The following is a 258,199-nucleotide window of genomic DNA, read 5'->3' as shown; positions in this document are numbered from 1 at the left end:
CAGATTGGTGGGGATGTGACACCCGCCAACGCCACCCATCTGTTATGCTTGTACCGATCCTAAAGATAGTCCAGTGATTTGGAACATATTGGACAAGCCTTTTAAGCTAATGTAAATCTTTTAGATGAAAGAGGACACAATTCTTGCATTGCTGGTGAAAATGCTAAAACTATTGTCCTCTTAAACCAAAATTCCTACAGTAAAGTAGGTGATAAATAAGACAAGAGATCCTTTTAAATTCTTAACAAACATGTTTACTAGTGATGGGCGAGCACTAAAATGCTCGGGTGCTCGACCTGAGCAACGAGCCCAATGTAAGTCTATGGGAAACTCGAGCATTTTTCAGGGGGCTCCCCCCGGTGGTCTGCAGAGGGCCTAAAAATTGCCGAAATCGATGGGAACAGTGCTCAAATGACATGGGAACAGCATGGGGAAGACCCCTGGAAGCATTTCTGACTTCCAGGTCACTGCTGTCAACAACGTTGTCAGAGGTATTACGCCACTTTTATGGACTCACAATAAAACATACAAAAACTAAACCAAAATGGATTTTCCTGGGAAATATGTTAAGGAACATTCTTTCCAGGGTAATGACTTGTATATAAGGCAAAATAAATAACCAAAAACAAAAATACTCCTCCACACCTTGGGCTATGTTCACACGTAGCGTTTTTGATGCGTTTTTGCACCTTTGCATTGCTTTCAACCGTGACAAATGCATTCACTGGGAAATGTCACTTTAACATTTTACAACCTTATCTGGCCATGTGGTGTGTGACACATGATCAGACACATCCTGTTTCATTTATGAAGGAGGGACTCTGAAAGTCACAAAGCCTATTTTTATAGGGCCATCTGGCGGCCTTTACTATTCTTAAAGAGCCAGCTGTCGGCCCTCACTATTCTTAGAGAGCCATCAGCCGGCTATGCTTTGTTGTTCCCATTAATAATGAACCCCAATACCCCTTTGAAGAGGGTTTTCAGAGGGGCTCCTGAAAACAATATTCCCATTATTAGGAAGTAGGTCTATTGTTTGCCTATGCAGTGAATGCAAGGGTTTCCAAAATTTGGAGGCACTCCAATGCCCCTTGGAAGAGACGTGGAGGTCAGAGGGGCTCCTGAAAACAATGTTCCCATTATTAGGAAGTGGGTCTCCCATAGTGTTGGCCTATGCAGTGAATGCAAGGGCTGCCAAAAATTGGGAGGCACTCCAATGCCCCTTAGAAGAGACGTAGAGGACCTCATGAAAAAATGTTCCCATTATTAGGAAGTGGGTCTACCATAGTGTTGGCCTATGCAGTGAATGCAAGGGCTGCCAAAAATTGGGAGGTATGCTAATGCTCCTTGGAAGAGACGTAGAGGGCCTCATGAAAAAATGTTCCCATTATTAGGAAGTGGGTCTCCCATAGTGTTGGCCTATGCAGTGAATGCAAGGGCTGCCAAAAATTTGGAGGCACTCCAATGCACCTTGGAAAACACATGGAGGAGGGCCTCATAAAAAAATGTTCCCATTACAAAGGAGTGGGTCTCCTATACTTGTAATGCCCATGCACTAAGTGTATGGGCTGACAAACATTTACCCCTGTGGGGTATACATGAACATACTGTATAAATTTTTTTTTTATGGGTATCATAAACACCCTTTAAAAAAATTATGTGGGTGTTGCATCACGGACCACGGTCACCCTGGTGATATGGTGGCGGAGGATGAGGAGAAGGAGGACAAGAGCAAATAGTGAAAATCAGGAAGCGTATACCCATGTGTGGGTGTGAAAAGGTGCATGGGAATACACCTCCCAAAAAAGACACTGGATTTGAGTTTATGTTATGCTGCTATCGGTCAGCAAGGTACTCCCTCAGCATCTTCCCAAACTTTGCACTCCTTGTGAGAGTACCCTGCGCCTCAAGGCCTGTGCGATGGGAGGGGCTGAGAAAACTCTCCCAGAACTTTGACAGTGTTCCCCTGCTTCTGCTGGATTGGAGTTGTGTCTCTCTCCGCTGTACTCATTGGTTGTCCAATGAACTGTGACCTCTGCCACCAGCATTTTCAAATGGGAAATGTTTTACTAGTTCCCCAACAAGGGCCTTCTGGTACTGCCCCATTTTTGTAGACCTGTCTGCCTCAGGAATAAGAGATATAAAGTTATCCTTCTAGCGTGGGTCTAGAAGTGTCACCAACCAGTAATGACTGTCACTCAAAATTTTGAGAACGTGAGGGTCATGGCAAAGGCAGCGTAACATAAACTCAGCCATGCGTGCCAGACTGCTAACAGGCAAGACATCCGTGTCCTCACCAAGAGGACGACGGGCCATGCTCTCCTCCTCCTCCACCTCCTCCTCCTCCCTGTCCTCAAGCCATCCACGCTGAACAGACGGTATGACAGTTGTGCAGGTAGTACCGTCTATAGTGCATGAAACTAGCTCCTGTTCTTCCTCCTCCTCCTCTTCCTCATTGTCACCCAATCCACGTTGGGATGAGATGAGGCTGGGCTGTGTGTAATCACCCTGTATGGTTCCTTGCTCCATCTCATCGTGCTCCGCCTGCAATGCATCCTCTTTGATTGTGAGCAGAGAGCGTTTCAGAAGACAGAGAAGCGGGATGGTGACGCTAATTATGGCGTCATCGCCGCTCACCATCTTGGTGGAGTCCTCAAAGTTTTGGAGGATGGTACATATATCTGACATCCATGTCCACTCCTGAGGTCTTATATGTCGAGTCTGAACTGAATACCGACGGCCTTGTTGATGCTGGTAGTCAACAACTGCCCTCTTCTGCTCACAAATCCTTCCCAACAGCTGCAGTGTAGAGTTCCAATGCGTGGGGACATCACACACCAGTCGGTGAGCCGGAAGGTGCAAATGCTGCTGAAGCATGGCAAGGGCGGCGGAAGCTGTAGCTGAGTTTCTATAATGGGCACACAGGCGGCGTACTTTGACAAGCAGATCCGGCAGCTCCGGGTAGCTTTTGAGAAACCGCAGAACCACGAGGTTAAGCACATGGGCCAGGCAAACAATTTTTTTCCACTTTTTTATTGACACGTTCCAGGAACCATAACTTTACTTTTTCAGCAAAATAGTTGAATATTTGTCACTGGCATCATTTTGGTGCACAAATAACTTATTAACAAACTTTTAATAAATCTTTATGGGAAAGAACAAAACAGCTATTCTGGCACATTTGTTTCGCTTTTTACGTGTTATACTATTCGCCATGTGGCACAAATAAAGTGGTGATTTTAATCTGTATGTGATGATATGATTATGGCGTTTACAAATTTCTATAGTTTTATTTATTCTTTTAATTACTTTTATAAAAAAAATACACTGTGAAAAAAAAGTTCTTGTGCATTTTAGGAGCCAAGTTTGATAATTTTCCGGCAGCTGTATGAGGCTTGTTTTTTTGCATGACAAGCTGTAGTTTTCACTAGTTCACTTTTTGGGTACATATGACCTTTTGATCACTTTTAATTTTATTCTTATTTTTTGGTATTATGCATATACAAAAGAAAACAATAAATCTGGAATTGGTCTTTTTCACAGAGAAAGTTCCATGTTGCAAAAACGCGGAAAATATTGACATGCTGAAGATTTTAAAAACGCTGCAGAGCTCAATTTCAGTCAGGTAAAAAAAAGAAGCGTGCCCATGAGATATCTGAGGTCTCATAGCTTTTGCTGGTACTGTAAATCTTTTTGATCACTTTTTTTACATTTTTTTGAGAGGCAAAAACAGCAGTTGTAGCAAAGTTTTAAATACTGTTTTTTTCTATGGCGATCAACATTTGGATTGAATATAATATAATTTTATAATATGGGTCATTTGTAATGCGGCGATACTAAATATGCTTAAGGTTTTTTTCACAAATAAACCATTTTTTTTGTTACGATTGGGATTTAACTTTTTTTACAGTTCCATTTTTTTACACTTAAAAATGTATATATATTTTTTACAATGCTTACTAGTCCAACAAGGGACTTGAACCAGCGATCATATTGATAATATAGTGCACCACATTTGTAGTACAGGGAATTACCTACACTATTAGCATTTGACTGACATGTAGCCTATTAGACCCCGCCTCTGGTATATGGCAGAAACATTGTTAGGCTGCGTGCCCACGTAGCGTTTTTCAAGCGTTTATGCTGCGGAATTTCTGCAGCGTAAACGCTTGTGAAACGCTAGGTAATCCGCACCCCATGGTCCCCAAGGGGATTCCGCATGTTCTATGCACATGCTGCGGATTTTTCCGCAGCGTTTATGCTGCGTACAAAAATCCGCAGTATGTTCATTAATTTTGCGGAAGTGCAGCGGAACTCCCGCCATTGACTTGCATTGAGACGCATAGAATCCGCATCTGTACATTTGTACAAGCGGCTTCTATGCGTCTCTATGTGCGGATGGTACCCAGTTCTGGAGGAGAGGAGACTCTCATCCAGACCTGGGTACCATTGTACCTGTAAAAAAAGAATAAAATAAAAAATAAAGTTTATACTCACCTTTCCGAAGGCTCTCTCTTCATGCCGGCAGCGCTGAAGGACCTTCGGTGACATCACAGTCATGTGACCGCAGGCCCTTCACCGCTCTGTCTCGCGATATGCCGGCAGCCAGGAACCAGCCAGGAAGCAGCGCTGCAGCCACGCCGGGCATCGGGGGTGAGTATAGCTTTATTTGAAGCATTGTTTTACGGTCACACTATATAAATCCATGCTGTTTGCATGGATTTATATAGTGTGACCTAGTTGTCAAGCACTTTCCAAGTGATGCTATCACCTGGAAAGCGCTTGTCAATCTGCATGTGGAAATGCATGTGAATCCGCATGTGGATCCGCATGTATTCCGCATGTATTCTGCAGGAAAAACGCATGCACAATCTGCATGCGTTTTTTCTGCCAGGGAGATGCAGAAATGCTGCAGAAATTTTCTGCTTCATTTCTGCATCGTGGGCACATAGCCTAAGGCCTCCAGTTGCTATAACAATCCATCTGCACCACAAGATCGTGCTGTGGGGTGCCAATGGGCTGGCAGAGGAAGCAATCTTCCTCTGTCAAACTATTTACATGCCGCTGTCACTATTGACAGCTGCATGTGAAGGGTTTAATTAGAAGCTAACTAACAGCAAGCTCTTGCTGCAAATGGCACGATCACAACTCCTGTGCCCGCTCCATCCCTGAGATGTAACTGTATGGTGGATAGCGGTAAACTACTTGTAATCCGGACATACAGTTACGACCATTTGCGGGAAGAGGTTAACGTAACATATATCAAAGTATTTTAAAATTATGTTTTCTTATTTTCAAAAGCTGAAAGCTGGTCATCTCATGCCACACATCTCGTACGGCAGAAAACATCTGAATGTTACTGGAGCATGTACTTGCCACAGATTGACATATATGTACATTACATCACGCAATCATACTGTCCTGCAGAATAAAGTTAACACTTCATACCACAAGGTGAATGTAGTAAGAAATGAAAAAACTAGAATTCCCAGCTTAAAAAAAAACAAAACAAAAAGCAATCGAAAAGGCATATGCACCCCAGAATGGCACCGATCAAAATGTTAATTCATCCTGCTAAACATGAACCCTCACAAAGCTTCATTGATGAAAAGTTAAAAAAAGTTATAGCTCTCAGAATATAACACACAAACATAAATAAAACATTAAAAGTATGTAAGTGTTGTATAGACAATATCATAATGAAGAAGTCAGAATAAAACTTGCAACAAACTATAGTAGAATGTCACACAATCCAGGGATTATTGCTGTCGTTTAGGTGCCCTTTGAGCTTCCAGGTTTTGCATATGTGGCTCCTTGCCTCCCATGTCTTTGTCACTGTTTGAGCTTCAGTTATTGAGGCTGAGCCATTACGGGAAGATTATTGGGCTGTGACAGCACAAATAGACACAAATACACTTTCTTGAATATAAATAAAAGTGCCTGAATATGCTCCAGGTTTATAGCGGCAAAACTGTGTTATTTTCTTGTCTTCTATAATAAGACATTTGACACCTGTAGTTATCATATTATTTGCCAATTATTGATGGGTGGTCATATTTATGTTGTAAGAAAAATTATCTCCCGAGGCACGGTATATTCCGGAACAAAGTAGTTTTTATTCTGATCTTGCAGCAAGTGGACAATGCATTGGTCATCATAAGCATTGACTAACTTATTGCACATCACCAGACTTTTTATACTCTTAGAATACAATAGAGTCACTCAGATATACCTTATTTTTTGGATTATAAAATGCACTTTTTTACCCCAAATTTGGGGGCAAAATGGAGGTGTGTCTTGTAATCCGAATGTAGGTTACCGGGGATGGGGATCGGCTACGGTGAAGCTGGCTGCAGCGGCAAGAGTGGGGCGATGCTACAGGCCCAGGGCTGGGAGGAAAGGGTGTTTAGTCGTGCAAGGCTGCATTGGGCCCAGAGCTTTCAGAAAATGTTGGGAGTCCCGCACTTCCCATCCTTGTCACTGCTGTGGACTTTGGGAAAATGGCCATCGGAGGCGGCACATGCGCATATTGAGATCTCAGATCCCGAGTTCTCAATCTGCGCATGCACCGCCGGAGGCAGCCATTTTCCTGAGGTCACTGCAGTGAAAAGAATGGTAAGTGCGGGGACTCCCTACATTTTGTAAAAGCCCTGGGTCTGCCGCAGCCTTGAACTGCAAAACACTCCCTCCTCCCAGCCATGGGCCTGCGCATTACCCCACTCCTGCCACCATCACCATCGCCGCCAGCTTCTTGCAGCAGTGGCCCTGCCTCCTGGGACCCCGCTCCACTGCAGCAGCTTCCCCAGTAAGCTACCGTAAAAGCGGACTATAAGACGCGCCACCATTTTATTACATAAAATTTTTTCCTATTTTCCTCCCCAAAATTTGGAGTGGTCTTATAGTCTGCAAAATACGGTACTTGTTTATTTCTTATTAGTTAATATCTGTTTGCACAATTAACTTCTTAGAATGTTAGTTATCATACAAACAATACTTGCATAGACATACTGTCTTGGCCTGCTTACCTAACCCACAGGTGTTGATAACATAAGTCCTGCATAAATCCAAGGTTGCAGTCTCATTCTATCTCTATCCCAGGAACAGGTATTTAAAAAGTAGAAATCTACAAACATTCTTTTGTCCCTGCCATGAGAACATCTATTGGAAATACATTTTGCTATAACCTTTAACTCTTGATTTTCCTAACATATGTTTATACTGTTCTTTATATTTTGTGTACAATTATCGAGGCTCGGTGACAGCGTTATCTCGTTGGCTCATCCTCGATGTCCTTGTAGATTGTTTTAGAGGTTGACATCATTTAAACATTTTTCATGGAAAGCTGGGGGTCTTAATGTACGGATTAAGTGAATGTTAGAGTCTATATTTATCAGACAGATCACATAATCTTCCATCAGGCACAGTGGGGTAGTAAACCCATTCTACTGCTATGTCTATAGACCAGCTCTAGTTATCATGCTTCATGTTTGTTGTGGAACTAACAGGAACTGCCTCTCATTGCAAGGTACTATTTAAAATGGAACTGTACTTTCATCAAACTTTACAGTTTGTTAATCACTTGTTCTATTGATATATGCAATGTATCTTATCAGAGAAATCAGCTTCCTTATCCCCTTATCAGACACTTCTTCCTCTCCCCCTACCTGAACTTGTCATCTGCTGTGAAAAAGCAGCTCAACTCCATCTTGTTCAGAGGAGATGGACTGTAGATGTCATGTGACACGGCCCATTATACTCTATGGAGAGGGAAGTGGGGAGGAATAAGGAGCAGGGAAGGAAACAGACAAAGGCAGACACAAACCTATCTTGCAGAGCTCTATAACAAGTATTTTATCTCACATCAGAGCTTGATTCAGATGCAGACAGCTCAACTCTGCTGTATAATGTCTTCCATTTTGCTCCAGCTTGTGTCTGTGAGTCAAAAAGTGAATGAAGAGCAGGAATCCCTCTTTGTGTTGTGCTGTCTATGGGAAAAAATCATAGCAGCTCATCTACCCCCAGCTCCCAATGGGACTGCAAATTACAAATAGAGCATGGAGAGGTGAAAACTAGTGAGAATGCAGATATAAGACTCATAATGGCCAGAAACAGTGTTATTCCTCATGTACAAACACAGGGTAGCTTATTCTGAATAGTTACTTGAAAGAGTTAGCCTTTAATGTAATATTTGGTCTTTCAGGCCGGATTGTGATGCTGCTTTCCAGATAATTTTTCAGTGGTGGACAAGTTACTACTAGTTCAATTCAAGGGCAGACAGATGAGGGCCTCTGTGCAAGAATAGTATATGGGGCTCTGTGCAAGAACGGTATATGGGCATTTTGAAGTCTAATATAATAATGCACAATTCCAGCTGCTTTGAAGGTTGACGTGGACCCCCTTATCTCTTGGGCTATTGTGCAGCTGCACAAGTTGCACCAATGCTATGCCCGTCCCTGGTTCAATAGCAGGGTGGGCTAGCACCTGGAGGTGCTATTAACTAACAGCAGGTCCCAGAATATGTTGGGTCTGGACTGTCACGAAGGGCAGATGAAGGTACAGTGGCTGCCTGGGGGAGAGGGGAGTCGTGACAGGCAACATACCTAACTTATGTCAAGTGTATGAGGGTAGGCAGGACCCAGCTCAATCAGCTAGAAAAAGGGGGCGGTCTCCCAAAACATGACAAGTGCATGGCCATGATCACTATCAACTTATATACGCTATATGAATGCCTCTGATTCCTATGGACAACTCACTAATGTTGGGGTTGCTGGACCGAGGGGCATATACCCAGTAGCAGGTTGGACCAGGGGGGCAGAGAGGCATATGCCCTGGGAAGTGCTGGGGCAGGAGGGGCAGTAAGGCGTATGCCCCCTAGGCCGATCCCCTAGCAGCAGCTTAGGGCCGCCCAGCCTTACCATCTTAGCAGCTGCACTGTACATTTAAATGATCTTTATTAAACCTACAAATATAAAATCAGGAGTAACACAGCCCAAATAAAATAATGTAATTCTTTATTAGTATAAATACACATTTAAAACATATATTTAAAATTGGATAAAAGAGGAGATCATCACACAGAAACTGAAACCACACAGGGAACCCTTAATGAATAAATAACCTTCAAAATAAACACGCAGGGTTGGACTTGCCTGGCGGGGGCCTGGAAAATCCTTGGTGCGCCTTTGCAAAGGAGAGCAAGAGTCAGGGGAAAAGAAAAAAAAAGGAAACAAATAATAGGGGCTGCGGGCCCTTTAAAGGTGCAAGGGCGTGCGCACGCACCTTCACCGCCGCAATGCCCAGGATAGTGGTGGACGGGCAAGGGAGCAAGGGAGCAGTAGAGCAGGGGTTGCACGGCCGCATCACAATTAGCAGACACAACCGCAGCCACGTCTGCTAAAAGTGACATCAGTCAGCGCAACCTACACTGCCGCTTCCTGCTGTAGAAGCGCTTCAATAAAGCATATGGGCCGGACTGGAGACAAGCCAAGGTAAGGTAATATTTGTGTATGTTTATATGAATTTTTATGTATGTGCCTGCATGTGTGTGTGTGTATGTATGTCAACAGTGCGTGCCAACGTGTGCGAGTCTACCTGGGTGGGCGTGTCTGCGAATGTGTAGACCGTGTAACGGGGTGGTCTCTCTCAGAATACAGCGGGCTGAGGACAAAGAACATGACCAGGCAATTTGTTAAGAAACAAATTTTTACTAACAACAAACACAGTGTTACCCCGGAAACATAAGAAAGAAACTCAGATAAATATCACATATCACATACACCTAGCCCAGATCGGCTAGGACCCCTGCACTGCACAACCGATAGGCCCAGTATGTTCAATCAGATACACTATAATTTTCCTAACCTGTGGTTATGCCTAATGCGGTAACCGGGAGGTACCCAGAGCAAGGGTGTAATTAGATTGGTACAAGAGGCGGCCCCTGCAGTGGTGCAGCGCAGAGGTTCACAAACATAACAATTCTCTAAAATTATGATTCAGTTATTCTCTCTATACACAAGATCACCCACTGATGGGAGAATCTAGCTAATTTTCACACAGCCCTATTGGCAAACAATGTCTCTAAATGAGAATTTATGTTTGGTGCCAAACTCTCTATAGACTGCATGCATATGCCCACCGGGATCCCTGTGGTGGCGCCTGAGCTCAGGATTTAAAAGCCGTTAACTGATCACTGAAAAGGCTGTCTGATCATCCGAACGGCCGTTTAGCTGGGAGACCATGGAGTGGATCCTGGGCTTGTCACTTGAAGCGCAGTTTTAGCCTGGCAGACTAGCAGAAGGCCATTCACATCACAACTGATGCTTTTGGGAGGAATTCAACTCTGCATCCAACCATAGTCGTCCTCTCAACGTGTTTCTTCTTCTCTGACAGGAATTACAGAAACAGTCTGTCTCTGACAGGAACCCTCTCACGTCTGTCTCTATTCACTGTCTCTTACAACAGCACTCTAAGATGGCCGCCTTCAACCCTCAGAAATCCTTCGGTTCTCAACTGTCGCTTAAGGTGGCTTAAACCGGTTATTTTCCTGTGTGCCAACTGACACACACATGACAGTAGTATGATTGTGCAAACCGCTGCCATCTAATGGCCAAAACCCAAATAACATCTCTTATGTTTATGCATATAATACATGTCTGCTAAACACCTCTCATGTTTATAACAACTTTTATGTTTACACAGGTAATCATATCTAATAAAACAGCTTTAGATGGGAGTGGCGTGGGAATCTTCAACCACCCCCTCACATGCCACCCCACTAGAGGTTGGCATCCTCGACACACCTTCCCAGATGAAATTGTCCTGCGCATAATGTTGTGTGGGTATGCCTTCAGTAACCCGAGTGTTTTTTGCAGGACTGGAGTTGTTGACTCCCCTGGTGCACTCTCGCTGGAGGCAACCACAGGTTGGACTGGGGCAGTCGTCTCTCTCTGTATATTGTCTCTGGGGCAAAGCACAGGTTGGGAAATAGCCTTTCTGGGGGGCAATATTGCAACAGATGGGCACTCAGTCTGTAGGGGAGTGGGTACAGCCCACCAATAATCATCTATAGGCGGGTCCACTCTCCCTGATTCAGGTTCAGGTGCCACCTCAACAACCGCGGGTTCTTCAAACTGACATCGTCGCAGCATGTTGCGATGGAGATTCCTAGTTGGCCCTCCAGTCCCCACCGTTTCCACCTCATACACGGGGATATTGGGGTCCACCCTCCTTTTTACCACATACTGTACTGCCTCCCACTGGTCATCTAACTTCCCAGACCGCTTTTTGACTCGGACTAGCACTCTTTCCCCTGGAGCAAACACTTCCCTCTGCAGTGGTCTCTGGTCATGATGTGTCAGCTGCCTCAAACGATCACCCACCACTCTGTGTACCATTCTCAAGCACCGCTGGTGCTCCTGGGCCCACGCGGTAGTGTTCTGAGGAGAAACAGCCATGGAATCTGGCATGTGTAGGTCTTCAATTTCCCAACCTGCCCTCCCAAACATGAGCATGTGGGGCGAGTACCCGGTCGTGTTGTGCACCTGACTATTGTAGGTCCACATCAGTTCAGACAGGTACTCAGGCCAGCGCGCTTTTTGGTCATTCTCTAGGGTTCGCAGCATTTGCAGGAGGGTGCGGTTGAAAGGTTCACACGCACCGTTGCCTTGCGGATGATAGGGCGTCGTCCTAGACTGCTCAATACCATACAGGTGATAAAGTTCCTTCATTAAGGCACCCTGGAAGCATGCTCCCTGATCAGAATGAATCCGCCGTGGACACCCAAACACTTGAATGAAGTGACGACATACCGCCTCAGCGACTGATTCTGCGGTCTGGTCTCTGGTAGGTACCGCCACTGCATATTTACTGAAATGATCAGTCATCACCAAACAATACGAATGTCCTGAACTGGAGTACCCTATTTGCACATAGTCTATCATGAGTATCTCCAGCGGAGCGGATGTCCGGATCGTCTGAACGGGAGCTCTCTGTTCCAGACTCATGCTCAACCCACATGCTCAGCATTTTTGGCACGCTTCAATTACCATCTTTTCCAGATCTGGGAAGTAAATTATTCTTCGCAACCACATAAGTTTTTTCGCTCCCAAAATGAGCCCCTCTCTCATGGGCCTCACGAGTAGCTACTGGACCTAATGACATGGGAATCACAACTTGATTGTGGTGCCACAACTCTGACGGTGAGTATATCTCACGACACAAAAGACCCTGAATCACGCTGAGTTTATCCCATTGACGCAACAGTTTTCTCCCTGTGAGGACAGCTGTGCCCACTCCAAATATTGGCCTGGACCCAGTGTTTTACCCGCTGTACATCTCTGTTGTCATTCTGGGCCCGTTTCCAATCCTCAGGAGCTTTTCCGAGCACTGTGGACATCCCAGAGGCCACCCCATTTGAATGCACCATGCTCTGGAAGACAGGCAGTCGAGCTAGGTCAAGGGTCTCAGTGTCCTCGAGTTCCTCATTGGTACACCTAGTCGGCGGTCCCATCGGAACCCAAGATAATGCATCTGCGTTTCCATTTTCCCTTCCGGACCCAAACTTGATACGGTAGTTAAACTGAGTCAGCCTCACCATCCACCTCTGTTCTAGTGCCCCTAGTTTGGCATTTTCCAGGTGAGTCAACGGATTATTGTCAGTCATTACTACCACTTCAGCCCCCGTTAGGTACTCTGCAAATTGGACAGTCATAGCCCAAACCAAAGCCAGTAGCTCTAGCCTGAATGAACTATAGTTTGCGGGATTACGCTCTGCCTCTCTTAGGGAACAGCTTCCATAGGCGATCACTCTCTCTCGGCCATCCTGTACCTGTGATAACACTGCTCCCAGACCACGCAGGCTTCCGTCTGTGTAGAGCAGGAATGGAATATCAAACCGGGCGTAAGCCAGCATTGGAGAGCTGGTTAAGGCAGCTTTCACTTCCTCAAAGGCCTTCTGCTGTTGAAGACCCAACTGAATGGGACAATTCTTGGGCCCTCAAGATGTGCCTCTCAGTAGCTCGTTCAAAGGACCAACCAGATGGGCGAACTTTGGGACAAACCGTCGGTAATATCCCGCAAGTCCCAAAAAGGCTCTCACCTCTCACAATGTTCTCGACTGAGGCCATTTCTGGACAGCCTCGACTGGCAGCCGGCTGCACTCCTTCAGGAGTGACCACATGACCCAGGTATTCTATATTTTCTTGGAACAATTGGCATTTCTTGGGCTTGATCTTCAGTCCATGGTCTTGAAGACGCTGTAGGACTTGTCGTAGTTTCTGCAGATGATCCTCGAATGATGTCCCAAACACCACCACATCATCTAGGTAGATCAACACAGACTCAAAGTTCAGGTCACCCAGGGAATGTTCCATTAGCCGCTGAAATGTCCCAGGTGCATTTGAAAGACCAAACGGCATTCTGTTGAACTCATAGAGTCCCATGGGGAGTATGAACGCCGTCTTCGCCTTGTCGTTCTCTGCTACTGGAACTTGCCAGTATCCACTGGTTAAATCCAGGGAGGAGAAGTACTTAGCCCGACCCAGAGTGGACAGTGATTCTTCGACCCGGGGGAGTGGATAGGCTTCACGTACTGTGTGAGCATTCAGTTTTCTATAATCGACACAGAAGCAGAGGGACCCACCCTTCTTACGTACCAATATCACTGGTGCCACCCAAGGACTCTGGCTCTCTCGTATGACTTGGTTGTCCAACATGCTGGCCACCATGTCCTTTACTTCTTGGTACACTTTTGAGGGAATCTGAGGAGGAGTATTCCCTGTTGGAATCTCATGCTGTATGGTAGAGGAGAATCCAAAATCTTCCCCATGGCGAGAGAAGGCCTCCTGAAATTCCCATAGGGTATCTTCCAGAAGCCTCTGCTGAACAGGGGTCAGTGTCTTCCTATCCACCCCCATCCAATCCATTATGATTTGGCCGTTCCACTCAGCAGTCAGTTTTCTTTCCTGGCCACTTCAACAGCATAAGTCCAGGCTGAATCCCGATAGGGCTGGAGACTGAATCCTGTTCTTCTGAGTATCTTTCCATTAGTCACATAGACTTCAGCCAGCAGCGTACCCCCGGGTATAGTGACTTCGCTATCCAGCACATTAATGCAATGGATGGGTGCACAGCCATCTTTCACAGTTGCTAGTGCACGGGCTACTAAAGGTCTTGTCTGGGATTCTTCCTCATATACCGGCTCAATCACCACCTCCAGTCCATAGGTTCCCACAGGTGACATCAGCAGTTGATCTCTCTTTGGTGCGATCACCACTGGACTTCGTAAGGGTACTCTGACCAAACCCACGGAATGACCAGATAAGGCACTCTTCTGAAAGCTGCAACTTCTCACCACCTGCTGCAGGACCTTCTGGGTGGGCAGATGGGTTGTCGCGCGTTGCCAGTACCGCGGACCTTCCTTAGCAAACAGACCGTGATCCAGATCCCGTAATATGTTCATTCACAAGGTCGCGTCCATTCCCCTCCTTGGGGGGTGATCCACCAGCACCACTCCTTTTGTGCCAATGTCTTGACCACATAGCTTCACTCTCATCCACATGATTCCATTCACGACCAGCTGGCAATTGTTTACTGCTGTAAGACGAATAACGCTCCCATCTTCAGGCTCCATCATATGACCAAAAGAACTCTCGAAGACCTCTAGGGGCATAATGGTGCATTCAGACCCGGTGTCCACTAAATTCCTCACTTTCTGTCCTTCAAAAACATTCTCTAGCACCGGACCGCATGAATACAAATCGTGTTCTCCCTGTTGAGGGCTTTGCAAATCAAAGGCTGCTGCAGGGCACCCAGCTACTGCAGCGGTTAGTAGTTTAAAGCTGGCGCCATCATCTCGAGACCAGTCCTAACATAGCAGTCCCTGGCAAGGGGGCCAAATCGTTGACAATTTCTGCAGAAGGGCCTCCTGAGTCTCTGAGCACCAGACGTGTTTCCTCCATTTGACCTCTGCACCCTAGCTGGGACAGATGGAGTAGCTCGGGGAGCTGGAGGTGTCTCCAGAAGTTGGGCAGACTTCTTTTGCATCTGGGACACTTGTAGCCGAAGATCTTTTATTTCTGCCCGCAGAGCCTGAACCACATCCTTCAGAATCTCAGAGTCTTCAGAGCTCGTCCAGCTGCACATCACTTGAGCGCTTCTCACTACTCAATCTCGATTACAGGCGTGGACTCCTCCTCCCTCTCTATTGCGGCAAGGTAAACATTGTAACACGTCAGATCAGCTGTCATCCGCGTCATTTCTTGCAACTTGTCCCTTAGGAATTTATTGGCTAACCCAGCAATGAACTGATCCTGCAACAGCCTATCCACCTCCTGGAAAGCTCCCATAGCCTTTGGATCCCGCCATTGTACTTCATTCAATGCTTTTTGCAAGGCATTAAAGTATTGCATTAGAGTCTCGCCTTCCCTCTGCGGCTGATTGAAAAAGAAACTTCGCAGTTGAATCACTTTGGGTTCCTTCCAGCAGCGTGAGTATTTTGTCTAAGGTGTCCCTCTCGGACTTGGGCAGCACCATTACTGTGCATCTGACATCGCCTTCTAAAGCATTCAGTGCTATTTCTGCTTGCAACTCTGGGACCAAGTTGCACATTTTAATAAGACTCAGCACCCTTTCTGTCCAGTCTTGCAATGTAAGGTTTTTACTGTCATATTTTGGCAAATGCTGCAATAGTGCCCCGGCTGAAATGTACACCACTGGAACCAAGGCTGTTTCCGGCGGGTTCAGCACCTGAGCCGGGGCAACTGGCAATAAGGGATTGTCTTCCTCCATGTTCCTGTCCACAGCGATCACTGTATCCTGCCAACTAAGCCAAGTTGTAGACCGTGTACCGGGGTCGTCTCTCTCAGAATACAGCTGGCCAAAGACAAAGAACACGACCAAGCAATTTGTTAAGAAACTAATTTTTACTAACAAAAACAGTGTTACCCCAGAAACGTAAGAAAGAAACTCAGATAAATATCACATATCACATACACATAGCCCAGATCAGATAGGACCCCTGCGCTGCACTCGATAGGCCCAGTATGTTCTATCAGATATGTGGCACCCTGCTACCACAGGTACCACAGGACCCTCACTACAAACAAACACCTCCACCCTTCCACCTCATACCACCAGAGGGAGCCTGTTAGGGATATATATGGAGAAGCAGCACGTCTGCTGCTGTATTGAGGGCCCCAAGAGTGGCCAAGGCAAGGAGAGAGGAGCGAGGAGTTAAGGGGGATGAGGAGCATCACAGGCTCGCCCCAAGACACAATCCGGACACCGGGTCCGCGCCTACAGGGTCCTCTACACCCAGTCGGGACAACCGGCATACCAGGAGGCTTCTAGACCCCTGGTCATCCTGAAGCTACCATCAAATACAGGACTAGGAACCACGAAGGCCCCAGCGTCCAGGGATAGTGGTTGCCAAAGAAAATTCCTACTACCAAGCGGTCAGGTGAGAGAGCAACGCAACATAGAAGCCAGGCCAAGTTCCAGGCTGGCCAGAAGCTTAGAGAGAGGGAAACACGGATCAGGAGGCCTTATACCCGCTCACTGGGGATAGTCCTGAAGTGCACCCTTCCTAGCAAGTACCCTGGACCATACCTGCCGTTACACCAGTAAAGGTACTGAAGCGAATCCCCTGTGTGCGTGTCCGTCATTCCCCCTGACCCGACCGGGCCATCTCTCACCTGCATCCCATCCATCAACCCTGCCCGGGGGCCCGCTCCACCTGTGGGGAGCAGAAACATCCCAGCTGCTATCCCATCACCCCCGGAGGTCTGCAGCAGCGCCGGTAACCTGTCACGCTGTCTCTGTGTACTGGAGGTAGGGGGCCTAAGCTGACCCTAAGCTGGGGCCCTGACTAATCCCTCTACCTGGAGGTACTGTTAAAGGTACAGAGGTCCAGGCCGCCAGCGTAACCCCTACCTCCTGAGGATCCCTGCACCTAAGTAATCTAGTCCTGAGAAGGACCCCGATAACAACAAAAGGGGACAGGTAATAATATGCCAACACTCAGTACTTAGACGAACGAGACAGTACAAGGGTAAAACCAAAACCACCTTGCATACAAAAACTACACAACAACAGAGGGAACACCAACGGGAAAGGAGATAAATGATAAAGCGAGAAAGGGAAAAACCACTCCAAATACACTTAGCTCTGAAACTCCAAATACCACGATCCGCTCTGTTAGTCTGCATGAAATGCTTTCACCGACAACTTCCCTAACAGATCAGCAGACATATGAAGGAATCTCACTACTGCAGAATTGATTGCAGCTGGGCGAGGCTGGACCTTGTCTAGCACAGAGAGAGAGAGTTAACTCCCTCACTGCCGAAAAGCACAAAGCACCAAAAACTCAGCTGCGAGAAGTCAGGCTGTGCAATCGTGACGATCTTCGTGGCGACACAACCATGACAGTACCCCCCCTTCTACGAGGGGCCTCCGGACCCTCAGGGCCAGGTTTATCCGGGTGAGTCGTGTGGAAGGCCCGAATTAACCGGTCTGCGTTAATATCTGACGCAGGAACCCACATCCTCTCCTCAGGACCATACCGCTTCCAATGAACCAGGTACTGAAGGGACCGACGATTAAAGCGTGAATCGATGACCTTCGATACTTGGAACTCCAAGTTACCATTGACCACCACTGGAGGCGGAGGTAAAGGTGACTGTATCACCGGTGCCACATACCTCTTAAGCAACGATCTGTGGAACACGTTGTGAATTTTAAACGTAGGGGGGAGGTCAAGACGGAATGCCACCGGATTAATAATAGAACTGATCCTGTACGGCCCGATGAACCTGGGACCCAGTTTCCAGGAAGGAACCTTAAGTTTAATATTCTTAGTAGACAACCATACCAGATCGTTCACATTTAGGTCCGGACCAGACACTCTCCTCCTGTCAGCCATACGTTTGTAACGGTTCCCCATAGTACTCAGATTATTCAGTACCCCTCTCCATACAGAAGCGAGTGATGACGAAAATCGTTCCTCCTCAGGAACCCCCGAAGAGCCCCCTCTACTGAAAGTACAAAACTGGGGGTGAAAACCATATGCCCCAAAAAACGGGGACTTACCAGTGGACTCGCTCCGCCTATTATTAAGAGCAAACTACGCCAGAGGTAAGAAAGAAGCCCAGTCCTCCTGGTTCTCTGACACAAAACACCGGAGATATGTCTCCAAACTCTGGTTCAGACGTTCCGTCTGACCATTGGTCTGGGGATGAAAAGCCGATGAGAACGACAAATGCATCCCCCGCCGAGTACAAAATGCCTTCCAGAACTTGGACACAAACTGAGACCCCCGATCCGACACCACATCGGAGGGTACCCCGTGAAGCCTCACAATCTCCCCAATGAACACCTGCGCAAGAGTTTTAGCATTAGGAAGAGCAGGAAGAGCGATAAAATGTGCCATCTTGCTGAACCTGTCCACTACAACGAGAATGACAGTTTTACCCGAAGACGGCGGGAGGTCCGTAATAAAGTCCATAGACAGATGAGTCCAAGGACGCTCCGGGATCTTCAAAGGTAAGAGGGCCCCAGACGGACGGGTATGTGGGGTCTTAGAGCGCACACAAACCCCACAGGACGCAACAAAAGTTACCACCTCCTTATGTAAATTAGGCCACCAAAACTGACGCGAGAGGAGATCCACAGTTGCTTTACTCCCTGGGTGTCCTGCTAAAGCTGAGTTATGGTGTGCCTCGATCACCTTTTGTCGTAGCTGATCTGGAACAAACAGTCTCCCTGGAGGTCCAACAGGGGCGTCCCCCTGAGCCTCCAATACCTCCTCCTCAAGCTCAGAGCATACTGCCGACACCACCACCCCCTCTTGAAGGATAGGAACCGGGTCATCCGTATTCCCGGCCCCAGGGAAACTACGAGATAAGGCATCCGCCTTCACATTTTTTGACCCAGGACGAAACGTAACGACAAAATTAAACCTGATAAAAAACAACGACCACCTGGCTTGTCTGGGATTCAGACGTTTTGCGGACTCCAGATAAAGCAGGTTCTTGTGATCGGTGATGACGGTGACCGGATGGACTGCCCCCTCCAAAAAATGGCGCCACTCCTCAAAAGCTAACTTAATGGCCAAGAGTTCCCTATTGCCGACATCGTAATTCCTCTCGGCGGACGACAATTTTTTAGAGAAAAAGGCGCACGGATGCCACTTACCAGGGGACGAACCTTGTGACAACACTGCTCCCACCCCTACCTCGGAAGCGTCTACCTCTACAATGAATGGCTGTGACGCATCAGGTTGAATGAGTATGGGTGCCGAGGCAAAACATTTTTTCAAGGAGGAGAAAGCTTGACAAGCCTTGTCAGACCACCTAGAAAAATCCGTCCCCTTTTTTGTCATGTCAGTGAGAGGTTTAACCATGGACGAGAAATTACGAATGAACTTCCGGTAATAATTAGCAAACCCCAGGAAACGTTGTAGTGCCTTAAGATTCTCTGGCCGATCCCACTCAAGAACTGCCCACACTTTCCCAGGGTCCATACGAAAACCAGACGCTGAAACCAGGAAGCCTAAAAACTGGAGTTCCTGTATGGCTAACACACACTTTTCCCATTTAGCATACAGTTTATTATCCCGCAAGATCTGTAACACCTGCCTAACGTGCTCCTGATGAGACACCAGATCAGGCGAGTAAATTAAGATATCATACAGATATATGACAACAAACTGTCCAACCAGGCGGTGAAAAATGTCATTAACAAAGTGTTGGAACACCGCCAGGGCATTAGTCAGACCGAATGGCATGACAAGGTTCTCATAATGCCCCTCCGGAGTGTTAAACGCCGTCTTCCACTCATCCCCCTCCTTCATTCTAATCAGATTGTACGCCCCCCTGAGATCCAACTTAGAGAACCATTTGGCACCCACGATCTGATTAAAGAGATCGGGAATAAGTGGGAGCGGGTACGGATCTCGGACCGTAATCCGATTAAGTTCACGGAAATCCAGGCAAGGGCGTAGGTCTCCATCCTTCTTCTTCACAAAGAAGAACCCCGCGGCCACCGGGGAAGATGAAGGTCTAATATGCCCCTTAGCCAGACTTTCAGAAATATAATCCTTCATGGCCTGCCTCTCAGGACCAGAAAGGTTATACAACCTAGATTTAGGTAACTTGGCCTCAGGGAGCAGTTTTACAGAACAGTCATACTCGCGATGAGGAGGTAGTTCCTGACACCCTTTCTCCGAGAATACATCCTCAAAGTCCACCAAAAATGGAGGTAAGACCCTAGGAGTGACAGCACCAACGACCGTATTCATGCAGTTTTTATTACAGAAATTACTCCATTGGCTTATCTCTCTGGATTGCCAATTAATAACCGGGTTATGCTTAGTTAACCAAGGAAGGCCCAACACTATAGGAGTGGGAAGACCCTCCAACACGTAGCAAGACAACAGTTCTTTATGTATCGCCCCCACTTGAAGTTTTACGTTATGCACAACATGCAAAAAACTTCCCTGACCGAGGGGCCTGGCATCGATCGAGAATATGGGGATGGGTTTAGCCAACTCACTCAAATGCATACCTTGAACCCAGGCAAACCGAGCGTCCACCAGATTAGCCCCGGCCCCACTATCTAAAAGAACAGATATCTTCTCAGTTCTCGTACCCACCACCACCTCCGCCGGTACGAGAAACTGAGATGACCCTAGGGACGAAATACCTACTCCCAGATTGCCGTCCACCACACAACCTGGGATTAAAAGTTTTCCGACGACTCTTTAGTCTGTAAAGGACGGGATGGACACCCCCCAATAAAATGTCCCTTTCTCCCGCAGAAGAAACACCTTCCAGTCTTGTGGTGTGCCACCGGTCCCCTCCCCCGAAATGATGTCCCTCCTAATTGCATAGGCTCCTCTGGACTGACCAGGGGAACCACCATATGAGGGGACCTTGTAGGAGGTGGAGTCATCACAGGGGGTGGAGTTATCCCGCACCTCTCCCGAAGCCGTCTGTCAATGCGAATAGCAAGGGCCATAGCGGCTTCCAGTGACGCGGGAGAGTCATACTGTGCCAACACATCCTTTAATTTGTTGGATAAACCTTGACAAAACTGGCTCCTAAGAGCCGAGTCATTCCACTGGGTGTCAGTGGCCCACCTACGGAACTCCGAACAGAATTCCTCCGCCGGACGATCTCCCTGCTGGATCCTACGTAACTTAGATTCAGCAAGGGAGATCCGATCCGGGTCATCATATACAAGACCCAGAGCAGTAAAAAACCTATCCACTGACTGGAGAGCCGGGGAGCCCGGGGGAAGAGAGAACGCCCAAGATTGTGGGTCCCCTTGTAGGAGCGAGATGACAATTCCCACCCTTTGTTCTTCACTCCCCGATGACCGAGGCCGCAGCCGAAAGTACAACTTGCATGCCTCCCGGAAAACAAAAAACTTGTCCCGCCCCCCAGTGAACCTGTCAGGGAGAGCTACATTAGGTTCTGGTCCGGCTTGCTCCTGGGGATACAAAACCTTGGACCTAACATCCGCCAGCTCCATGGACAAACTCTGCAACTGCCGAGCTAGACCGGCTACTGCATCCATGGTAGCTGGAGAAAATCTAAGTGGTTGGTGAAAATGTCACGCTGTCTCTGTGTACTGGAGGTAGGGGGCCTAAGCTGACCCTAAGCTGGGGCCCTGACTAATCCCTCTACCTGGAGGTACTGTTAAAGGTACAGAGGTCCAGGCCGCCAGCGTAACCCCTACCTCCTGAGGATCCCTGCACCTAAGTAATCTAGTCCTGAGAAGGACCCCGATAACAACAAAAGGGGACAGGTAATAATATGCCAACACTCAGTACTTAGACGAACGAGACAGTACAAGGGTAAAACCAAAACCACCTTGCATACAAAAACTACACAACAACAACAGAGGGAACACCAACGGGAAAGGAGATAAATGATAAAGCGAGAAAGGAAAAAACCACTCCAAATACACTTAGCTCTGAAACTCCAAATACCACGATCCGCTCTGTTAGTCTGCATGAAATGCTTTCACTGACAACTTCCCTAACAGATCAGCAGACATATGAAGGAATCTCACTACTGCAGAATTGATTGCAGCTGGGCGAGGCTGGACCTTGTCTAGCACAGAGAGAGAGAGTTAACTCCCTCACTGCCGAAAAGCACAAAGCACCAAAAACTCAGCTGCGAGAAGTCAGGCTGTGCAATCGTGACGATCTTCGTGGCGACACAACCATGACATAACCATTACCGGAAACCACATGTGGCGTCACGAGACAAACTAAAAACACTAAAACCCCCGTTTTAAAGAGTGACCCAGAGGACGGGCCCGGAGCCGACCGCCGTGATATCCTGCAAAGAAGGTAAAGGCCCAGGTACCGAGTCTCCCCCCATATATTCCCCCTTGGTGAGACACCACTCTTTCCTGGCGTCACGAACAGGATTTCGTGCCCGTTGCTACCGGGTACTGTGTGCCGTAACTGAATTGTGTTTAAACTGTGGTGAACATCGCCGCCATTACCGCGCCGCCGTGCGGGAAGAAGAGGGGCATAACCGCGGGAACCAGAGAGGCGTGACTGTTGGTAGCGCGCAAAACTCAAGCCCCGCCTCGCGCTCTGATGCAACACCAGGAAGCGTCAGGTCCTGGAAGGAGACCGTCGTCTGCGGAGCTGCGGCCTACCCGAAAAAGAAAGAGAAGGTAGGCTACGATTTACTAGGGGGGGCGCAACCATGGCCGACGACCAGCAAGACGCCGGAGCACCAGTTAACGCTCCTGATGTTCAACTCGCGCCCGGCGCTGCTCAGGCCGGAGCGGCTGCCCCACCAGCAGGGGTTTTGACTCCATTGATACCCATGGCCCTGCCGTATATCTCCGGAGCGAAATGGCGGCAAACCGGACACCCTGTCTGGATTCAAAAGGAAAATATGCGGTGTACTGGACATGTACTCAATGACTGGAAAACAGAGAGCCGCTGTTGCGTTGGGACAATTGACTGGTGCCGCAGAGCGGGAAGTTGAGACCTGGCCAGCCGAAGACCAGGAATCAGTATCCATTATATTTAAGAGACTGCAAACTGTGCTTGAAAACCGCACTGAGACAGATCTTCGGATGAGGTTGACGCGCCCCCAGGGCAGTGGGGTACTCGGTGTCTGGGCCTATGGATGCTGGGGGGGAATATGTCACAGTGGCTGGCCCGGTCCGTGGCACAGGGCAGTCAACAAAAAGGGGATAGTTTATATGGGATTTGTAGTTTGATCGTGACGCCACCTGTGGTTTCTGGTAATTTGTACCAGCGCTGCTGCAGACCTCTGAGACAGTTGATAGGGCAGCTAGGATGGAACAGCTCCCCACAGGTGGAGCGGGCCTCAGGGCAGTGTAGAGTTTGATGGTAGGTGGTGATGCTGGGGCTTGTAGTGCAGTCATGATGGCGCAGCAGGAGTAACTGACAGAGACAGGGGATTCGCTTCAATACCTTTACTGGTGCGGATGTCAGGTACGGTCCAGGGTACTCGGTAGGAAGGGTGCACTTCAGGACTTCTCCCCAGTGAGCGGGTATAGGGCCTCCTGGTTCGTGTCTCCTTCTCTCTAAGCTCCTGGCCAGCCTGCAACTGGGCCTAGCTTCTGTGTCGTGTTGCTCTCTTCACCTGTCGCTTGGTAGTAGGACCTTCCGCTGGCAACCACTATCCCTGGGCGCCGGGGCCTTCATGGTTCCTGGTCCTGCAATGGGTTTAGCTTTAGGTCGGCCAGAGACTTGTAGTCCTCCTGGTATGCCGGTGATCCCAACTGGGTATAAAGGGACCCTGTAGGCGCGGACCCGGTGTTCGGTTTGTATACTCGGGGTGAGCCTATGATGCTCCTCTGCCCCCTCAACTCCTCTCACCTCTCCTCTTTGCCTTCGGCCACACTCGTGGCCCTCAATACTGCAGCAGACGTGCTGCGTCTTTGCTGCTCTCAGCATCAGCACGCTCTCTCTCAGACTGAGAGACTAAGACTAACTGAACTGCCTGGCTCCACCTTCCATATATATATCCCTAACAGGGCTCCCTCTGGTGTTATCAGGTGGAAGGGTGGAGGTGTTTGTATGTCATGACGGCCTCTTGTGGAGAAGTCCGTCTATGCACCCTTTTGGGTCCTGTGGTACCTGTTGTAGCAGGGTGCCATATTCCCCCCTAGTACAATTCAGTACTCCTGGACTGAAGCATTTTGTAACAGGTTACAACAATAACAATAATTATAATAAAAATAACAATAATAATGTTACAGTAAGTCCCGTAACCAGGTGTCCATTTCACCGATGAAAGTGTAAAATGAGTAACATGAGGGACCCGCCGGAAAACCCTCAACGTAGGCCCTGGGCGTGGCTACAGGGCATAAGTGATCCAGGTGCTGGACCACGTCTTCGGCCACACCAAACGGGTTTTTGTTCAGTGGTAAAATAAGGGGGGAACTTTTGATGAGTGCAACTATTTACAAGGACAGTTTTTGGCTGCTCACAGTCCTCAGCCTACAAGTCTTTATACCCTTACGGGTAACTAAATGCACATATTATTTCAGTTCATAATAAATAGCATAGGCAATACCCAACTGGGTAACTATTTACAATGTAGGCACTTCATGCTTATTCCCTAAACCTGGCAGGGATTTGTCCTTGTGTGCTGAGTGTGGACCTTCGTAGCACTGGGGTGTTACTAGTGTCTGTGCATGCACTCTCTGTTAATCTAGCAGGTGTACGTGCTGGTAGATTATAAAACTGCCTTAATCTCTCTATGGGACTGGCAAGTGCACTGATTACTGGGCCTTCAGGCTCTGCTTCAACGGGTGATCCTCCTCTTACTGGGGACTCTTCCTGTTCCTGAGCAGGTTCTTCCAGAGCGCTCACAGGTTCTTCTTGTGGCTGATAGAAGTGTATCACGGGTGTAATAACTGCTCCATCAAGTTGAGGCCAGTCCGCAGGGATATCTCCTAGAACTGTGTGAAGCACATCTTCCTTGGGTTCTTCCGGTGCTATAGGAGGTACTTCTTCCTCTGTTGTCTTCAGTAGACCTGGGCGCAATTTCAAGTGGTCTCTTGAGACTGTTTCGGTTGTCTTACCTCCATCTTTGCTAATCAGGCAGGTTTTACTGTTGTCAAATTTGGAGTTCAACACTGTGTAGGGTTCTCTTTCCCACTGGTCATCGAGCTTGTGACCTCTTCTCTTCTGCTTTAGCACTATCTCTCCAGGTGCCAAAGGTTCTGCTGGTGCATGTTTATTGTACTGTTCTTCCTGTCTTTCCCTCACCTTGTTCAGACTGTCTTCGACACAGGCCTGTACTCTCCTGTACTGCTCTTGCCGATTTGCATCCCAGTCTTCAGTGGACATATCTGCTTCAGGTTCTACCACTCCGAGTTCCAGGTCCATGGGCAACTTTCTGGGTCTTGCTCTCATGAGGTACGCTGGGGTACAATTAGTAGAACTCACAGGTATGTGATTGTACAGATCTACCAGGTCAGGTATTTTGTCTGGCCACTGGTTCCTTTCTTCCAAGGGTAAGGTTTTCAGCAGGTCTATGACGATGTTGTTCATTTTCTCACACAAACCATTGGTCTGAGGGTGATACGGCGTAGTCCGGATCTTCTTGCACCCGTACAGATGATGGAATTCTTTAAACAGCTCGGCTTCAAAGGCAGGGCCTTGATCCGTCAGCACTTTGTCCGGGTATTCATGGGACCTGCAGAAGTATGCTTGGAACATTCTTGCTGCAGTTTCTGCTGTCAGATCCTTGACAGGGGCTACCACCAGGAACTGGGAATAATGATCCACCATGGTCAGTGCATAGGAATAGCCTGACCTGCTGGGTGACAGCTTGACGTGATCCAGAGCGACAATCTCCAGGGGCTGGGTTGTTTTGATGGACTGCAAGGGTGCTTTTTGGCTGCCGTAGTCTTTCCTTCTGAGGCTACAGGGCCCACAATTCCGGCACCACCTCTCTATGGAACTCTGCATTCCAACCCAATGGAACCGGTCCTTCAGCAGGGTTTCCAGCTTCTTCCAGCCAAAGTGACCCGATTGATCATGGTAGGCCTCTAACACCATCTGGATATCTGTCTTGGGTACAACAATCTGCCACACCATTTCATTGGTCTTGGGGTTGACATATCTTCTGCACAGCTTCTTTCTGTAGATGAACAGCCGGTTTCTTTCATTCCACAGGTGTTTGGCTTGTGGGGGAGCATCCTTCCCCAGGTGAGAACCTTCCTGGGTGATCAGTCTTTTGATGAGGCTGACAGCCGGGTCACTGTCTTGAGTCTCCTTCCAACTGTGGTAGGGTAGAGGATTCAGCGTCCTTCCATGACGTCTTCTGGTGGCGTGTTGCTCGTGGACCACTCCGCTTCGGTGGAAAGCAGATAATTCAACTTCCTCTAAATCATCCACTTCATCCTCGGTGTCTGACTGGTGAGACATCCTTGACAGGGCATCAGCATTGGTGTTCTTGTGACCTGCCTGATACTTGATGGTGAACTGATAATTCGACAGTCTGGCCACCCAACGCTGTTCCATGGCTCCCAACCTGGCTGTCTCCAGGTGTGTCAAGGGATTATTGTCAGTAAAGGCTGTGAATTTCGTTGAGGCTAGGTAATGCTTGAACCTTTCAGTGATAGCCCAGACCAAGGCCAGGAACTCCAGCTTGAAGGAACTGTAATTCTCCGGGTTCCTCTCAGTAGGGCGATGCTTCCTACTGGCATACGCAATTACCTTTTCTCTGCCATTTTGCTTCTGGGACAACACAGCTCACAGTCCCTTGTTGCTGGCGTCGGTGTACAGCAGAAAAGGCTGGCTGTAGTCAGGGTAAGCCAGGATTTCTTCACCGGTTAGGACTTCCTTCATTGATGCAAAGGACTCAGTCTGCTCTTTGCCCCACTGGAATGGGGGACTCTTTCCTCTTTTGGACTGTTCTATCAGGAGGTCTTGTAGAGGTGCTACCTTTTTGGTATAGTCCTTTATCAACCTCCTGTAGTACCCGACCAGTCCCAGGAATTGCCTTACCTCTTTGATGCTTCTCGGTTCAGGCCACTTCCGCCTGGTAGTTCTGTCCCTTGAGACTTATTGCTGCCCTAGACCAAATCAGCATCTCACTCATTGGGGGAATCACAATGGGTATCGGGTCTGTCACCCGTACATTACCAATCTCACCACCTGTTAGCTTTACCTGTTGCTGGTACAGGAGGGCGACCGGATGGTTTGGGGTGAGCTGGACCGCAGAGTGAAGGCAAAAGGGCCAACAAGTGCTAAGCATCTCTGGGAACTCCTTCAAGATTGTTGGAAGACCATTTCCGGTGACTACCTCTTGAAGCTCATCAAGAGAATGCCAAGAGTGTGCAAAGCAGTCATCAAAGCAAAAGGTGGCTACTTTGAAGAACCTAGAATATGACATATTTTCAGTTGTTTCACACTTTTTTGTTAAGTATATAATTCCACATGTGTTAATTCATAGTTTTGATGCCTTCAGTGTGAATGTACAATTTTCATAGTCATAAAAATACAGAAAAATCTTTAAATGAGAAGGTGTGTCCAAACTTTTGGTCTGTACTGTATATGGAGGGTGGAGTCAGGCTGCTCTGTTCAGTCAGTGCTAGCACTTAGACCAGTGAAGAAGCAGCACGTCTGCTGCTGTATTGAGGGCCCCAAGAGTGGCCGAGGCAAGGAGAGAGGAGTTGAGGGGGCAGAGGAGCATCACAGGCTCGCCCCAAGACACAAGCCGGACACTGGGTCCACGCCTACAGGGTCCTCTACACCCAGTAGGGACAATCGGCATACCAGGAGGCTTCTAGACCCCTGGTCATCCTGAAGCTACCATCAAATACAGGACTAGGAACCACGAAGGCCCCGGCATCCAGGGATAGTGGTTGCCAAAGAAAAGTCCTACTACCAAGCGGTCAGGTGAGAGAGCATCGCAACATAGAAGCCAGGCCAAGTTCCAGGCTGGCCAGAAGCTTAGAGAGAGGGAGACACGGATCAAGAGGCCTTATACCCGCTCACTGGGGAGAGTCCTGAAGTGCATCCTTCCTAGCAAGTACCCTGGACCATACCTGCCGTTACACCAGTAAAGGTACTGAAGCGAATCCCCTGTGTGCGTGTCCATGCGTGTCCCCTGACCCAACCGGGCCATCTCTCACCTGCATCCCATCCATCAACCCTGCCCCGGGGGCCCGCTCCGCCTGTGGGGAGCAGAAACATCCCAGCTGCCATCCCATCACCCCCGGAGGTCTGCAGCAGCGCCGGTAACCATTACCGTAAACCACAGGTGGCGTCACGAGACAAACTAAAAGCACTAAAACCCCCCTTTTAAAGAGTGACGCAGAGGACGGGCCCGGGAGCCGACCGCCGTGTTATCCTGCAAAGAAGGTAAAGGCCCAGGTACCGAGTCTCCCCCCCATATATTCCCCCTGGGTGAGACAGATACACCATAATTTGCCTAACCTGTGGTAATGCCTAATGCTGTAACAGGGAGTTACCCAGAGCAAGGGTATAATTAGATGGGTGCAAGAGGCAGCCCCTGTGTGGCGCCCCTGAGGGTTCAGTCGCCACAGGGGTACTGCACCTCAGAACGAGGTGTGGTATCTCCTCTCCCAGGTAAGGATGGAGTACTACACAGGACCCCAATCACACACTCAACACTACATCACTCCAGTTCTGAAGGGGGTCTAAAGCACCATAGTGCTGCCCCGGGCCTGAATGGAGGAGTTGAGGGGAACCAAAGTAAGGGGGAACCACGTAGTGAGTGAGGGTGGAGGAAGCATTTACTTAAGCACTTAATTAGAATTCTATATAACTGGAGGCCATCTTAATAGCAAGGTCTTTGGTCGTGGGTCTTTGGGACGGCAGGTCAGCACAAAGCTGCAGCCGGCTGAGGGTCCACGGTTCCCGGTCTCAGGCCTCAAGACGGGGGTCCGGGGCAGAGTTATAACCGTCTCTGTCCCCGGTCAGGGTCCAAGCAAGAAGGCCCAGGAGGGGAGCAGAGGAGATAGGCTCCACAGGTGAAAGGATCTCAGGGGGTGCGGACGGAGCGGATTCGCCACCTGCATACCTTATTCTGGCCCTGCCAGAGAGACCCTGCCGCAAGAGGGGGTACCGGTCCCCGATTATCTGACTTTGCACTTCACGTCTCTGTCGGAAAAGTCCGGAGGCTTATGTGGATCCCAGGGGGATACGGATGGAGCGGAGCCGCCACCTGTATGCCCTAATCTGAGTTTATCCAGAGGGACCCGGCCTTACGCCATGTTCTCACCACTAGTCACCAAAAAGGGCACCCAGACAGTCCGGGAGCTACACGTTACCCACAAGGGACATCGCAGTACCCGTATGGGACTCAGTGGGGGACACAAGGCGGGAGAAGTCCCTGTCAAGCACTCCTGAACTACCTGGAGTGTGCTGAACCCCACCCTGGCGGGCCGCAGCTCGCCGTATGACAGCAGAGAGAAGCTCTGAGCTGACAAAACACCACAGTGAGTAAGACTCGGATGACTTCAACTACTGCCTCTGTCTGTTCTTTCCTCTGCGGCTCTGCACCCGCCAACGCTCTATTCTACCCCCTCTCTTACGCTGCCCTGAGGCCCCGCTCCACCTGTGGGGAGCCGCACCAACTAAGCTGCCTGAACACCGACCTCAGAGGACTGTCGCAGCGATGGTGGTCATCACCAGACACCACGGGTGGTGTCACGAACATTCTCCTATCCTACACTACTTTACCCCTTTCTCCTTTTAAGAGTGACCCCAGGGTACGGGCCCGGGAGCCAGCCACCGCGACATCCCCCAAGATCAGGCAACAACAAGGCCCGGGCGCCGAGTCGTTTTACATCCCCTGGGCGCGTCACCAGCAGTGGTGCAGCGCAGAGATTCACAAACATAACAATTCTCTAAAATTATGATTCAGTTATGCTCTCTATACACAAGATCACCCCCTGATGGGAGAATCTAGCTAATTTTCACACAGCCCTATTGGCAAACAATGTCTCTAAATGAGAATTTATATTTGGGGCCAAACTCTCTACAGACTGCATGCATACGCCCACCGGCATCCCTGTGGTGGCGCCTGAGCTCAGGATTTACCAGCCGTTAACTGATCACTGAAAAGGCTGTCTGATCATCCGAACGGCCGTTTAGCTGGGAGACCATTTAGTGGATCCTGGGCTTGTCACTTGAAGCGCAGTTTTAGCCTGACAGACTAGCAGAAGGCCATTCACATCACAACTGATGCTTTTGGGAGGAATTCAACTCTGCATCCAACCGTAGTTGTCCTCTCAACGTGTTTCTTCTTCTCTGACAGAAATTACAGAAACAGTCAGTCTCTGACAGGAACCCTCTCACGTCTATCTCTGTTTACTGTCTCTTACAACTTTGCTCTAAGATGGCCGCCTTCAACCCTGAGAAATCCTTCAGTTCTCAACTGTCGCTTAAGGTGGCTTAAACCGGTTATTTTCCTGTGTGCCAACTGACACACAGGTGACAGTAGTATGATTGTGCAAACCGCTGCCATCTAATGGCCAAAACCCAAATAACATAGAATCATAGAATGGTAGAGTTGGAAGGGACCTCCTGGGTCATCTGGTCCAACCCCCTGCTCAAAGCAGGATTCACTAAATCATCTCAGACAGATGTCTGTCCAGCCTCTGTTTGAAGACTTCCATTGAAGGGGAACTCACCACCTCTCGTGGCCACCTGTTCCACTCATTGATCACCCTAACTGTCAAAAAGTTTTTTCTAATATCTAATCTGTGTCTCCTCCCATTCAGTTTCATCCCATTGCTTCTAGTCTTTCGTTGTGCAAATGAGAATAAAGATGATCATTCTACAATGTGACAGCCCTTGACATATTTGTAGACAGCTATTAAGTCTCCTCTCAGTCTTCTTTTTTGCAAGCTAAACATTCCCAAATCCTGCAACCGTTTCTCATAGGACATGGTTTGCAGACCGGTCACCATTCTGGTCGCTCCTCTCTGAACTTGCTCCAGTTTGTCTCTTATGTTTATACATGTAATACAAAGCGGCTAAACACCTTTCATGTTTATAACATCTTTTATGTTTACACAGGTAATCATATCTAGTAAAACAGCTTTAGATGGGGGTGGAGTGGGAATCTTCAACCACCCCCTCACATATGCATTCCTGTAAGTCTGCATTTGCGTGCGAATATAATGCAGGTAAACAGTATGCAACAGCAGAGACACAGGCGGAGCAACAGTATATTTCTTTTATTTAACAACTAATATTAATTGTAAAACATGTATTATATGGTAACAAGTTCTTTACAACGTTTGACAGTAAAATAAGAAGTAAATCACATAACAGAATAAATTATCAGAATATACTAGAATTCAGGGGCTGTTAGTTTAAAATGATCTACTGGAGGGAAGGGGAACTGGATTGTCATTAACTATACCGGGCAAGTGACAGTCTTTTAAAGCTTTTGCAATACTCTGTTCCTATCACAACTCGCTGCCCGTTTCCCCCGTAACTCTCTATCCACTTTCGCAATTTCACTCTGGCATCTGCTGGTCCCAATCTAACTACTGTCTTTCCCTCTATCCGTGCCCGCACGTCCTTCCTGGTCGCCAATCTGACCGTGAATCTCCGATCTGACACTTCCGAAGCTTCTGCGACGTCCTGTCACTGGCGTACACGTCTGAAAACCGTGCCGCCGCAGCCTGTTCCCGTTCTGTCAACCGACGTCACCCAGGTGAGGAACCTTGACTGGCGTCACTCGGGTCTCCGGGGCTTGACCATCAACATCTGGGTTGGGAACCTCGACGGGCGCCGCTCAGGTCTTCCGGGCTTGACCGTTGAAGTCTGTGCTGGGCAGATATGTGTCACCTTTCTTCATGACATACTGTTGCTCCTTCTGTCTCTCTCTTCAGCGTTAGAATCACCTCAGAACTTGCACACATGCTGTTTTTCTCCTCAGCTCGTTTCCCTGATAACGCTGTTCCCAGAGTCCTGATCAAACTCCTCCCCTCTGCCGCACCTCCATGCTGTTCTCGTTCCACAATGTCTTGTCTCCTGTTTTAACAAGACATAGAATATAAGCCAATCATAGTATATAAAATACGAACCAATCAAAGTACACACGATATAAAGCAATCAAAATACATATTCCATATCATATACAGTACATATTTAGTGATTAATCATTTAAAGGGGTTTTCCCACAACAAAGTTAATTTTAAAGTTGATTCTAATCAATAGATCTTGGAATAATAATCATTTTCACAACTGGATGTGTTTAAATAAAATGTTCCTGTGCTGAGATAATCTTATAAATGTGCCCCTGCTGTGTACTGTGCAATGGTTGTGTCTGACCGTGCAGGAACATGGTCTGATCACACCACAGCTCCTGGGCAGGGAGGAGGCAAAAGAAAGTGCACAGACAGGACAGCATGGGATCACAGCTGATTCTTTTTGTGAGGTAAAACATTTCACCCCCTGTTTTTTAAAAAAAATGTTTTACCTCAAAGAAAGAATCATTTGCGATCCCATGCTGTAATTTCTGTAGACTTCTTTTCTCCCCCTTTGCCCAGGAGCTGTGGTATGATCAGACCATGTTCCTGTACAGCCATTACACAGTACACAGCAGGATAAGATTATCTCAGCACAGGAACATTTTATTTAAACACATCCAATTGTGAAACTTATTATTATTCCAAGATCTATTGATTAAAATGAACTTTGTTTGTGGGAAAACCACTTTAACTCAAAAAGTATGTGATTTACCATGAATACCAAGAAGCTTCCCTATAATATATTTTTGGATATAGTCGGTTGGTTTGGTTCTCCAACCGCATGTCTACTTGCGTAATACTGTATTTAATTGTTCCAGATGGTTGATTACAGAAAAGATGTTGATACTTAGAAGCAGAAGTAAGAACAGAGATGAATATATTAAATGAACAAAGTTGAGATATGTAAGAAATGTATGTAAGAAATAAAATAATGTAAGAAAATGTAATTTGTGTTCCATGTAAAATTATGTTCACATATAGATATTGATTTCTCTCACAGCAGTGATATGCAAGGGACAACCCCCACCCCCCCCCACACACACACACACACTTCCTTTGATGATAAAAACTTCCACCCTCTTGAGGCTCCTTGCCTGACTGTAACTTGATGTCAGCCGGGACAAATAGAAACGGTGATGACGTAGGGTACAAGCTGTTTTTATATATTACTGTGTAAGCCAGGAGTGGGAACCTCCATCCCGCAGGCTGTTTATGACCCTCAAAGTTATGTGGTCAGGTCCTCAGGCAAATCTTTGCTGGGCCCAAAGTTGGTGGGGTTCACCAGCCCCATTTTTCTGACCACCGTCCCCTTAATTTGTCTGCTGACCATGTGCACACACACACACACGCCACTTTCACTTCTGAACATTGCTGTGGCACACACATCCCTGAATTACGTTCTGATGGTGGCCAGAGTGAGCACGTCTTTAGTGGGCTGAGTAAGTGCTCTCTGCACTCCTGCTTCCGAAGCTGCAGTGAAGAATATGTGATGTATAGTCCGAAAAATACGGTAATGAAAATTACAATTTAGAATTTTAGGAGCAAAACAATAACAATGCAAGTCAAATTTATGCATGAAATAGCCAAGATGATTGTCTATAAAATGATGGTAGTCTCACATTTAAAGCAGTAGTGGATGGTGAGATATGGATCACTGTATATACAGCTGGTAGTAGGAATGACACTTTGGTAAGATATCTTCTGTACAATACAGAAGTACAGGGTGGGCCATTTATATGGACACCTAAATAAAATGGGAATGGTTAGTGATATCAACTTTTTGCTTGTGTCACATTAGTATATGGGAGGGGTAAAACTTTTCCAGATGAGTGGTGACCATGGTGGCCATTTTGAAGTCAGCCATTTTGGATCAAACTTTATTTTTTTCAATGGGAAGAGGGTCATGTGACACATCAAACTTATTGAGAATTTCATAAGAAAAACAATGGTGTGCTTGGTTTTAACGTAGCTTTATTCTTTCATGAGTTATTTACAAGTTTCTCTTTGTTTACAGCCATTGACATGTCGCAGATGTTAACACGTAAGGAGCGGATAGAAATTGTGTTGATGTTTGGTGAACACAGTACCCGGGTCATTGCAGCAGATTTCAATGCAAGACACCTTATGAGACCACCCATCTCCCAATATACAGTTAGCAAACTGCTTGCCAAATTTCGTGAAACAGGTTCAGTGTTGGATTTGCCAAAATGTGGACGCAAGAAAACTGTCACTAATGAAGAAACATCAGTGGCTGTCCTAGCTTCATTCAGCAAGAGCCCACAGCGTAGCACTTGCCACATGTCACTGGAGAGTGGCATCAGTTGAACATCCCTTCCGCGGATATTAGCTACTCGCAAATGGCACCCTTACAAAATCCAGCGCTGCAGCATCTCAATGAGGATGACCTAGATCGGCGCACTGAATTTGCAGAATAGGCAAAAGAAAAATTGGAACAGGACCCACAGTTTACACAGAACATTATGTTCAGTGATAAGGCAAACTTTTTTGTGAATGGTGAAGTTAACAAACAAAACCACCGCTATTGGTCTGACACTAACCCACAGTGGATAGATCCCTCCAAGAGTGTTGGAACACAAAAATTGATGGTATGGTGTGGTATATGGGGTACAAAGATAGTGGGGCCATTATTCATCAATGGAAACCTCAATGCCACTGGATACCTGAAATTGCTACATGATGATGTGTTGCCCTCTTTATGCACTGAAGATGGCATGTTCCCTGAGTTTTTCCAACAAGATGGTGCACCACCACATTATGGGTGTCAGGTCCGAGCATTCCTACATGAACAGCTTCCTGGAAAGTGGATTGGTCGTTGTGGGCCAGTTGAATAGCGACCAAGATCTCCCTATCTGACCCCCTTAGACTTTTATCTTTGGGGTCATCTGAAGGCAATTGTCTATGCTGTGAAGATACGAGATGTGCAGCATCTGAAACAACGGATACTGGAAGCCAGTGCTAGCATTTCTTCTGCGGTGTTGCTATCAGTGTGTCAAGAGTGGGAGAAGAGGGTTGCATTGACAATCCAACACAATGGGTAGCACTTTGAACACATTTTATAAGTGGTCATAAACTTGTAAATAACTCATGAAAGAATAAAGTTATGTTAAAACCAAGCACACCATTGTTTTTCTTATGAAATTCTCAATAAGTTTGATGTGTCACATGACCCTCTTCCCTTTGAAAAAAAATAGAGTTGGATCCAAAATGGCCGACTTCAAAATGGCCACCATGGTAACCACCCATCTGGAAAAGTTTTCTCCCTCCCATATACTAATGTGCCACAAATAGGAAGTTGATATCACCAACCATTCTCATTTTATTTACGTGTATCTATATAAATGGCCCACCCTGTCCAATCTTAATATTTTGAAGTGGCAGAAAATAACTTGAGGTACATGTTAAAATGAAGCAGCAAGCTCCATCTTCTCTTGTTATGACCGCACAGGTCGAGTTGTGTCGCTATGACTCTTTATGTATCCATCTTTAGCTCTCCATCTAAATATCTCACTATATATCCACACACATCGAAAGACCATACAATTTTTTTTTTAATCCAATTGCACAGTAAGCCTGATGTTCACCGGCTGCAATCACTATCCTGCGTATGCCCAGGGAGGCAACGGTAACACTTGATTCGGCCAGCCGTTACCGCCAGCTCTGCAAATTTTGCGGCTGGTTATATCCAAGTCCACCGCGGCCTCACAGAACATGGCAGCGATAAAGGTAGGTATGTACACCCAGTTTACTGCATATTGTCAGGGAGGAAGATATTTGCAATGGACCGCCGGTGACACAGCTCTTTTGGAAATCATGTTGCTCCACCTCAAAGGAGCATAATAACATGATTAGTGGGATGACTAGACGGGCGAAACAACTCCCCTTTGAATAGTCACATTAATAAAGTCATTTTTAGCATATGAAAAAATTAATAAGACAATAAAAATGGCTTGTTAGGAAGGGTGTAAAGGTAGCAATAAATATATGGTGGCAGTCTGGGGAAGCTTGGGGTTGTTTTTTGCTGGACGAGGTGTACTTTTGAATGACACCATTCATTTTATCATGTGATGTACTGGGAAAACAGGAAAAAATTCCAAGTACAGTAAAATTGTGAAATAAGTGCAATTCTATTATTTTTATTTTTGTATATATATATATATACACAACATTCACTGTACGGTAAAACTGACCTGGCAATATGATTCTCCACATCAGTATGATTAGGGAGATACCAAATATGCATAGTTTTTTTTTTATTTAAGTGGTGAAAAAATTCAGAAATTTGTAAAAAAAAAAAATTTAATTTGTGTTTCCATTTTCCATGACCTGAAACGTCAATTTTTGGTCAATGGATTGCCTCATATTGCATTTTTTGCAGTGTAGCGGCGTCCGAAAAAAGACTAAATAATAATAATAATTCTACGTTTGGGTTTATTTCTTATTAATTTTTTATTTTGATAGATTTGACTTTTACAAACATAGCGATACAAGACAAGTATTTTTTTTATTTCTTTGTTCTTAATGAGGCAAAAGGAGGGCAACTTGAACTTTTATATGTTTTTTGATATTTTTAAAAGCATTTTCTTTTCACTTCATTTGTTAGCCTCCTTAGCGGACTTGAACATGCGATCATCGAATCGCTTGTGCTATGTACAGCAGTACCGTCATGACTAGCACAGGGGTGTTCAGCCGACCCCCTCGGCTGTGATGGCAATTCATCGGCACCCTGTGATTGCATCACGAGGGCGCTGATGGGCACATGGAATGACGCATCCCCCTCCCGGTGCACTGTAAATGCTACTGACAGAGATTGACGGTGACATTTAACAGGTTAACAGCCATGGGCGGAGCTCCACTCCATGCACGGCTGTTAAAGGCAGATGATGGCTGAATAGCACAGCCATCATGTCGGGAAAGATGCACTCTCAGTTCCTGAGCCTGCATCAAAGACAGAGAGCCTACATACAATTAGGTACATATATATTTGGACAGAGACAACATTTTTCTAATTTTGGTTCTAGACGTTACCACAATGAATTTTAAACAAAACAATTCAGATGCAGTTGACGTTCAGACTTTCAGCTTTCATTTGAGGGTATCCACATTAAAATTGGATGAAGGGTTTAGGAGTTTCAGCTCCTTAACATGTGCCACCCTGTTTTTAAAGGGACCAAAAGTAATTGGACAGATTAAATAATTGTAAATAAAATGTTCATTTCTAGTACTTGGTTGAAAACCCTTTGTTGACAATGACTGCCTGAAGTCTTGAACTCATGGACATCACCAGACGCTGTGTTTCCTCCTTTCTGATTCTCTGCCAGGTCTTCACTGCGGTGGTTTTCAGTTGCTGTTTGTTTGTGGGACTTCTGTCTGAAGCTTAGTCTTTAACAAGTGAAATGCATGCTCAATTGGGTTGAGATCAGGTGACTGACTTGGCCATTCAAGAATATTCCACTTCTTTGCTTTAATAAACTCCTGGGTTGCTTTGGCTTTATGTTTTGGGTCATTGTCCATCTGTAGTATGAAACGATGACCAATCAGTTTGGCTGCATTTGGCTGGATCTGAGCACACAGTATGGCTCAGAATACATCAGAATTCATTTGGCTGCTTCTGTCCTGTGTCACATCATCAATAAACACTAGTGACCCAGTGCCACTGGCAGCCATGCATGCCCAAGCCATCACACTGCCTCCGCCGTGTTTTACAGATGATGTGGTATGCTTTGGATCATGAGCTCTACCACGCCTTTGACGCGCCCCCTGGGCCTGTGTTGTGCAGGGGAACCCGGAACCGGGCCTGTTGTAGAATGCTGGGGGTTGTAGTCTCCGTGTGGCGGTGACCCGGTCCGTGCCCAGGGTGGTCAAACCAGTGGCAGTCTTAATGTATAGCAAATGTCCGACTACTCCACCCGTGGATTGCGGTCAGTGGGGACCGGCGCCGCGCTGCAGACCGCTGAGGCTGATGTTGTTTGCGCAGCTGAGTATGGGATAACTCCCCACGGGAGAAGTATTGCCTCAGGACAGCTAATGTGAGAGATGATGGGAGTGATGGTGTGAGCGTCCCAGTGCTAATGGTGCTGGTGCGGCGAGGAACCACAGAGAAGTGCGGTTGCAGTTTTCAATGCTTTACTCACAGTTGTTGTTCATGTCAATGCTGCAGGCGATGACGGCCCGAGCCGTGCTGCGTCCACCATGCAAGGGACTCGGTCAACTCCCAGGTAATTCCAGAGTGTGGTTCAGAGCTCCCTTCTCTACCTTTCTCTGGCCGTCCCCACCAGTGACCCACCTTTGTCCAGCTTCCTCGGGCCTTCTGTTGGCGAAACCTCTCCCGGTTTCCCTGACCCTATACGGTATGCCTTTCTGGTGGATGTAGTGAGGGGTCGCACCAAGATGTGGTAACAACCTCCGGTCTTTGGCTGAGGAATCTGTTGCCTCCACCAATTTGGGTTCCGGTACCCTGTTCTGCCAACCCTTCACCCTGTATCTCCTCTGGGCATATGGGGTTCCTTCGGTCCTCGTGTCTCTGGGCCTTTCTCTGTGTTCCTTGCTTCCTTTCTCCTCTGTTCCAGTTCCTTTCTTACTTTCCTTTCCGCTCATTCTCCTCTCTCTTTCTGCTGTTTCTGGCCTCCACTCCAGGCCTGCCTCTGGAGCTGGGCCCAGACTGAGCCACAGCTCCCTGTCAGCCCTCTCTGGCTGAACTCCTGTCTTCTTCTCCTCCTCTCTGAACTAGCTGGACTCGACTCACTCCTAAGATGGTGCCCACCTTATATACCTCCTTCTAACACCCGAGCCCAGGTGACTAGCAACCAATGGGCTCCTACCTATGCCCAGAGACCCACCCCTATCTGCTCCTACACCACTGGGTATTCCACCCCCCCCGCCTCACTCCAGCCAGGGACAGATGCTGTCGTGCCTGCACTTCTGTCTAGTGGGAGCACCGTTGAGCTGTCCCTCGGAAATGGGGTGTGTGTAGTGCATGCAGCCTACCGAGTCCTGGTCCACACTCCATCCTTACCCGGGAGTGGAATATCACACCTCTGGTTTGAGGTGCAATACCCCTGTAGCAGCCGAGCCCTCGGGGTGCTACATTCCCCCCTGGTAAATCACAGCACGTCCTCGGGCTGGAAAAGAATAAAACTATTTAAAACATACAAATTTTTAAAGTGCACTTGCATATAAGATATTAGCCAGAAACTCATCCCTTTATGGGAGGTACTCTTTTCTTTTTAACATTACTGTTACTCCTTTCCATAAAACATCTTGCTAATGCCACTGGAACTCTTTTAGCATATAAAACATCACATAAAACATTTGCAGTATTATTCTAGCAGCATATAAAACTTTCCAATATAAGACATTTTCAAATAAAACATTTTCTTCAAAAACACATTTTGGAGCTCTGGCCGCTGTGCAACTTGTGACCAGGTAAAGGTGCAACAGTCCATTTAATTCTGAGGTAGACGTTGCAGTTCTTTTATAAAACCAGTAGGGGGCGCTTTAAGAAGCGCAACTATTTACAAGGGATTGGCCGCTCTCAGTCCTCGGCCAGTGGGGATAGGGGAATGGCTGCTCACAGTCCTCAGCCTGGTTAGGGATTGAGGGGGTTAACTTGCACACAGGTAACAGTCCTTTAACCATTCCACACTAGTCCCAATGGGGACCACACTTCAATCAGCAGCAGTTCTCATAACAGTTCTTGTAACAGTTCTGGTACCCTGACGGGTAACTATATACAGTTCCACTTTACCGTTTACTGGTAACGGTGTCCTCCTGATGCTCCTTGCTCTTCCGGGTAATCTTCTGGTCCGTCCGGACCCTCAGTGTACTCCGTGTCTGGGCGGTACTGCAGTTCCTCCTCCGTGAGCCGGTGAACGTGGAGGGCGTACAGTCCCTTTGCGCCCTTGTGCCGGGTGTAGGTGACCACGTCACCGGGGTACAGGTCACGGCCGTGATGTCCCTCTGGCAGGTGGCTTTCAACGTCCCTTCTAGTGACGAAGACGTCGGTGTCAGCCTCCGGGTCTCTGATGAAGCCCCAGCCATGCTCTAGCTGGAACTTGACTACGGTCCCGGTGGCTCTGGGACCGCGGATGGCGTGGGTGTCTTGTCGGGCCCTCCTCTTCTGTTCCGCGCTCCTGGCCTGGAGTCGCTCCTCCCTGATGCGCCTCTGCCGCCGCTCTCTTTCATAGGTGGCCAGCTGCTGACGGCAGCAATCCAGGCGCTGGGCTGCTTCCGCCCGGGTCTCCTGGGTGAACCCCATGAGACTCTCGACGGTGGGGTCCATGCAAACTGGGCATCCTCCAGCGGGGGTGGAGCGATGTTGGCGGGCTCCGGGGCCGGGATCAGAGGCTCGCTCAGGGGTTGTTCTCCCCGGAGACGGGGGTTGTCAAACTCTGGTGGCCACTCAAAGGGCAGCCCGTCCGGGCTGGTATGTTGGGCGTACAGGTCCGCACCCAGGGGCGGCACCGCGGGCTTCGGACGTGTGGCAGCGCCCGGGGGCACTCGGCCTTGCGACCAGGCCGGTGGTCGCTTGTTGGTCGCGCCCGGGGGTGGTACCGCCAAGGTAGGGGGCGCTGGTGAGGCAGCGGCGCCCGGGTGTGCTGGGCCTTGCGTCCTGGCCTGTGACGTCTCCCGCGTTACGGCGCCCGGGTTCAGAGGGCACAGCGCGGGGTGGGGCGTGATGACGGTTCTCGCTGCCTGAGGCCTAGCTGGCGGCGGTGGAGGCGTGGTGTCAGGTACGGTCCCCGGGGCTTTGGGTCCCGCAACGGAGGGTGAGAGCAGGCTGGTGTTCCCAGGGCTTGGGGTGGTGGCGTCCCAATTATCTGCCTCAGTCTCCATGGCCTCCTCCGCGGCGTCGTCTGCAGCTGCCGGTCCCGGCAGGGTCCTCCACTGGCTGCCTTCGTGCTGCCGGGTCATCTCCTCCTTCCACCTGGCAAACACATCCCGCTGCGCCCGGACCATTCTTCTGTTTAGGTCTTCCAGCGCTGCGCGCACACTGCCCGGGTCTCTAGGCAGCTGGGCCAGCAACTCTGTCAGGCTGCAGGGTGGCTCAGCTTGCAGCAGGCTGCGGGCCAGGGTGCTGGTGGAGTTCTCTGCTCCTTCCATCTCCGGGTGCAGCAGGTCCAGACTGATCAAGGCCGCACCCAGCCCCTCAGTTTTCTTTCCTATCCGCCCCCATGGGGGTTGGTCTTGGGGGCATCTGCTGACAATCACCCTCAGGGGCAGCCCCCCACGTTGATGGACATCTCCACTGCTGCACTCATGGCTGGTGGGGGTGGGCTCCTTCTTTGGCGCCATTCTGGGACCTGGCCCACGATGGGAGGTGGCTTCCTGCTTTCCTTTGGTGCGCACATAATGGCGTCCGCTCTGCCAGGGCGGGAAAAACGGATGAAGACGGCGGGAAACGGTTCAAGATGGCGTCCGATGGCGGGAATCGGCTCCGGATGGCGGGAAACGACTCCGGACTGCGGGAAACTTCTGGAAATGGCGGGAGACTTCTTTTTAAGGTACATGTGCAATTTTCTCCAGGCACGCAATACCCGCTTGTGGCGGGTTGGTAATGATCCTGCCGACTACGCCAAAGTTGACGCGCCCCCTGGGCCTGTGTTGTGCAGGGGAACCCGGAACCGGGCCTGTTGTAGAATGCTGGGGGTTGTAGTCTCCGTGTGGCGGTGACCCGGTCGGTGCCCAGGGTGGTCAAACCAGTGGCAGTCTTAATGTATAGCAAATGTCCGACTACGCCACCCGTGGATTGCGGTCAGTGGGGACCGCCGCCGCGCTGCAGACCGCTGAGGCTGATGTTGTTTGCGCAGCTGAGTATGGGATAACTCCCCACGGGAGAAGTATTGCCTCAGGGCAGCTAATGTGAGAGATGATGGGAGTGATGGTGTGAGCGTCCCAGTGCTAATGGTGCTGGTGCGGCGAGGAACCACAGAGACGTGCGGTTGCAGTTTTCAATGCTTTACTCACAGTTGTTGTTCATGTCAATGCTGCAGGCGATGACTGCCCGAGCCGTGCTGCGTCCACCATGCAAGGGACTCGGTCAACTCCCAGGTAATTCCAGAGTGTGGTTCAGAGCTCCCTTCTCTACCTTTCTCTGGCCGTCCCCACCAGTGACCCACCTTTGTCCAGCTTCCTCGGGCCTTCTGTTGGCGAAACCTCTCCCGGTTTCCCTGACCCTATACGGTATGCCTTTCTGGTGGATGTAGTGAGGGGTCGCACCAAGATGTGGTAACAACCTCCGGTCTTTGGCTGAGAAATCTGTTGCCTCCACCAATTTGGGTTCCGGTACCCTGTTCTGCCAACCCTTCACCCTGTATCTCCTCTGGGCATATGGGGTTCCTTCGGTCCTCGTGTCTCTGGGCCTTTCTCTGTGTTCCTTGTTTCCTTTCTCCTCTGTTCCAGTTCCTTTCTTACTTTCCTTTCCGCTCCTTCTCCTCTCTCTTTCTGCTGTTTCTGGCCTCCACTCCAGGCCTGCCTCTGGAGCTGGGCCCAGACTGAGCCACAGCTCCCTGTCAGCCCTCTCTGGCTGAACTCCTGTCTTCTTCTCCTCCTCTCTGAACTGGCTGGACTCGACTCACTCCTAAGATGGTGCCCACCTTATATACCTCCTTCTAACACCCGAGCCCAGGTGACTAGCAACCAGTGGGCTCCTACCTATGCCCAGAGACCCACCCCTATCTGCTCCTACACCACTGGGTATTCCACCCCCCCCCGCCCCACTCCAGCCAGGGACAGATGCTGTCGTGCCTGCACTTCTGTCTAGTGGGAGCACCGTTGAGCTGTCCCTCGGAAATGGGGTGTGTGTGGTGCATGCAGCCTACCGAGTCCTGGTCCACACTCCATCTTTACCCGGGAGTGGAATATCACACCTCTGGTTTGAGGTGCAATACCCCTGTAGCAGCCGAGCCCTCGGGGTGCTACACCTTCGCCATACTTTTTCTCTTTCCATCATTCTGGTAGAGGTTGATCTTGGTTTCATCTGTCCAAAGAATGTTCTTTCAGAACTGTGCTGGCTTTTTTAGATGTTTTTTAGCAAAGTCCAGTCTAGCCTTTTTATTCTTGATACTTATGAGTGGCTTGCACTGTGCAGTGAACCCTCTGTATTTACTTTCATGCAGTCTTCTCTTTATGGTAGATTTGGATATTGATATGCCTACCTCCTGGAGAGTGATGTTCACTTGGTTGGCTGTTGTGAAGGGGTTTCTCTTCACTATGGAGATTATTCTGCGATCATCCACCACTGTTGTCTTCCGTGGGCGCCCAGGTCTTTTTGCATTGATGAGTTGACCAGTGCTTTCTTTCTTTCTCAGGATGTACCAAACTGTAGATTTTGCCACTCCTAATATTGTAGCAATTTCTCTGATGTTTTTTTTCTGTTTTTGCAGCTTAAGTATGGCTTGTTTCACCTGCATGGAGAGCTCCTTTGACCGCATGTTTACTTCACAGCAAAACCTTCCAAATGCAAGCACCACACCTCAAATCAACTCCAGGCCTTTTATCTGCTTAATTGAGAATGACATAACGAAGGATTTGCCCACACCTGTCCATGAAATAGCCTTGGAGTCAATTGTCCAATTACTTTTGGTCCCTTTAAAAACAGGGTGGCACATGTTAAGGAGCTGAAACTCCTAAACCCTTCATCCAATTTTAATGTGGATACCCTCAAATGAAAGCTGAAAGTCTGAACTTCAACTGCATCTGAATTGTTTTGTTTAAAATTCATTGTGGTAATGTCTAGAACCAAAATTAGAAAAATGTTGTCTCTGTCCAAATATATATGGACCTAACTGTATAACATAAGGCTATGTGCCCACGTAGCGTTTTTCAAGCGTATATGCTGCGGAATTTCCGCAGCGTAAACGCTTGTTAAACGCTAGGTAATCCGCCCCCCATGGTCCCCAAGGGGATTCCGCAAGTTCTATGCACATGCTGCGGATTTTTCCACAGCTTTTATGCTGCGCTCAAAAATCCGCAGCATGTTCATTAATTTTGCTTAAGCGCGGCGTAATCGCCGCCATTGACTTTCATTGAGACGCACATAATCCGTGTCAGTACATTTGTACTCACGGATTATATGCGTTTCAATGTGCGGATGGTACCCAGTTCTGGAGGAGAGGAGACTCTCATCCAGACCTGGGTACCATTGTACCTGTAAAAAAAAGAATAAAATAAAAAATAAAGTTTATATTCACCTTCTGATGGCCCCCGGTCTCCTTCCCTGTGCTTGCAGGCAGGACTGTAGGACCTGCGGTAACGTCACAGTCATGTGACCGCAGGCCCTTCAGTGCAGTGTCCTGCGATCAGCTGGCAGACAGGAGCGAGCGCAGCTACACACGCCGGGCCATCAGAGGGTAAGTATAGGTTTATTTTTTTATTTTTAAACATTCTTACGGTCACACTATATAAATCCATGCAGTTTGCATGGATTTATATAGTGTGACCTAGTTGTCAAGCACTTTCCAAGTGATGCTAAAATCGCCTGGAAAGCGCTTGTCAATCTGCATGCAGAAACGCATGTGAAGAACGCTTCAAATCCGCATGTATTTGGCAGGAAAACGCATGCACAATCTGCATGTGTTTTTTCTGCCAGGGAGATGCAGGAATGCTGCAGAAATTTTCTGCTTCATTTCTGCATCGTGGGCACTTAGCCTTACTGTACATCATATGTCAGTAAGGGGTTAAGTCTTGGGCCTCAGGTAGATCTTGCTGTGTGTAAGGCATGCTGAATGAGACCCCAACCTAAGAATGGGCTGGCACTCACGGCCAGTGCTTTGTACTTTCCACCCAGGCTAAAACTTGCCAGCCAGCCCCTGTGCAGACCTTTAGTTTGAAGTCGTTACTGTTTAGTTCTATGTGGACAAACTATGTGGTCACTGGTTAGCTGTAAATGGATAACTAATGGCACTGGGCAAAGTGTGTCCTATATACAATGGTTTGTATTTATGTGGGGTCTTGTATAATGGATACGGACCATGCAGCTGTCATTTCTGCAAAAATGTGTAAAGTTATGGTTTTACCAAAGTTCTTTTTTTTTTTTACAAGTTAGTAAGGGGAGGTATGACCTGTCTCTAATACATACTATATGGCATCTGCATAAAACTGTGTTTATAAGGAGAAGATTTTCTTCAGTATCCCTATTTAAGAAATCTTCAGCTAACTACAGTACACTGTACATGGATTAGGTTATCAAAGAACCAAAATTTCCCCATCCTAACCTCCTCTCCTAAACAGCTTTAGTTGAGAAGTACAGTAGCAGGACACAGTAAGGAATTTTAGGTTCGACTCTACTAAATAACATGTGAAATGTAAGCAATGGATCCCCATTACCTTTTTTAATTATTTTCCAAGAGGGTTAAAATAAGTTCACAACACACTAACAAATATCATAGACTGTTGCCACCAGAACCCTCACTATTGCATGCTGACTACTGATGAGCGAGCATGCTGGTTTAACCCTTTAATCGAGCATGCTCGGATGCTTATCAAGTATCTTCGGTGTGCTCGTATATTATGTACGAGTCCCTGCGTCTGCATGATTTATGGCTGTTAGACAGCCTCAGCACATGCAGGGATTGCCTGTTTGTGAGGGAATCCTCACATGTATTGAGGCTATTGAGGCTGTCTTACAGCTGTAAATTATACAGACGCAGGGACTCGAACATAATATATTAGCATGAAGAAGATACTCGGTAAGCACCCGAGCATGCTCAGTTAGAGGGTTAAACAAGCACGCTCGCTCATCACTAATGCTGACATCTCCAGGGCTTTTACCAAACTGATCACTGATTCTGTTTGGTGGAGATATTATAGATAGAAACATAGTAGCTTATTCCAATGTTAGAGGTGCATCCGAGTATAGGTTGAAGATCAGCCACTGTAAAGTCCAACATATGCCAAAAGGGATAATATACATGTGGCGCCCCTGAGGGTTCGGTCGCCACAGAGGTATTGCATCTCATCCAGAGGTGTGGTACCTCACTCTCAGATAAGGAAGGAGTACAGCTCAGGACCCTAACACCTGCATTCACTACACCACATTTCCGGGGGACAGGGCGAGATTGCTGCTACGGGAGAGCACAGTCCCTGGTCCCTGGCTGGAGTGGGGGGAACCACCTAGAGAGGGGGAACCATGTAGTGAATGGGGTGGAGGAAGTAGATCCTGGGAGCACTGGGAAGGAAGTAGTATAAAATAGAGACACCGTCTTAGATCAGGAGTCAGTCAGTTCAGTCAGAGGAGGAGAAGTGACAGGAGCAGAGGCTCTGTATGAGCTCTGCTCCAGAGGCGGGCCTGGACAGTGAGGCCCAAGTCTGCGAAGAGAAGGGGAGTTGGAAAGGCTTCAGGAAGAAGAGAGGGGATCCTAGGGGTACGGGCAGTGCTGGAGGCCACCCGTACGCCCGAATCTACGAGACAGTGGAAGGATCAAGCCGCAGAGGGGACCGGCCCCTTAACTAGCACGGATACTTTAAGTCCAACTAGCAACCGGAGGTGGCTGTACTTTCAGGGTGCAGTTGCCCACTACCACAGTTAACAATCGCCGAAAAGGTGGCCACATAGGGCCCAGGGGACTGCAGGTCGCCCGCCAAGACCCAAGGCCACCGGCTTGGGACACTGACTGTGAGGCGCAGGGCAGGAGGGTGAGAGCCAGCGCAGGAAGACGGCTGAGGAAGGCACATAGAAAGGGGTCCTGTTAAGTGCTCTGGAAATACCTGGGGGTGGACTGAGCCCCTCACTGAGTAAGCACAGAACGACATGGGCAATTACATTGAGCTCTGTAATCTGGACTGCAATAACTGTGAGTAAAGACCCTGGGACTGCACTATCTTGTCTCTGTGTTACTTGCTGCGCTATCCCTCACTGCACTACAACGCTCAGCACAACCACCATCATCCACACACACTGCCCTGAAGCTAACTCTTCCTGTTGGGAGTTATACCATCCTTGCTGCAATACCACCAGCCTCAGAGGACTGTTCCGCAGCGGCGGCCCCCTTTAGCCGCATTCCACAGGTGGCGTAGTCGGACATTATAAAAACCTATACATAAATTGCCCTTGGATTGACCGCCCTGGGTCACGGACTGGGTCGCCGCCACTGTGACTACAACCCCCAGCATCTACAGGCCCGGCACCGGGTACCCCACGGCCCAGGGGGCGCGTCATACACACGTGGTCAAAATTGTTGGTACCCCTCGCTTAATGAAAGAAAAACCCAAAATGGTCACAGAAATAACTTGAATCTGACAAAAGTAATAATAAATTAAAAATCTTTGAAAATTAGCAAATGAAAGTCAGACATTGCTTTTCAACCATGCTTCCACAGAATTAAAAAAAAAATTAAACTTATGAGATAGGCCTGGACAGAAATGATGGTTCTTCTTAACTTAATATTTTGTTGAACAACCTTTTGAGGCAATCACTGCAATAAGACTATTCCTGTAACTGTCAATGAGACTTCTGCACCTCTCGACAGGTATTTTGGCCACTCCTCATGAGCAAACTGCTCCAGTTGTCTCGTGTTTGAAGGTTGCCTTTTCCAGATGGCATCTTTCAGCTCTTTCCAAAGATGCTTTATAGGATTTAGGTCAGGGCTCATAGAAGGCCACTTTAGAATAGTCCAATGTTTTCCTCTTAGCCATTCTTGGGCGTTTTTATCTGTGTGTTTTGGGTCATTATCCTGTTGCAAGACCCATGACCTGTGACTGAGACCAAGCTTTCTGACACTGGGCAGCACATTTCTCTCTAGAATCCCTTGATAGTCTTGATATTTCATTGTACTCTGCACAGATTCAAGACACCCTGTGTCAGATGCAGCAAAGCAGACCCAGAACATAACAGAGCCTCCTCCATGTTTCACAGTAGGGACAGTGTTCTTTTCTTGATATTCTTCATTTTTCCATCTGTGAACATAGAGCTGATGTGCCTTGCCAAAAACTTCCATTTTTGTCTCATCTGTCCATAGGACATTCTCCCAGAAGCTTTGTGGCTTGTCATCATGTAGTTTGGCAAATTCCAGTCTGGCGTTTTATTGATTTTTTTTCAACAATGGTGTTCTCCTTGGTCGTCTCCCATGAAGTCCACTTTGGATCAAACAACGACGGATGATGCGATCTGACACTGATGTTCCTTGAGCTTGAAGTTCACCTTTAATCTCTTTAGAAGTTATTCTGGGCTCTTTTGTTACCATTCGTATTATCCGTCTCTTTGATTTGTCATCAATTTTTCTCCTGCAGCCACTTCCAGGGAGGTTGGCTACAGTCCCATGGATTTTAAATTTCTGAATAATATGTGCAACTGTAGTCACAGGAACATCAAGCTGCTTGGAGATGGTCTTATAACCTTTACCTTTAACATGCTTGCCTATAATTTTCTTTCTAATCTCCTGAGACAACTCTTTCCTTTGCTTCTTCTGGTCCATGTTGAGTGTGGTACAGTACAGACCAAAAATTTGGACACACCTTCTCATTTAAAGATTTTTCTGTATTTTCATGACTTTGAAAATTGTACATTCACACTGAAGGCATCAAAACTATGAATTAACACGTGTGGAATTATATACTTAACAAAAAAGTGTGAAACAACTGAAAATATGTCTTATATTCTAGGTTCTTCAAAGTAGCCACCTTTTACTTTGATGACTGCTTTGCACACACTTGGCATTCTCTTGATGAGCTTCAAGAGGTAGTCACCGGAAATGGTCTTCCAACAATCTTGAAGGAGTTCCCAGAGATACTTAGCACTTGTTGGCCCTTTTGCCTTCACACTGCGGTCCAGCTCACCCCAAACCATCTCGATTGGGTTCAGGTCTGGTGACTGTGTAGGCCAGGTCATCTGGCATAGCACCCCATCACTCTCCCTCTTGGACAAATAGCCCTTACACAGCCTGGCGGTGTGGTTGGGGTCATTGTCCTGTTGAAAAATAAATGATGGTCTAACTAAACGCAAACCGGATGGAATAGCATGCCCTTGCAAGATGCTGTGGTAGCCATGCTGGTTCAGTATGCCTTCAATTTTGAATAAATTCCCAACAGTGTCACCAGCAAAGCAACCCCACACCATCACACCTCCTCCTCCATGCTTCACGGTGGGAACCAGGCATGTAGAGTCCATCCGTTCACCTTTTCTGTGTCGCACAAAGACACGGTGGTTGGAACCAAAGATCTCAAATTTGGACTCATCAGACCAAAGCACAGATTTCCACTGGTCTAATGTCCATTCCTTGCGTTCTTTAGCCCAAACAAGTCTCTTCTCCTTGTTGCCTGTCCTTAGCAGTGGTTTCATAGCAGCTATTTTACCATGAAGGCCTGCTGCACAAAGTCTCCTCTTAACAGTTGTTGTAGAGATGTGTCTGCTGCTAGAACTCTGTGTGACATTGACCTGGTCTCTAATCTGAGCTGCTGTTAACCTGCAATTTCTGAGGCTGGTGACTCGGATAAACTTATCCTCAGAAGCAGAGGTGACTCTTGGTCTTCCTTTCCTGGGGCGGTCCTCATGTGAGCCAGTTTCTTTGTAGTGCTTGATGGTTTTGCAACTGCACTTGGGGACACTTTCAAAGTTTGCCCAATTTTTTGGACTGACTGACCTTCATTTCTTAAAGTAACGATGGCCACTCGTTTTTCTTTACTTAGCTGCTTTTTTCTTGCCATAATACAAATTCTAACAGTCTATTCAGTAGGACTATCAGCTGTGTATCCACCTGACTTCTGCACAACACAACACAACTGATGGTCCCAACCCCATTTATAAGGCAAGAAATCCCCTTTATTAAACCTGACAGGGCACACCTGTGAAGTGAAAACCATTTCCGGTGACTACATCTTGAAGCTCATCAAGAGAATGCCAAGAGTGTGCAAAGCAGTCATCAAAGCAAAAGGTGGCTACTTTGAAGAACCTAAAATATAAGACATATTTTCAGTTGTTTCATACTTTTTTGTTAAGTATATAATTCCACATGTGTTAATTCATAGTTTTGATGCCTTCAGTGTGAATGCACAATTTTCAAAGTCATGAAAATACAGAAAAATCTTTAAATGAGGCGTGTCCAAACTTTTGGTCTGTACTGTACATACCATGTCACCAAACAGCACAGTGAATATCTGTAGCCCTATATATAGGCCCACCGACTGCTTACAAGATTGTAGACACCTATGATGCTAATTAGTGGACACAACTTCATTTAAGATGTTCCTTTTGTCACATTATTTTCAGGGGTACGATCATTTCTGTCCAGGCCTATTTCATGAGTTTCATCTTTTTTTTAAATCTGTGGAAGCAGGGTTGAAAAGCAATGTCTGACTTTCATTGCCATAGATTTTTTATTTATTATTATTACTTTTGTCAGATTCAAGTTATTTCTGTGACCATTGTGGGTTTTTCTTCCATTAAACGAGAGGTACCAACAATTTTGACCACGTGTGTAGTTTTATTCCTGACTGTAAGAATTAGCACAGAAAAATAGTTTGGTGCAGAAGCCTGAGTGTAAACAGGAAGGATTGATACATGGTAACTGAGTGATTAGGCTGCAAAAGAGAACAAATCTCCAGACAAGAGCTACTGCAGTTGGCTGTGACCAGCACGGTGTGTGCTGTAGTGCAGTGTGACACAGAGTGAAGGAAGTGCTGCAGAAGTGTATGCCAGCAAATTGTTGCAAATTCAAGTAAAGTGTTGCAAGTGTAAGCTTATAGCAGTAAACCATCTATCTAACTCTGTTGCCTTTTAAAAAGATTTTTAAGACCATCAAACTCTTCTTTGATTTGTTACTGGTGTCTGCCTGCATTCTTTTGGATCTGGATGGACAGGGCGGTTTACCCTCTCACAGATTGCCAGTGCATCCATACTTTTAAAGGTGCATACCACAGATTCATACCACTTACATCTTGTCCTTGATTGCCATAATATGGTTTCCTTTTCCACAATTGTTCTTTATTATATCAATAGATTGTGGAAAAAACATGTCACATTCTTCATGATTGCAAGAACTGTTGTTGTATATTATATTGTGTGATAGGCAATGAGTCTTGTAAATACCTTTTGTACACATGTCCCTGATGAAAACATTCTGGTTTTAGCAGGAGGGTGAAAGTGAATTTATTATACTTCCACATGTCTGTCACAATTAGTCTTCTGGATGCTGTGCAGTGGTGAGTAGTCACGGGGTCGTCACTGCTGGTATATAGTAATTGACATTCAGCTCGGCAGACGACGAGCGGCCACCACTGTGACACCGTCCAGATGGATATTGGTGAGTGGCGCCCATCAGTTTTATAAATTAAATTTCCCCCTAGTAAAATCAATGCTTTCTGCAGTGCTATTTCTACTAAGGCAATGCATCATGTCAGCAATTTACTAACCACAACTTTGCTTTTCTTTAGTTTAATATAATAAAATGTAGTGTATGTACGGCTGCTTGATCTATGCATGCCAGGGAATTGTATATTGCCTTGTAGATACATTTAAGTTAGAAACGACATATGCTGTGTTATTACTGATGGTGATTGTGGCCACAAGAAGTACAAACAAAAAGTAGATATATTTTATTTTAAGAAATGTGCAATAAAACAACAGGCGAGAGATCACTGTATAGTATCATTTTTAGGCTGCTGTGACATGGCCGTATGTTCTCTCATGCGAGAGAATAGGACCGATAATGCTAATAACACTAGTCTGAAACTCTGCCAGAGTGTGATCCCTGTGCCTTCTTAGTGTGATCCGATTCTCTTGCGTGAAAAAATCACAGCACAGGTGCGGAGCAGGCTGAGAAAGTAATTTCTTCATCTTCTCCATTGTCTCTGCGCGTACTTCGGACTGCACTTGGATCTCATGTGAGTGCAGTCTGATGCTTCATTCGCACCCATAGACTTGAATGGGTGAGTGTGATCTGATTATCAGATGCACTTGCATGCTGCGATAGTTTTCTCATGCCGAATCAGCATAAGAAAATAATTGCAGATCTGCACTGCCCCATAGTATACCATTGGGCCGCGTGCTATCTGATAATACATCAGATAGCACTCGGCCGAGTTATCCGCCAGTGTGAGTGAGCCCTTACCAGGTTATTCCTGTTGGTGGATTGATATAAAGAAGCCTAGAATTGTGAGTTGCACTTAGTTCTATGAAGACAGCCGTTATCTGGAGAAATGTAGCATTTCTTGGCTGTTACACTTTCCTTCCTGTAGAGTGAACTGCCTAAATAGCAATTTATGAATATACCACAATTATTGAGAATTTTCTGCTTCCAAACACCTGCTTTCAATTTCCAACTATTCACTGTCTTAAATGTGGCTGTTGTCTGCATAATGTACAGTAAGCTTAGAATGGCGCAGGTGCTGGAAATTAGAATTTCTGTAAAAAGCAGTTAAAATCAATAATATTGCGCACATGACATTAAACATAGAGGATTTTTAATTAAAGGGAACCTATCAGCACAATTTTACACATGGAACTTCAGTAGTACGGCGGTATAGTCGCATGACCTCTAATAAAAATGCTCTTTTTTGTAGGGATCTGATGTGCCTGTAATGAGGAATCTAGTGTAGACGATATATACAAATTAAGCCTGATCTTACTAGGACAAATACAATACATTTCTCATAACTGGCATTTCGGATCTCAACAAAAAAATATGCTGACAGGTTACTTTTGAAGGGGCTGCCTGGTCTTTTGACAAATGTCTGCAGTCACGCTATGTGACTGTAGACTTCTGAATCCTGACAGCGTGCAGTGCACACACTGTCAGGATTCACCTAAATTGCCAGTGAAAGCAGGCGGTTATGTGACTGCAAGTATGCAATTGGCACACAGGCAGTCACGTGCCAACTATATGTGCCATGCCTCTGTCAATTCAAGTGAATTGAGAGAAACCAGGCATGTCTAGTCAGCATATATGCAACGGCTCTCACTGGCAACACCAGTGAATACTGATAGTGTGCGCACTGCACACTGTCAGGATTCAGAAGACTGCAGTCACATAGAGTGACTGCAGACTTTTATCAAAAGATTGGACAACCCGTTTAAGGCTGTTTTAGTTTGGTCAAACTTTCCAGTATTTTCGACAGCAAGGAAATATTTATCTGTACTGACTTAGTCACAAATAGGGAGCAAGCTTGTCCTTCTGTGGAGAGGCAGGAAAGACTGACAGTGGCTGTGGAGTTGGTGACCTGGAGATAGGTAGTCTTGGCATGGTGGTTTGTATGGAGCTGTGGAAAAGGTCATAACGTGTGGGCTACTGCTTTAGTGTACCGTCAGACTGCGTGGTAAGCTATAGAGAGTCTGCTGAACCTGTAGAAATAGTTAAACTAGTGAGGGAACAAGTGGTGAGTTGGGGTAGTGTGATGTAACTGGGTCCTTTTGGGGTTAGGCAGACCCCATTTAGCGTGGCCCAGTAAAGAGGCTCAACAAGGTTGAGCTCCTTGAAGGCCTTGGCTGGACTGGACTGCATGGAGTAGAGAGCACTTGAAATGAGGACTAAAGTGAGAAGGCCACACTATTGTGTGTGACTGGGAGTGGGTCTGAAGGGTGGGCTAGCTGTCCCATAGATGGTTTGCCTATGGGATGTTTGCTTGGGAGTGAATGTGTGAATGGACAGAACCATTGAGAAGCAGGGTCTGTATCTGAGAAGCAGAACTCTTGAGAACAAGGTCTTTGAGAAATATTGCTGCCAGATACACAGCACGAATTGAGATATTGGACAGAGACATGTGAAGGAACACAGTACTTCTGGTGACCATGTGAGATGAACAGAGGACCGCGTAACAAGCTTTTACAAAATGTTTTGTGCCTTCTATAATTTGAGTATTCCGCAATATTAATAATTGTTCCACATGTGAGTGTTTAAACCTATGAGTACATTGTGCTTCTGAATATGACAAACTATGACTCTATATAATGTTATATCTGCATTTGTGGTCTGTAAAGGTAAACTTTGACTTGTATGTGATCAGAACCCAAAAAATCAATACACATGGAGATAAAGAACAGCTTCAGAGTAGAGACACGAGGATGGTTGTATATTAGTCAATAGTATGTTTCTGTGTTATTGCAGTGTAGTCATTTTTGCAACGTGGGGAGGAAATGAAATCATATTGGCTGTAAAATCTGAGGTTCTGGGTAAATTGTCATTTTGTTATTGTTAGAGAATCCTGACCATAGGGTGGATTTTGGTGGAAAATCTATCTAATGGAATATTCCTCTGTTAAAAATTGTAGCACATGCACAGAATATGAAATAAATGACTATGGGCAGGTGCAGACGGGCGTATTTTCAGCACGATACAACAAAACATTGGATCGCACCTGGACCAATGTAATGCTATGGTGTCGTGAACATGCCGTTTGAGTCTCACCTCCTACAGTTTAATTTATCAGATGGAAGGGGGTTCCATGACATCCATTCGCTATTTTGTTGCGGTCATTCTCCATTAAATTCAATAGAGAGGCAACATCACTTCTCTTCACTACAATGAAGCCTATCAGAGTTCTGGAAACCTCCAGTAACCCAGCCACCTCTATTAAACGTAATAGGTAAAGCGGCCACTGTAAACCAGCGAATGGAGCTCCTGTGGCCTTTCAGGCAAGTATAACTTTTTTAATGGTCTGTTATTGGGACTAGCAGCTAGCAAGTCAGAGCAAGCGCCTCAGTTATTTGTTATTCCTGCAGAAATATATTCTAGTCAAAAGATGCTCTAACTTCTCTTCCATTCAGGGGCTGGGTGGGCCGAAAATTGTTCATCATTTGCACAGGAGCTTCACACTCCATAGTTGATAAAATGCTACGAAGTTTCTCCATCTGCAAAAATATAATAAATTAGAATTATATTACAGCAAGGTATGAAATAAAATTGAACAGCCATACATGTACTATAAATGTGTAATACTTGCAAGTTCTAATTAGACCCTCACTTTTCTAAGGAGTGGGATCTTATTTTACACTGCCTTTTACACTGCCAGGAATGGTCAATGTTCTCTCCATCCATTTCAATGGAACTGCTAAAAATTGCCAAGAATTTGGTATATGATTGTGAAAATTATCCGGTGGTTTTACCTGTTCTGTGCTGGCTGTGATCGGTTCTCTTAGGAGTATCCAGGTCACACATTCCTCACATGGGGGAGTTGTGTAAGAACCTTGGTAAGTCCAGTAATCCCGGGATGTAGGGAACAGGATTGAAGGGTCAAAATCTGTGAAATGCGCTTTCCTTCCCTTAATTAGACAAAATAAAATGATTACTTTGTTCCGGTCGTGATGATGACAAATGAGGGTATTATGCAAATTCAACTCAACTATTACCTAACCTACTAACTTTCAAGTAGTAAAACATTTTCTATGTTGCCAGTAATCCCAGTGGAGCAAACATCATATTGTTCAGCATATCCTATAAATCAGACCTGAGAAAAGTGCGGTCCGCAGGCCACATCCGGGCCTCTGGCTTTCCAGTCTGGCCTGCAGACTGAGACAGCTGAAGGGCTGAAAACACTGGCTCACAGGCCACACCATGGGGCAGCCATCCCCCGCATGGTGTCAAAATACAATGGACGGGGAGGGAGCCGCTGGCTCTGTCTTCTACCATTCATCATGTGCAACTGAGACAGCAGACGAGATGATGTCACTACATCGCGTCTGCTGTGTGGAACGTAAGTGCATACAGAAAGGAAGGGAGCAGAGCGCCAGGGAAACCAGAGCAAGTTGAGTATTTGTTATTTTTTAAAATTAATATGTGTGAATATGTGTGGGTTCATACTGTATAAAAGGGCGGGGGTGACCTCTGTGTGATATCATCCTGTATATATACGGAGGCTATGTGAGGGCTCATGCTATATATAGTGTGGGGGGGCTCATACTGTATATAAGGGCCTGTATGTGGGCTCATACTGTATATAGGGGGCTATGTGTGGACTCATACTGTATATTTTAGGGCTGTGTATGGGATAATACTATATATACAATGGGCTATGTGTGGGGGCCCATACTGTATATAGGGGGCTTTGTGTGGGCTCATAGAGTATATAGGGGGTGTCAGTATACTTAATTCTGTTCAATAAGTTATACAATAATATTAATATAAAATTATAATATAATTAATGTGGTAATATTAATATTGAGCTGAATTAATTTCAGCCTATTATTTCGGCCCTCCACAACAGTCAGGGTCTGTCATGTGACCCCTCGGCAAAATTAATTGCCCACCCTTACTATAAATCATCCCAGTGTAACATCACTGCATGAGTACGACTTGTCAGAGGCTGGGGAAGAAATTAATTGCTGTGCTAATGACAAAAAATAGCATAATTCTCTAGGCCCTTATGAAATAATTGTGAAACTATGAGCAAAAAGTAAAATTTTAGTATCTGACTGGAGAGGACGGGAGCATGTCATTGCATCAAAATTACCAGCATGTGGAGTATTTGTTTCTATCTGAAGGCTTATGACACTAGTTTACGTAGCTGATGATCAGTCCCTAACCAGGCAACGAGAAGAGCAGATAAGACCTAAAAATGTTCTGAGACTGAGCTTCAGCCTTTCAGTCCGGCAGTTAGACTCCCTGCACCACTTCTATACTTCTGTGCTTACTTGTGCGCTGCTGTCCATGTATTACAAGGTGGCCTACAATAATAGCCAGACACAGGTATCCCTTGTAACAACAGCTGATCACCCAGGAGAAACCCAATGCACATTGATCACCTGATCACCACACAATTTTTTTTAACACTTGAAAGTCTAGACTTTATCAACAAGGTTTTTACATTTTTTATTTTTGAAATCCAGAGGTCAAATGCTTTTTATTTTGTTATATCCAAAATTTTCTGCATAGGGACTTGTTTTTGTGGAATAAATTATATTTCATTTAGATACTACTTTTGGCACATGCATGTTACCATTTACCTTTTTATTTGGATGAAAATAAAAAATAATGTTACAACAGTTTTTATTATTTTCTGTTACACTGATCATAAATCACATATATTTATTATCCAAGTTTCAGGGATATCTTATATGTGTATGTTCTCTTGGGACCATTGTCCCCTCCTCAGTCCTTGCCCTCGTGTGTCTCGATCAGTGATGATTGTGCTTTAATAAGTAAGATTAGAGTTTTGTCTGATCTCTGTCAGCAGAGAGAGGCTGCAGTGATGTACTAAAGCTTCAACTCCAGTCATATGAGCAAAGTAGCAGCAAGGCTGGTAGCCCACTATGCGTTTTTAAGCGTTTCCGCAGCCGCAATTCCGCTGCAGAAATGCTTAAAAAACGCTAGGTAGAAGGTCTGCAATGTTATCATTGCGGAAAAATCCTCAGCACTACCAATTATTTTGGGTAATCGCGCCATTTTCGCCGACATTGACTTGCATTGAATCGCTTAATATCCGCATGAGTACATGTGCACATGCGGATATTAAGCGATTCAATGTGCGGATGGTACCCGGGTCTGGAGAAGAGGAGACTTAATTAATTAATTCAAATAAAAAATACATATTATACTCACCTTCTGATGGCCCCCAGTCTCCATAGCGATTCGTCCTGGCTTCCCGGCAGCTTGCGATGGTCTAAAAGGACCTGTCATGACATCATTTAGTCATGTGACGGGTCACGGGACCACTGACGTTGGTGGTCACGTGACCTGTCACATGACTAAATGACATCATGGAAGGTCCTTTTACACAACCGCGAGACACCGGGAAGACCGGACGCATCGGATAAGGAGACCGGGGGCCATCGGAAGGTGAGTATAATGTTTTTTTTTTTATTTTTTACCATTTTTATTCTTTTTTTTTAACTAACTTGCATGGATTTATATAGTGTGACCAAGTTGTCAAGCACATTCCAAGTGATGCTAAAATCGCTTGGAAAGCGCTTGACAACCCACAAGCGAAAACACTTCACTTACGCTTGTCCCTGGCAGGAAAAACGCATGTAAAATCCGCATGCATTTTTTCTGCCAGGGAGATGGAGAAATGCTCAGGAAAAATCCAGAGCATTTCTGCATCATGGGCACTTAGCCTTAGGGTATGTGCACACGATCAGTATTTGCAGCATAAAAATCTGTTCCAAATCTGATGTGTGTCAGTAAAAACACAGCATAAAATACACTCCTTTTTTACATTTTTTTGTATGCGTTTTTGATGCATTTTTCCCATTCATTAGTACGGGCGAAAACTGCAGCAAAAACGCTGAAAGAATTGATGTCCTGCAGATTTAAATCTGCAAGTCACAGATAAGCAACTTGTGTATGACACTTCAAGATTCTCAATCACTTTTCTGGTACTAGAAAATCCTTCAGGTTTTGTGACAAATCTGTGCATAAAAATGCAAAAAAAACCCTGCAAAATGTGTGTGCACCCTAGCAGCGAAATCAGCAGGATAAGAATCAGGGATTGTACTTGGTCCTGGGCCCTTGAGTCCCTTTGACCCATATGAGTAGACAAATACTATTAGAGACCCATCAAAGTTTGGGCATGCCTCCCAACTTTTGAAGAATAGAAAGAGGGACAGATGATGCGGCACTCGTATCGGGCAATTTTGGCCATGCCCCTGGCCACACTTCAATCCACGCCCTTTTACCATTTCTTTCTTCCACGGCAGGAGTAGATGTCAGAGGGGCGGTGGCAGTGAGGGAAATTCAACAGACGCCCAAGACTGTAGGGCAAAGACCCAAATACGGGACTGTCCGCTGTATCCGGGACGGTTTGGAGCTATGAATTTGGGGCCCTGTTGGATATTTTGCATTGGAGCCATCAAACTTCAAGTTCCATCACTGACAAGTATACTATTCATGATGTGTCTACTGCCAGCAGGACAAGCAAGCTAAATTGTCATGGACAATCAAACAGTTCATTTTTTTAACCACATCATGGTGTCTCAAATATTTTTTTTACTCTAGTTTACATTTATACCTCGTACTGTCAACCATCATTTCATCACACACCTTTGCTTTGATACAGTCCAGTGCTTCTAAAATTGCCTTCAGCTGCTGCTTTGCTTTGCCAACCTGTTAAAAAACAAATCCTAATTATTAAAGCTTTTGCACCCCAAAATCTGAAAAAAATCCTAAAATCAGTGATAGTCTCCTACTGCCATGTGCCATGTGCAACTTATGTCCTTCCATGTGCAGAGAGGCAGCCGGACCCTTATGGCATTAGTTCGGATGCTTTTGCTACCTTTGCTCCCTGGCTAAATGATTGTGATCCAAGGTCAGTGATCAGCGATGCTGCTCCATTCTCGGTCTATACCATAGACTAAGAATGGTATGGAAGGATGAATTCGTAAAAAAACTGCTACATTCATCCTAGACAACAGAGGGGATCCAGGGATGTACAGGGGACAAAAATTCAGTTCTGGTGATTGTTTGGGGTTGCATCAGAACAAACTAACAATTATCACCTGTCCACTGGATAGCTGAAAATGTATGTAGGCCAGACCTTTTAATAAACTGCTGTCAAATCTTTAGTGTACTTACTTTAACTCCGCCACTCCACTTGATCAAATGTTGCATCTTAATGATAAATTTGGCTTAAATTATGTCAGTGCAACTTTTTAAGCACGGTAGTAAATGTCCCACATTAGATACCAGCCTGAGATCAATGATTCAATTGCAAATGAACATTTTTTTTGCTCAAATTGTGACTTTTTATACATGTTCATTTGTAATCATCCCCCTATTAGAAAAGAGCGGGAGACCAATATATGAAATGTCGTGCATTAATGTAGAATTTTGAGCAAATTGAGACTTTCTATGTACAGTATGTTAAAAATGGTTGCAACATAAATATATTTGTTCCATGCTTTAAGATTAAGACAGCCACCCCCGATCTAGACTTTATGATTAATGTGTGTCATATATATACAAATGCAATCAGAAATATGTTCTAATTCATTCCAAAAGGGTAATAGTTTCAAACTATTAAATGTAGTGCTGGTAAATGACAAGACAATGGAACATTGCAATTTGTGGAAAAATGTTGGCGCCCACGCAAGGATAGCTGTCCCCCAATGTGGCTTGACCAAATGTAATCATTTTTTTTTGCCTCCCATACTGCATCATCTATGCAAGTATCCAATAATATCAATGATAATATCCCTATAGGTTCATCTTACTTTTAAAAACACAGATATTATAGCCACTCCGTCAGGATTCTTCTTGGCTTCTGTAACATTATCGTACTTTGAGTTCCAATGAACAAATTGTAACTGTAAAACAAAACCAGTGTGTTTCCATTATGTAAGATCAATTCAAGATGAATAAAAAGCACTTTATTGGTGCCTAAACTTCACGTTTAATGCATCTTTTAAAGGAAATTACAGCAAATCACCAAAGAAGAATAGACTAAATACTGAAGGATATAAAAAAGTGCAATTTTTATTGGAAAAGTACAATAAAAGACATTGCCAAAAGGTAAAGACAAGCAAATGTAGATGAGAATCTGCACATGAAAAGATGAGGACCTGAAAGGTAAGTAGTTCATGTATAAAATATAAGGACAAAGTCTAAAGGGAGCCCCCCACACTACGAATAAATATATCAATGTCAGGTGTCGGTAAACACAAAACATTTGAAATGGTAGCAAAAATTTGAATGTTTTTTATTGTGCTTTTCCAGTAAAGATTGCACTTTTATTTTTTGCATCCTCCAGTTTTTAGTTTGTTCTTTTTTGCTGTAGTTCTGTAATGGAGGGCCTATGCTTACTACAGGTACCTCTCTTCGGTATTTATTATTCACCTTTTTAAGGGAACATGTCCTGTCCAGAAAAGCTATTTTTATGCAAATATAGGGTTAATCTGCAATTAAATAGAGTTAGAATCTGTAGCCTCTTGCTTTCAGTGATCGTACCTGCTTCTCTTAGTAGTGGCATGACTACGGGGAGAAAATAAACGTATATACTTCCTGAAGCCGCTGGCTTTCAGTCATAGGAGTCTGCACGGAGCAGTTAGTCACCATTATATATAGTGAGCACACTGTAATCACTCGCCGGCGCTTTGATTGACAGTCAGCTCTGCAGTCTGTGCAGCATACACATTAGATTTCTGGCGGCCGAATGATGCTTCAGCCGATTGTTTGGTCAACAGCCATGGCATCCAGTGCTCCCATACACACTCCGCTGAGCAACTCTGTGTCTCATCAGAGCGTGTGTCTCCTGAGTAAGTCGGCAGCCTTCTCATAGAGACAAATGCATTTGGCAGTCCGAAATCAGACTTGTGGGATCAACATCTCTCCCAATCATCAGTCGACGGGCTCCCTAGACCATCAGTCGATCCCATGGATATCGGTGAGTTCAGCTGACATTAGTCTAATGTGTATCGGGGCCAAGTCTATGTGCTAGGAAATGATTATAGCCACCGCTCCCTGTATAGTGAGCCGTGACTGAAACTGATCCATGTGTGGTGCCCCTGAGGGTTCGACCGCCACAGGAATGCTGCACTTCTTCAATGGAGTGTGGTGTTCCTCCTCTGAGGTAAGGCCAGTGTGATGGTGGTGACCTAACCTTTTGCATCCAACACCACATTTCCACCAGTGGGAGCTAGTATGCACTAGGTGCTGCTCCCCTGGTTACAGGGAGACTGGGGAACACAAAGTAGTAGGAACCAGTTAGTGGGTGTGGGTGGAGGAACAACTAGTTGGTTACACTTTAAATTTAGTACTTAATAGAATGCCGTTTTTGATCTTGGTCCTTCTTGTTCAGAGTTCTTCTCTGGTCTCTTGGTCGTTTTCTGTCTCTTAGGTCCGCCTTTAGTCTAGTCTTTGCTAGTCTGTCGGCTGTCACTGTGCTGTCAAACTACTGTGTGTAATGTGACTTCCCTCCGGGAGCGCAGATCCTGTGTGGGCCTGCACCGGCATGGGACACAGCCCTCGTACCCTGATCTTGGGACGAGTGGTAGGTTGCAGACAAGGAATGTCTTAACCCGGCCGAGGACCAGGATCAAGAAGGCCCGGGAGCTTTAGAGTGTGGCTCCCTAGCAAATGGGTCCCCGGGAGGATGCAGACGGAGCGGAGCACGCCACCTGTCCTCGCCTACCTGATCTATTCAGAGGGATTCCGGCTGCAAGAGGGGTACCGGCCCCTGACACCCGACCTTGTACTCTACGTCCAGGACGGGAAAGCCCGGTTAGGCCCTGAGGATCCCACCGGGCGTCGGATGGATAGGAATTGCCACCCGACCCCTACACCTGAGAGGAGCTCAGAGGGAGACCCGGCCTATCTACACACGCACAGACGGGAAAGGGTGAAATCCGTAGTGCAGGAACACTCTGGTGTAGGGTCACTACCGAACACTGGACTTCCTCGGAGGTAGTCGGACCCCCGTCCCTGGTGGTCGCAGGACTCCGCGAGGAGCAGGGAGTCGCCTTCCCGCTAACATCTCTGAGTGACTAAAGCCTTGGAAGTTCACCCCTATGGCCTCCGGACTGTTCATTACGCGCCATACCACGCGACGCGGTGCCCGTACTCCCCGTGCTACTGCTAACCCCCCTTAGTCCTGTTTGCCTGCCCTGAGGCCTCGCTCCGCCTGTGGGGAGCAGTGAGAACTTTAGCCGCCATGACGCCGGGCCTCAGCGGACTGTAGCGGCGCTGGTGACCCTTCACCAGACACCACAGGTGGCATAGTCAGTAATCAGCCACTCAACCCGGACAAGCCCACACCATCTCTTTCTAATGTGACGGCCCTGAGCACGGGTCGGGCCCGGGCCACGGCTGCATCCCATCTCTTCAACACAGGGCCCGACGCCAAGTCCCCCAACACCAAGGGGAAAACACGGGCTTTCTGAGTAGAGGTGTCACACATGCACGCCCCTATGACTGAATGCAAAAGCCTACAAGGAGGATATAAGTTCACTTTCTCCTTGTAGCCATGCTTCCATTAAGACAGGCAGACATGATTTTAAAGAGGATGTCCGCTAATGCACAACCCAGTTTAATCAATTCAGGACCCCAATTAAAATAAAAATATTAAATGTTCACCTCCTGCAGCTGCGCCATTCCAGCAATGTCTGTGTCGATGTTCCCAGAGAATGACATGATATCGTTGTATCACATGTCGGCTGCAGTCAATGATCGGCTGCTGCTTGTCTGCAGTTTATAAATATTCCATCAGGGCAAACGTCCGCTCTGATGAAATAGTTAAGGCTGCAGATAAACGGCGGCCGTTGGCTAGTAAGACTATTAGCCATATGTCTGCAGATAAATAGCTTTTCTGGACATCACATGACAATGTAAAAATAGTCTAGAAATTGGCATAAAATGATTAAAAATTTTGAACAATTGTGTATCGCATGGCTTGGCAGTCCAAAAAATCAAACGAAACAAATGAAAATGCATTCAAAGATGCTTATTTATCCATCTAGTGGTGTGTTGGTCCCAACACCCTCAGAACCTCATTAATTTTGCTTTCCTATCTTGGAAATTATGAGCATATCTCTATCCTTGGGTGTGACTGCATGGACACCCATCAATCCTAAATATGGGCAAATTTGTCTTAGGCATCCCTTTCCCATAGTTGCCATAAGTAACACGTTTTCTGGGACTGCCCCAAATGTTTGAAACAATCTTGTCACATTTGGGCATGCTGTTGTCCAAAAGGAAAAAAAATTGTAAACTCCACCTAAAGGTGAGATTTCTAATTTTTAATTTTGTCTGTTCTTGGGGTGGTCCTAGGTGCATATTCTTAAACCTATAAGTACGCAACCACTAGATATTGTTTCCAGTACCTCTCCTGCATATCTCAGTCCGTCTATAACATGTTCAGATCCTTGGTCATCAGAAGAACCCCAATGAAACTGCAATTGGCGGAGTCTGTAGCTTCCACTCAGAGGACCATCTTTTATCACTAAAGAAGAGAAAATTAGACTACCTTCATTCATGGACCAGTCACAAAGGACATTTTTATGATATAGCTCAATATCATGGTAACATTGGTTGCACAAACATTTTCTCCTAATGAGTCAGGATCAAGAAGAGAATTTAGGATACTGATGTTCGCTACATCATGTTTGGTTGAAGGCTGTATGTCATAAGATAGGTGGTAAACTTTGAGATCTAACCACTGAGACCCCCAGAAATTCTGATAACAAGGCTGTGTATACCAAGAATGTAGCTCTGCAGCCCTAGCTTGAATGGAGCAGAGATGTGCATGCTCAACCTCCACTTCATTCATTGTCTACAGGATTGCCAGAAATAGCCAGTACAACACTCAGATATTCCTGGCAGTCACATAGACAATGAATAGAGTGGAGGTTGAGCATAACGATCTCTGCTCCATTCGAGATGGGGCTCTGCTGATCCATTAAAATAAAACTTCGTGCAGAGTTGACCAAGCATCCCTGTTTATGGGAAGGTCAGGCAGATTGCTACATCATGTATATGGAGTATACGGCACCTTAACAATTTGTTTTCCACTTACTATAGTGTGACAATATATGACAGTGCACATGAAGGCTGCATATATGTCTAGTTATATATGCATAAATACACACACTACTAAATAAGCTGCTTATTTGAAGTATATATATATATATATATATATATATATATATATATATATATATATATATATATATGCCTAAATTAAAACTTGTGCCATGCAGGGGGGTAAGGATCGCGGTCGCAGAGGTCATGACCGGGCCCGTGCACGTGAGGAGCTGCCTGATGCCAGCACAAACTTTAACTGGATGTGCGTCCTTGGACACACATTCAGCTGAAGTGCATTGTAGCTCAGGGGTCATTCACTGCAATACAAGCTGCTGGCCAATCAGAGGCCAGCTGCTGATGTCCGTGTGCATGTGACTGGGGGCACATGACAGTGATGCCCGTTGAAGTCAGCTGCCAGCTTCGGAAGACAACGACGCCCGGCGGGGGAGCAGAGGGATGGTGAGTGGAATCATTTTTTTTCTATGCATTAAAGAACAGTGGCAGAATTGGGGACATATACCAGGATAGGGGGATATATATACCAGGAAGGGGCCCAGGATAAGGGACATACAGTATATACCAGATTGGGACCCAGTATAAGCAACATATATACCGGGATGAGGCCCAGGATAAGTGACATATATACCAGGATGGGGCCCAGGATAAGGGATATATATACCAGTATTTGCCCAGGATGGGGGAGATATATACCAGGATGGTGCCCAGGATAAGGGATATATTTACCAGGATGGGGGAGATATATACCAGGATGAGGCCCAGGATAAGGGAAATACATGCCAGGATTGGGACATATATTCCAGTATAAGGAACATATATATCAGGGTGGGAAACATATATACCAGAATGGGGGATATATATACCAGGATGGGGAACATATATACCAAGATGGATGATATATATACAGGATGGAGGACATATATACCAGGATGTGGCCCAGAATAAGGGATATATACCAGGATGGGGCCCAGGATAATGGATATATACCAGGATGGGGCCCAGGATAAGGGATATATACCAGGATGGGGCCCAGGATAAGGGACATACAGTATATACCAGGATTGGGAACATATACACCAGGATGTGCCCAGGATGGGGGACATATATACTTGGATGGACCCAGGATGGGGGACATATATACCAGGAAGGAGCACAGGATGGGGGACATTACTACATAATGGAGGGGGGGGCTCTTATCTCCTCATAGGATTTAGAATACTGCAAGGGCCCACACATCTGACCAATGTGCGTGGGGAGGTGGATGCGGGGGGCCAAGGTCCAAATTTTGCCCATCGGACTCTAGTTGCGCCACTGGTCTCATAGTTTACATGCTAGACTGATGATGAGGTCCGCTGGGGTTATATCAAGATTTTCCTTATTTTGACTATAAAATAAACTTATACTGTGCTATTTTTGTCATCCAAAGTGACGTAAACCCTAAAGGAATTGCCAACAGAGGCTCAAACTAATATAAACCGAGATTAGGATGCCTTATCCCCTCAATCTGCAGATCCACATAGCATCTACTTACTCCAATAACCCTTTATACTCTGTTTTGTTCCATTCTGCATCCTTCTCTATCCGATGATTTTTTTTTATATCCATATTGCACAAGATATTAACAATGTTCATGGAAACTTAAATAGGATTCAGCAAGTATTCAACTTTTGCATTACATTTATCCTACCTTTCTTTGGTGGTCTTCACCCCTCTGCAATGTCTGCAGTTTCCTATTGTTTTCTACCATATTTCATTTCTATAGAATCTATTGCATCAAGTTTTCATTATTTACAAAAGATGATACAAAGTGTCATAATTCTGTGACCCCAAATATAGGTAAAACTGAAGATCTCATCTATGTCCTGCGAGCTATACCAATTCACCTGTACAAATAAAAGAATCTTTTATATAATATAGTAAAGGATCACCTGATGAACCATCAAACATCACTCTGACCGTAGTGCCATCATTGGCAATAGTCATAGAAGATGCTGCACGGTAGGAAAAAGTCCATGGTCGCAAGCTGGCATCATGCTTAATATACCGCGTGTGCAGCTCAACGGGCGATTGGCTTTGACCTTTGGCACAAGGAAAATAATCTGCCCAAGTGTCTGGACCTATAAAATTAAAAATCATATACATTTTATTAAATACAAAAAAGTATAAAAATACATGTATATTCATATATATATATAATTAGATATTATATATAAAAATATATATATTCTATGATATATATATAATTATTTTTTATTATAATTTGTATTATTTGTTTTGCATTACTTGTGCACTGTATTTTGCCATTATTTGGGCTATTCTATATTGGAACAATATGGGCCTTTTGCAGCCAAATGACTCATCCTAATGCAAAATTTTACCTGGTTTGGATGTGGAAATGGGCCCCTTCACCTCTTGGACCCCTGTGCATAGGCTGCACCAATGATATGTCCGCCCCTGATATATGGTATATCATAAAAATATACAGTATAATAATATATATATAAGTATAAAATATAGTACTCACCATTGCAATTGCCGTATGACCAGTCGTGTCTTCGTGACATCACTAGTTATATGTCCGGTTAACAAGCCCTGATTGTCTATTTGCAGGTACCCCTCTGTCATTTATAGACCGCTATACCCGTCAGTGCTGACACAGGGTTGATTCTTCCCCTCCCCTATGTGCTGGGTGGACTTCAGAGAATGGAAATGTTATGTTGACTAACAAGCCCTCTTGCCCTGCAGGAAACCATTTCAGATATTATGATCCCACCTCATATTTAGAAATTGCAGAAGATAAAAGTTAATCTGATCACAAGGAGGCATCAAAAAGCCAAGCGCATTCAGACACGGGCACTGAAATTCTGACAGTAACCCAATCTTCTGAGATGATGTGAGAAAATGTGTCGCCCGAGCAGATGATATTGTCTGCGCTTAACACTTGCATGATTAGAACATTTATAAGTTCATCTTGTCGTTATATAAGGATGTGATTGTGATAAATGTGATAAATAAGATGACAAGCAGTTTCAGGTTTTGCTAACAAGAGCTATGGAAATCTCAGAATTTGGTCAATGCAATTTATATAAATAAAATTAAATGTGAAGCAATAAGTCAATGTGACTTATATTTTTTCCACAACTGATTAAAATTCTTTTATGTCCAATTATGAAAATCATATTGTCCTGATATGAGACTTTGAGGGATGAAAAATGAAGCCGTAATTTACAGTCAAACTTACAGCTGATTTGGGCTGCCCGAACCAAGGAAGCATGACTCAGACACTGGCTGCGTTATTGCAGCCCTGCATGCTTTACTCTGAAAAGCTGTGGCATTTTAGAGAAAACATATTTTGACTTTTCCAAGAGCCTTTACCTTGCCCCACTTCCCTAGACTGATTGGTCTTTCCCTACAGACATACAGTGGGTGAAATAAGTATTGATCATATCATCAATTTTATAAGTAAATATATTACTATAGGTGCTATTGACATGAAATTCTCACCAGATGTCGGTAACGACCCATCCAATCCACACAGGCAAAGAAATGAAACTCTGGATGTCCATAAATTAATTTATGTGTAATAATGAGAAATGACACAGGGAAAAGTATTGAAAATATGAAAGAGGTGCAAAAACCCTTACAAAGTCATGATGTGTCACCCCAGGCCTGGATGCCACAAATATTAAAGGCTGTGTCTGAGAGCAGGAGGGACAATTAGCATACAGCACCTCCTGTCCCAGGCCAGTAGGGGGAGCTGGCTTCCCCTATAAAAGCTGGAACTGAGGGCAGGGTTAGGGAGAACTGGACGACCTAGCTCAGGACTGAGACTAGTCCCAGTGAAGGAGGGACAGTTCAGCTGTAGCCAAGGAGTCCGTGAGGCAGAGGAGAAGCTGCGAGCCAGGGACAGAGGCGACGAGAGCCGGTCCTGGCTGAGAGAACTACACTACCGGACATTGGGGTCCGAGGCTGTCAGGGTTGCAAGCCCAACAGCAGAGAACCAACCCGCGAGGGATTCCAGGTCCCTTGGCCTAAGAAGCCTGGAGGCTCCGCCACACAGAGGGACCAGTACAGCACGGAGAAGCAAAAGGTACCTAAGGCCCTAATCGCAAGCCATACAGGCGAAGTACACGGCCAGCTCAGGGACGTGAGCTATTACACCACGAAAAGGGGGATAGTCAGCAAGGGCAGAGAGAGAACGGTAGGCCTTCACACTCACCCTGACCAGTGGGGCTTGCCCAAATGCTCTCAGACACCCAGGCCCATTCCTACCCGGTACTCCTGTTAGGTCATTAGTAATACCTACAATAAAGACCCTGGACTGTTTGAAGCGGATTCTGAACTCTTATTATTGCGGCCTGTACTATCACCCCCAGCATTCACATACGCTGCCCTGAGGCTACACTCTTCCCGTGGGGAGTCATACTATCCCTGTGCTGCACACCAACATCAGCCTCAGCGGTTTGCCTTGCAGCGGCGGTCATCCCTGACCGCAATCCACGGGTGGCGTAGTTGGACATTCATAACTCTACAAATAGACTGCCACAGCATTTGGTCTGACCACCCTGAGCCACGGGATCGGGTTGCCACTACTACCCCCATCATCGCACTGAAGCCCGGTTCCAGGTGCCCCACGGCCCAGGGGGCGAGTCAGCTTTGGCGTAGTCGGCAGGATTGTGACAAACCCGCCACAAACGGGTATAGCACGCCTGAAAAGACCGTACACGTACCTTAAAAAGAGGTTTCCCGCCATCCGGAGCCGTTTCCCGCCATCCTCAGCCGTTTTCCGGGCATCAGGCGCCATCTTCGGGACGCCGCGCGGGAAGAAGAGGGGCGTGGACGTCCAAACCGCACGAGACCTGAAGCCCCGCCTTACGCACCGACGCTGCGCAAGGTCCTGGAAGGAAAGAGAGCGACGCTGACATCAAAAGGACGCGACGCAAGGTCCTCACCCGGAGCAGCACCAGCGGAGCCGCGGCCTACGGAAGAGGATCAACGGAAGGTAGGCCACTATTAACTAGGGGGGAGGAAGATGTCGGAAGCGGAGGCCCCCTCTACCACCAGCGTGGCTGCAGCAGCGGTGATGCCGTTCTCCATGCCCTACATCCCCGGAGCGGCCTGGCTGCCCCAATACTCAGGGGAATCCCATACATTAACTGACTTTAAGGAAAGACTGCACAGTTTATTTAAAGTTTATCCCGTGACAGAAGAACAGAAAGTGAGCATTCTGACGGGGCAGCTAACCGGTGCAGCCCAGCGGGAAGTGAAATCATGGTCAGATGAGGAGAAAAGGACTGTAAAGGACATTCTGACCCGGCTACGGGGTACCTTTGACACCCGCACCTCAGCTGAAATCAAAATGCGGTTCTATGGCTGTAAGCAGCGAGCCCAAGATAGTATCAGAGACTATGCCTTGAACCTGCAAGAAGCTCTGGGAGCTATCAAACAAGCTGACCCTGGCAGCGTGCAGGACACCGATAAACTGTTGACTGACCAGTTCATAGAAGGTCTGCTGTCCAGCGCCCACAGAACCCAGCTGAGCCTCATGGCCCTACAGAACGCAGTTCAAAGATAGGGCCATCTGGGTGCTCCGAGAACCCGCACCAGGTGACGCTGTAGTTTCCCGGCGCCCTGCCATCACTTACCACCAGGAGGCAGCGCCCTACCCCGCAGACCTTGTGGGGGCTGATGCACAGGCCCTAAACCCATCCCCGCCTGCAAACCTGCACCATCAGGTCCAAGAACTGACAAAGAGTGTTGCTGCATTGACCAGGACCATACAGTCGTTACAGATGGACCCGTCAGGACCAATCAGGCTGGCTTCCAGTCCGGAGGATGTCCCGTGGCGTCGACGGAGGAGGATCCCATTGTTCAGAGGGAGGCCTGCCGATTGTTACACTGAGGATGGACAGCCTATTTGCCGCCATTGCAGCCAGCCAGGACACATAGCCAGGTACTGTACTTTAAATGGGTCCGACCTGGGGCAGAGGGCCAACCCCCAGGCATAAGGTCATCAGGCCCGTCTAATTGGCGCGATAAGTACGTGGGGGGACGCCCGGTCTTACCTGTAGTGCTGGACGGTATCCCCATGAGTGCACTGCTGGACACCGGGTCTCAAGTGACTACCATCCCCTACGTACTTTTCAAGCGGTACTGGAGTGACGCTGACATAACCCGCTATCCAGACGATGACTTAAGCATCATCGCCAGCAATGGCCAACCCGTGCCGCAGGTGGGGTTCAGAGAGATGACCATCAAGATTGGTAAGGTTGAACTGCCGGCACAGGGAGTGATCATTGTGGACTTTGACCGTCGTGAAAGTCACCCTAAAATAACCTTGGGTACTAATGTGATTGAAAACTGTCTTTCAGAAGTAATTGTGATTTTGCAGCAGGTGGCGATGAATGCGAGCTCCAGCCAACAGAGGGTCCTCCAGAAAGAGATAAGAGCCCTGATGAGACGGCAACAGGTAGAACTGTCTGGTGGTGAGATCGGTAGCGTGAGGATGAGTGACCCGTTCCCCATTGCCATGCCTCCCAAAAGTGAAATGATGATCTGGTGTCGGACTGCAATCGGGTTAAGAGGGAGAGACTACCAAGCCATGGTAGAACCCATGTACTCAGACAGCAGGCCCACCATTTTGACAGCCCGGGGGGGGTTGATGTCCGCCATGGAAGGGTGCCCGTCCGGATCTTAAAAATCGGGGAAAGGGAAGTACACTTGCCCCGGTACGCTACACTAGCCAAATTGTTTGCCTTCGAACACAATGCTCTCAGGGTCGTGGAACCCTTGCCTCCATCTCCCCCGGTGGAGGGTAATGGCTCCCAGAAACCTAAGGTGCCAGAAACTCCACGTGGGTGCTGACTCCACTCCCTTGCACCAAAAACAAGGAGTCTACCGGGTGGTTCAGGAGTACGATAGAATCTTTAGTAAGCACCCGCTAGACTTCGGCAGGGTGAAAGGGGTAGAACACCACATCCCCATGGGGAGCCACCCACCAATAAAAGAGAGATACAGACCTGTACCCCCCGCACATTATCAGAATGCAAAGGGCATGCTGAGAGAAATGAAAGAAGCCGGGGTCATTAGAGACACTTTAGCCCCTGGGCAGCCCCCTTAGTTCTGGTAAAAAAGAAAGACGGTACCATGAGAATGTGCGTGGACTATAGACAAATCAATCGTATCACCCATAAAGACGCGTACCCATTACCTAGGATAGAGGAGTCTTTAGCCGCACTAAAATCAGCTAATTTCTTCTCTACTTTGGACCTTACTAGCGGGTACTGGCAGGTTCCTGTGGCAGAGGCTGACAAGGAGAAGACAGCCTTCACCACCCCGATGGGATTAAGTGAATTCAACTGTATGTCATTCGGGCTCTGCAACGCACCCGGGACCTTCCAGAGTCTGATGGAATGCTGTCTAGGGCACCGAAACTTTGAGACGGTCCTACTTTACCTGAACGACATGATTGTCTATTCGAATACTTACGAGGACCATCTAAAACACCTGGCAGAGGTGTTCGAAGCCTTGGCCGGCTATGGCCTGAAGGTGAAGCCCTCAAAGTGTCACCTGTTAAAACCAAAGGTACAGTACCTAGGGCACGTGGTGAGTGCTGAGGGAGTAGCCCCTGACCCCGACAAAGTTACAGCCATCAAGAGCTGGCCAAGCCCCTCAAACATCAAAGAAGTGAGGCAGTTCCTCGGGTTGGTAGGCTACTACCGAAGGTTCATCCCCGGGTTCACAAAGAAGGCAGCTCCAATGCAGGACCTCCTGATAGGTCAGTCTAAATCCAGAAGTCAAAAGCCACCCTTCAAGTGGAACAAGCCGGAAGAGGAGTCCTTCTGCCAGTTGAAGATGGTTCTCATGGGGGATGAGATCCTGGCCTACCCCGATTATGGCCAGCCTTTTATCCTCCACACAGACGCCAGTAATGTGGGGCTGGGAGCCGTACTGTCACAAAACCAACAGGGCAGAGAAAGGGTGATCGCGTACGCCAGCCGGAAGCTGAGGCCCACCAAGAGAAACCCGGAGAATTTCAGCTCCTTCAAGCTAGCATTCTTGGCAGTGGTGTGGGCCGTCACAGAACGGTTTAAGCATTATCTGGCCTCCGCAAAGTTCACCGTGTACACGGACAACAACCTGTTGACACACCTGGACAATGCAAGACTAGGTGCCCTAGAACAGCGGTGGATGGCCCGGATATCCAATTATGACTTCACAATCAAATACCGGGCAGGCAGGACCAACGCCAACGCAGACGCCCTATCAAGAATGCCCCACCTACCTGAAGGAGAAGATGACTCGGAAGAGCTGGAGGAAGAAGAGCTCCCTGCGTTCCACCGGTATGGAGCCACTCAGTATTCTCACCGGGAAAAAGACAAAGACCTAACCACCGTCATGTTCAACCCCTTACCCCACCACGGCTGGGCTGAAACGCAAGATAGTGACCTTGCAGTTCGCCTGGTGAAAGACCTGTTAACCAGGCAGATGCTAGCCCTGGCCCGGACGCTCCAGAGGTAGCCAAGCAGTTATGGAAGGAGAAAAGCAGGCTATTCCTCTACGAGGGTAAGCTGTGCAGAAGGCTTGTCAACCGCCGGACGCACGAGCTGACCTGGCAGGTAGTGGTCCCAAGGCGAGATGCAGCAATGGTCCTGGAGGCCTACCATGACAGAGCGGGACACTTCAGGTGGAAGAAACTGGAGTTCCTACTGAGAGAGCGGTTCTACTGGATCGGTATGAGAGGGGCCATAGAGAAGTGGAGCAGGGACTGCGGCCCATGCCACCTCAGAAGGAAGGACCGTACCAGCCAGAAGACACCCTTGAGGCCCATCGTCACCAGGCAGCCTCTTGAGCTAGTAGCTCTGGACCAAGTGAAGTTGGCTCCAAGCCGGTCCGGCTACATCTATGCCCTCACGATTGTGGACCATTACTCCTGGTTCCTGGTGGTGGTTCCTGTTAAAGACCTGACAGCCCAAACAGCGGCCAGAGCCTTCCAGCAACACTTCTGCCGTCCACACGGGTATCCGGAACAGGTCTTGACAGATCAAGGTCCAGCGTTTGAGGCTGAAGTATTCCAGGAGTTCTGCAACCTCTACGGCTGTAGGAAGATTCGGACAACGCCTTACCACCCGCAAACCAACGGGCTGTGTGAGAAAATGAACAATATCGTCATTGATCTCCTCAAGACGTTGCCCCTGGAAGAACGCAGCCTGTGGCCGGAGAAGCTGCCAGACCTGATTGACTTGTACAACCATATCCTGGTGAATGCTACAAATTGCACCCCGGCTTACCTGATGCGGGCAAGACCAGGTAAGCTGCCGATAGACCTGGAGATGGGAGTCCTGACACCCGAGGACACCTCCCGAGATGCGGACTGGGATACGGAATGGCGGCTACAGTACAAGAAGGTACAGGAGAGTGTGGAGAGGAGTCTGGCTCAAGCGAGAGAAAAGCAGGAGAGGCTCTTCAACCAACACGCCCCTGCTGGTCCCCTGGAACCTGGAGAGCAGGTCCTGAAGAGGAAGAGAAGGCTTCACAAGCTGGACAACCAGTGGGAGAGAGACCCATACACAGTACTGCCGTCCAACCACAACAACCCGAAGGTATGTGTAATTACCAAGGATGGAGGAGAAACCACTAGCACCATCTCCAGAGACCACCTAAAAAGGTGCCCCGAGCAACTACAGAGTGCAGGAGAAGATCAAGATGACCTTGAACCCGCAGAGGACAAGGAAGAAATGGTCAGCACCGTTCTCGGAGAGTTCCCCCGGACCTGGACTCGAATAAATGACGCGATAGTGGTACCTGTCCTACACTTCCTTCAACCTACCCAGCAAGAGCCTACAGGAGAGCTGGAAGAACAAGAAGAACAAGCAGCCCCAGAGGCAGAAGAACCCATGCCAGCAGCCCAGGAGAGTCAACCTTCTGCTGACAGTGAGCCTGCCATGCCTGCGGTAAGCCAAAGGACCCGCAGACAGCTGCCTGCCCTACCTGTAAACCCAGCTAGTAGCTGTACCCTAAATCCTAGTGGGGAAAGCCAGGTTAGACCACCACCAGACAGTGGGTTACGGAGGTCAACCCAGAGCACTAGGGGTCAAATACCAGCTCGCTGGAAGATCTAAATGCACAGTGTATATATTTAAAGTTTTATGTTTGTACCCTGGTTATTAATACTGTTTTCCCAGTTTTTCTAGATATATGGACTAACAGGTTATGAACTTTGAGTAACCGGGACTTCCTTGTAAATATGTTCAGAGCCTAACCAAAGGAATGAATAAAGACTGTCAAGGACTCGGGGCAAGGACAGATCCCCACCTGGTAAAGGCTCCCGTTGTGTTGGTGAAATGGACACCCGGTCACGGATCATACTGTGACCCTCTCCTTTTGTTGGTGATATGGACACCCGGTCACAGACCACACTGTGACCTAAAGAACTCAATATGTGATGTTGTTTGTTATTTCCTTCCCTGTTGTGTTTATGGTCATGCATTTATACCCTATATTCGTGTTTCCTGTTTGGTCCCGGAGTACTAAATTTTACTAGGGGGGAATGTGTCACCCCAGGCCTGGATGCCACAAATATTAAAGGCTGTGTCTGAGAGCAGGAGGGAGGTTCCCTGGTCAGGGACAATTAGCATACAACACCTCCTGTCCCAGGCCAGTAGGGGGAGCTGGCTGCCCCTATAAAAGCTGGAACTGAGGGCAGGGTTAGGGAGAACTGGACGACCTAGCTCAGGACTGAGACTAGTCCCAGAGAAGGAGGGACAGTTCAGCTGTAGCCAAGGAGTCCGTGAGGCAGAGGAGAAGCTGCGAGTCAGAGGCAGAGGCGACGAGAGCCGGTCATAGAATCATAGAATCATAGAATGGTAGAGTTGGAAGGGACCTCCTGGGTCATCTGGTCCAACCCCCTGCTCAAAGCAGGATTCACTAGATCATCTCAGACAGATGTCTGTCCAGCCTCTGTTTGAAGACGTCCATTGAAGGGGAACTCACCACCTCTCGTGGCAGCCTGTTCCACTCATTAATCACCCTAACTGTCAAAAAGTTTTTTCTAATATCTAATCTGTGTCTTCTCCCATTTAGTTTCATCCCATTGCTTCTAGTCTTTCCTTGTGCAAATGAGAATAAAGATGATCCTTCTACAATGTGACAGCCCTTGACATATTTGTAGACAGCTATTAAGTCTCCTCTCAGTCTTCTTTTTTGCAAGCTAAACATTCCCAAATCCTGCAACCGTTCCTCATAGGACATGGTTTGCAGACCAGTCACCATTCTGGTCGCTCTTCTCTGAACTTGCTCCAGTTTGTCTATGTCTTTTTTAAAATGTGGTGCCCAAAACTGTACACAGTATTCCAGATGAGGTCTGACCAAAGAGGAGTAAAGACCGATAATGACTTCACGTGATCTAGACTGTATGCTTCTGTTAATACATCCCAGAATTGTATTTGCCTTTTTTGCTGCTGCATCACACTGTTGACTCATGTTCAGTCTATGATCTATTAGTATACCTAAGTCTTTTTCACATGTACTGTTGCTTAGCTCTATTCCTCCCATTCTGTATATGCTTTTTTCATTTTTATTGCCCAGATGTAGTACTTTGCATTTTCCCCTGTTAAAAACCATTCTGTTGGTTGCTGCCCACTGCTCCAGTTTATTTAGGTCTTTTTGAATCCTCTCTCTCTCTTCTCTAGTATTAGCTATCCCTCCTAGCTTTGTGTCATCAGCAAATTTAATCAGTTTACCCTCAATTCCTTCATCTAAATCATTGATAAAGATGTTGAACAATACAGGTCCCAGGACGGAGCCCTGTGGTACCCCACTTGAGACATTCATCCAGCTGGATGTGAAGCCATTTACAACCACCCTTTGAGTCCGATCACTAAGCCAGTTATGAATCCACCTAACAGTTTCCTGGTCCATTGCATACTTGGTCATTTTTTCAATAAGGATGGTGTGAGATACTTTGTCAAATGCTTTGCTGAAGTCAAGATATACTATATCTACAGCATTTCCCTGATCCACCCAGTCAGTGATTCTGTCATAGAAGGAAATTAAGTTAGTCTGACATGACTTGTTAGTTACAAACCCATGCTGACTCTGGTTAATCACTTCATTCTTATCCATGTACTTACATACATGTTGTTTAATAATTTGTTCAAAGATCTTTCCTGGTATAGAAGTCAGACTCACCGGCCTATAGTTCCCTGGGTCCACCTTCTTCCCCTTTTTGAAGATAGGAACAACATTTGCTCTTCTCCAGTCTTCTGGGACTTCTCCTGTTCTCCAAGAATTTTCAAAGATTATGGAGAGTGGTTCTAAAATTTTTTCTAAAATTCTAAAATTTCGGTCCTGGCTGAGAGAACTACACTACCGGACATTGGAGTCCGAGGCTGTCAGGGTTGCAAGCCCAGCAGCAGAGAACCAACCCGCGAGGGATTTCAGGTCCCTTGGCCTAAGAAGCCTGGAGGCTCCGCCACACAGAGGGACCAGTACAGCACGAAGAAGCAAAAGGTACCTAAGGCCCGAGTCGCAAGCCATACAGGCGAAGTACACGGCCAGCTCAGGGACGTGGGCTATTACACTACGAAAAGGGGGATAGTCAGCAAGGGCAGAGAGAGAACGGTAGGCCTTCACACTCACCCTGACCAGTGGGGCTCACCCAAATGCTCTCAGACACCCAGGCCCATTCCTACCCGGTACTCCTGTTGGGTCATTAGTAATACCTACAATAAAGACCCTGGACTGTTTGAAGTGGATTCTGAACTCTTATTATTGCGGCCTGTACTATCACCCCCAGCATTCACATACGCTGCCCTGAGGCTACACTCTTCCCGTGGGGAGTCATCCTATCCCTGTGCTGCACACCAACATCAGCCTCAGCGGTCTGCCTTGCAGCGGCGGTCATCCCTGACCGCAATCCACGGGTGGCGTAGTCGGATATTCATAACTCTACAAATAGACTGCCACAGCATTTGGTCTGACCACCCTGAGCCACGGGATCGGGTTGCCACTACTACCCCCATCATCGCACTGAAGCCTGGTTCCGGGTGCCCCACGGCCCAGGGGGCGAGTCAATGACTCCAGCTTAAATCTATCATTAATTAGAAAGCAATTCTGACAATTCTGACACTGGTTCATCTGATGGGCTATAAAAAGGTGTCTCATTACCAAGGTGTCACACAAGAAACATGTCATGATGGGTATAACTAGTGAGCTGTCTCAAAACCTTCGCAACTTTATTGTTGCAAAACACTGATGGCATTGGTTACAAAAGAATTTCTGATGATACATCCCATTGGCTGATTTTGTAACCTTCCATAAATTTCAATGGGATTTGCGTAGCTCAGTCGCTATCGGTTCAATCCGTAGCTCTGCAACCAATTATCAGCACCTGAAAGGAGATATTCGCATCTAAGCTGTAAGATTGAGTTAAGAGTAAACCTTTAAATGGGAATAATGCATTTCTTTGATAGGAAACCGTTTTAACAAGTGAAATTTCCTTCTATATAAATGGATCTCTATAGAGCAATGTTTCCCAACCCTCCTTTGAATATGGGAAACTACTACTCTAATTCCAATCTCATAAGAGCTTGGTGTTGTGGCTTATAGAAAGATAGCCTTGGAAATGTACATTTTTTGATGAAATTACCCTGACTACTACAAAATAATAGAATTAATTCTCTCACGGGAAATGGGGTTAAATGCCTGTTCAGCCAGTCACTGGTTGAGGCAGGAGACTGCCGTGGCCCTTGTTTGAATGACAGGGCATCTCCGGTGGGTCAAAGACGGTACCAGGGAGCACAAACCTGCGGAAACTGGGTGAGAGCGGGAGCAGGACCTGCAAGAGATCAGTGAGAGGGATTATTGATATTTTTAAGACAATCTAGGGCATTTCAGCAATAAATCATAGTCCTTAGACAACCAAGTTGAAAATGTTCTATCTTTATTATAAAAATGACTCGTCATTGCTGTGTTCTGTGGAATCCCTGGCCAGGTTGAAAAACCTATATAAATGATAAATCTACACTTCCGACAGCCATTACAATAGTAATTTGAAGATCGTACCCAGTATACTTCAGACTCAAACCCTTACATCACCAAAGTCAAAACAGGAAACAAAGAACTGTGAAGCAATTTGGCTACCAAGGGCAGTGAAAGAAAACTTCAGACACTTTGACCCAGATTCATCATTTGCTTTTTTTTTAAGTTGCTTTCCTTCTTTGTCTTGTGGTATTAGATGCCGGTTTTGGCACCAAATTCTTCAAAATGACGCACGTGATTCAGGAAGTCAGAGCAAAATCAAAAATGTTTATTTTATGTCTTGAACTGTTTTTGTGACTTTTCAGGGCCAAAACTTTTGTAAAATGGAGCAAAAATTGTTCTAATTCACTGGCAGACTGAAAAATACACCAGGAAAGCGACTGGAGTGACATTTTTAAAAAGTCGCAATTGATAAATTAGGCGAAAACATCTGAAATCGCTAAACTCCATCCACAAAGCGGAAAACAATAAAAAAAAAAGAAAAACAAACACATTCAAGATAGACTTAAAAAAAGGAACACATAGAATAATAAATTGGGTGCAAACAAAAAAATAAGCAAAACTAGAGAAAAATCAGGTGCACAGGCAATGAGGAATCGAAACCATAGTTTGTTTTGGGTGTATTCTGGTATATTAGATATAGTGTCATATAGTGACTCCAATTTTACATCCCTCTGGTAAATGGAGTGCAGAAAATGGGATGATATCATTTAAAGGCTTCCACGTTATCTGTAGATTCTGATCAAGTCAGTGCAGGGCCACAAGTTTATATTTATACATCAGAAAGAACAGCATTTAGGTAGCAGGGTAAATAATATCTGTGTGTCTGGCACTTATGGAGGGGCTCTGCGTCTGACACTGGCTAGCACCAATGGGTGCTCTGTGACGGAGCTTTCTGGTATGGATCAGTAAGTGATGCTTGAAAAAGACCGATTACAGGTTGAAACGTTATTCATGTATATAGCAGAATAAACTTGGTTTTAATTGAACACCCTGGACTTGGACGCTGTTTATTGCGCACAGATTGGACTATTTCCAGGAGGGTTCCTTAGAGAATTGGACTGTGCGTCCCTCTACGACAGTGCTGTCAGCCACCTTTGTTTTTTTGGATAATATTTGACTTTCGTCTGCATTGTGCATTATGGATCACTGCAGATCAGGGAAACAATTTTTGCTTTAATCTAAAGTTTCTGACCTATCGCCTTTGTTGTGCGGCTTTTGTTTACAAATGGGTTATATGTCAGACTGAAGTGTGCTATTCAGGGTGTTGGAGGTGTAATCCCGCTTGTTCACCCATTTCCAATGAGGTAATGTCCCAGACATGCTGGCACCCATGAATTTTGTACAGGGAGGATTTCTGGAAACAAGGACATTGCTATGTTTGGTGACATACCCCAGCTGATGTTTGCTTTACCGGGAATAAGTTCATCAAGCCATTGATTTAGTAAAGAATAGCTTTAGGCTGGGATCTGAACTATTAATGTTTCGCTGCCAATCTGGTACTTAACTAGACATGCCAACATCACACATATATCCTTTAATACCCTCATATATAACCTGTCAGTTTGGGCTGCAGCTGTTTTGTAGTTAGCGATTCCCTATGAATAAAAAGGAAAGCCATTTCATTCTGCGACTGAGAAATAATAAATAATTCATTGCTTCCCAGGATTTAACAATATTACTATCGACAATAAAAAATATTCACAGCAAATTATGGATTTTGTTTCCTCTTAAATGTTTACCTTAGAAATATATTTGCAAAATGTTTCTACAGATTACAAAGCAGAAACCATTTTTAAATTTTTATCATTTAATTTTTTTTAATTTCTAAATTATAACGGTAAAATGATAAATCTATGAGACTGGGAATTTTTTCTTATTGGACCATTGCCATATTCAAACCGGTACGTTTTGATTTTTTTAAAGGGAATCTGTTACAAGTTTTTTGCTACTCCAATCTGACAGCAGCATAATGTAGGGACTGAGACCCTGATTCCAGTGGTGTGTCACTTACTGGGCTGATTGCTGTTATTTTGATAAAATCACTGTTTTATCTGCGGGTCTAGCAGTTCTCTGAATGCTGAGCTCTGTGTAACCCCACCCACACCACTGATTGGCAGCTTTGTGTGTACACTGTGCATAGGCAGAAAGCTGCCAATCAGTGCTGGGGGCGGGGTTATACAGAGCTCGTGAATATGGAGGACTATATGGCAGCAGGTTTACCAGTCCTCTAGTAATCTCCTGCCGATCAAACAGTGATTTTATCAAGAATACACTAAGCAGCTCAGTAAGTGACACATTGCTGGAATCAGGGTCTCTGTCCCTACATTATTCTGTACCCAGATTAGGTGGCAAAACCTTGTGATAGATTCCCTTAAAGCTGACCAGAAGCACCTAGATTTTTGCTTGGTGCACATAAATTGTCATAACTCCTGCGATGAATGGCAACTTTCTTCACTGATCTTTTCAAACCCTGGATTGGTGAATATTGTACCTGATCTGTAATACTTGATTATTGAGTACAATAGATTTTTTGCTTGATATATAGTAAGTTCTGGACTGTTTGCTTTTTTTCTTCATATGTTATTAATCCAGGAAATGAGTAATCCGGAGCACACGTGTCTTAAAGGTCAGTAAAGAGTTATATACATATATATATTTCTGTTTGGCTGTCATTGTGGCGCCCCTGAGGGTTCAGTCACCACAGGGGTACTGCACCTCAGTAGAGGTGTGGTATCTCCTCTTCCAGGTAAGGATGGAGCACTTTTCAGGACCCTACTTCACCACTCAACACTACACCACTCCTGTCCTGTGCTGCCCCGACCCAGGATATAGGAGATGGGAGGAACCAAAGATAGGGGGAACCATGTAGTGGGTGAGGGTGGAGAACACACTTTTAGGTTACACTTATTCATTCATATTTAATCTACAGCCACCTTAGGTTCAAGGTTCTTTGATTGTGATCTTCACCGCTGATTGTGGCTTTCTGTTAGAACCTGCAGCCTATTGAAGATACACGGTCCTCGTTCTCTGGCCTTGAGGCGAGGAGTGGGTCAGAGTTAACCACTGCCTCTACCCGGTCAAGGTCCTTACGTAAGAAGGCCTGGAGGGGAGCAGAGGAGACAAGCTCCACAGGCAAAAGGATTCCAGGGGGATGCAGACGGAGCAGCACACACCACCTGTATTTCTTACTCTGGCCTAGCCAGAGGGACTCCTGCTGCAAGAGGAGTACCGGCCCCCGATATCTGACTCTGTTACTTCACGTCTCAGTCAGAAAAGCTCGGAGGCTTAGTGGATCCCAGGAGGGATATGGACGGAGCGGCATACGCCACCTGTACCTCTCTACCTGCGTTCATCCAGTGGGACCCGGCCTTTCACCTAGTTCTAACCACACATACAGTCAAGTGAAGACTTAGTGGGAGAACTCACCAAGGAGAGGAACACACACCAGAGGGGTCTCGACAGGTGCTCCTGATCTATCTGGAAAGTGCTGGACCCCTTTTCCGGTGGCCGCAGTACGCCGCGAGGAGCAGAGGGAAGCTTTGCGGCTAAAGTTCATCTTAATGTGAGTAAAAACCCTGGATGACTTCACACACCGTCTCAGCCTGTTATTTCCTGCGCGGCACTGCACCCACCATCCTTCCTCACACTGCCCTGAGGTCTGCTCCGCCTGCGGGGAGCCGTCCCATCTTAGCTGTCTGTAACACTGGCCTCAGTGGACTGAAGCAGCGCTGGTGTCCATCACCGGAAACTGTAGGTGGTGTAGTCGGAAAAATACCACTCAACCCTGAAAGCCCATTAAATCTTTTATGTGACCGCCCTGGGCACGGACCGGGTCAGGCCACGACTGCAACCCAGAGACACCTACACTGACCCGGCTCCGAGTAACCCACTTCCCAGGGAGGGCTGTGAGCGTCACATCATAGTTCCATATGAAAAACAGTAATGCTGTGTAAACAGTGCACTTTAACAAAATTAAGTTCCTTCTTGTTAGAAGGGTCCTTAGATCACAGGGTGTTTGGTAGCTGGGCCCCCTGAAGGATGAGAAAATAATTGTGGTAGAACTTGACAGCAAGTATTCAGTTCAGCTGCAGCGCCACCACAGGGCAGAATAAGCATTACACAACTGACTAATAATGCTTTTTATCAGTAGGCTGTGCATGTAGCAAGGTGTCTACACTAAACCTTTCTTGAAAGTAATACTGTAGCGTGACATTCTAGCAAATTTCTTGACAGGCTGCAATTTACATTGTAAACTTGTGGACATACATAAGACATGAATAGCATGATCATCATGTGACAGAGTATTGCAAAATCATATTTCATTTCAAATCTAGTCATCTCGAGGCATACATATTCAGATATGTCAAACCAAGCAGCGCAAATGTAAGGAAGAACACATCTGTAATATCCAAGGGTCCCGATTCATCAAAGTGATTCTGCCAGAATTCTGCCTGAAATAGTTTTGAAAAGTCACAATATTTTTGTGCAGTACATAGTTGCACAAAGTTTGTGACTTTTGGAATTTTCATGCCAATTTCATTCATCTCCTCCAAAATGGGCAGGATGGGGGGTGTTACACCTCAGCTCGTCTAATTCAAGACAAGTCTTACGCCACAATAGAGGTGCACACCACTTTTCAGACGCACTTTTTACTCCAGCATGAATCAGGCACCTCTGACTCCAGTATGCCCCCTCATCAATGCCAATGTTGATGAATCAGGTCCAAGTTGCCTAGTCCTGTAAAATAAGAGGGTCACTCTTGGCAGACAATCTGTCCTGGAAGAAATAAGGTTCCTGCAAAAACTATAACTTTAATTTAAAGAGGTTGTTCACTACTTTATCATTGATGGCCTATCCTTCAATGTCAGATTGGTTGGGGTACGACACCCGGAACCCCTCAAATCAGCTGTTCCTGGTGGCAGCTTATTGACTTGAATAGGAGGCGGATGTGTAGTACCCAGCCGCTGCCACTATCAGAGGACGGAGCAGCTCTACAATTGAGCATTTTTGGCCAGCGTCCACCGCCGCCAACACCCAGAGTGGCTGATCGTTGGAGTGCTGGGTGCCGAACCCCTAACGATCAGACACGGATGACTTATCCTAAGGGTAGGTCATCAATGATACACTAGTGGACAACCTCTTTATTCAAAGGTTTTCCATGCATGTATGACTGATCTGCAATATGAGCATTGTTCTGTCTCAAATAATATTTGATTAAAAAGACAATCAGTAACAATCAAGAGAAATTGCAAAGCAGCCCCCAGCAACATACAAACAACATGCAATATAATGAAAACATAACCTAAGCATGGTAAAAGCGTGTTAAATCTGCATTATGCCTGCAAAAAAACTAGAAATTAATATTACTATATTGTTCTCTATTTTCAGTCAGTGCTGCTTGTATGTGTCTCTCTTCTGTATTGTTTCACTATTAAAAGAAAAGTTGAAATAATTAACACTAGAATTTATGTTTTAATAATTTTTTACTTTATGTAATTTTTATAGAGAAAATATCTCAAAAGTGGTCACTCTCCTACCACAGAGGGCTTTATGCCACTATGTAACTCCACTGCAATAATCCCATTAGGGCTACCTTTATTGCATTATTTGTTATGGTACAATCATCCTTAAAACCCATATTGCGTGAGAATATATGTGAATCTAATGAAAATGTAGAGTCCCTGTGGGTGGAGATAAGGGGAGGGGGAAAAAATGGTAAATTACTGATAGGGGTTTGTTATAAGTACTGTAAACTAGAAGCTTGGGCTGATAAATGGCAAATGAGCTTTAATGGGGATAAATGTAAGGTAATGCACTTAAGCAGAGGAAATAAAATGTATAATTATATGCTTAATTGTAAAACACTGGGCAAAACTGTCACTGAAAAAGACCTGGGTGTATTGGTGGATGACAAGCTCACATTTAGTGGCCAGTGTCAGGCAGCTGCTGCAAAGGCAAATAAAATAATGGGTGCATTAAAGAGGCGTAGATGCTCAAGTGGAGAACATAATTTTACCTCTATACAAGTCACTAGTGCGACCACACTAAGGCTATGTGCCCACGTTGCAGAAATGCTGCATATTTTTTCCGCTTCTTCCTGGCAGGAAAAACGCATGCGGATTTTACATGCGTTTTTCCCGCCAGGTAGAAACGTTTGTCAAGCGTCTGCATGCGGGTTATCAAGCGCTTTTCCAAGCGATTTTAGCATCACTTGGAAAAGTGCTTGACTACTTGGTCACACTATATAAATCCATGCAATTGGCATGCATTTATATAGTGTGACCAAGAAATAGTTTAAAAAAAAGAATAAGAATGGTAAAAAATAAAAAATAAAGATTATACTTACCTTCTGATGGCCCCCGGTCTCCTTCTCCACTCCGTCCGGTGTGTTGGGTGGCTCGTGGTTGTGTAAAAGGACCTGCCATGACGTCATTGAGTCATGTGACAGGTCACGCGACCGCTGACGTTGCGGTCGCGTGACCTGTCACATGACTAAATAACGTCATGTCAGGTCCTCACAGCACCGCGAGCCGCCCAACACACCGGACGCATCGCTGAGGAGGCCGGGGGACATCGGAATGTAAGTATAATCTTTACTTTTTATTTTAAATTCTATTTTTTCACAGGTACTTATGGTACCCAGGTCTGGATGAGAGTCTCATCTTCTCCAGACCTGGGTACCATCCGCACATTGAATTGCTCCATATCCGCATGTGCACATGTAGTGACCTCACCATAGAAATGGAAGGTAACCGGCAGTAACCAACAGTCCATTTACTAACACTGCACTGACAAATATTTTATGTTTTTTTAATGAAAAAATGGTCCAAATTATCCCTCTTAGTCATTTGTAATCAGACAGACTGTTCTTTGCAGAACACTGACTTAAATTGATGGTGTTGCTATCAGAGGTAACATCATAGTGCTTTGACTGAGATGAGTGATGTATCATATATTCTAGATATTCTGCTTCCTCCCCACTAACATGCTTGCTGGATTCCAATTGTCTCCTGTGCTTGGTAACTACTAGGCTAGGTACACACTATGTTTGTTGTTATTGTCGGATACATATACTCAGGAGTAGTGATGAGCGAGTGTGTTCTGTTAACCTTTTCGACAAGCATGCTCGGGTGCTCGCCGAGTATCTTCAGCGTGCTCGGGTGTTATGTTTGAATCACTCCTTGTGCATGATTTGCGACTGTTTGACAGCTTTAATACATGTGAGGAAAGCCTAAGAAACAGACATTCCTCACATGTATTAAAGCTGTCAAGCAGTCTCAAATCATGCGCATGGAGTGACTCAAACATAATACCTGAGCACGCTGAAGATACTCGGAAAACACCTAAGCATGCTCATAAATCTCGAGTAACGAGCATGCTCGCTCATCACTACTCAGGGGCTGTTGAGGCAACTGTCCATTATAGAAACCCATTGTTATTTTGCAGTTGCCCTCTGTATAGGAAACTGCAGTCTGCTGCACATTCCTATACAGTTAAACAAACAGTATGCAGGAGCATAGTTGCCAGACAAATTGGGGGCCAGTATGAATGCTACAGTACATGTCAGTAAAAGTTCCCTATGTATACTATAGGCACAGATGCAGTGTGCACTTAGCCCTAACTTCTGACAATCTGTTGATCCATAATTATTTACCCTTTGCCAAAAAGGACATAAAAGGAAATGCTAGGGAGGTACACACACATGATATAGGCTTGGATTTCTTTTTCTCTTAATAATAAAGACATTCATTTAAAAACTGCATTTTGTGTTTACTTGTATTATCTTTAATGTTTAAATTTGTTTGGTGATCTGAAACATTTAAGTGTGACAAACATGCAAAAGAATAAGAAATCAGGAAGGGGGCAAACACTTTTTCACGCCACTGTATATCTTGAACATTTTTCTAATAAAACATATATTTTATTGGATCCATTTGACCACAATTTCATTTTTTAATTTCATTGTTTATACTGCTGCATTCCCTGCATAGACTTTTATACAGGCAATGATAGTCCTTCCTGATTAGCTATGCTCTATCACTATATCATGTGATGCTATAACTGCAAAGCATTATGGGGAAGTCTGCGTAGTCGTGCTTGAGGTCATGTCAGCTTTCTTCCTCAATTTGTAAAAAGTTGTTGGCAATGTTTTTTGACGACCCAAGAATGTTCATTAGCAAATTGTTTAAATTCGCCAGGAATTTCTGAGGACACATATTCAGCTTAAATGTATTGCGCCGCAGAGAACTGCTGGCTCTCTGTACAGCAGTACATGCAGCTGTCCAAACAAAGGCCAGCAGATGACGTTGGGGTGCCCATCATGGGCGGCACATGGCATCATGGGCGGCACATGGCATCATGGGCGGCACATGGCATCATGTGCTGCCCGTGCAAGCACACTGAAGTCAGCTGCCGACCTCTGCACCAGCTATGGAAGAGGACGCCATATGTCATGGGCGTGGAGGAAGGTAAGAAAAATCGTTATTTTAAAAAATATGTGTTGGAGAACAGCGGCAGAGCAGGGACCCCAGATCAGGGAAGGAGCTCAGGATGGGCAAATTTATACCAGGAAGGGGTCAAGGATGGGTGACATTAGTATTGAAAGGGACCCAAGATGGGGGACATTATTACAAGATGGAGGACATTATATAAGGGAAGGGGCCCAGGATGGGAGACATTGTTACTCAAAAGGGCCCAGGATAGGAGACATTATTACTGAAAGGCGCCTAGGATGGAGGACATTATACCAGGAAGGGGCTCTGGATGGGGGACATTATGCCAGGAAGGGCACAGGATGGGGGACATTATTTCTTTAAGGTACCCAAGATGAGGGATATTATTACAGGATGGGGCCATTATTACAGGAAAGGGCCCAGTATAGGGGACATTATTAATGGACAGAGCCCTGGATGGGGACATTATTAAAAAAGGAGCCACGTTGGGAACATTATTAAAGGAAGGGGCCTATGATGGGGGGCATTATTAAATAAAGCCCACATGATAGGGTACATTATACCAGGAAGGGGTCAGGATGGGGGATTATACCAGGAAGGGCCAGGATGGGGAGACATTATTATAGGAGGGTCCAGGATGGGGACATTATTACAGGAGGAGGCCAGAATGGGAGACATAATTAGAGGAGGGTCCAGGATGGGGACTCTATTATAAGAAGGGGCCCAGTATGGGTGACTTTATTACAGGAAGGAGCCCAGTATGGGGGACATTATTACAGGAAGGAGCCCAGGATGTGAGCATGATTACAGGAAGATGCCCAGGATGGGGGACATTATTACAGGAAGGATCCCAGGATCGGGGACATTATTACAGGAAGGGGCCCAGGATGGGAACATTATTACAGGTAGGGACCCAAAATGGGAACATTATTACAGGTAGGGACCCACAATAGGGGATATTATGGAAGGGGCCAAAATGGGGGACATTATTGCAGGTATCAGCCAGGATTTGGGAAATTATTACATGGGAGTGAACACGTATGTCTTTATAGGATCTAGAACTCTACAAGGGCCCATACATCTGATCAACATTCAGTTGGGGGGTCAGGTCCAAAATTTGCACCGGGGGACAATCAGACTCTAGTTACATCACTGCCTACCAGGGGTCATTTTAGTATAGGGGGCATGATTACAGAAAGGAGCCCAGGGTGGAGGACATTATTACAGGAAGGGTCCCAGGATGAGGACATTATTACAGGAAGGGTCCCAGGATGAGGACATTATTACAGAAAGGGATCAGGATGGGGGACATTATTGCAGGAAGCGGCCAGGATGGGGGACATTATTACATGGGGGGTGAATACGTATGTCTTTAGATGATGATCTAGAATGCTACAAGGGCCCATACATCTGATCAACATGCAGGTGCGGGATTAGGTCCAAATTTTGCACTGGGGGACAATTGGACTCTAGTTACTTCACTGCCTACCAGGGGTCACTTTATTTGTTTGGAAGCTAAAACATATCTTCAGTGAAAAAATAGATGAGAAAAAAATCTAATGCAACTAGGATTACACTTGAGAAAAAAACAGTTCATTTCTCACGGATAGTAAAACTCACATGGATGTCACAATGTAGACTAAAGATAATTACAGTCCTGCTCATTGTTATTGGCACCCATGTGAAACAGTTTTTTTTATAGAAAACACTCATGTTAAATACAAAAGAGCAAATGATAAACAATAATTTAAAACAAAAAACAATGGGAGTGAAAAATAGAAAAACCTAAATCTTGCTGCGACACTGGTATTGGCACCCTTTACATTCATTTAGTATGGAAACACATTTATACTCGCCTGTGGTAAATCACAAAAGAGATTCTCCTGTGACTAACTGTCGGTGTCCATGTGACATGAATTAGCCAATGAATGATGACTTTAGTGTTTTATAAAGCCACACGTTAGGCCCTGTTCCTTTGTTACAATGATAAAGGCAAAGGAGCTGTCAGAGGACATCAGAACTGCTATTATTAGCAAACCTAAGCCTTCCAAAGGGTATAAGGCCATCTCCAAAGACCTTGGTATCCCAGTTCCAACAGTGCCCAATGTTATTAAAACGTTTGCCAAGCATTGAACCATCAAGAACCTCCCTGGATGTGGGGGAAAGAGTAAAATTAGCAAGAGATGTCTTCGAAGGTTGGTGCGAATGGTGGAAAAAACACCACGTCAAACATTCAAAGACCTGAAGGCCAACCTGGAATAGTCTGGGGTAACAATTGTGGTTTCAACAAATACCATACGCCGCGCACTAAACCAAGCAAAGCTTTATGGGCGAAGGCCAAGGAAGTAACCATTGCTGAAGAAGAGACATAAAAAGGAACGACTGACCTTTGCTAAAGAGTACCTTGACAAACCAAAATCCTTCTGGGAAAATGTTCTGTGGACAGATGAAACAAAAATACAGATTTTTGGCAATGCAAAGTAACAGTTTGTGACTCGCCCCCTGGGCCGTGGGGCATGCGGATCCGGGCGATAGGGGAACGATGGGGGTAGCAGTAGTGGCGGCCCGGTCCCGCGGCTCAGGGTGGTCAGGCCAATGGTAGTCTGCTATGCGCTCCAAATAATGTCCGACTACGCCACCCGTGGATTGCGGTTATTAGGAACCGCCGCTGTAAGGCAGTCCGCTGGGGCTGATGATGGGTGCAGCTGAGGTGATGTGACTCCCCACGGGAAGAGTGCAGCCCCAGGGCAGTGTAGTAGATGTTGGGAGTGATGGTAGTGCGGGTCCCGGTGCTGATAGTGCTGGAGGCGCGAAGGAGCACACGGACAACAAGTTACAGTCCAGGGTCTTTACTCACAGTTCGTTTGTTCCAGGTCACTTCGGCCAGCAGTGACCGCCCGAGCCGTGCTGCGTCCACCAGGTGAGGGGCTCGGTCAACTCCCAGGCAGTTCAGGAGCATGGCACAGGACCCCTTTTAATCCTTTCTCTGGCCTGCCTCACCAGTGACCCACTTTTGTCCGGCTGCCGCGGACTTGTGCGGTTAAACGTGGGCCCCGTCCTCCGCTGTCCTATATGGTGCCTTCCTAGCAGGTTTGATGAGGTGTCGCACCAATAGATGATCACGACGACCGGTCTTTGGCTGAGGGTTGTTTCTCCTCCACCAACTTGGGATCCGGTACCCTTAATCTGCCTGACCCTGCACCCTGGATTCTCGTGGGTTCTTAGGGTCCCTTCCACCTTCTTGTTCCTGAGCCCTTCTGTTTCTCTGCCTCTCCTTCTTTGCAGTTCCTTTCTGTTTCTGTTCCTTTCTCTTGGAACTGAGATGAGCCAGAATCTCAGCTCCCCTTCACCTCCTCCTCGGCCTCTTCTCCAGGCCCACTTCTCCTTCTCCTCTCAGGCCCCGGCCTCTTCCCTAGGCCTGCCTCTGGAGCAGCACTCAGCCTGAGCTGCTGCTCCCTGTCTTCTCCTCTCCACAGAACTGAACCTAGATCTAAGATGGTGCCCACCTTTTATACCTCCCTCTGACCATGAGCCCAGGTGACCAGAAACCAATGGGCTCCTACCTACGCTCAGAAACCGCCCCCTATCTGCCCCTACAGCACTGGGTGTTCCACCCCCCTCCCCACTCCAGCAGGGACATGGTCGGTCGTGCCTGCACTTCTGTCTAGTGGGAGCACCGTTGAGCTGTCCCTCGGAAATGGGGTGTGTGTGCTGCATGCAGCTAACTGAGCCCTGGTCCATACTCCATCCTTACCTGGGAGTGGAATATCACACCTCCGGTCTGAGGTGCAATACCCCTGTAGCGGCCGAACCCTCGGGGCGCTACATTTTCCCCTGGTAAAGCACAGCACGTCCTCGGGCTGGAAAAGAGCAAAAACAGTTGATTACAGGACATGCAAAGACTTTTTCAATAACTTTTTACATTAGAAACAGACATTACGGTTCAACTCCCTTTATGGGACACACTTTTCTTTTCACTAGACATTATAGAAAACTTTTCCAATACTTCCGGAACTCTTTTGTATAAAACATTATAGAAAACTTTCACATGACTATTTAGCAGCATATAAAACCTTTTCACATAAAACATTTTTTTAAGTAAAGCACATTCTTGGATCCTGGCGGCGGTGCAACTTGCGACCAGGTGTTCTTTCTTTTTAAAGGTGCAACAGTCCATTTTAACTTTGAGGTAGACGTTGCGGTTCTTGTATAAAACCAGTAGGGGGCACTTTAAGAAGCGCAACTATATACATGGAATTGGCATTTTCCAGTCCGCGGCCGGTGGGGATAGGGGAATGGCTGCTCACAGTCCTCAGCCTGATTACTTAGGGGATAGGGGCACACAGGTAGCAGTTCGATACTTGTCCCAACGGGGACCACACTTTCAAGACGGGAACAGTCCCAAAAACGATTCGGATGTCCTGACGGGTAACTATGTACACAGGTACTTTGCTACTTACTAGTAGCGGTGTCCTCCATAGGCTCCTTCTTCCTCCTCATATGGCTCTTCAGACCCGTCCGGGTCCTCTTGGCTCTCCTCATAGCCGCGGTATTGTAGCTCCTCCTCGGTGAGCTGATGGACATGTAGGGCGTATGGTCCTTTTGCACCTACGTGGCGGGTGAAGGTGACCACATCACCAGGGTATAGGTCACGGCCACGATGCCCCTCAGGTAGATGACTTTCGACGTCCCTGCGGGTCACAAAGACGTCGCCTGCGGTTTCTGGGCCCCTTATGAAGCCCCAGCTGTTCTCCATGTGGAACTTGACTATGGTCCCGGTGATTCGGGGACCACGGGCAGCTTTGGGGTCTTGGCGGGCCTTACGTTTTTGTTCAGCACTCTGGGCTTGGAGCTGTTCCTCCCTGACGCGTCTCTCTCGTCGCTCCCGCTCAAAGGTCACCAGTTGCTGATGACAGGCCTCCAGACGTCGGACCGCGTCTGCCCGAGTCTCTTGGGAGAACCCCATCAAGTTCTCGCCGGTGGGGTCCCACGCAAATTGGATGTCCTCCAGTGGGGGTAGGGGGACCTCCACGGGTTCTGGAGCCGGTAACAGAGGCTCGCGCGGGGGCTGGGTCTTCCATGGCTGATTGCTGATGACTTCGGCCGGCCACTCCAGGGGCAGTCCATCCGGACCGGTATGATGGGCAATCAAGTCCACACCCAGTCGTGGTATGGTAGAGGGACTTGATCTGGGGGCAGCGCCCGGGGGCACTCGGCCTTGCGACCAGGGGTCTCTCGGTCGCGCTAGGTGGTAGTCCCGTCCGGGACAGGGGCGCAGGCTCAGCGATGGCGCCCGGGTCATCCAGGCCTTGCGACCAGGCCGATGACGCTTCTCGTTTTACGGCGCCCGGGGTCAGGGGGCGTGGCGACGGGCGGGGCGTGGCCGCAGCGCTCACCGCTTGAGGCCTAGCTGGAAGTAGTGGCGGCGCGGCAACAGGCGCGGTAAGTGGGGCTTCGGGTGCCGCGACTGGGGGCTGGGGCAGGCTTGCGGTTGCTGGGCTTGGGGTGGTGACGTCCCCTTCACTTGCCTCAGTCCTCGCGGCTCCCTCCGCGGCGTCGCCTCCGGTCCTCTCTCCTCTTGCGCCGTCCTCCGAGGCAGGCAAACCGCGAAGTCTGTCGCTGGTGGGTCTCGGCCTGCCGGGCCAGTTCTTTTCTCCACTCTGTGAGTGCATCTTGCTGCGCCCGGACCATCCTCCGCTCCAGGTCCTCCAGTGCAGCTTGCGCACGCTCCGGATCTCTGGGGAGCTGCGCCAGGACTTCTGCTAGGCTGCAGAGCGGTTCGGCCTGCAGCAGGCTTCAGGCCAGGAGACTGGTGCTGCTCAGGGCGTCCATTCCCGGGTGCGTTCTGTCTGGACTGATCCAGACCACCCCCTGCCCTGCAGTTTTCTTCTCTTCCCACCCCCATTGGGGGCGGCCCCGGGGCAACTTGGTGACAATCACTTTCAGGGGCAGCCCCCCCATGTTGATAGACATCTCCACTGCTGCATTCATGGCTGGTGGGGGCGGGCTCCTTCTTTGGCGCCATTCTGGGATCTGGCCCACGATGGGAGGTGGCTTCCTGCTGTCTTTTGGTGCACACATAATGGCGTCCGCTCTTCCAGGGCGGGAAAGACGGATGAAGATGGCGGGAAACGGTCCAAGATGGCGTCTGATGGCGGGAATCGGCTCCGGATGGCGGGAAACGACTCCGGACGGCGGGAAACTTCTTTTTAAGGTACATGTGCAATTTTCTTCAGGCACGCAATACCCGTTTGTGGCGGGTTGGTCACGATCCTGCCGACTACGCCAAAGCTGACTCGCCCCCTGGGCCGTGGGGCACTCGGATCCGGGCAATTAGGGAAACGGTGGGAGTAGTAGTGGCAACCCGGTTCCGTGGCTCAGGGTGGTCAGACCATTGGTAGTCTGCTACTTGCTTTAGATAATGTCCGACTACGCCACCCGTGGATTGCGGTTATTAGGAACCGCCGCTGCAAGTCAGTCCGCTGGGGCTGATGATGGGTGCAGCTGAGGTGATGTGACTCCCCACGGGAAGAGTGCAGCCCCAGGGCAGTGTAGTAGATGTTGGGAGTGATGGTAGTGCGGGTCCCGGTGCTGATAGTGCTGGAGGCGCGAAGGAGCACACGGACAACAAGTTACAGTCCAGGGTCTTTACTCACAGTTCGTTTGTTCCAGGTCACTTCGGCCAGCAGTGACCGCCCGAGCCGTGCTGCGTCCACCAGGTGAGGGGCTCGGTCAACTCCCAGGCAGTTCAGGAGCATGGCACAGGACCCCTTTTAATCCTTTCTCTGGCCTGCCTCACCAGTGACCCACTTTTGTCCGGCTGCCGCGGACTTGTACGGTTAAACGTGGGCCCCGTCCTCCGCTGTCCTATATGGTGCCTTCCTAGCAGGTTTGATGAGGTGTCGCACCAATAGATGATCACGATGACCGGTCTTTGGCTGAGGGTTGTTTCTCCTCCACCAACTTGGGATCCGGTACCCTTAATCTGCCTGACCCTGCACCCTGGATTCTCGTGGGTTCTTAGGGTCCCTTCCACCTTCTTGTTCCTGAGCCCTTCTGTTTCTCTGCCTCTCCTTCTTTGCAGTTCCTTTCTGTTTCTGTTCCTTTCTCTTGGAGCTGAGATGAGCCAGAATCTCAGCTCCCCTTCACCTCCTCCTCGGCCTCTTCTCCAGGCCCACTTCTCCTTCTCCTCTCAGGCCCCGGCCTCTTCCCTAGGCCTGCCTCTGGAGCAGCACTCAGCCTGAGCTGCTGCTCCCTGTCTTCTCCTCTCCATAGAACTGAACCTAGATCTAAGATGGTGCCCACCTTTTATACCTCCCTCTGACCATGAGCCCAGGTGACCAGCAACCAATGGGCTCCTACCTACGCTCAGAAACCGCCCCCTATCTGCCCCTACAGCACTGGGTGTTCCACCCCCCTCCCCACTCCAGCAGGGACATGGTCGGTCGTGCCTGCACTTCTGTCTAGTGGGAGCACCGTTGAGCTGTCCCTCGGAAATGGGGTGTGTGTGCTGCATGCAGCTAACTGAGCCCTGGTCCATACTCCATCCTTACCTGGGAGTGGAATATCACACCTCCGGTCTGAGGTGCAATACCCCTGTAGCGGCCGAACCCTCGGGGCGCTACATTTGTTTACAGACGGCGCAATGAAGCTTATAAGGAAAAGAACACCTTACCAATAGTTAAGCATGGAGTAAGATCCATAATGCTGTGATGTTGCTTTGCTGCGTCTGGTACTGTAGGCCTTGACCATATTACAGGAATCATGAAATCAGAGAATTATCAAGAGATTTTAGAGCGAAAAGCCAGCAATGAGTCCTGACCTCAATCCCACTGAAAATCTTTGGGGTGAGCTAAAATCTGCCATTGGGAAAAAGAACCCTGAAAACATTCAAGAGCTTGAACAAATTGCAAAGGAAGAGTAGGAGAAAATTCCAGCTGAGAAGTGCAAGAAGCTTATAGATGGCTACAAGAATTGTTTGGAGGCTGTCCTCAATGCCAAAGTATGTGCAACAAAGTATTAAGTAGGGGTGCCATTATAGCTGCACATGCTGTTTATTCTGTTTCTTTGAAATTACAACATCGAAGTTGAAAAACAATGTTTTATTGTTGTATTACTTTTCGACCACTAATTAAAAAATCCCGAGGATATAACTTTGGTACATTTCCATTTATTTCTGAATATATTATACAGTCTATGAAAAAAATTAAGAGTTGCCAATAATGGTGAGCAGCACTGCATGAAGCATATACCAGCATTGTGTGTACTTCGTCCATTGTAGAACATTACACACCTATAAAAGTTATTTTATTATAGTTGTCAAGTAACTCTCTAATGGAAACTTCACCGTTTCCGTGTACAAGCTATTCCAATAAACCTACTCATGTTTAAATTCTATATATGTAAGGAAGTTCCCAATCCTGTAAACTACAACAATAAAAAAAAGAACCAAGAATGTGACAGCGATTCAGTGAGGAAGCTGGCAGTGCTAGGAGGAGCTGCACAGTGCATAATGGTCATTGTGTTTTCTCTATGACCTCTATTCTCTCTCAACCCGCACAAGGACCAGAACATAGTTCCGTAAGTCATCATCTTTATCGTATATATTGTATAATAACTTTTGTCCCGATCATCTATTATACGGACATCCCTCACTGTGATTTAGATACCTATTGTAGTAAAGCTATGTATAACTAAAACTAAGGGATGAAACAAGTGTTTACTTGCTGTTAGCAGTGATTGCCATCTAATAATAGCAAGACGTGAATATACCCCTGAGGAAGACAGAGTTGGTGTAACGAGCGGGGTTTGGTTCCTTCTTCATGCCTGTCCTTTATTCATTGGGTAGCACCACAGGTCACATGACCACATGGCTTGGCGATTTCTCTTGGTATATATCTTCAATAGGTTGTGCGTGTCCTGGTGGTTAAACATCCACCTAAAGTTGATATGTGATTTATATCTCTTCTGATTCTGTCTACCCTATTTATGGATTTGTTTGTACTTTTATATATCGGTACTATAGGAGAAGGTTTGGGTGATGATGACATGTATTAATATATGGAGAACCATGTTCTGATGTTGCACTATGCCAGTGGCGTAACTAGAGTCTGAATGTAGGGGTTGTACTCACGCACGCATGTTCCTTTAAATGTCCAGAAAGGTTTATTTGCTTCATAAACCAGTCAGAAAGTAAAAGGCAAACAAACAGCCTTTAGTGCAGGCAAAACAAAGAAAACAGTCCTTTTAGTAAAGTATCTGGTACACTGGACCTGTGGTCACACAGATTGGCATGTGTCCAGCACACAGCTCAGTCTGGAGACAACACACAGGAGGCCTTCTCCCTCCAAACACAGACCATGTGCCAGACAACAGCCTCCATTAAATAGGCTGTTAACCACACCCAGAGGTGAATTATGTGGGTAGCTGGACCCGCCCATCTCTTCACAGCTACCCATAACCCAGGTGCACCAATTAGTCCTCTTAGTGCTTACATGCACTAGAGAAACACTCCGGGTTACATCACAGAGACCAGCCATCTCTGTGACACATACCTCCCATCGACTATGCGACCATTAGCCACCTTACAATATATATATATATATATATATATATATATACACATACACTATGTATGACTATATACACTGCTCAAAAAAATAAAGGCAACACTTAAACAACAGAATTAAACTCCCAAGTAAATCAAACTTCTTTGAAATCAAACTGTCCACTTAGGAAGCAACACTGATTGACAATCAAATTCACATGCTGTTGTGCAAATGGAATAGACAATAGATGGAAATTATTGGCAATTATCAAGACACCCTCAATAAAGGAGTGGTTCTGCAGGTGGGAACCACAGACCACATCTCAGTATCAATGCTTTCTAGCTGATGTTTTGGTCACTTTTGAATTTTGGTTGTGCTTTCACACTCGTGGTAGCATGAGACGGACTCTACAACCCACAGAAGTTGCTCAGGTAGTGCAGCTCATCAAGAATGGCACATCAATGCGAGTTGTGGCAAGAAGGTTTGTTCTGTCTGTCAGCGTAGTGTCCAGAGGCTGGAGGCGCTACCAGGAGACAGGCCAGTACACCAGGAGATGTGGAGGGGCCGTAGGAGGGCAACAACCCAGCAGCAGGACCGCTACCTCCGCCTTTGTGCAAGGAGGAACAGGAGGAGCACTGCCAGAGCCCTGCAAAATGACCTCCAGCAGGCCACAAATGTGCATGTGTCTGCACAAACGGTTAGAAACCGACTCCATGAGGGTCGTATGAGGGCCCGACGTCCACAGATGGCGGTTGTGCTCACAGCCCAACACCGTGCAGGGCGCTTGACATTTGCCACAGAGCAACAGGATTGACAAAGTCACCACTGGTGCCCTGTGCTCTTCACAGATGAAAGCAGGTTCACACTGAGCACATGTGACAGACGTGACAGAGTCTGGAGATGCTGTAGAGAGCGATCTGCTGCCTGCTGCCATCCTTCAGTATGAACGGTTTGGCAGTGGGTCAGTAATGGTGTGGGGTGGCATTTCTTTGGAGGGCTGCACAGCCCTCCATGTGCTCGCCAGAGGTAGCCTGACTGCAATTAGGTACCGAGATGAGATCCTCAGACCCCTTGTGAGACCATATGCTGGTGCGGTTGGCCCTGGGTTCCTCCTAATGCAGGACAATGCCAGACCTCATGTGGCTGGAGTGTGTCAGCAGTTCCTGCAAGATGAAGGCATTGAAGCTATGGACTGGCCCGCCCGTTCCCCAGACCTGACTCCGATTGAGCACATCTGGGACATCATGTCTCGCTCCATCCACCAATGTCACGTTGCACCACAGACTGTCCAGGAGTTGGCGGATGCTTTAGTCCAGGTCTGGGAGGAGATCCCACAGGAGACCGTCCGCAGCCTCATCAGGAGCATGCCCAGGCATTGTAGGGAGGTGATACAGGCACGTGGATGCCACAAACAATGCTGAGCCTCATTTTGACTTGTTTTAAGGACATTACATCAAAGTTGGATCAGCCTGTAGTGTGTTTTTCCACTTTAATTTTGGGGGTGACTCCAAATCCAGGCCTCCATTGGTTAATAAATTTGATTTCCGTTGATGATTTTTGTGTGATTTTGAAGTATTCAATGAGAATATTTCATTCATTCAGATCTAGGATGTGTTATTTGAGTGTTCCCTTTATTTTTTTGAGCAGTATATATATATATAGTCATACATAGTAGTATTATACACTCAATAGTCATACACAGTAGTATAATGCAAACCACAGTCATACATAGTAATATACTGCACCCCCATAGTCATATACAGCAGTATAATGCACCCCCATAGTCAAATATAGCAGTATAATGCACCCCCATAGTCATATACAGGGTGGTTCAAAAGTAGGTGGACAGAAAGTGTAATAAGGTTATGAAGGGGGAGATTTATCAAACATGGTGTAAAGTGAAACTGGCTCAGTTGCCCTTAGAAACCAATCAGATTCCACTTTTCATTCCTCACAGACTCTTTGGAAAATGAAAGGTGGAATCTGATTGGTAGCTAAGGGCAACTGAGCCAGTTTCACAGATCTAGTTTTCACAGATAGATCTCCCCCAAATCTGATTTCTTTTCAGATAATTCAGATAACACATAATGGCAAATAATTTAAATACAGATCAAAGAAAATGGATTTTAACAGAGTATTGGAAATCTCAAAATGCTGAAACCGTTAGAGCCAATTGGGTTGAAACATTTGCTACTCAAGCCCCAAAGAGACAAACCATTTACCGCATTCATGACAAATTCAATGCCACTGGCTCAATCCTTAATGCTCCAAAAACTGGTCGACCCAAAACAGTCTGTGCAGAAGATAATAAACAACTTGTTGCTGAAACATTTGTTCAGAGTCCAAAAAAGTCCACCAGAAGAGCCTCTTTGGAATTGGGAATTTCACGAGCTTCTATCATGCGAATCCTGAAATCTATTGGGTGGAAAGCTTATCCTCCACGTCTAATTCATGGTTTATTGGAGGATGATCCAGACAGGCAGCTGCAATTTAGTGTTTGATAAATCTCCCCCTTCATAACCTTATTACACTTTCTATCCACCTACTTTTGGACCACCCTGGATAGTAGTATAATGCACCCTTATAGTCATATATAGTAGTATAATGCACCCCCATAGTCATATATAGTAGCACTAATGCACCCCCATAGTCATATATAGTAGTATAATGCACCCCCATAGCCATACATAGTTGTATGACCACTTATTTAAAAAAAAATAAACACTCACCTTCCCTTCGCTCCCGTGCGTCCTCTTGTGAAGCTGGCAGCTGACTTCGGTGTGCAACGGGAGCATGCGACGTCACTATTATGAGCTCCGTCACTTGCAAGTCAACGTCAGCAGCTGCCCTCAGGCCGGCAGCGTTTATTGTCGCGGATGGACCCAATGTGTCTGTCCACAGCAATAAACTCAAACTGTATGTGCGTCCGAGGACACATCCAGTTGAAGTTTCTGCTGGCGTTGGAGGGCCTTTGATCCGCTAGACCCTCACCCACCAGGCCCAGTCGCAGTGCGAACTGCTGCAACCACGGTCGCACCACGGTCGCCCCTGCACTTTGCTGATATTTTTGATAGTTGTGTCTAATAAAAATCTATTTTTTTCTGTATTGTTGGCTGCTTTTTTTGTTAGATGAGGTTGGCTAAGGCCTTTATTATACACCATCTTGCTGTAGTTCCATAGTTATGACTCGCCCCCTGGGCTGTGGGGTACTCGGTGCTGGGCCGGTCGTTGCTAGGGGAGATGTCACAGTGGCGGTGACCCGGTCCGTGACCCAGGGTGGTCAATAAAAGGGGCTATTCTTTACAGGGGATTTATAGTTCTTATGTAGAGTTCGTGATGCCACCTGTGGTATGCGGCTAAAGGGAGCCACCGCTGCGGAGCAGATCCTCTGGAGCTGTTGTTAATGCAGCAGAGTTGATTTAGCTCTCCACAGGTAGAGCTTAGCTCCAGGGCAGTAAATGGTGATGTTATGGAGGTTGCTGTGCAATGTAGTGCAGGGGATGATGGTGCAGTAGTAATAATTCACAGAGACAGTGGGATGCAGTCTTCCGGATTTACTCACAGTTCTCACTTTGCTCCTGGTTACAACTGCAGATCATAACTTCCCACGTCGTCCTGTGCTTACTCAGGGAGGGGTTCAGCCAACCCTCAGGTACCTCCAGAGTACATAACGGGACCCCCTTCTGTGTGTTTCTTCTGACCGTCTCCCTGCACCTCACACCCAGTGTCCCAATCCAGTGACCGCGGACCTTGTCGGGCAACGTCTTCTCTGTCCCCTGGGTCCTCTATGGCCACCTTCTCGGTGAGATAGATGTGGCTTGTGGCTGCAGCACCTGAAATGCTGCACCCTCCGGTTACCTGGTTGAATATTGCAATTCCCACTAGTTAGGGGCCAGTCCCCTCTGCGACCCGATCCCTCCACCACCTGGTAGACTCGGGCGTACAGGTGGCCTCCAGCACTGCCCGTACCCCTGGGATCCTTTCTTCACTCCTGGAGCCTTCTCTCTGCTCCCATTCCTTCCTCCTCTCCTTCTCCTGGGCCTCCTCACTCAGGCCCGCGCTTCCCCTGAGCAGAGCTCCTGCAGAGCTCCTGCTCCCAACTCGCCCTCTGACTCTCTCTCACTTCTTCTTCTGACTGGACTCTTCTAGATGGTTCCATCCCTTTTTATATCACTTCTTACTGAGCTCCCTTGAACTACTTCCGCCACCCACACCCACTACATGGTTCCCTCTATTTTGGTTCCCCCCTCTCCAGCCAGGGACAGGGCTCAGCAGAGGAGCAGCGCATCTTGCCCCTCCTGCTGGTCTGGAGTAGTATAGTGTTGGATGCAGGTGTTAGGGTCACGGGCCGTACTCCTTCCTTACCTGAGAGTGAGATACCACACCTCTGGGTGAGATGCAGTACCACTGTGGCGACCAAACCCGCAGGGGCGCCACAGTTACATTTGCAGAATGCATTTATTTTACGTGTATATTCATATGGTTATTAGCATAAACAATAAATAATACTTAAGCCATTATTGTTTTAGGTCTGCACTTGATATACTGTGTACATGATGGCCACTTTGCTAAGACTATGGGCCAGATTCCTCAAAACTTTTAAACCAGAAATCTTTGAAAAGTTGCAAAACTTAGACGCAATGTGAGATTGCGCTAAAATGTTTCAACTTTTGGCAGTTTCACAACTTTTTCACCCAACTCTGATAAAGTGGGCAGAGCTAGGGCAGGACAGCGGCATGGGAACCCCAGCTCATCAAATTCATGACAAGTATTGGCATTCCTTACACCACAAATCGTACTTTAGTCCACGACTGGAGTAAGATTTGATGCGTGCTTCACACCACTTTTCAAACATGCTTACCTCTAAATGAATCAAGAGTGACTGACTCCAGCACCATCATCAAAAACGCTGGTCTTTATGAATCGGTGCCTCTGTTCTAATTAAAAGCAGTAGGACTGTAGGGAGAAAACCAAGACCGTTTGTGCCATACAAAATATGAAAACTGATAATCACAAGATGTTACGGACAGAGATGTTACGTGTTTGACTAACGACAACATAACGCAAATCACATTGTATCTGGAGTCAATCTTGCCTCTTACTATATAAACACACATCTTTCTTGAATTACATTGTGTATCACCGGACATCGCCTCTGTTAGAAAACTGAAACAAGTGACAAACGTGAATAAGAATGTGACTGATTGGTTATACCAGGTTTTCGCGTTAAATATATTTAAGTTTTTTTCCACATGTCACAACCATTATTAACCCCATCACCGCCGAGCCTGTTTTCACCTTCCTAACCAAGCCAAATTTTACAATTCTGACTAGTGTTTTTTTATGTCGCAACGACTCTGGAACCTTTCAACATATCCCAGTGATTCTATGACTGTTTTTTCGCAACACATTGTACTTCGTGTTAGTGGTAAATTTAGGCCGATATTGTTTTCTTTTATTTGTGAAAATATAGGAATTTTGTTGAAAATTTTGACAATGTCACAATTTTCAAACTTTTAATTTTTATGCCCTTAAACCAAATAGTCATATCACACATAGTTATTAGTTAATAAATAACATTTACCCGATGTCTTCTTTACATCACCATCCTTTTTGAAACATACCCCCCAAAAAATAGGAAGTTAGAAAGGTTAATAGTTGATCAGGAATTTCTCAATTTTCCAACAAAATTTACAAAACAAATTATTTTAGGAACAATATCACATTTGAAGAGACTTTAAAGGGCCTATATGACAGAAAATACCCAAAAGTGACCCATTTAAAAAACTGCACCCCTCAAATTGCTCAAAACCACATTCAATAAGTTTATTAACCCTTCAGGTGAAACACAGGAACTACAGCAATGTGGAAGGAAAAAATGAAAATTTTACTATTTCCCACAAAAATGTTGATTTAGCCCCAATTTTTTAATTCTTATAAAAGCAATAGGAAAAAATGGACCTCAAAGCAGAACCTCCCTATAAGCAACCCCATTTAACAAATCAAGGCGAGACATGGGGGGGAAGGAGAACTATTTGACACTTGGAGAACAAATAGTTTGCGGACTCCATATACAGAGCCCTTAAGTGCCAAAAAAGCAGGATCCCCTCCCAAGTGACCCCATTTTGAAAATTGCACCCCTCTGGGAACTTATCTACAGGTGTTGTGCCGATTTTGACTTTATCGGTGTTTTTGAGAAACAAGCAGCAGTGGATGTTGCCGAGTGAAAATTGAAAATCTGCCAGTGTAGTGCCCGTACATTGTAGTGCCCAGTACATTGTAGTGCCCCTACAATATAGTTGCCAGTACACTGTAGTGCCCATACATTATGCCCAGCTCTTACTTCTGGAGACATGGACCCATAAATTAAGCGGGCTCTCATCACTCCAGAAAAGCCAAACATGTGAATGCTAAATGTGGTTCAGGCACACTGTAAGACTGAGAAAGGAGGGGGCATTTGAATTTGGGAGCACAGAATTCACTGGATTTCTTTTGGGGGGGGAGGAGCCATAGTGCTTTTCCAGAGCCTTTGTGCTACCAGTAACATGGAAGCCCCCTATATTTCCATTGACAGATGACGGACCTCAGTGGGGACTTGCTTTTTTTGTGGATGGAGTTGAAACTTTTAGTGGAAACATTTTACAAAACATTTTGGATCACTATTATCGGCAATACCAAATATGTGTACTTTTTTTGTTTATTTAATTTTTTTAAATAAAAATGTGTATTTATTGGTATAATTGTTTTTTCATTATTTTGTAATTTTTATTTTTAAATATTTTTACAATATTTTTTTTTACTTTTTACTTAGTCTCTCTATGGGACTTTCACTTTTTTAACTTTGATCGCAGGTATAATGCATTGCAATGTACCAGCATTTCATTGCATTATACCTGTACAGAAGCTTCTTTTAAGAGGTATTCCATATTTTGATGACCCCGGATCACCATAGCAATGATTGGGCCACGTGATGACATTGCAGGAGATCTGAAGGGAGAGGGAGCCCCCTCCCTCCTAAATGATGCGACCCCCCATATACAGTATAATGCCCCCACAGCTCCCCTATACACAGTATGATGGGCCACAGTTCCCCTATTTGTAGTATGATGGCCTCACCGCTCCAGGAAAATATAGTATAATGCCCTTCACAGAAGTCCTCACACTGTATAATGGCCCTCATATTAGGTCCCAAACTGTATAATGTCCCCCACACTGTATGATGGCCCACTCAGTAGTTGTCACACTTTAAGGGCCTCCACATTAACTCCAACACTGTATGAGGGCCCCCATATAAGTTTCCACACCATATGATGGCCTCCACATTAACCCCAATACTGTATGAAGGAGCCTCACAATAGTACCCACACCAGATGATGGCTGCGCACGCCAATACAGTTAAGTGTAGCTGTACCTCCAGGTGGGCACCTCTATGCTACCAGCTGATAGCCTTAGGGTCCTGACGTGCCCCTTGGGCCGTGGGGTACCCGGTGCTGGGCCGGTAAATGCTGGGGGATGTCACAATGGCGGTGACCCGGTCCGTAACCCAGGGTGGTCAATAAAAAGGGGTTATTGATAGGGGATTTATAGTGATTGTATAAAGTTCGTGACGCCACCTGTGGTATACGACTAAGGAAGCCGCCAATGCGGAGCAGGTCCTCTGGAGCTGGTATTACTGCAGCAGGGATGGTGTGGCTCTCCACAGGTAGAGCTTAGCTCCAGGGCAGTGTAGATGTAATTGGTTGTGCTGGGCATTGTAGTGCAGGGGTTGATGGCGCAGCAATTAACACAGACACATGAAGTGCAGTCCTCAGGGCCTTTACTCACAGTTGTTGCAGTCCAAGTTACAGGTACCACAGTAACTTCCCTCGTCGTGCTGCGCTTACTCAGGGAGGGGTTCAGTCCACCCTCAGATATCTCCGGAGTACTTAGCAGGACCCCCTTCTGTGTCCTCTCTCTGGCCGTCTCCCTGCACCTCATACCTAGTGTCCCAATCCGGTACCTGCGGGCCTTGTCGGGCGACGTCTGTTCCGTCCCCTGGGTCCTCTATAGCTACCTTCTTGGTGAGACTGATATGGACTGTTGGCTGCAGGACTTGAAATACTGCAGCCTCCGGTTTCTAGTTGAGTCAAAGTTCTCTGCTAGTTGAGGGACCGGTCTCCTTTGTGTGGCCTGACCCCTCCACCTCCTGGTAGATTCGGGCGTACGGGTGGCTTCCAGCACTGCCTGTACCCCTGGGGTCCCTTCTTCTGTTCCTGGAGCCCTTCCTGCTCCCTCTCCTCTTTCTTCAGTCCTGGGCCTCTCCTCAGGCCTTCTGCCTGAGCAGAGCTCCTGCAGAGCCCTGCTCCACTCCTCTCACTGTAGACTATTCTCTCTCTCTGTTCACTGTTCTAATTTCACTTTCTAAGATGGCTTCCCTATTTATACCTTCTTCTCATGTGCTCCTCTAAGCTACTTCCTCCACCCACACCCACTACATCGTTCCTCCCCCCAGCTAGGGACCCGGGACTGTGCTCTCCCTTAGGAGCAATCTCGCCCTACCCCCACTGCGGGTATGTGTTGGATGCAGGTGTTAGGGTCCTGATCTGTACTCCTTCCTTACCTGAGAGTGAGATACCATACCTCTGGTTGAGATGCAGTACCTCTGTGGTGACCAAACCCTCAGGGGCGCCACAGTCCCATAAAAGAAAGCTTTGCTTTATGGCTAGTGGGCACAAATTAATAAATTACTTGGCCAATATGTGCACTAAGTACTTCAATTTTATAACCATATTCTATTTAACAGTAATGCAGTTAAAAGTGTTGCCCGGTTCAAATTGTTAAATCTGCAGTCATGCTGTGCGACTGCAGAATTATGAATCCCCCCAGTGCACTCACTGTGCGCTTCGGGGATTTGCTGGTTTCTGACCCAGGACTGGAGGGTATGTATGAGCTATACCTACTCTCGGGCAATGGGTGCAGTCTCGCTTCCATACACTTGTGTGACGCCCAGCTGCGCTTGGTATCACAGATCCTGGAAGTGTGCATTGATGGATTCCTCCACAAGAGGCCCCCATAAACATTCACACATCTCCACCTTCCACCTCAGACTACCAGAGGGAGCCCGTTAGGGATATAAATAGGGAAGGTGGAGCCAGGAAGTTTAGTTTGTTGAGAGAGTTCCTGCAGTAGAGAAGCCCGAGAGAGGTCAGCCAGCAGTGGAGCACAGTCCAGACTCAGTTGTAGCTCAAAATAGTGAGCTTTAGGTGTGCCGGCGCCATAAGATCGGTGAAGCGCAGCAAGCTGCCGTTAGTGTGAGTAGCCTAGTGAGGGCACGAGTAGGCCGAAGGCGAGTGGAGAGTTAGTAGATAGGGGGCAGAGGAGCTTAACTGGCTCACCCCGAAGCAGTAACCGGACACCGGGTCCGAGCTTACCGGGATCTCTATGACCCAGTAAGGCATAACCGGAATCCCTGGAGAACTACAAGTCCCAGAATCGCTAAAGTGCTGATACGTAACAGAGCCAGGAGACACATAGACCCAGTAAGCTGGGAGCGTGGACTCCAAGAGAAGGCCCTACCACAGCGTCAGCCAGCGCAGGACAGAGACAAAGTTAGGCCTAGCTCCAGGCAGGTCAGAAACTTACTACGCAGAGACAAGAAACAGAAGGCCCTACATCTGCTCATTGGGGAGGATCCTGATATGCACCCTTCACCCTACAGTGCTCTGGGATGTGCCTGAATTTCCATCAGTAAAAGGTACTGAAGTGACTATCGTGTCCGTCCCCGCTCTTGCTCTGACCCGGCTGGGTCTCGCCTGTCCTGCATCCCCCTTCATACGCTGCCCTGAGGCCTAGCTCCACCTGTGGGGAGCTATACCATCGAGCTGCCTTATCACCGGCCTCAGTGGACTGTGCTGCGCTGGTGATTATCACCAGAAGCCACAGGTGGCATCACGAACTTTAATAAACTTAACAAGCAAACCTATTATCCCAGTATAATATCCACGCTTTTAAAGAGTGACCCCAGGGTACGGGCCCGGGAGCAGACCACCGCGACATCCCCAAGGCCAGGCAAAGGCCCGGGTACCGAGTTATCCCCATCCCCTGGGCTAGTCATCCTCTTCCTGGCGTCACGAACAGGATCGCGTGTCCGCTGCAACGACGCAGAGTTGTGCCCGTTGCCACCGGGTACTGTGCGCCTTTAATTAAAAACTGTGTGTTTTGACTGTGGTGAAGATTGCCGTCATTGCTGGGCCGCTGAGCGAGAAGAAGGGCATAACCACGGGAAACTGAGGGGCGTACCTGCAAAAGAGTGCGAAGCCCCAGACACACCCCACACTTCGACGTCAAACCGAGAAGCGCCAGGTCCTGGAAGGAGCATCACTGAACGCTCTGACGTAGGACGCAAGCGACGCAAGGTCCTGAAGACGACCGTCACCTGCGGAGCTGTAGCCTACCGGAAGAAAAACTAGAAGGTAGGCCACGGTTAGCTAGGGGGGCGCCAGAATGTCCGACGAACAGCACAACGCTGGAATACCGGCCAACGTCCCTGAAGTTCAACCTGCGCCTGAAGCCATGCAGGCCGAGGCGGCCGCTCCACCTGCAGCGCCTGTAACTCCTGTCATTCCCATAACTCTACCGTACATTCCTGGAGCGAAGTGGCTCCCCCAGTACAATGAAAGCCAGATACCCTGTCTGGATTCAAACGGAAGATATGCGGTATCTTGGACATGTACTCTATGACAGGCAAGCAGAGGGCCGCTGTTGTGTTAGGACAACTGACTGGTGCTGCGGAACGGGAAGTGGAAACATGGTCAGTCGCAGACCAGGAGTCAGTGTCCGCAATCTTTAAAAAGCTACAGACTGTCTTTGAGGATCTTACTGAGGCGGACCTCAGGATGAGGTTCTACAATTGTTCCCAACAGCCGGAGGACAATGTTCGGGACTATGCCTGGCGTCTACAAGGGGCCCTGCGGGCTCTGAAACAGGTTAGTCCGACCAGCATTGAAAATGAAAGCAAAATGCTAAAGGACCAGATTGTCCGGGTACTGAGGTCTCCAGAGGAGAGCAGGACTGTACGTTGGTGGTCCTTGGATCATCCAGATGCTACCTTTGACAATCTTAAGGACATGGCTATAAAAGGACTGCAGCCCATGGAAACAAATGCCATCCAATGTTACCAGGGTGGGGCTACCCCAGAGCCTGCTACACCCACCTTTTCCCCAGTGGCTGCTGAAGCCAAGGTTCCAGCAATGTCCCCTAGAGAACTGGACAGTCTGCGCTCTGAGGTGCGTCAGTTGAGCAAAACCCTGACCACTGTGCTGAGTGCTCTGCAGCTGCGGACGGAGCCCGAGGAAGGAGGGAAAATCCTGTTAGCCGATACCCCTGAGGATGTCCCCTGGATGCGAAGGAGGAGGAGGCCAACACCACCCTCTATGAGGATCAGTGACCAGCGCCGTCCACAGATGGACCCTACCTGCTATTGCTGCCGCAAGACACACCGCCCAGAATTGTCCTTTAAACGAGAAAACCCTGGGGCCGAGGGAAGACACCCAGGAGTATACTCCCCAGGCCCATCAGACTGGTACAACAGGTTCATCGGAGGAAGACCTTTCCTGTCCATTTTGTTGGACGGGATCCCGACGCACGCTCTGCTGGACACAGGATCTCAGGTAACCATAATGCCTGACGTCCTCTACAAGAGGTTCAGGTCCATGGACGACCTACGTCCGCCAGCTCCAAATCTTTCTGTTTGTGCCTCAAACGGACTCCCCTTTAACCTAATCGGGGTTAAGAATGTGACTGTAAAGGTGGGGAGAGTGGAGCTGAAGGACCAGGGGCTAATTGTAGTAGAGACTAATCCTGATGACACCAATCCGTATATGGTACTTGGCACTAACATTGTTGGTAACTGTTTGGGAGAAGTTGTGTTCTTGCTCCAACAGATAGCTGATACTGCCAGACCAAGACAGAGGAGGGCACTGCAGAAGGAGATCCGAGTCCTGATGTACCAACAGCAAGTAAGGTTAACAGACGGTGAAATGTGCGGGTGACGGACCCTATACCCATTGTCATTCCTCCAATGAGTGAAATGCTCATCTGGTGTAGAGCTGCTATAGGTCTTAGAGGACAGAGCTACCAGGCGGTAGTAGAACCCCTTTGCTCCGAGCATAGACCCACGCTCTTAACCGCCAGAGGAGTGGTAGATGTACGCAATGGGAGGGTGCCCGTCCGTCTTCTCAACTGTGGGGAATATGAGGTCAGATTGCCACGTTATGCCACTGTTGCCAAATTACATGCTGTAAATAACAACTGCATTCACAAGGCGGAGTCCTTAACCTCACCAGATGAAGTGGAGGATAATGACCCGGCAACCCAGGTGGAGGATTGGTGTCAACAGCTCCATGTTGGGACAGAAACCACTCCTGCCCATCAGAAACCGGGTGTACACTGGGTGGTTCAAGAATACGCGCAGGTGTTCAGTAAACATCCACTTGACTTTGGGAGGGTTAAGGGGGTTCAACACCATATCCCCACAGGCGACTATCCCCCAATCAAAGAACGTTACAGGCCTATACCACCACCTCACTACCAGAAGGCTAAGGAAATGTTGCAAGACATGAGAAAGGCGGGGGTAATAAGGGATAGTTGTAGTCCCTGGGCAGCTCCCCTAGTGCTAGTTAGGAAGAAGGACGGGAGCATGAGAATGTGTGTAGATTACCGACAAGTAAATCGTATTACACATAAAGATGCATACCCTTTACCACGCATAGAGGAGTCCCTAGCTGCCTTAAAGTCTGCAAATTACTTTTCCACCCTTGACCTCACTAGTGGGTACTGGCAAGTAGCTGTGGCTGAGGAGGATCGGGAGAAGACAGCCTTCACCACCCCGATGGGACTCTGCGAGTTCAACAGTATGCTGTTTGGACTCTGCAACGCCCCCGGAACGCTCCAGACATTGATGGAGTGCTGCCTGGGACACCGCAACTTCGAGACTGTGTTACTTTACCTGGACGATGTGATAGTGTACTCCAGAATGTACGAGGACCACTTGAAACACCTGGCTGAGATATTTGAGTCACTGTCCCGGTATGGGATGAAGTTGAAGCCCTCAAAGTGCCACCTGCTCAAGAGAAAGGTACAGTACCTCGGGCACATTGTCAGCCCGGAAGGGGTAGCACCAGACCCGGAGAAGGTCACAGCCATCCAGAAGTGGCTAGAGCCGAAGAACCTCAAGGAGGTGCGTCAGCTCTTGGGACTAGTAGGATACTACCGGAGGTTTGTAAAAGACTACACCAAGAAAGCAGCTCCTCTGCAAGACCTCCTGGTAGGGCAGTCCCCCAAGGGCAGAAATCCCCCATTCCACTGGAGTAAGGAGCAAGCAGAGTCATTTCAGGAAATGAAGGAGATCCTGACAGGCGATGAGATCCTAGCCTATCCTGACTACAGCCAACCGTTCCTGCTGTATACAGATGCCAGCAACGAAGGGCTGGGCGCTGTTCTAAGTCAGAAGCAGAATGGCCAAGAGAAAGTGATCGCATATGCAAGCAGGAAGCTCCGCCCGACCGAGAGAAACCCAGAGAACTATAGCAGCTTTAAGTTGGAGTTCCTGGCCTTGGTCTGGGCAATCACTGAAAGGTTCAAGCACTATCTAGCCTCCGGTAAGTTCACTGCCTTCACTGATAACAACCCCTTGACCTATCTTGAAACAGCTAAGCTCGGGCACTGGAGCAACGATGGATGGCGTGGCTGTCAAATTACCAATTTACAATTAAATACCGGGCGGGCGGCAAGAACGCCAACACCGATGCCCTGTCTAAGATGCCTCACCAGTCAGACACAGAAGAAGAAGTGGATGACCTGGAAGAGATTGAGCTACCTGCCTTTCACCGGAATGGGATGATCCACGAGCAAAGAGCCTCCAGGTGGCAGCGTGGAAAGACGTTAAACCCCCTGCCTCACCACAGCTGGAAAGAGACCCAGGACAGTGACCCGGTTGTCAGCCGCATTAAGGAGCTGATAACCCAAGAAGGTGCCTCCCTGGAGAAGGAAGTGTCTCTCCAAGCAAAGCAGCTGTGGAACAAGAGAAGCCGGCTGTTTATCTATCGTGAGAAGCTGTGCCGGAGGTACGTCAATCCAAAGACCCATGAGATGGTATGGCAGATAGTGGTCCCGAAGACAGACATCCAGATGGTATTAGAAGCTTACCACGATCAGGCGGGGCACTTTGGCTGGAAAAAGCTAAAGACCCTGCTGAAGTGTCGATTCTACTGGGTGGGAATGCGCAGTTCCATTGAGCGGTGGTGCCGAGACTGTGGACCCTGTGGCTTCAGAAGAAAAGACTACAGCAGCCAGAAGGCACCCCTGCAACCCATCAAGACGACTCGACCCCTGGAGATCGTGGCCCTGGACCATGTCAAGCTGTCCCCCAGCAGGTGTCACGCTGTCTCTGTATACTGGAGGTAGGGGGCCTAAGCTGACCCTAAGCTGGGGCCCTGACTAATCCCTCAACCTGGAGGTACTGTTAAAGGTACAGAGGTCCAGGCCGCCAGCGTAACCCCTACCTCCTGAAGTTCCCTGCACCTCAGTAATCTAGTCCTGAGAAGGACCCCGATCACAACCAAAGGGAACAAGATATAATATGCCCAAACACAGTATTTAGACGAACGAGACAGTACAAGGGAAAAACCAAAACCACCTTGCATACAAACAACTACTCAACTACAACAGAGGGAAAACCAACGGGAAAGGAGATAAATGATAAAGCGAGGAAAGGGAAAAAACACTTCCAAATACACTTATCTCAGCAACTCCAAACACCACGATCCGCTCTGTCAGTCTGAATGAAATGCTTTCACCGACACCTCCCAAACAGACCAGCAGGTATATGAAGGAGTCTCACTACAGAAGTATTGATTGCAGCTGGGCGAGGCTGGACCTCATCTAGCCCAGAGAGAGAGAGAGAATTAACTCCCTCACTGCCGAGAAACACAAAGCACCAACAAGTCAGCTGCGAGAAGTCAGGCTGTGTACTCGTGACGATCTTCGTGGCAACACACCCGTGACAGCAGGTCAGGGTACTCCTATGCTCTGACCATGGTGGATCACTATTCACGTTTCCTGGTGGTCGACCCCGCAAAGACCTGACGGCAGAGACAGCAGCTAAGACGTTCCAAGCGAATTTCTGTAGACCCCATGGTTACCCTGAGCAGGTGCTGACGGACAAGGGCCCGGCCTTTGAGGCTGAGTTGTTCAAGGAGTTCTGCCATCTCTATGGGTGTAAAAAGATAAGAACTACACCGTACCACCCACAAACCAACGGTCTCTGTGAAAAGATGAACAACATCATCATCGACCTGCTAAAGATCATACCACTTGAGGAGAGAAACCAGTGGCCAGACCTACTGCCTGATCTAGTAGATCTGTACAATCATATACCAGTAAGTTCCACCAATTGCACTCCGGCATATCTCATGCGGGCAAGGCCAGAAAAGCTGCCCATGGATCTGGAGCTTGGTGTTGTTGAGCCTGAAGCTGATATGACCACTGAGGACTGGAACACGACCATACAAGAGCAGTAGAGGAGGGTACAAGCCTGTGTCGAGGACAGTCTCACTCGGGTGAGAGAAAAGCAGGAGGCGCACTACAACAAAAACGCGCCTGCAGAACCCTTCACACCAGGTGAAACAGTATTGAAAAGGAAAAGACGAAATCACAAGCTTGATGACCAGTGGGAGAGAGAACCCTACACTGTGTTACCGTCAAGGTTTGATAACAAGAAGACCTGCATAATCAGTCGAGATGGAGGAAGAACGTCTACAACAGTGTCCAGGGACCACCTAAAGTTGTGTCCAGACTTACTGAAACCCCAAGAAGAAGTGCCTCTCACCAAACCGGAGGAGCCTAAAGAAACAGTGATCCACACTGACTTAGGAGATTTCCCGGCAGATTGGCCTCAACTAGGAGGAGCAGTAGTCATCCCTGTAATCACCTTCTACCCACAGCAAGAGGAACCTATAAGTGCTGCAGAAGAGCCTGCTCAAGCAGAATCCCCGGAAGAAGGGTCCCTGGTTGGAACAGAGCAAGAAGGCCCAGCCAATGGTATGCTTGCTAGTCCAGTAGAGAGGTCAATACAGATATGTAGCCCCTCCACACCTAGTGCTGACACATTGGGAGGTAGTACACCTACTAGCACTTCACGCATCCCAGTGCTACGCAGATCAACACGTAGCACGAGAGGTAAAACCCCTGTTAGGTACACTCAGTAAATAGTCAAATTTCTTGATATGTAGATAGTTACCCCTGGGGTATTAAATTGAAATGTACTGTATTAATTGGGTACTTTCTTATATGTATGTCTATATTAATTTGTGCTTTGTCTTGCAAGCAGACAATTCAAGTGATATGGACACTTTACCTTATTAATTCCTTTATTGTTTACCTAAGTACTTTGTGGCTGAGGACTATGTGCAGCCCAAAAACTGCTTTTTGTATATAATTGCATTCCTTGGAGTGCCCCTTTAAGTGACTTCAGAAGGAAAACATGTCTGGAGTGGCTCTATTGGAGGTCCAACTCGGGATCTTCATGCCCTGCAGCCACCCCAGGGCCTACGTTGAGGGTTTGGGACAGGTCCCTTAAACCACCAAGTGCTCTACCCTGTGAGATGGACATCCTGTCTGGGAACCTCACCGCAAGACACTTGAACTCTGAGGACACTTTGTATTTGTTTACATTGTTATGCAACGTTTAAGCTTGGTGCCTCCCATAAAGGGAAGATTGTTCATGTTTCCTATTGTTTTATAAAATGTACTTCAGCCCGGGAGTGCTGAGCTTTGCTAGGGGGGAATGTGACGCCCAGCTGCGCTTGGTATCACAGATGCTGGAAGTGTGCATTGATGGATCCTCCACAAGAGGCCCCCATAAACATTCACACATCTCCACCTTCCACCTCAGACCACCAGAGGGAGCCCGTTAGGGATATAAATAGGGAAGGTGGAGCCAGGCAGTTTAGTCTGTTGAGAGAGTTCCTGCAGTAGAGAAGCCCGAGAGAGGTCAACCTGCAGTGGAGCACAGTCCAGACTCAGTTGTAGCTCAAAATAGTGAGCTTTAGGTGTGCCGGCGCCATAAGATCGGTGAAGCGCGGCAAGCTGCCGTTAGTGTGAGTAGCCTAGTGAGGGCCCGAGTAGACCGAAGGTGAGTGGAGAGTTAGTACATATGGGGCAGAGGAGCTTAACTGGCTCACTCCGAAGCAGTAACCGGACACCGGGTCCGAGCTTACCGGGATTTCTATGACCCAGTAAGGCATAACCGGAATCCCTGGAGAACTACAAGTCCCAGAATCGCTAAAGTGCTGATACGTAACAGAGCCAGGAGACACATAGACCCCGTAAGCTGGGAGCGTGGACTCCAAGAGAAGGCCCTACCACAGCGTCAGCCAGCGCAGGACAGAGACAAAGTTAGGCCTAGCTCCAGGCAGGTCAGAAACTTACTACGCAGAGGCAAGAAACAGGAGGCCCTATACCTGCTCATTGGGGAGGATCCTGATATGCACCCTTCACCCTACAGTGCTCCGGGATGTGCCTGAATTTCCATCAGTAAAAGGTACTGAAGTGACTATCGTGTCCGTCCCCGTTCTTGCTCTGACCCGGCTGGGTCTCGCCTGTCCTGCATCCCCCTTCATACGCTGCCCTGAGGCCTAGCTCCACCTGTGGGGAGCTATACCATCGAGCTGCCTTATCACCGGCCTCAGTGGACTGCGCAACGCTGGTGATTCTCACCAGAAGCCACAGGTGGCGTCACGAACTTTCATAATCTTAACAAACAAACCTATTATCCCAGTATAATATCCACGCTTTTAAAGAGTAACCCCAGGGTACGGGCCCGGGAGCCGACCACCGCGACATCCCCAAGGCCAGGCAAAGGCCCGGGTACCGAGTTATCCCCATCCCCTGGGCTAGTCACTTGTATGGAACGAGGCCACGCCCACTGGCCGACCATGTCACTAGACAGGGCATGGCGTCGCTCCATACAAGTGTATGGAGCGAGGCCATGCCAACAAGACAGTTCCTGGCAGGGAGTTGTATAACCCATACATACCCTCCGGCCCGGGGTCAGAAACCGGGGAATCCCCGCAGCGCACAGTGCGTGAGCTGGATGGAATCATAAGACTGCAGTGAAGCAGAGTGACTGCAGACTTATCGATTTGGACCTGACAACCCCTTAAAGATTGGATATATTTGGTGTGTGTATATATATTATCTTGAAGCACACAGTACACAGCTGCATTCTTTGGTATGTAGATAGCAAGATAGATAATACTATAAGCCTTTGTATTGTGACATTTTCTTCTGTTCCACAGATACTATGAAAATAAATACACAAGGACATAGCTGCTTCCAGGTCAGTTGTATTTTTTTATACCAGTCTCGGAATTCTCTCATTAGACAGTAATTACAAGCAGATTATTAGCTATTGCCTTAAAATTACAGAAATATTAGACCCTTTTGTTTTTCTTGCTTGATTTACTTTTGAACAATATTTACCACCAAATTATTGGCGCAGCTGTGGCCCATTGTAAACCATCTCCCAACATTTCATATTTTTCAAAAATGTCTACTTGAGGCACAAAAAGTGTCTAAACACATCATAACCGGGGGGTCTTTTATGTAAGAATTCTGTTGCATTTTGCCGTGCATTGTAACTTATTTTGATATTGAATTTCTACTTTCTTTGATAATCTTCTGCTCATAAAACACTGATTTCATTGAAATTTCATTGAAACAGTAAAACAGAGACTAGTAAGTGACCCATCGCAGTTATCAGGGTTTCTGCCCCTACATCAAGATGGTTTCAGATTACACAGCAAAAACCTGCTGACAGATTTCCTTTTAATGTGCAAAAGCGTTATTGATAATTCTGTTACGTATTATAAACATGTATCAAATAAACGCATTTTAAAAGGGGCTATCCAGCATTTTAAAATGGAACGCTTATCCTTAGAATAAACAATTAATATTAGTTTGCTGGGGGGCGACTATCGGCACCTCCTCTGATCCACCCCTATACTAGGGAAAAGCCATCAATTTTAAAAGACTTATTGACCTTTAATGTTAAATATTAATATTTTCTAATTAAGGCAAATGATCTGATGAGCATGCACAGTGACATTATTACTTTCATATTGTTTCAGATTTTTATTCAGCGCTGTTTGCTGTGGTTTGGCTGTAAAAAGAAAGGTAAAAGTCAATCAATGGGTAATGTAACTTGGTATTTTAATAATAGTTTAATATTTAAAGTGTACAATTTCCAAAAGAATTAAAAAATCACCTTAACTATTTTATACACATATTATTTGTGGCTGTTTTGGGCATATAAACAACGCTATGATTTTCATTTGTTTATTTACATGCGTTATTTGGGTGAAAAGCATTTTTGCCAGTTTTTTCTGATGTCCTTTTTTGGGAGGGATAAGGGAAAATGCAGGAAAGGTTACAGATACTGTAGAGCATTTACAGAAAACAAGATAAGTGCGCCAGTTTTCTGGCAAATATTACAGCAAAAAATATTTTTCATGACTTATATTTAGAATATGTTTTTGACACTTTTTATGACTTATCCAACTAGAGGACCTTGTTGAAAAGGTTCATGAGTTTGTCGCGCCCAGGGGATGGGGATGACTCGGCGCCCGGGCCTTGTTGCCTGATTTTGGGGGATGTCGTGGTAGTCGGCGCCTTGGCCCATACCGTGGGCCTCTCTTTTAAAAGGAAGGGGTGGATAATTATGGTTATAAGTTCGTGACGCCACCTGTCGTGTCTGGTGAGAATCACCAGCGCTGCAGCAGCCCACTGAGGCCGGTGTTGAAGCAGCTTGCGTGGTATAGTTCCCCACAGGTGGAGCTAGGCCTCAGGGCAGCGGGGAAGAAAGGATGCAGGACAGATGGGACCCAGCCGGGTCAGAGCAAGAACAGGGACAGACATGATAGTCACTTCAGTACCTTTTACTGATGTTATTCAAGGCACAATCCGGAGCACTGTAGGGTGAAGGGTGCATATCAGGATCCTCCCCAGTGAGCGGGTATAGGGCCTCCTGTTTCTTGCCTTTGTGTAGTAAGTTTCTGACCTGCCTGGAGCTAGGCCTAACTTTGTCTCTGTCCTGCACCGGCTGACTTTGTGGTAGGGCCTTCTCTTGGAGTACGTGCTCCCAGCTTGCGGGGCCTCCGTGACTCCTGGCTCTGGTACGTATCAGCTCTTGGGTGATTCTGGAACCTGAAGTCTTCCAGGGGTCTCCGGTTGTCTCTACAGGCGGTATACGGCCCTGTAGACGCGGACCCGGTGTCCGGTATATGTTTTCTGGGGTGAGCTTGTACAGCTCCTCTGCCCCCGATGTTACTCACTCCTCTAGCCTTCGGCCTACTCAGGGCCCTCACTAGGCAATACACACTGGCAGCTAGCTGGCTGCTTCTTCTGCCACTCTCTGAGCGTCGGCACGCTCCTAGCTCACTAACCTGAGCTTGCTGCTGGAACTGACTCTGTTCCCTAAGCAGACTTTGTTCTTCTCTGCCTGTCAGCAGGAACTCTGTTCTCTGTCTCCACTCACTTCCTGAGGTGAACTGAACTGCCTAGCTCCACCTTCCCTACTTATATCCCTAACGGGCTCCCTCTGGTGGTCTGAGGTGGAAGGTGGAGGTGTGTGTATGCTGTGGGGGCCTCTTGTGGAGGAATCCATTCATGCACCCCTCTAGGATCTGTGGCACTCATGTGCAGCAGGGGCGCCACAAGTTAACATGCAAAACAATCAGTCATGAATTGTGGCACACATTTCTGGCACAAAGGAAGCCAACATTAGATATTAGAAAAAACTTTTTGACAGTGAGGGTGATGAATGAGTGGAACAGTCTGCCACGAGAGGTGGTGAGTTCTCCTTCAATGGAAGTCTTCAAACAGAGGCTGGACAGACATCTGTCTGAGATGGTTTAGTGAATCCTGCATGGAGCAGGGGTTTGGACATGATGACCCCGGAGGTCCCCTCCAACTTTAACATTCTATGATTCTAACTAATAGGTGGTGTAAACGTGGGCTACACAGTCTGAAAATTAGGGCAAACAAAGAGTAGTTTTGATAAATATGCCCCAGTGTTTTTCCTAATAATGACTTGTGTAAAACACTCCTGAGGGCAAGTGCACACAGAGGAGCTTTTTTAAGGCGTCAATAGTGTGTTGTGCACATTAATTCTTTTAACTTCATTAGGGTTTGGAAACTGTGAAGCAGTAAAAGAAGCAGCAAGTTCATTCTTCCTTCTAGTTATACTTTAAATTATAGAAAAAAATACTCCAGCAGTGAACAACCCCGAAAATTACGGCAAAACTACCAGGGAAGCTGCTTCAGGAAAACCTCGGGTGGTGGCCCGGTGTCTTAAAGATACCATATGCACATACCCTAGGAAAGAAGTTTTAGGAGTTTTCTGTTTGCTGAAGCAATTTTGAAGTTTTTCAAGCATTTTTTGTAATTTTTGCAGGCTTTTGTTTAGACAGTGTCTAGTTTAGAGCGTTTTCCATCAGGCAACACTTCAAAGACGTAACATAAACTTTCTTTTTCTCACAACAAAACCTAAAGCAGCAAAAAATATGTTCTGAAGAAGCAGCCTGAGCATTTGTACGAACACCAAGACATTTTACAATAGAAATAAATAGGAAGAGCCTTTAAAACATTTTTGAGCAATTTTTCAGGCATTTTTTTGAAGCAGATCTCACTAAACAAAGATACCTCAAAAATTCAGTGTGCACATAAGGGGTTTACAGACTCAAAAATGGTGGTTTAAAACACAAAAATTGGACAATTTGTGTTGGAGTTCACAAGCCTTAAATTGGCCAATTTGTGCTCTAAGTAATTCATTTTATAAGTATATTCTGTATGGCAGTAATGCAGTTTACATGTCACATATTCAATGTTTACATACATCTTAGCGCATACAGTGTGATGCTGCACTCTTTGGTTAGTTTGGTTGGTTACATTTTGTATCAGTATTTTTTCCAATTCCCATATTTTTATCAAACAGATGCAAATTTACAGTAATAACATAAGTTATATCAAAAGTACATTAGCAAATGAAGACTGAATCACCTGACTAAGAAAACATGAGCGAAACATGCACGCTAAGTAAAATAACACAATTGCAAAAGTGAAAACATTGCTATAACTAACTATCCTGCTCAGGTTTCAGGTACCCCTTTTGTTTTGCTGTGTCTATTTTTTTTTAAGGAACAGAAAGTGCAGAGTGTAGCACTGTTTAAAAGGGGTTGTCCAGGCTTGGGATGAAAGTGAGAGTGACTGCAGACTTCTGAATCCTGAAAGTGTGCGGTGTGCTCGCTCTCAGGATTCTCCGGTATTACAGATGAGAGCGGGCAATCATGTGAGCACAAATATGCAATTTTCATACTTCCAGCCGTATTCCGACTAAACGTACTTGTTCTCTCCCTGTGCACTTCTGTTGAGCGAGGGAGAGCACATCTAGTCGGCATGTGACCACAATTATGCAAATCACATAATTGCGATAAGGGCAATACTAGAGAATCCTGGCAGCAAGCGCATCACACGCTGTAAGTATTGAGAAGTCTACAGTCAGCTAGAGTGACTGCAGACTTTCATCCCAAGTCTGGAGAACTTCCTTCAATTAATAATATTCAAGAAAACAAAATGATGGATCATGTTACAGGCATTAAATGATTCAGGATAAAACTAATGTAGAAAGGTCAGACAGTTTTCAGTTGTATTTGTATAAAATATCACTTATTTTTATCCAACAGATAATGGCAGTAACATTCCAAGCAGTGTCGTTCCCCAGAAAAAGACAGAAGATGCAACAGATAGCTTACATGTATGTATGGTATGGACTTTTTATATGCTGACCTTGTTATACTCTGGATTCACCTTAATCATATGTAAAATTAATTCATCATGTTATAGATTATAGTGCTGTTTGTGTATAATGTCTTCTTTATTTAACATCAATTCACCACTAGTTTTATAGAGTACGTTGGGGACAAAAATAAATCATGGTAATTGCTTAGAAATCATAAAGAATTGAACATACTGTATTTATCAAATCGGCTCAGATCATGATATTTATGACTTAGTACAAAGAAAGGGGTCAGTCTTAGCTGTTGTACTGAGCCAAGAAGCAATACCTTCCATCACATCACTAAAACAGCCTGTGTCGGATCAAACACAGGAGTAGAGGAATACAGCATATACGGTTTGCCTCCAACAATCTGATGGTACTCGCCCACTCATGTGGAAAACATTGACCCATAGATATTCACAGGCTGACATTATAGAAGACATGGAAAAAACAATTTTTTCTCCACCTCCAAGAAAATCGGATCGCACGCTGATCAAACTCTGATCAGAGTGTGATTATTATAAAACGACCGATTTTCTCAAATGTGGAGAAAACAGTTGAGTGACCTTAGTCTAACAGTGTACAATATGCACACTAATATAAACACTATGCAACTATTGAACACAGAATTCCACTATGGCTATACAATTAACATAAAAAATTTAATGGACTTATTTTAAGCAAAAAAGTATATATAAATCATTCGCCAGCGAAAAGGTGACCTCATTGGATGGACCCTAACTACTGACTCACCTCTCTATGTGCCATGCCGGTCCTAAAATTAAGTGGGGAAGAGATAGCATCTTGCTTGGCTTTGCTCAAAACTCCTATACTCACAATCCGTGTTGTAAAGCTTATATGCATTAAAACAACAACCAATTTTTTAAAAATATATAAAAAATAGAAACCACAAATTCTAGGGGGATCAAACGAGGGTGCTTTAGGAACTAGGTACCTCCTTGCTTCTACCTTTCGGAGTTCTGTGGGGATTTATTGAGTCCATTGCCATATGGTTTTGTTACATATAGATGTATAGGTGTCCCTCTAGGTGGCTTACTCTGACAATCTGCCTTACTTCCTAGTTTGATCCCCCTATACAATTGTTACTAATGTTTATATTATACATCTCTATGCTTGTCACATATTACCTACTTAGCAAGGCTTCCACTTCGGTTTTATTTATTAGTCACTAGATTTCCCCCAGCTTTTCCTTTTTGAAATTGCCTGTGATGTCTTTATTCTTCTTCTATTTGTCTTTGCATTGTATTTGTGGTTTCGATTTTTTATATATTTAATAGCATTTGGGTGTTATTGTTATTTTTATTGGCTTGTATTTTTTCTATCGTCAGTATTTTGGCTTAGCTCTAATGAAAAACTGGGAGGATGGGTGGATAAAGAGTGGACGGACCCCAATGCACAAATAAAAAATATACAGACAAGTCCATTTTACGTTTAGCATTATATTAATGTGCAGACGCTGTGGCCAATATACAGACATATATACAGCACTGGCAAAAATGAAGAGACCACTGCACAGTTTTCTCTACATATCTGACAGCCATTCCATTCCAGTGTCAGTTGAATTCCAACCACAGTCCACCTCATTCTACTTAATGATTAGGTGATCACCTGAACCAAATCTTATGTAACGAGGGAAAGTATAAAAAACACTGCTGTGGTCGTCACAATCCTCTTACAATAGGACAAGATGGATGGCAAAACAACTGCTAGGAATAGCCCAAAAGTAATTTCAATGAAAAAAAATAAATTTTAATCATGCCAAAAGAGTTGAAAAGAAAAGTCTTGAGTTAGGAAAAGAAAGGCTCAATTCCAGCTTTACTAGCAGCGGGATACAGTGCAAAACTGCTTAAAGTAGTGACATGCTTCAGTTTGCAAAAACACAGCAGTTTTCAAAATCAGGCAGGAAAAATAAACAATGTGTGTGCATGAGATTTCTGAGATCTGATAGCTTTTGCTGGTACTTTGCTGGTGAACATAGCCTTTGGGCTCATTCAAACCTCTGATTTCTCAACACATGAGAAAAACAGATCGATAACTCTAATCAGACTTTGACCAGAGTTTGGTCTGAGTGTCATCTTCTTTCTCGTAAGTGGAAAAATGTTTTAAAAAAAGTTTCTCCACCTTCTCCATTCTGACAGTCTGTGAAAATCAGACTGCACTTGGATGACACGATTTTATCATGAACCCATTGACTTGCATTGCTTATTGTGATCCAACCCTCGGATTGAAAACCTGATGCCTCTGCGATTTTCCATGGATCGCCCAGTCTGAAAAATATCACGGACATGTAATGCCCACATCACATGAATGTGCACTATCCGTCAAAAACTATTTTTTTTTATCAATTTATAACCAATTGACAGTATTTGTTTGCCATTTCAGTTCTAAAACGGTCTTCTGCCAATTTTCAGTACATTTTTTGCTTGCAGTTTCTAATTCTTACATGATTATCACTATTATATATTTTTTCATTATTAACATATTCCGAATATAAATAGAACTGAAAATATACTCTATTGTCATTTTCTAACCCAGGTATTAGAATGGAAACAAAGAATCTATGAAGATTTATGTAAGATCAACAATGGCTCATGGAGAACAGAGGATATACAAGAAGCAGTTTCTTCCTGCCCAGATTACAACTCTGCTCTCCAGTACCTGTCACACGAGTGTCAGATATGCTGTGAGCAATACCCATATTCAAAGGTTACTTTTTTCTATTACTAATTGCAATAATATAAAGCAAATGGAACAAAACAAAAAAATATTGCATCAGGTGGAGTGTCACGTAAAATTATGAAGCCCACGGTACCATAGCAAAATGTAGAATTTACAAGAATAATGTAGCACAGGACAAAATCTAGACATTGGCAAGGGTGTATCTAGGCTGGAGGGGGGCAGGTGGAGCATTTGCCCTGGGAGCAGCCATCAGGCCAGAGGTGTCTCCAAGGCGGTTGCATTTTGCTGCTCCCTGCGGTGTGGGATAAGGCTCTTTTCAAGCTGACAGCCGGCTCAGAAAAGGTGTAACATGCCAGCTCACTTAATTCAATTTAATTTGCGTCTTTAAGACGCGAGTATAGTTGAAACCCTGACTTACGGCACTTCCGGGTCAGGTTGACATCAGCAGCATGATCATGTAATCTGATCATGCTGCTGACATAACTTACCTGCACTGCATAGGCGGTGAAAGTCACTAGGTTAAGTGGTCCATAGAGCCTAAATTTTATTGGGGAATCTTGCAAGGGGAAGGTATAGTGGGAGCAGGAGGAGTTTGAGGAGACAGTATGGGGTGGGGATGTGTGAAATGTGTGAGGAGACAATATGAAGAGTAGGTGATGAGGAGTAAAATGTGTGATGAGATTTTTACGTGGAGAACCGAGGTGGAGGTAATGGTTGAGGAGACAGTTTGGAAATCTGTGGGGGAATGTGTGAGGAGACAGTATGGGGAGAAAGGGTGAAAATGTGTGAGCCGACAGTATGGGGAGGGTGGGGGTAAATATGTGAGAAGACAGTATGGGGAGGCAGGTGGAAAATGTGAGGAGACAGTATGAGAGGAGTGAGGGTCAGAGTAATGTGTGTGGAGACTGTGTGGAAAGGGAGGATGAAATTTGTGAGGAGACAGTATAGAGAGTGGGGGAGGAGGGGTGAAATGTGTGAACAGATATTTTGGGGAGAACAGAAGTGGAGGTAATGTTTGAGGAGACAATCTGAAAAGCGAGACTGTACAGGGAGGGGAGAAATGTGTGAGGAGACAGCATGGGGAAGGAGGGAGGAAATGTGTTCTGCAACTTAGAACTAAGGAATAGGAGGGAAAAGCTGTCCCTGCACTGAGACTCAGCTTAGCCCTACGCTGGGGTGGGTGCCCTATTCCTTGTGAATAGCCCCACCGAAACTCCTGCACTGAACTCAAACGAAGACCTGAAGGAAAAAGAATGGGGTCCCTAAAAGATCTAAGGGCTGGGAGCAAAAACAGGAGACCTCCTAACAGAAAAGTTAGTCGTAGAAACAAAGATTAAAAGGAACAAAACTGGTGGAACAAGAAGTCCCAGGATATCAATAGTCCAAAGCACAAAGAACTTAACAAGGCTACTTAGCCAGAGCACAAGCGTAAAAACACTGATGTCCAGCGGGGAATGGGAGACAGGTGCTGAGTAATAGAGTGAAGAGATCACTTGACCAAGACACCCAGCACCAGAGGAAAAGACTAGAAGCCAGCAAACCACAACGAGATGGCCAATAGTAAAACAACATAAATTCTAACAGAGACAGTATGAGGAGGGAGGGGTAAATGTGTGGGGAGACAGTATGGGGAAGGTGGGAGGAATGTGTGAGGGTTCAGTATGGGGGAGAAATGTATGGGGGAAGAAATGTGTGAGGAGACAGTATGGGGAGAGTAGAGGTTAGAGGAATGTGTGAGATGACTTTATGGGGAGCAGGGAGGTGAAGAGACAGTGTGGGAAGGGAGGGGGAATGTGTGATGAGATATTATGGGGAAAACTGGGGTGCGGGGAATGTTTGAAGAGACAGTATGGAAAGCAAGGGGAGAATGTGTGAAGAGAGTATGGAGTGAAAGGGGAAATGTGTGAAGCAACAGTATGTGGAGGGTGGGGGAAATGTGTGACAGGACAGTAGATAGGAGAAATGCATGAGGGAAGAAATGTGTGAGGAGACAGTATGGGGAGCAGGAGAAGATGTGTGAGGAGACAATGTGGGAGGGAGGTAGAAATGTGTGAAGAGACAGTATGGGGAGTGTAATAGGAGGGATGAAATGTATGATGAAATTATGGGGAGAACAGGGGTGTGTGAATGTTTGAGGAGACAGTATGGGAAGAAAGGGGGGAAATGTGTGAGGCAACAGTATGGGGAGGGTAGAAATGCATGAGAAGACAGTATAGGGAGGGAAGGGGAAATGTGTGAGGAGACAGTATCAGGAGGGAGGGTGAAATGTGTGAGGAGACAGTATGGGAAGGTTGGGGGCATGTGTGAGGGGACAGTAGGGGTAAGAAATTTATGGGGGAAGAAATGTGTGAGGAGAGAGTGGGGGTTAGTGGAATGTGTGAGGAAACAGTATAGGGAGTGGGAGAGGAGTGGTGAAATGTGTGATGAGATATTTTTGTGACGTCAGGGGTGGGGTGAATGTTTTAGGAGACAGTATGGGGAGGGTTTTCCCAAAAAGGTCAAAGAGGTTATTACTTCCAATCAAAATTCATCAACACAAAAAACCTCAGGCTATAAACCCACGGTTATAAGGAAGCAAAAAGAGAAAAGACTCGTAAAATAATTAATTTATTTCAATATTTTTAAAAATACTAGTAGAAGTTAAAAAACAGGTGCCTTCTAAACAGCCCACAACAAACATACATCCCTCTTGGCTATTCCAAAATTTTTTTTTTAAATAATAGTATATTACATCTGTAACTAATATTGCACATGCCTTTAGTAAAGTGCTATAGTTGCTGAACAAAGTGTGTATACACATTTAAGGAAGTCTTCAATAATTAAAGTGCCAATGTGCACATATACACGTTTAGTAAGCAGAAAAAAAGTGTACATATAAGTAAAATTCAAGGCAGTGCAGACAAATACAATAATATGTATGCTCTATGCAGCCTATTCACTCAAGTAGTGAAGTTAAACCTGTAAGGTGGATGCATTAGAGTAGAGACTTTTTTTCAAGAGTTACTTACATAATGTTTGCAAAAGAAAGAAATAGCCTGGGGGGATGTGCCGCTGTAAACCCCGACGACGCCGTTTCGTCTTCAGCTTTTTAGTAAGGAAATACTGGGAATTGTAGGTTCATGCAATACAATTGTATATGGGGATGACTTGACATTACAATTGACCGCTGTACCGAGTTTGGTGATATATTCATGCACTGATGATGGCTTTTGTGATGTATTCCTGCACTGATGGATGGTGGTTCTGGTGAGGTATTCATGTACTGATGATTGTTCTGGTGATGTATTGATGGTGGTTCTAGTAATGCAGTCTTGTACTGATGGTGGTTCTCTCTCAATTCACTTGTATTGAGTGAGGCTGTGCTCATCTAGTTAAAATGTGGCCGGTTGTACCGCATACTTGTTGTTACATGAATGCCTGCTATTGCCGCCAGCACTGGAGAATCCTAACAATGTACAGTGTGTGCTGTGAAGATTCTGAAGTCTGCAGTGACATAGCGTAACGGCAGACTTTTATCACAAACCTGTAGCATGCCCAATCCTAACAGCAATGAAATATGCTCACTGTCAGGATTCAGCTCAGCTTGCCAGTTCCAGCGGTCATCAAAAACCGCTTACATGCGATTTTCATACTTACTACCATGTGACAAATGGCTTCTCTTTCTGCTTCTCTCAATGAAGGAGGGGCTGTGATTTTTCACTGAACATCGAGAGAATTAGGAACATCAGAAAGTCAGCACGTGATTGTAAGTATGTAAATCGCATATCACCGGTCATATGATGACTACTCAAACGGCTTAAGCTGTGTATAGGAGGGGCACCAAGCTGAATGTTTGCCTCAGGTGCTGGAAAACCTAGATTAACCTCTGACATAGGCTTCATGTTCATGCACAGAGTCATGCAAGTCCATGGGACCCATACAGTACATCTGTGTGCCTCAGATTTTACACAGTGATTTTATATATAATTGTGGTATGCTTCATTGAATAATGTATTATGGAGGTGTAAGGGGGAACACCGGGGTGTGAGTGCTTTCAGAGCAAGGGATCCGGAACTGCCGGGGCCGTACCTCTTGTTGCAGGGGGGGAGACAGACTGCAAGCAGAGGAGTCATGTGACAGGGAAGCAGGGGGTGTGTCGAGAGAGAGAGCTGGGAGGTCAGGTGACAGAGGGACTCCTGGTGTGACGAGAGAGAGGGAGAGAAGAGGACATTTGCGTGGGAAAGCGAGGCTGGGTCCTGCGGAGCAGAGCAGTGTGAGAGGGTCCAGGCTCCTGGCTATAGGACTTGGAGCAAGGGATCCGAGTGCAGTGGACCGGAGGAGTCAAGCTGACTGTAGGGAGAAGAGACGCAGGGTCCGTGGAGCTGAGCACGTGAGGTGCACTGTTATGGACTAGGGGCTGAGCGGGTAAAACCGGAGACCGCCCGCTGCCGCCAGAAGACGGAGCATTGTGTGGGCGGGGAAGCCTGAAGACAGCGTCAACAGCACCAGCTGGCAACTGCCTTGTAGAGCACACAAGTCAGCTAAGTGAAAAAACTGTCGTTTGTTACCGGTTTGACTCTGCTACATCTAGTTAAACTGAAAACTGTCAGTTACAGACTAATACCTGCTGTTTCCCCATATTTTCCCGTTACTCCCTACGTGGAGATTCACCTTGTTATCATAAACTTTCCCTGTTTATTAACCCTGTATTGGCTGTTCTGTGCTTCTTTGTCACTGCATCTAAAGTACCTGTGTTACAGAGGTATTTTCCTTAGCAGTAATGCTTGAGAGCCTTGCATGGTAGCACTTTGTGACTTGTGAGTGAAGCCATAATTAGATTTCACAATTTCCAACTCTCAGAGTTGGCATATATCCATAAGAATATTGTAAAGAAGACATAGGATTTTTTTTCCTTCTTCATATGTAGAAAAATCTGTTTCAAAGACATCAGATTGCAGATATCAAGGTATAATTGTATTCAGCTTCCTATGACCTACATGCCCATATAGATGGCTTAGGAGGGTTGATCCTACTGACAGATGCCCTTTAATATCTATTGCTATGTAGGATTAACTCCATCCGTACTTCGTCTTTAGATCAAGCTCGTTATTCAAGTGTTTAGCCCATTTCTTGTATATGCTCTTTTTAGTGATGGAATAAAGATGCATTAGTTTGGAGGATTGTTGTTGTATTACTACTGCTCAATAACTATTGGCAACACAATTAAAGGGAAAAACTTAGTTTTAATGATAGCATATAACTATAGAAACAATTAAATACTATATAAGAGCAAACCACTCAGTCACAGCATAGAAAAAAAGAAAAGGAAAGGAGTAGTTTTGGGAGAGACGGATGTATGCAGTAAATATATATACGGTATATATATATTATGGTGCATATTTCTTAGAGATCATTATTTTATCTTTCAGTTTGTGAAGATGACACACTGCAATTGTGCCTTCTGTGAAATGTGTTTCATTCATCATTTCTCCTCTATAATCAAAGAGAAAAGTATTATCCATGTGGTGTGTCCTATCTGCAGAATGCCTGATCTGGAGAATGAAGGCAACTCAGAGGAATCCATGGAGTTTTTTAATTTACTGGACACACAGGTATCATATAAAAATGGATATAAAAGTGGGGGACAAATGTACCAGTCTCACCAGTGACCATATAAATGTGTTAGCCAAGTAGGTTTTGGACATTTTATTTTATGTATTCATAAAAATGTTTAGTTGAACATCTAGACATATTTATGGAAATTATTAATTCCCAATTTAATTTGCACACATAATTGTAAAACTAATGTACACATTATCTCTCCATTTGTTCTGTTCTTTTAGATTCATCACTATCTTGATTCAGAAACACATGAGTTGTTTCAGCGTAAGCTCAGAGACAGAGCCCTACTGGAGATGCCCAATTTCGGCTGGTGCAGTCATGTAAGTGACAAACTAATTACATTTATCAGATATGTCCATTTTTTATTTTTTAAAGGGAATCTGTCACCAGGTTTTTGCTACCTAATCTGAGAGCAGCAGGATGTAGGGGCAGAGATCTTAATTCCAATGATGTATCACTTACTGAGCTATTTGCTGTAGTTTTTATAAATTCACTGTTTTATCAGCAGGAGATTATCACTAGAGGACTTACAAACCTGCTGCCACGTAGTCCAATCATCCCTCCACCTCTGAATGGTAGTTTTCTGCCTATGCACAGTGTACACAGAAAGCTGCCAATCAGTGTTGTGGGTGGGGTTATACAGATTTCAGCATTCAGAGAACTGTAAGATTTGCAGCAGAGAAAACAGTTTTTAATTAAAAGTGAAGCAAGCGATACATTACTGGAATCAGGGTCTCTACATCAAGCTGCCCTCAGATGAGGTGGCAAAAACCTGGTGACAGATTTCCTTTAACAACCTTTAATCTTTAATTATAGTTATTGCTTCCTGAACACCAAACAAAGACACACAGCATATGTGTCCATAAGACAAACCCACAGGTTCTCTGTATGCTGCTGTACAGCACAAAGTCTATGTGGCAGCTATATTCAGATGTGCCCTTAAATTCTGAACTAACTCAGTGACATTCGCAATGTTCACTTTAATTTGTACTTTTCTCGGTTAGTTTATTGTTATCCTGTCACATCTCTGCCAAAAGCTGCTCATGCAACCTCCCGCTGTGTATGGGGGGCGCCGTGCGGCCACCCGCTGTATCTGGGGGGCGCCGTGCGGCCTCCCACTGGAGCGCCATGCGGCCTCTTGCTGTATATAGATGGCTACGTGCGGCCTCTTTCTGTATATACATGGCTACGTGCGGCCTCTTGCTGTATATAGATGGCTACGCGCGGCCTCTTGCTGTATATAGATGGCTAAGCTCGGCCTCTTGCTGTATATAGATGGCTAAGCGCAGCCTCTTGCTGTATATAGATGGCTAAGCGCGGCCTCTTGCTGTATATAGATGGCTAAGCGCGGCCTCTTGCTGTATATAGATGGCTACGCGCGGCCTCTTGCTGTATATAGATGGCTACGTGCGGCCTCTTGCTGTATATAGAATGCTACGTGCGGCCTCTTGCTGTATATAGATGGCCACGCGCGGCCTCTTGCTGTATATAGATGGCTACGCGCGGCCTCTTGCTGTATATAGATGGCTACGCGCGGCCTCTTGCTGTATATAGATGGCTACGCGCGGCCTCTTGCTGTATATAGATGGCTACGCGCGGCCTCTTGCTGTATATAGATGGCTACGCGCGGTCTCTTGCTGTATATAGATGGCTACGCGCGGCCTCTTGCTGTATATAGATGGCTACGCGCGGCCTCTTGCTGTATATAGATGGCTACGCGCGGCCTTTTGCTGTATATAGATGGCTACGCGCGGCCTCTTGCTGTATATAGATGGCTGCGCGCGGCCTCTTGCTGTATATAGATGGCTGCGCGCGGCCTCTTGCTGTATATAGATGGCTACGTGCGGCCTCTTGCTGTATATAGATGGCTACGCACGGCCTCTTGCTGTATATAGATGGCTACGCGCCGCCTCATGCTGTATCTAGGAGGCTACACGCCGCCTCATGCTGTATCTAGGAGGCTATGCGGGGGCTGATACTGTATAAAGGGGGATTATGTGGAAGCTCATACTATTTGTAGAGGGCTATCTGGGGGCTTATGCTGTATGTGGGGGCTTATGCTGTATGTGGGGGCTCATACTGTATATAGGGGGATGTCAGCATACTTAAAGGGAACCAGTCATGTCACTTCTATAACTTACACTGTTCCCGGGTTCATGTTAGTGATGCAATGTGCATCACTAACATGCTTTTCCCATGCAAATCACTGCAATAGTGACTTACTGAAATCACTCTATATACTTATAATCTTACTTGCTCATTCAGTCATATGGGTGTTCCTTTCTGTATTCAGTCAGCCTGGTCGCTGCCCATTGAATTTGAATGTTTATTCCAGTTTCAATGTGTTTACCAGCATTCTTTTTCCCCCAAAGAGCAAGCGCTGGTAATGTGCTGGCACATTGTGAATGGGGTCCCCGCGCGTGCGCCGTGAATTGCGTCTCCTGCGCATGCTCTCAGTCAGTGAAGCTGTGCTCAACACAGCTTCACTGCACAGTGAGAGCATAACTTAGTGATGCACATTGCTTCAATAACATGGACTTGGGGACAGTGTAAGTTATAAAAGTGGCATGACAGGTTCCCTTTAAGTGTGCTCAATATTAAGTCATACAATTAATGTAAAAAAATAATTATAATTAATATATTAATATTGAGCAGAATTAATTTCAGCCTATTGATTCGGCCTCCACAACAGTCATGGTCTCTCATGTGGCCCCTTGGGAAAATTAATCTCCCACCCCTGCTCTATTTTGTATAGCGCTATGTTATGTATAGCGCTGTACACAAGGGAAAAATTTGCGTGGCTCGCATAGCTCGCAGCAATCTATTTTTCCGTCTACAGATCTGCACCAGAGCACCTGTACGTCACTCACATGAACTATAACATGATTTATCAAAGGGGGATCATGTGATATGTCACGTGATACATCAGGTACCGGGGCCCATGCCTTCTAAACTGCCCAGGGCCCTGGCTACTCTTAATCCACCCCTGCTCGGGACTAATCTCCGTCCGTCTAGTCCTCCGCTTCTTAGAGGTCTTGGAGGAAGCCACACTGCCACCTCTTCTAGACTGTGGGTCCCGAACGTGATGGGAAAGCCTTTGTCCGATTTACAAGCTGACGATTCTCTGCTGCTGGACCCAACATGCTCCTGCTCTTTTACTGGACCTCCAACTACTACTCTCAAACAGGAACTTCCCCCAGTCCACACTGTCCTGCTCCTCCCACACTAAGCAACTTCTAATTCTTTAACTATTTCCTACCTTAACTCTCTCGTTTCTTAAAGCGCCTGTTTCTGTACTGCCCAAATCCTATCTATACTTATAACTACCCTGTCCCTGAAACTAACATGTCCGTCAGTAGGTCATGTATATGTTTACCAGATAAACACAAAATACCTTAACATGTGCACACAGAGGGAAGATGTTACACACATGCCGCTAGGTTTAGATAGGGCGAAGCGGGTTTCATGAATTCGTTGGAATCCTGGGGGAACCGTTACTCAGTGCGACCATAGACCATAGGCGGCATCTTCTCTCAGGCACACGATAGATTCAATTGTTGACCAGACACATCTGACAGAGTCTTTTTCAACAGTTTAACAGTGGAATTTAATCTGAAGCACGGCCAGTGCAATTCAGGGATATTACAGGAACAATCTTCATTACAGTATAGTCTATTAAGGCAGGCACAGTAATGTCAGTCTCTCCAGTAGCATAATTCAGCACAGATTAGATCTCTTATCAGCACACTTCTATGCATACACAACCACAGGCTTTTCCTTCACAAGGACTCAGCATTCTTTATCCTGCATGGAGATGGAAGAGGGGAGGGTTTGATGAGGGAGATGATCCCTATGACAGATTCCTTCCAGTCCTTATGTTTCTGCCCTACTCTGCACTGTTAGCTCAGGGAGTCTATCTGACCTGTGTTTAACTTCCCTCCTGACCTGAATTCTGTTCCCTTGCTTTCTGTGAGATACAGATCACACACCACCTTTCTCTTCGGCTCCAGCCAGACAATAAACAACTTCCCCACAATCCCCCTGGGGCTCTGCTAAACACTCCCTGTCTCCTGTGACTGTGTTAACCCCTCTAGTTGCTGGATGCTTCTGAAGCACAACACTTCCTGTCTCCTGTGCTTGTGTTACTTTTAATAGTTTCTGGATGCTTTTGAAGCAACAGCACTACTTCTTTGTATGTCACAAAGAGGCGCATGACCGTTCCGGTCACCCCCTTACAAAAGCTTACAGCTATTGCTGGAGCTGCCAGATATAGCTTTCTGCTCTTTTGCTTAAGGGTTGTGGTTCCGCTCCTGCATAATATTTGTCTTTTCCTGTTTTGACCTCGCCTTGTTTTTTTTTTTTTTTTACATTTCTCCCGCTGGATGATTTTGTACCTCTGCTGCCATCTTGGTTTTGACTCAGCTACCTGACCCTTTCTGCCAGCCTGCACCACCGTTCAGCAGCTTATTCCGTGTCCCCAGCCCAGGGGCCTTAGTTTAAGTCCAGATTCCTCTACAGGGGTTAAAAGATGAAGGCCAGGGCAACCCCTGGGATGTGGTAAGCGGAGTGGCTTTTGCTAAGCCTGTCCGTGGTAGCCATTTTAGAGCCGCCAGGCCACTACCGACAGAGCCACATTAAACATTCCATGTTTATAGCTAATGCTTTTCATTTTATACAATTATTAACTCATTTTTATCTGTTTTTCATTCAGTGTCCATTTGGCATTTTACATGAAAGAGACACGTTACAAATGGAATGTCCGACATGTAACAAGAGCACGTGTTTCAACTGCAAGGAGCAAGTAAGTGCATAATTTAAAGGTTTGTCCATTGTTAATAAATATTTTAAAAATGGACCCATGGCAGTCCAAAAATAAATCCAGCGGTTCCTAAACTTACAATGAACCTAGGTTACAATATTTTTTAAGTTTACAATTGCTTTCCTGAGAAATCATAGCATGAAATTACTTTTGCACTTGCCTCACCACAGACAATGCTGGTTTGTGACACATGTGATCATAATGCGCAAAACAGTGCATCACATCGGGGGAAAGTAAGGACAGTGGGTGTTATATTACTCAATTCAATACAGTGATTGGCTGTGTAATAGTACTTTTATATAGTGCAGGGTTACATACACGGCACTGTCCTGTAACTGGGCTACATACATAGCACTGTTCTGCAACTGGGCTACATACACGGCACTTCTCTGTATTGGGGATACATACACTGCACTGCTCTCTATCAGGGCTACATACATGTCAATGCTCGGGCCTACATACATGTCACTGTTCTGTATCTGGGCTACATACAGGGAACTGTTCTGTAACTCGGCTACATACATAGCACTGTTCTGTAACTGGGCTACATACACGGCACTTCTCTGTATTGGGGCTACATACACTGCACTGCTCTCTATCAGTGCTACATACACGGCACTGCTCTATATCGGGGCTACATACACGGCACTGCTCTGTATCAGGGCTACATACACGGCACTGCTCTGTATCGGGGCTACATACACGGCACTGCTCTGTATCAGGGCTACATACACGGCACTGCTCTGTATCGGGGCTACATACATGCCACTGATCTGTATCGGGGCTACATACGTGCCACTGTTCTCTGCCAGGGCTACATACATGGCACTGCTCCCTATCCGGGCTACATACACGACACTGTTCTCTATCGGGGCTACATACACAGCACTGCTTTGTATCTGGGCTACATACACGGCACTGTTCTCTATCGGCACAGCTCTGTATCAGGGCTTCATACACGGCACTGCTCTGTATCGGGAGTACATACATGGCACTGCTCTGTATCAGGGCTACATTCACGGCACTGCTCTGTTTTGGGTATACATACACGGCACTGCTCTGTATCGGGGCTACATACACGGCACTGCTCTATATAGGGTCTACATACATGGCACTGCTCTGTATCGGGGCTACATACACGGCACTGCTCTATATCGGGGCTACATACACGGCACTGCTCTGTATCGGGTCTACATACACGGCACTGCTCTGTTTCAGGGCTACATACACGGCACTGCTCTGTATCAGGGCTACATACACGGCACTGTTCTGTAACTCGGCTACATACATAGCACTGTTCTGTAACTGGGCTACATACACGTCACTTCTCTGTATTGGGGCTACATACACTGCACTGCTCTCTATCAGTGCTACATACACGGCATTGCTCTATATCGGGGCTACATACACGGCACTGCTCTATATCGGGGCTACATACACGGCACTGCTCTGTATCGGGGCTACATACACGCCACTGATCTGTATCGGGGCTACATACGTGCCACTGTTCTCTGTCAGGGCTACATACATGGCACTGCTCTCTATCCGGGCTACATACACGGCACTGTTCTCTATCGGGGCTACATACACAGCACTGCTTTGTATCTGGGCTACATACAAGGCACTGTTCTCTATCGGCACTGCTCTGTATCAGGGCTACATACACGGCACTGCTCTGTTTTGGGGATACATACATGGCAATGCTCTAAATCGGGGCTACATACACGGCACTGCTCTATATCGGGGGCTACATACACGGCACTGCTCTGTATCAGGGCTACATACACGGCACTGCTCTGTTTCAGGGCTACATACACGGCACTGCTCTGTATCAGGGCTACATACACGGCACTGCTCTATATCGGGGCTACATACATGGCACTGCTCTGTATCGGGGCTACATACACGGCACTGCTCTATATCGGGGCTACATACATGGCACTGCTCTGTATCGGGGCTACATACACGGCACTGCTCTATATCGGGGCTACATACACGGCACTGCTCTGTATCAGGGCTACATACACGGCACTGCTCTGTATCGGGGCTACATACGTGCCACTGTTCTCTGTCAGGGCTACATACATGGCACTGCTCTCTATCCGGGCTACATACACGGCACTGTTCTCTATCGGGGCTACATACACACCACTGCTTTGTATCTGGGCTACATACACGGCACTGTTCTCTATCAGCACTGCTCTGTATCAGGGCTACATACACGGCACTGCTCTGTTTTGGGGATACATACATGGCACTGCTCTGTATCGGGGCTACATACACGGCACTGCTCTATATCGGGGCTACATACACGGCACTGCTCTGTATCGGGGCTACATACACGGCACTGCTCTTTTTCAGGGCTACATACACGGCACTGCTCTGTATCGGGGCTACATACACGGCACTGCTCTATATCGGGGCTACATACATGGCACTGCTCTGTATCGGGGCTACATACACGGCACTGCTCTATATCGGGCTACATACATGGCACTGCTCTGTAACGGGAGTACATACACGGCACTCCTCTGTATCAGGGCTACATACACAGCACTGCTCTGTTTTGGGGCTACATACACGGCACTGCTCTGTATCGGGGCTACATACACGGCACTGCTCTATATCGGGGCTACATACATGGCACTGCTCTGTATCGGGGCTACATACACGGCACTGCTCTATATCGGGGCTACATACACGGCACTGCTCTGTATCGGGGCTACATACACGGCACTGCTCTGTATCGGGGCTACATACACGGCACTGCTCTGTTTTGGGGCTACATACACGGCACTGCTCTGTATCGGGGCTACATACATGGCACTGCTCTGTATCGGGGTACATAAATGGCACTGCTCTGTATCGGGGCTACATACATGGCACTGCTCTGTATCGGGGCTACATACACGGCACTGCTCTGTTTTGGGGCTACATACACGGCACTACTCTGTATTGGGGCTACTTATTTTGCTTTAATCAGTATTATTTCTAAATTTTTATAGACTATTTTGGTGCTAATAGATTTCCATAGAGATATGATCTCAAATTGTAGTGGTAGTCTTAGGATAAATTAAAGGAGTATCCCTTCTGAATGTCATAAATACTTGATAACTCTTGAATAAGTGGAAATTCCATACATATTTAAGATAAATATACCCCTTTAGCCCCTTCCCGACATTAGACATGTTGGTATGTCCAATGTCAGGTCCCCATCTTTAAAACAGGCTCAAGGGCTGAGCCTGCATCATTTCCACCAGATTATGGCTGTGTCACGCAGCCATTATCTGCCATTAACAGCAGCGAGTAGATCTGTTAATCCCTTAAATGCCACTGTCAATTCCTGACAGTGGTATTTAGTTAAGTGAACTGCGGGGCGCTCCATTCCACCCTCCCATCGGCCATCTTGTGATGCAGTTTTGGGGTACAAATGGGTTGCAATGGCAGCCAAGGGCCTGCTGAAGACCCTGTGTATGAAATTATTGTACACCACTGAAAACCAGCCTGTGGCTGGTGTTCATGGGAAATATGTAGTATAAGCGATTGGATGAGTGCAGTTTAAAATCCCCTAAGGCAGTAAAAAATTTTTTTTAAATAATTCCAATCACTCTTTATTCCCCCTATTAAAAATATAAAATAATAAAAAATAAATAAACAAACATGTGATATAAAAAATAATTGAGCAAATCTGTTGACTTCATAAAGAGAGAAAATCTAAAAATGGAATTGGGTTTTTTCGGTTGCTGCAAGACCAAAAAAAATCAAATAAAAACATCTTCTCTACCCTAAAATGGTATCAGTAAAAACTTCAGCTCAGGGTGCAAAAAACAAGCCCTCACCCAGCTCCATCAACCAAAAACCGGAAATATTACAAATCTCAGAAAATGGTCACATAAGCAAATACATATATATATATATATATATATATACATATACATATACATACATATATATATACATATATACACACACACTGCTCAAAAGAGTAAGGCTGCATGCCCACTCCCGGTTGCATGGATTTATATTGTGTGACCAACTTGTCAAGCACTTTTACAAGTGATGCTCAAAATCGCTTGGAAAAGTGCTTGAAAAAACGCATGCGAAAACGCATGTAAAAAAGCTGAAAAAACGCTTCTCTCTGGCAGAAAAAACGCATGTAAATCTGCATGTGTTTTTTTCTGCCAGAGAGAGGCAAAAAACGCTCTGCATCAAATCTGCTACGTGGGAACATAGTCTTAATGTGGTTTGTTATTTAAATTGCTAAAATCTTTGTATCTTGTTAGATTATTCAATTATATCGTGGCAATTATGTGACATTTTTGTAATGTCACTAGTATAGCAAAACTGTAACACTATTAAAAATGATTTATGTTACATGTTCCGGTCTTATTGCTGCCACTTAACAACAAAATATATCAATCAGTCACGTACTGTAGGACATATTTTACTGGGCATAATTTGATTCTGGAATATTTTATTTTCTGTTCTACAGTGGGAAGACGTACACGAAGTATTGAGTTGTGAGGAGTTTAGAATGTGGAAGATGCAATATCAAGATAAGAAGCTCGATGTATATCTTGCCAAGAATGGAATTGGTAGTAGTAGTAGATAATAGTATTCTGGTGTTACTCCATGCTTTACTAGGAAAGCCCAAAAAAAAAGGTTAAATAGAAGTTTTCATGTATAACTGTTGCTTAGGTGTGTTAGAAATGGTCTGAGAATGTCATAAATATACAGTATATACCGTACATCAGGGGCGTTGCTAGGGTCCTAAAAGATCCAGGGCCCAAGCCCCAAAGTACATGTATCCCCATACAACCTCCCCGCCACTTAAAAGAGCATCTACGAGTACAGTATACCACTGTTGCTAACCCTAAAACACACTATACAAAGACCAATATTATCAAAATTACTACTATACAAGGCCAAAATAATACTGCTACACAACGTCCTTTACAATTACCACTACACAGTGACTACATAGTATTATAATATGACCATTACCTCTGCATAACAAAACACACTATACAAACACCAATAATACCACCATACACCTACCACTCCACTACATGATGACTAAAATGCATTAAACTGTTACTAAATAAAAAAAATGCTTAAAGAGACTGATATTACCACCATACATTGACAACATAGTGGTATATAGCAGTCCTGCCAACCATATTAGAGATTACAGTACAGATATATGCAGTATAGGAACTTACAGATGACGTTCTTTCTGATGGAGTCATTTACTTTTCTTGTCTTTTTCATCTGGCCCTGACCGTTATAACGACTTCTCCAGCCAGGACTCATCTGCAGAGATCACAACAAAGACACATTTAACTTCTCATATTTGAGGCACTGTCTCCATCTATTCCCAACCTGCACAACTGCCTCATCCTGCCTGCTCTTCAAGCCTGGAACAGTGACCCCAATACTTCAAAAATTATGTCATTACTATGATTACCCATCCATCAATTAATGCTACAAAGACAGAGTGCCTCTAAAAATAATAGTGTCTCATAGAAAGTAGTATAGTATTATAGCCTCCACAGCCATATATATACTATATTATGGCCACGAGAGCTCCTTATACACTGAATTATACACCAACAGTTCCTTATATATAGTATGATGGTCTCCACAGCTCCAAATATGTATAATGACCCCCACAACTCCTTCTATGCTGTATGATGGCCCCACAGCTCCTTACATATAGTATGATGGCCCCACAGCTCCCTATATGCTGTATTATGGCCCCCATAGCTCCCTATATGCTGTATTATGGCCCCCATAGCTCCCTATAGCCTGTATTATGGCCCCACAGCCCCTTATATACTTTATTATGGCCCCCATAGCTCTCTATAGCCTGTAATATGGCCCCAACAGCCCCTTATATATAGTATGGTGGCTCCCACAGCTCCCTACAGCCTGTATTATGTCTCTGCAGACCTCCCTCTTCTCAGGTCTTTTGCAGCACATCACTATATGGTACCCTTAAAAATAGGAGTGTTATTAAAATGCCCTCTGCATAATAATATCTGTTCATATTATGACCAAAAAAAGAGCCTTCTATGTATATGACCTCCACACTGTCCACCATTATCAGCTATAACCACCTGCTCTTATGAACCACGGCCTATACCACAGCTGCTCCCTCTCTAATTTTCCCATTACACTTTCTATATCTCCACACTGTCCCCCCATGCTAACCCCTCTCCATATTGTTCCTCCATTTCCCGCTGTCTCCTCTCCATACCCTCTCCACACTATACCCTCATATTACCCATCACTGTGACGAAATGGACCCCTTTTATATACAACATAGGATGATTTCTTATTTATCCGGACAATTTGGTATTTTGTGGCGAACTCGTAATATGCCACTCATGGGTTAAGTTCTTACAATCTAGCTGGACACTATTTTGTATACCCATTGTTTCTAGAGTCTTGTTGATGTTGGTGATGTTAACCTAGGTAATGCAATTATTTCTCTTCTGTAAGGTCAGAGGAATTTAATCCTGTTAGAATGCCATTGTATTACCATGTGGATTGTTGACTCTATGTAAATTGCCTCAGCTACCATTGTTCTAATGTCATAACTTGCAAACCGAATGTCTCCTACTAGCATTCCATTGTAGGACTATATCAATCAGTATGTGGCTCTCCCTTGCCTGGACTGCAGTACGACCAAAAATGGTTATATGGGACTTGAGATCCAGCCAATGAAAAGACAGTCTTATTCCACCAATCGTGAAGTCCCCGGTATCCTGCAATGAGGGCTGAGGGTATATCAGGAGGACTGTTCAGTTGACCAGGAGATTTTTTGTCTACTGCCCTCAGCCTAGGGATGTCAGTCCCGACTGCAGGTGCACTAGCTTGAAGACCGGCAGCTAATTTAGGATCTTCGGAATCGAATGGGAGAACAACGACCGCCTAGGATGCAACCCAGGTTGGGACATTTCGGTCACCTGGTTACAGACTTTGCCGTGCTGTCTCAGTTCCAAACTCCGGCATTATTTCTTTCTGGGCGGGTGCTTGCCAAAAGAAGGGGACCACTGGTTTGGAGTAAATAGTCCTGGAAGATCTGAGATACGAAGAATCTAAAACCTTGGTGAGCAAGCGGAAGGGTGAGACTCTGTTGCCTGTTACAATTTGTGCTGTGCTGGTTATGTGTTATATGCTGTTAGTTGTTGGGGATCCAATAAAGCCTTAATATTGTGATTCCCTCACCCTGTGTTGTCTGAGTAGTGTTCTGCCCACGGTTGAGGAGTTCGGGCGTTCAGTTGGGGATGAGCCCTGGTCCACGTTGTCTTTCTAAAGGCGGCTGGGCCAGCGGACAAGAGCACCCACTGACCCCGTGTCTTTACAATTGGTGGCAACGGTGGGACACTACTCAGCCTGGTTTATCCAGGAGAGCTGCAGGGGACTGGTGTTCGTGGACACCGTCCAGGGGCTCAACAACCAGGGAGGCATATAAGCATACCCAGCAAGCCATAGGTGAGGCATTCAGGTTTCGGACACTGCCATGTCCAACCCCACCAGCTCAGCCATGGGACAAGGGCCGGAGAGGAGATACAACTGCAGCAGTAAATGGATGCTACAGGATATGTGCCAGAGATGAAATGTTGAATACAGGAGCACTGAAACTCGGGCGGCTTTGATCCAGAAATTGGTCCATTGGGAGATCCAGAATGAGGTGGAGGACGATGAGGACCCCGTCGACGTTGTACCCGAGGATGTCCACCATGTGTCTCATCCTGGGTCCCGTGACAATCTGGAAACCACCCAATCCCCAGAAGAACAAGCCAAGGAATGGTTGGCTGCCTTGGGGCCTGAAGCTTCAAGAGAAGAAAGGGTTGGTGTTTTACAAGCAGTGCTTGGAGCTCCAATTTCCTTACCACCAGCGCCCACCTCCACAATAGACCGCCACTAAGGAATTCATCTTCACTACAGTGACGTACCAGTGATGAATGAATCCAGCATGGAGATTGATGAACACTTGCAAAACTTTGAGGTGATGATGAGTATGCACAGGGTGCCCACAGCTGAGTGGCCCAGATACCTGTGGACAAGCTTGCCTAGTCGGGCCCAGGAGGCAGTCCGATCACTTGGGCCTCAGGATTGCTTGGACTATGGAATTATTAAGGACATTCTGTTGACCCTTTTTGCCATAACCCCTGAGAGATATCGCATTAAGTTCCGGACTATGCCTCGCCAGGGTGTTTCCTACGTCGAATTTGGCAGTCAGCTCTGACGACACTGTAACCGCTGGCTCGATGATCGGGCTACCCACTCTGCTGCTGACCACCGGGACATGATAGTACTCGAACAGCTTATGGAAAAGATGGACCCGGAAATATGAGAATGGGTGGTGGACCGGAAGCCCGACACCCCCGAGCAAGAAGCCCGATTGGCTGACGAATTTACAGCCCACCGACCCAGCTGGAGACCCAATAGACCCACCGATCCCAGGAGGTTCCTCAACCATGGATCCCAGCGACCTCCAGACTCCCGTGCTGGACTAACTCACTATGCAACAGAAGCGCCAACAGGGCAAAGGCTTACCAACAGGGCCCGTGATTTGCCTAACCCACGACGCCGTTATACGTGTGGGCGCCTTGGACACATGGCCAAAGAGTGTCTTCAAAACTGGGGCCCCATGCCTGGAGCCCGTCTGCCAGCTCAACCAGTCAACATATGCAGAGATGAAACAGCGAGGCCTGGAGGATACTACCCCCACGAAACACCAGCAGCTGAGGAAGTGATTTACCCGATCCACACCTTGCAGAAGGCCGGACACCGTACCCCAGCCAACCTCAATCGCCACATACAGACGGTCAAGGTTGGTGGAATACCAGCTCAGGGACTTCGAGACACTGGATCCTCAATCAACCTGGTTAGCCCAGATATTGTTCCCGCCGAACATCATTTACCAGGCCGCCAAGTGACCATCTCCCTTGCTGGGGGCCAGCGATCAAACATCCCTCTGGCACGAGTGCAGTTGGACTGGGGAACTGACCAGGGAGAGGTTGAAGTGGGGCTCACGGACGGCCTCCCAACCCCTGTCCTTTCGGGAAACGACCTAGGACAAGGATTATCCAGCCAGTTCGTCACCGCCATCACCCGCAGCCAAGCCAAGAATCAACCGTGTGCAGATCTTTCTATCAACCCATCCGAGGATAACCCTCCCCCGCCGTCTTCAGCCTCCTCTTCTGAGCCAACAAATGTGAGTGCATCAAACCAAACTGTGGCCATTGACTGGGGGGAGATAGATCATAAGGAGTTCAGGGAAGCCCAACTGACAGACCACACCCTAGAGCAGGGGTCTCAAACACGCGGCCCCTCTGGCTGCTTCTTGCGGCCCGCAGGCACATAGACCTCGTAAAGATCGTGGCCCGGTCCAGGAGCTGCCGGCAGCTGCGCTTCAGTTCAGTGTATTGCCGCGCAGAGACCGGCTCTCTGCACAGCAATACCAGTGCCAGCCGCCGGCCTATCAGAGGCCAGAAGCTGACATCTGCTTCCCAGCGCAGCGGCGTATGACGTCACTGACACGCGCAGATGTCAGCTGCTGGCCTCTGATAGGCCGGGGGCTGGCATTGCTTTTGCTGTGCAGAGAGCCGGTCTCTTCACGGCAATACACTGCACTATAGTGCTGATGTCGGCGGCTGCTGGAGAGAGCCGCGATCGTTACGGGGTCTGTGACTGCGGGCCACAGGTGCAGAGAGGACGCCGAGGGAACGGAGGACAGGTGAGAATCTTTTTTTTTTTCTCTGTCATGTGAAATACACCAAAGGGGACCTGTGCTCAGTATGAAGGGGGGGGGGGCACTGTGCTCAGTATGGGGGACGGGGACCCTGAGTGCTGTATGGGGGGGACGGGGACCCTGAATGCAGTATGGGGGGGACGGGGAACCTGAGCGCAGTATGGGGGGGACGGGGACCCTGAGCGCAGTATGGGGGGGACGGGGACCTTGTGCGCAATATGGGGGGGATGAAGACGCTGTGCGCAGTATTGGGGGGGGACGGGGACCCTGTGCGCAGTATGGGAGGGGACGGGGACCCTGTGCGCAGTATGGGGGGGGACGGGGACCCTGTGTGCAGTATGGGGGGGGACGGGGACCCTGTGTGCAGTATGGGGGGGGACGGGGACCCTGTGCGCAGTATGGGGGGGGCGGGGACCCTGTGTGCAGTATGGGGGGGGACCTGGACCCTGTGTACAGTATGGGGGGGACCTGGATGGGGGACATGTCTGCAAGATAAGGACCAGGATGGGGGACCATGTCTGCAATATGGGGGACCTGGAGGGGAGACCATGTCTGCAAGATGGGGGACCTGGAGGGGAGACCATGTCTGCAAGATGGGGGACCTGGAGGGGAGACCATGTCTGCAAGATGGGGGACCTGGAGGGGAGACCATGTCTGCAAGATGGGGGACCTGGAGGGGAGACCATGTCTGCAAGATGAGGACCAGTTCAAAAGGTGTATAGAAAATAAAATGGTATCACTAAAAATGTCACTTTGTCATGCAAATAATGCGGCCCCCCAAATTAAATGTTTTTCCGTGTGCGGCCCATATGCCCAGCTGAGTTTGAGACCCCTGCCCTAGAGAGTATCCGTAGTGCGGCTGCCCAACCTGGGGGAAGAAATCAGGGGGAGGTGTATAGATGGGAAAGAGGCCTTTTATCTCGGGAAAAGCCCGCATCCTGCCCAGAAAGACCTTGGACCCGTGTACATCAGCTTGTGGTACCCCAGCAATACCGACCCCAACTACTGCGCTTAGCTCATGATGTTCCCGCAGCTGGGCACATGGGGACCAAAAAGACCAGGGCCCATCTGTTGCGTAGTTTTTTTTGGCCAAGGGTCACTCAAGAAGTGAAGAACTACAGAGCCTCTTATACAGTGTGTCAACGTATGGGCGGAGCCCCATGTCGGGCCCCACTCCAACCCATGCCTTTGATAGGGGAGCCGTTCCAGAGAGTTGCCATTGATTTAGTAGGCCCCTTAGCCATCCTCAGCGGCAGCGGGAAAAGATTCATCCTCACCCTGGTAGACTTTGCCACCCGCAACCCAGAAGCCACTGCCTTGTCTTCCATAGATGCAGAACATGAAACTCAAGCTTTACTGGACATCTTTAGCTGAGTAGGGTTTCCACAGGAAGTATTAACTGACCAGGGGCCACAGTTCCAAAGCGAACTGATTCAGACCCTCTGGGAGAAACATGGAGTCCGCCCCATGCGCACAACCCCCTACCATTCTGAAATGAATGGATTATGTGAGCGCTTCAATGGAACCCTGAAACAGCTCATTAGCCGTTATGTAGGAGACTGGGAGAAAAACCTGCAGCAGCTCCTTTTTGCTTACCGGGAGGTGCCGCAGGACTCCACCGGGTTCTTCCCCTTCAAATTGCTGTACGGCCGAAAACTACGGGGGCCCTTAGAGCTGGTACGAGAAAGTTGGGAGGGCGCCTTCCCCACAGAAGAGGTTCCCATCCTAGATTATGTTTAAAAATTTAGGGAAAGGATGAGGCACCTCATGGCATTAGCCCACGGGAACTTAGAAGTAACATAGTAACATAGTAACATAGTTTTTAAGGTTGAAGGAAGAATAAGTCCATCTAGTTCAACCCATAGCCTAACATGTTGATCCAGAGAAAGGCAAAAAAAAAAACATGTGGCAAACACTAAGCTCCACATTGGGGGAAAAAATTCCTTCCCGACTCCATACGACAATCAGACTAGTTCCCTGGATCAACGCCCTATCAAGGAATCTAGTATTTATAACCTGAAATATAATACTTTTCAAGAAAGGCATCCATGCCCTTCTTAAATTTTAACAGTGAATCACTCATTACAACATCATGCGGCAGAGAGTTCCATAGTCTCACTGCTCTTACAGTAAAGAATCCCCGTCTGTGATTATGATTAAACCTTCTTTCCTCCAGACGTAGAAGATGCCCCCTTGTCCCCGTCTCAGGCCTCAGAGTAAAATGATCAGTAGAAAGGTCTTTGTACTGTCCCCTCATATACTTGTACATAGTAATAAGATCACCCCTAAGCCTTCTTTTTTCCACAGTAAATAACCCCAAGTGTAATAACCTGTCTTGGTATTGCAGACCCCCCAGTCCTCTAATAACCTTGGTCGCTCTTCTCTGCACCCTCTCTAGTTCAGCTATGTCTGTCTTATACACCGGAGACCAGAACTGTACACAGTATTCTAAGTGTGGTCACACTAATGACTTGTATAGAGGTAAAATTATGTTCTCCTCATGAGCATCTATGCCTCTTTTAATGCATCCCATTATTTTATTTGCCTTTGCAGCAGCTGCCTGACACTGGCCACTAAACGTGAGCTTATCGTCCACCAATACACCCAGGTCTTTTTCAGTTACAGTTTTGCCCAGTGTTTTACAATTAAGCATATAATTATACATTTTATTTCCTGTGCCCAAGTGCATTACCTTACATTTATCCCCATTAAAGCTCATTTGCCATTTATCAGCCCAAGCTTCTAGTTTACATAGATCCTCCTGTAATATAAAATTGTCCTCCTCTGTATTGATTACCCTGCAGAGTTTAGTGTCATCTGCAAATATTGAAATATTACTCTGTATGCCCCCTACAAGGTCATTAATAAATATGTTAAAAAGAAGGGGGCCCAATACTGACCCCTGTGGTACCTCACTGTTAACTGGGACCCAGTCTGAGTGTTTTCCATTAATAACCACCCTTTGTTTCCTATCACTGAGCCAATTCTTAACCCACATACATATATTTTCCCCTATCCCCATTGTTCTCAAGTGGCTCAGGAAAGGCAAAAACGATGTTATGACCGTGCTGCCCGACTCCGAGAATTTGCCTGTGGACAGAAGGTCCTAGTACTCGTACTGGTACGAAAAAACAAGCTGCAAGCCATGTGGGCGGGTCAATTTACCATTACCAGGAAATGTGGCAATACTGACTACACCGTGGCCTTGGACCGAGCAGGGGTTCGTGAGCGTACCTACCATGTTAACAGGCTAAAAGCTTATGAGGAATGAGAGGTCACCAACTTAGCAGTTTGTTGTCCCGATTTAGATGACCCTGATATAGACCAGATCCCAGACCTATTAGTGGACTTCAAAAGGGACATGGGGGTAAAAGATGTATCACTGGGGGAACAGCTGTGTCCATCACAGAAGCAACAGTTATCAGACGTACTCAGCCCATATGAATCCCTGTTCACGAGCTTGCCCGGTCGAACACCTCTGGTCCAGCATCATGTCAACACAGGGGTATCCACTCCACTACGCCAACCCGCCTACCGAGTGACACCACCGGTGTTGGCAATGATGAAGGCCGAGGTGGATGACATGTTAAACATGGGAGTCATAGTCCCCTCCCAAAGACCATGGGCTGCCAGTGTTGTGCTGGTGCCAAAAAGGAGAAGAGTACTCGTTTCTGTGTGGACTATAGACGGCTCAATGAGATCACAGTTACTTATGCCTACCCCATGCCCCAGGTGGATGAACTACTAGATCGGTTGGGGGGATCTCGGTTTATATCCACCCCCGATCTGAGCAAGGGATACTGGCAGATCCCACTCACAAGAGAGGCTCAAGAGAAATCAGCTTTCATAACCCCTTTTGGCCTATATGAGTTCACCAGCATGCCTTTTGGGATGAAGAATGCCCCGGCTACCTTCCAAAGGATGGTGGACCATTTACTACAGGGATTTCAGGGGCATGCCCAGGCCTATTTGGATGACATCGCTATCTTCAGCGACATCTGGGAAAAGCATCTTCAGCACGTGTCCCAGGTGCTGCAAAGGGTAACCAAAGCCCAGCTCACCATCCGACCTGACAAATGCCAAATGGGGATGACAGAGGTGTTATACCTGGGACATCGGGTGGGAAGTGGGTGCATTCGTCCAGAACCAGCAAAGGTAGAAGCAATTACCCAGTGGCCACGCCCAGTCAACCAAAAACAGGTCCGCGCGTTTTTGGGCACCGCAAACTATTATAGAAAATTTATCCCCAATTACAGCACCGTAGCAAAACCGCTCACAGACCTCACAACCAAAAAATATGCCCGCAACCTTATCTGGACCCCAGAATGTGAAGCTGCGTTCCTCCAGTTGAAAGACCGGCTAGCCCAGAGCCCAGTTCTGACTGCGCCTGACTTCCGACGTAGGTTCCTTGTCCAAACCGATGCATCAGACACAGGACTAAGAGCGGTACTTAGCCAAGTGGGAGCTGACGGCGAGGAACATCCGATAGCTTATCTCTCCCGGAAACTGTTGGACAGAGAGAGGGCCTACGCCACCATAGAAAAGGAATGCCTGGCCATAGTCTGGGCCCTAAAAAAATTGCAGCCCTACCTCTATGGCAATGAATTTACAGTCCTCACTGACCACAATCCATTGAGTTGGCTAAACCGCACTGCTGGGGACAACGGGCGATTGCTTAGGTGGAGTCTGGCGTTACAATCCTACAATTTCTCCATCTCACATAAACAGGGCAAGAACCACGGAAATGCGGATGGACTGTCCTGACAGATAGAGAAGGATGATCGGAAGCCTATCATGTCTGGCTAAATAAGAAGGGTGAGGAATGTGACGAAATGGACCCCTTTTATATACAACATAGGATGATTTCTTATTTATCCAGACAATTTGGTATTTTGTGGCGAACTTGTAATATACCACTCATGGGTTAAGTTCTTACAATCTAGCTGGACACTATTTTGTATACCCATTGTTTCTAGAGTCTCACATAGCGAGATCGCTAGCGAGATCGCTGCTGTGTCACAGTTTTGGTGACGCAACAGCGACCTCACCAGCGATGTCGCTATGTGTGACACTTTGCAGCGATCAGGCCCCTGCTGTGAGGTCGCTGATCGCTGCAAAGTGTCCTGGACCATTTTTTGGTCGTTGCCTTCCCGCTGGTCAGCACACATCGCTGTGTGTGACCAGCGGGAGCAGCGATCAGGCTGGTAACCATGATAAACATCGGGTTACTAGGGGCACACGCACACCTAGTAACCCGTTGTTTATCATGGTTACGAGCCTGCTAAAGTGAGCGGTAACCTCCCGCTCACCGTAGCAGAGTGGTAACCATGATAAACAACGGGTTACTAGGTGCGCGTGTACCCCTAGTAACCCGATGTTTATCATGGTTACCAGCCTGCTCCTGCTTCAGCAGGCTGGTAACCGGAGCAGGACATCGTGGAAAGATTCTTTCCACGATGTCGCTGCTCCCCTGATCGTTGGTGAGCCTGCCTGTTTGACAGCTCACCAGCGACCACATAGCGACGCAGCAACGATCCCTGACAGGTCGTATCGTTGTCGGGATCGTTGCAGCGTCGCTAAGTGTGACGGGGCCTTAAGGTCAGAGGAATTTAATCCTGTTAGAATGCCATTGTATTACCATGTGAATTGTTGACTCTACAGTCATGGCCAAAAGTATTGAGAATGAGACAAATAGTAATTTTTCCAAAGTTTACTGCTTCAGTTTTTGTAATGGCAATTTGCATATACTCCTGAATGTCAAAGAGTGATCAGCTTAACAGCAATTACTGTACTTGCAAAGTCAATATTTGCCCAGAAAATGAACTTTAACCCCCAAAACACATTTCAACATCATTGCAGTCCTGCTTTAAAACGAGCAACTAACATCGTTTTAGTGATTGATCCATTAACACAGGTGTGGGTGTTGATGAGGACAGGGCTGGCGATCAATCAGTCTTGATTAAGTAAGAATGACATCACTGGACACTTTAAAAGGAGGCTGGTTCTTGGTATCATTTTTTCTCTTCAGTTAACCATGGTTATCTCTAAAGAAACACGTGCAGCCATCATTGCACTGCACAAAAATGGCCTAACAGGGAAGAGTATCGCAGCTACAAACATTGCACCTCAGTCAACAATCTATCGCATCATCAAGAACTTCAAGGAGAGAGCTTCCATTGTTGTCAAAAAGGCTCCAGGGCGCCCAAGAAAGACCAGCAAGCGCCAGGACCGTATCTTAAAACTGTTTCAGCTGTGGGATCAGATTACCAGCAGTGCCGAGCTTGCTCAGGAATGGCAGCAGGCTGGTGTAAGTGCTTCTGCACGCACTGTGAGGCGGAGACTCTTTGAGCAAGGGCTGGTTTCAAGGAGGGCAGCGAAGAAGCCAATTCTCTCCAGAAAAAACATCAGGGACTGACTGATATTCTGCAAAAGATACAGGGAGTGGACTGCTGAGGACTGGGGCAAAGTTATTTTCTCTGATGAATCCCCTTTTCGATTGTTTGGGACATCTGGAAAACAGCTTATTCGGAGAAGAAGAGGTGAGCGCTACCACCAGTCTTGTCTCATGCCAACTGTAAAGCATCCTGAAACCATTCATGTGTGGGGTTGCTTCTCAGCCAAGGGAATCGGCTCACTCACAGTCTTGCCTAAAAACACAGCCATGAATAAAGAATGGTACCAGAATGTCCTCCAAGAGCAACTTCTCCCAACAGTCCAAGAGCAGTTTGGCGCCCAACAATGCCTTTTCCAGCATGATGGAGCACCTTGCCATAAAGCAAAGGTGATAACTAAATGGCTCATGGAACAAAACATAGAGATTTTGGGTCCATGGCCTGGAAACTCCCAAGATCTTAATCCCATTGAGAACTTGTGGTCAATCATCAAGAGACGGGTGGACAAACAAAAACCAACAAATTCTGGCAAAATGCAAGCATTGATTATGCAAGAATGGACTGCTATCAGTCAGGATTTGGTCCAAAAGTTGATTGAGAGCATGCCAGGGAGAATTACAGAGGTATTGAAGAAGAAGGGGCAACACTGCAAATATTGACTTGCTGCATTAACTCATTCTAACTGTCAATATAACCTATTGGTACTCATAATATGATTGCAATTATATTTCTGTATGTGATATAAACATCAGACAAACACTAATAAAAACCAGAGACCAGCAGATCATGTGAAAATATAATTTTGGTGTCATTCTCAAAACTTTTGGCCATGACTGTATGTAAATTGCCTCAGCTACCATTGTTCTAATGTCATAACTTGCAAACGGAATGTCTCCTACTAGCATTCCATTGTAGGACTATATCAATCAGTATGTGGCTCTCCCTTGCCTGGACTGCAATACGACCAAAAATGGTTATATGGGATTTGAGATCCAGCCAATGAAAAGACAGTCTTATTCCACCAATCGTGAAGTCCCCGGTATCCTGCAATGAGGGCTGAGGGTATATCAGGAGGACTGTTCAGTTGACCAGGAGATTTTTTGTCTACTGCCCTCAGCCTAGGGATGTCGGTCCCGACTGCAGGTGCACTAGCTTGAAGACCGGCAGCTAATTTAGGATCTTCGGAATTGAATGGGAGAACAACGACCGCCTAGGACGCAACCCAGGTTGGGACATTTCGGTCACCTGGTTACAGACTTTGCCGTGCTGTCTCAGTTCCAAACTCCGGCATTATTTCTTTCTGGGCGGGTGCTTGCAAAAAGAAGGGGACCACTGGTTTGGAGTAAATAGTCCTGGAAGATCTGAGATACGAAGAATTTAAAACCCTGGTGAGCCAGCGGAAGGGTGAGACTCTGTTGCCTGTTACAATTTGTGCTGTGCTGGTTATGTGTTATATGCTGTTAGTTGTTGGGGATCCAATAAAGCCTTAATATTGTGATTCCCTCACGCTGTGTTGTCTAAGTAGTGTTCCGCCCACGGTTGAGGAGTTCGGGCATTCAGTTGGGGATGAGCCCTGGTCCACATTGTCTTTCTAAAGGCGGCTGGGCCAGCGGACGAGAGCACCCACTGACCCCGTGTCTTTACAATCACGCTGCCCTCTTCAAACTGTAATCACTCCTCAATCTGTTCCTCTACACAGTATGATGGTCACCACAGTCGCCTGTACGGTATTATATCCAAAACAAGCCGCCAATATATGGTATTGTCACCAACACAGACCCCATATATAGTATGATGTCCACCACAGCTCCTCATATACTTTACTGTTCCCCCGCACAGCCCCTCATTGCATGGCCCAAACACAGAGCCCCTCATTTCTTGCCCCCCTGAAGAGCCCCTCAATTTATACCTACACACTGCACAGCCCCTCAGTTTATTCACCCTCCATCAGCACAGCCCCATCAGCATATCCCCCCATCAGTACAGGCCCTCAGTGTATCCCCCTCCATCAGCACAGGCCCTCAGCGTATCCCCCCCCCATCAGCACAGGCCCTCAGAGTATCCCCCTCATCAGCACAGGCCCTTAGCATATCCCCCCCCCATCAGCACATGCCCTCAGTGTATCCCCCCCCCCATCAGCACAGCCCCATTACCGTATCCCCCCCCCATCAGCACAGACCCTCAGCATACCTGACTCGCCCCCTTGGCCGTGGGGTACTCGGTAGCCGGGCCGGTCGTTGTTAGGGGAGATGTCACAGTGGCGGTGACCCGGTCCATGACCCAGGGCGGTCAATAAAAGGGGATTTATAGTTTTAATGTTTAATGTTTGTGACGCTACCTGTGGTATGCGGCTATATGGAGCCGCCACTGCGGAGCAGGTCCTCTGGAGCTGTTGGTAATGCAGCAGAGTTGGTTCAGCTCTTCACAGGTAGAGCTAAGCTCCAGGGTGGTGCTGTGAAAGTTAATAATGAGGTAGCTGTTGTTGTGCAGGGCTGGTGATGGCGCAGCAATAATTCACAGAGACAGTGGGGTGCAGTCTTCAAGGTTTACTCACGATTATCACGTTGCTCCTGGTTACAACGGCCAATTATCACCACCCGTGGCATTCTGCGTTCACCGAGGCAGGGATTCAGCAATCCCTCAGGTAATTCAAGAACACTTAACGAGACCCCGTTCTGTGTGCCTTTCTCAATCGTCTTCCTGCGCTGGCTCTCACCCTCCTGCCCTACGCCTTGCAAGCAGTGTCCCAAGCCGGTAACCTCAGATCTTTGAGGGCTACCTGGAGTTGCCTGGATCCTGTGTGGCTACCTTTTTAGCGATGTACAGTACAGACCAAAAGTTTGGACACACCTTCTCATTTAAAGATTTTTCTGTATTTTCATGACTATGAAAATTGTACATTCACACTGAAGGCATCAAAACTATGAATTAACACATGTGAAATTATATACTTAACAAAAAAAAGTCTTATATTCTAGGTTCTTCAAAGTAGCCACCTTTTGCTTCGATGACTGCTTTGCACACTCTTGGCATTCTCTTGATGAGCTTCAAGAGGTAGTCACCGGAAATGGCTTTCACTTCACAGGTGTGCCCTGTCAGGTTTAATAAGTGGGATTTCTTGCCTTATAAAAGGGGTTGGGACCATCAGTTGTGTTGTGCAGAAGTCTGGTGGATACACAGCTGATAGTCCTACTGAATAGACTGTTAGAATTTGTATTATGGAAAGAAAAAAGCAGTTAAGTAAAGAAAAACGAGTGGTCATCATTACTTAAAGAAATGAAGGTCAGTCAGTGCGAAAAATTGGGAAAACTTTGAAAGTGTCCCCAAGTGCAGTTGCAAAAACCATCAAGCGCTACAAAGAAACTGGCTCACATGAGGACCGCCCCAGGAAAGGAAGACCAAGAGTCACCTCTGCTTCTGAGGATAAGTTTATCTGAGTCACCAGCCTCAGAAATCACAGGTTAACAGCAGCTCAGATTAGAGACCAGGTCAATGCCACACAGAGTTCTAGCAGCAAGCACATCTCGTCAACAACTGTTAAGAGGAGACTTTGTGCAGCAGGCCTTCATGGTAAAATAGCTGCTAGGAAACCACTGCTAAAGGACAGGCAACAAGCAGAAGAGAATTGTTTGGGCTAAAGAACACAAGGAATGGACATTAGACCAGTGGAAATCTGTGCTTTGGTCTGATGAGTCCAAATTTGAGATCTTTGGTTCCAACTACCGTGTCTTTGTGCGACGCACAAAAGGTGAACGGATGGACTCTACATGCCTGGTTCCCACCGTGAAGCATGGAGGAGGTGTGATGGTGTGGGGGTGCTTTGCTGGTGACACTGTTGGGGATTTATTCAAAATTGAAGGCATACTGAACCAGCATGGCTACCACAGCTTCTTGCAGCGGCATGCTATGCCATCCGGTTTGCGATTAGTTGGACCATCATTTATTTTTCAACAGGGCAATGACCCCAAACACACCTCCAGGCTGTGTAAGGGCTATTTGACCAAGATGGAGAGTGATGGGGTGCTACGCCAGATGACCTGGCCTCCACAGTCACCAGACCTGAACCCAATCGAGATGGTTTGGGGTGAGCTGGACCGCAGAGTGAAGGTAAAAGGGCCAACAAGTGCTAAGCATCTCTGGGAACTCCTTCAAGATTGTTGGAAGACCATTTCCGGTGACTACCTCTTGAAGCTCATCAAGAGAATGCCAAGAGTGTGCAAAGCAGTCATCAAAGCAAAAGGTGGCTTCTTTGAAGAACCTAGAATATAAGACATATTTTCAGTTGTTTCACACTTTTTTGTGAAGTATATAATTCCACATGTGTTAATTCATAGTTTTGATGCCTTCAGTGTGAATGTACAATTTCTAAATGAGAAGGTGTGTCCAAACTTTTGGTCTGTACTGTATATACAACTCCAACTGCAAAAAAGGTGGGACGCTGTGTAAAATGTAAAGAAAACAAGAATGAAATTATTTACAAATCTCTTCTAGCTGTATTTTATTCACAACATAGATCATGTATCAGAAGTAGACCGTTAGATATTTTTCCATTTATGAATTGATCCTTTGCATCTGCTTGGTTGCCATCACTTCTGCACTGCTGTATACTCTACAGTTGGGAAGTGATGTCAATCAAGCCTATGGGTGACTATTATTTTCATTCTAGTTTGGTGACACTAAGGATTTGTGCACACAGTTTCTTATAGACGCCGGTGTACCCTCTGAGTTTTTGAAGCAGAAGATGCTTCAGGAAACCGCCAGTGGCATTTTTCCTGAAGCGCCGTTGGTGCCTTTTTGTTAATTTTGTGGCAGGTTTGCTGCAGGCATCTTTTTTTTTTTAAACTATGTAATCTAATAATTTCACACCGGTTTGCTTTGCTGCATTTTGACCTAATCTGACAGAGATAACTTTGTGATGTGCTCCATTTGGTTGCATATTATTGAGCTATTCTAAAACCGCTATGCAGCACGTGGCAGCCCGCAGGGTGCTTACAGCGCCACAGTACAGAGCTATAGGGTACTACGCTTCATACAACCGCTCACAAAGCTCTCCTATGAGAAGTAATTTTGATTGTCTGACAGCGCAAAATATTAGGAAAATATTTTTTCCAATGTAATTTTAATTGCCATAATGTTTTACAAAATCCACATTGCCTGTGGTCATTTTATTTTTGTGCCTCCGTACAGAATGTCCATCTTGCAGATTTCGGTTTGATTTGTGGAAAGGCGGATGTCTACATTTTAAGTGCACACAGTGTCAGTATGATTTCTGTGGAGGATGTGGAAGAGCTTTTTATCTGGGATCTGTAAGTGCCATCTTTTACTGGTTGTTATTAATAATAAAGATCATTATTATTATTTTTTCTATAGCACCAACATATTCCGCAGCATTCAGTGGGGACAAGTACAACCAAGATCAGACATTACAGAGCAACTCATTACTCAACAATGGAAGTGAGGGCTTTTCTCACAAGAGCTTACAATCTGGGAGGATTGGTGCAAATCGATTTTCAAGAACCGGTCCATTGGCCATGACCGTAATCTGTGATTGCTGCACAGGAGCCCTGAGTACTTGCGGACACAAGCACAGAAGGGCCCCGTGCAAGAACAGTTTATGGGCCCCTAGTAGTCCGATAGATCATCATAATGCATATGATCATAATGCATAATTCCACCTGCTCTGGGGGTAGAAGTGGCCCCCTTACCTCTTGCACCCCTGTGTGACTGCACAGGGTGCACCAAGGATATGTCCGTTACTGGCCCTGAGAATTGCCTCTTACCTGATGGCATCCACAGCTATTCTATAGATTAGCCGACCAGGTATGATGTTATCGTAGCGGAGTAATGCACAGTGACCTTGCACCAATTATAAGAAGAGCCGCCGTGGTGCGTCTGTAACGACCGTAACGCCAGTCGTACGTGTGTGAGGATGAGGCACTGCTATAAATGACTCCGACCGCGATATGGTACCAAACAAACTTCTTTTTATAACTTGCAATAAATAACAGTATTTCACTTCCAAACAAAGTATGGGCCACGACAGGCAAAAAAAACACAAGATACAATCTATGCAGCCTGAGAGATCCCAAGTGCCCGCTTCACGGACAGGAGAAGGAACTATCCCCAGACTGTACCACTCCAACCCTTATCCGGCACAGGGCCTACCCGTAGTTCTACCATGACCATGACATGTCAAAGTTTACTCACGGAGCCACTTTCACTGGATCACACTGTCCAATTTGGATCACTTCAGGCTCCCAAATCTCCTGTCTCTCCGAGGCAGCAGGACTCCACACAAAATCACCTCAGGCAAAAACGACCGTTATTTCTCCTTCTTGTTTTCAGTGTTTTCTTCTCTTGTATATCGGTGACCTCTAGTGGCCGAACTAAGTTACTGCGGCATGATATCTTATAACAGAAAACATTAACATACTACACGTCAGGTAAATGTCAGTTCTCTCGGCTCTCGTCCTATGGCCACAGATCACTGTGACACCAATGGACTGGGTCAGGTGAATGGATTCCCACCAACTCTTGCAGTAAAGCTGCATGAAATGGTCACCAGCGAGAATCTGTATATGTACTGCAGATATGGAGTGCTACTGAGGGCATGGAGAGTGGTTTATACTGCTGAAAAAGGCATCAGGTTTTGAGTAAAAATGAGGGAGGGAGAAATGAAGAAAAGTTAGATTAGTGATGTGATCAGCCTGCCTATGAGGCCCTCTTCACATGTCCGTGTTTCAGGCACGTGTGGCATCCGTTGAGTAAAAAAGAAAAGAGGATTTAGAGAGGGAAGACGAATTTAGTAGTGAGTTTCAATAGTGATTTCTGAAGTCTCAAACACTAGTCCAACACTGTACAAGTTATACAATAGATAGTAAGATTTAGCCTAGTGATTCATATTACTAATGTGTACAAAATCTACAAAGAAAATCTGTCCCTCTTGTCTGAATGTATGACAGCGAGACTTCAGTACATTTAATTTCCTCTTAGGAATGTGACTTCTCTGATGATTGCCGAGGGAAGGGGCTACACGCTCATCACACACGTGATTGTTTCTATTATTTGAGAGACTGGGATGTATGGAGACTGCAGAAGCTTCTTCAGGTAATACCACCTTCCTAAAGAGGTCTTGTAAGGCAACCTTTAAATGTTTAATATGTTATTTAATACTTACAGCACAATGGCATAGAGTACAGGAGTGGCATACCTGAAGAGTTGCCAGGACCCTTGGAAGGTAAATTTTCACGTCATGTTTCCTTTCTGCGGGTCCAGTTGAGCAGAGAGCTCGGCCATCTCTGACGTTCACACTGAGAATGAATGGAGAGGAGGTGCACATGCTCAACCTCCGCTCTGTTCAGCCAGGGCTCTTCCTAATCCCAGGTCTTGGAAAGGGAGGGGGTCCCAGCGATCCGTACGTTTTCTCTTATCCCAAGGATAAGGGATAACTATAACTTCTAAACTTGGTACAACCCCATTAAATGGGTTGTCTCAAGTTCTTAAATAAGTTAAAATGCAAAGTGCTGGAAACAACAACTTTATTAAAAATCCTCTTCATTCTCAAGAAAAGAGGGCTTTAAAATATTTTAATTTACAGCTCTTTGCCATCCTGCAGCCTCAGAGTGGCCGGTAGCCTAAGCGAGGAACATACAGGCTCTATACTTTCGGCCTACTCATGCCACTCTGAAGCCGTTCGGATTGCTGGATCGGATCAGCTCATTGCCCATCCTCTCCTCCTTTGGAGCAGTCACATGGGACCGGTGGAGGGACCATGCTGCTGGTCCAAGCTGTCAATCTTAAGGAGAACACCGTCCCTGGAAAACAGGAAGTTGGAAGAGAGAGGAGCGGTGCACTCCTAAAAATAAATCATGTGAAAACCCCTTTATTGTGTTCATAAATTAATTAGCATATCCTAGTCTATCAGTAAAAATATACAAGGAAACCTTTCTGAAATAAATGCACGAATGTTCAACCAAATGCATAATTTATTTTTAGGACTCTTTAAATTACGGAGCTCCACAATGAAGATGCACACAGCGAAGGCAGAGGGCACAGAAGAAAAAGACTCCAATGAGTATGTTATACACTTACCATACTGTATCTGTAGAGCTAAATATAAGCTGTTCACATTATACCAAGACTTATTTACTGTGTTGGCTTGTTATCTTTTATGGCTTCAGGGGAGCAATCACAGTATTAAGCGGTATTATTACTGACCCCTTCTTGCTGCTCCTCTCCTTATTCCCCTTCTTGCTGCTCCTCTCCTTATTGTCCTTCTACTGTCTCATCATCCTGCTCCCTTTCTATACTGTCCCCCCAGCACTGCCATCTCTTCATTCCTCCCTCTCTTGATCCCCCCCACTCTATACTGTGCCCCCATACTGCCCACTGTAATGTTCTCTCATACTGTCTTCTCCATACTGCCCCCCTCTTTCACACTTTTGCTAATCTTTAGTGGATCGTGTGCAAGAGTGAGTTCACGCAACCCCGGTCCATCGTGCAGATCCGTGCTCTCTGGCAGGTGACAGGAGCCGCAGGAATTTCCTTACCTTCTGGGATAACAGGCTATCGAGATGTCGCCTGTGCGCCGCACAGATGACGTCACCCCAGGCCGGCGAATCAAACTCCACGTTGGGGAATCTAGAAACTTAGGAAATTCATACAGCTCCTGTCTTCGGCCAGAGAGCACTGACTTGGACCATGGACCGGGGTTGCATTAAGTCATCCACTCATCTCTTCCGTCACCCCATGCGGTGTGTCAGTCTTTTGCCCGCCCTCTACAATAAAAGTCCACTCCTATGTAGAGCTCCTCTTCCACACCACCTTCAATGGTGAAGCAGTGATGAGGTGACGTCATCAGACTGCTGCATGTCGGGGTGGGGAGATGATTACAGTTCCTCTGCCCCAGAGGTTTCGCCACTCACATTTTGAATTGCATTTGCATCTGAAATCTGAAAGACAGGAGAACAATCGAAAGCAAATAGCAGTTCTTACATTTCTCCGAACCAGCTGTCAGTGTAACAACCGGTTCAGAGAACCGGCCAAGTTGCCTAAGCTGAGATGCCCTTTTTGCCTCAAGCAGAAGCAGCCCTGAGTAGTATAATGCATGATAGCCAGACCTCTCTAGTCTTCATTCCAGTTACGCTAACAGCTTGGTGGTGGAACCAGTGGTACAGACATATCTCCAAAGTGACCCAGGAGCTGTTTTTCAACACATCAGTCCTCGGGTCACTTGTGCTATTGTGAGCAGCCTGCAATGACTAAATGTGCTACCATGGCCTGCAGAGTCTCCAGACTTGTCTCCCCCATCAAGCACATCTGGGACGTCATTGATTGGCAACTGCAAGGGGAGCTGCCAACTGAGGATCTTGATGATTTGGGTGCCCTAATGCAGAACATTCTTCTGACAATATTAATGACAGCAGCTGAGGTGTGTAAGTACAGGGATTTCTGCACTTGCTGTTCATACTTGATACTGAATAAATTGAGATATTTTGAAGATTGTTTCCTTTTCAGAATTTCCATATCAATAACATGTCAGGCAATCCTGTAATTTCACAACTTTTCTTTCTTGGTGTTGCAATTTCCATGTTGAGTGTCTGGGAAGTATTTTTGCCTGTGTTACATAAGGTATCCACATGATGTCGCCCCTCCCCACTATGTTGGTCATTATTACAGGAGAGTTTAAGAGTCCAGCGGTTTGTAAGATTTTTAGCTTTTATATCCAGTAAACTTGCTCTCAACAATCTGAATTAGTTATAAAAGATGGCGTAATAAAGTCAATTGAACTAATAATGCAATTTTGTCCTGCTTGGTACAAGGAGGTTGTTTTATGTGGTATGCTCTAAAATAAGTCCTAGCTGGACTTGGTGAAAGTAATAGACATAAAAAAGATCATTTTGTGGCCACATACCTGTCGGAGGTGTTGTATGTAGTTATAAACATGTGTGCAGACATTAATATGGATCCGATTTTTATTTTGGATTGAGCGAGGCATTCCTCTTGTGTGATAGATCCGCCCTGCTGCATGCATTGGAGGCCAGATCATTTGGATTGTCTTTTGAATGGGAGAAGAGAGAATGGGAGAAGAGAGAATGAGAGAAGAGAGAATGAGAGAAGAGAGAATGAGAGAAGAGAGAAAGAAAGAGAGAAAGAGCACAAACACACACAGTCCTGCTCATCGTTATTGGCACCCATGAAGTTTAAGTACATAACGTGGAATATCTCCTGAAAGAAATGAACCAAGCGAAAAAAAATTTGTATAGAGAACTTGTGTTAAATACAAAAGAGCAAATGATAAACAATAATTTAAAACAAAAAACAATGGGAGGGAAAAAAAGAAAAACCTAAATCTTGCTGTGTCACTGGTATTGGCACCCTTTACATTCATTTAGTATGGAAACACATTTTGACTCGCCTGTGGTAAATCACAAAAGAGATTCACCTGGGATTAATTGTCGATGCCCATGTGACATGAATTAGCCAATGAATGATTACTTCAGTGTTTTAAAAAGCCACATGGTAGGCACTGTTCCTTTGTCACAATGGTGAAGACAAATTAGCTGTCTGAGAACATCAGAACTGCTATTAGCAAACACAAGACTTCCAAAGGGTATAAGGCCATGTCCAAAGACCTTGGTACCCCAGTTTCAACAGTGCGCAATGTTGTTAAAAAGTTTTCCAAGCATGGAACTGTCAAGAACCTCCCTGGATGTGGGGGAAAGATGAAAATTGTCAAGAGATGTATTCGAAGGTTGGTGTGAATGGTGGAAAAAACACCACGTCAAACATCTAACATCCAACCTGAAGGCCAACCTGGAACAGTCTGAGGTCATTGTTTCAACAAATACCATACGCCGCACACTAAACCAAGCAGAGCTTTATGGGCAAAGACCAAGGAAGAAGCCATTGCTGAAGAAGAGACATAAAATGGAACGACTGATCTTTGCCACAGAGTACCTTGACAAACCAAAATCATAGAATCATAGAATGGTAGAGTTGGAAGGGACCTCCTGGGTCATCTGGTCCAACCCCCTGCTCAAAGCAGGATTCACTAAATCATCTCAGATAGATGTCTGTCCAGCCTCTGTTCTTCTGGGAAAATGTTTTGTGGACACATGAAACAAAACTAGAGTTTTTTGGCAATGCAAAGCAACAGTTTGTTTACAGACCGCACAATGAAGCTTATAAGGAAAAGAAGACTTTACCAACAGTTAAGCATTGTGGGGTTGTTTTGCTGCATAATACTCTGGGGTTGCTTTGCTGCGTCTGGTACTGGAGGCCTTTACCGTATCACAGGAATCATGAAATCAGAGAATTATCAAGAGATTTTAGAGCAAAATGTCCTACCCCGTGTAAGAAAACTTTGTTTGAGTCAAAGATCATAGGTCCTCCAGCAAGACAATGACCCAAAGCACACATCCAAAAGTACACAGGAATGGTTGAAAAAGAAAAAATGACTGTTTTATAATGGCCAGCAATGAGTTCTGACCTCAATCCCACTGAAAATCTTTAGGGTGAGCTGAAATCTGCCATTGGAAAAAAGAACCCTGCAGACATTCAAGAGCTTGAACAAACTGCAAAGGAAGAGTGGAGAAAATTCCAGCTGAGAAGTGCAAGAAACATAGATAGCTACAAGAAACGTCTGGAGGCTGTCAGCAATGCCAAATGGTGTGCAACCAAGCATTAATTAGAGGGGCCTTTACTGCTGCACATGCTGTTTATTCTGTTTCTTCTTTGAAATAGCAACATGGAAGTTGAAAAACAATGTTTTATTGCTGTATTACTTTGCACCACTAATTAAAAAATCCTGAGGATATAACTTTGTACAATATCTTCGGAATAAATGGAAATGTACCAGTCTATGAAAAAATTAAGAGGTGCAATAATAGAGAGCAGCACTGTATATTATATTTAATATAATATATATTTATAATTTATATATCCAGAAAAACAGCAGCACTGCCTAAACGGGTGCAAAACTCCTCCAAAGAAACTAGCAAAGCTACCTATCAAAGAATCAAAAATCCAAAAAAGGAGGTAGCACATCCATTATAGTGGAATAGTAAGGAGCCTTTAGTCACCAACCCCAGCTACATTTCAGTTTTCTCCATGGAGCCTTTCTTAAGCAGTTGTGCGTGCCTGTAAATTTTATATATAACTAATTTAGTTTCTCAGCTGTGTGATACCATTGTGTGGGGGAAAGGGGGGTCTCTTACTTCATACTGAATGTAGATATGAGGCCACGTTCACACGTTCAGTATTTGGTCAGTATTTTACATCAGTATTTGTAAGTCAAAACCAGGAGTGGGTGAAAAATGCAGAAGTGGTGACGTGTTTCTATTACACTTTTCCTCTTATTGTTCCACTCATGATTTTGGCTTACAAATACTGATCTAAAATACTGATCATGTGAACATGGCCCAAGATGGATCTCTATCATGGAGTAGAAGGAGGATAGGCAGCAGTACAAGAAAATCCTACAGCCTCCTCCCCTTTAGGCTCTGTTCAGTATGTAGTAAGAGACTCAGATTAACCCTTTACGAGCAGCTATATCCTCCATTCAGCAGTTTAACCCTTAAGAAACAGCAATGTCCACCTCCTGCAGTTTAACACTTTTAGAAGCAGCTACGTCCTCTTGATTTGGTTGGTCTGCAGAAATACACATAGAGACATATTACAAGTCAGATGTATAATATTCCGTAAAAAGTGTAAGTTTGACTCCTAGTTGAAATGAAGAGAGGGGGTGGAGTGGGGTGGGGGGGTTTGCCAGATTCGTGTTTTATGAATGCATCACCGTATGGATTGAATCAGTGAAACCATTCACCATGTTTGTGTGGCAGTTTAGATGTTAAAAATAGGTTAATCCATTCTCCTATTACATTCAATAGACTAGTAGTGACTTGACAAAACTGGCAAGTTGATGACTCCAGCCTTAATCCTGAAGATCTAATTCCAAAGCTCCGTTTACCATTCACATGCTGTATACAATCAGCTCTCCCCATCCAGTTGGTACTGTATCTCCCAGGGAGGAGAATCTCATGGTATTCTGAGCTCACTGTGGTAACATGGGACAAAAACCTGCATCCCTGAGGCAAATTAATTATATGAGAAAATTCTTATAATACAATTAACTGTCACTTTTATCAGAACCGATGGGTCCTCTTTAAGAAAAAAAAAAACACTTTGATCTGTAGCTTATGAACATGTATTAAACTTTCCATTTGTTACAGAGTAGAAGACAAGGAATACTTAGTGAAAATGATAAATGCCAATTTCCTGGATCCAGCTGATCTGTATACAGAGAAAGAAATGGAAGTAGAGCTCCAACGATGGAACTTAACCATTCCAGAAAACTGTAGAGAGAATAGACAGGGAGAATACCTACAGAAACTTCACCTGGTAAGAGATCGAGGCAAAGCTTCAATGTGTCTGTTACTGTCATGGTCAAAAGTGTTGGCACCCTTGACATTCTTCCAGAAAATTATTGCAATTACACATGTTTTTTTTATACACAAAAGGAAATTAATATATTTTTCTGTTTTTTTTTTTTTTTGTGCTTTTCCAATACACACAAAGGAAATAAACATGTGGAATTGTAATCATTTTCTGGGAGAAATATTTCACTTTCTGGAACAATTTCAAGGGTGCCAACACTTTCGACCATGACTTTAGCTGAAAATGAGATTTCCGGCTGCTTTTCCATTTAAGCGAAAAAGATTCCATTCAGCTTTAAACTGCATATTCCTTAACTTGTGTTTTGTCTTGTAGCACAATGATGTATAAGCAACAATGTATTTACATAAATTACATGATTATTGTCTTTAACTGAACCTGAATTGTATCCTGTACTATTATTGATGGAGAAAGTTTTGTAAGTCATTATGCTTCACGTATTGAATTTGTTTTCTGCAAATTCTAGTACTGAAATGGGCCATTTGGCTCCGCTCACTTCCGCATTGGGAGGATGGGCAGGGCCAATGATGTCACGTCCAAATGTCCGCTGGCTTGAGCGGCTGGTATCCCACACCGTACCTGTTCATTACATTAGTGAGCAGAGACGGATTGCTCCCTTGAGGTTAAGTTCCCACGAGGAGTTTACCATGAGTTTTGGATGCTATGTATTTTCACTGCCCAAAAAACGCAACGTCTCAGGCTATGTTCACACGTTGCGTTTTTCCATGTTTTTTATGCAAATTTTTACCCGTGTTTTACAGTACCAGCAAAGTCTATGAGCTTTCAGAAATCTCATGTACACCTCTTGGTTTTTTGTCCTCTGTATTTTGTGCAAAACCTTGGCTTTTGCAAAATGCAGCATGTCACTTCTTTCAGCGTTGTTCACCCATTGAAAGCAATTAGTAGTGGAAAAAAACGCTGAAAAAAATGCAGGTATCAGGTTTTGCTGCGTTTTTGGTGCCAAAACCTGAGGAAGTTGAATTAGGTTATTTTTTGGGCACTAAACATTATCAGCATGCACAAGAGACAAATGAACACTGACAAAACCGTAGTAACAAACGCACCAAAATCTGCTTTTTCGAGGCAGTAACTTCACTGCCAAGACAGTAGGCTTAGCTGCAGAAACAAAACACAGCAAAAACGCAACATGTGAACATAGCCTTACAGTTCTAGGGGATGTGATTTATAGAAATCTCATGCCCACTGTGCTTTTTTTATGCGGTATAAACTGACCTGCGGTGTTTGAATTCTGCAATATGTCACTTTCTCTTGCAAGTGCGCTGAGTTTTGTGTGTGGATTTTCCACATAGAATTGCATTCAATGCGGAAAAGCCACAGCTAAAAAAAAAAAAAAAAAAAAAGACGCATGTATTCCATACTTGACTGTATCAATAAAGTTGTCAAAGAAACATACCAGGAAGCATCTAAAATAGTTATTACATTTTTTTGCAGTAAGGATTCAGGCATTGCTTTTTATATATATTTTTTTCATTCCAAGCAGAATAGATGAAGATAGTTTTATAGTACAGGACAATACGACTAGCGATACCCAATTTATAACTTTTTTATGTTTACTATTTTTGCACAAGAAAACTTGTTATTAAAAAGAAAAAAATAATAATATTTTTTTCAGTTCTTACTCAAAGCCATAAAATGTTTTTTTTTTTTTTTTGCACAATAAGTTATAGTTTCTATTTGTACCATTTTGGGGTTCATACAACTTTTGTTTTTTGTATCTTTTTGTGGCGTTCACCGTGTGGGATAATTAGATCGTGCTAGTTGTTATAGAAGCAGTGATGCCAAATGTGTCTCTTTATGGACCTTTTTTTGTAGATTACACTTTTTTGTTAATTCACAATCCTGGGGTGAAGAGTCACTGCTTTTTTCATGCCCCATCGGAAAGTGGCACGCAATAACAAACGTACAACTTTTTTACATTTTAATACTTGTCAATAGGGCTTTGTGGAGATTTTTCTTTATGGTTTTTTTGCATGACAAACTGTAGTTTTCATTTGTAACATTTTTGGGGTATATTTTGACATTTTTTTAGTCATTTCTTTGGGAGACAAACTGAATAAAAAAAAAAAAAGATCTGGGGTTAAGTATTTATTTACCATGTTGTATAAATGATGTCTGTTATTCATATGCGTTTTATCTGTGATTTTCATTGATAGAATACATACCCATTAAAGTCTATGGGGCGCGTCACACGTACATTTTTTTTTTTTGTGGTCCATGGGGCCAATTCACCAAAACTTTTGCGTCACAAAAGTGATGTAAAAGCTTTGAAAAGTCACAAAATTTTTGCACAACTTAAAGGTGTGCTAACATTTTGCGACTTTTGGCATTTTCATGCCATTTTGGAGGAGCTCGGACAGAGCCACATCTGCTCATCAAAACTGCCAGCTTTGTATGCCATAAAAACTAATTTTGGGTGACATTTTGAATACTTTTTATTCTGCTTTTTTGGTGAAGGTGTGGAATAACGAACGGAGCAATTCTCGCATTTTTTTTTTTACAGCATTTCACAGTGCAGGGTGTTGAAATAACTTTATAGTTAGGACTGCTACGGAGGCAGAAATACCAATCATGTATGGGTTAATTTGTTGGGTTTTATTTTTTTATATAGTGCAAAAGGAAAAAGGAGGGGGGTGGCTGTTCGCCAAATCATTCTGAAATTGTTCCTGACACCACCAGGAATAGTGCAGGCATGTACCCATTAAGTGTGGCACAAATGTGGTCAAAATTGTTGGTACCCCTCGATTAATGAAAGAAAAGCCCACAATGGTCACAGAAATAACTTGAATCTGACAAAAGTAATAAATTAAAAATCTATGAAAATTAACAAATGAAAGTCAGACATTGCTTTTCAACCCTGCTTCCACAGAATTCTTAAAAAAATTAAACTCCACAACTCCAGCTCCCTCATACACGGCTCATGTTTAAGTGATAAATTTACTGTAGCACAGATTCATCTCAGCTACAAGTCTAGATCCTGAGATCAGGAATAGGACATTTCATTACTTTCCCAAATTCTTATGAAAAAATATTCCCCACAAACTGCATTGAACTGCTGTACCCAATTTATTATATATTTTAGGAGTCAGAGTTGGTACATTTTATACCGACTCCACAGCCCTGCTTCTAATATGACTAACTAGGTTCAGTATGAAATTCACTCAGTCATAAGTCTTGTGACAAGCTGCCGATTCTGAGGGTCAGTACACATTTGAGAAAAGCAATGTGCAAATTAAGTTACTCTGATTTTAATTACAGTAAGAAAGCAATCTGAGCAATAGAAGAGGGTGCTGTTCACACCCACATCGTCCTCTCCCTGCACAGCAATCATTTGTTTTTGTGTATACAGTATATACCCTAGACCAACAGCTATTAACCAGCATTTTAATCTAGACCACCGGGGAATTAAATAAATACAATCCCCCTCTTCTACCCAGAACCACCAGGTAGTAAAATATGAACATACTATTCAGCCCTACACCAGCAGGGAACTTTTTAGTGGTGTGATATAATTTTGTTCTATGGTTCCATTATTCAGTGCATATTATAGGCCATATTATATGATAACGGTGGACATGCTCTTTCTGATTGATGGATATAAAGAACGGTGGTTACCTGAAGGGGACTTGGCTTCTGAGCCACCATATCACAGGGGAATGGCAGGGTGGGCAGGTGTGTTATGTTACCAGCTGTGCCCACTCACTCCATTTACTTACCCCTTGTGGTTGGTGGTTTGGGTTAACTCTAGATTAATCATTAACAATTTGGCACCTGACAGCAATTATACTTAGATATTGCTTATGTCTAAAGTAATTTTTTTTCCTCTGCAGAAAATTAAGCAAGAAATCCCGCTCTTTTTGAATCTAGATTTATATGAAGAATGAATCCACAGAGAAGAAAACGTTTTCTAACTTCATCAATAATGAACTTCCACCGCTGCGAGAGATCTGTCCTAAACTTAAACCCTTCCACAGGAATGAGAGCAGAACACGGATTGTACATTTTAGAGGGGTTTACAAACCTAATCATGTTCCATGTATCATCTCTGTTACTAGTAACACACTAAACGTTGACAAATATCCACAAAAAACTAAGGATGAAATTACTTAAAAACTCACTTGTCATTTAAGGTAACTTTTTAAAAAAAGATGTTATGTGTGCGTACATGAGGAATAACACCATTCCTGTTATTGAATTACCTGTATTCAGCACTTTTCATCAGTATGCCCCCTTCTGCAGCTCCTCTCTAATTTACAGTTCTCTCTGATCTAGTGAGTAGAAACTAGCTCCTATAATCTCTCATACACAGTACAGACATCCCTGCGCTTCTTTCTCTGTGTGGCACTTGTAGCAAAAGCAGTATAGTGGACATTATTCAGCAGCATGGAGGACACTCTACCACAGGGATGGGGAAACTTTGGCCCGTGTCTACAGCCTGCGATGTCCTTTTCTCCAGCCTACGGGCAGATTCCCGGAGACTGCAATGCTCGGTTCGGCCGACACACTTTACCAGCCACCAACCCTTTCATTGCTCCTTACAATATGAGCATGGGGACGCAGCATTTACTACTTTGTTTCAAATATTCTTGATATAAAATAATGTACACTTCCAAGTCTCAAGCCTGAGTTTGAATATGCACAAGATAACAAGCCTTATACATCAAGGGGCTGTCAAGCCTTTGTCATTTTGTGCCTTCAGACTTGTAAATCCTCACATTGTGTGCACTGTGAGAATTCTCCGGTACTGGGAGCGGCTGTCACGTGGCGGTAAGTATGTGATTTGCATACATGCGTTCACGTGCCGACTAGATGGGCACAGCCTCGCTTAATGTAAGTGTACTGAGTGAGGCCAGTCAAGTCTAGTCAGAATGTGGCCGAAAGTATGTAAATCACCACCCGCTCCTGGAGAATCCTCACAGAGCGCAGTGCTTTAAATACCCTTTTAAATATTTCTGACTGGAATACCCATTTCTCACCTATATATTCCCACGGCCCTTCCTGTGATGTATGTGCCCCAGTGCTTCCTATGTGATGTATATGCTGCACTCCCAGTGTCTCCTATGTGATGTATATACTGCAGGCCCCTCACTGCTTGAGTTCTATAAATGTAATGTGAGCAGTGATTTTTCCTCCTTGATAAGACAGGCAGAGTAATATACATCTGTGTTATGACTTACTGCTGCAAGTGATTTTCAAAATTCATCGCAGAGTTGACTGCGCTCCAGTCTGAGGCAAATCTGGAAAAGCAGTTGCGAATAGAAACATCATCCATACCACCTAACATCACAGCCGCACCACAGAGGAGCAGCTCCAGCCGTCACATTAGGGGTGAGTTAATTAAATGTTTGACCAAATATAGCAGGATAAATTTCAATGTATCAATAAATGTATACTATTCACGTGTACACATAGAGCTAGCAATTAGAAATGGATGCGGTGCAGCAAGATGCTGCGAGTCCTCTGGTAAGTCTAACAAGTCTGTGCAACCAAGGCGCTCCGTACGGTAGCATCCCTGGTATCTGTGCGGGAAAATGGTGTAGTAGCGTGTGACGTGGCGTGAGCTTCTTACAGTAGTGTTCAAAATAATAGTAGTCCAATATGACTAAACAAAATAATCACTGTTTTTGGTATAAGTTATATTACTATATATCAAACAATTTACCAGTTGGTTCAGTAGATTCTAAGAAAACCACCAGACTCAGCATTCATGATCTGCATGTTTTTGAGTCTGTGTATATGAATAATTAGTTAAAAGGGGTTTGTTCAAAATAATAGCAATGTGGAGTTCAATTAGTGAGGTCAATCATTCTGTGAAGAAACAAATGTGAAGCAGGTGGCCCTATTTAAGGATGAAGCCAGCACAAGTTGTACATGCATTTCTCCTTGAAAGCCTGAGAAATATGCGTCATTCGAGACATTGTTCAGAAGAACAGCGTACTTTGATTAAAAAGTTGATTGGAGAGGGTAAAATGTATAAAGAAGTGCAGACAATGATAGGCTGTTCAGCTAAAATGATCTCCACTGCTTTAAAATGATGTGGAAGAAAACGGAAGACTACCATTCGAATGGATCGAAGAATAGGCAGAATGGCAAAAGCTCAGCCAATGATCAGCTCCAGGATCATCAAAGACAGTCTCAAGTTAACGGAGTACTGTGACAATTAGAAGACGCATGTGTGAAGCAAATCTCTTAGCAAGAAGTCCCCGCAAAGTCCCACTGTTTAAAAAAGACATATACTAAAGCAGATACAATTTGCCAAAGAACACATCAACTGGCTTAACCCCTTTTTGGCCCAGGGTGTATTAATATGTATCTGTGCTCTGGGCCTTATTGGCCTGATAAATATTAATAAACCCTGGCGATTTCACCTGCACACAAGCGAGATCGCCGCAGGGTGTCAGCCGATTGTCACAGCTGACACCCGGTGCTATGTGCAGGGAGTGGTCCCGCACCGCTCCTGGCACATTAACCCCGGCAATGCTGCGAAATCGATTGCAGCATTCCGGTGGCAAGAGGAGGTAAGCGCGATACTTACCTTCTCTGCCGGTGTCCAGTGGCGTCTGAGTCCGGTCCCGGATGTTGCCATGGTGACCCGACGTCATCATGACAACATCCGGGTCACCAGGAGGCGGGAAGTTGCTTTGGTCATGCGCAGTGCATGACCAAAGTAACTTCTCCCTGTGCAGCGCTGACAGGCTGCATGGCATAGGGAGCTGCTGCTCTCTATGCCATGCAGCCGATCAGGCTGCAAAAAGTGAAAGTCCCATAGTGGGATAATGTGAACAAGTAATAAAAATGTCAGAAAGTGAAAAGAAAAATTTTTTTTTTTTTAAAAAATCTAAAAAAAAAATAAATAAAAAAAAATATTGTACCCATAAATAAATAATCTTATGAAAAAAAACAAAAAAAGACGGATTTTGGTAAGTCCTTACCTGTAAAATCCTTTTCAGTGAAGGAAGGAAGGGAGACACAGAATCATTACTAGTGGGTAGGCGGAGCCCCACAGGATAGTTCACCTCAGATTTATAAAAAAGTGACGACCGGCCCCTCCAGCCTAGGCTCCTCCTACTCCCATGATTCTCCAGTCCGTACACAAGCTAAGGAAGAGCAGATAACACCAGCGGAGCAACACAACCTCTTCTGAAAACTCAGAAAAAACGAGAGAACAGGTTATGCATATAACAGAAGAAACCACACAGTCCCAGGTACTACTCACTGGACCTGACAACTGCGATGAGCTGGCAATGCTGGAACAGAGCCTTTGTGCGCCAACCCCAACCCAGATAATAAACTTCTGCCATGGGAGGGTGCGGTGTCTCCCTTCCTTCCTTCACTGAAAAGGATTTTACAGGTAAGGACTTACCAAAATCCGTCTTTCAGCAGCAGAAGGGAAGGAAGGGAGACACAGAATAGTTACTAGTGGGACGTCCCAAAGCAGTCCAGAATTTAAGGGTGGGAAACAGTGGCAGAATAGCCAACACCCCAACAACTTAGATAAACGCGCAACCAGCGCTAAACTCAAGTTAAAGAGATAACCTAAACCACCGCAGCCTGCAGGACCCTACATCCTAGGGCAGCATCAGCGGAAGCACTGACGTCCACCTTATAAAATTTTGTAAAAGTGTGAACGGAACTCCAGGTAGCTGCCCGGCAGAGTTGAGCTGCCGAGGCCCTGTTGGTGAAAGGCCCACGACGACCCCACAGCTCTAGTGGAGTGAGCTCGAACCTTAATAGGGCAAGGCTCGCCTCTGAGCCAGTACGCCTCTAGGATAGCCGACCGTATCCACCGAGCTATAGTGTCTTTGGACGCCCGCTGACCACGCAGACGACCAGCAGGAATAAAAAAAAAAAAGGAGAGTCCGACTTCAGAAACCCTTGCGTGATTGAAAGATAAAACTTCAAAGCCCGCACTAAATCCAACGAGTGCAAGGCCCGCTCCTTTGAATTCCTCGGTTCTGGACAGAATGAGGGCAACACGATGTCCTGATTAACATGGAAACGTGACACCACTTTAGGCAGAAAGTCACAACGGGTGCGAAGCACCACACGATCCGAGTGGAATTCCAGAAAAGGGGGTGAGCAAGAAAGTGCCGCCAATTCAGAAACCCTTCTCAAAGAGGTGACTGCCACCAGAAAGGCCACCTTCCAAGAAAGCAAAAAAAGCATAGCAGAATCCATAGGCTCAAAAGGTCTGTGTTGAAGAGCCTCCAAGACTAGATTAAGCCACCAAGGAGCCACAAATTTCTTCCGAGGCGGAAACTGACGTGTTACCCCGCGAAAAAAGGAACGCACATCCCTGCGCGAGGCAACAGCTTTCCGAAAAAGCAAGGATAGAGCAGATACCTGACCCCGCAAGGTACTGACTGCCAGACCCTTGTCCAATCCATATTGCAGGAAAGCCAATAAGTTGGGAATGGAAAAAACCCTCGGGTTTCTTGAAGATCCAGAACACCACAAAAAGAAGGCCTCCCAAGTTTTGTGATAAACCCTAGTCGTAGCAGGCCCTCTGGCCGCTCGCAGAGTGGCAATGACCTCGGCAGAAAACCCTTGACGGGTCAAGATTTCGGTCTCAAGAGCCACGCCGTTAAAGGAAGAGACTTCAGGTCCGGATGACGAATGGGTCCCTGGGTTAACAAGTCCGGGCGAAAAGGTAGTGGAAACGGAGGTGCTGCCAGAAGCGACGCCAGCGTTGAAAACCACGCCCTCCTCGGCCAATCTGGCGCCACCAAAATTGCCGAGATTCGCTAAAGTATGATCCGTCTGATCACCAGAGGTAGTAAAGATACCGGTGGAAATACGTAGATCAGCTCGAACTGGTCCCACGGGGCTACTAGAGCATCCACCGCCACGGCCTCCGGGTCCTTGTACCTGGACATGAACGTCGGAATCCTGGCGGTCAGCCTGGATGCCATCAAATCCACTTGGGGAGTTCCCCAACGGGAGCACAGCAGTGCAAACACTTCCGGACGAAGACTCCATTCTCCCGGATCCACTTGCTCGCGACTGAGAAAATCCGCTGTGATATTCCGCACTCCTGGAATGTGAATCGCGGAGATGACTGGAACCCTGGACTCGGCCCATAACATGATCCGAGAGACCTCCATCATGAGTCTGGAACTCCTCGTCCCGCCTTGATGGTTGATATATGCGACCGCTGTCGCATTGTCCGTCTGAACTCGGACTGGCAGACCGCTCAAAGGGACCGTCCAATGGCGGAGGCAGAGAAAAATCGCCCTCAACTCCAGGATATTGATCGGCAGAGAAGACTCTTCTGACGACCAGACTCCCTGAATCCAGAGATCGTTCCAAACTCCCCCAAGAGGAGTTATGACCGACCACCGTGGAAGGAGGAAAGATTTCCCCAGGGATAACACCTCCGGACGTAACCACCATCCGAGAGACTCTCGCACCCTGCGGGAGATAATGACACTGCGATCCAGCGAAGCCGGCGATCGATCCCAACGGGTCAGAATGAGATCTTGGAGACCCCTGGAATGAAATTGAGCAAACGGTACCGCCTCCATTGTCGCCACCATCAAATCCAGAACGCGCATACACCTTCGAAGGGACATTGCAGTCGTCGACCTCATGGCTTGAACCTGGTGACGAAGGTTCGCTTGTTTGTCCGGAGGCAGGGACACCACTGCCCGTACCGTGTCGAAATGCATTCCCAGGAACAGGATTGACTGTGATGGCTCCAGAGATGACTTCTTCCAATTGACCAGCCACCCGAAGTCTTCCAGGTGCTGAAGGGATAGATCGCGAGCTGTCACCGCCTCCTCCGTTGTGGATGACACTATCAACGGGTCGTCCAGGTAGGGAAGAATCGTAACACCTTGTCTTCGGAGAATCGCCATAAGTGGCGCCAGAATTTTTGTAAAAACCCTGAGCGCCGAGGCCAACCCGAACGGCAGGGCCACAAACTGATAATGGGCCTGACCTATGGCAAAACGCAGGAAGCGCTGGTGTGCCCTTCCAATGGGGACATGCAAATAGGCGTCGCGGATGTCGATTGACACCAAAAAAATCGTACTGTGACAGGGCCGCCACAACAGAGCGAAGAGATTCCATGCGGAACTTCCGGGTCCGGACATGAAGATTCAACTCTTTGAGATCCAGAATGGGGCGAAACTTGTCCTCCTTTTTGGGAACCACAGAGGTTGGAGTAAAACCCCCTTCCCCGGTCCTCCGGTGGAACCGTAACCACTACGCCGTTCTGCAGAAGAGAATCGACCTCCCGCAGCAGAGCAGCTGCCAGCTTGGGCTCGGACAGGATGCGAGACTGGCAAAACCTGTCTGGGGGTCGAGAGTGAAACTCTATGAAATAGCCTGCCGACATAACCCGCGTCACCCAGGCGTCTGATACGTGGGATGCTCAAGTTGACTCGAATTGGAGCAGACGACCCCCCACCCGGGAACCCTCGGGTGAGCACCTGGCGTCAGTCCGCCTTAGTGGGCTTTTTGTCAGCTTCCCGTTTGTCTTGACGGAAATTCTGCTTCCAGGGAGTACGGGATTTTTGAGAGGTCTTCTTTCCGGAAGACGAGGGACGACCCGACCCCCAAGAGGGCTGACCGAACGGACCGACGACCACCACCGACACTAGACTTGCCAGACGTAGACGCCGCTGCTCTCCGCTGCGGCAAAGCCGTATCCTTTGCTTTGGCCTTAGCAATCAGCTCCGTGAGGTCAGAACCAAAAAGCTGACCGCCCTTGTACGCCAGACTCAGCAAACCTTGCTTGGATACAGCGTCTCCAGTCCACTGCTTAAGCCACAGCGCTCTTCTGACTGTGACGGCCGAGGATTGCGCTCTGGACCGAACCGAAGTAGTATCCATAACTGCGTCTCTGCCATATCGGGCCGCCTCTTCCAACAACTGGATGCGCCTTTCTACCTTAGATAACGGGGTCCCATCTTGCCACGCCGTCCGTAGCTGATCCAACCACCGCAGAGACGCCTCACCAGCACACATGGCTCCAAAGGACGCTCGGAATCCATGACCCGCGGCCTCGTAGATGGATTTCGCCGCTAACTCTGTCTTTCTGTCTAGCGGATCCTGCAGACTCGCCTTCCCTTTAACAGGAAGTAGAGAAGATTTGCTCAGCTGAGATAAAGGAACGTCCACATCAGGAGAGGGAACCCAATTAGTGACCGTCTCTGTGGAACAGGGGTACAGAGCATCAAAAATCTGTGTCCCCTGAAAACGCTTATCCGGACACAGGCGTTCTTTCTCCACCGCCTCGCTAAGCTCATCGAGCGATGGCAGAGTCGACCGAGTCCGACGCGACTCCTGAAACAGCCGGGCAGACTTACCAGGGCGTCTCGATACCTCATCAGGCAACTGTAACGCCTCTCTCATAGCCACAATAAAGGCATCCACGCGGCCCACAAGCGAAGCAGAGCGACCCTGCCGATCCTCTTCGTCAGAATCGGGGATCTCCCCAGCAGAGCTTGTCGGAGTTTCTGAGGCCTCAGTCTTGCTGTGCGGAGGGGACAGTACCGGCCTGTGGCGCTTCTTGCCACGAGAAGTCTGTTGGGATTTAGCGGATACCCAATGACCTAGAAGGCCAGACAGGCTATCAATGGAGCGAGTGAGCGCCTCCACTTTAACATCACTGAGCCCCCCGACCAGCGTTAAACTTGACGCCGTCGAGGACTCCTGCGTGTCAGATACGCGAGACAGATCCTGAAGCGGACCTGGGAGGCGGTCCGCGCCTTCTGGACCCTGATCCGACATGCCCTCACACAGAATTTTGTAAGGCCGAATAACCTCTTAAAGGTGTGGTCAGTAACTAGGACAGAGTGATCCCGTACCACAGCCTGTTCTTCCCAGGGGAAACCAAACGCTGAAGGGTTAAAGCTCCTCTAGGAGAGAAAGCTACCCCAGCTGCCCGACAGAGCAGGATTTAAGGGTTAACTACCTTCGATGGGTTAATGCTGCAGACTGCGGACAATCTCTGCTTTTTTTTTTTTAAAAGAGGTGTGCGAGCCCCAGAAATACCTCAGCTGAGAGGTAACAGCGGAAGGTACAGCACAGTCTGACTACCTTAACAGGGTTGCAGAGAGGTGCCCCGCGCTGCGGAGGTGAGAGAGGAACCTTCTGCCTTAAAGACAGAAGCGACTCACCCAGCTGGCCGCGGTGACTGCTCTTCCCGGTCTTTTTTTGAAGTGGACCGTCCGGAATGATGAGAGACGAGAGACTAGCTAGGAGCAGGAGGACGCTGCGTGGTATGGCCACCGCGCAAGAAGAAGCCGGAAGAGGAAGGGGCAGGAACCGCTCCGGAGCGTGCTTAGAGCTCTTCCTGCCCGCGAAAGACATGCTGCCGAGGGGACGCGAGGCCACGCCCCCCGCTGCCGTTCAAAAAAGTGCGCGGCTTCTCCGTCCTCCGCTCCCGCTCGTCTGACACATCACAGCAGGGATTCCACCTGCGGATAAAAAAACAGCAGTCACCGCATTGATTAAAGTAACAGCGCTGAAGGACTCCTACATACTGAGCACTTACCCAGCTGAGCGCCACAGGGACCCCCAGGGATGTGTGGCGCCGTGGCCCTTAGCTTCCCCCACAGCGGAGCGCGCAGGGACCCCATAGGCGCGGTTTGCGTCTCCGCCAGGAAGCGCCCTGTATCCCCCGGGGCCAGCAGGGTTCTGCGGGGACCGCCTTAGGGGGTACGCAGATCCGCCAGGGGAGGGGTGGGGGTCTCAGCAGCGCTGAGACCCCCTGAGACCTCTAGACCACGGGGGGTCCAGGTCTCCGGGACAAAAATAAAAAAATCTTCTGAGGAGCTGCAAAGGCAGCGACTATCCTCTGCGACCTCAAATTTTAGACTGGAGAATCATGGGAGTAGGAGGAGCCTAGGCTGGAGGGGCCGGTCGTCACTTTTTATAAATCTGAGGTGAACTATCCTGTGGGGCTCCGCCTACCCACTAGTAATGATTCTGTGTCTCCCTTCCTTCCCTTCTGCTGCTGAAAGTACACATATATGGTATTGCCGCGTCCAGAACGACCTGACCTATAAAACTGTCCCGCTAGTTAACCCCTTTAGTGAACACAATAAAAAAATAAATAAACGAAACATAAAACGATGTTTTATCATCAAACCGCCAAACAAAAAATGGAATAAAACGCGATCAAAAAGACGAATGTAAATAAAAATGGTACCGCTGAAAACGTCATCTTGTCCCGCAAAAAACAAGCCGCCATGCAGCTCCAACAGCCGAAAAATAAAAAAGTTATAGCTCTCAGAATAAAGCCATGCAAAAACAATTTTTTTCTCTATAAAAGTTTTTATTGTGTAAAAGCGCCAAAATATAAAAAAATATATAAATGTAGTACCGCTGTAAACGTATTGACCCAAAGAATAAAGCTGCCTTATCAATTTTACCACACGCAGAACAGAATAAAAAAAAACAACTCAAAAAAACAATTCCTAAATTGTTGGCTTTTGTTTATTCTGCCGTCTAAAAATCAGAATAGAAAGCGATCAAAAGATGTCACGTGCCCGAAAATGGTACCAATAAAAACGTCAACTTGTCCTGCAAAAAATAAGCCGTCACATGACTGTCGGCCGAAATATATGAAAAAATTATAGCTCTCAAAATATGGCGATGTAAAAACTAGTCTGCAAAAAAATGCGTCTTTTAGTGTGTGACAGCTGTCAGTCATAAAAACCCCATATGAATCTGGCATCACTGTAATTGCACCAACCCGAAGAATAAGGTCGTCTAATCACTTATACCGCACGAGGCACGGCGTAAAAAATAAACGTTAGGGTTGGGCTAGGGTTAGGGGTAGGCTAGGGTTAGGCTAAGGTTAGAGTTGGGCAAGGGTTGGGCTAGGGTTAGAGTTGGGGTTGGGATTGTTTCAGAAGTAAAAGAAAAAAAAAAAAAGACGACGATATGGCGACTAATGTTGGGTATGCACAGAGTACAGCGGGTGGCCAAAAGTGACATGCTCGAGTCTCCGCCCCAAATGTTTTGTAGCTGTTATACAGCCAAAAAAACCTTGCAGGGATTGCCTGCCATGCACAAGCGATGCCCGCATGTTTTTTTTGGGGTGTCTAATAACCGTGAAACATGCGGGACAGGGACTCGAGCATGTCACTCGAGTACCCGCGATACTTGGTGCATACCCGATCACCCGATGCAAACTCAAATAGCGAGCACTTGCACTCAAGACTAATGACATTAGGTCATCATATTGAATAAGTTATCAAATTCTGTGTCGTACCTCTGGGTTCAAAATGTTCACTATACCCCTTGATAAAATCCTTGAGGGTTGTAGTTTCCAAAATGGGGTCACTTGTGGGGGGTTTCCACTATTTAGGCACATTATGGGTTCTCCAAACGCGACATGGTATCCGCTCTCGATTCCAGCCAATTTTGCATTCAAAAAGTCACAAAGTGCTCCTTCCCTTCTGAACTCTGCCGTGCGCCCAAACACTGTATTTTCCCCACATATGGGGTATTGGCGTACTCAGGAAAAATAGCACAACAGTTTTTCGGGTCCATTTTCTCCTCTTACCCTTATGAAAATAAAAAAATTGGGGCTAAAACATAATTTTTGTGGAAAAAGTTTGATTTTTTTTAATTTTCATGGCTCCATGTTATAAACTTCTGTAAAACACCTGGGGGTTCAGGGTGCTCACCACACATCTAGATAAGTTCCCTGAGGGGTCTAGTTTTCAAAATGGTGTCACTTGTGGGTGGGGGGGTTTCCACTGTTTAGGCACATCAGGGGCACATCCGCTAATTATTTAAGCAAATTTTACATTCAAAAAGTCAAATGGCGCTCCTTCCCTTCCGAACCCTGCCGTATGCCCAAGCAGTGGTTTTCTCCCACATTTGGGGTATCGGCTTACTCAGGAGAAATTGCACAACAAACTGCATGGTGCAATTTCTCCTGTTACCCTTCTGAAAATGCAAAATTGGAGGCAGCAAAACATTTTTGTTGAAAAAATGTGAACATTTTATTTTTACGGTTCAATGTTATAAACTTCTGTGAAGCACCTGGGGGTTCAGGGTGCTCACCACACATCTAGATAAGTTCCCTAAGGGGTCTAGTTTCCAAAATGGGGTCACTTGTGGGGGGTTTCCACTGTTTAGGCACATCAGGGGCTCTCCAAATGCAACATGGCGTCCGCTAATTATTCAAGCAAATTTTACATTCAAAAAGTCAAATTTCGCTCCTTTCCTTCCGAACCCTGCCGTGCGCCCAAACAATGCTTTTTCCTCACATATGGGGTATCTGTGTGCTCAGGGGAAATTGCACAACAAATTTTGGGGTCCATTTTTTCCTGTTACCCCTGCGAAAATAAAAAAAATTGGGTCTAAATTAACATTTTTTTGAAAAAAGTTAAATGTCAATTTTTTTCTTCCACATTCCAAAAATTCCTGTGAAGAACCTGAAGGGTTAATAAACTTCTTGAATGTGGTTTTGAGCACCTTGAGGGGTGCAGTTTTTAGAATGGTGTCACTTTTGGGTATTTTCTTTCATAAAGGCCCCTCAAAGTCACATCAAATGTGATGTGGTCTCTAAAAAAAAGGTTTTGTAAATTTTGTTGCAAAAATGAGAAATCGCTGGTCAAATTTAAGCCTTATAGCTCCCTACTAAAAAAAAATTTTGGTTTCAAAATTGTGCTGATGTAAAGTACACATGTGGGAAATGTTATTTATTAACTATTTTGTGTAACATATCTCTCGGATAAGGGCATAAAAATTAAAATTTTGAAAATTGCGAAATTTTCTAAATTTTCGCCAAATTTCCGATTTTTTCCACAAATAAACGCAAGTGATATCGAAGAAATTTGACCATTATCATGAAGTACAATATGTCACGGAAAAACAATCTCAGAATCAGCGGGATCAGTTGAAGCGTTCCAGAATAATTACCTCATAAAATGACGGTGGTCAGAATTGTAAAAAATGGCCTGGCCATTAACGTGCAAACCACCAAAATGGAGAAACATTTTGTGGACTGATGTTACACGCACGCCGCTAGGTTCAGATAGGGGCGAGACAGGTTACATGAATTCTTTGGAATCCTGGGGGAACCGTTACTCAGGGCGACCATAGACCATATGCTGCAGCTTCTGTGAGGCACACAGGGGTATTGACCCTCAGGCACAGACACGTAGGTTATTTCACTTGCTGACCAGACTCATTTGACAAGAGTCCTCAAACCGTAGAACAGTAGAATTTAATAAGAAGCCGCACAGCCAGTGCAAGTGAAGTCTTAAGAGCAACAGGCTCCAGTGACAAACAGTACAGTTGCCTTAGCAGCACAGCAGTTCACAGTCTTCCCAGTAATACAGGACAGCACAGTTCTAATGCAAAGGCACATTAATGAACACAGCATTCTTTACAACACAGTGAGATGGAGGAGGGGGGGTGGGGGTTTGCTGAGGGAGATGATCCCTGTGACACCATTTCTTCCAGTCCTTCTCTTACTGCCTGACAATACTCTGCACTGCTAGTTCAGGAACTCTACCTGACCTGTGCCTAGCTTCACTCCTGACTTGAATCCTTTTCATTTGCAGAGGCGCTTCTGTGAGATACAGAACACACACACACACACCACCTTTCTCTTTGGCTCCAGCCAGCCAGCATCCCCCTGGGACTCTGCTAAAACACTCCCCTTCTCCTGTGACTGTGTTAACCCCTCTAGTTGCTGGATGCTTCTGGAGCACAACACTTCCTGTCTCATGTGCTTGTGTTACTTCTAATAGTTGCTGAATGCTTTTAAAGCAACAGCACTACTTCTGCATGTCACACTGATGAAAGTAAAATTGTTCTTTTTGGGTCCAAGGGCCGCAGACAGTACGTCAGATGACCCCAAACTCTGTATTCAAGCCACAGTACACTTTGAAGACAGGGAAGCATGGTGATGCAAGCATCATGATATGGGCATGTTTCTCTTGCTATGGTGCCAGACCCATTTACTGCATACCTGGGATCATGGACCAGTTTGCATATATTAAAATACTTAAAGAGGATATGCCCTTGAAATGGGTGTCTCAACAAGACCACGACCCTAAACACACCAGTAAACGAGCAAAATCTTGTTTCCAGTCCAACAACATTGAGGTTATGGAGTGGCCAGCCCAATCCAGGACCTTAATCCGATAGAACACTTGTGGGGTGTCATCAAAAAATGCAGTTTCTGAGGCAAAGCCAACAAATGCCTAAAAACTGTGGTATGTAGTCAAAGCATCCTGGGCTGGAATAACAGTTGACAGGTGCCAGAAGTTGGTTGACTCTATGCAACATAGATGTGAAGCAGTTCTAAAAAACTGTGGGTATACAACTAAATATTAGGTTAGTGATTCACAGGAATGCTAAATTCTCCAAAAAAAAAAGTACACAATGTGAGTTTGTAAAGGTAAATGCAGACACTGCTATTTTTTTTTGAACAGCCCAATGTTCTTTTTTTTTGTTATTTTCTGTAAAGTGGTTAAAAATTATATACATTTCTCTTCAAGTTTTGAATTCGAAAACAGTGTGCAATGTTCCCAATGCATGGAAATAAAAACTAGTATAAAGATTTTGTGCTGAACTCATTTTTGAATACACTATTATTTTGAACACTACTGTAATTGCTGCACTGCGTCCATTTCTAATTTCTTCTGGATAGAGGTTTCCTACAGCAGACACCAGTACACACAGGAGTACCCTCAGGTACAGAGATAACCCCCATCCGCCAGTGAACTATAACAAGGACGCTATATCAGCAGACGGTAGGTCTTCTTTTTGTTACTCCTTTTAATGTTTCACATGCATGATTGTTAGCTGAAATGCTAGATCTGCGGTGGTAACTATTTGCAACATTATAACCTGGTACTTTTTTAATAGGAAGATATTGGTGAATTGTTTATATTTTATATGCAAGATCCATAGTCCAAACACCAGAATTGCATTGTTAGCAAAAACACCACAAATTGATATTTCTTCTATTTATGGAGAGATAATGATCATAAATACTTGTGTGTACATTTGAATTGCCATGATTTTTGAAGGGATTATCTGAGCAGTTCTTATTGATATATTTATCATTGCACGTCCCTTTTTTTTTGTCCCTCCCCCCACGTCCATTCACTAGCTTTTTCGCGTGACAGTATCCAGTTTTTATCTGATCAACAAGTTATCCCCTATTTTGGGATTAACCCTTTAATATACCGGATTTAACATTTACATGGTTGACAACGTTAATAAAATTAAATATTTTTATTTCTGTTGCACAAACACACAGAGATTGGTCAGTGCAGTATAAGAGGTATACAGTACAGTGTGAATAAGTTATACGCTCACGTACAATTGCATTTGAGTGGGCGACAAATCTACAATAATTACATTTTGCATAGGAAACCTTAGGAACCGTCTGCCATTCTTCAAGTCATTTAAATTTTTCCTTGTAAGACTTTTTGAACTCGGAGGGACAAATATTTAACTTAAAAAAAAAAAAAAAATACAGAACTCTTTATTAACTTTCTAGAGAATCATCTACCCTTAACCTTAGTCCAGGTGCTTTAGGAATATCCCACTGACAGAGACCAGCAATCAAAGTTCTTGTAAAATTCTGTACATGGAACAGGAATTTTTCTTTAGAGGGAGTTATCTAATTAAAAGAAAAAAAAAAGGCAGCAGCAAGTGCGATAAAACTTCTCTTCATCGTTTCCGGCTATCCCAGCACAGATGCAGCAATGGTCCTCCTGGTGCTTGGGTGCAGTTCACACATGCACACCATCGGTAAATAAGTAGTGGTTGTAGTAGTTACCTGTCATACTAATGCGAACATCGCTTAGTCCTGTGGAATCGGTAAAATATGGCATGTGATCGTCACAGAAATTAGATAAATTCAGAATAAGCCATTCTGGAGTTAAGAGCATATACAAACACGTGTTTACTCCTTCTTGCCATCGTCCCGCTCTAATGTAATGATCTGAAGTTCTTTGGCGATTCGTTCTCCAATTTCCTTACTGCTCGCTGCAATCACTCTTCGGGACATCAGGTCAAAAGGTCCTCCTGCAAGAAGCATGGACAGAAGTGGCTGAAAAGCTTTTAAAATGTTTTTCATTATTTTGTATCAGATACAATAGATAGATGTCACTGTGTAGCCCCGGCTTATCGCGCAACCACAGATCACCAAGTATTGCTCTACATTGCAGCTAAATACAAGTGAACAGGGTCACATTTCGACCTTGAAGGTACTGCAGCAAGCAAGTCACAAGAAGTCCAACTACATCGGATTTTTTTGCTACCTGCTTGTCCCAGTACACTTGGAATCGCAATGGGACACCAGTCACTTGCATTGAGCTGCAAAGTAACAGCAAACTTTGGATGGCGACACAGCAAAGTTGCCATGTAGTTCCGTGTGTGTGTGTGTGTGTGTGTGTGTGTGTGTGTGTGTGTGTGTGTGTGTGTGTGTGTGTGTGTGTGTGTGTGTGTGTGTTGTATACACTGCTCAAAAATATAAAGGGAACACTCAAATAACACATCCTAGATCTGAATGAATGAAATATTCTCATTGAATACTTTGTTCTGTACAAAGTTGAATGTGCTGACAACATAATCACATAATTTATTAACCAATGGAGGCCTGGACTTGGAGTCACCCCCAAAATTAAAGTGGAAAAACACACTACAGGCTGATCCAACTTTGATGTAATGTCCTTAAGACAAGTCAAAATGAGGCTCAGTATTGTGTGTGCCCTCCACGTGCCTCTATGACCTCCCTACAACGCCTGGGCATGCTCCTGATGAGGTTGTGGATGGTCTCCTGTGGGATCTCCTCCCAGACCTGGACAAAGCATCCGCCAACTCCTGGACAGTCTGTGGTGCAACGTGACGTTGGCGGATGGAGCGAGACATGATGTTCCAGATGTCCTCAATCGGATTCAGGTCTGGGGAATGGGCGGGCCAGTCCATAGCTTCAATGCCTTCATCTTGCAGGAACTGCTGACACTCCAGCCACATGAGGTCTGGCATTGTCCTGCATTAGGAGGAACCGAGGGCCAACCGCACCAGCATATGGTCTCACAAGGGGTCTGAGGATCTCATCTCGGTACCTAATGGCAGTCAGGCTACCTCTGGCAAGCACATGGAGGGCTGAGCGGCACTCCAAAGAAATGCCACCCCACACCATTACTGACCCACTGCCAAACCGGTCATGCTTAAGGATGTTGCAGGTAGCAGATCGCTCTCCACGACGTCTCCAGACTCTGTCACATGTGGAGAGAGATCTGCTGCCTGCAACATCCTTCAGCATGACCGGTATACATACACTCATACACACACACACACACACGAGGAGGCAATTCTGAAACAAAGTGCCTGGATACGCGTGTATAGGTACAAGGCGCCTGGATACCCGTGTATAAGTACAAAGCAGGGTATATAGGCATACTTGAGTGTGTATACAAATGTATATATGCTGTAGATTTATATCATATATAGACATTTCTCTCCATCTCTATAGTTAGATAAATAAAATGCTTGTTAACCAAACAAGCATACATTACTCTAGCTGGAATTTGGACATTGCAGCAATTATTAACATTGTAAAGTGAAACAGTTTACCCTGGTTAAAAATCGGACCTGTCAGCTCTTTTCAAGCCTGATCAATCATTGCATTTCCCATAATACAAATACTCTGCAGCATCCTTTCCTACAACACTGCATATTACCATTCCTCCGTTATTCTTCCTAGAAGTATCATAATAATAATAATAATAATAATAATAATAATAATAATAGTTGAGGTGGGCATCTGCACACCGACACTCTCATATCAGTGCTGACAAGTATCAGACAGTGCAGGGACACACGGCTTTGACACCACATTGCTAAGTTATTGAGAAATTTCTAGGAGGAAGTACCTACAAAACAAAGAAGACGTTTGGACTTCATACACACACACAGACCTTTTGCATCCAGGACGAGCCCTCCGGCCTCTGTAACAATGACGGATGCAGCTGCCACATCCCAGCAATGGATTCCCATCTCATAATAAGCATCAGCGCCTCCTGTGGCCACCAAGCACATATTTACAGCAGCTGTTCCCACAGCCCTGATCCTGGAGGGTAAAAGAATAGGTAAATTACTGCTTTAAAAAGCTTTAAATGCCAATTAACCCCTTCCCGCCCCATGATGAATGCATTAGTCATGGAGCCGATCCCAGGGCATGGAGTGGGCTCATGAGCTGAGCCATAGGCCAAATAGGAGACAAATTTACACTGAATACTGATGTATTGTAGTATAAGCGATATGACGATCGCAAGTTCAAGTACTTTAATGGGACTAAAAATTAAAGAACAAAAAAAAGCATTTAAAATATATAAAAAAAAAACTGTTTAAAATATAAAAATTCAAATCACTTTGCTTTTCCCTTGTTAAAAATAAAATTTAATACAAAAAGCTACCAAAACATTGTATGTACCCCAGCCAAAATAATATCAATAAAATCATCAACTCGCCACGCATAGTTCGACAGAAGTAAAACTTATACTGAAAGTCTCTGAAAGCAGCAAGAAGCCATTTATCTTTTTATCTTTCTTTTGTTTTTGTTTTTTTTTTACAAACTTCTGAAGAATCAAGTTTCCAGGCCATTTATCTACTGAGAAATGCACACCGTAAAAACAAAAACTGCAAAAAACAAACCCTCATATGGATTTGTGGACATAAAAATTGAAGAAAAAAAACGTGGCTCTTGGAACAAGAAATAAACTAAAGAGCAAAAATAAAGAAAAAAAAATGTCCAGATGCACTGGGATTAAGCCACAACTTAATTTGAAAACAAAACTTATATTTTGCCATCATATTTAGTGTTGATGATGTAGAGTTAGGCCAATGGCTGAATGGGTTTGTGGAGTGACAATTAACTTGTGAGCCAAAAAAAAAACAATAAATATTAACATTTTTATATACACACTTACTGCATTTATACAATATACTACATTACCATAAGCCTAGGGAGCATTAACATTTGAAGGGAACCAGTCAGGGCCCCTGAAGCTGTTGCACTGCTCCTTGAATTACAGACGTTCATTACTGTAATGCATTTATTGGGTCTTGGAACGGCACACATTTGAGAACACTCCTGTTCTTTTCAGTACATCGCTGTATGCTAATTAATCAGGACTAGTCCAGGGGGACGTTTACTCCCAGAGACTAGTCCGAGTCCTGTAGCTGCGGTCACACCCCTTGGATGTGATTGACAGTCCACACACTGCCAGCGTCTTCAGTGTTAGCACTCTTCCTCCCAGCAACTGTCCTTTCCCAGCTCTGCTATAACCCACTGCAGAGCTGGGCTGTGACGGGGAAGAGAGATGCCATTAGGAGAGCAAAATGTGAAGACGCCGGCCGTGCAGGGACTGTAAGTCACAACTAGGGGGACTGACTGCGGATACCAAAACTAAACTAGTCTCGGAGTAAAAGCCTCACCGGACTAGTCTCCGCTTCGTTAGCGTACAGCGAGGGTCTGAATAGAAGGTGATTTTTCTCAAATGTGTGCAGTTCGAAAACACAAACATTACTGGAATACATGAATAAACATCTATAAAGTAACACTGGCAGTTTGAGCACAGCCCACCAAGACTTTTTAGTGATTTTGTGATGCTGCGTATTTTTGGTGCATCAAAAAAGCAGCGTCTTACAGTTCGAGCAAAGTGGATGGGATTTATAGATATCTCCTGCCCACTGTGCTTTGTGTTTTTACTCGGTGTAAACTGACCTGCGGTGTATGTTTCTTATCTGAAGCATGTCAATTTCTCTTGCGTGTACGCTGAATTTTATGTGCAGATTTTTCCCACAGACTTGCATTAGATGCGGAAAATCCCCATGTAAAAAACACACATGCGCTTTTAGTGCATTTCCGAGGCGGAAACACATCAAAAACGCATGTAATCTGCACATTGCTGTATCAGTAAAGTTTTGTCAAAGCCAAATATCAGGAAGCATCAAAAACAAAGCAGCTTTATTTAAAACATGACACACCAACAAGAGACAAAGAAAACTGCAGCGTCAAAAACGCCTGTAAAAAGGCAAGTAACCCATTTTACTTTTTAGGTGCAGAAAATCAGCAACATCAAAACTCCCCGAAAGCTCATCATGGGAATGTAGCCTAAAAGCATCAGGGAACCAGACAGGTTCTCTTTAAAATACCTGCAGTGACATGGCCCTCACCGACTAGCCTCCCTCAGCAGCGCGACGACCAGTCGTTCATGGTTATGGCCGTGCAACAGGCTCCAGCAACTAAGACATCAGTCAGCCTAGCAAACATGATGCGGTAGGAAAACCACTATGTCACCATAAAACAAAAATATATTGTTTGTTTATCAAACAAAGAAGCAACTACAACCATAAAAAGGTATAAATCAATTTGCCAAAAATGTCTTTACAAAAGCGCAAAAAAAAAAAAAATGCAACATCACCACACACATGTATCAATAATTACCCATGTATTGGAATACACAGCAACCTCTCCATGTTGGACAGAATAATTTTCATAACTTCAGGGTCACGATTTGATCCCAGTTCTGTAATAATCATTGACTTTGTGATATCTAGAAAGCAAGAAACCCAAAAATTCATTTTCTTCTCAAACCAATTCCAAATCGCTAGGAAAAATATTCATGTTATAAGTACAACCCCCCCACCACCACCCTCTGAACTCTATACAGGGATAGCTGGTAAATTCCAACTGAAACAATTACTTCCATCTACATGGATCTTTGTGTTCCCAGGTGCAAAAATATAAAACTATTTCTATAGACTCCTCAACATTGAGATTGCAACACCAAGAAGGTAAAATCGTGGAGTTATGGAAATCACAGAATGGATAAATGTTATTTATATGCAAAGGATGAAAAAATGGAAACAAATTTTTCAAAACATTTCAAATTTATTGAATTGCCTTTGAGCGCCACGTGCAGAAATCCCCGCACTTATAACATTGATCGCACCAATCGGTGTGCAGAGACGCCGTCTGACCCCACAGTGACCGCCCTGCTCTACCTCATTCCAGCTTGAAGACGTTGAAGGGCGGTCACTGTGCTGTTCTGCTGCCGGATATGCTGGGACTTGTGATGCCACAGACTATTTTTGGCTGTGCCATCACTGCTGCAGTTCTTGAAAGAAGAAAACGTTCCTGACCTGTTCCTTTCCCCAGCTTTTTCCTAATCCACCCCAATCCCTCTCTCCCTAAACCCTTCCCCACCAACCTCTGCCGCCAAGCGCTGATCAGTACTTGATGGCTCAATTTTTGGCAGTTTTTTTTCTTGTACGCGAGTCCTGCAGTCGCTGAACGCTGATCAGTGACACCCATCACTGATCGGCACCCATGCTCACTTTTTTCCAGTACTTTTTTTCTCCTTCCTCTCCTCTGCACCACCTCTGTGTGTGCGTCTTGCAGCCGCTGATCAGCATCTGTGCTTGCTTTTGGCTAGGAATTTTTTTCTCCCTGACTTTCTTTTTTTAGCCCCTTTTTGAACCACATCCATGTGTGCGTCCTACAGCCGTTGAGTGCTGGTCAGTGGCGATCATCACTGACCGGCCTCCGGTTGTTTTTTTTGTGTGGAAAAAAAAATAAATATGAGGGTTAGTTCATAGGACTAGATTAGGGAGAGTAAAATATACCATAGTAATCAGCTTATACTACAGTATTTTTTACTGAATAAAGTCAGGATTAGCATGTGTAAACCATAAAAAAAGATATCTGAGGAAATTACTGAATCGTTAATCCCGGTGGATTTACAAATTAGATACGAGGGATCCTAGCAGAATGAATATAAAACAAACATGATTTGATTTATCATTACGAATTAATTTATTAACCCACTCATTGCCTAACATGTTTTTAAAGTTTTTTCATTACAATTATTTTGTTAGATTTTAACTTTATCTGAATTCTCCAACCCTAGACATGTGCTTAACAGGATGTGACATAAAACGCCATGGAAGGTGCGGTTCTCGGTATTCAATGATTAAGGATTTCTATCCAAAACGCATTTGCCCGTAATCCCTAGTGTGGTTGTGACACTGAACTTTCTATTCTATGTTTTATTATTAATAAAGTTCATATTTTTACTAAAGACCGATATGCTGAATTTTCTACTTTTTTTCTGGATAAAAAAAAAAATAATAATTTAGATTAGGCACAGTGAAAATATACTGTAGCAATCAGCGTCTACTACAGTATTTTTTACTGAATATAGTCAGGGTTAGTGTCAGTGTGTAAAGTGTTAAAAAAAAAAATATATAATTTAGATTAGTTGATAGATCTAGATTACATGTAATCCACAGTAAAAATATACTGTTGTAAATCACATACTACAGTACTTTTTACAAAAATATAATCACAATCTGCGTTAGATAGTTGCGGGCGCTCAGTCATTTGTTTTTACTGTCGTCAGTCTAGTAATTGTAGTTTCAGAATTTTAGTGGAAAATTCTTGCAGTAATTATACTGCAAGTTTTTCTATCGCATAGGATTATGATTAGCGTAATTTAGTTGCGGGCGCTCAGTAATTGTTTTTACTGTCGTCCGTTTAGTATGGTTTTTTTTTTATTTTACCAAATTTTGTGTTCTATTTTTCCCCCTTTCTTCTATTCTAAACTTAATACCCCCCAAAAAAAACAAAACAAAAAAAAAAACCACACCCCCCCACGTAAAAATGTCCTGCTTGACCCAAGACACAGTAATCGGCATAGGAGGCGTCTGCCTTCCCTGCCTCTAACATGGATAGTTAAGGAGAGGATGTGACCTTCCTTTATTTTTCCTCCTCCTCCTCAAGTGATACCGAAGCGCCACGCATACACCCCAGGACAGCAAATGAGCCAGCGCCCACATTAGTGACCTCGTATGGACCTCACCTCCTGAAAATTATGAGCCACAGATTCCTGATTTTAGCAAACAACGACTTTATATAGGGAGTAGCTTTGTACCATGTGCCCACAGAAATCTCATATACACCTACAAATATGACAGTCTCACTGTATATAAAATATAACATTTATTAATATACTAAAATATAAGATAAAAAGTACAGTAAAGAAATGCCCAAACATACAGACACTTTGGGGTTAATACATATAAATAATTACAACATCATCTTGCAGAACCAAACCTCAAATCACAATGGATGTTTGGATAACTATAGGCCGTTAATTACCACATAACTTTTATATGAAGTGCTTACTGCATATCAAAGGAGTTGTTTAGTATGATAAATCTCATCCATATACCCACATTATTGATCATGTATCAAATATCAGAGAATTCAAAGAAAGTGACCTGAGGTAAATACCTATTTAATTGAGGGATTGGATATGTCAACCACCGATTGTACAGAAGTGTAGTGGTATGTCCAGTTAAGAAAGACCCACAACGTTATGAGGGATTATGGTAAATCAGTTGTCAGAAGGTTAATGTCCACCAAAGTGAAAAAACTCTACCAGGGCATAAAGAAAAAATAGTCATACTAACCCCAGGGTGTCTGATGAATCCGACGCGCGTTTCGCCAAAGGCTTTCATGAGGATAAGGAGGAGGGTTCTGGGCCAGAGGTATTTAAATAGTGAGGGACCAATCAAAAGCTCCCTGTATGATGGAACAGCTGTGTGTATCCCCACCATGCATGGCAATGCCGGCATCACATCCTGCTAGGACGGCTACATCTCCAAGGAGCGCGGTCCCCCCAGTGGAAGTGACGTCAGCGTGCATGAGACTCAGGGATGCATGTACAAGCATGTTATCATACTGCGTCCCGACCGGAAGTGAAGTCAGTGTGCGTGTCACGCTGAGGCGCAAAGAAACATGTACACATGTAGTAACACACGACGTCCCGGCCTGACGTGACAGTGTAATGTCACCATGTGAGTAGAGTGTGGGCAAGCAACAGGGCATCAGTGAATGTGCAATGTAGTGATGTGTAGATATCATTCCATTGTGGAACAAGCATATAATGTCTAATATAAATAAGAATAAATAAAAGTGCAAATAGTGCATGTGTGCAAAATAAGGGCGTGAGGGGGGGGGGAATGCACATCTAGCAAATCATAAAAGAACATGATGTACAGGCTATATGTGTGTAAATAGATCATCAGAATATATTGGTGTAAACAAATCAAGTGAAAACTAATCCTAACTCAGCCATGTACATACATGTAAGTATACATCCATAGACATACAGTACAGATCAGAAGTTTGGACACACCTTCTCATTTAAAGATTTTTCTGTATTTTCATAACTATGAAAATTGTACATTCACACTGAAGGCATCAAAACTATGAATTAACACATGTGGAATTATATACTTAACAAAAAAGTGTGAAACAACTGAAAATAGGTCTTATATTCTAGGCTCTTCAAAGTAGCCACCTTTTGCTTTAATGACGGCTTTGCACACTCTTGGCATTCTCTTGATGAGCTTCAAGAGGTAGTCACCGGAAATGGTCTTCCAACAATCTTGAAGGAGTTCCCAGAGATGCTTAGCACTTGTTGGCCCTTTTGCCATCACTCTGCGGTCCAGCTCACCCCAAACCATCTCGATTGGGTTCAGGTCTGGTGACTGTGGAGGCCAGGTCATCTGGCGTAGCATCCCATCACTCTCCTTCTTGGTCAAATAGCCCTTACACAGCCTGGAGGTGTGTTTGGGGTCATTGTCCTGTTGAAAAATAAACGATGGTCCAACTAAACGCAAACTGGATGGAATAGCATGTCGCTGCAAGATGCTGTGGTAGCCATGCTGGTTCAGTATACCTTCAATTTTGAACAAATTCCCAACAGCGTCACCAGCAAAGCACCCCCACACCATCACACCTCCTCCTCCATGCTTCACGGTGGGAACCAGGCATATAGAGTCCATCCGTTCACCTTTTCTGCGTCGCACAAAGACACGGTGGTTGGAACCAAAGATCTCAAATTTGGACTCATCAGACCAAAGCACAGATTTCCACTGGTCTAATGTCCATTCCTTGTGTTCTTTAGCCCAAACAAGTCTCTTCTGCTTGTTGCCTGTCCTTAGCAGTGGTTTCCTAGCTGCTATTTTACCATGAAGGCCTGCTGCACAAAGTCTCCTCTTAACAGTTGTGGTAGAGATGTGCCTGCTGCTAGAACTCTGTGTGGCATTGACCTGGTCTCTAATCTGAGCTGCTGTTAACCTGCGATTTCTGAGGCTGGTGACTCGGGTAAACTTATCCTCAGAAGCAGAGGTGACTCTTGGTCTTCCTTTCCTGGGGCGGTCCTCATGTGAGCCAGTTTCTTTGTAGTGCTTGATGGTTTTTGCAACTGCACTTGGGGACACTTTCAAAGTTTGCCCAATTTTTCGCACTGACTGACCTTCATTTCTTAAAGTAATGATGGCCACTCGTTTTTCTTTACTTAGAATTTGTATTATGGCAAGAAAAAAAGCAGCTAACAGTCTATTCAGTAGGACTATCAGCTGTGTATCCACCAGACTTCTGCACGACACAACTGATGGTCCCAACCTCATTTATAAGGCAAGAAATCCCACTTATTAAACCTGACAGGGCACACCTGTGAAGTGAAAACCATTTCCAGTGACTACCTCTTGGAGCTCATCAAGAGAATGCCAAGAGTGTGCAAAGCAGTCATCAAAGCAAAAGGTGGCTACTTTGAAGAACCTAGAATATAAGACATATTTTCAGTTGTTTGACACTTTTTTGTTAAGTATATAATTCCACATGTGTTAATTCATAGTTTTGATGCCTTCAGTGTGAATGTACAATTTTCATAGTCATGAAAATACAGAAAAATCTTTAAATCAGAAGGTGTGTCCAAACTTTTGGTCTGTACTGTATATGTATACATGAACTACATATATACCCATACAAATACAGACACACACATATTAAATACCCATTAATATCCATAAGAAAGAATACATATATTAAAACAAAAATCAAAAGACATATAAAGACTACGTAATAAATATGGGGGGCGGGGATGTGAACGTGCTGGTGACACTCCATGTTCATACAGGCAGCCGCCAGGAAAATTCTCCCGTAATAGGTCCAGAAACAGTTCCAAGGTCGATTCATAACGAGAATAAAAATGATCAGGTGAAAGAACTAAATAAGCAGAAAAAGGTGGGGTAATTAAAAACACATCAGAATAAAAATGCGTACATACGTACACATAACTGTACAACGACCAGATATAACATATATAATTCCTATCGCATATACTGAAGAATACTAGAGAAAAGGTGCAAAGCTTATTGACTCATTTAAGCCATTAGGGGACAATGTGTTGAGGAAGGTAATCCAACAAACCTTTTTTTGAGCTAAAGTTTTTTTCCAGTTCTCCCCACGTGACCCTATATATACACCCGATCAATTCCACTAACCTTTAATAGAGAGGCATCACATTCGTGGAATTTTTTGAAATGTTGGGGCAGTGTTTTTAACTCATCAGGATCTTCCTTCACAGCTTTTATATCTAGGATATGTTCCCTTGTCCTCCTATGAAGTTCTCTGGTGGTGAGGCCAATATATATCATGTCACAAGGACATTTTGCACCATAAATGACACCAAGAGTGTTACACGAAATTGCATGAGTGATCTTGTAATCCTTAGTGTGATCAGCATTAGAGAATAGTTTAGTGGTTTCAATATTCGGGCACGCCACACATGAGCCGCAGGGGCGGCATCCCCACACCGGGTCTTTAGAGCCAAAAATGAACTTGTTTTTGTGTCCCTCAAAATGGCTCTGGACCAATATGTCCTTGAGATTCTGGGACCGTCTATAAGTTATGATCGGATTCCGTGGGATATAAGACAAGTGTTCCGGCCAGTTGGAGGACTTTCCAGTGTTTTTTGAGCGCATTCCACATTTCGGATGTGAGGATTCTGCATGAAGAAGAGCATTGACAGCAGTTGACTTGCGAAACACATCATTCTGTATGCACCCGCATGAATCAATGTTCAATACAACATCCAGGAAGTCAATATTGTGTCTTCCAGTTTTAAAGGGGAGTTTAATGTTCAAGCTGTTTGTGTTAAAGGTGGAGATAAGAGACGCAACCTCATCCTCCGAGCCCTGCCACAAAAAGAAAATGTCATCGATAAAACGACCCCAGTACAGTAATTCGGTGACATCATGTACTGGGTTAGTCATGAAGATATCCCAGCTTTAAAACTGTAAGACACAATATTGACTTCCTGGATGTTGTATTGAACATGGATTCATGCGGGTACATAAAGACTGCTGTATTTCGCAAGTCAACTGCGGTCAATGCTCTTCTTCATGTGGAATCATCACATTCGAAAAGTCTGATAAATAGCATCCCAACGGGACAATTCTTAAGGGTGCGACGCATATGCTCCAGTGACATGGATTTTGAACGTCAGGCGGTGGATCTGAGAGCTAGATTCCGAAGTAGAGGATACAATGAACGGACGATCCAGTGGAGCTACTGGAGAGCGAAAGTTACAAAAAGGAGAGATCCCTTATATTAATCCCGGAAAAATGAGGAAAAGGATGTAGTTAGGTTCATATCTACATATAATGTGAAGAATGGTGAAATGCGCTCAAAAAACACTGGAAAGTTCTCCAACTGGACCGAACACTTGTGTCTTATACCCCACGGAATCCGATGATAACTTATAGACAGTCCCAGAATCTCAAGGACATATTGGTCCATTTTGAGGGACACAAAAACAAGTTCATTTTTGGCTCTAAAGGCCAGGTGTGGGGATGCCGCCCCTGCGGCTCATGTGTGGCGTGCCCAAATATTGAAACCACGAAACTATGCTCTAATGCTGATCACACTAAGGATTACAAGATCACTCATGCAATTTCATGTAACACTCTTGGTGTCACTTATAGTGCAAAATGTCCTTGTGACATGATATATATTGGCCTCGCAACCAGAGAACCCCGTAGGAGGACAAGGGAACATGTCCTAGATATAAAAGCTGTGAAGGAAGTTGAAGATCCTGATGAGTTAAAAATACTGCAAAAAATTCCACGAATGTGATGCCTCTCTATTAAAGGTTAGTGGAATTGATCGGGTATATATAGGGTCACGTGGGGGGGAACTGGAAAAAAAACTTTAGCTCAGAAAGAGGTTCGTTGGATTACCTTCCTCAACACATTGTCCCCTAATGGCTTAAATGAGTCAATAAGCTTTGCACCTTTTCTCTAGTATTCTTCAGTATATGCGATAGGAATTTAATATATGTTATATTTGGTCGTTGTACAGTTATGTGTACGTATGTACGCATTTTTATTGTTCTGATGTGTTTTTAATTACCCCACCTTTTTCTGTTTATTTAGTTCTTTCACCTGATCATTTTTATTCTCGTTATGAATCGACCTTGGAACTGTTTCTGGACCTATTACGAGGGAATTTTCCTGGCGGCTGCCTGTATGAACATGGAGTGTCACCAGCACGTTCACATCCCCGCCCCTCATATTTATTACATAGTCTTTACATGTCTTTTGATTTTTGTTTTAATATATGTATTCTTATGGATATTAATGGGTATTTAATATGCATGTAGGTGTATATTTATATGATGTGTGAGTATGTATGTATTGACACGTGTGTGTGTGTGTGTGTGTGTGTGTGTGTGTGTGTGTGTGTGTGTGTGTGTGTGTGTGTGTGTGTGTGTGTGTGTGTGTGTGTGTGTGTATATATGTATGTATTTGTATGGGTATATATGTAGTGCATGTATGCATATATGTCTATGGATGTATACTTACATGTATGTACATGGCTGAGTTAGGATTAGTTTTATTTTGCACACATGCACTATTTGCACTTTTATTTATTCTTATTTATATTAGACATTATATGCTTGTTCCACAATGGAATGATATCTACACATCACTACATTGCACATTCACTGATGCCCTGTTGCTTGCCCACACTCTACTCACATGGTGACATTACACCAGGACGCCGTGTGTTACTACATGTGTACATGTTTCTTTGCGCCTCAGCATGACACGCACACTGACTTCACTTCCGGTCGGGAAACAGTATGATAACATGCTTGTACATGCATCCCTGAGTCTCATGCACGCTGCAGTCACTTCCACCGGGGGGACCGCGCTTCTTGGAGATGTAGCCGTCCTAGCAGGATGTGATGCCGGCATTGCCATGCATGGTGGGGATACACACAGCTGTTCCATCATACAGGGAGCTTTTGATTGGTCCCTCACTATTTAAATACCTCTGGCCCAGAACCCTCCTCCTTATCCTCATGAAAGCCTTTGGCGAAACGCGCGTCGGATTCATCAGACACCCTGGGGTTAGTATGACTATTTTTTCTTTATGCCCTGGTAGAGTTTTTTCACTTTGGTGGACATTAACCTTCTGACAACTGATTTACCATAATCCCTCATAACGTTGTGGGTCTTTCTTAACTGGACATACCACTACACTTCTGTACAATCGGTGGTTGACATATCCAATCCCTCAATTAAATAGGTATTTACCTCAGGTCACTTTCTTTGAATTCTCTGATATTTGATACATGATCAATAATGTGGGTATATGGATGAGATTTATCATACTAAACAACTCCTTTGATATGCAGTAAGCACTTCATATAAAAGTTAGGGTCCGTGCCCACGATGCGTTTTTCAAGCGTTTATGCTGCGGAATTTCTGCAGCATAAACGCTTCGGAAACGCTTGGTAATCCTTCCCCCATGGTCCTCAATGAAATTCCACACTTTCAATGCCCATGCTGCGGAATTTTCCATAGTGTTTTTGATGTGCGGAAAAATACACAGCATGTCCATTATTTGTGCGTTTATGCATGCGGAATTGATATCTACAATGCATTAGAAAACGCAAGGCAATTCCGCATGTGCAAAAAGCTTGAAAAACGCGCGTCAAATTCCGCACGCGTTTTTCCGGGCAAGGAGATGCAGAAATGAAGCGGAAATTTTCTGCTTCATTTCTGCATCGTGAGCACATAGCCTTATGTGGTAATTGCGTGTGATTAACGGCCTATAGTTATCAAACATCGGTCGTGGTTTGAGGTTTGGTTCTGAAAGATGATGTTGTAATTATTTATATGTATTAACCCTACAGTGTCTGTATGTTTGGGCATTTCTTTACTGTACTTTTTATCTTACATTTTAGTATATTAATAAATGTTACATTTTATATACAGTGAGACTGTCATATTTGTAGGTGTATATGAGATTCCTGATTTTGTGGCGCAATCAGGAATCCAATTTGACACCACTGGCCTCACAGAAATTAACTTTTTCAAAGTCTTCTCTAACAATTTAGTATATTTCATGGTGTCCCAGACAAATTTCTATGCCCAGCAATTTTTGGCCCAAAATCCCACTTCATTTGCCAACTGGTCTCATGTAGACACAGTAGAAATGGTGACATTTTGGGGCCTGGTCCTTCTCATGGGGATAGTGAAGAAGCCAGAACTTCTGAAATATTGGAGTGTTGACGTTTTGTATAACACTCCAGTGTTCCACATGGTCATGCCCTGGACACGCTTTGAGGCCATCCACAAATTTTTGCATTCCAATGATAACGCACAATTTTCTCCCTGAGATGACCCCAACTTGACCGACTTTTCAAAGTTCGGCCGATCATTGATCACTTCACCGACAAGTTTGCTGAGGTGTACATGGATGAGTCCCTAATACACTTCAAGGGGAGGCTCAAATTAAGACAGTACCTGCCCAGTAAGAGGGTCAGGTACGGAATTAAGCTCTATAAATTGTTTGAGAGTACAACACCCACTGGTTTAGGGTTTATGAAGAGAATGACACCCAGATTCAACCCCCTGAATGCCCCCCTGTCCTAGAAGGGAGTGGGAAAATTGTGTGGGAATTAGTGCACCTACTAGTTAGTGGACCATATGAGTCACATTGCCAGTACCCCGAAAGTTAATATCAAGCTTAGTAATTTATAAAGTAGTACTTACCCTTCTGCCCCGAGACCAGCAATTTCTGACCATTACAATGAGACCCGTTTCCCCTTCTGCCAGTGTACATCTTATCTTCTACACAGCTGTATACAACGCCAAATTCAACCTAGAAGTAGTCAAAAGATAGACAGCCATGTTAACAAAACGTGCTCTGCTTTCCTTCATAGATATGTCAGATAAATATGATGTTTACAATTTCAATATAAAAATGGTATTCAAAGTGTCAATGGTTACAAGGAGTCTCATCCCCAGGAAATGTAATAACCTGTCCAGGATGGTGTGTTATAAAACTACATTACCCAACCCCCACTGCTCTTCTTCTAAGGCTGCCTGGGGTCCCCTGCCAGTCTCAAAGCTTTTTATTCTGGAGGAATATTCATGTAGCTGCTGCAGGCGATCATTGACCGTTGCGGCTAGTGCCTGGCTGCAGCAATCCAGTGCCCAACCCCACTGGAAGAAGTTTGAATACTGGGGAAAGGGCATCTGTGCCAAATTAGAAAAGGAGCGATGGAGTATCCGTGAAGAAAGTCTGCATGGTTATATTTTACATCATATTGATGTTTTGGGGGGGAAAAAAAAAATTTGAAAATTTCAGGCGTTAACAAGCTTTTCAACTACACTCTTTGCTGACATTCGGTTGACCATGCATATTTATTTATTTTACCAAGTTATATATCACCATTAATTCCACAGCTCTTTACAGACATTATCAGCACTGTCCCCATCGGGACTCACAATCTACATTCCCTATCAGTATGTCTTTGGAATGTGGGAACCCGGAGGTAACCCATGCAAGCACAGGCAGAACACACAAACTGATGATATCCTTGGTGGGATTTGAACCCAGGACCCCAGCGTTGCAGTGCTAACCACTGAGCCACCGTGCTACCAGAGTTGGCATGAATGGATTTGCAGGACCCAGTCCACCAGCCAGGTCAGTAATCTGTGGCCGCCAGACAGGAGTCCAGAGATCCGCCTACTACCTCCCAGCATCCGCAGCTCTTCTTTTGATTAGCCAGCCTGGTGGAATGTCACATGTGTGTCGCACCAGGACAGCTAATCAAAAGATCCTGGTAAGCAGGAGGCGGATCTCAGAGTTCTTGTCCGGCAGCCAGAGATTACGGACCTCGCTGTTGGTTGGGTCCTCTGAACCTGTTCACATGAACTCTACCATCTATACTTTACTCCTTTACAAAAAGAAAGATAAAAGTACTATATGGGCATGTCAAATGTACTAATTCATATATGTAAAGACAAAAGCTCCTAAGTAATACAAAGGCATGATGGTCTAGTGATCTATCCTGTCAATAACCAATATAGTAGCTATTCCAACTTCAAGCAATGATAAGGCCACGGCCCCACTATCAGTATTTGGTCAGTATTTTTTTCTCAGGAGTAGGAGCCAAAACCAGGAGTGGGTGATAAATGCAGAATTGGTGACTTGTTTCTATTATACCTTTTCTCTGATTGTTCCTCACCTGGTTTTGGCTCCCACTCCTGAGAAAAAATACTGACCAAATACTGACCAAATACTGATAGTGGGGCTGTGGCCTTAGAGTTAAAATTCTGGATGCTCACAGTCTCCTCTAGGTTCAGCTTACTTACAGGGGTATTCCCATCTCCAAGATCCTATCCCAATATGCAGTAGGTGTAATAATATTATTAGCAAATACCTCCAATTAGAAATGTAGTATAGTATTTTTTATTCGCTATGTCTCTTTCCTCATGTGCAGGCATTGCAGGACCTTAGGTATCCATGGTTACGTCCACTGATAAAGTGACAGTTAGTTAGATAGCTGCTAGTGGTTGTAACCGTGGATACCTAAGGTCCTGTATTGCCTGCACATGAAATAAGTGGAATAAAAAATACTATACTACATTTCTAATTGGAAGTATTTGCTAATATTATTATTATTACACCTACTACATATTGGGATAGGATCTTGGAGATGGGAATACCCCTTTAAGGCTTCCTAGTCTGGCCATACACACAAGGTAAGTATTGGCTGGAATGTGGTTGAACAATCAAATATTAGATTATTCTTATAAACTATCCTACCATCTAAATGGCGGCTAAACTGGCAGATTAGCATGGTCATTTTAGCAGTAGAAATACATCAACCACATCTGGCCAATCATGCCATACACTTGTAGTTTAACTCCAAAAAAATAAATTGAAGGGGAAAAAAAAAAAAATCCAACCTGACAGATCACTTTACTTTGGTAGAAACAGGCCAATGATCAGGAATTATCAGTGGCATATATCTTTATCTTAGGTGTACTGACAGCTTCATACATCTGCCTGTTCAAGGCAATAATAAATGTCTTTATACTTTATAAAGCGCCCTCTAGCGGCAGCTCCACACGACAATGCTACCTTGCAGTCTTAACCGACTGTAGAAAAAAAAAAAAAAAAAGTCCCAGAATATATAAAGAAATCAGAAAATGTATTATATATTTATTATATTTTCCTTTAAGGTTTTACTCCAAGATAGTATAAGCCATTGCAATGTGACTGCAAAATCACCACCGCTGTCTAAAATATATCTAGCTAATTAAAGGGTTAACTTGCCTAAAAATATGTGCCTACTGCCATTGGGCTTAAGAAGCAATGTATTCATCACCTTCTTCACAGATGTGCTTCAGAAGAATTTCTTTCCTCCATATAAACCTTAAATTAAAGTCTTTATATCTAAATTTATATCTAAATTTATACCTACATATTATCCTCCTGGCAGAGGCTCAGTAAATCAGGCCCTCTACTAAAGCGGACATTTATTAAACTTCAGACTATACTTTCTAAAACAAAAATAATCTCCCATTCTGCAAGTAGCTCCTTTGTGCTAAATATAGGTTAGTGGATTTAAAAAAAAAAAAAAAAACTACTTTAAGGATATGTTCGCACTAGGCATTTTTTCAGTGGTTTTTTTCTGCAGCAAAATCTGATCTCTTAGCAGGAAAGAAGCTGAGGCAGAAACGCAGGTTTTGGTGCATTTTTCAGGATCCCAAAATTCAGCTTTGCTCCCACCACAGAAGCATGAACACAGGTCACCAATGGCAATGCATTTACTTACTTTCATTTTTTATGAATCACTTAATTAAACTGAACTAATCCTAACTGCCATCTCAGATGATCAAGACAAGATGGTAAACTTGTGAGAAATCACAAAAATAAATTAGTTTCACATAGTGCTGTACTTGCTTTTTTTTAAACTAAAAATGCAGCAAAACCTGATGGCTATGTTCACAATAGGCATTTTTCATTTTTCAGCGTTTTTTCCCCACCCACTACTTTCAATGGGTAAAAAATGCTGAAAGAAGTGTCATGCTTTATTGTGCAAAAAAACATGCAAAGCACAAAATACTGATGACACAAAAACCAGTGTGTGTACATGAGATTTCTGAAATGTCAAACTTTGCTGGTACTGTAAAACACAGCTGAAAATTTGCATTAAAAAAATAATCAAAAAACGCTGAAAAAACGCCTAGTGTGAACATACCCTAACCTTTAAAATGGACTGAAACCCCTATGATCACTGTAGGTGTAGTGCCAGGGTGCAGCTCATACAACCAACAGAACTCTGCTCTATTACATCATGGTTTAGCAGAATACAGGTATGAAGGTTGTCAATCAACCAATCTTTTTTTGAGTCACAAATGATGTTTGACCATCTAATGTGTTGGTTGTCTTGTTTTGCCATGTAAAGCACACGTGGCAACAAATTAGGTTAAAGGAGTTGTTCACCATTAGAATATTTTTTCTTGCTTAAATGCATGCAATTGTGGTAAAAAAAAAAAAAATGTTTGCAATTGTGTTGTGTTTCTTTAAAAATTTTTCATGTTTACCTTTTATAGTAGAATGAGATAACGGAGCAGGGCAGCTCGCTATGATGGTCTGACAGAGTTGGTTGATTATTTTTTTCATACTTTTCTGACACTAACCCTAGTAAAATATAGTGTAGTAGATGCTGATTACTAAGGTATATTTTTACTGGCTCTAATCTAGTCGTATCAACTAATCTAATTTTTTTTTGGGGGGGGGGGGCGCTAAGTATCAAATAAAATAAACAACTTGATACCGATCAGTGATGTATGTCACTGATCAGTGCTCGATGGCTGTAGGACGCACACACGGATGTGGTGCCGAAGGGGAAGTGGACAGGGAAAAAAAAAAGCCCTGGCCAAAAGTGAGCACATACACCGATCAGCGATGTTCGTCACTGATCAGCGGCCGCAGGGTGCACGCACAGAGGTGGTGTAAAGGGGAGGTGGTAAAAATGTACAAGGAAAAAAAAAAAAAAGTTCTGGCCAAAAGAGTACGGACGCTGATCAGTCATGTGCGTCACTGATACGCGCTCAGTGGCTGCAGGGCACATGAAAAAAACAAACAAACGATCGATCAAGTACTGATTAATGCTTGGTGGCAGAAGGGGATTGGGGATGATTAGGAAAAAGCAGGGAACAGGACCGGATCAGGAACGTCTTCTTTGGAGATGTGAGAGGTGTGTCGGTTCACCAGAGTGATACGATTGTGTAAATCTGTATCCACACCAGTATAACACTCTACCTGTTGAAAGACTGTATATATTTTTATGTAAGGTTTTAATTCTGTGAATGATTTAAAATGCATTGTATTACATGATTATATAAGGAGAATAAGCCGTTAATGTACCGATGATAAGAAGCTCAGTGCACGTTGTTAAGGGGCAATAACTGCAGTAGCGTGAAGGATGAAGTTTGCCCAGCAACCAACGGAGACAGTTGGTGATTGGTTTAGCTCATGTGGGAAGGGCTTAGTTACTGTGCTCAGGAGAATTCCCAGTGGACAGTTGAAAAGTATGTGACAGCAATAAGTGGAGCGGCCATCTTGGGGGTAGTCTGGAATATGTCCTGAACAGAAAGGGACGCACTGAAAGGGAATTCAGCAGCATCTGCTTGTGAGAACACCCCACTGACACCAGAGAAACGGCATATCGGAGCTGAGCTTGCTCACGACCGGAACCAGTCCAAGTTTGAAGAGATTCCTGTCAGAAACGCTGTCCAGAGACGATAAAGGCCAGGATCTACAGTGAAGAGGTGTTGGACACCACTGAGAAATTAAGCTATAAGCATCAATGGTACCACTCACCTGTTGAAGAAGCCCCGCAATGAGTAACTGTCCATGCATAACATAACATTTTGGCGCCAAAATATTCAAGGCTAAGATATAGCCTGTAGTTAGTTAGTTAGGTATATTAACTGCTTCACACAACGTTTGTTGCCAATACCAGCATCCAGACCTTTCGGATTCGCTTCCACGGTTAATGCTGGTTTATTAATTAAGAAAATCCCAATCCGTTTTGGGAGGTGCAGACACGGCACACAACGGACTCCGCACCATACTTGAACTCCATTTTGTTACATGAGAAAGTTTCTGCACAGCATTTTAGTACTGAACAGTTATTCAACTGCGTACGACTAGATTTACGGCTAAATGGCAGTCACTGTAGTTTGTTGTGGGTATTTTCGATACAGTTGAGGACAGACTGTTCCTCTGTAAACACTATGGGAAGGGAGAGGGAAATTTGCTTGGGAAAATAGAGGAAATATTTGTAAGATTGTAAAACCTCAGTGTTGTACCGCAGGCAAGCCTGTACGTTACACACATATGATTAGACCAATTCTTAGGCTATGTGCCCACGATGCAGAAATGCTCCCGATTTTTCCTGAGCGTTTCTTCATCTCCCTGGCAGAAAAAAAACACATGCGGATTGTACATGCGGATTGTACATGCGGTTTCCTGCCAGGCACATGCGGATGTGAAGCGTTCTTCACATGCATTTCCGCATGCGGGTTGATAAGCGTTTTCCAAGTGATTTTAGCATCACTTGGAAAGTGTTTGTCAACTTGGTAATACTATATAAATCCATGCAACCGGCATGGATTTATATACGGTGACCGAAAGAATGTTTAACCCCTTAAGCCCCGCGGGTGGTTTGCACGTTAATGACCGGGCCAATTTTTACAATTCTGACCACTGTCACTTTATGAGGTAATTACTCTGGAACGCTTCAACGGATTCCCCTGATTCTGAGACTGTTTTTTCGTGACATATTGTACTTCATGATTGTGGAAAAATTTCTTCGATATCACTTGCGTTTATTTGTGAAAAAAACGGAAATTTGGCGAAAATTTTGAAGTTTTCAAAATTTGAATTTTTAAGCCCTGAAATCAGAGCGATATGTCACACAAAAGAGTTAATAAATAACATTTCCCACATGTCTACTTTACATCAGCACAATTTTGGAACCAAAATTTTTTTTTGTTAGGGAGCTATAAGGGTTAAAAGTTGACCAGCGATTTCTCATTTTTCCAACAAAATTTATAAAACCATTTTTTTAGGGACCACATCACATTTGAAGTCACTTGGAGAGGTCTTTATGACAGAAAATACCCAAAAGTGACACCATTCTAAAAACTGCACTCCTCAAGGTGCTCAAAACCACATTCAAGAACTTTATTAACCCTTCAGGTGCTTCACAGGAATTTTTTGAATGTGGAAGAAAAAAATGAACATTTAACTTTCACAAAAATGTTACTTTAGACCCAATTTTTTTTATTTTCACAGGGGTAACAAGAAAAAATGGACCCCAAAATTTATTGTGCAATTTCCCCTGGGCACGCAGATACCCAATATTTGGGGAAGAAACACTGTTTGGGCGCACGGCAGGGCTCGGAAGGGAAGGAGCGCCATTTGACTTTTTGATTGTAAAATTTGCTTGAATTATTAGCGGACGCCATGTTGTGTTTGGAGAGCCCCTGTGTGCCCAAACTTTGGAGCTCCCCCACAAGTGACCCCATTTTGGAAACTAGACCCCCCCAAGGCACCTTTCTAGATGCATAGTGAGCACTTGGAACCCCCAGGTGCTTCACAAATTGATTCATAAAAATGAAAAAGTGTTTTTTTTTTTCACTTTTTCATTTTTACGAATCAATTTGTGAAGCACCTGGGGGTTCCAAGTGCTCACTATGCATCTAGATAGGTGCCTTGGGGGGTCTAGTTTCCAAAATGGGGTCACTTGTGGGGGAGCTCCAATGTTTGGGCACACAGGGGCTCTCCAAACACAACATGGCGTCCGCTAACAATTTGAGCCGATTTTCCATTCAATTTGTTAGCGGACACCATGTCGCGTTTGTAGAGCCCGTGATGTGCCTAAACAGTGGAGCTCCCCCACAAGTGTCCCCATTTTGGAAACTATACCCCTCAAGGATTTTATTAAGGTGTATAGTGAACATTTTGAACCCAGAGGTACGGCACAGAATTTGTTTACATTAGGTCATCATATTGAATAAGTTGTCATTATTCTTGAGCGCAAGTGCTCGCTACTTGAGTTTGCATCGGGTACTCAGGTATGCACCATGTACAGCGTGTGCTCGAGTGACATGCTCGAGTCCCTGCTCCGCATGTTTCACGGTTATTAGACACCCAAAAAAAAACATGCGGGGATTGCTCGTGCATGGCAGGCAATCCCCGTAAAGTTTTTTGGCCGCGAAGCATATGGGGCAGAGACTCGAGCATGTCACTCAAATACCCACGATACTCAATGCATACCAGAGCACCCGATGCAAACTCAAGTAGCGAGCACTTGCTCTCAACACTAGTCGCCATATCGTCATCTTTTTTTCTTACTTTTGAAAAAAATCCCAACCCCAGCCCTAGTCCCAGCACAACCCTAGTCCCAGCACAACCCTAGCCCTAGCCCAATCCTAACCCAAGAGTTTATTTTTGACGCCGTTCCTTGTGCGGTATAAGTGATTAGACGACTTTATTCTTCGGGTCGGTGTGATTACAGCAATGCCAGAATCATATGGGGTTTTTATGACTGACAGCTGTCACACACTAAAAGACGCATTTTTTGTAAAATCTAGTTTTTGCATCGCCATATTTTGAGAGCTATAATTTTTCCAGATTTTGACAGACAGTCATGTGACAGCTCGTTTTTTGCGGGATGACTTGACATTGTTATTGGTGCCATTTTCAGGCACGTGACATTTTTTGATCGCTTTCTATTCCGATCTTTGGGAGGCAGAATAAACAAAAACCAACAATTCAGGAATTGTTTTTTTTTTATTCTGTTCCGCGTGTGGTAAAATTGATGAGGTAGCTTTATTCTTCGGGTCAGTACGTTTACAGCGGTACCACATTTGTATCATTTTTCTATGTTTTGGCGCTTATACACAATAAAAGCTATTTTATAGAAAAAAATATTTTTTAGTATCGTTTTATTCTGAGAGCTATAACTTTTTTATTTTTTGGCTGATGGAGCTGTGTGGCGGCTTGTTTTTTGCGGGACGAGATGTCGTTTTCAGCGGTATCATTTTTATTTATATGCGTCTTTTTGATCGCGTGTTATTAAACTTTTTGTTTGGCGGTATGGTGATAAAGCATTGTTTTTTGCTTCGTTTTTTTTTTTTACCGTGTTCACTGAAGGGGTTAACTAGTGGGACAGTTTTATAGGTCAGGTTGTTCCGGACGCGGCGATACCAAATATGTGTACTTTTATTGTTTTTTTTTTATAATAATATTTATTGATGGGTACATTATATTTTTATTTTTGGTGTATTATTTTTTTTATTTTTTTAGAATATTTTTGCACTTTTTTTTTTTTTTCCCACTTTCACACAGTTTATACACTTTATTACTTTGTCCCACTCTGGGACTTTCACTTTTTTTTCTGATCGCCTGCATGGCACAGGAATGGAGCACCATCCCTATGCCATGAAGGCTGTCAGAAGTGCACAGTGTGAAGATTGCTTGGAGATGCACTGCGCATGTCCAAGCAATCTTCCTGCACTCTGGTGACCCGGATGTTGTCATGACGACATCGGGTCATCATGGCAACACCCGGGAAGCCTTTGCAGACTGCGCTGGAAGCCGGAAGAGGAGGTGAGTATCGCCGATCACCTCCCCTTGCCCCCGCAATGCCGCGATCGACTTCGATCGCAGCATCGCGGGGGTTAATGTGCTGGGAGCGGTGCAGGACCGCTTCCTGCACATAGTACCGGGTGTCAGGTGTGACAATCAGCTGACACCCGGCGGCGATCGCTCCCGCACAGCCTGTGTGCGCGCGCGATCGCGATGACGTACTAATACGGGTCTGGCTCTTAAGTCCCAGGGCACAGACGCGTATTAGTACGTCAGATGTTATTAAGGGGTTAAGAATAAAAAATAAATCTATACTTGCCTTCCGATGGCCCCCGCAGTCTTGCTTCACTCCGTCCTGGCTGCCGGCAGAACACGGTACACTGAAGGACCTGCCGACGTCAGAGTCACGTGACCAGTCACATGACTATGACATCAGCGCAGGTCCTCCAGTCCATCGCGATCTGCCGGCAAGGGAGGACAAGCGCAACGAGGGCCAGCAGAAGGTAAGTATCACATTTATTTTTTATTTTATTCTTTTTTTTTTTTTTTTTTTTTTTTTTTTTATAGTTTTCTATGGTACCCGGGTCCGGAGGAGAGTCTCCTGTCCTCCACACCTGGGTACCATCCGCACATTGAACGCATGTATTCCGCATGTGCTTATCTAGTGAAGTGGAATACATGCGTTCTAATGCAAGTCAATGGCGGTGAAAACGCAGCGCTTCCGCAAAATAATTGGCAGTGCTGCATTTTTTTTCCGCAACGATAATCCACAGCGGAAGTTACCGCAACATGTGCACATGCGGATTATCATTGGGGAACATGGCAGGCCTTCTACCATGCGTTTTTTAAGCGTTTCTGCAGCATTTTTGCTGCTGCAGAAACGCTTAAAAAAAGCATCGTGGGCACACAGCCTTAAGGTGTAAAACTGTAATAGGCGGCCAGTGTAGACCGGTACGCCAGCAGGCAAATCTATAAAAAAAAAATAGTGAATACAGATTGCTTAGGTGCCATGCTGTATAGCACAGAGGTTTATTTTTATTTATTTCACTCACTTATATTAATTCCACAGCGCTTCACAGACATTATCAGCACTATCCTCATTGGGGTCTCACAATCTACATTCCCTATTAGTATATCTTTGGGGTGTGGGAGGAAACCGGAGATCCAGGAGGAAACCCACGCAAACACGGGGAGAACATACAAACTCCTTGCAGATGTTGTCCTTGGTGGGATTTGAACCCAGGACCCCAGTGCTGCAAGGCTGCAGTGCTAACCATTCAGCCACCATGCTGCCCAAGAGGTTCCAGCTGTTGACTAATGTTTGCATAATATTTAAATGTTTTTGTATTGTCTGGGTGAAAATATACACTTAAATAAGTAAAATAGTTCTTTTGGGATCAAACTGTGTAAGGGTATGTGCACACGATGCAGAAATGCTCAGGATTTTTTCCTGAGCGTTTCTGCATCTCTCTGGCAGGAAAAAACGCATGCGGATTGTACATGCGGTTTCCTGCCAGGGACATGCGGAAATGAAGCGGTCTTCACTTTAATTTCCGCATGCAGGTTGACAAGCGCTTCCCAAGCGATTTTAGCATCACTTGGAAAGTGCTTGTCAACTTCACACTATATAAATCCATGCAACCGGCATGGATTTATATAGTGTGTGAATGTCAAAAAATAAATATATACTTTACCCTCTGATGGCCCCCGGTGTCCGGCTTCGCTCGGTCCCGGCTACCGACAGTGAAGACTTTAGGACCTTGCGACGTCAGCGTCACGTGACCCGTCACATGACTCTGACGTCAGCGAAGGTCCTTCTTCATTCAACCGCGAAGTGCGGGGAATCAAGCAGGAGCGCTGCGCGGGCCGTCAGAAGGTGAGAATATATATATTTTTTATTTTATTCTTTTTTTTTTTTTTTAATGGTACCTGGGTCTGGATGAGAGTCCTCTCATCCACACCCGGGTACCATCCGCACATTAGACCGCATGAAAAGCGCATCAACATATACAGTGATGCGGATTCCATGCGGTCTAATGCAAGTCAATGGCGGCAAAAGAGCAGCGTTTCCGCAAACTTAATTGACATGCTGCGGATTTTTGACCGCAGCATTTACGCTGCGGAAAAATCCGCATCATGGGCACAGCACATGCGGATTTCAATTGGGGAACATTGCTGCCCTTCTACCATACGTTTTTCATGCGTTTCCGCGGCGTTTCCGCAACTGCAAAAACGCCGCGGAAACGCATGAAAAACGCATCGTGTGAACTCAGCCTAAGAGTTGGTTTTCTCGTCCGTGGCTCCGCCGTGTCCTGAAGAACACTCCTGGTACACGACTTACAGAGCAACAGCAGCAGCAGAAGTCATGGCACAGGCTTCGAAACATCTGTGGCACCACAAGGCTCAGCAGATGCGCAGCAGAACGACACAGTAACCACTCTGCAACGTCTACAAGCTGGAATGAGGAGGAGCAGAGCGGTCACAGAGGTCAGACCGCGTCTCTGCTCACTGATTGGACATCATCGTCCGATTGCTCCAAATCTATGCTGGGACTGGTGACGCTGCCGCTGCTAAGCTCCAGCCTATGATCGGTGCTGTTATAGCACTGATCATAGCTGGACTTCAATGTTTCAGGAAATGTAATTGCCTGAAATCACTGATTGGCTGTTCAATTCTGAACAGCCAATCACAGCGATCATAGTTGCAGGGGGGGGGCGCTAAAACTCCCCTTGGCGACGAGTCCCGGCACCCTGCTGTCTGAATCAGCAGGTACCTTGATGCGATCACCGTGACTTCAATCACTGTGCTGCATTTTCGCCAGGACGTATCCATACATCCAAGGTCGGGAACCCCTTCCCAGGCAGGACTTATAGGTACGTCCAAGGTCGTGAAGCGGTTAAAAATAAGCCACCCCCTTACACATGTAAATCAGTAAATAATGACCATGGGGTGCAAAAGAGTCATCAGATATTCATGGCGTATCCAACGAGCAGTGAGTACTGTGCACCAGTCCTATTAATTACAAAAAGACCTGTACATAACACTTATTAGGTTGGCTTAGCATCTATCCATTGCTGGCCAAAAGAAATGGTAAATCAGAAGACTAAAACTGTGCTTTTTTTTTTTTCTCTTCTGCAATGCTCAGCTGTTTAAAATCAGAGAACTTATAAGTAGGCATGTATAGGACTGCATTCACAAAGCTTTCCTTTTGTATCCATTACTGACTGGCTATAAAAAGGTTTACATGTGTTAAACTGTCAAAAAAAAAAAAAATCTTGCGGGAATGAGGACCTACCAGAATATGCGATAAAATATTAAAAATATATAACATTTCAGACATAGGTAGTAACAAAAACAATCTCAAGATCTAGAAGGGGTAGTTGGAAAACAAAGGTGATTTTCATATTAAATGCATCAGATTTCTGACTGATCAGAAAAGGAACATGGATTTTATAAAATCTATGATGTCATGCCAATAGATTATAGTTATAGAATACTTGTCTATGTTGTAGACATGTAGATTTGTCTAGCAAATTTGTAAGTTGTCAAATTGGGAGCAGGTAGGATGGCGTGGGCCTTCTTTAATTTGTGTTTACTTTGTAGCATTTTAATATGTCATTAAAGAACATCGGGTGGGTGGAATGGGGGAGTAAGAGAGAAGTGACGGGCAAGCAAGAGAGCACTCATCCCCAAAACAGACATTAATGCCCTGGGACATAATCGATGACGTATGTTTCAGGGGCTGGCCTGGTCTCTTGTTCTGTCTACTTGCCATGTTCTCGCCTTTACAATGCTCACTAACAGTGCGCTCTCTTGCAAGCTTGTCATTTCTGTATAGAGGCAGCGGGGGAGCGCACTGTCAGTGTGCAATCAAATATAGTGCAAGGAGCACATACTGAGCATATATCGGAATTGAAAATCGGCACATGCTCAGAGCAGGGACCAGCCCAGTCACTGAAACTGACGACGCTTCGTTTCAGGGTGGGAAAAGCAACTGCGAGAGTGAAGGCAGCCCCCTGATGATGTTCTGTTCAAGTAATCCAGCATGAACTGGGGATTGTAAAACAAAACATCATTGGAAGTATAAAAAAAGAAAAGCAGGAAGTAAGTTAAAGTAGAAAGGGAACAAAATATTAGAAAAGTGATTAGATTATTAAACAGACATTTATTATGAAAAACACCTTTGTTTCAGGCCACCGCTTTGAAGTTACCAAGTCAACCCACCTGCTTATTCACTGCGAAACCGATTGATACAGCCACAAAGGGAAACCTTGACAAACAAGAACAAATGACACCATTAATAAGTGTTCTATACACAGTGTCACCATGTATACAGATGCACATAAAACACAATAAAATCCATTCTAGTAACATCCAGGGAAATGGAATCATTCAATGAACTCCTTAAGGATCATGATATTTTGGGTTTTAATGACCGAGCAATTTTTATTTGTATTTTGCTATTGTCTCATTCCACAGGTGTAAAAAGTGATCTCCTGTCAATGTACTAGTTATAAAAGAGCATGATTTTTGAGGGATACAATTTATTTTTAATAACTCTGTCATATACCGTATTTTTCAGAAGATGAACTTTTTAACAAGAAAAACTCTTGTTAAAAAGTGTGAGAGTCTTAGGAGGCCGCTCACTTTGATGTAGGAGAACGTTTCAGGACCCAATCGGGAAGTGCAAGATATGTGGTAGTGTATACAGAGAGTGTATGTATGTGAACGCACTATTTTCTCACACAAATTTAGAAATGTGCAAACTTCCTGACTCAAAAATAAAGCCATTGTTACAACTAGACAGTGAGGCCCAGCCTTATTACATAGTGTAGTTTTTCTATCCAGGTCATTATGTAGGCTTTTATCCTAAAAAGGTTTTCTATTTAAAGAAATATCTATTCTAAATTAGATACAAAATGGTTGTAAAGGGTTTCTCATCTTGGTTGGCCTTCTTACATTGCTCTTCATTGGAACGTGACGTATATTGACGTAATGCCCAGCATCCATCCTGTGCCCACATAAAGCAGACCAACAGGTCAATCACATTGTTATTTGATTACCAAAGACCTTATTAGCTATATTAATTGCTGATTTACAGGAACCAATATGAATATTGAAAACCGCAAATTCCTCCTTATGTGAGTGCATCCTGCCATATTGTACCTATGCATGCGCACACCTTGAGACTAGAGGGATAAGGGACAGTCCCTATGGCGTGTGTGTGTGTGTGTGTGTGTGTGTGTGTGTGTGTGTGTGTGTGTGTGTGTGTGTGTGTGTGTGTGAGTGAGTGTGAGGCCGGTTTCACACATCTATATATCTCCAGTACCGGAGATATCCGTGTCCCGTATGTCCGAGTGTCACACATATGGCAACTGTGTGCCGCATCAGGATCACACGTACCAGCGCCTGGGAATCAGCGCTACAGTTAGCACTATTCCCAAGCACCGGTTGCTGAATGCTGCCCTCATCATAGTTCCCTGCTGGCGCCGCGATCAGCACCAGCAGGGACAGTGATGAGGGTAGTAGTGTCTGCTCCCGCAGTGTACACCTGTGTAAAAATAACAATAAAATAAAAAAATCCATATACTCACCTGTACTGAGTGTCCCCCGCTGTAATCCATGCGACCGATCAGCTGAGGAGAATCAACCGCTGCGAGCAGCCCTGGATCTACACTGAACTCAGGAGCAGTGTCCTGTCTTCTCACCTGTGCTACAATTCTCTCGTCTGAGAGAACTGGATCACACTATGCTGATAGTTGGATCAAATTCTTATCAGAGTATCATTAGCATAATTGATCAGGTTCCCTCGCATGAGAATCTACGGTCATGTGACCATGGCCACAGTAAATACATATTGGAAAAATCCGACCTATATTTTCTGTGGAATCTCTAGACAAAACTGTGGGTTTCTGGAATGGATTTGCAGTTTCAATTGCTGCCAGTCCACATGCGTATTCTGTGTTGTCTGAATGTGCAGGTAGCAGAGCTGAGGATGTATAATATACACTGCAGAGAGACAGTAGCAATAGATTTATTAACTCCCTATTCTACCCTACTACATTAAAATTAGTGAAAATGAGAATGACCCCTCCACTTTACACCACCAGGGGAGTTTTAATTAATAGGAAAAAGGTTTTCCAATTTTCTGCTGTCTAAACCTGGGGTGCGTCTTATAGTCCGAAAAATACAGTACAACGATTTTTTTTGTTGATGGATTTACACAAAAAAAAAATCAGTTTTGTCCTTATTTTTGCTAAATTCATACTCTACACTAAAAAGAGAGCTCTGTATTCAATGGGATGGTATGCACATGGCCCCAAAGATGGGGGAAAAAAAAATTACAAAAAACTTTGGCGTAAATTATTTTTCCTTTGACGTAGCCATATTTAAGTAGGAAGTCCATATTTGGAGGGTGCATATGTTTTTCTGAGCCACAGTTTTTATTGGCAGCACTATGGGGTGCACATAATTTCTTATTAACATTCAATGGCAGTGCAGGCGGAGCGATGTAGTCCACTTGATGCTGTGCACAATCAGCAGTCTGCTTTAAGGCTCTTTCACATGTCAATGTGTCCAGTATGTGTGGTGACAGTTTTCACACATACTGGAGACACTGACACACGTAGACCCATTCAAATGAATGGGTCTGCGCACATGTCAATGTGTTTACACGGACAGTGTGTCTGTGGGCAAAACACGCTGACGTCCATTTTTTTAACCCATTGCATAGGCCGCAAAACATCCCACACACGTGCACAGTGATGACATACGGATGACAGCACTGTTCCCAAGCGCCAGCTGCTGAAGCGATCACTCATCATTGTCACCTGCTGGCACTAGCAAGGGACAATGTTGAGAGTAGAATTCTGTTGCCAATGTCGGCGCGGAGCTCACTGAGTTACAGGATACAACTCATGAGCTCAGCGGAGGTCCAGGCCCCCTCGCTGCAGGAGTCATTCTCCTCTGCTGTTCGGCATGTGCGGTTGCCTCATGGCAGATGAGTATAAGGATTTTTTATTTTATTCTTATTTTTACAGCTTTTGGGGACATCGGCAGCAGAATACTACTCTCAACATTGTTCCCTGCTGTTGTTGATCGCAGCGAAAGCAGGTAACCATGATGAGAGCAGTGGTCAGCACCCGGCGCTTGGGAACAGAGCTAACTGTACCGCTGATTGCCAGGCGCCGGTGCGTGTCATCCTAATGCGGCACACAGTTGCCACACATGTGGCACACAGGTAGACACGGACACTGATCTCTCCGGTACTGTTTTTTCCAGTACCGAAAATATCCGGAAGTGTGAAAGAGGCCTTAGTTATGGGCTGCCGCTCCACCTGCTGATGACTGACACCTTTCTATGCAGAGTAAATGAAGAAAACAAGGAATACGCTGCTGACGATTATAAGGACAGTAACTTGACTTGTGCTGCACCTAATAAATGGATAACTGTCGAAATCGCTGCAAAAGATACAGCAAAGAGACACGATGCTGGAAGCAGGGACTCTTCTTTTATGGTAGAATAAACTGAGTGACACATTCGCTTTAAGTGACTCTCTTAATACAAGAATCCTTGAGTATGTACTAGAACGTAAGTAATTGCAGCTTGCAGGGAGACATCTAACTACAGATCTTCTCCCTACTAGCACAAGACGCCATACCTGACACTCCTAGATTGCTTTTCCACATTATAAATTGATGCAATTGCAAACTCAAAAAATTGTCTAAAAATACAGGCGAATCTCATCTAGGACAAAGGCTGCAACCTTTACAGCTGTCATCATATTTCCTACTTAGTGTTTTTTCCTCCCCTTCTTCCAATAGTCACAGCTGGTTTACTTTGGCGTCTACGTAGCCATACGAGGGCTTGTTTTCTGTGGGACGAGTTGTAGCTTTGAATGACACGAATATACCAGATAATGTACTGAACGGTGCAGCAGACTGAGCCTTGTGCTCCTGGGTACAAGTAATAAGTTGTAAGTCTCTGATGAAAATTTTCCATTGATTACAGCAGTGGCATTGAGTAAATCATCAATAAGCACCTGATTGTTTGATATATTTCATTATTTCCATAACTAAAGGCTCTTAAAACTGTGCCCCAATTCACAAATTTACCTGTGAACAAAATTAGTGGTGCCATCAATGGGGTCGATAATCCACGTTGGGTTGTCCGTCAGAGTGCTCCCCTGACCTGCAGCCACAGATTCCTCTCCAATAAAACTGGAACAGATAAAGTGAACATTTCAGCCACATGTCGTCCATCATAAATTCAGGGGGAGTCAAGCTTAGCAAGTTATCTTCGGCCTTCTAAATACATAGAAATTACATTGCAATTTACTGCAGACAGAGCTAGGAAACCTTCCAGGCAAAATATGGTTTTTCAACATTCCAGACTTCACAAAAGAAATGAAAACTAAATATTTAGAGGACACAGACCTGGATATATCTGAGCCAGGTGACTAATGTACCGCTCTGTTAAAGAGTCCTTCCTGGACTTTAATTAATGGCCTGTCTTAAATATAGGCAATCCATTTGAAGATCAGTGGGGCCAAACTCTCAGCCCCCCTACCGATCAGCTGGTCGAAGCAGTTTGATCCTACAAGAGGTACTATGCTTACCAGGCACAGTGATGTATTCTTAGTTGTGACTGCCTGGTATTGAGGCTTATTCCCATAGACGAGACTAAGCTGCTCTCGATGTAATACCAGGCACAGTCCCTACCAGAAGTACAAGGCTATGCCTGGCAAACATCGGAGGGGACGCTGCACTCAGGAGACTACAGTGCCTTCAATCAACTGAAAGGCAGGGGTTCTGAAATTCAGACTCCACCTATCCTATACACATCAAAACTCAGTATAAGCAGTTGTGTGTATATAATGAATAACACCATTTGTGGCCAATATATGACATGTGTTATGCATTTTTCCCCCCTCTATATAGAGCTCCATCCTGCAGCGTATCTCTCTTCTTCTGCCCCTGTCTACAGCCTCATTCTGTAGAACAAAAATGAGGAACCTCAGACTTTTTTTTTTTCTTTTACAGGCCCACCCAGGGCAAATTCCTGGGGACAACAGCTGTGTTTTGATGGCCACTGGCCTTTTAATTTATTCGTGCTCTGTGAGCACACGCAAGCAGCGGTCACTACTGAACGCTAAGGCAAGTGCAATGAAAGATTACATCCTGACACCAGTGCCAGCATCAGGACATACTTTGTGGGCAGAGTTAGCGTGCGATTTGTATGGCCACCGAAGGATGGTATAAATATCCAAATGGCCCTTGGCAGAAGGAAGGTTCCCCGCCCCTGCTGTAGAACATCGCTCCTTTTAGTTCCCCACACACCACTGCTCCCTGGCAAGAGCTCTGCACTATAATGAAGGCAGCTCCAGCCCTTTCCGTGACATCGTCCCTCACATAGTGCACATTTTCCAGCTACACTTTATAAAATATCTGCAGAATTGATCAAATCTTCCAAAATGAGACATATAGGACGCGATTCATCAATTCATCTATTGTTCACGCCAGTCTTGATGAGGGGGGCATGCTGGAGTCAGACGCTCCTGATTCATGGAGTGGCATAGGATCAGGAGTGTTTGAATCAGTTGTATTGGACAAATGAAGTACAACTCTATGTGAGCCTCGCCATAAATCCTACTCCAGTCCCTGCCGGAGTAACATTTGTGGCATAGCAAATGCTACTACTCTTCATGAATTTGACGAGCAGTGGTCACCACGCCCCGTCTAGTCCACCCATTTTAGCAGAACTGGGAGAAACTAGTGAGGACACCAACAGTTGCAAAAATTAGGAGCTGCGCCTAAATTTTGCAACTTTTCAAAGCTTTTATGCCAGAATTCTAGGGTGAAAGCTTTGATGAATCAGGCCCATAATGTCTACAAAATGATTCAATAACTATATATAGCCTTGCCTGTGAGACGGATATTTCTCTCTGATCGAGGAGATAATCAGCTCTTCAACTTTCTGATCTGTAGCTGTCACTAGATCCGCCGGTGAGCTCTTCACCATCACAGAAACTTCCTCTTTCAGTGCTGCACATACCATCTGCAAAGCATCAGGAGAAATGTCTAAAAGGACCTACAGTGAGATGGCATTCATCTATGATCCTTGAATCAAAAAAGACCAGAGCAATGTAATAAAATTATATATATATTGAAATTATGAATTTTTTTTTTTTACCAGCCATAGAATGATTTAAAGGAGTTGCCCAGTCCAAATGGATAAGCACTGTGCGTTGCAAGGATTTGACGGTTTCAGACCCGGGATCGGACGGTATGTATGGCACAAATACATACTCCCTGCCTCGCTCCATATACTTGTATTATGTCTAGTGATGTAACCATTAAGTGGGTGTGGTCGACAAGAGGGCACGGCCTCACCTCATACGCACGCCCACTGGCCGGGAGTATGTATAACTCATACAACTCATACATACCCTCCGTTCCCGGGTTTGAAACCGGCGAACCCCCGCAGCACATAGTGCGTGCGCTGGAAGGATTCATAAGTCTGCATTCACACACAGAGTGACTGCAGGCTTATCAATTTGGCTGGACAACCTCTTAAAATTCTCCCCAATTCAAGAACTTTGGAATGGGGATAACACCAGTTCATAGTCAGTAAAGGACATGGAGAATAGTAAGGCTATGTTCACACTAGGTGTTTTTTCAGCGTTTTATTTTCTGCAGCAAAACCTGATCTCTTGGCAGGAAAGAAGCTGGTCAAAAACGCAGGTTTTGGTGCATTTTTACTGCATTTTTCAGGATCCCAAAGTTCAGCTTTGCTTCCACCACAGAAGCATGAACACAGGTCACCAATGCAAGACATATGTGAAAGCATATTAACCACAATTACAAATGTAACAGTGGGGGATAGCTGTTCAGGAATAGTTTTTATAACATTGAGTTTGTAGGACACTATCTATTTTCACAGTGTGGTCTGCTATTAAGTTGCTCAGTCATCGTTCAATTTCACACCTCCGTGGGCCACAGGTATTGTTCAATTTCACACCTAGCTCACCCATTGTTTACATTTTACACATCACTAATTTAATTAAACAGTTCTAATCCAAACTGCCATCTCAGGTGACCAAGACAAGATGGTAAAAATCACAAAAATAAATGAGTTTCACATACTGCTGTAGTTGCTTTTTATCCCACTAAAAATGCATCAAAACCTGATAGCTATGTTCACACTAGGCGTTTTTTCACCACCCATTACTTTCAATGGGTGAAAAACACAGAAAAAAAAACGTTGAAAGAAGTCACATTCTCTATTGTGCAAAAAACATGCATAGCACAAAGTACTGATGACACAAAAACCAATGTGTGTGCATGAGACTTCTAAAATCTCAGACTTTGCTGGTACTGTAAAACGCAACTGAAAATTTGATAAAAATAACGCTGAAAAAACGCCTAGTGTGAACATAGCCTTAAACCTAAATGGGCTTTCCCATGTCAGTAAGTGTTAGCATAAGGCTAGGACTTTGGATTTGTCACAGGGGCACCAGCTGAACTGGAGCAGTGCTCCCCAATTCACATCATGTTTTTCAGATGTCCTTAGTATTGCCCAGGTTATAATTCAATCACCTATACAATACATAAAATCCTTGAATACATGATCTGTTGTTGGTGGGCCTGGAGGATGGTATTTGGGGAACACTTTTATAGCGCAATGTAGACAACTAAAAAGGTAAAATGAATTCAGTTGATATATCTTTCAATACGCACCGCTCCAGCTTTTCTTGCTACTTGGACAGCAAACTCCATACATTCTTGCCATTCTGCCATTTTAACCTAGATAACAAAAAATTGGAATTACGCTTGAGCCCCAAACATTTATCAATAATGGGTTTTCTAGTACTTGGAAAACTCATCGGGGTCAAATGCCTGATGGGATGTTATTACTTCCATAAGACCACAAGAATGGCAGAGCTTGGAGTGGTAAGCAATTCCAAGTTATTTTAGAATGCTACCTTTCGTTATAGCAAACGTTTGAGATGCAATAGAGTTTCCCACGCACTGAAAGGGGTGGTCCAAAACGAACACTTATTTAATCTTAAATATCTATTAGCTTTTCTAGCAACATAGTAAAAAAAATATATATATATAGAAAGTAACTTCCTTTTTGATGACACTTCGTTTGAGAATCGCAGTGCATGCTGGGATACCCAAACGAGACGTCATCAGGGGGCAGAGGGAGTCTGTCTTCACCCGGTAATGAAGAGTCATCAGTGATGTCAATTTCAGGAGGATGGGCTAGTTCCTGCTCTGCTGAGCATGTGTCGGTTGTCAAATCTTACATATGCTCAGTGGGATCTTGTCACTGTGTAATATTCTTTTTTCATGCACAGTGACAGTGTGCTACCTCGCCAGCTCTGATAAGAAGTGACAAGTCGGCAAGAGAGTGCACTGTCAGCAGGGCTGTGGAGTCGTTAAGCCAAACCTCCGACTCCTCAATTTCCCTGACTCCCAACTCCGACTTCACAGCACTGCCTCACTACTGAGCATGTACATAAAGTGCAGCACAGATTTATCTCAACTAAAAGCCGAGATCTTAGATCAGGAATAGAACATTTCATAACTTTCCCAAATTCTTATGGAAAAATTTACAGCACATACTGAATTGAACTACTGTGTCCATTTCCCCCCCCAAATTTGACTCCACAGTCCTGACTGTCAGTGTCTATTTGTAAGGCTAAGACCCAGCAACCAGAAAAAGTAGAGACTAGCCCTGCCCACAAAACCAATGTCAATTTCAGGGGAGGTGCTGGTCTCTTTTTCTTCTCGCCGGGTTTTCTCCTTACAATCTGCACTTACAGGGCTCTTGCTAGCTCATCACTTTTAATTAGGGCCGGTGTGGGAGCGCACTGTCACTGTGTATTAACAGAATATTGTACAGTGACAAGATCCTGCTGAGCATACATAGGTTTTGACAACCCACACATGCTCGGTAGAGTAGGGATTAGCCCAGCCCTGAAACGTCACTGATGACTCCGTTTCAGGGTGTGGGCAGAGGCTGTGGCCATGACCAGGGCTGGACTGGCAATCTAGCAGTTCTAGCAAATGCCAGATGGGCCGGTCCGGCCGTGGGCCGCATTACCTGCTATTAGCAATTGTGACGGAGCACAGAGCCGAAGGCTCCGTCACTTAATTAGGCAGGCCGCGGGCATCCCTTCACACACAGCACAGGTCACTTGCGCAGGCGGGCCGTGGGCATCCCTTCAGCCGGGGGCTTGCTGGAGGCAGTCGCATGCAGAGGACGTCGGCGGTCGATGACGTCACCTGCATCGCACCGCCAGCGTCAACTGAGAGACGGGACAGAAGAGGTGATGGACGCTGAGGAGGATGAGGAGACAGGATTAGGCGAGTATAAAGATTTTTTTTATTTTTGGGTGCTGTGGCGGTCCATCATACTACATGGGTGCGGTTTGTGGCGGACCATCATACTACATGGGGGCTGTTTGTGGCGGACCATCATACTACATGGGGGCTGTTTGTGGCGGACCATCACACTACATGGTGGATCTTCATCTTGTGTGGGGGCTGTGGTGGACATTATACTGTGTGGAGGTCTATAGGGCACATTATACTATGTGGTGGGCTGTGGTGACCTTCATACTGTATGGGGTGATTAAGGGGGACATCAAATTTAATGGGGTGGTTATGATGGGCAACATGCTTTATATAGGGGTCTGTTGTGCATCTCATACTGTATATTAGGGGCAGTGCTGAATACCATAATGTATGGGGGGCTGTGGTGACCATCTTAATATGTGGGTGCTGTGCTGCATCATACTTTGTATAGGGTTTGTGGTGTCATCATACCACGTGGGGCATAATACTCTATGAGGGTCACGAAAGGGGCATCATAGTGGGTGAGACCACTTAGGGGCTTTAGTAGAGGGAAAATAAATGTAAGTGCTGCAATACATATCCTCTGTTTCTTAGAAAGTTGTAAGCTATGCCATTCTTTGACGTGATAGGACTTGACTTTTTCTACAGGACCTGTTATTTGTATGTACTCCCCTTGGGAGGCCAAATGGGGGGTCATTGTCATTATGGGGAAGCAAGGAGGCATTATTATTATTATAAGAAAGCACAGGGGCTGTTTGTATTATTATAACTAGGTGCATGGTCACTATTATAAGGGGTCACAGGGGAATTATTATAAGGCAGCACAAGTTGTGGTTTTTGTAGAGGTGGTAGAATGAGAGGAGGGTCTTGGAAAAGCAGTAAAGATGCCTGTTATATTTTACAAGGACGAAGTATGGTCAGAAGAAGAGGTCATGGCGGTCTGGGCCGAATTAAAAAGAAGAGGGAAAACGAATGACAACAACCAGCGAGAACGGCACTGGTGAGAATCTGCACAGTACACACATATATGGTCTGTAGAGCATTATATGGTCAATGTATGGTCGTGATATCAGTCCTAGTGCAGTTTTTTTAATTAAATGGGTTGTCCAGGTTTAATGTTAAAGTCTGCAGTGACTCTGTATGACTGCAGATTTCTGAATCCTCAGTGTGTGCATTGCGTGCTGTGAGGATTCTCCGGTGTCAGGAGCAACCGGTCATGTGACCACAAGTATGATTTGACTTCAGGCGATCACGTGCTGGCTAGATGTGCACGGCCTCTCTCAATACAAGTCAATTTAGCAAAGCAGAGTACGTTTAGTTGGAATGTGGCCGGAGGTGTGGAAATCCCATACTTGTGGTCACATGACAGCCTCTCGCAACGCTGGCACCGGAGTATACTGATAGTGCGTGCTGTGAAGATTCAGAAGTCTGAAGTCACATAGACTTTAACACCAAGCCTGGACAACCCCTTTAACAAACAGTATGGTGGTATTATCAGTACTGTATATACGGGTAATATTTGGTTATGGTTTGTTGGTATTTGTCTGTTATATTGCAATATTGTTATTATTCAATTTTATATAGCGGTATTGAAAATCTTGATTTCCTTCAGGGAGGGTAATATAAGTAATAGACATCTCCATCTGGGGCTCGGGGGCTGGGACAGCATGTGCCTGCGTGCTTTTACATGCCAGGGCTGAATTTCAGTCCCAGTCCGTCCCTGGCCATGACCACAGCTCTGCCCCTTGATGACATCTCGTTTGACTAACCCAGCCTGAACTAGGGGCTCGCAAACGAAGGGTCATAAAAGATCCTAGTTACTTACCGGTAACGGGATTTTACAGAGCCCATGACAGCACCACCTGAGAGAGGGTATCCGCCCACCAAGGACAGGAACCTACTGAATAAAAAGGCGGTACCTCTCCTCCGCATCAGTTTTTGTTTCAGAGCATGAGAGGGCCTCCGAAGACAGGTTAATACATAACCACCACCTCAACATATGTACTAAACACCTTAAAAAAAAAAGTGCACACCACAGTGATAAAGGGGAGGGAATTAATAGGGTGCTGTCATGGGCTCTGTAAAATCCCGTTACCGGTAAGTAACTAGGATCTTTTCCCCTTCTCCCATGACAGCACCACCTGAGAGATTTATAGAGATTAAATACCAGAGGGAGGGATCACCGCTTGCAACACCCTTCTACCAAAGGACAGATCAGTAGAAGAGGAAAGGTCAAGACGGTAATGTTTGTAAAATGTAGCAGGGGATGACCAAGTTGCCGCCTTACATATAATGTCGATGGGCACATCCGCCTTCTCAGCCCAGGAAGCAGCTACCGCTCTGGTGGAATGGGCCTTCAGGTTCTCAGGAACCGGCAGATTGCTAGAAGAGTAGGCTAAGGTAATAGTATCCCTGACCCATCTAGCTATGGTCCCCCTTGTAACCTTAAGTCCTTTCCTAGCCCCCTGAAAGGATATAAATAAAGCGTCACTCTTTCTCCAGGCTTTTGTCACTTCCAAATACTGGACTAACACCCTCCTAACATCTAAGGTGTGAAGCTTATATTCCTCAGAATCCCTAGGATTAGGATAGAAGGAAGGGAGAGTGATTACTTGAGTCCTATGGAACTTGGAGGCTACCTTTGGAAGATAGGCCGGGTCTGGTCTTAAGATTACTCTATCCATACATACTTGAGTGAATGGATGGTTAATGGATAGTGCGTGTAAGTCACTGACTCTACGAGCTGATGTCAGGGCCACCAATAGCGCAGTCTTTAAAGTTAAGATTTTTTCTGAAACCTTCTCTAAGGGCTCGAAGGGAGGTTTGGTTAATGCTTCCAGAACTAAATTAAGGTCCCAAGGAGGCATTCTTGGAACAGGAATAGGTCTGGATCTATGACAGGCTTTAATAAATCTAATGATCCATCTATTTGCTGCCAAGTCATAATTATACAGTGCCCCCAGAGCAGATACCTGTACCTTAAGAGTACTGGTGGCTAGTCCCATGTTTAACCCCTTCTGGAGGAATTCTAGTATGGCCTCAATAGGAACCCTCCCTTTGGCAGACTGACCCGAGGTAGACAAGAACTTAGCCCAGGTTCTACCATAGATTCTAGTTGTTATGGGCTTTCTACTTGCTAGAAGGGTAGTAACAAGATCTGGAGAAAACCCCCTTTGCGTCAATAGCGACCTCTCAAAATCCAAGCCGTCAAATGCAGGCCCGCTCTTTGGGGATGACAGACTGGGCCCTGCCTGAGGAGATCCGGGATGTCCGGAAGAACCCATGGATCTGCTTGGGACATTCTCTTCATCCAAGTGAACCATGGTCTCTTGGGCCAGAACGGGGCGATCAATATAACCCTCGCCCGTTCCTCTCGGATCTTCCTCAGGATAGTAGGGATCAGTACTAAAGGGGGAAAGGCATAAGCTAGAGTGAAATCCCATTGAATCTGCAGCGCGTCCACCGCAAACGCCCCCTCTTTTGGATTCAGGGAGCAAAAGGTTTCGGTCTTCCGATTGTGTCTGTTTGCAAATAGATCTATCTGGGGCTGTCCCCACCGATCCACAATCTGTTGAAAAACGGCTGGATTCAACTCCCACTCTCCTTGTTTCAAGATGTGACGACTCAAGAAATCGGCCTTTATGTTCTCTTCCCCTTTTATATGCAGTGCCGAGAGCGTAACCAGCCGACTCTCGGCAAAACTGAAGATCTGATCCGCTATTAACATCAGAGGGAGAGACCTGGTACCCCCCTGATGGTTGATGTAGGCGACTGTTGATCTGTTGTCTGACATTATCCTGACGTGAGGACCCTGAAGAACAGAACTGAATTCTTTTAGCGCGTTTCTGGCTGCCAACAGCTCTTTCATGTTGGAAGAGAGGCTTGTCTCGCTGTCCGACCAGAGGCCTTGTACAGAACGATCCCTTAGGTGAGCTCCCCAACCTTCCGCACTTGCGTCTGTTGTAATTGTATCCGACACCTGGAAGGTCCAAGGAACCCCCAAAGATAGGTTGACCGGAGATGTCCACCAGTCCAGGGAGTTGATCACAACATCTGGAAGAGATATTTTCCCATTCAGGCGACCTTTGAGCCGCCTGTCCGCTGCCAGAATCTCCTGTTGAAGACACCTGGAATGGTGCTGGGCCCACTGAACCGCCGGAATGCAAGACGTCATTGTACCCAACAGAGACATTGCACTCCTCAGGGTGATGGTCGGATTGCTGACAATCTGAGATGTTAGGGATCTGATCTTCAGTTTCTTTTCCTCTGGCAGAAGACAGGTTTGGTTTTCCGAGTCCAGAATGAGACCCAGGAAAGACTGAACCCTCTTTGGTTCCAGCCTTGACTTCTCCAGATTTAACAGCCAACCTAGGCGTCTTAGACTGGCCATGACGTCCGCCAGGGCTAGAGCACAGAGTTGACTTGATCTGCCCACTACTAAGAAGTCGTCCAGATAAGGGATGACTAAAATATCTCTTTCCCTCAAGTGTGCTGTGACCTCCAGAATGATTTTTGTGAAGACTCTCGGCGCCATGGAAATGCCAAAGGGAAGAGCTGCGAACTGAAAATGCCTTACGTGCCTGCCGAATTGTACAGCTACTCTTAGAAACTGTTGATGATCTGGCAAAATCGGGACGTGGTAGTAGGCGTCCTTCAGATCGAGGACGCACATAAAACAGTCCGGAAATAACATCTTTATGGCTGATTTTATTGTTTCCATCTTGAAAGGCCTGTAGATTAAATGGTCGTTCAGTCTTTTTAAGTTCGCAATGGTCCTGAAGGAGCCGTCCGGCTTCTTTATTAGGAAGAGGGTCGAATAGAATCCTCTTCCTTGCTCGGGTACAGGTGTTTCCACCAGAACTCCTTTCCTGAGCAGAGAGAGAACTTCCTGCTGTAAGGCTATCTGTTCCACTAAACCTCTGGGGGCTGATATTTTGACAGTGTTCTTGGGCCTGCTCTTGAACTCTAGTGTGAGCCCCCTCCTGATTATCCCTAGGATCCAAGAATTGGATGAAATTTTCTTCCAGGCAGGCAGGAAGTGGGACAATCTTCCTCCCACCTGGGGGGAACTGTCACTTAGGGGCTTTCTTATTCTCGGAGGAGGGACCCCCAAACATGAAGCCTCTGCTATACGGCTTTCGGTCTTTCCAGCTACCTTTGTCTCTGGGAGCTTTACTGCGGCTGTATTTTCTCTTCCGAAAGGAACTGTTAAATCGGGAACCAGACACCGTGGGAAATCCATGTTTTTTGTCTGCGGCTTTATCTAGGATGTCATCTAGACCTTTGCCGAACAAGAAGTCCCCTTCACAAGGGATTGAGCACAGTTTAGACTTTGACTGCACATCTCCTGGCCAGCTCTTGAGCCATAGCGCCCTACGGGCTGCGTTAGAGAGGTTTGCAGACCGGGCAGCCAGCCTAACTGAATCTGCCGATGCATCTGCCAGGAATGCAGCCGCTCCCTGCACAAGAGGAAGGTCTGATAGAATTTTCTCCCTAGACACATTCCCCCTGATCTGGTCTTCCAATTGTTGAAGCCAGATCATCATAGATCTAGCAGTGCAGGTTGCTGCTACTGCCGGTTTAAGGGCCCCTGCTGACGACTCCCAGGTTTGCTTAAGGAAGGACTCCGCTTTTTTATCCAGCGGGTCTTTTAAGGCTCCTAAATCCTCAAAGGGCAGAGTGGATTTTTTTGAAGATTTTGAAATGGCCACGTCAATCTTAGGGGTTTTGTCCCATTTAGCCGCATCCTCATCCTCAAAGGGGTACCTCCGCTTGGAGGATGACGGCAGCTGACCCTTCCTCTCCGGTTTCTTCCATTCCCTTTCTATCAGAGATTTAATCCTGTCATTGACCGGGAATGAGCGTCTCCTCCTTTGGTCTAAGCCCCCGAACATAACATCCTGGACTGTTCTGGGCACTTTGGTATCGGTAATACCCATAGTCCCTCTGACGGCTTTAACTAGTCTCTCAGTATTATCAACCGAAAAACAAGGTCTGCCCCCCCCATTATCATCCGAAGACTCCGATGACGATGAGGAGTGATTAGAGGAGGAAGGCAGTTCTCTCGTAAAACGGGACTCCACTGATTCCTCTGATTCTGAAGAAACTAGTTTTCGCTTCTTCTTTTTGAGTGAGGTTAAGCCTCTTAAAGACTCTCTGACCTCTGTCTGGATTAGATCCTTTAATTCTAAAGAAAACCTGGGGGACTCCTCTGCAATGGTTTTCTGAATACAGTCTGAGCATAGGTTTTTGGCATAGGAGGTGGGAAGACCGATTTTGCATAAAGCACACTCCCTGTTTTTATTTTTAGCACTACACTTCTTCGCCTCCGGAGGCGGTGGTTGCCGTTCACATGAGGGCTCCCATCTGGCGGAGGTGGACTGACGAAGTCTTTTCTGACCAGTCTTGCCGGAACTCGTACGCCCCTCACTGCTGTGACTTTGTCGATGGGAAGATTCCCGTTCCATTTGTTTGAGCTGCTTGCGCTGCTTTGATGGCTGTGGCTGCTGCTGTACTTCCTGTGGCGGTGACAGCTGCTGCCCAGGTGACTGCGGTTCCTCATTCATCATGGCGGGGATGCAGACACCGCCATCCTGATTGCTCCCCATCCTTAAAAGCAGTAGGGCTCCACCTCCTTTAGGCTCCTCCCCTTCCGGCAGCGTGCTCATCTCTTTCTCTTTTTTTTTTTTTTTTTTAATTTTAGCCAGCTGGCGCGCTACTCGCAGATCCACCTGCCTCTGCGCGTGCGCAGCCCAGCGGCACCCGGCGCGCTTGCAGCGGGATGACAGCTTCCCACCCGCGCATGCGCAGACCCGGTTTCCGGCGCACTCCGTGATAGGGCGCGTCAGCACCCCGCGCGTGCGCAGCCCGGACTTCCGGCGCGCTCCGTCACAGGGTGCGACGCGACCTCCACGTGCGCAGCCCGGAAGACCTGCCGGCCGGCGCGCTCAGTTCATCTTTGCGAGGCGCAGACCCGGCCGCAGGCCCCGGCGCACGCGGGGAGGCATCCAAAGGAAACAGCACCTCCTCCCCACACGCAGACCCGGGCAGCAGCCAGACGGGCTGGGAACAGGGACCATCTGCTGCTTCCACGGCCTCCAGGCCGCACCGTCCATAATCCAGGTACGTGAGGTACCACCTGGTGAGGCTCCCATCAGGGACAGGAACCAAAACTGATGCGGAGGAGAGGTACCGCCTTTTTATTCAGTAGGTTCCTGTCCTTGGTGGGCGGATACCCTCTCTCAGGTGGTGCTGTCATGGGAGAAGGGGAAAAAAGGAAGTAAACTAACTAAAGTATACTAGGAAATCAAATTAGATTATTACACTAAATAGAGATTTAGAGTTAAATTTGTGTTAATGTCGGACCACCCCTTAAGAAATGTTTAGATATCTGCATGCTTATAGCTATTCTTTATAGCTAACCAATATAAATGTATCCCTAAAGCTCACAATGTGACCCCGTCCACCTGTATTATGCTGGAAAGTCGCAGCTGAACGGAGCGATCTCAGGCCGTGTGATCAAAGTCACCGTCTTCCCAGCCTAATGGAGGATGTGTCCGGGAGGTATTTATGCTTCTTTACTTTATTCAGCACATTTGAGATATTCAAAATGGGTAGTGGACACCTTTAAATGTGCGGTATTTGTGCCACTAATGACATATCAACCTATCAACAGGGTAGGTGAAATATATCTGATTGACAGCAGTCTGTGACGGGGGACAGAACCCCCACCCCATCTCCTTTACAATGACACTATGTATGTCTATGTATTACACATTGGAGTTTCTGCACATTGCTTACCCCCCTCCCCCGGCTAAAAATACTCAAAAACGCTAAAAGGAATATTTTTACCCTTCAGTAACAAATGTAGTGGGACCTCTATGTTATGTAGATTTCCCTGCATAGTGGGGTTTCTCAATGATTAAATAGGTTGTCCACTACTATATAAAATGTCCCCAATGTATTTAAACTGTGGAGAGAAGTTTGTTGTTTTTTTAATACCATGCTTGTTCATTATTGCCTGTGAGTGGCGCTATGGCTGACCCCTGGAGAGGGAAAGCGCACGGTGGATGCTGGGCTGTGATTCGCGGGGACACCCCGCCCACAGCCCATCAATCAGGTGGGAGCGAGTCACCGAGTCACGCCCGACTTGACATGACATCAGCAGATGTCAGAGCCGGCTGCGGCCGGGGGTCACGTGATGCCTGTGAGCGGCCAGCGATAGCGCTGCTCACAGTCAATAGAGAACAAGAAAGGTATTTACAAAAACCCTGATCTCCACAGTTTAAATACATTGGGGGCATTTTATATAGTAGTGGATAACCTCTTTAACCCTGTATTTATCTATCTCATAGACTTTAATCCTGATGTGCTATATCCTCAGACAGGACCACAAGTATACAAGAAGTCACCAGGGGCTGGTCCTCCACAAAGATGGGTAACCTCTCTGTGAATAAGTAATACAGGGAAAGGCAAGTACCTTATATGAGGGCTGAAGGACAAGTGGAGCTCCTAATGACAGTGAACAGAAAAATGAAAATTTATGTGGCTCCGACAGAACCCAAGCTCGGACTCCATTTAAAGCTATAGTTAAACTGTAACCAATACAGAGAAGACGTCAAGGAGTACATTTGGCAAACCGCACATTGACCGTTGCAGGTGGCATAACCAGCAAGGGTCAAAACAGTGGGAAGTGGGCTCATTTGTGTTACTCAGATGGCAAGAAAGGCTATGTTCACACACTGCGTTTTTTCAAGGGGGTTTTCTGCAGCAAAACGTGATCTCTTGCCAGGAAGGTTTGTTCAGGATTTCGCTTGCAGATGCTGCAGCCAGTCACTAGGGTGGGAGGGGGCAGATGCTGCAGCCAACCACTGGGGGAGGGAGAAGAGGGGAGACACAGACACTGCAACCAGTCACCGAGGGGGGGGGGGGTAGACGCTGCAGCCAGTCACTGGTGGGGAAGGGGGGGGGGGGGGGGAGGCAGACGCTGCAGCCAGTCACTGGTGCGGAAGGGGGGGGGGGGAGGGGAGGCAGACGCTGCAGCCAGTCACTGGTGCGGAAGGGGGGGGGGGTAGACGCTGCAGCCAGTCACTGGTGGGGAAGGGGGGGGGGGGGAGGCAGACGCTGCAGCCAGTCACTGGTGCGGAAGGGGGGGGGGGAGGGGAGGCAGACGCTGCAGCCAGTCACTGGTGCGGAAGGGGGGGGGGGGGGGGAGGCAGACGCTGCAGCCAGTCACTGGTGCGGAAGGGGGGGGGGGGGGGGGGGGAGGCAGACGCTGCAGCCAGTCACTGGTGCGGAAGGGGGGGGGGGAGGCAGACGCTGCAGCCAGTCACTGGTGCGGAAGGGGGGGGGGGGGAGGCAGACGCTGCAGCCAGTCACTGGTGCGGAAGGGGGGGGGGCAGACGCTGCAGCCAGTCACTGGTGCGGAAGGGGGGGGGGGGGGGGAGGCAGACGCTGCAGCCAGTCACTGGTGCGGAAGGGGGGGGGGCAGACGCTGCAGCCAGTCACTGGTGCGGAAGGGGGGGGGAGGCAGACGCTGCAGCCAGTCACTGGTGCGGAAGGGGGGGGGGGGGTAGACGCTGCAGCCAGTCACTGGTGGGGAAGGGGGGGGGGGGGAGGCAGACGCTGCAGCCAGTCACTGGTGGGGAAGGGGGGGGGGGGGGAGGCAGACGCTGCAGCCAGTCACTGGTGCGGAAGGGGGGGGCAGACGCTGCAGCTAGTCACCGGTGGGGAAGGGGGGAGGCAGACGCTGCAGCCAGTCACCGGTGGGGAAGGGGGGAGGCAGACGCTGCAGCCAGTCACCGGTGGGGAAGGGGGGGGCAGACGCTGCAGCCAGTCACTGGTGCGGAAGGGGGGGGCAGACGCTGCAGCTAGTCACCGGTGGGGAAGGGGGGAGGCAGACGCTGCAGCTAGTCACCGGTGGGGAAGGGGGGAGGCAGACGCTGCAGCCAGTCACCGGTCGTGAAGGGGGGAGGCAGACGTTGCAGCCAGGCCTATCACATCACTCCGCACCGGATACTCCCGGGTTTTATTTGCAAACATAGAAGGCTTGCAGCACAAATACAACTCGACTCCTTATTGGAGTTACCTGAAAAGATTCCATTACAGGACTCGGCTTTACTCACCGTTATCTCAATGACGTAAATCAGTCAGTGGCGTCCCCGGCACAGCCTCAGAAGGAAACGAGCAGTGATACAGCCGGCTTCCTGATTTACAGCGCATGCGCAGGCGGCCAAGCTCGCTGTACTCATACCGCCTAGTGTGGGTGCGGGGGCGGGCCCGGCCATTAACACTTCGTTACCTTGTTTCTTGTCATGTGAATACACACACACCTATATATATATATATACACACACCACACAGACATACATACACATACTCATTCTAAATACACCACATACACATATGCAGACACATACCACAAACACATATACATACTCTGTATACACACACACATACATACTCTATATATATACCACACATGTATACATACATATACACCTATAAACACACAAATATACACCACACAGATGTACACACACACACACGTACACACCCCAAGCGCTGTGACGTTTTGCACCTTTTCTTCCACACGGCCGTGCCAGTGTTGCTTTTTTGTGGGATGAGTTGTAGTCCTGAATGACACTGATCATTTTACCAAATAATATACTGAAAAATGTGGAAAAATGTATTTGAGGTGAAATGTCAAAAAGCAATGCAATCATTTTTTATTTTTTTTCGGCTTCATTGTGCAGTAAAAATGATTTGAGAACATGGTTCTTCATGTGAGTATGATACCAAATTTGTATAGTTTTTATATACAGTACAGACCAAAAGTTTGGACACACCTAATTTAAAGATTTTTCTGTATTTTCATGGTTTGCATTTAGTTGGACCATCATTTATTTTTCAACAGGACAATGACCCCAAATACACCTCCAGGCTGTGTAAGGGCTATTTGACCAAGAAGGAGAGCGATGGGATGCTACACCAGATGACCTGGCCTCCACAGTCACCAGACCTGAACCCAATTGAGATGGGTTGGGGTGAGCTGGACCGCAGAGTGAAGGCAAAAGGGCCAACAAGTGCTAAGCATCTCTGGGAACTCCTTCAAGATTGTTGGAAGACCATTTCCGGTGACTACCTCTTGAAGCTCATCAAGAGAATGCCAAGAGTGTGCAAAGCAGCCATCAAAGCAAAAGGTGGCTACTTTGAAGAACCTAGAATATAAGACATATTTTCAGTTGTTTTACACTTTTTTTGTTAAGTATATAATTCCACATGTGTTAATTCATAGTTTTGATGCCTTCAGTGTGAATGTACAATTTTCATAGTCATGAAAATACAGAAAAATCTTTAAATGAGAAGGTGTGTCCAAACTTTTGGTCTGTACTGTACATTTTAGTAATTCAAGAACTGTAGAACCTTGTGGAAAAAAAATGTAGTTTCATGTCACTATTTTCTGAGATCTCTATTTTTTTCTCCTCTCGATGGACCTATGAGAGATTGCTTTTATTTTTGTATTGCGAGCTGACATTTTTAAGGACATTATTTTGGGGAGCAATCAATGTTTTAATTGCTTTTTACTGCCTTTCTTGGGAGAGGGTGATGTGATCAAAAACGGCCATTGTGTTTTCTTGAGCTTTCTTTTCCTGCTCACTCCCTGCAGAAGCACGTACGCACGTGGACAGATCCCTTTGTCCCCAAGCAACTTCACCACCACCTTGTGGGAGAGTCTCCTGTAACGAAGTTACTAGGGTCCTAGAGCCTTAACCCCTTCGCGGCCTTGGGATTTTCCATTTTTGCATTTTCATTTTTTGCTCCCCTTGTTCCCAGAGCCATAGCGTTTTTATTTTTTGGGCAATATGGCCACATGAGGGCTTATTTTTTGCGGGACGAGTTGTACTTTTAAACGCCATTAGTAGTTTTACCATATCGTGTACTGGAAAACGTGAAAAAAATTCCAAGTGCGGTGAAATTGCAAAAAAAAATGCAATTCCACAGTTGTTTTTTCTTTCCACGTTCACTGGATGCTGACCTGCCATTATTAACTGCCATTAAAACTGACGTGCCATTATTATTCTCCAGGTCAGTACGAGTTCATAGACATGAAACATGTATAGGTTTTTTTTTATTTAAGTGGTGAAAAAAAAAGTTTGCTAAAAAAATAAAATAAAAAAAAAAATGGTGCCATTTTCCGAGACCCGTAGCGTCTCCATTTTTCGGGATCTGGGGCCAGGTGAGGGCTTATTTTTGCGCGCTGGGCTGACGTTTTTATTGATACCATTTTGGGGTAGATACAATGTTTTGATCGCCCGTTATTGCATTTTACTGCAATGTTGTGGCGACCAAATAAACGTAATTCTGGAGTTTGGAATTTTTTTCTCATTACGCCGTTTACCGATTGGATTAATTCTTTTTTTATATTGATACATCGGGCAATTCTGAATGCGGTGGTACCAAATATGTGTATATGGGGTTTATTTTTTATTATTTTATTTTGAATGGGGCAAAAGGGGGGTGATTTAAACTTTTATATTTTTTTAATTGTTTTAATATTTTTAAAAACATTTTTTTTTTACTTTTTGCATGCTTCTATAGTCTCCATAGGAGACTAGAAGCAGCAACTGTCTGATCTCCTCTGCTATATAGAGGTGATGAACAGATCACCTCTATGTAGCAGAAATGCTCCTGTGCTATGAGCGCTCATAGCAATCTTTACTTGACAACCACTGGGGTCTGCTACAGACCGAGGGTTGTCATGCCCACCCATCACGTCACGGGGTCACCAGTGGGCGGGGTGAGTGACGCGCTTCCGGCGGGCGATGTTAAATGCCGCTGTCAGAGATTGACAGTGGCATTTAACATGTTAACAGCTGCTGGTGGATCGCGATTCCACCCGCGGCTGTTGCGGGCACATGTCAGCTGTAATAATCAGCTGACGTGCCCGGTTCAGTGCGGGCTCACCGCCGGAGCCCTCACTGAACCGGGGGCGATGGCCTGGGGCGTACTAATACGCCCTGGGCCATTAAGGGGTTAAAAGATCAGGGACCCAAGCCCCAAAGTTTATGTATCCCCATATTACATCATCTTCTACCACCACTTAAAATTATACATACATCAGAGGCGGATCTAGGTAATTTGGGACTGGGGCAAGAATTCAGTTTGGTGCCCCATCCTATATACAACTCAAGCAATTTGAGTAGACATTATAGGACCATTCACGATCTTCACACTTACAGTCACATGCCAACTCTATGCTCTTCCTGATTTTCTCAATGTTCCATGAAATACTGCAGTCCTTTGCTTCATTAACAGAAGCCGAAAGATAAGCTAGTTGACAAGTGACCGTAAGTATGAAAATTGCTATGAGTGATCATGTGATGACAGCTCGAACTGGTAAGCAGAGCCAAATCCTGTGAGTGAGTTAATTACACGCTGTTAGGATTTACAGTAGTATGCTACATTGCTTAATTTTATCATTAAATGAGTTGTCCAGGTTTGTGATAAAAGGGTGCAGTCACTGTATGTGACTGCAGACTTCTAAATCTTCACAGAGTGCGTACCACAAGCTGTCAGGATTCTCCTGTGGCGATGGCAAGGGCGGCCAATTATGTGACCGCAAGTATGAGATTTACATACTTCCGGCCACATTTCGAATACACAAAGGTGGCTTCTCTCAATACAAGTGCATTAAGCGAGGCAGCACACATCTAGTCATAACATGATCGCATGTATCCAAATTGCATATTTGCAGTCATGTGACTTGTCTCTGGCACTGCAGTGCGCTTGTTGTGAGGATTCAGAAGTCTGTCATCAAATAGGGTGGTTGCAAACGTTTGACACAAACCTGGACAACCCCTTTAATACTTGTAACATATATTCAAATGTATTAACTTGTCACACCGCACAATACTTTATTAACATAGCCATTTATCACATAATCTGACACGTTTTGGCTTATTACATGAGTGGACAATTAGAACCAAAAAGAACACAGAAATATATCACTAGAACCCCTATCACTACAGAAATACAACATTGCAACCCCATCAGTACAGAAATACATCACCAAAACCCCAATCAGTACATGAATGCATCACCAGAACCACCACAGTACATGAAATATATCACCAGAACCACCATCAGTACATGCATACAGCATCAAAACCAACATCAGTACATGCATACAGCATCAAAACTACCATCAGTACATGAATACAGAACCAGAACCACCTTCAGTACAGGAATACAGCACCAGAACCACAATGATTACAAAAATACATAATAAAAGCCATCATCAGTACATAAATACATCACCAGAACCACCATGACTACAGAAATACATCATCAGCACCACCATCAGTACATGAATACAGCACCACAACCACCAGCAGTATATTCATATAACATCAAAACCACCATCAGTACATGATCCCATCACCACCACTACCATAAGTACATGAATACATCACCAAAAGCACAAGCAGTACATGAATGCATCATTAGAAACACTATTAGTATACGAATATATCACCAAGCTTACTACAGTAATCAATTGAAATGTCAGGTCAGCCCCATATACAATTTTATCGCATGAAACTACAATTCCCAGAATATCCATGTTGCCCAGACGCTATGATGGCTTTTCATATCCACAGCCTGTCTCTGCAGACTTCAAATATTTGCCCCTGCAGCCTCTCCGCTCCATGCATCAGATTCTCCTGTCTGCCTTATTATTTCAGTGCCTTAGCAAGAAAACACATCAATTCTCACCAGCTCCTGCCTTCCACTGGGGTTATCTCCTAGGAAGCCATTTGGGTAACTTACAAAAACTTCTTTGCAGAAAAAGACGTTACTTCCGCGGACCCTTGATAGGCATCTGGCATCTAAAACCTTCCCCTGGGCACCTGCTGAAAGCGTGGCCCCTTCATGCCCCGGGATGAATTTAACAGCATTATTTCCAAACGGCGGGCTGTGAGATCAATAAGCACTCCTAACCGCGTCAAGGAGCTCAGTGTTAGACCTGCATGAAGGGAATGGGGAGCAGGGTAGTATCATAAGCTGCCAACTAGCTCAGAGGCCTTGGGGGGCTTGGGGCTTCCATCCTGTAAGTTATGTAAGGTTGGTGTCCAGCAAGGCACCGTTCCATGCTAGCCGAACAAAATGTCATCAAAATAGTCTACAGCTCCCGGTGTTCCAAGGAGGTCTCCCAACGAAGTACTGTCTGAGCCCAGCCATGCTTTGCTTTCAAGATCGGATGAGACCGGACGTATCCAAGGTGGTATGGCCAGTAGACGCTGCTAAGCCCATTGCCCGGCCAGCATTCCTCAGGATCGCGTGGTGGCGAGCAATCTGGCGGGCTCCGAAGGGTCCATGCAAGGGCTGTGCCGTCCCTACAGGTGTGGATTGTTGAGCAGGTGAACTCGTTTGCTACTTTTGCCACAAGGTAGGCCACACCACACGGATCTGTCCTTTAAACAGGCAAACCCTGGGGCCAAGGGCCGACACCCAAGAGTAGATCCACCAGGCCCATCGAGCTGGTACGACCGGTTTGTAGGAGGGAGGCCTTTCCTGTCCATTGTGCTGGATGGCATAGCAACACCTGCATTACTGGACACTGAGTCACAGGTAAGCATCATACCTCATGTCCTCTACAAAAGGTACTGGTCCATAGATGAACTCCACCCGCCAGCCCCAAACCTCTCTGTGTATGCCTCTAATGGCCTTCCTCTTAACCTAGTCGGGGTTAAGGACGTGACAGTGAAGGTGGGAAGAGTGGAATTAAAGGACCAAGGACTGATTGTAATAGAGTCTAACCCTGGTGATACGAACCCATATATGATACTTGGTACAAATGTTGTTGGTAACTGTTTGGGAGAAGTGTTGTTTTTACTCCAACAGATTGCTGACACTGCCAAACCAGGGCAGAGGAAGGTGCTCCAGAGAGAGATTCGAGCCCTCCTGTACCAGCAACAGGTAAAACTAACAGGTGTTGAGATTGGTAATGTACGGGTGACAGACCCGATACCCATTGTGATTCCCCCAATGAGTGAAATGCTGATTTGGTGTAGGGCAGCAATAGGTCTCAAGGGACAGAACTACCAGGCGGTAGTAGAGCCCATTAACTCAGAGCACAGACCTACACTCCTAACTGCTAGAGGTGTAGTTGATGTGCGCAATGGAAGGGTACCCGTACGTCTCCTAAATTGTGGGGAGGAGGGAGTCAAATTGCCATGATACGCCATTGTTGCCAGGTTGTATACTGTGGATAATAATGCCATACACACAGTGGAATCCTTGACCCCACCAGATACAGTGGAGGACAATGACTCCAAAACCCAGCTGGAGGAATGGTGTCAACAGCTCCATGTTGGAACTGACGCCACTCCTGTCCATCAAAAACACGGTGTTTACAGAGTGGTTCAGGAATATGAACAGGTGTTTAGTAAACATTCACTTGATTTTGGAAGGGTCAAAGGAGTACAACACCACATACCCACAGGTAACCATCCACCCATTAAGGAGCGTTACAGACCCATACCACCAGCACATTACCAAAAGGCAAAAGAAATGTTGCATGACATGAAAAAGGCAGGGGTAGTAAGGGATAGCTGTAGCCCCTGGCAGCTCCCCTGGTTCTGGTCCGAAAGAAGGACGGTAGCATGAGGATTTGTGTAGATTATAGACAAATTAATCGAATAACACATAAGGATGCATACCCTTTGCCCCGTATAGAGGAATCCCTGGCTGCACTAAAATCTGCCAATTATTTCTCTACATTGGATCTCACTAGCGGGTACTGGCAAGTCTTTGTTGCTGAAGAAGACCGGGAGAAGACAGCCTTCACCACCCCGATGGGATTATGTGAGTTCAACAGCATGCCATTTGGACTCTGCAATGCACCCGGAACGTTCCAGAGGTTGATGGAGTGTTGCTTGGGACACCGGAACTTTGAGACAGTGCTGCTATACCTGGATGACGTTATCGTGTACTCGAGGACGTATGAAGACCATCTAAAGCACCTGGTGGAGGTATTTGAGGCATTGTCCCGGTATGGGATGAAACTAAAACCTTCCAAGTGCCACCTGCTCAAACAGAAGGTTCAGTACCTGGGACACGTGGTCAGCTCAGAGTGAGTAGCACCAGACCCAGAGAAGGTCACTGCCATCCAGAAGTGGCCTGAACCAAGGAACATCAAAGAAGTACGTCAATTTCTGGGACTGGTCGGGTACTACAGGAGGTTCATTAAGGACTACACCAAAAAGGCTGCACCTTTACAAGATCTCCCGGTAGGACAGTCCAAAAGAGGTAAAAGTCCCCCATTCCAGTGGGGCAAAGAACAGACTGAGTCCTTTGCAGTAATGAAAGAAGCCCTAACCGGTGAGGAAATCCTGGCTTACTCCGACTACAGCCAACCTTTCCTGTTATACACAGATACCAGGAATGAGGGACTGGGAGCTGTGTTGTCCCAGAAGCAAAACGGCAGAGAAAAGGTAATTGCCTATGCCAGAAGGAAGCTTTGCCCTACTGAGAGGAACCCGGGGAATTACTGTTCCTTCAAGCTGGAGTTCCTGGCCTTGGTCTGGGCTATCACTGAAAGATTCAAGCATTACCTAACCTCAGCTAAATTTACAGCCTTTACCGACAATAACCCCTTGACACACCTGGAGACAGCCAGGTTGGGAGCCATGGAACAGCGTTGGGTGGCCAGATTGTCGAATTATTAGTTCACAATCAAGTACTGGGCCGGTCACAAGAACATGAATGCTGGTGCCCTGTCAAGAATGCCCCACCAGTAGGACACCGAGGATGAAGTGGATGATCTAGAAGAAATTGAATTACCTGCTTTCCACAGAAATGGAATGGTCCACGAGCAACACACCTCCAGAAGACGTCATGGTAAGACGCTAAACCCTTTACCTCATCACAGCTGGAAGGAGACCCAGGACAGTGACCCGGTTGTCAGCCTCATCAAAGGACTGATAACCCAAGAAGGTTCTCACCTGGAGAAGAATGCTCCTCCACAAGCCAAACAACTCTGGAATGAGAGAAGCCGGCTGTTCATGTACAGAGAAAAGCTGTGCAGGAGGTACGTCAACCCTAGAACCCATGAGATGGTGTGGCAGATTGTAGTGCCCAGGACGGATATCCAGATGGTGCTAGAGGCCTACCATGACCAAGCAGGTCATTTTGGCTGGAAGAAGCTGGACACCCTGCTGAAGGATCGGTTCTATTGGGTTGCAATGCGGAGTTCCATAGAAAGGTGGTGCCGGAATTGTGGGCCCTGTAGCCTCAGAAGGAAAGACTACGGAAGCCAGAAAGCACCCTTGCAGCCCATCAAGACAACCCAACCCCTGGAGATTGTCGCTCTGGATCACTTTAAACTGTCACCCAGCAGATCAGGCTATTCCTATGCCCTGACCATGGTGGATAACTATTTCCGGTTCTTGGTGGTAGCCCCTGTCAAGGATCTGACAGCAGAAACTGCAGCAAGAACGTTCCAAGCCTACTTCTGCAGGCCCCACGGATATCCGGACAAGGTGCTAACAGATCAAGGCCCTGCCTTTGAAGCTGAGCTGTTTAAAGAATTCTGTCACCTGTATGGATGCAAGAAGATCCGGACTACACCATATCATCCCCAGACCAACGGTATGTGCGAGAAAATGAATAACATCGTCATTGACCTGTTAAAAACCATACTTTTGGAAGAGAGGAATCAGTGGCCAGAAAAGCTACCTGACCTAGTGGACCTGTATAACCACATACCTGTGAGTTCTACTAATTGTACACCAGGGTACCTCATGAGAGCAAGACCTGGAAAATTGCCCATGGACCTGGAACTCGAAGTGGTAGAACCTGCTGCAGATATGTCCACTGAAGACTGGGACACAAATCGGCAAGAGCAGTACAGGAAAGTACAGGCCTGTGTTGAAGATAGCCTAAACAAAGTCAGGGAAAGACAGGAAGACCAGTATAACAGGCATGCACCAGCAGAACCCTTGGCACCCGGAGAAATAGTGCTAAAGCGGAAAAGAAGAGGTCACAAGCTCGATGATCAGTGGGAAAGAGAGCCCTACACAGTGTTAAATTCCAGATTTGACAAGACATGATCAGGCCTGATCAGCAAGGATGGAGGTAGGACAACCACAACAGTCTCAAGAGACCACTTGAAATTGTGCCCAGGTCTACTGAAGACACAGGAGGAAGAAGTACCTCTTATAATACCGGAAAAACCCAAGGAAGATGTAGTTCATACAGTTCTAGCAGACTTCCCCGCGGACTGGCCTCAACTCGATGGAGCAGTTATCCTACCAGTGATACACTTCTGTCAGCCACCAGAAGAACCTCCACCACAAGAAGAACCTGTGAACACCCTAGAAGAACCTGCTCAGGAACAGGAAGAGTCCCCAGTAAGAGGAGGATCACCAGTTGAAGCAGAACCTGAGGGTCCAGTAAACAGTGCACTTGCCAGTCCTATAGAGATGTTGAGGCAGTTCTATAACTTACCCACACGTAGACCTGATAGGTTAGCGGATAGTGCATGCACAGACACCAGTATCACCCCAGTGCTACGTAGATCCACACGCAGCACACAAGGCCAAATCCCTGCCAGGTATCGGGAATAAAGTACAAAATGCCTGCAGTGTAAATAGTTACCCAGTTGGGTATTGCCTACTGTTATTTATTGTGCGAACTGGAAAATTTATGTGTTCATTTAGTTACCCGTGAGGGTATAAAGACTGTAGGTTACGGACGGTGAATTACCGAAAAACTTTCCGTTGTACATAGTTGCACTTATTAAAGTGCCCCCTATTGGTTTTATGTCAAAAGACCACTGAACAAAAACCCGTTTGGCGTGGCCGAAGACGTGGTCCAACACCTGGATCACTTATGCCCTGTAGCCACGCCCAGGGCCTATGTTGAGGGTTTTCAGGCGGGTCCCTCATGCTACTCAAGTTGCACCTTCACCAGTGAGATGGACACCTGGTTATGGGACTCACTGTAACTTTCATATATATTATTGTTATTGTAATTGTTGTTGTTACCTGTTTACAAAATTGCTTCAGTCCAGGAGTACTGAATTGTTCTAGGGGGGAATGTGGCACCCAGCTATACACAGGTACCACAGGACCCAAAAGGGTGCATGGATGGACTTCTCCACAAGAGGCCTTCATTACATAACAGACACCTCCACCCTTCCACCTCATACCACCAGAGGGAGCCCTGCTAGGGATATATATACGGAGGGTGGAGTTAGGTAGAGAGAGAGTGTGCTGACACTTAGATCAGTAAAGAAGCAGCACGTGAGCTGCTGTGTGTTGAGGGCCCCGAGTGTGGCCGGAGGCAAGGAGAGAGGAGTTAAGGGGGCAGAGGAGCATCTGAAACTCACCCCAGGACACAAGCCGGATACCAGGTCCGCGCCTACAGGGTCCTCTACACCCAGTAGGGACAACTGGCATACTAGGAGGATTCCAGACCCCTGGTCAACCTAAAGCTATCATAATTTTACAGAACTAGGAACAACGAAGGCCCCAGCGTCCTGGGATAGTGGTAGCCAGAGAAAAGTTCTATTACCAAGCAGACAGGTGAGAGAGTGAAACAGCATAGAAGCTAGGCCTAGTTCCAGGCTGGCCAGAAGCTTTAGGGAGAGGAGGAAACGGACCAGGAGGCCTAATACACGCTCACTGGGGAGAGTCCTGAAGTGCACCCTCCTAATAGGTACGCTGGACCATACCTGCCGTTACACCAGTAAAGGTACTGAAGCGAATCCCCTGTGTGCATGTCCGTCATTCCCCCTGACCCGACCGGGCCACCTCTCACCTGCATCCCTTCCATCATCCCTGCCCTGGGGGCCCGCTCCACCTGTGGGGAGCAGAAACATCCCAGCTGCCATCCCATCACCCCCGGAGGTCTGCAACAGCGCTGGTACCCATTACCAGGACCCACAGGTGGCATCACGAGACAAACTGTTAACAAAACCCCTTTTAAAGAGTGACCTCAGAGTACGGGCCCGGGAGCCGTCTGCGGTGACATCCCACAGAAGGTAAAGGCCTGGGTACCGAGTCTCCCCAATATCCCCCTGGGCGAGTCACACACGTGCTCGCATGTGACAACACCCCCTATTTCCCCCTGCAACCTCTCCATCACCATGCGTCAGACTCTCCTGCCTGTCTTATTATTTCAGAACCCTAACAGGAATCACATCCCCCTCCCCAATTCCTTCCCGCACCTTCCTTGCACTGAGGTTAGCTCTTGGGCATCCATCTGGCTTGGTTACACAAGCTTCTTTGCAGAGAAACATGTTACTTCTGCTGGCCCTCGCTAGGCGGTCGGCATCCAAAACCTTCCCCTGGGCACCTGCTGAAAGCCTGGCCCCTTCACGGCCCCGGCTGCTTTTAACGCCATCATTTTCACACGGCGAGCTGCGGGGTCAATAAGCACTCCTAGCCGTGTCAAGGAGCTCGGTGTCAGGCCTGCGTGAAGGCGGAAGGGTAGCGTTCTTAGCTGCCAACTGGCTCAGAGGCCTTGGGGCTTCCATCATTTAAGTTACTTAAGGTCGGTGTCCGGCAAGGCGCCGTTCCATGATAGCCGAGCTGGGGAGTAGGGCAAAACGTCATCAAAATGCTCTCCAGCACCAGCTGTTCCCAGGAGGTCTCGCATCCAAGTACTGTCCGAGCCCAGCCCTGCTTTGCTTCTGAGATCAGGCGTATCCAAGGTGGTATGGCCAGTAGACGCTGCTCAGTCCATCGCCCGGACAGCCTTTCTCAGGATCGCTTGGTGGCGAGCAATCTGGCCGTGACGGGGCGGCCTCCGAAGGGTCCATGCAAAGGCTGTGCCGTCCCTACAGGTGTGGTTTGTTTAGCAGTGAATCACCCGCCGCATCAGGTGTCTTCAAAAATGGCTCGGTGCAGGGTTTCCTGCAGGCTAAACCCTTCATCGCAGGAATGTGACAGAAAGAGCAAGCTGGACCCGTAACTTGGGGGCGGAGCGAGACGTCCAGGGGTGAATGAAGGAAGAGGGTGAGATGGTTGCCAGTGACTATGACCTGCTCTTCGAGGGGGGGGGGTCGTGTTGCCTGCAAAGGTCTTCTGCTTGGGGTTACCGGTGGTTGCCTCCAGCCACGCGGGAGACGCTGGTCCTGGTGAAAAGGAGCCTAGTATTAAAAGTAAAAAAGCAACAATGCTGGAGGCCCACGGTGATCAGAAGGATGCTGGTATTTTGCAGAGATGAAATAGCGCAAGAGAGAAAGCAAATGAAAAAAAGAAAGGAGAATGTGTGCACTTGTGAAAGGGAATGGAAAAAAGGCATAGAAGAGAGTGCCCCCTGCTGGTGGAAGGAAGGAAAAAGCAAAAGCCTAGAGCACCTGGTATTCCCATGCAGTCTCCCATCCAAGTACTAACCAGGCCCAACACTGCTTAGCTTCCAAGATCAGATGTGTTCAGGGTGCTGTGGTCGTAGGCAGAGACAAGCCTCTCGCTTGCTGCTTTTCTACTCTGACGTCTGGCTGCCGGCTGCCCTTTCCAGTGCTCAGCAAGACCAGGTCCTTTTGTGCTTTCCCTTCTCTTCAATATTTTTGCTGGCTTCCTTAAAAGGTCTTGTAGACAGAACGCCCCACTCAGAGCCACTGAGCTCACTGATCGGCTGCAGCGCTGTCGACGGAACGTCAGCTTCACGGCCAATGCCACAGGCCGGGAGCAGAGGCGAGACTCACCGGTAGACCCGGGTAGGGTGAGTAGAGCGCAGTTAGTTGCTTTCTAATAGCCTGAGGCGGGGATTAACTTTTAATGAAAGGGAACAATCCCTTTGACTGTCTGCAGCGCGCCACACCAAGGAAGCGCACTCTCACACACAAGCCAGCATGCACACGAGCTCGCACGTGACAACACCCCCTATCTGCCCCTACAACCTCTCCGTCACCATGAGTCAGACTCTCCTGCCTGTTTTATGATTTCAGGGCCCTAGCAGGAATCACCCCCTCCCCAATTCCTTCCGCACCTTCCTTGCACTGAGGTTAGCTCTTGGGCATCCATCTGGCTTGGTTACACAAGCTTCTTTGCAGAGAAACATGTTACTTCTGCTGGCCCGCGCTAGACGGCCAGCATCCAAAACCTTCCCCTGGGCACCTGCTGAAAGCCTGGCCCATTCACGGCCCCGGGTGCTTTTAACGCCATAATTTCCACACGGTGAGCTGCGTGGTCAATAAGCACTCCTAGTCGTGGCAAGGAGCTCGGTGTCAGGCCTGCGTGAAGGCGGCGGGGTAGCGTACTTAGCTGCCAACTGGCTCAGAGGCCTTGGGGCTTCCATCATCTAAGTTACTTAAGGTCGGTGTCCGGCAAGGCGCCGTTCCATGCTAGCCGAGCTGGGCAGTAGGGCAAAGCGTCATCAAAATGGTCTACAGCACCCAGTGTTCCCAGGAGGTCTCCCATCCAAGTACTATCCGAGCCAAGCCCTGCTTTGCTTCTGAGATCAGATGTATCGAAGGTGGTATTGCCAGTAGACTCTGCTTAGTCCATCGCCCGGCCAGCCTTTCTCAGGATCGCGTGGTGGCGAGCAATCTGGCCGTGCCGGGGCGGGCTCCGAAGGGGCCATGCAAAGGCTGTGCCATCCCTACAGGTGTGGTTTGTTTAGCAGTGAATCACTCGCCGCATCAGGTGTTTTCAAAAATGGCTCGGCGCAGGGTCTCCTGCAGGCTAAACCCTTCATCGCGGGAATGTGACAGAAAGAGCAAGCTGGACCTGCAACTTGGGGGCGGAGCGAGACGTCCAGGGGTGAATGAAGGAAGAGGGTGAGATGGTTGCCAGTGACTTTGAGCTGCTCTTCGGGGGGGGTCGTGTTGCCTGCAAAGGTCTTCTGCTTGGGGTTACCGGTGGTTGCCTCCAGCCACGCGGGAGATGCTGGTCCTGGTGAAAAGGAGCCTAGTATTAAAAGTAAATAAGCAACAATGCTGGAGGCCCACGGTGATCAGTAGGATGCTGGTATTTTGCAGAGATGAAATAGCGCAAGAGAGAAAGCAAATGAAAAAAAGAAAGGAGAATGAATGTGTGCACTTGTGAAAGGGAATGGAAAAAAGGCATAGAAGAGAGTGCCCCCTGCTGGTGGAAGGAAAAAGCAATATCCTAGAGCACCTGGTATTCCCAGGCGGTCTCCTATCCAGGTACTAACCAGGCCCCACACTGCTTAGCTTCCGAGATCAGACGAGATCGGGCATGCTCAGGGTGGTGTGGCTGTAGGCAGAGACAAGCCTCTCACTTGCTGCTTTTCTACTTTGACGTCCGGCTGCCAGCTACCCTTTCCACCGCTCAGCAAGACCCGGTCCTTTTGTGCTTTCCCTTCTCTTCAATTTTTTTGCTGGCTTCCTTAAAAGATTTTGTAGACAGAACACCCCACTCAGAGCCGCTGAGCTCACTGATCGGCTGCAGCGCTGTCGACGGAACGTCCGCTTCACGGCCAATGCCACAGGCCAGGAGCAGAGGCAAGACTCACCGGTAGACCCGGGTAGTGTGAGTAGACCGTGGTTAGTTGCTTTCTAATAGCCTGCAGCCGGGGATTAACTTTTAATGAAAGGGAACAATCCCTTTGACTGTCTGCAGCGCGCCACACCTAGGAAGCGCACTCTCACACACAAGCCAGCATGCACACGTGCTCGCACGTGACAACACCCCCTATCTGCCCCTACAACCTCTCCGTCACCATGCGTCAGACTCTCCTGCCTGTTTTATGATTTCAGGGCCCTACAGGTAGCAGGTGCAAAGCTTCCCTCTGCTTTCCGCAGCGCGCTGCGTCCACCAGGAAGGGGGTTCAGCACACTCCGGGTAGTTCGGGTGCATCTTACAGGACCCCTGCACCAGAGTGTTCCTCTCTCTAGCTGTACTTGAACCGCCTTATGTTCCCCACTTAGTCCCTTACGGGTACTGCGCTGTCCTATAAGGGTAGCTTTTAGCTCCCGGACCGACTGGGTCCCTTATTGATGACTGTGGCGTGAAACGTGGCGTTAGGCTGGGTACCTCTGGATGAACACAGAATAAGGGATACAGGTGGCGTACGCCGGTCCGTCCATATCCCCCTGGGATCCACTTCAGCCTCCGGACTTCTCTGACAGGGACGTGAAGTGCAAAGTCAGATAATCGGGGACCAGTACCCCCTCTTGTGGCAGGATCTCTCTGGCTTGGCCAGAATAAGGGTAGCAGGTGGCGTCTCTGCTCCGTCCGCAGCCCCTGAGATCCTTTCGCCTGTGGAGCTTTCCTCTTCTGTTCCCCTCCTGGGCCTTCTGGTACGGACTAAGAGCCAAGACAGTGCCGGCTATAACTCAGCTCTGTCCCGACCCCCAGTCTCAAGGCCTGAAACTGGGAATCGCAGCATCCTGAGCAGCTGCAGATGTACTGGCTAACCACTCCAGGGAACTGCGACCAAAGACCCGGTTATCACAATGGCCACCAAATTTATATAAATTCTGTTAGTGTTACGTAAAGTACTTCCTCCACCCACACTAGCCACTAGGTTCCCCCTATCTTTGGTTCCCCCCTTGCTCTTCCATTCAGGACCGGGGCAGCACATTGTGCTTTACACCCCCTGCAGAATGGGAGCAGTGTGGTGTTGGGTGTGTAGTGGGGTCCTGTGTGGTGCTCCATCCTTACCTTGGAGAGGAAATACCACACCTCTTTTACAAGGTGCAGTACCCCTGTGGCGACTGAACCCTCAGGGGCGCCACATTCCCCCCTGTTGAAACCCAGCTCGTCCGTGGGCTGCAAAGAGAGAAAAAACATTGGTACAGACTTTTTACATGCTTTATAACAATAAACTATCTTCCCTTTAAGGGAGGTTCAAATTCTTGAACGTTGCAGATTAAATAGTATAAAATATAATATAGTATAAAACATTAAGTGACATTATGCATGTAGACAGATTGGCAGTAAGTAAGAAAGTGTCAGTTCAGCAGCATGAGGGACCTGTCCCAAACCCTCAACGTAGGCCCTGGGGTGGCTGCAGGGCATGGAGATCCCGAGTTGGACCTCCAGGAGAGCCACTCCAGACAGGTTTTGGTTCTGAGGTCTGAGGTAGTAGTAGAAGTGGGTTTTGTATAAAACCAATTGGGAGCACCTAAATAGATGCAAAACTATTTACAAAATGAGTCTGTCTACTGCTAGCATCCGCAGGGACAAATGTCTCTCTAAACCGGGAGGAAAAAGGGCAACATGATAAAACAAACAACAACTGGTCAAATTAGGAAGTGCAACCTCCTAGGCTGCCTATTCAAGGTATCCCCACCGGGGAAAAGGCTCATTCCTCCCAACGGAGCCGAGCCGGCCCTCTGTTGCCAGGTGCGTGGGGGCATCCTCCCTAAACACCCTGTGGACGTCCAGGGCGTACCATCCACGCTCCCCATGATGGCGGGTGTAAGAAACTAAATCACCCGGGTAGAGGTTCCGGCCAGGGTGACCCTTCTTCAGTTGTGGCTCGACGTCCCGCCTGCTGACGAAGACGTCCTCGGCAAACTGGGGGCTCCGAATAAAGCCCCATCCCGCCTCCTGGTGGAAGCGGACAATAAGACCTTCCTCCCGGGAGCTTGGACGGGCGGTCTCTGCCTGGTGGGCCCTTGTCTTGGCAGCTTTGGAGCGCACCTCCAGACGCTCGCAATGGATCCGCCTCTCCCGCCGCTCCTTATCGAGTTGGAGGAGCTCTTTTCTGCAAAACTCCTTCCTCCTCTGCGCTTCAGCCCGGGTTTCCTGGGGGAAGCCCATCAGGTCCCCCCCCTGTTTGTCCTAGGCCATCTCTTCCGCCGCCGGGCAGGTGACCGGAGGTGCAGGTAACGGCGACAGCAGGGGTTGCTGCAGGTCCTCTGCTAGTACGGACCAGTCCGGGTTGGGGCTGGTGGTCTCCCCAGTAAGGGCAGGATCCTGTTGACCTGGGATCGGGAGGCATAGCAGGCCTCCTGCAGTGGCGGTTACTTGGGCCTCTAGCTCCGGAGCTCGGAGCTGCTCCCACACTACGGCGCCCGGGGACAGGGGTGCCGGCATAAGATCCAGGAGGGCCTCCGTGCGTATGGCGGTCGGGACGGGGGTTTCCAGCTTACCCGTTCCTGGGCTGCACGAGGCCTCCGGTGTTTCCTCCGCCTGGGCTGCGTTCCGCTGAACGTGCTTGCAGAGCTCTGGCGGCGGGCCCGGATCTTGTGCAGCACCTCCTCTCGCCATTCCGCAGCAGCCTTTCGCTGGGCCTCCTCGACCCTCTGAGTCAGGTCCTGTGTTTCTCCGCGGAGGAACTCGGCCTCCTCCGGGGTTAGGTGAATTCCTTCCGTTCCGTGGAAGGTAGCAGCTCGTGGGCCAGCGTTGGAGGACTTGCAAGAACTCTCCTCGGCGGCGTCCATCACTGCTGCAGGGTGCGGTGAGTCTGGGATTGTTGCGGCCACACCTCGTTGTTGCTTTCTTCTCCTCCTCTTTTCGGGGCTGCTCCAGGGTGGCTGGCTGACGGGCACTCCCAGGGACGTCCCATCTTTTCTGACGGACATTACCATGTGGACAGTCTCTACTGGAAGGGGCGGTCTGCACTTTTGGCACCATGGGGGAACCAGGCCCACGATGGGAGGTGCTGGGTTGCTGTCCTTTCTGCACATAATGGCGTCCGTTCTTCTTGGGCGGGCGCAACATGGAATGTGAAACGACAGTCTTTTGGTAAAGGCGCACAGTACCCGGTAGCAATGGGGATAACCTTTTCCGTTGCTGCGGGCACGCAATCCTGCCGACTACGCCACTTTTCTGTGACGCCTCTCCTCGCTCGCTAGCCCTTACCCTGAGAGATGGGGATACTGGAACGGCGGGCCGGTGCTGTAAGGTGGATGCAGTCGTGGCCTAGGCCCGGTCCGTGCCCAGGGTCGTCACAGCAAAAACAACAAAAATAGGGGCTAGGAGGAACGATGGTGATCGAGTGGACAAATGACTACGCAACCTGTGGTGCCTGGTGATTACCACCAGCGCTGCAGCAGTCCTCTGAGGCGGGTGTCATGGCAGCTCAGCTGGTACTGCTCCCCACAGGCGGGGCAGGGCCTCAGGGCAGTGGAAGAGAGGGAATTAAGATTTCTGGAGGCAAATGGTGTGTGCAGAGCCGCGCGGGAAGGAATTACAGAGACCAGGGTTTAGTCTTCCAAGCTTTACTCACGGTAGCAGGTGTAAAGCTTCCCTCCGCTTACCGCAGTGCGCTGCGTCCACCAGGAAGGGGGTTCTGCACACTCCGGGTAGTTCGGGTGCATCTGTCAGGACCCCTGCACCAGAGTGTTCCTCTCTCTAGCTGTACTTGAACCGCCTTATGTTCCCCACTTAGTCCCGTACGGGTACTGCAATGTCCTATAAGGGTAGCTTATAGCTCCCGGACCGACTGGGTCCCTTATTGGTGACTGTGGCATGAAACGTGGCGTTAGGATGGGTCCCTCTGGATGAACACAGAATAAGGGATACAGGTGGCGTACGCCGCTCCGTCCATATCCCCCTGGGATCCACTTCAGCCTCCGGACTTCTCTGACAGGGACGTGAAGTGCAAAAGTCAGATAATCGGGGACCGGTACCCCCTCTTGCGGCAGGGTCTCTCTGGCTTGGCCAGAATAATGGTAGCAAGTGGCGACTCCGCTCCGTCCACAGTCCCTGAGATCCTTTCGCCTGTGGAGCTTTCCTCTTTTTCTCCCCTCCTGGGCCTTCTGGTATGGACTAAGATCCAAGACAGAGCCAGCTATAACTCAGCTCTGCCCCGAACCCCAGTCTCGAGGCCTGAAACTGGGAATCGCAGCATCCTGAGCAGCTGCAGATGTACTGGCTAACCAACCCAGGGAACTGCGACCAAAGACCCAGTTATCAAAATGGCCACGAAATTTATATAAATTCTGTTAGTGTTACGTAAAGTGCTTCATCCACCCACACTAGCCACTAGGTTCCCCCAATCTTTGGTTCCCCCCTTGCTCTTCCATTCAGGACCGGGGCAGCACATTGTGCTTTACACCCCCTGCAGAATGGGAGCAGTGTGGTGTTGGGTGTGTAGTGGGGTCATGTGCGGTGCTCCATCCTTACCTCGGAGAAGAAATACCACACCCGTTTTACAAGGTGCAGTACCTCTGTGGCGACCGATTCCTCAGGGGCGCCACAGTGCAACAATCAATACCGCGATTACAAGAGTCTGACCACAGTATTAAGACTACACTGTGGACCAATTGACCACAAAATTTACGAGGACTGACAGTCCACAGCATTTAAATTAGGTGTGGACTGACTGACAACAGCATTTACACTAGTCTATGGATTGACTGGAAGACAGCAATTACTGGAAAGGGACATCATACTTGGAAGAATAGAAGGAAGAAGGCAAAGAGGAAGACCAGAAACCAATCCAAAGGATTAACACTATCAAGATAATGGTGAAGAAAACCCTAGTGGACCTATCTAGTCTTACACAAAATTGATCTTCCCAAAGATCGTTAATTCATCCAGTCGTCATGGCTAGAGTTTCAACCGAAGGCCGTTAATAATAAAAAATGGACTGACTGACCACAGCATTCACACTAGGTGTGGACTGCCTGACTACAGCATTCACACTAGGTGTGGACTGCTTGACCACATTTACAGTAGACTAGACTGTGGGCCAACCTCTGCCTTTTAAAGGGAGGAATCCCCTATTCTATTTCATAGAATAGCCTTGTAATCAGCTGTGTAACAATCAATACCGAGATTACTAGAGACTGACCACACTATTAAAATTACACTGTGGACTGAATGACCACAACATTTAAAAGGACTGACAGTCCACAGCATTTGAATTAGTTGTGGACTGACTGACAACAGCATTTCCACTAGTCTAAGGATTGAATGGAAGACAGCAATCACGGGAAAAGGACATCATACTTTGAAGTATAGAGGGAAGAGAAAAAAGAGGAAGACCAGCAACCAATCCAATGGATTGATACTATCAAGATAATGGTGAAGAAGACCCTAGTGGACCGATCTAGTCTTGCACAAGATTGATCTTCCTAAAGATCGTTAATTCTTCAAGTCGTCATTGTTATGATCAGCAACATGTACTAGGGAAAGATAGGGGAAAGCTGTCCCTACAGTAAGACTAAGCTGAATCCCTACGATGTAGCGGGCTGCCTGTTCCTAGTGAACAGAACCGCCTTAGTCCTCGGCTAGTCTGAACGAAGACCTATAAAATTAAGGGAGGGGTCCCTAAAAAAACTAAGGACAAAAATGTGACACCTCCTAAACAGAGAAGTTGTTGTAGAACACAAAAAGACAAACTGACAAAAATGTACTAGAGGTCCCAGAGGACCAAGCGAACTTGACAGAGAAGGGCACCGAAGCACCCCGCTAGAGAAACAGTCAAACACTGAAGTCCAGTGCAGCCACAAGGGCGGAGCTGGAATATAAAGGCAGATGGTCACGTGACAGCAAAACACAAGATGGAAAAAACAAACAGGAGGGTTATAACAGTATCCCCTCTTTTATGAGGATCCTCCGGATCCTCCAGGCCCAGGCCTATCTGGAAACCTCCTGTGGAAAGCTTTAACAAGCCTAGGAGCAGAGACATCATCCGTCTTTACCCAGGAGTTGTCTTCGGGACCGAAACCCTTCCAGGAGACAAGATAGTGTAATCTCCCTCTATGCCATCTAGAATTCAAGATACGAGAAATTTCATATTCGCCGTCTTCCACCACAGGCTATATCCCTGGTTGTGCCTAATTGGCTATAAGTGTACAGTATCTGAGACTAATACCCTGTTAGCATAGCAGGTTTCAGTGGTAGTTATTCGGGATTGATACCCAGCCAATGTAGCAGGTTTTAGTGGTAGTTACCAAGGATCCCGTCATTAGAGTGTTTCCATTGACATTGAGCTCTAATATCCTGTTTGTATACTACTATCAACCGTATGTTTTAGCATGTCAGTATTATGTGTGTGTGCTCCTTTTTTGTATCACCATGTACCCTACTTGTTATAATAAAGGTCTCTTTTATTTACATCAAAGACCTATTTGTCGGATATTTTATATAGGTTCTAATTCTGTTCCGATTGGTCGATCCAATCTAGTTAGCAGATATACATATTTCCACTATGTTGATGTTTATGACTATTAAGACTGTATGTAAATGGAAATGTATGTCATCTGCGTGCCCTCTGCAATTTTTTCGTAATCACTACAGGGTACTGTATTTTATACTTTTTTTTTTAATTAATTCTCATATTTTACATGTTGAATACATCATTCAATAAAGCTCTGATCAGACACCTTTCCAATTAATAAGCTGTATGTAGTGAAGTATTGTTATTTTAAGGGAAGGTGGCTGGTTAGGTGGGTTTTATTAACCCCTAACTATCTGTCCTTATAATGTCTTGAGCATTCTCCATCTTTATGACACTTAATGTGATCATCCAATGTCCTTTCCTGCATCCTTTGCTTGTACTCACTGATGATGTCATAGAGAGGTGATGTCACAATTACTTAGAACATTCAGCTCTCTACATTCCAATCACTTGTGCAGTTCATGTCATTGTGGTAAAGCATAAAGATGTGGAAGAGGTGACAGGGCACAGGTAATTACTATCATTAATTTATTAATTAGAATACATACTAATTCTAGGCCAGCAAGTTAAACTAATGTAATTAGCGACTCATATCCCCCAAAATGGCCTTGGGTCAGATTGCACCCAAATATCATAATTCATTTTATACCATAGAAAAGGTGATAACTTCCTGATTGCTGGGGATCCAACCACTAGGACCCTCATCGATCAATAACGCAAAGCGGAGGTCCAGCATGTAAACCTCTGCTCCATTCATTGTCTACGGGACTGCCTGAGATACCACTGAATTAATTTATCTCCAGCAGTCCCTTAGAGAATGAATGGAGCTGCGGTGCACAAGCTTGACCTCCTGTCTGTTCGGACATTGCAGAGCTGTGATCTGTGATTCAGTGAGGGTCCCAATGACCAGGAAGTTCAAAAATCAGTACTGCCATTATAAATATGATGGTGCCACCAATAAAGCGTCCGGAGCGAGTAGACTTTTTGGTTGATTTTGAAAAACCACTACTTTTTTGTCGCAGACACATTTGATACATGGCGACCACAAGGCTTTATTCTGTGTTTCAGCAACCCACACAGTGTATGATATCATTTACTGCTCCTGTGTTCCCATAGCTGCTCTAACATGTCCTGCTCTTTCTGGTATTATTATGGTGACTCGAGGCCTCATCACAGCCAATCACATATTTTACCAGTGTCAGAAACATTAAAGGTAAAATCTGACCAAATGTATGTAAAAATACTGCCAATCCTTGGGATGATTTTTTTCTTTTAATCATTTTTTTTTAAAAAATTGATATTTTATACAAATTTACTTTAAAATTAAATAAGTTTCACTTTATTGAAAATTAAAATTTAGAGAGTTACTGGAGATTAGTAAATTGCTGGTAAGGTAAAAGCAGGCTGGATGCCACCAACATACCACATCGTCCCCAGATTCCTTTTATGATGTCATAGAGGCGTGACATCATATTATGTTAGAACGTGGTGCTGTAGAGTCACAGTTCAGATCATTGCCATCACAGGGAGCACAAACCGACAGGAGGAGGGAAAGAGGACAAGGTGACACAGAAGAGGTAATTCAATCCTATTGATAACAATAGATTTTAGTTCCAGGTCTCCATGTTCTGTAAAATCTCCATATTATAGATTACACGTGTCAAACTCCGGCCAGTGGATCATATCTGGCCCGCATGGTGGTTATATTTGGCCCTTAACACCAGAACCGCCACCGCTATATTGGGCCATTATTCTGTATGGAGGACTATGAGGCCCATTAGTCTGTATGGAGGACTATTTGGGGCCCATTATTCTGTATACTGGTTGGCCCACGACTATGGGGGGCCCATTATTCTGTATGGAGGACTATGTGAGGCCCATTATTCTGTATGGAGGACTATGTGGGGCCCATTATACTGTATACTGGTTGACCCGCGACTTTGTCCAAGTTTTTCACTTTGGCCCTCTGTGTGTTTAAGTTTGACATCCCTGTTATAAATACATACAGTAAGATGGAAGTGGGAGGCCATTTGTCACATTTCTTTATATACAGTATAATCCCTAACTACTAAACTGGATATTTGTGTATCTGTGTACATATTAGCCTGCATATTGCTAGCAATATATAATATTTTGCACAAGAACACGATTTATGAAAAAAAAAAGTCTTTCCTCATATCAAGGAATAATTTTTCCCATCAACATAGCTGTATGAGGACATAGTTTTTGCAGAATTGAAACAAGTTTAAATTGGCATAGTATGATGTGATATGAAGCAGGAAACATTTGACTTAAGCAGGAGTACTTATGTTTTTTGTGCAGTTTCAAGATGGGTGGGGTCTTCCAATGCAAAGTGGTACTTACCATCAATACCCACCCCTGCCCTCCCGGCATCACACTTTCAACTGTATCAGCATCCTGCATGCCAATACAGTTGAATGCAATGACAGAAGAGGGAGTTGTCCGTTATATTACATGGAAGGCTAAAAGGGGGCCCATTATACTATATGGGAGGCTATGTGGTGCCCGTTATTCTACAATACAAGGCTTTGTGGGGCCCATTATACTACATGAAATGTTATGTGGGGCCCATTATACAACATGAAAGGTTATATGGGGTCCATTATACTATATGGAGGGTTACGTGGGGGCAATATTCTATATGAAGGGCTACATGGGAGCCTTTATACTATTTGTAGGGCTATGTGGGGCCCATTATACTATATGGAGGGCTATATGGGGGCCATTATAATATTTGGACAGCTATGTGGGGGCCTTTATACTATACAGAGGGCTATGTGTGGGCCATAATATTGTTTTCAGGGCTGTGAGGGGGGCAATTATACTGTTAGCAGGGCTATGTGGGGGGGGCATTATACTGTCTGGAGGGCTAGTGGAGGCCATTATACTGTATGCGAGCAATTATACAATGTGGAGGTTTGTGTAGGCTGTGTTGGGGCCGGTATATTGTTTGGAGGCCTATGTGGGAGGCCATCATTCTACTGTTAGCATGGCTATTAGGGGGCCATTATACTGTCTGGATGGCTAGTGGAGGCCATTATACTGTATACGAGCAATTAAGCAATGTGGAGGTTTGTGTGGGGTCCATCATACTGTATGGAGGGTTGTGTGGGGGCCTTTATACTGTATGGAGGACTATGTGGGGCCATTATTCTGTTTGCAGGGCTATGTGAGGACCATTATACTGTGTGGGAGCTATGTGAGGGCCATTATACTATATGGAGGGCTATGTTGGGGCCATGATACTCTATAGACGGCTATGTGTGGGCCATAATACTGTTTGCAGGGCTATGTGGGGACCATTATAATGTTTGTATGGCTGTGTAGGGGTCAATATAATGTTTGAAGTGATAGTGGGCGCTATTATACTGTATACAAGCAATTATACAGTGTGGACCTTTGTGTGGGGTTCATCATACTGTTTTGAGGGTTGTGTGGGGGCTAAGATACTGTTTGGAGAACTATGTGATGGGCAATTATTTTGTTTGCAAGGCTATGCGAGGGCCATTATACTGTTTGGAGGGCGTTGTTGGGAATATTATACTTTTGGAGGGCTAGTATGGTCCATCATACTGTGTGGAGGGTTGTGTGGGGGTCATTATGCTGTTTAGAGGGCTGTGTGGGGGCCATCATACTGTGTGGATGGTCGTGCGTGTTGGGTCCATCATACTGTGTGGAGGGCCATTATACTGTATGGAGGGCTGGGTGGGGGCCATCATATTGTGCCCTGATCAATGGAATCTTACCCTTTATTATGATCTGACATAATTCCCTTTCAGCAGAGTTAATTAAATGAGGATAATTTGAAACCTGAAGAAAAAAGGGGGTTGAAAAAACAATTATATATAATCATTGCAGAAATAAATTGACTATGCAATGGGTCTTTAGAATAGTAAAGGGAATAAATAGGAAAAGAAAGGTTAATATAGCACCTTTTTACTTGTTATTTACTTATTTTTTCACTTTTTCTGTTTTTCTCTCTCTCACTCCTCATTTTTAAAAGGGTAAATTGGGGGTAGGTTGTGAACTATAATAAAAATATTAAAAATGTCATATAATACTACAAAAACTACACATATAAAAACAATAAGACTTATATTTGAATAAATTAGATTTCACATAAATACCTACTACTGTATTGTAACAAGAGTAAAAAAATATTCCTCTATTGTTTTTTTTTCGTTTCATTTTTATAGTAAACATATTGTCACAACTACGACTTTTTACAGATTACTTTTTCCATCATACTCTTTGGTGTGTATAGCATGTAGCAGGAACATATTATCACTCTTTTGAATATTTACAGGTGACTGACGTCCAATGACATGGTGGGATTTGAAATGTTTCCTTGTGGACTGCAAGAAAAGAATGTGGAAAGTCACATAACAGGTAATTAATATTCATATTAATTACTGATAATAGTCAGTGTAGGTATAAGTTCTAGACCTGCGGAGGTGTGACAACACCTTTCTGATACATGACAATATACTGTTAGTGGTTTACATATGTATATTTTCTATACACAACTCCTAGTATATCACAACCATATCTTAGGTACAGACATAAGGAACATTTATTTTCCTTATCCTCTGTCTTCTAAAGTGAGGAATCCCTTATTCTGTTTCATAGAATAGCCTTGTAATCAGCGGTGTAACAATCAATGCCGCGACTACAAGAAACTGACCACACTATTAAGACTACACTGTGGACTGAATGACCACAGCAATTTAAAAGGACTGACAGTCAACAGCGTTTGAATTAGTTGTGGACTGACTGACAACAGCATTTACACTAGTCTAAGGATTGACTGGAAGACAGCAATCACTGGAAAAGGACATGATACTTTGAAGTATAGAAGGAAGAAAGCTAAGAGGAAGACCAGCAGCCAATCCAAAGGATTGACACTATCAAGATAACGGTGGAGAAAACCCTAGTGGACCTATGTAGTCTTTCACAAAATTTATCTTTCTAAAGATTGTTAATTCATCCAGTCGTCATGGCTCGAGTTTCAACTGAAGGCCGTTAATAATAAAAAATGGGCTGACTGACCACAGCATTCACACTAGTTGTGGACTGCCTGACTACAGCATTCACACTAGGTGAGGACTGCCTGACTACAGCATTCACACTAGGTGTGGACTGCTTGACCACATTTACAGTAGACTAGACTGTGGGCCAACCTCTGTCTTCTAAAGTGAGGAATCCCCTATTCTATTTCATAGAATAGCCTTGTAATCAGCGGTGTAACAATCAGTACCGCGATTACAAGAGACTGACCACACTATTAAGACTACACTGTGGACTGAATGACCACAACATTTAAAAGGACTGACAGTCCACAGCGTTTGAAATAGTTGTGGACTAACTGACAACAGCATTTACACTAGTCTAAGGATTGAATGGAAGACAGCAATCACTGGAAAAGGACATCATACTATGAAGTATAGAAGGAAGAAAGCAAAGAGGAAGACCAGCAACCAATCCAATGGATTGATACTATCAAGATAATGGTGAAGAAGACCCTAGTGGACCGATCTAGTCTTGTGTGTCACCCTGACCTGGATGCCACAAGTGTAATTAAAGCTGTGTCTGAGAGCAAGGGGGAGGTTCTCTAGTCAGGGGAACATTAGCATGCAATGCCTCCTGTCTCAGGCCAGTAGGGGGAGCTGGCTGCCCCTATAAAAGCTGGTACTGGGGGCAGGGTTAGAGAGAACCAGATGACCTGTCTCAGGACTGAGACATGTCTCAGCAGAGCAGGGACAGAAAGTTGCACTGCACCTAAGAGGAAGTGTGGCAGGAGGAGAGCCACAAGCCAGAGACAAGAGGCGCAGTGAGCCTGTTTTGGCAGATAAAAGACTTTACTTTACCAGACTTTGGTGTCTGAGGCTGGAAGGATTCCACATCCCCCAGCAGAGAACCAGTCCGCAAGGGACTGTATATTCCTTGGCCTAAGAAGCCTGGAGGCCCTGCCACAACCGAAGGGACCAGTAAAGCCGTACAAGGCTGGGAGCAGAAAGGAACCCACGTCGCAGGCCATACAGGCGAGAATACACGAAAAGCTTGGAAACGTGGGCTGTTACCCTATAACGAGGAGATAGCCAGAAGGAGCGCAGAAAGCACGGTAGGCCTACACCCTCACCCTGACCAGGGCCAATTTCCCCGTTGCTCTCAGACATCCAGGTCCCCTCCTAGCTGGGACTGTTTGTGGGTCAGTTTGCCTGTTTAGTAAAGACCCTGGACTGCAACCTGTTGTCTGTGTGCTCCTTGCTCCTCCAGCACTATCAGCACCGGGACCCGCACTACCATCACTCCCAACATTCACTATACTGCCCTGGGGCCGCACTCTTCCCGTGGGGAGTCACACTACCATAGCTGCACACCTCATCAGCCCCAGCGGTCTGCATGCAGCGCCGGTTCCTAATAACCGCAATCCACGGGTGGCGTAGTCGGACATAAACATCAGTACATAACGGACTACCACTGGCCTGACCACCCTGAGCCACGGAACCGGGTTGCCACTACTACTCCCACCATTTCCCTATTGCCCGGATCCGAGTGTCCCACGGCCCAGGGGACGAGTCACTTGCACAAGATTGATCTTCCTAAAGATCATTAATTTATCAAGTCGTCATGGCTCGAGTTTCAACCGAAGGTCCTTAATTATAAAGAATGGACTGACTGACTGACCACAGCATATACACTAGATGTGGACTGCCTGACCACATTTACAGTAGACTGTGAACCGATTAAGCATAAAATTTAAAATAGACTGTGGACTGTCTGACTACAATTTTTATAATAAAATGCAAACCGACTGACCACAGTCTTTATCTTTGAAATAAGTAATTTTGGCCCTAGAGTGTTATACTTTTTGGTGTGTATAGCATGTAGCAGGAACATATTATCACTCTTTTGAATATTTACAGGTGACTGACGCCCATTGACATGGTGGGATTTGAAATGTTTCCTTGTGGACTGCAAGAAAAGAATGTGGAAAGTCACATAGCAGGTAATTAATATTCATATTAATTACTGATAATAGTCAGTCTAGGCATAAGTTTTAGACCTGCGGAGGTGTGACAACACCTTTCTGATACATGAGAATATACTGTTAGTGGTTTACATATGTATATTTTCTATACACAACTCCTAGTATAACACAACCATATCTTAGGCACAGACATAAGGAACATTTCTTTTCCTTATCCTCTGTCTTCTAAAGTGAGGAATTCCTTATTCTGTTTCATAGAACAGCTTTGTAATCAGTGGTGTAACAATCAATACCGCGATTACAAGAGACTGACCACAGTATTAAGACTATACTGTGGACCAATTGACCACAAAATTTACGAGGACTGACAGTCCACAGCATTTAAATTAGGTGTGGACTGACTGAGAACAGCATTTACACTAGTCTATGGATTGACTGGAAGACAGCAATTACTGGAAAGGGACATCATGCTCGGAAGAATAGAAGGAAGAAGGCAAAGAGGAAGACCAGCAACCAATCCAAAGGATTGACACTATCAAGATAATGGTGAAGAAAACCCTAGTGGACCTATCTAGTCTTGCACAAAATTGATCTTCCCAAAGATTGTTAATTCATCCAGTCGTCATGGCTAGAGTTTCAACCGAAGGCCGTTAATAATAAAAAATGGACTGACTGACCACAGCATTCACACTAGTTGTGTACTGCCTGATCATATTTACAGTAGACTGTGGGCCAACCTCTGTCTTCTAAAGTGAGGAATGCCCTATTCTATTTCATAGAATAGCCGTGTAATCAGCGGTGTAACAATCAATACCGTGATTACAAGACACTGACCACAGCATTTAAAAGGACTGACAGTCCACAGTGTTTGAATTAGTTGTGGACTGACTGACAACAGCATTTACACTAGTCTAAGGATTGACTGGAAGACAGCAATCACTGGAAAAGGACATCATACTTTGAAGTATAGAAGGAAGAAAGGAAAGAGTAAGACCAGCAGCCAATCCAAAGGATTAACACTATCAGGATAACGGTGGAGAAGACCCTAGTGGACCTATCTAGTCTTGCAAAAATTGATCTTCCTAAAGATTGTTAATTCATCCAGTCGTCATGGCTAGAGTTTCAACCGAAGGCCGTTAATAATAAAAAATGGACTGACTGACCACAGCATTCACACTAGTTGTGGACTGCCTGATCATATTTACAGTAGACTGTGGGACAACCTCTGTCTTCTAAAGTGAGGAATCCCCTATTCTATTTCATGGAATAGCCTTGTAATCAGCGGTGTAACAGTCAATACCGCAATTACAAGAGACTAACCACACTATTAAGACTACATTGTGGACTGAATGACCACAGCATTTACACTAGTCTAAGGATTGACTGGAAGACAGCAATCACTGGAAAAGGACATCATACTTTGACGTATAGAAGGAAGAAAGCAAAGAGGAAGACCAGCAGCCAATCCAAAGGATTGATACTATCAAGATAATTGTGAAGAAGGCCCTAGTGGACCGTTCTAGTCTTGCACAAGATTGATCTTCCTAAAGATCATTAATTCATCCAGTCATCATGGCTCGTGTTTCAACCGAAGGCCGTTAATAATAAAAAAACGGCTGACTGACCACAGCATTCACACTAGGTGTGGACTGCTTGACTACAGCATTCACACTAGGTGTGGACTGCTTGACCACATTTACAGTAGACTAGACTGTGGGCCATCCTCAGTCTTCTAAGGGGAGGAATCCCCTATCGTATTTCATAGAATAGCCTTGTAATCAGCGGTGTAACAATCAATACCGCGATTACAAGAGATTGACCACACTATTAAAATGACACT

The 258,199-nt window shown here is 45.8% G+C and overlaps 3 protein-coding genes and 2 pseudogenes across 3 annotated transcripts; 1 reads left to right on the top strand and 4 right to left on the bottom strand.

Annotated features, from left to right (window-relative positions):
• Positions 1-52,412: 52,412 nt before the first annotated feature.
• LOC141265878 (carbonic anhydrase 3-like) lies at positions 52,413-67,112 on the bottom strand. The gene is made up of 7 exons (XM_073679535.1): positions 66,958-67,112; positions 66,362-66,550; positions 63,716-63,834; positions 60,113-60,205; positions 58,944-59,006; positions 55,073-55,228; positions 52,413-54,817 (listed from the first exon to the last, which is right to left on the bottom strand). Exons 1-7 carry the CDS (start codon positions 66,995-66,997, stop codon positions 54,698-54,700), a joined length of 780 nt encoding a protein of 259 aa, XP_073535636.1. The 5' UTR covers positions 66,998-67,112; the 3' UTR covers positions 52,413-54,697.
• Positions 67,113-95,424: 28,312 nt separating this feature from the next.
• Positions 95,425-186,954, top strand: LOC141265875 (E3 ubiquitin-protein ligase RNF31-like). The gene is made up of 15 exons (XM_073679533.1): positions 95,425-95,509; positions 114,813-114,853; positions 115,644-115,689; positions 119,256-119,326; positions 121,907-122,077; positions 127,459-127,641; positions 127,873-127,971; positions 132,363-132,452; positions 136,963-137,065; positions 153,816-153,934; positions 155,622-155,735; positions 155,808-155,865; positions 156,624-156,702; positions 161,861-162,029; positions 165,932-186,954. Exons 2-15 carry the CDS (start codon positions 114,818-114,820, stop codon positions 165,983-165,985), a joined length of 1,392 nt encoding a protein of 463 aa, XP_073535634.1. The 5' UTR covers positions 95,425-95,509; positions 114,813-114,817; the 3' UTR covers positions 165,986-186,954.
• Positions 180,306-228,565, bottom strand: IMPA1 (inositol monophosphatase 1). Its single transcript, XM_073679534.1, has 9 exons — positions 228,419-228,565; positions 216,669-216,734; positions 214,853-214,986; positions 213,045-213,149; positions 209,155-209,200; positions 196,023-196,131; positions 185,548-185,656; positions 183,017-183,168; positions 180,306-181,118 (listed from the first exon to the last, which is right to left on the bottom strand). The coding sequence occupies exons 2-9, from the start codon at positions 216,726-216,728 to the stop codon at positions 180,997-180,999; spliced, it is 837 nt and encodes a 278-aa protein (XP_073535635.1). The 5' UTR covers positions 216,729-216,734; positions 228,419-228,565; the 3' UTR covers positions 180,306-180,996.
• A 4,907-nt stretch (positions 228,566-233,472) lies between these two features.
• LOC141270269 (5S ribosomal RNA) lies at positions 233,473-233,592 on the bottom strand (annotated as a pseudogene).
• Positions 233,593-242,410: 8,818 nt separating this feature from the next.
• On the bottom strand, positions 242,411-242,529 carry LOC141268441 (5S ribosomal RNA; annotated as a pseudogene).
• Between the last annotated feature and the right edge of the window lie 15,670 nt (positions 242,530-258,199).

The sequence above is a fragment of the Phyllobates terribilis genome, unplaced genomic scaffold (assembly GCF_046119375.1).
Source record: "Phyllobates terribilis strain yellow unplaced genomic scaffold, ASM4611937v1 Scaffold_4__5_contigs__length_816908805, whole genome shotgun sequence".
NCBI lineage: Eukaryota > Metazoa > Chordata > Amphibia > Anura > Dendrobatidae > Phyllobates > Phyllobates terribilis.
The sequence above is the reverse complement of the archived record's forward strand: the minus strand, read 5'-3'. Positions and strand labels throughout refer to the sequence as shown.

Bases quoted from the DNA above. Each gene is read 5' to 3' on its own strand.
- LOC141265878 (XM_073679535.1), bottom strand. From the start codon at position 66,997: ATGTCACGAAGACACGACTGGTCATACGGCAATTGCAATG. The intron at 63,835-66,361 runs GTGATCCTTTAC...TCTCTTCTTTAG, and splicing joins GATGTTTGATGGTTCATCAG to TGATAAAAGATGGTCCTCTG. The intron at 60,206-63,715 runs GTACTGGAAACA...TTTGTTTTACAG, and splicing joins GACTGAGATATGCAGGAGAG to TTACAATTTGTTCATTGGAA.
- LOC141265875 (XM_073679533.1), top strand. From the start codon at position 114,818: ATGAAAATAAATACACAAGGACATAGCTGCTTCCAG. The intron at 155,736-155,807 runs GTAATACCACCT...TAATACTTACAG, and splicing joins GACTGCAGAAGCTTCTTCAG to CACAATGGCATAGAGTACAG. The intron at 162,030-165,931 runs GTAAGAGATCGA...TTTCCTCTGCAG, and splicing joins ACCTACAGAAACTTCACCTG to AAAATTAAGCAAGAAATCCC.
- IMPA1 (XM_073679534.1), bottom strand. From the start codon at position 216,728: ATGGCAGAATGGCAAGAATGTATGGAGTTTGCTGTCCAAGTAGCAAGA. The intron at 183,169-185,547 runs GTAATTATTGAT...TTTACCCTCCAG, and splicing joins CTGTGTATTCCAATACATGG to GATCAGGGCTGTGGGAACAG. The intron at 181,119-183,016 runs GTCTGTGTGTGT...TGCTTCTTGCAG, and splicing joins GCTCGTCCTGGATGCAAAAG to GAGGACCTTTTGACCTGATG.